The sequence below is a fragment of the Engystomops pustulosus genome, chromosome 2 (assembly GCF_040894005.1).
Source record: "Engystomops pustulosus chromosome 2, aEngPut4.maternal, whole genome shotgun sequence".
Taxonomy (NCBI): domain Eukaryota; kingdom Metazoa; phylum Chordata; class Amphibia; order Anura; family Leptodactylidae; genus Engystomops; species Engystomops pustulosus.
The window spans coordinates 188,179,531-188,462,325 of NC_092412.1; the positions used below are offsets into that span (position 1 = coordinate 188,179,531).

The following is a 282,795-nucleotide window of genomic DNA, read 5'->3' on the forward strand; positions in this document are numbered from 1 at the left end:
AGTCGCCTTTGATTATTCCAGTGCAATTTTGGCAGGAAAGGCATGGAAAAGTACCATTCCTTCTTGCTGCCAAAAACGTTTGCCACAACATTTTCTTTTCTGTTATGTCCGATCTAATCAATTCATTTGTTATTGATCGTCCCTTTATGTAGATGAATTTAGGGGGGTATACCATACTTAAGGTCATGAGACAGTATGTTCCAATTTTTCATAATCGATTTCTTAATGAGATAGGAATGTTTATCATATCTAGAGATAAAGGATATATGTTCTTTTACTTTTTTATTTCTAGGTAATCTAACCACTTCTCTAGTGGCTACCTCTAGTCCTACCCTCTCAACTTCATTTTTAGGGTACCCCCTTTCCACAAATTTTTCTACTAGATTTTTCCTCTGGATTTCATATTCTCTATCAATGCTACAGATTCTATGGGCATGTATAATTTGACCTTTAGGGATGCCTTTGAATGTCTGTGGAGCATGCTAGCTGTCATAGTTTAACAAATTATTCCGATCTGTTTCTTTAGTATATAATGTGGTAATGATTGGACATACTACCTGGCGTGCCTCTAGCCCCCTAGCTAGAGGCACGCCAGGTAGTATGTCCGATCATTACATGTCATGCAATGTTTAACTTTGTAACCATTTACCAAGGCACGATGCTGCATTATGGAGTCTAATTACAGGCCGATATAGGCGATATGTTGTTAATGGTATACATGTTGCATTGCAGTTTATCATTGTTTACACTGGTTGTTTACACTTTCTGTTAATATATTATTGTGTATGGACAGTATACTTGGTGTGCTTCATATTTTACGTCTCTTCTGAGATGCTATTTTACACGACATTTTAATGAATTTGGCATTTAATAAAAATTACTTTTTATTATCATATTTGGCATGTCGTATCCTCTTTTTCTGTTTGTTTAAATTTTGCATGCATACCCAAGAGGGCAGCCATAGCGTTCCTTGCGCTATTTTTTCAGTATTTGATTAGCTGAGTCTTGTTGGATCAGTTTATTGTTAATCTGTATATGGTACATTGACTTGATCTTTGATTATATTAAAATAAGTATTATAAGTAGAATAACCACAAAGGCATTTAAACCTGTCCCTAGTGGCTATCACGCATGTTTGAAGAAGGAGGAACCTCCTCCGAAACGTCACAGGACATACAGGGCGTTTGGCGTCTCAGCCAAGGAAGCATAAGGGTGGACTTTTAACATGGACTACGGCATGCTATAGCCGAAGATTGGTGAGGTACTCATGCCTTATATCTTTTTTGAATGCATATATAAAAGGAATTTTGATTCTTGCTTTGGTCTTAGTTAAATTTTGTACGTTTGATATTAAAAAGAAAACATGACAAATTTGTGAGCAAATTTGTGACAAATTTGAGGAGACAAAAGTGAAATAATTTTAACAAAATAAATGATACATTTCTTATCAGGATATGGCCAGGGGGGCTAGCTCTATCATCCTTGTGAATTTGGAGTAGGTAGGACTCCAATAGCCCCACTAAATCAGTAAAACATTCTAATGGTAGAGAGCAGCTATTCTACATTTGTCATATATTTTGCTGATTATCACAGAGATGATTATGTGACCATGGACCCACTAGAACCCCGGGCCCATGAAGGCCACCCAAATATGACTTATTATAATGTATAGACAAGGTACAAGGTAGTTGGACCCAGATACAATGGGCCATATTTATTAAAAAAAAAAAGTGCAGTTTGCCCGTGGAGTGTGCAGGGTACAACAGATTTAAGAAATGTGGCGCACGTTCTTCATAAATCTGGCGCAACCAGCACTGCTCCGGCACAGTGCACCAACTTTTTTTGGTGGACCTTTAACATAGAGGATGCAAAACAATTCTGTCGAGTTGTGGTAATGTCGACTGTGCATCAGAGCACCCCTTTATCTGCAGAAATTTGTGTTGCGGACACAAATTATTGAGGGGGGATAGTATTTTATATGATTAATAAGGGTTGTTGTATACAAGTTTATTAAGGGTGTACAGTAAATAAATGAAAAAAAGGCATTTTATAGAAATAAGGGGGCACTGCACTTGTAGGTTGTAGGTATATGTAGGTTGAATTTAATGCTGTAGCTATTAATTCAGAGAGTACTACACTATATAGTATATATTGTAGTATATAGAGAGGGTCACAGTACAAATTTGATTTATTAAGGAGCCCATAGTAGCCAACCCCTGCCTAGCAGCCCAATCAAAAGTTTGCCAGTCTTTCTTAATTCTGCCATATTTTATTGTTAATGTCACCTTAAACTGTACATATATAAGTTACCATATTACCATCACTATAAGGAAGATTTTTGGAGCATGACTGTTACTTTAAATTTACTGGATACTTGCCAGTCCTTAAATCCAGATATTTTGGCATAGTTCCATTGTACATTAATCTACAGCAGTGGTCTCCAATCTATAGCTTCTCCGTTGTTGGAAAACTGCAATTATCAGGCTGCCGTGGCCGACAGTGGATGCCTGGATAATCCTTGGAGTTGTATCCCCACTGAAGAGTCACTGCTTAGAAAACAGTGTTTCATCAAATTTTATGTAACTGTAGAGTTTCCTAGAATGACCTAGATAACTCGTTCTTCTCTGTCTTTATACTTTTGAAATGTCTTACCACTTAAAATTTAGAGTCATATTTTCATACATAATGACATTCACTGTAAAAACCTTACCTTCCAGCAAACAGTTAATAAAACTTCTAGTTCAATGTCTGAAATGAAGTAGACCTCTTTCAGCTTGTTGCCGGCTCACTAAACCTTTACAGATGCCGTAAGGCTATAATCAGCAGGCAGTGTTGTTTTATTCAATAGGTTACATGTGTACCCATGAAGATTCAAAGAGATTAGGAAATTAGCAGAAAACAGCTCTCCAGTCTGCTTGGCAGCACAAGAAACATAGTAGGATGCATTCGTAAAAGTGCGAGAATGGTCTGTTCATTGTGTAAATGGAAGAAACTGCCTGAAGAGATACGTGGCTGCAATCATGTGCGAGTGCTATTTATGCAACAGCTTTGCTTGTCATTGAGATTTCTCTGCAATCCACAGATTTCCAGAACTATGACAATGTGATTACTGATAGCAATGTGTTTTTCTAGATCAGGCCATTTACTCCACGCCATTTTTATGGTTTTCGCATTTATGCTTAAAGCTATTTGGATTTTAGCACACATTATGTAGATGCATAGCATTAGTCCTGAGCTCTTCAAGAACGAGCAACTAAAAGCAACAGTGACTGAAATGGGCTAAATGGCAGCAGTGGATGCAGCAGTGGAATTAATCCAATACCACACAGTAGAGATGGGCGAATTTTTCAAAAATTTGATTTGCCGAGTTTGCTGAATTTTCCAACAAAATTCGATTCGACCCGAATCGAATCATGGCAAATCATGTTAAAGAACAGGTATTTGCTGGCTGCAGAGAGCCTGTAGGGTGTTGTAGAACATTGTGCCATGCTCAAATATGCAAGGGAGTGTGGTTTGGTCTTCAAACAATGCTGTGTTTTAGTAGGACACGCACATTACAGCCGCCGCTCTTAGAATCGCTTCACTCTTCAATTCCATGGGCACTTACAGGGGCCAACTTTACCAAATAAGCGAAGCGGGAACGCAGCCTGACAAGGTAACGTCTGTGCCAGCTCGAAAGGGCTGTGCTGAGGGCCAATATCCCACTACAACATCAAAGAGTGCACTCTTTTTACATTGACATGAGAAAATTCCATAGATTTCTACAGAACCTGTTCTGTTAAACGCTGATACATGTAGAAACCCCCCTAAATAGTGGAGAGGGTGTCGGCAGTAATTTTGCATTGACTTCATTGATCATTTTGCCCTTCTTTTCATTCGTCAATGAAGGGGAAAACCAAACATATCCCCTGAGGAAGCCTGATTGTCAGGCGATATACGTGGGGCTCCTCTCCTGTGTTTCATGTGGGCTATCCTGACTCACTACATGACGGTAAAACTATGTAACATTATGTAATTATCTTATCATGTTTGCATGTTCGGTATTTGTACATTGTAATGATGTCTTCCCTCAGCTGTCGTTTTCCAAACTGAATAAGCCAAAATTTTGTAATCTATCATTGTATTCTAGTCCCCCCATTCCACTAATAATCTTGGTTGCTCTCCTCTGCACCTCTTCCAGTTCTACTATATCCTTTTTATACACCGGTGCCCAAAACTGTACACAATATTCCAGGTGTGTCCTGACCAGTGATTTGTATAAGGGCAAAACTATGTCCTTACCATGACAATCTATTCCTCTCTTGATTCATCCCATAATTATATTTGCTTTATTAGCAGCTGCATGGCACTGGTGACCAGTGTGAGGGATAGAACAGAAAATCTCCAGTTGGTAAACCCTACACCTCACCTTGTCCCCCTAGGGAGCCCACAAAGTGTAAATCCCCTCTTTACTATACAAGGCCCCAACACTGTATAGTGGCCCATACTTAGAATAATGCCACCTTTTCTGTAGCCTCTCCCCTTTTATTGCATCTATTCCTTTCTTATAATCTTGCCTTCTTTCTAGCCTCTCTCTTATAATGCCCCTGTATTCACCAAATATATGCCCCCTTTCCTATAGTACATAAAATGCCATGCACCCTTCATGCTTCTGCTATACACCCATAACCCACCGTAATTGTTTCCTTTTTGCAGTGATTTTTTTTTTTAACAAATCAGATGCTCACCTTTCTACATCATCTTCTGCAGCAGAGCTTTAGTGGTAGTGTGAGTAGTCAATGTCAGACTGCGGTTCTTTGGGAATACTATTATTCTGTGGTCCACCTTACAACAATGCCTTGGAAATAGACCCTGATAGCTTCCAAATTGGGTTATTTCATCCTAGCCCTATGTGTGGTCCAGTAATTTGGTCAGAGCTTGGGCCCACTGAAGGGTAGCTCTTGTGGGCCCACTGTGGGTAGCTGATGTCTCTCTGCTTGACCATTGTTTTCAGGTTATGGGTTTGCTGCCCTGAAGTTGGGAACTGCTGATAGAGGATAAAGTGTGCTTTACAAGATAAGTTCCAAAGATGTTCCTCCAACTCAGTAGTTATAGTCTTGACGTTATGGAGAAGCTTATACAAGTGTATGGTCTACAGCAGAGTGAATTTACTAAGTAGAAAGGGCATGTAAAAGTGAAATATGTGGTTTGCTTGTGATATGATCTACCCACTGTATATCAGCATTACTAATTTCCTTTAGGTTGGTTTGTTTAATGGCTTAAATGTGTTTCTGAAAAGCAATACTGTCTAACTACTTTATAATTATTTAGTGCTTAACTAATAGATATATTACTTTTGTCTTGTAACAGGGAAAATTATTTGAGAGAGGGCTAATATGGGACAACTATTTATGGACACAGATTGCAGATGTCTGCTATAGTGTAGTGTGTACTCTATTTGCTCACCAAGGCACCTTTCATCACCCACTGTTATAACTCCTTGCATGTATAAAGAAATCTATTTACCTATGTACCTTGCTTTGCTGCCAAGTTGCATTTTGAAACAATTACTTTCCTTGGCAGAATTAAGTATTATCTTATGCAGTGACTACTACTTCTATGTGCCAAATCTATGAGTAAAATCTTCTATGAAAGCAAAGCCTACCAAAACTCCATTGTGATATGGCATATTTCGAATGAGACTTAATGGATTCACGGTTAAATTGCTCATACTTTATGTGATATTGTCCCCCTGTACATAATGCATTTGTGTTTAAAGATCTAAAAACATAAAACCTATAAATGAAAAGGCACCTGTAGATATATCAGCAATAGCCCTTCTGCTGAACTCTTCAAGTCATTGCAAAATACAGGTACTTTTATTTCTTTCGAGATGTGTGTTGGAGACAAGTACTGATGTAGCCAAGTTTACTGCAAATTTGAGCCTGATATATTGAATTTCCCCTTGCATGCCTTTCTCAAGGAATGACACTGGTTTGCCATAGACTTGTAAAACTAAATTGTGTGTGGGGTTTTTGTGCATTTTTGGCTTTTATGAACCTTCCGCCAGAGCATTCTTTTGTGACACAACCTGTCTTGGGTACATCTGTGCATTGTTAAGCTAATGAATCCTGTCTGTGCAGAGAGGTCCAACAAGCAAATGTTTTACTAGATTCTCTGGCGTTGAAAAAAAAAAATAAAACTTTGTAGAAGAACTCTACACTAATCGTGTACAGTCACAAGAGAAAGAACGGCTATTACGAATCTCTAACACTGAGAAGTTTGCTTTCAGAAGAGACTAATATACACTTTGCTTTTCCATTTCCTTCCAAAGTTGGGAGAAAAAGCAAACCTCACAATTGTGTTTGGTGACCATGTGCGGATTCAGATCCAAAACATGTCATAGTTGATAACATGCTACAGTAAAAAGTGTTTAGTTACGCAAACTGGAGCTAAACATTTTCCTGGATACAGGTTAAATGAATTCATTAATCCCACTGCTTCTAAAAAATAAACATTTTCTAAAACAATGTTCTGTTTTCTCAACACAGTGGTTATTCTTGGCAAGACTTGTCTAAAAGAAATAATAGAAGATGCTTAAAAATGTCACACATGTAAGAATTTCAAAATTAGCCGCCATCCTTTTTAATCCTATTAGAATTGATAAATTACAGAAATTACATTAGGATTTTACACAACCCATAAGGGGGAATCATAGCTCAGTCAGGTTACTGTCAGGTAACATCTACAAGTGCTCCTCAATAAATCACAATATCAGCAAAAAGCTTTTTTCAATAATTCATTTCATAAATTCATATTTTAAATAGAGTCATACATAACTGATGATTATGGTATACAGTCAAGGAAAACCCAAAAGTCACTCAAGCACATTTACTAAGTTCTGTGCCCAGTTTTCTGTCGGACTTTGCACATTCTTTTAGGTGAAAACTGCTTGCACAGGTATTTGAGAAGTGCCTGCGCCACATCTGTGTCACACACGACCGTTTTGTGACTCAGATGCACTAGGCATCATGCGACACAAATTAGGGGGCGTTCCGGTGCTCAGTTGGACCTTACGCCAGATTAACATGCAAAGTCTGACCAAATTGTGTTGCAAGCCCTATGTTAAGGGCTCTCCCAAAAATAAAGTGCTGCACTCTGTAAGAGCTGCACACTTCACCCTGCACACTACACAGGGGAACTGCATTAAGTGCTCCTATAGATGCTCTATGGTGTTATGGCCAGGCGAGTTTGCTGGCCAGTCGAGCACAGTGATGCTCAGTGTAGATTCATAGGCTGTTAGACTGTCTCATCCTGCCTTTCTGCTTGGCACTTCCTCTTCCCTTTGCCTGATGTAATCTCACTTCTTCACAGAAGAAGTGCTCCTTGCACAAATATATCCTGTGAATCTGCAGCACGAGGGGCTCCACCGCAGTAGTCTTTCATACTCATTAGCATAATTTTTAAAGTTGCTTTTATTAGGAAGGAGGCCATGGATAGCAAATATAAGAAGATTACCACAGTCACAGCGTCTGGATCTATGAGTAAGTGTCCCTGGTTTATCATGATGGATTTTGATGGTAGATTTTCTTTAAGATGCAGATACTAGTGATTATGAGAGCACAATTTGTGTCTCATGAAAGGGTCACATGCGACACAATCGCAGCGCAGACACTTTTTGAATACCTGTGCAAGCTGTTTCAGCCTAGAAGAAGTTGCACAGTCCAACAAAAGTGTGAAGATATCAATAACTTGATAACTACCATTTACCGAATGTCTGCTTTATGTCAGAATAGTAAATGAGCCCCTGTATGTTTAAGACTATCATAGGCCCTGGGCTATAAAAGACATTGTTACCTTCTCAATGGTCTCCAGCTTTTAGAACATCTGACATTAAGTGCATAAAGACAATATAACAAAATGTGTTACTTAGAAACAATAACATAACAAAACGTATTACATGGGGACAGTACCAAACCTAATCCAAAAACCGAAACCAAACTACTACATAGATACATTACTACAACCAAGATTATTACATAGATACAGAACAAGCATCAAGTGTACTATACAGATACATTATCAGGACATAGCATAATAAATAGATAAAGGACTAGAACCAGACAAGCTTGTCTCTGCAGATTTAGCGCCAAAAAAATTTAGGTTGTCCCTGAAAATCCCTATTATGCCCCCACAGTTGTCAATATATTAATCGGGCCCACACTGTAACCAATATGGTGCCCGGACAGTAGCAAGTATAGTAACACGGACCCCAAAGTAGCTAATACAGTTACAGTGCCACCATAGAAGCTAATAAAGTAACAGGAGTGCCGCCGTTGGCTCCTGAGCTCAATCTACACTATGGGGGAGAATTGTTTCTAATTTTAAAGAAACAATTAAAACGCACTTGAAATATTCAGATGCACAAAAAAGGCATTTTTAAATCAACCTGCTAGAGGTTGTTGGAGCCTGTCATTATATAAAAATGACCTTCCTGATGACAAGTTGCCTTTGAAACGACACCAGCACATTTTATCAAAACTTTTATTTCTCGGCCTAGGGTTTCTTTTCTGGTGACTGGATTCCCAGTATCCCCCTCCCCTATAGAGGCCCTAGACTAGCAGGTTAATTCCAATGGATTTTGGAGTCAGGTGGCTGTGTTGATTTAATAAAGTAACAGCAGTATGTAGGATAACTGAATTATTTCTGAGGTACTCTAACCTTGATATGAAATTGGAATTGATGGCATAAAGTCAAAGAGATGTAGACGAGGTGTTGCAAAAGCCGAGCTCATGGCTTAATTTACTTAGGAACTTTATTTTAACATGACCTTAACAGTGGAGAAATAACATCAGGGGCTGAGCCTGTGCCATTGCAACAGGAGACTGGAATCAACTGAAACCATGCTTCTGATTCAAGAGCCACGCCCACCCGTCCCTATTCACAGCATTGTATATGCTGGGCGGATGGTTGTCGGGTCCGGCCGAAAGATGAATCCAGCATGTTTGTTTACATGGCGCACGGACCGGAGTGATTGCAGCGTGGGACACCGGGAGGGCGCCGGGAGGTAAGTAAATCTTTATTTTTTTAATAAGTCTCGGACAACCCCCTTAACCCAAGGATAAAATCATTCTAACTTTGCACTAAGTGTCTAAAGATTTTTTTGAGATTAATCTTATTTTATAATTTAAAATACAATGAATTTCAACTGCTCCACAGTTTCTCCCCTATGACTATTAGGTCCCTTCTACATTTACGTTGCAGATCCCATCAGAGTCTGATCAGGGCGCGATCAGGGTTCCGACAGTGAAAAACTGACATTTTGCATCAGAGTTCAATCAGTTTTCAGTCAGAGTTAGTTCAGTGTCTCAGTTTTTCATGTGTGGTTTCAATGCAATTTCAATGTGTTTTTTCACGCGCAGATAACGCACGTGAAAAGGATTTAGGACTGAGGTCTATCTTTTCTATGGCAATTGATTCGTGAAAATGTGTCTCCATAGACTTGTATGGTGTTTTTATCACGCGCGTGACTTGCAAAAGTAGAGCATGCTGAGATTTAAATGCGAGTTAAAAATAACTGCATGTGTGTGCGTGAAAAAAATGCATGTCTGAAAAAGCCCATTGATTACAATGGGTCAGAGTGCAATGCAAGTTATGCGTGTCAAAAGCACGCACAGAACACACTCATGAAAAACGCAAGTGTAGAATGGCCCTTAGGCTAGATGCCCACGTCGGAGCCAATTCTCACTCTTGAAAAATTCACATGCTCTACTTTTGAACAGAAGTGCAGTCATGGGCATTGAGCCATTTTAAAGTATCACATTTTAGCCTTATGCACACAAATAGTTGCTCATATGGGAGGTAGCCCAGGCGAGTATCTCCCAGGTGCAGGAGATGAAAAGTAATACTGGAAAAATTTATTTCCTATATTTTTCCTTGCATGTTCACAGTGCTCTGAGACAATGTGCTAACCAAGTGCTATAGACATCTATAGGGACCGTGATTGTGCGGTAGGATTATGGTCCCCATTACGTTTATGTACATAAGGCCTTAAAAGACATCTACCATCAGCTAAGTTGATGGTAGATGATTATTAATCACCTTCCCGTCCTGTCCTCACATTCTCCATGCTCCATTTCCCATAATTTTGCATGCCTGCATTTTGGTTATTTTATACCATAAGCAAACTAACCTTTGGTGCTCTGTATAGAACCACCAGGCTCTGCCAAGATATAATTTATGCACGCAACCGAGACCATTCTCTTTTCAAATCTTGCCAACACAAGATTTGTTTGAAAAGATAGCCGGTGACGCCACTGGTTCTCAGGATGGTACCATCTGGGGCCCATACGATCTGCCCCAGGGTGTGCATAAAATATATTTTGGCTTGGCGGTGCTCTGCATGCAGTACCACAGGCTAGTTTGCATGTGGTATCAAATATTTTTTCTCCAAAATACAGGCATACAAAGTTATGGGAAATGGAGCATGTAGAACACGAGGATGGGATAGGGAGGTAAGTAATAATCAGCTAAGCCCCCCCTTTAGTATATATTGCCTGCCAGCCCCCTGTAGGGTATAGCTTGCCGGTAAAAAAATACCATTCTGACAGCACAGACAGCTCTTCTTCTACCTTCATGTGTGCTGCAGGTCTGCGACAGCTCGATGGGCAGCGCCTCTGCTTTCTTCACATGCGCCAGAACCAGGTCCGCAACAGCTCCATGCACATGACCGGCAGGCTGACATCATAGTTGTGCGCCGGCCGGGCCATGCGCATGGAGATGTCGCGGACCTGCAGCCGGCATGAAGAAAAAGGAGGCGCTGCCCATGGAGCTGTCGCGGACCTGCAGCACACGTGAACATAGAAGAGGAGCTGCCTGGGCCGTCAGAATGGTGAGTAGTCAGTTTTTGGGGGTTTTTATATACCCAAGTATAAGCCGAGTGGGAATTTTCAGCACAAAAATTGTGCTGAAAAACTTGGCTTATACTCGAGTATATAGGTAGTTAAAAAATAAAGCAAATACCTCACACAATCTTGCTTGAACAAACGGAGAACGATCCCAGCACCCCAAAAAAATTCTTGATTTTTGTAATACATGTTCAAAATGAAAAGGTTGGTATTGCCATCCATACTAGCTGACACATTTCTGGCAGCTTAATATGGTCAATATATTGGGCAGTAGCTATTTTGGATCTATAATTGTTTTGTCAAGGTATGTTAGTCCATAACTATTATGTCTCAGCTTGTGTCTTGTATCTCCACCAATATTTCAGCACTGTCATCATCATAAATGTTTTTTCATTTGCATATAGATTTTCAGAGACATGTTTTACAATATATTTCCATGCTATATTCCCTATAGTTTTGTATAGCTTGACACACCCTCTATGGGGGGAGGGCTTGACCTGGGGTTTGCATATCAATCATTGTATGTGCACATTCCGTCCTGATGAGTAGGCTATGACACAATTTGTTTAAGTTGCCGGAACGTGTCAGACAGTATGGATGGCAATACCAACCTGTTCATTTTTAAATAAATCAAGAATTTTTAATTGTGGTGCTGGGATCTTTCTTTTAAGCTTTTTCAAGCAAGATTTTGTGGCTACAGTCCAGGAAGCAACTAACCAGAGCATCAGAAAAGTTTTTGGTGAGCTGGATAAGTCCATTTACTTATGGAATATCTACACTAACTCACACTACCCACCACATTTCATTCAAGTAACAATGGGGGAGATTTATCAGGAGAGCAAATGGCATGCCAGCCAAATTTACTATAACCTGAGCCAGAATACTGTTTTTAAACACCAGTCTGAAAACTCCCTCTGTTGGAGCTCCAGCGTCCGTATCCACTAAGAGGGACCAGCCTCTCAGTAAATACAGTCACAAACTCCACCCTGTAGACCAGGTCTGTACTGGCAGAGGTTTTTTGCTATAGTCTAAAGCATATATATTTGTTTTGCATAGTAGACCCAGTTTTTGGAGCCGAGAAACATCAGATCTACTGTTGCATTATATCCTTCCATTTAGGCTGGCCACTAGGGGGGCTTATAATCTTGCCCTATACTGTTATTACACTGAATTTTAAGACAGCATGTAGCAAGCTATGAACTTTTCCAATATGGTGGATAAAGTCAGCCAGAATTTTATCATTTCACTCTTGTTTATGTAGGGGATTTCAAACCCTGGATCAGAAAATGAAACTGTGATCACTGTAAATAAATATTAAGAAATGAAGCAGTTGGATGGATAAAATACTCGTTTTGTTTCTGTTACAAAAGTCATCCAACTTAAAATAGATCAATAGAATTAACTTTCCGTAAAGCTCACTGAAAACTGATATTATTAAAACCCATGCTGCTCATACTTTGGCATCAATACCTGCTTCCATCATTTTTGGCTTTTGTCTCAATGATTTGAACATTGCTACTTGCAGGTCTGAGGGAAACCCCCAAGTTCCAGACATACTGACATGCCTTCGCTCTTCTCCATAACTGTTGTCTGGAGAAAATGGGTCATCACAATGCACTAAGCCAAAAGACATTTGGTTGAATTTACTAAAGTACTGTTTGAGAATGAAAAAAGTAGTATACTCACAGAAATGTATAGCAAAGAAGAAAATATATTTTTAAATGTTATTTTGTATAACAGATAGATCAATACAGACCAAAAGTTTGGACACACTTTCTCATTCAAAGAGTTTCCTGTATTTTCATGACTATAAAGACATCAAAACTATGAATTAACACATGTGGAATTATACACTTAACAAAAAAAGTGTGAAACAATTGAAAATATGTCTTATATTCTAGGTTCTTTAAAGTAGCCACCTTTTGCTTTGATTACTGCTTTGCACACTCTTGCCATTCTCTTGGCAGTCTTGAAGGAGTTCCCAGAGATGCTTAGTACTTGTTGGCCCTTGGATTGGAACCAAAGATCTCAAATTTAGATTTATTAGACCAAAGCACAGATTTACACTAGTCTAATGTCCATTTCTTGTGTCCTTTAGCCCAAACAAGTCTCGTCTGTTTATTGCCTGTCCTTAGCAGTGGTTTCCTAGCAGCTATTTTACGATGAACGCTGCTGCACACAGTCTCCTCTTAACCGTTGTTGTAGAGATGTGTCTGCTGCTAGAACTCTGTGTGACCTGGTCTCTAATCTGAGCTGCTGTTAACCTACGATTTCTGAAGCTGGTGACTTGGATGATCTGCAGCAGAGGTTGTCTTCCTTTGCTGGGGCGGTCCTCATGTGAGCCAGTTTATTTAACCCCTTAACGCTGAAGTCACTTTTCACCTTCCTGACACGGCCCATTTTTTCAAATCTGCCCTGTGTCACTATAAATGCTTTAACATAGCCAAGTGATTTTAGAATTGTTAGAATTTAGTTGACAAATTTTGGTGGTATGTTTTGCATTTGTTTATGAGAAAATCAGATATTTGGTGAAAATTTGAAAAATTCTCGATTTTCGAACTTTTTCCACACATAGTCATAACAGAAAAACTTAATAACTAACATTCACTAAATGTCTAATTTATGTGGGCATGGTTTTTTATACATACTCTTATTTTTGTAGGATGTTATGTGCCTTTGAACGTTAGGTGCGATTTTTCACATTTTCATAAAAAACTCAAAATCCTGCTATTGAGGGACCTGCTCAGGTTTCAAATCACTTTATAACAATACCCCATATGTGGTGGTAACCTGCTGTATGGGCACATGCCAGGGCATCAAAGGGAAGCTGCGCCATTCAGAGCATATTATGCATTGTCACTTTTTATTGGCTATACAATTCTTTATTTTTTTGGCAATTTGGACATAGAAGGGCTTATTTTCTGCGACATGAGATGCACTTTACAAATACTTCATTTTAGTGGGTCATTAGCTTATTGATGAGATTTTATTAACTCTTGAATGCATGGGTGAAAAGAAAATTGTCAATTTTTGTTTCATTTCTTTTTGTCGTACACCGTACACTAAAAATAGTAATATTATCTTTATTCTATAGGTCACTACGATTACGGTGATACCTCATTTATATAGTTTTTCATTTATTTTTACAATTTTACTGGAAAAAAACTAATATAGAGGAAATCTCATTTGTTTTAGCATCGCCATCTTTTCGGAGACGTAACTTTTATATTTTTTGTTGACAGAGCTAGTTTAGGGCTTATTTTTTACGTGTTGAGTTGTCCTTTCAATTGATACCATTTTGGCGCACATAACTTTTTTGATGACTTTTTAGAACATTTTTGTGAAGAGATTTTATGAAAAATGTACATTTTTGGCGAGTTTTTCGGGTTTTGTTTTTACGGCGTTCACCGAGCGGGCCCAATAATGTTTCTGAGTTATTGTACGGATTGTTACAGACGCGACAATACCAAATATGTGGGGGATTTTGGCGATTTTGTGTTTTTTTTCACAAAAAAAGGAATATTTGGGAATGTTTGTGTTTAGGGGACTTTAACTTTATTTAATTAATTCTTTTTTATTAAAAAATGTTTTTATTAAATGTTTTTAACTGTGTTTTATCACTTTTACAGGTAAGCTTGAACAAGCTTACCTGCGATCGGAACAGCGGACCCCCCCGGTAAGCGCCGCGGGGTGGTCCAATTCTTCTCAAATGCCCCTTGCACGCCGCGGTCAGCGCGACCGCGGTGTGTTAGGGGTTAACATCCGCAATCGGAGAAATCTCCGATCGCGGGTGTCAGCTATGATATATAGCTGACACCCGCAGCTTGACGTAATAGTACTGCATTTTACGGGAACGCACCTCCCGCCATGCAGTACTATTACGTCAAATGTCGGGAAGGGGTTAAACTGCTTGATGATTTTTGCCACTGCACTTGGGGACACTTTGAAAGCTTAATTTCTTAAAGTAATGATGGCCACTCATTTTTCTTTACTTAGCTGTTTTTTTCTAGCCATAATACAAATTCTAACAGTCTATTCAGTAGGACTGTCAGTATCCACCTGACTTCTATACAACACAACGGATGCTCCGAACCCCATTAATAAGGCAAGAAATCCCACTTACTAAACCTGACAGGGCATACCTGTGATGTGAAAACTATTTCTGGTGACTATAAGACAGTCTTCTGCTCTGCCAGATTAGTCATTGTGTCTGATGCTGGTTTAAAAATCTGGCGCAGTATAACACTGTCGAGTTATACTTGGCAGCCTCTATTAGTTGGTCTAGTGCACTGCATTTTTGGAGCAGTATCTTGATTTTATGGTGCACTGACTTTTTACTAGAGTAAGAACTGTGTAAAACCTTTTATAATGTGGAGCAGGGAATTTCACATAGCTTTTTGGTGCAAATCACTCCAAAATTCAGGTTTAGACATCACTTTAGGTAGATGGATTACTACACACAATGGCCCACATTTATCAAATGTAGTGCAAAGTGCACGAGATGCAGTTTGCCTGTGTAGTGCGACAGATGGAGGAGATATGTTGCACAGTCTTCATGTATCTAGCGCCCCTTGCACTGCTTCAGCAGAGTGCACCAACTTTTTGGTGCACTTTTAACAGAGCTTGCAACACAATTCCATCGGAAACCGTATGATAAATGTGTCGCAAACTCTAAGCATCGGAACGCCCCTTTATGTGCAGAAAAATAGTGCAGCCATTTTCTCTAGAAGTGCAGGAAATTTTGACTTGTAATCTTTATTTTTATCACATATAAATACACAATATTTGTATATTATCATCATTGTACAATACAGGGAGTTATTCAGGCTTTTGCAGTGAGTATATCTGTATAAAAACCTCTATTACATAAGAACAAGCCTAGCCTTTTCTTTGAGCAAGCTGTCATTTAAGGAAATAGCACTCTCTGCAGTAATGATGTAGTGTGAATCTGAGTGCACTAAGACCATGTAGATAGAGTCCGCTTCCATCCTGTGCACTGTCTATAACTGAATGCATGTGTCTTCCTCCTACTATCTGTGTGTCTGTATCACAGCAGCAGGTGGTGGTATACTGCTGCTGCTGCAGCCCTTTACATAGGTAGCTCAGTCTATCCTCACCCAATGCAGAGGCACTTTCACACTAAGGGGGAGTTTCAGAAACTCTGGGATCTGCTACCTCTCAAGTGAATCCAGGAATTCATCAAACTTCTTCCTATCCAATGAGACACAGAGCAAGTCAGATCATCCCTGCCTGTCCTCCTCATCACAGCCTCCACAAGGAAGACCTCACCAGCAGCAATATCCAGAACCTATGGGTTTGCCTCCTCCATCTCCAGGGACACAAAGCAGCCAAGTTTTCTTAAGAATTTCTTCAGCATTCACATTTATACATCTATTTTTTTTAACTGGTTGAGGAAACAATGACATTTTTGCAGCACCAGTTCCCAGTTATAATACAGAATAACATTTATAACTAGAAAACCTGGCAAAGAAGACTAAAAGACATATGATCACCCTTTCTATAGGGAAATTTCACCAAGATTTTTTTGTTAGGAAGATGTAAGTTATTTTTCCAGAATGATATATAAAGATTTATGGAGGAACTGATATTTTTAAGATGCTAAATTTGATTTTTTTTTTTACCTTGGATTAAAAAAATAAGTAATTTATTGCATGCAGTGAAGCAGGTATCCTTCTCTTCTACCTACAAAGCACTTTTTGGAGATACAGTAACTATGCTGGGACTATCTAATGCAGGAGAGCCATTCAGAAATCACCCTAGACTGTCCTCAACTCCAGGATTAAGGCATTGTCACAGGACAGTGGCTTCATCAGATAATGTGCAAACAAGCTACAGGATGTATGTTGCCTACCTATTAATACTGCTTATTCTGACCCCAAGAGTTGATTCTTCCTGGTGGTAAGTAGCCCATCCATTAACACTCTTCCACATGGACCTGTCATTCACCTAATGCATTTAAACAGTTAAAAGGCAGGCTTGAAAATCTAACCCATTCTCTTCTCCTGTTATTCCAAATACCTTGAGGGGGTGAGATTTAAAAGATTACAATGATTTTTGTTAACTTCTTTTTAGGAGTAAAAAACTTTCTTTTTTTTCAATTTGTTGTCATTAGTATAAGACTTTATACCTGCAATTCAAAGACTTTCTACCTGCAATCCATCTCTTTTGTGCTAATCCACCACATGACAACATAGTCTTTGCAGTTTTAGAATGATCTATATCTTTTTATTATTAGTATTGAGCAAAGAAACTGTACTCTGCAGCACCCTGCTTTCTATCAATTCCTCCAGCAGATAACTATGTACAGATCCTAGTAATGTGGACATGGGGATATTTAGTGGTGTGAAAGCTTTACAAGTATATTTTGGCTGGAACAATGATGTGGTGTAGATATTTGGTAAGGCAGCTGTTTGTTTTAAAGCGGATCTACTGGCATTCTCCAACAAAGTGACTTGTGATAAGTTATTCAAGACATGCTGTAAAGGAGTTAAAGTGATACACTGCAATTTGTATATTGAAGCGACTGATCTGCAGGCGAGATAAAAGCTAGACAATAAGATTGACCCTTCAGGGCTTAACAAATTCCTTAAGTCCAGACATTAAAATATTCATGCTACATTCTGAACATAGCTGATTCTCTTAGACCTTTCTATCAGAGTCAGCAGATAGGAAAATGACTTGATCTGTGGATGTTTTGTTGAAAAAAGAAATCTTTATAACACACATTCTTATAGTAGACAGATAGCCATAAAAGAAAAGCCAAATATAAATAAATATAACATAGGGATGATCATACGGACAGATAGATAGATGATAGATAGAAGTATATTTAGATAGATAGATAGATAGACAGACAGACAGACAGACATACAATGCTGGTTAGTATCCAAAACATGAACATATCATATTATTTTATTTCACTGACATCCAGCAAAAAATGAAATAGCAAAGTAGGTTTCTTTTCTTGCTGAAATTCATGAAATATCTACTAACTCAGCAGTCACAATGAGAATGAACATGAAATCATCAGTTGCTGAATGTTCAGATGAACTGAGTCACAACTAGTCAGAAGTGGGAAGCTGCATGTTATACATTCAACCCGCTACTTTACCACAAATCAGCAATTACCTAGGAATGATGCCCCATCAATGAATACATATCAGAGGTCAGTAAAACAAAATAAAAAATGAAATCCACAGAAAGAGAAATGTCATTGTTCTTGACTATATTGAAATATCCACGAAAAGGAGACGAACCTAAATACTGTAGGTTAAATCATTGATAGAATGATAGTTAGAATAAGATGGTAAAGGTAATAATTCCATCTGTTCTCATGAGCATAGTAAAACCCCTTGAATATCTGGAATAAAGCCCTTCTTTAATCGGAACGTAGAACAATCCACATATTTAATTGCAGTGGTCATAAAACATAATACCAAAGCACTGCTCCAGACTCTTAGCCAAGAGCTTATACAGATCCTAGCCTGCCCTGTGCTACACAATCCACAGTATTATTATTTAGCTTCAAATGTGTATATACAGCTAATAACAACAGGTATTTTTAGTAAGGGTTGTCCCCATTGTCACATTTATTCACAGATAGACACGTGGCAGAAAGATATGAAATGATATCATATCATATGATAGAGATGGATAGATAGATAGATAGATAGATAGATACTATATAAAATAAAATATAAACATTCCTAAACTTTAGTTGAGTTTCCTTTCCCCCCAGACTCCCATCGTGATTTTTCTTTTCCTGACCGGGTGCACAGGTACAGTAATAAATGAGTCAGTGAATGGATGTGTCAGTAAATTCCTCTAATATTGATATTACATGTTATTTACCAGGACAAATTGTACTTTACTTAAGGCATGTTTTGTTACATTCCCAAATAATATGTGAACTTCGTAGGGTCAATAAGCCTTAGATGTCAGGGCAAGTGTAGTCATAATTAGGTAAAGTATTAGGCCTGGGAACCTGGGGTCTGGGGGTTGTTATGGATTTATGTAGCCATTATTCACCATCAGTAATGGAGGGCTAGATAAAACTGAACAATATTCACAGGGCTTTGGTGTTAGCATATTATTGATGATGTCCTAGATTGGCTTTTATAAACTCCATATTAAGTTAATACAATATATGTCTACCATAGTTTTTTGTCATGTGCCGTTCCATGTGCTACCCACATTGGCGCTACATTATTTCTGTGCTTTTGTATAGCTATAAACTGACAAAATGCCAAAATTTTAGAAACATTAACTATGAACCCATTAATAAAAATTAGAACCTTCTAAACTTTAAGTCTGTGAACACAAGAGGGTGACTGAGGTTTTATTGGTTTATTGGTTTACTTTAAGTGACTTGCAAATACAGATTTCTGAGATAAGACTCCATAAGGGTGAGTATGGAGTCTTATCTCAGAAATCTTTTAAAGACCCTCCAAGAGAAAACATTATGTACACAGTTAGATATAATATGTTTATGCTAGTTATACATTTACGCAGTATAAGTAGTGGACCATGATTGTTTCTTTTAAAAAAACATTCTTGAAGCCTTTAATTGATTTCACAAGAAACAAATGAATTAATCCTTAAGCCTCTTAAAGTGAAAATCCCACCAAAAGTGATCTCCTGACAAGTCATTGAGACATTTGAGAAGATTACAATCCATGAGTCCATGACTTGCGACCATCACCTGTTCCTATAAGTTGACCATCTAATTTTATTCATTCATACTGCACATCTCTCACTATAGACTAAGCAAGATTTCGGTCAAATTAGTCTTATAGATTTTTAGTAAAATTTTGGGATCCCCAAGTTTCTAGGGTTTTTAATAGCTCGATAGCACTAAAACCTATCATACATATTGGACAACTATAGCCAATAACCACTCTGCTTATCTTCCACTGATATAAGCTTTATACTTCACTATACAATAATTTTGAACTCTTTTTCTGAACTTTAGCCTCGAATGCCAATACCAAGACTATAGGAAACCTTGCATGACATTGGCATTGATCTTATGGATCTCAAAAATCTCCTCTTTATATTGCCATAGTATTTAGTATTCCACTACAGAGATCAAATATTCATGTAAACATGAAATTGTGTTAAATAAGCCAACAAAAAATACTGTAGAAACTGCACTTGCAACATATCAAATTATAACAAAAGCACAAACAATATGTTTCCAATGTGATCCAATTGTTATTACTGGAAAATGTTGGGATTTTTTTCATTACAGAATGTATTCCAATTACATTTTGACTTCGACCTTCTCACATTATTTAGCCAGTGCTAAAACCTAAGACTGCATATCAGAACTTGACCACTGACCTAATTTCCCACAATATTATTTCATGACTCTCTTTGCTAAGTGTTATTTTAATACAAATCTGATCAACACTGTAGCTTCATTTTATAACTCAAATTACAACTCTGTGACACAGTGCAAAACACATATTTTAGATTCCACAGTTAGCCTTAGTGATGTATCATCTGTGCGGTTACTAAAGGGGAATTGTATGGCAGCTTTATGTAGGCATTGTTTAATACCCTTGTAGTATAAGTATCCCTTTTTATATTTGGTCACTGTATGTCAATATATTATGAGAAGGCATCGTAAATACATTTTGTAGTCCAAATATATAGTGATGCGGTATACTGTTTATGCAGCTAGAGTCGGTATGGAAAGTATTCATACTCCTTTAACTTTTTCACTTTTTGTTTCATTGCAGCCAATTGGTAAGATCAAAAATAAATGTGCACTCTGCACCCCATATTGGCTGAAAAAAACTGAAATGTAGATATTTTTGCTAATTTATTAAACAGAATATCACATGGTCAAAAGTATTCAGACCATTTGCTGTGACACTCATGTTTAACACACATGCTGTCCATTTCCTTGTGATCCTTCTGATGGTTCTACTCCTTCATTGAAGTCCAGCTGGCTCTAAAGAACTGCCCAAGGTTCTCATATTCAGAATTCTGTCAAGACACAGATTTGGCAAGGTGGCAACAGAATTGCTGCTCCACTAAAGGTTCCTTAGAGCACAGTGACCTCCATAATCCTTGAATGGAAGAAGTTTGGGACAACCACAACTCTTCCTCAACCTGGCCACCCAGCCAAACTAAGCAATTGTAGGAGAAAAGCCATTGTGAGAGAGGTAAAGAAGAACCCCCAAGATTACTGTGGCTGTGCTCTAGAGATGCAGTAGGGAGACGGGAGAAAGGTCCATAAAGTCTATAACTATAACTGCAGTCCTCCACCAGTCAGGACTTTATGGCAGAGTGTGCTGATGGACGCCTCTCCTCAGTGCAAGACATATGAAAGCCTGCTAACAGTTTGCAAAAAAACAAATGAAGGGCTCACAGACTATGATAAATAAGATTCTCTGGTCTGATGAGACAAACATTTTGCTGTTAATTCTAAGAGGTATGTGTAGAGAAAACTAAGCACTGCTCATCACCTGCAAAATACAATCTCAACAGTTAAACATGGTGGTGGCATTATCATGTTATGGGGGTGTTTTTCAGCTTAAGAGCAGGACGACTGGTTGCAATTGAAGGGAAGATGAATGCGGCCAAGTACAGAGATATACTGGATAAAAAACTTTTCCTTAGTGCCCTGTACCTCAAACTGTGGTGAAGATTCACCTTTCAACAAAAGAATGAGTCTAAGCACACAGCTAAAATAACAAAGCAGTGGCTTCAGAACAACTCTGTGACCATTTTTCGACTGGCCCAGCCAGAGCCCTGACCTGAACCCAATTGAGCATCTCTGGCGAGTCTTGAAAATGGTTGCCCACCTATGTACACCACCCAGCCTGTGGGAACTAGAAAGGATCTACAAGGAAAAATGGCAGAGGACCTCCAAATCCATGTGTGGAAAACTTGTTGCATCATTCTCAAGAAGATTCATGGCTGTACTAGCCCAAAAGGTGTTTCTACTCAATACAGAGCAAAGGGTCTAAATATTTATGATTGTGTGATATATCAGCTTTTCTTGTTCAATAAATTAGCAAAAATATCTGCATTTTAGTTTTTTCTGTCAATGCAGTGCACATTAATGAGCAAAAAAAGAACTTTTTTGATCTTACCAATTAGCTGCAAAGAAACAGAGTTAAAAAATGTAAAGGGGTCTGAATACTTTCCATACCCACTGCATATAAAAGTATTACCTGACCAACATATTACACTGTTATGTGGATCAAGAAGCACATACGAAAAAACCGCAAATAATATGCAGTGAAGTATAAAATGATGTAAACTTTATTCAATACTCATAATAATAACAATCATAAAATAGGCAAACAGGTGAGACAACAAACAGACAAACAATTCATCAGAAAAGACCGGGTGTTACAATAATATGAAACTCCTGTGAACAAGAAGCTGAGTACATACGACCCGAATCGGTCAGCATAATAAAATCTACAAATCAGGAGAGTACAAATGAGCATATATACAGACCACGGTCCCTGGATGAAAAGCAACAGCCCCGACACGTGTTTCGCCACAGAATGGCTTCCAGAGGAAGCACGTGTCGGGGCTGTTGCTTTTCATCCAGGGACCGTGGTCTGTATATATGCTCATTTGTACTCTCCTGATTTGTAGATTTTATTATGCTGACCGATTCGGGTCGTATGAACTCAGCTTCTTGTTCACAGGAGTTTCATATTATTGTAACACCCGGTCTTTTCTGATGAATTGTTTGTCTGTTTGTTGTCTCACCTGTTTGCCTATTTTATGATTGTTATTATTATGAGTATTGAATAAAGTTTACATCATTTTATACTTCACTGCATATTATTTGCGGTTTTTTCGTATGTGCTTCTTGATTCAGACTTAAGGGGGTGGTTTGGGGCCCCAATCTTTACCCCCCTGTCTCATCTTTTTGGTGACTGTTATGTGGATGCAATACTATATGGCTCACTGTAAGTGACCACATAGATTAGGGTGGCCACAGAGCCACAGATACCATAGAGGGTGCAACCAAATGTATGGCTATTTATACATTCAACTGCTTGACCACCAGTCTTCCTCGATTGCTCTTCTCTATAGCTCAAGACCAGGGGTATGTGGGCTTGGTGGGACTTTAAATGGGTTCCCGAGCTTTGGTTTGCCAGGACTTTGTTCTTTGGGGTTACACTGACTGCATGACAAATGCCAAGGCTGCAGCTATCTGTTAGTGGTGGCAAACATCTACAGCATGGGTGTCACTATGAACCTTTTCTGGCCTCAAAGTCTTTTCCTTGGCTGTCGCGGATGTGTTGTGTTCAATGCTATTTTAAAGCAACACATTATGACACCTGGGACTGCAGAAAGAATAAGATAGTGCTGAAAATATCATGTTATAAATACATAGATTTTCAGTTAAAATTTAAGCACTTGGTCTCTAAAAGGTTCACCATCACAGTTCTAGGGGTTCAGTAGTCATCATATTCCTCATATTGTTCCAATGGGTATTTTTGTCTCAACATACTATAAGGGGTGAAAATTATATTCTAGTTGCTGAAGTTTTAAACACAGAATTTAAATAGGTAACTGCTGTTATCACATTGGCTCTGCTTCAGAGGGAAACAAAAATTTTCAGCAATTTTCATTTCCTACATTTTCAGAAAACCATGCGTAAGACAAGTCAAGGCTTGGTTTTAGAGTCAGAGCATTCACATTCTACTCTGTTGAACTTCATAGAGTAGGATCTTCTTAAACCTCATTAGTCTCATATGTCCGTCCTGTGGAGAATTGTGAAATTTGCCGACTTGTTCAACAAAAGAATATTCTGTTAAAGAGAACCCGTCATGCAAAATAAACCCATAATCTAAATATATTTTCATAATCTGCCATTAAAAAGCATTGCCTCTATCCCTTCATTGTCCCTCTACATGCCTGTAACCTTAAGCAATGAGGTCCTAAAGCTGTATGCAAATGGCCTGTGAAATGTCAAATGAACCATTAGCATATTCAAGCTGTCCGGCTTATTCATGAGTGGGCGGCACAGCCACACCCACTGACAGCCTGTATAATGATCTAATGGCTGCTCCATGTGCTTCCTGGTGCTGGCGGCCACCGCCCCTGCAGCCTGTGTGTGTATGTGTATATGAGAGATACAACAGTTTCAGGCAGCCATGTTATAGCAGAACATGTCATGTTCTTGTGTAGCTGCTTTCTGTGTCCCTGTGTATTAGGAGCAGATAAAGCACAGGCACTAACTATGCTTTACTATACATTACACAAATACATGAGCAGGGGGAGGAGAGGGGAGGGGTAACAGGGGTGACATCACTGCCTCTGACCATGTGATCAGTCTCATTTTCATAATAAAGAAAAGATGATTTTATAATGATTAATGTATGAAATAACTCAATAAAGGCTGGGATGGATCCTTGTGCGCTGCTCCAACAGGTAGAGGTGACAGGACTAGTGGCAGAGACCTGATGACAGGTGTCCTTTAAGTTATCAATAAAAAAACTCATGAGGAACTTGGGAGCTTTATGCAACTGACTAGAAGATAAACTGTCAAACATATAATCCAATCACAGCTCAGCTTTCATTTCTTATTGGGTCCTATGAAAAATGAAAGCTGTGCTATGGTTGCATGCCATCAGCAACAAAGACATTTTTTCTTTTTGACAGTCTGAACCTGTATTTTTATTTTTATTAAAAAGTATAATAATAATATTGTATTTCTTCCAGCTAAATCTCATATTTTACCACTTCATCTGTTAATTCTAATATGGACATGTTCTGTACATTAAAAAAACTTATAACCCTCACTTGCATTACCTGGCTTTTACAAAGAATCCATTAAAATGGCTCTAAATAGAATACATTGACAGTGGGAAATGATGCTTAGGTGTATAGCTTGAAACATTTCTTGGTCCCAAAAAAGGAAATGATCCTCAGCACTTACCAACTCTATATGTAGAATATATTATGTACATGTCCTTTTTTGAATGCAGGACATATTACTAGTAAGGCTTAATAAGATCTGGTTTTCTAGTGTCAAATGTGACAAAACACAACTGTTTATTGCACGACATTTGGAAACCAATTTCTTAGGGACTCATTATTGTATTGGGCCAACTACAGGATCATTTGGTACTCTGTATAGGTACCCTATACCCTATAGATAAATGCATTACATTGTACTTTCTAATTTTAACAACCTATTGGAAAACCCATCAGAGGTTTGCTCTTTTGGGCCTTTTAACATGGTGAGCATTAAAGGCATCTGTCTTTCCTAATTAATGATGCCATTTGTATAACTAGTGTATATGTAATGTATAAGTATGGGAACATGAGTGAATTTTTCTCATTTACAAGCTAACAATGATCAGGTAAAGAATGACCTATCCAATATATAGTTACAGACTTCTAAGAAAAACTACAACAGCAAAGCAGGACATTTTAGTGAGAATACAATGACAAGTGTTATTTGATTCTGATCCAGGAGCCAACTGTCAATGATGTGGTTCTTAACCTGGTGTCCACTGCCAGTGATATGATTCCAATCATGGTGCCAAGTTTTTATAATACTATGATATCATTGGTGTCATGGGTGAATAATTATGATCTGCAGCTGCCAAATATTTAGTTGGGGAACATTGATCTGCAGCATCTGCTTGAACTGGCAGTTATTCTATAATAAAAAAAACATTCAAGATTATTTAATGGACACATCATAAGATGAAAGACAATGAAAATAGAGATTTTATATAAAACCTCTGTAGCCAATAACTGGCTTCAGTAGTGATTTTATGAATAAACGACCCCTGCTGCTGTTATTTATGGGATGTCAAATTTGGGCACTATAAGTGTGTGATGCATAGCCTAGACTTTAGAATACATGTCATGAACACTTGTCTGTTACAAATACTTGGCTCTCTGCATGAATTGTCAAAACTTTCCATGTTAACCTGAAAGCTTTGTATTCAGTAAATATATCTTCAACCAGGTGGACTCAACATGCAAGAACGGACCTTCACAATTAATAATAATTTACATACAGTTGTGTTTCCTCCAGTGTCCTTTTAAAGGCAAAACTGAAAATGTAGTAACGTGAAGAATCTTGGGTGACTCAGTACCAAATGATATGTAGAAAATTCTGTTATGGAATGTAAATGGGGAAACTATCATTAGATAATGAGTCACTGGGAAGAATTTATCAGGCAAACAAGACTTCCAGCTTGTGTATACATCCTCATTTCTCATATACTCTAGTTACTTATTTAAATGGACCATAGGTCTCTTCTCCCACACTCTTCCATGTGCACATGCCTATATGTTTTGCTGTATAATGAATTTGTTTTGAAGGTCAATATCTATTAGAAAGATCAGTATAATGGGTTTGTGAAGCTACTTGTGAGGGTGTTCCATGATTCTGATATTTGATCAGGATATATATATTGTGGCTAAACCCGTTGGATAGGGGGAAGATAATTGTGTTATCCTTGAAGTCCCCATTATATACCCACTCCAGTTTAGTGTGTCAGTGCCCGTACCCACCATCTAGACGCTTAGCTGTGAAGTTACTTTGTATGCAACTGTTGATGTGATGGGTGCAGCGCAGTGGAGGGGGATTGGTGGTGCCATGCTGAATCAGAGTGCAAAAGAGGGGGAATATATGCTCTTCATTATTTTTATACAACCTATCCCCCAGGGATGAAAGGATTACAGAGGGTAACAAGAGACAACTGGCTTGATGGTTATGGAACATTCTCACAATGAGATTGCAACTTTAAGGCTATATTCACACTGCCGTTGCCCGCCCGTACCCTACCGTTGCGGGCAACGGCAGTGTACGGGGAGAGGAGGAGGAGGTGAGCGCTGCTCACCCCCGCCCTCTCCATAGGAAGTAATGGCGCACGGCGCCGTATTACGGCAAAAGATAGGACAGGTCCTATCTTTTTCTGGGTACGGAGCGGTACGGTGCACCCATTGACGTCTATGGAGGACGTATATCGGCCGTATATACGTCGGCCATATATACGTCCTCCATACGTTAGTGTGAATGTAGCGTAACAGTTGAACACAGATCTCAGCAGAATCCTTAGCAAACTCATATGGGGAGATGTATCATACGTCGATGCCCCTGCACTTCAGGCTGTATACATCAAGGCCCCAGAAAATTGGCGTAGAAGCAGTGATAAATTTCCCTTATAATCCATAGGTTGGCTATCCACAGCTCACATTAGCAGCAGAACAGTTCCTTATTGTGTGACTTTGCTCTTTCGCCAGCAGCAGGGTTGTACATAGCGGGGCTTGTATACACTTTCACTCTCTTTTCAGCATTCTCAACGCTTAACAAATGTAGTATCTCAAGGCTACAGGCTGACTGGTCTCCACACACTCTCTCTCTGTTATGTAGGTCATCAATGTCTTAAATGACATGGTCACACTCTTTTCAATGTCCAAGTAGTTTTGCCTCTCGGCTCTCAGGCAATAAGGTCTAGTTTTATTCGCCTTTCAGATAAGGCCACTAGCTGCTCATCTGGCAGGTAACTGTATATATTCTTCCCTTGCAGTGTCCTGTCCTGCAGTTTCCTGTTCTAGGACGGGCCAAATTATATTCATAATTAGAGTTTGCAGTGTTGTTATGTGAGGCAGCAGGAACTCTGAGCACTATATAACACTGTGATGCATGGAATCCCATCCTCTGCAGTGTGGTTGGTCTGTAAAACAGTCCGTGATACAAGGATCGACCACAGCTGCGTGAACCACCCCTAAAAGTATAAGTGTGCATTGGATCAAAATCAAGAAATTGCCTCCTATACTTTCAACTGTGATTTTATTTTTTACTCCCCACCTTCAAAAATCTATAAGTTTTTTATTTTTCCATGTACAGAGCTGTGTGAGGGCTTGTTTTCGTTGTAACAAATTGCACTTCATAGTGATGGTATTTAGCATTCGTGTATTGGGAAAACGTGTATTGGGAAGTGGGAAAGAGCTTCCAAATGCAGTGAAATTGGTGAAAAAACGCTTTTGCACCGTTTTCTTGGGGTTGGATTTTTCGATATTTCACTGTGTGCCCCAAATTTATTTTATTCTTCGGGTCGGTATAATCACGGGGATACCAAAGGTTTTATAATTTTCATACATTTACAAAAATTAAAACCTCCTGTACAAAATTTATTTTTGCCATCTTTTGGCACTAATAACTCTTTCATACTTTGGTGTTTGTGGGTGGTGTAATTTTTTGCAACTTTTGGTTATGTTTCCAGTGCTATTAGTGCTACTATTTTTAGGACTGTACAACCTTTTAATCACTCTTTATAACATTTTTTATATTTTTTAAAATGCCATTTTTTACTTTGGGCTCTATCTTCCGTTACAGGGTTAAACATTACGTTACGCAGTGAAAAACCATTATTGTATTTAGATCGGGCATTTTTGGACGCGGCCATACCTAATGTGTTTATGATTTTTATTGTTTATGTATATCGAATTTTTAGTTTTTTTATATTATTTTTTTTAAAATGTTATTTTTACTATTTTCCAGACCCCTAGGGTACCCTAACCCTAGGTTGTCTGATGGATCCTACAAAATACCGCCATACTACAGTGGGGATTTTCCTCCTAATTCATCAATGGGATAAAACGAGGCAGCCTCAGGTCTGCGGAAGACCAAGGCTGTTATGGCGACTGATCGCGCCCCCCCCCCCCTTGATGACGCCACAGGGAGCAACAATGTGTTGGCGGCGCTCATACGATGGACGGATGTTACCAGTAAGTGTTTGCTGCAATATGCTGAAAAGACTTACCGGCTATGATGAGGGCGTAGCCTGTGAGCCCTCTCCATGCACCCGCACCTGACGTGTGACAAACTATTACGTTACATGTCGGAAAGGGGCTAAGGACAGGAAATAATGCTTTAAAATACTTAGCATTTCAATGCATATGATTGTCCAGATAGACCCCTTATACACGAGCAAATGTGATCTCGTAGCACACTTACAACTTGTGCTGGCTGGAATGTCTGGCCCGAAGGCTACCAACTGGAACTGAACTTACATGCTTAGTTCAGTTCTGGTTGCTCAGCATTCGGACCAGACATTCCAGCCAGCACACAATGCAAGTGTGAAATGAGTTGGTCAGATCACACTCGCTTGTGTGTAAGAGACCTAAATATGCTTGTGTTTAGACATGGAGGCTACAGTGCTTTCAACAAACTAATTCTAAGTTATGTGATATATGTTTGGCTTTTTGGTCTGGATGGAAGGGAATGTAGAACCTACAACAGACAAATGACACACTGATGAGCCCATCATCTGCACTGTGGTCAGTCTGCAGAAGAGGACACTTCATGGTCCATAATTCACAGACAAACGTACTAAATCACAAATTTTCTTATCTACTGTTAAACCTGTTACCATCACTCATATATGCAAGAAAAACACTTGGACGGCACTGTTTAGTGGCCATGAACAGCAATGACCAAACAACACTACAGACCAAACTTGGAGACTGGGGGCTTCAGGGGTTGTGCTCTATTCATGAAAAAACATCCAATGAGACTTGCAGTGGTAGAAAAAGTGAATGCCACTCATCCCCTTTTTTGTGGTTTCTTCCTTAAAATGTATTTAAACATACTTACATACAAGAATTTAACATGGTAAAGGGAGGACAACAACACCTCACATGTGTTGGAGCGACAGCCTTTTTGAAATTCTGCGCTTCTTCCGTCACCAAACAGTGTCATTATCACTCTGGTTGCCTCTTCTGTATCCTCCTTAAATCCCTGAGCGTGGAACCACTCTAATAGAGACCAATAATCTTAGTTATTAAAGGGGTTACATCATTCTTCCATTTTCCAGACCCTGTTACAATAAGATGATTATAATGTGAGTTCAGAAACTTTTATTTGAGAAATCTTTATCTAGAAACCTGTGAGAAACCCAAACATATGGTCCTGATAAAAAAACTACAGCTCTATGGCTAAATGCCTGTTTGATTCAGAGTCAGATAAATATATTGATTTGCTAAAAATGTGCAAGCCTCCCACATTCTGTGTAGAAATTATATAACTATGTGTCGCATCCCATTAGAGAAGCACTTCAACCTTTTATATTTTGTCTATCACGTGCCATTTCCAGGCTACTATTAAAGACTAATATAGAAACATTGGTTTAGAAACAGTGTATACTTGTTTTATTTGATATCTCCTTCTTCCATTATTAATACAGTCTACATTTCCCATGATGCCTCTAGCTTTTCAGAGAGGAAGGGAGCCGGGTTTATTCATACTAACCTTACTCTATTGCCAGTCCTGTCTAAAGACAGCATTTGATAGTGACTGAGATCTGATAGTGACCTACCTCATACATCTTTAACTATATGTGATAATATGAATATTAGTATTATTATTATGTGGGATTGCGTTCTCTACCATTGAATTCAGCAGACCCAAGGAAGGGGCTGAAATGTAAATCGGTTCCTGGAACATGTTTTACAGCAGAGCTGGCTTAGAATAGATAATATTTATATCACGGCAGAAGGGAAGTAAAAACAGCCGGCAGATGGAGTCCGTCATGTCAGATACAACGGTGTCAGTGCCAAGTTCATCGTAACTTAGGTTGCGTGATAGGATTCTTCCCAACAGCACTGCCAAGACAGAGGGTAGAGTCAACAATGATGATTTTATTATTACCTTGTTACGCTGCAGATTACAAACGATCTGCCATCTTAAACCTAAAAAAAGACCTCTGTGCTATGTGTAAATATTTTCAGGCTGTGTGATTTAGATTTATGGTGCTTGACAGTGGTTCTGGGATTGTTTTCATCATTTTGCCATGGCCAGAACTAAAATAGCTATACAAATGTAGGAATACGTTGTCTTGTAGTCAACCTGGATTGTTGGCCTTAAACAAAAGCTGTATGACCTAACCACACTGGCATACTTGGCAATCTAGTAATACTTTCCGTTAATGCGTTTCTGCTTCATCAGTTACTATTCAGGGACATTACTAGAGAATCTCTGCAGACGAAGTAAGAAAATTGGAGAGTGTAACATGGTCATTGTAGGTCCCAGAAAACCCAATTTTATAATATGACTTATTCAGCAAAAAGGTTTCAAAAAGGGCTTTATACCTTGAAAGTAATTTATGCAAGTAATCCAACTCCATGCAGGGTCAGCTCCTATCTTCAGGACATGGGACTAAAGAGTACTATTTAGAATATTTACAGTTGTTCCGAAAGTATTCAGACCCCTTTACATTTTTTACTCTTTGTTTCATTGCAGTCAATTGGTAAGATCAAAAAAGTTTTGTTTTATTTTGCTCAACAATGTACACTCTGCACCCAATCTTGACAGAAAAAAACAGAAATATAGTTATTTTTGCTAATTTATTAAACAAGAAAAACTCAGACTGGTTGAGCTTCCAACAAGACAATGACCCTACTCAAACAGCTAAACAAAGCAATGGCTTCAGAACAACTCCGTGACCATCCATGACAGGCCCAGCCAGACCCGTGGCCTAAACCAAATTGAGCATCTCTGGAGATACTTGAAAATGGCTTTTACCAACATTCACCATCCAGCCTGAGGGAACTGGAGATGTTAAAGTACTTAGAGGGTCTAAAGAATTTAAACTTAATAAATAACTAAACCTTGAAAATTTAAATCACCCCCCTTTCCCCTGATCTAATATAAAAATAAACAGTAAAAATCAGAAACATTTTATGTATTGCCAAATGCCATTATATTCTATGTACAAAAATATAATAACAGTTGTTCCCGTTGTTTAACACAGGAACAGAAAATGATGACCAAATGTCCAAAATGCCACCTTTTTGCCATTTTGCAAAATATAAAAATTTTTATAAAAAGTGATCCAAAGGCCATACAGTCCTCAAAATGGTAGCTAAGAAAACGTTATCTCATCTCCTTACACGCCTAACACAGCTCTGTACACTGAAAAAAGTTATTTATTTTGTGCAGAAGGTTGTATTTAATTAAAACTGCCATATCGAAATAAAATCTGATGGTTTTTTTTATTGTACCACGTGTAAGTTGGAATACGGTTAGTCTTATACTGTATGTTGTGCATATCCCCAACTGTATATTTTAACTGGAAAAGCTGGTGGTCGTCTTATACGCCGCAAAATACGGTAATGATTTCCATTCTTTTACACCGGGTTATGTCTTTTACATTATCATTCTATTTTTCTAGGGATTCTGCACAGACAAGAAGCCAGCTAGAGGAATATTTTATGTAATAATCTCAATTCTGCAAAGTTAATATTGTTAAGAACTTTCTTAATAAAAGGTGTCTTTTTCCATTTTACTATATATATATTATATATATATATATATATCCCACATTCATTGTCCATGCTCCATGTAATAATGACTGTCAGAGAGCTCCACATATAATTATCCACACACTGTCTAGGGTTATGTTCTTGGTGTCTGTAATCTAATGGCTGGATGCCAATGCGAAATCTTTCCTTGCGCGGCTCTTGTAGCCTTGGCCAAAATGTTCATGATTCCATGTAATGAGCATAATGAATGCTGCCCAGTGGAGTAGTGTTAGTTTTTCATTTAAGCTACTGGCTTAAATGCCAAGGGCTCCTATTTTTAATTGAGCTTTACAAAAGGATGAATCATTTGATTTATGCCTCCAGGGACAGAAGCAAAGGACAGCAGATATTTGCCACCCACATTGTAAAATGAAATCTATCTAGGTTCATTATTGCAATACATATACCAAAATAGATGAACCTTATTGTTGAGGTGCATAATGCTCAGCTCTGAAGTCACAGATCCATGAAAATGAATTATCCACTGACATGTTTCCAGGGAATTTTTTAAAATTCATCTCATAGCAGGGACACCTCCGGAACAGTTGGGACCTTCACCAAACACAAGAATGGGGTCACTGATTGATGGGGTGGCATGTCATGCACAGGCCCTGCCTGCTATAGGAGCACCAAGACTTGCCAAACACTGCACTTGGCTATTTCCAGCACTCACATTCACTGTCTATGAGAGTGCTGGAGATATCTGAGTGCTGTGCTCTGCAATTTTAAGCATTTCTTCATTATTGAATGTAACATCAGGATACATTCTCAACCTGCTGCTCCTTAAATTAGTACAAACAGGATCCTGTTCTCGTGATTTTTGGGTGTCCCTTCAGTTGGACCGCACACTGATCAGATTGTTATCTCCTATTCTGTGGATAGGGAATAACAATAAAACGTATTAAAATATATAAAATATGAATGTTTGTCTCGGCAGCCAGTAGACCAAGAATGGATCAGAAAGCAGATATCTTCTTTCTCTGTATAGTGGTCTATGAGTCATTGCAGCCCATGTAGATAAATCTGTTGACAAATATTAGACTGTATAATAAGTTCATTTGGGTAGGTTTAACCACTATAGAAAATTTCAGGAAATCATATTCTTTGAGGGTCACAACCCCCTTGCCACACAAGTGGCCACCATTTGCACAAATGAGGCTCATTTACAAATATTGCAATAAAGTATTTCCAGCTAGACCTCTAAAATTGATGTTTAATGATGTAAAGTAAATTTTAACCTTTATTTTCATGTTGTTGGCACATAATTATCCTCTTGTGTCATCTTATTTCACATCTTTGCTTCTATTTGTAATAAATTATGTATAAATATATTATCAAATAAGTCTTGGGAAATGAAGCAAATGAAATTTTTGGATAGTTCAAGCATAATAGATATAAAATAAAATATTTGTTTTCACAAACCCTAGAAGATTTTATTCTTTGCCAGCGATGTCACGGTACTTTCCACTTCAGGAGTAAACATTTTAGCTCAAAAGTCTCCACTATGTGCAAGTCAAGCATTTTTGCAGATATAACACTCATGTGAGTGGTAATTGAGATTCAAGATGGGAAAAATTTCAATATAAATGTAATGATGAAATATAAAATAATTTTTTGTTCTTGCTTGGACTGTTGAGGGGTTGAACTTGTGTCTCTATGTAATGGACCACATTTATTAAGCCTCTGCACCAGTTTTTTTGTCGGACTTTGCACATTCTTTACAGTGCAGACTGCTTGCACATGTATTTATAAAGTGTCTGTGACACATTCGTGTCTGCACTATACCTGACGCGACACAAAATTCTTCATTGAAAGGGGCGTTCTGGTGCACAGTCGGTCCGCGTGACACATTTATCATGCAGTGTCTGACAGAAGTGTGTCACACACTCTATGTTAAAGGTGCCCCCAAAAAAGGTGGTCCGCTCTGTCAGAGCAGTATAGGGGGCATCAAATTCATGAAGAACGTGCGGCACAATTCACGAATCTGGCACTCCCTGTACACTCCACAGACAAACTATGCCTAGTGCAGTTTGCACTGTTTTTGATAAATGTGGGCCTATGTCTTTACCAGGTCATAATACTGTTTTCTTAGAAGAAATCCAATTAAATGCCCCTGTGGTGCCCCAGTGATTGAATATAACTTACCTCATTCCCTTGTGGTGCTCTTCTTCTCTGTTATGAGTCTAGTGGCTTTAGACTTGTGACTAAGCACAGACATTTAACAGACATTTGACCATGATCTATGGGAAATTTCCACTCGCTGATTTGCTTTAGAGGTCCTATGCTTCTTAATTCATAACAGCGACCATGAATACTGCAGAATATCAAGCACTGGATTGCATGTGAAAATTTGGTAATTTTTTTTTTATGTTCTTAAAAATCATTGGCATCTTTTACAAAAAGGCAAATATTTAGAATCTATACTTCCAGAAAAAATGGCAGTTGTGAATAATAAAGCATCAAGCTGCCAACAGTTTCTGCTACCATAACATATGGGATTGGTAAAGGTGAGTATGTTTTTCAAGCACATTGAGCTGAATTTGTCATCCCACACATAAGGCAAGTCGGCCTGTAATAAGCTGATTCCAGAGCCACCCTGCCAGGTGCTGCTTGTTCCGATGTGTGTGTTCACAGTATTTAGTAAAAGATTAGTACTGGAAACCCATGATGTCATCTGCATTCCTACAGTGACGAATGCTGAAAGTGATAGGGCTATTAGCTTAACCCCTTCCCACCATAAGGCATATCCATTTTTGTGCTTTTTTGATTTCATGTCCACCTTCCAAGCCATAACTTGTTTCAGTTTACAGAAGTATATGAGGGCTTGTTGTCCGCAGATGAAGCATAAGAATCTGGAAAAAATACCAAATATGGAAGAATTGCTGAAAAAAATGCTGCTGGACTTTCACAGTGCAGTTCAAATGACAAATCGCGAAATTCGAAAATAATGTTTTTATTTATTTATTGTATGTGTGTTCTATGGAGGGCACACTAAGCTAAGTCGAGAGATCTGACCACAGCTTTCGAATGGTCTCAGTTGATCAAAGGACCAACATTTCCAAAAAGTTTACAGGGTTGTGAAAAATCAACAGTCTTCTTATACGCTATATAAAATGTCAATTTAAAAAATGTACCTTGTCAGAGAAAACCTGTAGCCTGCATCCATTACCAATTTTCTTTTCTTTCTATATATTGTTTTTTACAGTGTATAAATAAAATTGACATCACTTCCCAACAATTATGTAGCCTGGGTTAAAGTTGAACTTCAGAATGATGAGTAAAAGTTTTTGACTCTTCCTTGTCATGCAAATGTCACATGCTCTGAGAGTGCTGAGTACAAGTAAAAGACTATTGTCACCACTTGTGAATAGTAAAAAATTACATTGAACGTTCATATTATATAACATATTTTTAACGGTATCAAGAAACAAAAGACTATACAGATTTGTTATTTGTAATTAAACTGATGCAAAAAATAAAATTAGGTCCTGCAACTGCAAAATAAATCCAAATCATCACCCCTTCAATGCCACAGTTAGCATGAGGTGTTGGTACGGTATGTATTATAGTGATATTTACCTTTATCTTGTGTATCTTTCTATTTGCTGCATATCCCTATACAGGCCTTCCCCTGACGTAAAGGAGATGCAGCATTATAAACCAGGGACACTTATTCATAGATACAGGCATGGTGAATGGGGTAATCTTCTTATATTTGTTATTCATTGCCTCCTTCCTTCCAAATTCAACTTTTAAAATCATACTAATGAGCCAGAAATGCTTCTGGGGGGCACTACCAGAGCAGATTCACAGGCTCTTACACTGAACAGGAGCACTTCCCCATCCCATCATATAACATCACAGCAGTCAGAAGGAGGGGGAGTACAGAGAGAGCAGAGTGGATCTTTGAGTAAGTGCCCCTGGGTTATGCTTGTTTTTGATGGTGATTTTGACTTACAAACACTCCCAGTTACAAATGGACCTCTCTGGCAACTGTGACCTTTGCTGAAGCTCTATGGATCCTGGTAATTTACTGAACTTTAGCCCCAGACTGCAATGGTCAACTGTTAGGTGTCTACAATAAAGCCTTATTGCTAATCCTTGTTCCCATGACACCCTACAATCAGTGAAATTTATGATTGTCATAGGGACAAAAAAACCTATGAATATCCGACTTGCAGATTACAGTCGGACCCCTCTGCCCACTGTGATCTCTGATGAAGTTCTCTGGAGGCTTAAAATTTTGTGTACTTTAGTCCAAGGTTGCAATGATCACCCTTAAGAACGTGATGAGACCGTGTGCATTACTTTCCCCTGCATGTCCTAGCCTCTGGGAGAATAATACTCCCAGAGGCTGCAGGACCTGTGATGATGTCATGATCACATGACTGGCAGTGGAAAGTAATATACAGAGCTGCATCTGTGAGGTGAGGAGGAAACATAATGGCAGCTAAGTGAAGGGGGAGAACATGGGGGTAACTGTGAGGGCACATTAATTACTGGGGGGTATGCTTGGGCACATTACTTACTGGGAGGGCTGTGTGGGCACATTACTTACTGGGGTCTGTGTGGGCACATTACTGGGGGTAGCTGTGTGTGGTGGACATTACCGGGGGTAGCTGTGTGGAGTTCATTTCTTGGGGCACGTATACTCGTGATGCTGTTTGATCTCACATGTTTTCCGGTGAAACAGATGTGGTCAGTAAGGAGCACCTGGTTTTGTTCAAATGTAAGACAAATGTGTGAACACAGCCTTACAATATTTGAGCAGAAGGATAACGCTATTAGGGAACCAAGATGTAGAGACAATCAGGAACATAAGATGTGGTGATGCCTAATGGAGAAGACGGAGGATGCCTCACCTGCAGGCACTGGATGTAACATGTAGGGATTTCCCCTGTGGTTTCTCGATCTGTATATATCAGAAGTAAAGTTGTTATTGGCACAACCAAATGTGAGGGGGTTATGTACAGGAGTGGGCATTACAGAAAGTATGATACACATTCATTGGGGCCCGTGCCCTGGATTATTTACCACCCTAGCAACACCCTTGGCATTCTACATCACATTTATGTGGAACCTGTATCTACAATTGTATGGTCACTGTAAGATGGTAATTTTGGTGTTTGTACATACTATTTACATAATCAGTATGGCGGTATTCAGCCCCATTGGCAGTGATGGTAAACCTTTTAGAGACTGAGTGCCCAAACTACAACCAAAATCGCCTTATTTATGGCAAAGTGCCAAGAGTTACTTGTTGCTCCCTGCTCTGTCACAGCCTTGAATTGTATCAGCTCCCTGAGGACAACAATACAGTAGAAACTGTGAGGAGAACTTTGAATTATCATTGTAGCTTCTTACCAGGGTCCCTTGAACAGGAAGAATTGTGTGACCTTGAGTAGGAGCTCCAATGATAATCCAGCTCTGTCCACACCTACTTCTACTCCCTGCTCCTTCGGTCCCAGGCAGCCAAGCTTGCGACACTTTAAAATAGCACTTCCTTGGGCTACAGGATGAGGTCCTGGGCCTACCCACATTATATTGTATCATGCAGAAATCTAATAACTGTTAATACATTTACATATATCAATTGATCCGGGGGTCATTTAGCCTCTCAATATCCCAGAGCCCAGGGTCCATGGCAGTTTTAATCTGCCCCTCTGTGTATGGTCTAATTTTTTGTGGTACGAGATAAACTTTTCATTGCTGCCATTTAGCATACTGTAACTTTTCATCTCATTATATTACTCTTTATATATGAAAGGCTGTCTTGGGCAGCACAGCAGCTAAAGGGTTTGTCTTGTTGCATGTTTATCTGGGGTCCTGGGTTTACTATCTGGCCATAGTTTGTATGTTCTAATCAAGTTTACATGAATTTCCACTAGAATTTCTTAAAAAACCTCTTAAAATATATTCACTGTATAATAAATCTTAGCATGTTAGGCGTGATGATCCTATCCTGTACAAGGTGTAAATATTTAAGCAACAGGCTTAGTAATTCTTCTAGAATGAAAACTATTTCCAAATTATGTCATATATAAAAATGAATAGACCAAGAGTTCATGGCACACAACCAGTTAGCATATGTGAGCTTCTAGCTGACTGCTAAATATAGCATACCTGGATACAACTAATATTCTTAGGAGTAACTATGACCATATAACAGTAACCAACCTTATCCCAACTAATGGTTAATATGTAAATGACCCAAACCAGATGCATCATTAATAAACTGTTATGTAGTCAGGATGTTATTATATAATATGGTCTATATATTAAAGTGTAATTATAGCCATCTGAAGGAGCCCTTAGTTACATTATTAACACCTGTGGTGTGAATAGATTGTATTTCTATATCCACATAGTTGTCTGACCATATATGTGCACTTTCAATTTTCATCTGACCTTGTCCTGCAGCCAGCATTCCTAACACAGTAGGAATCATTAATTGGCTGTGGGAAAAACATACTTAGGATACATTCACACTACTGTATGCACACTGTGCTGTAGCCTAGGCAAGCATGCAGCCATGTGCAGGAGAGAGGAATAGTGAGTGCTGCTTAGCCCTCCCATCTCCAGCACCCTAACACTGTGAAATATAGGACTGGTACTATTTTTCTCCATGCACGGTCATGGTGTGGGGAGACGAGATGTGCTCACCGCAGCATGACCGGGTGCCATAGGCGTCAATGGGGACCAATATCAGATATCGGTCGCCATTACATTCATGTAAATGAACGTTAGGTTGTATTACTTTTTCTGTGCATTTCTCAGGACAACAACTGGAGTGTAATTTCAGTAGAATCTGTGTGGGTGCCATTTAACTGTTGTTTGTTATGTGTACTGTTTGCCAGCTCCAGGACAACATCTAGATGCATACCAGGAATCCATTTTTCCATCAATGAAGTGGTATGAGGGATTGTATTTTATGAGACAAATTGTGGTTGTGATAGGTGATGTGGTGTGTATTGATTATTTTTTACTTCCGTCTTTCAGTACCCAGACAGTATACTAAAATTCATCAATAGTTGAGATGTTATGTTTGCATGTTTTGTACATAAAAGAAACCTATAATGGCGGGACTGATAGGCGTCTATACAATGTGTATCCAGAGCCATTCTAGAGTCTCCAGTTGCCAACCATTAACCCCCCACAATCTTTTCACAGAGTGTCAGTAAAAGAGGTAGTACTTTTCCTAAACTGTCAGCATTCCCAGAATAAGATTTCCCATAAAATGACAATTTTGGGCACAGTTGTAGATCTTTTATTTAGTTATTTATTTTATTTATATATTAATTTGTTTTAAATTGTCCAATTAGTACTGCCAGTATCAGGCTATGTTGGGACATCAGGAAAATTAGTAACACCAATTGTCAATATGTTCATTTATTTATTATGAATGACATGGGAACTACAGAACACTGAGGCATGGGTCAAGATGCTCCAATATTGATATATTAAGGTTAATGCAAGAATTGTCAGAGGTGGTGACTTGGTCCCCCTCTAAACGCTTATGTTTGGCACTCGGTAATGAGAGTATTGTGGGACATGTGTCCTCAGCACAGGTGACAGTGTACATGAAGGACAATTCAGTACAGTATCCATAAAGTGCATACACGTGCCTTAACTCTTTTTCATTCCTACATTGTCTGAACTCTTCTGAGTTACCTAAAATAATGCAGCAATGATCCAGGGACTGAACCACATGTTCTAGTATTGGTATTTCTGTATATAGAACACCACTTCCTTAACAAAACATTAAGGACATATTTTCCCGCTTCATCATCATGTCCCTCAGTTGTTATGGTATAAAACAGAAAGTTATAAGCTGTGCTGATCTACGCCAGCTTTTAAGTACTGTTAAGAGCCTCTTTGATTTTACTACAGAGCACAATAATGGGAGTCTACCTGCTCCAAAGTCACATTGCAAATTAAATAGCATTGTTTATAGGAACTTAAAAACTTTCCATACATACTGTTCCTGTTTCCCAATGATCCATCAAGAAAGTAAGCGTCTCAGTACAACAGGGACCTGGTCCTGCCTGCTGCTGCAACCTTTATCTTCTCTCTATGCTTTTTATGGGGGTTGCCAATCACAGTGTAGTACTGACCGTGTAGAAGTAGATAACAGCAGTACCTCTATTGCACCATCAAGCCTATATATATATATATATATATATATATATATATATATAAATATATATATATATATATATATATATATATATATATATATATATATATATGTGTGTATAGAGAGAGATAACAAATATAACTTTCTATAAATTCACAGGTCAACAGAAAAGGTATGTCTGGAAATCAAACACTTGTCAGTAATTTGGGAACTGTAACTGGATCATAGGATATTACTTCATATTTGAGATATGATGTAATACACGCAGTGTGCAGGTTAAATTTGCACAAACACTGAACTATTTATTACTAGGTCAATTCAGAGAAGGATTACTGTCTTTTGCAAATCAACTCATAAATTTATACTGGGAATGAAGTGTTGGTAATAGCATCCTTTCCAGCACTCCTACACTCTGCAAATGTAAGGAACACTGAAGCCTCTGGATCCAGTGTCTTCATGACACGTGGAGCTCACAGAGAATACAGATATTTCCTCCATAGATATCTAAAAATCCTGGCCGGGGGTTAAGGACAGATATGGAAAATTCCTCTTCTGGTCTGGGCCTCATAAATATTCATGCATATCTGCGTTTTGTTACAATTTGTTAGTCATTAGTCAAAAATGTAATTAGAAGATGAAAGAATTTAAAATTAACATTAAAATTAACATTATGTATAACATTAACCAGCAGGTTTTCCTTATTAAGCTGTAGATTGTTAGTTGTCTTTTCAATTACATTATGCTTTAATGGGACCAAGGATTATCTATAAAACTTCATTACAGACACCTTACAGCTAATCATTGCAGTCTGGGACTATAGTAAAGCATCCAGAGAGCTTCACCACAAGGGCACAGGGGTCTGTCTGTAACTATGGGTTGTCTGTAAGTCGGGTGTCCTTAAGTAGGGGAACGCCTGTATGCTCCATGATCGAAAAATATGCTATGTAGACGGAAACTGATACATACAATGGAAGTTATAGATCCGTAATACACACTTATGTGCTGCAGCCTTACACAAGTATGTTTAGTTTCTTGTAAATTGAAAGGTGCAGAAAGTAAATGGTTATCAATTTGGCTTAATATGAATAACTATTAGCAGTCCCACCCCTATCCAGCCTTCCTGGAATTACACAAATGGTAATAGAAGACATTTTAAAAACATGACACTTAAATCAGTTGTCCAGAAATAAATTTTGATTGGCTCATGCACCCATCAAATGTTTTGGCCGAGCATAAACTCAGGGCATGAAGCCAGAAGCAGTTGTGCAGCGGCTGGATGCTGTACCAGCACTATTAGCCCCTATTCACTTCATGGGGGGCCATGGCTACAGTTACATGCATCCACAACACAGAACATGAATCCAAATGCCTTCATCTCCATGACCTGTGTTTAAGCAGGACAGACAGCAGCAAACCTGTAAATAATGAAAGAGTGAAGACTATTCAGAATTCCTGGATAAGTCTACCAAATACCTAAAATTCATGTTTTTTGTAATGGGTATGTAAGTGTGCGGGAAGGATATAAGGTTATTTACCAATATAAATCTATTAAAAGTTTCCCATCTTTAACCTCATCAGCCAGACATTCCTGTCCATGAAATGGCTGCAGATGGAGGGTCATGTGATCTCTATCTGTCCATAAGCAATCACCCTGCCGGGATCATACAATAGTATTCATGAATATAGAATCAAGGTCCTGACCAGGTAATTGCTCATGGTCAGACATCACATGACCCTCCATCTGCAGCCATTTTATGGTCAGTAATATCCGTCTGATGAGATAAAAGATTTACGTATCAATAAAACGGTGCAGAACTTTAACTAGAAGTTTATTGGTAAATTACCTAATACCCTGCCCCAACACACTTACACATGTATTACAAAAACATTAGGTAAAGTGGCCAACCCCTTTAAGGCTTTTATAACACCATACCACTGCCCTGCTAATATATAATTCAATAACCTTATGTCACTGTGCTTTCCTGTGACACAAAGGCACATGGTTGAGTTTTCCACATTTGTTAGCAGACAAAGGGGGACATGTATCACTCCTATTGCTTCCTTTTTCTTTTCTGTGCAAGTTTGCGACTTTTTAGGTGCAGAATCATGCAGCATACCAAAGTTAGCTGCCTCGTGGATTTAATGCAGAGGCTACATTTAACTTTTATAGCCCAGATGTTTGTTCAACTTGTGCGACTTTTGGCCTTGGAATTGTCCCATTCTTGTGCCTAATAAGTCCCAAAACAGAGCATGCAAGACCCAGACTTACTTTTGGGAGCTACTATGTGGTACTAAAAAGTCCCACACCATAAAAAGTTGCAAAAGTGAGACTAAACAGGCAACTCATCACATATCAAAAAGGGGATTACAAGATACATTGTAATGACTAAGTAGGCCAACTTCAGGAAACTTGAAAAAGTGGCAGCCCAAAACCTATGCTACATGTGCCCCAAAGTGTATTTAACCAGTGCCTGGATAAGAATATCTGTCCTGATGGGTATTTTAAAATGGCTGAGTGACATCCAATGTGTATCCATGTGTGGTCACCCATTGATTGAGGGTGGTTGATAGACGCAAACCGATAGTAAGAATGCCCCTTTTGATGCCACTTTTGATGGTGTATGTGTTAAACCGTATAGTCTATAACTAATGTTGTTAGTATTTTGCAATATTGTGTTGAATTAGTCCCATTAGAGACACACCTGTATAGATGTGAGGAATCTTATAGAGCAGTGATGGTGAACCTTTTAGAGCCTGAGTGCCCAAACTTTAACCAAAAGCCACTTATTTATTGCAATGTGTCGGCACAGCAATTTAAGCAGTAATTTATTTCTCCCTGTTCTTTGACAACTTTCAGTCATTCAGACTCCTAAAGACACCAATGCAGTTGAAAGGAGGAGGACAAATTCGCCCATCATTGTAGGAAGATTCTGTCGGAAGATCCTTTGAGTCCTGTCTGGTGAACTTCATGATGGGGTGATGGCCTGGGTGCCCACAAAAAGGACTCCGAGTGCCGCCTCTGGCACCAGTGCCATAGGTTCGCCACCACTGATATAGAGCATGAGATACAGTTTGTAAACAGATACTGTCTGTCTATTAAATGGGCACCCTTTTGTTAACACAAAACTTACTGAAACCATATGTTTCAGTTTTTTTCTGTCTGTGATTCATGTAGAAGAAACAGAGTACAAACAAAGAATAAATCATATTAGAAAAATGAATCCATACTTTACACTGTGATTATACTATATACTGAGCTATATGTATAGTACATCTCATTCTGAACATTATGGGTGGAATATTCCTAAGAATAGGAGAGAAACCTGTGACAGGAAACCTCAAAATATGTCAAAATTAGTTCAAATATTCTGCTAGAATATAATAAGTTGGAAAAGAAAGCTGCTTGCCTGAAATTCTCCTGCAGAGTAGGAATTTTTAAGATTTCAACAATTAATTTTATTGCACTAAAACTATATAGTACTAAATTATTGTGTACTAAAACGATGTAGCTGATGTATATATATATATTTTTTTTCTTCTAGGTACATTGGTGCACTTGGAGCGAGAGTAATATGTGATAATATCCCAGGACTTGTCAACAAGCAGAGGCAACTTTGTCAGAAGCATCCTGACATTATGCAAGCCATTGGTGAGGGAGCTAAGGAGTGGATCCGAGAGTGCCAGCATCAGTTCAGGCATCATCGCTGGAACTGCAGCACCCTGGACAGAGATCACACAGTCTTTGGTAGAGTCATGCTAAGAAGTATGTTGTTCTGTGTAATTACTAAATCTACAAGCAATGTGGCTTGATATTATGTAATGACTATATTATATACATATTCTTGTGTGACGTAGAGCAGAGGGGCTTGACTTCATTTTATGGATTATTTTATCATAATAGGCACTTACATAAATTCATTCATGTTAAGAATGCAAAATAAACATTTTAACATTTGGTGCAAAGTTAGTAATAATGTTAGAACCATGAATAGGGGTTGTCTTTTTAACCTGGAAAGGTGCCATTTTAACTTTTTTAACCTGGAAAGGTGCCATTTTTGTTCACTGCTTGTTTATAGTATAAAGGTGCAGATTGTACATTTGGACTAAGTAGCTTCAATGTAGCCCCCCTCCCTGCTTTCATAGCAATTAAAGGGGTTATCCAGGTATAAAAAGTTGCTTATGCTCGGGCTGGGGCAGGCTATTTAAAAATAATAAAGGTGTACTTACCTACTCCGGCACCGCTGATGTCCCATGCCACGGTCCATTTGATCTCTGCCCTTGTTTGTTTAAAGGGGCACAGAAGCTGCGCACAGGGAACTTCCGGTCCACAATGTGTCTGGCTCCTCCCTGTAAACAAACCGGCGCACAGATGAGACGGACCGCGGTGCGGTAAGTACACGTTTATTATTTTTAAATAGCCCTCCCCAACCCGGCCCCAGGTAAATTTTTATACCCGGATAACCCTTTTAAAACTTTTTTTTTATTTTTCTATAAATGTAGCTGTATAAGGGCTTGTTTTTTTTTTTTTGCCAAATCATAGTAGTTTAGCAGCACCATTTTGAGGTATATAAAACTTCAATTTCAAAATTCTTTCTGGGGAAAGATGAGAAAAAAACTGTAGTACTGCTATTGGTTTTTTACATGATAAATTTTTAAATGTTCAACGCATTCAATGCATAATAAATAACACAATAGGGGTCATTTACTAAGGGCCCGATTCGCGTTTTCCCGACATGTTACCCGAATATTTCCGATTTGCGCCGATTGTACCTGAATTGCCCCGGGATTTTGGCGCACGTGATCGGATTGTGGCGCATCGGCGCCTGCATGCACGCGACGGAAATCGGGGGGCATGGCCGAACGAAAACCCGACGGATTCGGAAAAAATAAATAAATTTTAAAAAAATTGTGTCGCGAAAATTTCACTCACCTTCATCCAGGATAGGCCGGTGTATTTCGAGGCATTCCAGCGGACTTCAGTGCAGCAGCGCCACCAGGTAGACGGCGGAGGAACTACCATCATAAATCCCGGCCGGACCCGAATCCAGCGCAGAGAACGCGCCGCTGGATCGCAAATGGGCCGGGTAAGTAAATCTGCCCCAATATCTTTATTTTTTGAATGAATTCAGTTGTCCAGGATTTTAAAAAAACTATATTTTGTTATATGGGAGGCTGAAAAAACAATAAATATCTTATATTTTCCTCCACCGACGCTCCAGTTCACCTGCGGCACTGTATATTACTGCTGGGTCTCTTTTTGTTTACATCCTGCCCACTGCCGCGTGTCTGCTAAACAATGAAACTCTGCTGTAGAAGGTGCTTGGAAGGTCTGGATGCCCAACAAACAGAGACCCGGCAGTAATGTACAGCGCCACAGGTGAACAGGATTGCCAGAGGAGGCAAGTATAAAATGTTTATTGTTCTAATAGCCTCGCAAGCCAAATATAGCTTTTTATTTAACTCTCAGACAGCCCCTTTAATAGGATCATAGGATCATTTGTTTCCATTATTCATATTAAATTCTCTTTTTACAAAAAAAAATATTCCAAAAAAGAACATTTTCCACGGACAGAGCTTTGTAAGAGAATATTTTTGCAGAATTGGTTCCTATTATTGGGTTTAATTTTTTCTTCATATCACTTTTTAATTTTTTTTATTTAGTTTTTTTTGGAGGTGGATGCACAGAAAATGGCAGATCTTGCACCATATTTGTAATTTTATTTTATATACTGTCCTGGACAAATAACACAACATCTGATTTGGTCAGGTTGTTACAGATACTTATTATTTGTAGTTTTTTAATGAATTTTTCAATTGAAAAATGGGATCATTTGTTCGCTTGTATTACTTGTTCACTTTACCTGTATTATTGTTTACTTGCATTATTTGTTCACTGCATTACTTTTAAATGGACAGTCAGCATATTAGACACCTCATCTGGATGGGGAACCTAGAAGACTTAACTATATGGCAGACCCAGAGTTAGGAGTCCGAATGTTTTTTTGGTTTTGTCCTGTACTATTATCATTCTGGAGAGTGGCACAGAATATAGTTCAACAGAATCTGGATATTAGTTTCCTTCTTGAACCAGCCTTTATTCTGCTTCAGCATTGTGAGATTCCTATGCCGGAATATGTACGCTCGATACTGCATTTTCTATTGCTAGTTGCCCTATTATATATCTTTGCTGCTCCATCAGTGTCCCTCTGGTTTTCGGAGGTTAATGATATCATGTGTATGGGATTGACTTTGTCTGCAAATGGAGCATACTTGGTAAACATGGATTAGGTTTAGAAGTTCAGAGGCATATAAGTCACCTGGAGATTGATAGAGAGACTTTGTTCAAGCCAGGTTGGTGTAGGTTTTAGGCCTGTTACACACAATCATGTGCAGCCTATGTATCTGTGCTGTATGGTAGCATGATCGCATGGGCCGCACACAATGCAGTAGACACGAGTCCATGCATTATATACAAATATAATGCAATGATGTTCCCTCTGCCAGCTGAACATTTGAGTCAAAACTGTATGAACCATCACAGTTGCGGTCAGCTGTTCGGCTGGCAGAGGGAACATCCTCCTTACATTATATTTCTATATAGTGCAGGGACCCCCTTCCACTGCACTATGTGCACCACATGCGATCATGCCACCATACTGCGCAAATACATTGACTGAAGACTTTCACGTGTAACCGGGCTTAGTCTGAAGTGAATAGATGGAGGCTAGCTAGGGGAGTGCTTTTTGTTGTTTTTTTAATAAAGTTTCTGTATATTGGCAGTTTCTTATTGTGTATGGCTATGAATATAAATGTATGTACTTATTGTTCTATTTGTCCTTAAAAACAATAATAAAGAAAAAAATAAAAAATATATATATATATAGCGATGGAACCCCCTTCCTCACAATGCATTTAAAATGCGGTGGTTGGCATTGAACATGGAATCTTATAGGTTATACGAGCTCTAGCAGCTGAGAAACTGCTGAGAAAATAGCAGCAGCATAAAGCCATAAGTTGTCGCCCAAAAACCTATACCTGCGCCCAATAAGGGGTTAAAGTCAATCATTCTACAGTAAGGAATGCTTGACATGTGCAAAACATTTTATAAAGTTGATAATCTTCCCAGGTTTTGAAAAACAAATTCAGATCAAGGTTGATCAAAGTAAGCAATGCAAAAAAAAAACCCTAAAGTGAACATCTAAGACAGTACTGTCACATGTTCAAGTTCATGATAGTACAATTAGAAAAAGGGCTAAACATGTTTGGAAGAGTGCCCAGGAGACAGCCTCTTAAAGGACACCTAACATCAGGATTATGGATTATAAACCAAGTACGCTTAAATGCTGGTGTAGGCCCCCTTTGTCAGGACCCACTCTTTTTTAAGCTTTTTATGTCTTTGTTTTTATGAAAAAAGGCTTCAAAATGAGCCTGAGGGGCTCCACAGAAGTTAATGGAGTCTGGAGCCCCTCAGGGTCATTTGCATAGTTTTTAAAGCTTATGCAACATCCCCCACCAAGGCCTACCCTTTTCTTGTGGGCTTAGAGGGATTCAGGGCCCAGAATACTGGAGTGGCTGGCTAGCGCGGCCCAGGGCGCGCTGTTGTCATGGTGCCTGGTATGGGGACCAGAGGGCTTTCCTATAGCCTGGCGGGTCTCCAGCAGGTGATGCGTGCAAGAAATAAGGAGGGGAGGCTGATGTAATGGTTTCTCCCTGGGGCATCCCCTGAGTGTCTGTAGGATGAGTCCCTGGGTAATGGATGGGTGATCCTGTGGTGGTAAGCAGCCGTATCCAGGGATTACACTGACGCAACGCTGTGCAAATTAACTTACAGTTCTTAATTGAACTTCAGACAGCAAATTCGGATTACTGGAGTGGTCATGGAGGGGAATGTGCAGGAATGGTGCACCAGCCTGATAGTAGATGCAGGCTGGGATAGTTGAGGTGGAGCTGTGTCCAAAATGTGGAAGCTGAAGCTCTGGGCTAGAGTCTCCTGACCCGCCCCAAGTGTCAGGCAATAGGCTTGAAGCACTATCAGTTCCTGGGATTAGTATCTGTGGCATCACTTAAGGTGGGCTGCACACACTGTCTCTCTCTTCACTCTGACTCTGCAGTCTGACCATGTGCTTCCACACAGCAGTGGTTTTTATACTCCCTCTGGTCAGGAGGTAGCACCTCTCCAATCACACTTCAGCTAACAATACAGTCACATCATCGGATAATTACTTACACCAGTTTAACTGTTGCCTTTCCAGGCAGTATCTACAGCTGCAATTACATCATACTCAGATTCCAGAACCTTCCTAGAGAGGTGATCAATCTCCCTAACAGCTCCTGACCTGAGGAGTGCACTCTTCACAACTACCAGTCTGCCTATGCATTGGCAGGGGTGTTGCACATATTTTCTTAAAAATCAAGGGCATAAAAAGTTAAAAGAAGAGCAGATCCTGATAAAGGGGGCACACACCAGCATGTAAATGTAGATTTCGTTTAACAACGTGCTTTGCACAGATAAGGTACCTACCAAGTTACCAATATTTGGCTAAGTTGCACAGTTCCAGTTATTTTATTACAGGAATAGGAACTAGTAAGGTTTCTTTAGAAATGTAGCAGACTGCAAGGCAGGGTCACAGGTCATTTCTTAGGTTGCTTCATACAGAATTAGTTTTTTTTTTAAAAAAGAAACTTTCCAGACATTTCAGACATTTTTAGCAGACAATCTGGAGTAGGCACATAATAGATGCAAATATTGAAATAGATTCATGTAGTAGAAACATCTATCTATATATAAGAGCCATACTAGCTCTTTAATTGCAACTTCAAGAAAATGTTTTGAATATTTTTCAAAATTACTTGTAAAATTGACATTTGCATTTCACTTTGTGAAAGTCATACTGAAGCCTAATACTATCAAGTACTCAGCAGACATCTTAAAGAAACAGCAGCACCTTCCTCAAACAAAGATCCATGTGATGCAAAACAGAAATCTGTGTAGACATGGTTGAGCTGCATGTATGTTCATTAACACATTCTTTAGTGGAGGGGTTGGTAAATGACTGCTGTTCACAGGCGCACCCATTAAGTGAATGGGTGAGATGTCAGTTTACAGCCTGCAGTGACCTCATTGCTAAATATGTTCTACCAAAAGAATTGATGTAGAACACATGGATATACTGTAGAGGGCTATTGTGCCATAATTGGACAAGTAGAATTAAACTGATCAAGGTAAATGTTTGCACCCAAGCTATATATGTACGTCACACATTTTACATGTCAAGAGACCATAGAGCAGTGATGGCTAACCTTTTAGAGCTGGAGTGCCCAAACTTCAACTAAAAGCCACTTATTTATTGTAAAGTGCCAGCAAAGCAATTTAAGCAGTTATTTTTTTCTCCTTTTTCTTTGACAATTTTCAATCGTTCAGCCTCCTAAAGACATCAACACAGTTGAAAGGAAGAGGGAAAATTCATCTATCATTGTAGGAAGATTCTGCAGGAAGATTCTTTGGGTCCTGTCTGGTGAACTTCATTCTGGGGTGATGTCCTGGGTGCCCACAGAGAGGGCTCCGAGTGCCACCTCTGGCACCAGTGCCATAGGTTCGCCACCACTGCCATAGAGTAATTAATTCTTATAAGTTACAATAGAGCTTGAGCAAATGTTGGCAACCTGGGCTGGAATGATACACTATGGGGCACATTTACTAAGGGTCCGCGGAGCGCATTTCTGTCGGGTTTCTCGACTACTTGCAACGCATTTAACAGGGGTTTTATGCGTACGCGATCAGATTTTGGCGCCAACTTTCATGCGAGACAAATCGTGGGGCGTGGCCATCGGACAACCCGACTGATTTGGACTAAGCGTGGGATTTAAAATTCAAATTGTGTTGCAAGACATGCATTCACATACACTGGGAAGAAAATGGTGAACTCAGCGGGGAAGCGACACATGCAGGATATCAGGTATCAAATGGGGTAAGCATACTTTTTACAAATCTTAGTAAAGTAGTTTCTCCTTTCTCCAAGCAAAACACATTTTATATCAGCACTGGCACAAAATAGAAGGAATTGTCTATGCAATTATATTCAGATTTCCATACAATATAAACTGCTCCATTTGGAAGAACCAATGCACTTTTTAATGCTTTGGAATTTGAATTTGCTACAATTGCCAGGTTGGAATTAAAAGTTTATGATATAGATTTCATTAAAGGTCATTTAGGTTTGGTATAGATTCCCATATTTTATTAAAATGAAAACACCTATACCAGTGTCACATCCACAAGTGCCCAATGTGAAGCACTTAAAGGGGTGCTCCAGCGACTTACAAGTTAGCCCCTATAGTACTTGGCAACACCATAGAGATGAATGTAGAATACAGCGCATGCACGAGAGGCGGGTCTTAATCTTGGGCTATGACGGGGGTGCAACGGAATGAAAACTCATACTTTTATTTTTCAAATGAATTTCAAAATGAATAGAAAATATATATACGAACAGCAGTTTATTTTGCTGCTGACGCACCCCACTGCAAACCCTATAATATGACCCGAACTATAATGTGCAATTTATAGTAAAAGTCTCTTTATATAGGGAAGAGACAACTTATGGACCCTTCTTACAAAATGATTGACCTCATAACCAACCCAAATCAGTCCAGTTATTAGACCAAGAAAAGATAAATCATGCCACCTTCACAAAAATCAAACCCACAACACACAAAAATTGTTATTTTGTTTGTTTTATATTTTTCCTAGAATTTTTATGTTATTACTATGATAATGATTTTAGCTGAAAATTGGATCTTTTCCAATTCTCTTCTATTTGTACATCACTATACACACTAGCATAACATTGGTCGTAAATTACCGTACAATAATTGTAAAATACAATATTTTATTGCTTGATGCTTTGAACTAACTTGCAGTCTGGATCTTTAAGAAGATATTTTGTTGAGCAGCCAGACTGTTAAAGAACAGTTGTCTGTTTCCTGTAAACAGGGCCGCCGCCTGTTGTGACCTGTCTCTCTGCTATCCTTCCTCTTCTACTGTTATGTGCTCAAATGTTACATAAATGAGACAAAGGGTCATCTCTGCTTATTGCTGCTCCATAAGCAGTGCAAGTTAAGGATGTCTCAGAACAACGGTGACATAGCTAAACAGTAATTGGATATGTAAATATTTGGATAAGGTGTAAGGTTATGGTGGAGGAACTGCCTTTAAGATAATATTTTTGAATCCAGGCACTAGATAAGGCAGTCTGCTTTTTACAAAGTCCACACAACACAAGCCATGTTAGAGATTATTCTTAGTCATGTACCTAAAAATATATTAAGAATATAAGAATTCCTGCAGTGGTTTAAAAAAGATTTAATCTCATACTGCATATCTATTGCATATACAGGCAGTCCCCGGGTTACATACAAGATAGGGTCTGCAGGTTTGTTCTTATGTTGAATTTGTATGTAAGTCGAAACTGTATATTTTATAATGGAAGTTCTAGACAATTTTGTTTCTTTTGCCCCAGTGACATTTGGAGTTTCAACATTTTTGGTGTAATTGGACCAAGAATGATCAATAAAGCTTCATTACAGACATCTTACAGCTGATCATTGCAGTTTGGGACTATAGTAAAGCATCCAGAGAGCTTCACCAGAGGTCACAGTGGGCAGAGGGGTCCGTCTGTAACTATGGGTTGTCTGTAAGTCGGGTGTCCTTAAGTAGGGGACCGCCTGTATTAGGGAAAAAGTTTAGAAATAATCATACAGCACTGTGAATATTTTTTAACTGTCTGATAGCCAGAATATTGTGAGTGATCCAAGAGTTATGGAAGTGTCATAAAAACACATTATGGTTGGAAAAACTCATTATTGACCCAATCCATATGTATATTAATGACTGGAATTTCATATGGTAAAGTGAGGGAGGTCAGAAAACCTCTTATGAAAGGTGTGAGTGGCTCAGCCAACAAAAAACTATATTAAGAAATAAAACATAAGCAAAGAGTAAAAACCAAGAGTGTTTAGTGCTAGCTTTATTAAAATATGCATGAATACAAAAATGATTCAGCATACTATGACTGTTGTAAGTACTACTAACTTTCTAACCAATTTAGGGTGTTCTTTATGGTGGTAATGAAAATATAAAAGGTTAAGTAACTGGAAACTATGTATCAAAATTATAGCAACACGTCAACAAGTCCTCCTGAAGTTTATATGGTAGTAAATTACATACTGCTGCCTAGAAAACATGCTGTTGCGTGATCTCCTTCGGAGCCCACTTGACAGAATCCTAATTAAGTACATAGCTTCACCACATTGTTTCTTCAGCACGGTACCTAAGCTTGACAGGTACTCTTGACACCCTCATGTTTTTCATTTATTATGTTTTTCACAACTCTTTAAATGCTCTGTAAATTAAAAACCATCAAATACCAGACACCATTTCCAGAAGAGCCTTGGAATTTTTTCCATGATTTTTTTTTCTTGGATTTATGGTACATTTGAGATCGGTGATTCTTGAAGATGTTCTTTAGTAAGAGATAAAAGTCAACCAGTTGGTGAATCTCCCCAGCAGGGGATAGAGCTCTCACAACAGCTGTTTATTGTTAAACCAAGAAATCACATGGTAATATGAAGTATGATCATATACCTGGATATTAGTAGTTTAATATTTTGAGATTTATCATCACATTAAGATGTAATTATTCAATCAGTCTAAACAGAAGGATATGGTTACAAGGCCACAAGTTTTTCTTCATGCAAAAGAGCATGCTATACTTCAATAATGTACAAAGTGAAGTGACCTCACCCTATAGGTTTAAAGATGAACCAGATTTATCAGTTTATTAATTGGGCGCAGATTAAAATCGACACAGTCTGCAGCAAGAGTGAAAAATCACATGTTGATAAATTCCCCTCAATTTATCTATAACTTTCTATTTAATTGCTAAATCCTCTATATTTTCGCCGTTGTAGTCCAGTTCTCATTTTTGGGATCTTCTTCAAATAATGTTGTTTTTTCCTATAGTATTTTTATTTCTATTCAGTTTGTTGGTTATTATGCTTCAAAAGAGATACGATCCGATTGAGGTAAACGGGCAAAGGAGCAATCACAAATACACTCTGCAAGTAGCATGGTCAATACACATGATGTATTAGGAATTAGAATTATTGAGGTGGTCTTTCCTGGTCTTTTGTCTTCTATATTTATTCTAACGATCTAAATTAAGTACATGCTTTATACTGATTTTTTAAGTGATCTATTATAGTCTTAAAAGTAACTTTATTTGTGTCTCTTGTAGGCAGCCGAGAAGCAGCTTTCGTCTATGCAATTTCCTACGCTGGAGTGGTGTATGCAATTACTCGTGCTTGCAGTCAAGGGGAATTGAAATCATGTAGCTGTGACCCAAAAAAGAGAGGACGCTCCAAGGATGATAGGGGGGAGTTTGACTGGGGAGGCTGCAGTGACAACATTGACTTTGGAATTGAATTTGCTAAGGATTTTGTGGATGCCAAGGAAAGAAGAGTCAGGGATGCCCGGGCATTGATGAACTTGCACAATAACCGCTGTGGACGAATGGTAAGTTGCTCTGAAACTTTTGGACTGATATAAGAAGCCAAAAAGTCCATCAAGCTTATGTCTATCCATTTCCATTTTCTATCTATTTCCAGATGTCCAGATCTGGGCATAACATTTTAACATTTTCAACTATTAATGCTATTTTCAAAAAACCCACTTGAGGTTGAGGCAGAAATATTTTGTGCAATAAATACATTTCCATGCTGGGTTATTTATGTTCCTCCAGGTTAGAGAGAATAAATAGTTATGGTTTCAAAGGGAGTCATAAGATAACATCTAAAGAGGAGGGGGTTTATGGGAAACATTAATCTGCCAGATTTTCTAGGTCCATAATGCAGCATCATCTGCAAATTGGATGTTTTAGATTCTTTAGCAGTATAATTGCTTTATCAGCCCCCATGTTACAAATAATTTTAGATAGAACCATATTGTAGTATTAGGGTTGTCAGGTTTACAAAGATTTGCAAGCTTAGAATATGGAATTTTTTATAAAATTGTAAGCATCATTATATTTGGGACACTTAGGTGCTCATTTACTAAACACCCCTTACCCCGGTAAAAGAAAGCTTACAAAATAAAACCCCTTCCTGACTAAATGATATAAGGTTCCATGAATCATACTACTGTGATTGTAAAAGCTTATCTTATGTATAGTGAGTGCTAATAAACCTTTGTTTTATGTGATGTTCCAATCTAATTCCTGTCTTATGTCTCACAGGCAGTAAAACGTTTCATGAAGCTTGAATGTAAGTGTCACGGGGTCAGTGGGTCATGCACATTAAGGACTTGTTGGAAGGCTATGTCAGATTTTCGAAAAACAGGAGACTTTCTAAGAAGAAAATACAATGGAGCAATCCAGGTCACCATGAATCAAGATGGGGCTACCTTCACAGTGGCCAATCAGAATTTTAGAAAACCCACTAAAAAGGACCTTGTCTACTTTGAGAATTCTCCAGATTACTGTGTGATGGACAAGTCTGCAGGTAAGATTCATTGTCTTGGCTTTGTAGAGAAACAACTCACTAAAGTGCTGTAGATGCCCTCAGGCTTTCAGAAGATAACTCTTGCAAAACTCATCACTTGTTTGATCTTCTGGCAGCCAAAACATAACGTAATCAGGCACTTCCTCTTGGTTAAAAGTCTCCAGGGAAAAGCAGCTTTGATATATCAGATCTCTATCATTTTATTGGGCATTATCATTTTGTAGCCATATTACATTACCATTCCCCACAAAACAAGCTTTCTTTGATGATGGAGACGTTACCTCACAAGTTATTACATAAGAATCTGTCTTTTGGGTGCAAATGATGCATTGTGTGATCATTTTCGTTAGATGTATCAAAGAAATCCACTGGAAAAATTCTAGTATCATATGTAGTTCATACATATGAGTCAACCATTTTAATATCCTGAGACATTAAAGAAAATCTACCATCAAAATTTAAGCATGATAAATCAGGGGCAGTTACTCATAGATCCAGGCACCATGACTGTGATAATCTTATATTTGTTACCCATGGCCTCTTTCCTTCTAAACTTTTAAATTAAGTTAATTATATACATTATCAGAGCCCATCAGTCCTGCAGAGTCACAGGCTGTTACAATGAGCAGAACATGCCTCACCCAAACCCATTCTCTCTCCCTCCGCCTGTGTAATCTTGAAGCAGCAGAAAGTGCAGAGGGGAAAACCTGCTCTGTGCATTGTTACAGCCTGTGAAGATGTAGCACTGAAGGCCTTCAGAAACATCAACATTCTTTATCATGTTTGATTTTGATAATATATTTTCTTTAATGAATAATATGCTAACAGATATCATTGGTCTCAACGAAACTTGATGTCCTAAAAATGCTTCTCTTGTCATCCATTATGACGACCAACAAATGTATGAACTGGGATGAAATTTCATATTACTGAAATATTATCTTTTTCCAGAAATACAATAATATTAATTGCAACTGATTTTTGAAAGTTTCGATCCTTAAATATGTAGAAAACAAAAAGAAATCTAAGCAAAATTCAATATCTACTAAATGCAATAGAGTTATCAGTTGGAGGTTAGGAATAAAAAGGATCAATTGTGAATATATTAAACGTTCACTTATATTATCTCAATTAAACTATCAATAAATTCTCGTATATAGAAGAAAAATTGAAATCATGGGTTGGCACACTGGGCTATGTTCAAATCCAATTAATCTATTTATAAAAAAATAGAGAAACTTGAAGATACATTTGTCAATGTCATTCCAGCCTTATTTCTTTATTGTGTATTCTTAATTAATTTGTATCAATTTGTATTAAATCAAATCAGGGCATTTACTTGCGGTGCATAAACATAGGTCCCATTAAAAGTTTGTATTTAACAATTTTAATCTTAATAAGCCCCTTTGCCTCCGGTCTTATACATTATGTCTTGCCATTTCTTGGCTCTAAATACTCACACTTCTATATACAGTACTATAACTCCCCTATGCACCCGCTCTTATATGTTATTATGACACCTCTGTGTCTCACTCCTAAAGACTAACCCTATATACTATGAACCTAATTCCTCCCCTATAATTCTCTGGGATTTCCTGGGCCGCCATTCCTATAATTTATGAAAGACAGTCAAGTCTGTGGCAGCATTCTGGCCAAAGATGAGATTAATAAAACTTTTGATAAATGCAAAAAGATTCCTTCTCCGGAGGTTGGTTCCCAGTCCTCAAGTGCCTAAGGGCAAGTACAGCCCTAAATACATTATGAATTATATTGCATGAACTCAGTGTTGCAAGCATGTTATAGTAAGACCAAGCAGTGAGTAAATTATTTTCACAGCACGATCTCTCCTGTCGTGTGGATAGCTGTAGGAACCATATCTGCTTTGAATTACAGCTGAAGACATAGAATTTTTTAGCATTCCTCTTTATGGTTCTAATATGTCAATGAATTTTGCCAGTCCACTGTAAAAGGAGTTGGGTAGGCTTAAGAAAAAAAATACTATGCACTTTCCATGTCCAAACAATGTAAGGCCAACTCACTACTCCATATGCAACAGCTCCCTCGGTGCTCGGAGAACACTTGAAACGTCCTCAAGTATAAAACAGAAGAAAAACCAACGTGCTTAGACCAATAAGAACTTAACCATGGTTGGTTTCTCCACTGTGAGTGGGTGCATGTATACTGCTCTATGATGGATTTAAAACGTACGGAATAAAGGACAAAATGTTATCTATCTTCCAAGAAGATGAAGGAGTACTTTTTTTCTTCTGTTTTATACTGGAGTGCACTTTCTAAATTTCAGAACACCAGAGCCAACTGAGGCTTTTGAAAAATAAAAGAATATTGAATTCAAGAATAACAAAGTAGAGTTAGAATGAGGTTCAAGTAGTGAGAACTAGAGACAATGATGAGAAGCAGAGATGTCACACTTTATGGTAAGGATTTGTCACGAGCTAACAAATGGTGCAGCAGCGCATAATGTCAACACCCCCCCCCTCCACCGGATAAACAAAGAGGCTACAGCTCCTCTAGTGCTATAACCTTCAACAAAACAGGCATATGTTACAGCTACTGCATAACTGCAGGGAAAAAGTGTGGAAGTGGCATAGGGTTGTAAATAATTACTTGCTGTCTAATTTCTTATTACAAGAAATGGGCCATTACAAAGCAAATCAATGTTGGCGTCCAACAAGGGGAGACATAACTGTTGAAAATTTAAACTGATCAGGGAAGAAGATGGAATAGGGCATCAAGAAATCTTATGGCACCGCTGTGCTGACGAGAGAAAACAGGAATATTACCTGGACGGTCTCTTGTTCAGTGCATTTTCATAAAATTCCATTCATTATATGAGTCACCTTGAGATAAGTGATGACTGGACTTCTTTCTCATTAGCTGAGAAAGGTATAATGGCTTCACATTTCTTTAGTCTCTGAAGTTCATTTTGCCAAAGAGAAAATTTTCCAAATCATCCTGTGAGTAGTCCATTCCCTAAGGGGATATTGAACAATTTCAAAAGTTTAAATCTCTTGACTCTTGCTGTAGGGAGATAAAGGAGACCACACAGCGAAAGATGAAAAGGAGTTTATTACCTAAAGAATGCAATGCCATTTAGACATGCAGCGGATAAAGAACAAAACCTGGAGAAGTTGAATGCTCAAATGTTGCAACTTCTAGGAGCTAAGGAGTTCTTGGTAGCTATACATGTGTGGATTACAATATATAGCTGGTAATTTGTTTAGATTTTGTTAGGTTAGATCTAAGCATGTTCTGACCAATTATTCAGCATTAATTTAATAAGCTAAATGAATATATAGATCACCTAGCCAGCTTAGTATTTTCCTTTAAGTCAACTAGTTTAGTAAGTGGAAGACCAATTAGTAGGGAGTTACAGTAGTCTAGTCTCTTTCATGCAGCAAATGCGAGCAAGAGATTGCATATATACGGTGCAAAGAGAAGTTGAAGTCCAGCACAAGCCCAAGACAGCAGGCCTGTTTTCGCGGTGCTATAGTGATCCAACAAACCCATATTCGATTGGACGAAGCACTGTCTCCAGGCATTTGTATGGCATCTGTAAACACAATACAAACAGCACATGTGGCCACACCCTAATATAGCACCTGGTGCTAATTTCCTCAATTATCTGACAAACCCTATTTAACTGGCAGCCTAACTTTCTGTTTTTCACTGAATTTGAAAAAATGGTGTATCATTCCAAAGTAACTGAAACCTTTCGGCACTAGGTTGTTCAAATGAAGGCCAAAGAGTGATCCTATAAGCCATAGTCATAGAAGTTGGTTGTTCAGAGTAGATGATTTCTAGAATATTACATATTTACAACAACACAAACTCATTCACGTCCCCCAAAAAGGCTGGTCACTAGAAAGACAAATGCGAGAGAGGACAGGATAATGCGGATAATCTCCTTGGGTAATCGTTTCAAAAATGCAGCTGGAATTGCTCTCCAGTTCAGCACTGGACAATGTAAAATTCTGTCTCATTCTACACTGTCTCCATGTTTAAGAGAATTTGGACTGAAAGCCCACACTGCAGTGACCATACCGCTCATTATCAGAACGAATCAAAAGGGATAGACTCACCTTTGCTGAGAAGCATGTTGTGGGGACAGAGGAAAAGTGGTCCACAGTTCATTTTAGTGATGATAGAAAGTTTAATTTATTTGGATCTCATGGGAAATATTATTAAACTTTAGAAAGACTGAACCCAAAGTGTGTAAAGAAGGAGGAAGTGTCATGATATGGGGAATATTTTTTCCTCTCATACAGCTACATAGTCAATGCAAGTGTGTATCAGAAGCTTCTTCAACAACAGGTGGTCCCTTCCTTGTGTTCTTCACTCAATCCATAAGTTTTCATGCAGGTCAATAGCAAAGGGGTTAAGCAGTTCCTTGAAACAGAAAACATTGAAAACCCCAGTCATTCGGCAGCCAGCAACTTGATGCAGGAGGCTCTTTGCTGCTCACTCACATAACTTTATTCATGCTGCTTTGTCTGCAGTATGTTTTTTTCTGGGGATGCTGGGAATTTACTCATCCTCAGCAGACCACAGGAATGCATCAGCACTGGCTGTCTTGGGTCACCCATCTGGTTCCAACAGAGTGCCATAAGCACCGGCACAGGCGTTGTCAAAGCACCGTTAAGCTTAAAGCGCTGGTACCCTCAGTACTGTGTACAGCGATCTCTCGGCTAAAGCAAACTACAATGAGACAATAAGCGGATATACTAAGACGCCGAAGCCTCTTGGTATATTTAGCACAATGTGAGGGGAGAGTATCAAGTACTGGCACTTGATGCTCTCCCCTCACATCGTGCTGACAGATCTCCGCCATTATAAGAAAACAAAGATGCTAATATTTTGAAAGCATTAAATGCACATTATTATTAATCAATGATTATCATCACTGATATTATTCAGTCATGTTATGTTGATATTATTTATCAACAATATGGTGATATTTTATTGTCAATATAGTTGTATTTTCCTGCCAAAGGTTGTAATATTTAGTTAGGATATGGTGTTGTTATTCAGATTGTGTGTGGTAGTGTACATTGGCTGTGCATTTGGTAACAATGTTTTATGTCACTAAGGCTGCATTCACACTGCCGCATGGGGGACGTATATACGTCCCCCATGACGGCAATGGGCGCACGGCGCCCTACGGGAGCTACGTACCGCTCCGTACCCCGTGAAAAAATAGGACATGCCGCCGTGCGCCATGTATCCCTATGGAGAGGGGCGGGGGTGAGCAGCGCTCTCCCCCTCCTCCTCTCCCAGCGCAATGCCGGGTGCCCGCCTTGCTACTGTACAGCGGGCAATGGTAGTGTGAATCCAGCCTAAGAGACATTTATTGCTTAACATAATAATATACACCTAACCTGCTGCAGAACCTCATAATGCACACCTCAGCTGCAGCAGAACATCAAAATATACACATCAGCTACTGCAGGATCTTATAATACATACATCGGCTGCTGCAGAACTTCATAATACACACCTCAGCTGCTGCAGAACATCACAATACACACCCTAGCTCCTGCAGAACATCATCATACACACCTCCGCTGTAGCATTTTCTTATAAACAGTATATGTAAAATAAAAAATTGGCCCTACCCTCTGATCATTTGGACTAAGTAACGACATGGTGCCAATATAATTTCTCAGTCTGCCATTTGCCTGATTAAGTAAAAGCCTAGACCTTAATCAAAATGAGAATCTGTGGTTAGACTTTGCTGTTCACTAGCGTAAACAATCTATGATGGAGCTTAATTGGTTTTGCCTTGATTAATGGGCAAAATCAAAGGGTTACAATGGTCAAGTGCCCTTGACTCAGCAACCCATTTGTAGCAACCCATTTCATGCTCATATGATAATTTGTGTATTTGGTACACCGTAAGCAGTAAGGGCTAGGATGTAGCCATTGCAAGAAAGGAACTAAAATGGGGATATAAATAGAAAGTGCAGTGAAAACAAAGGGAGTTTTGGGGAGATTTTCATTTTGACAAATGATACATTTATTGTATTTGTATTTTCATACTGTGTCTAGAATTAACTTTTTTCAATAAATGACAAGGTAGGTCTTGTTTGTGACTAAAACAAAAAGGTCAGCATTTGCCATCCATGGACATCAATGAGCTTTTCATGCCCATGGCCCTCTCACAGGTTTACCAGTTGTAAACCAGCTGATTTTGGTAGTTACAATCCATTATTTACCAGAAACACCCCATAACAGCTGTTGAGATGTTCCAACCCAGTTGTCTATCACAATTTCACCCAAAGTTATTAAGGAATCCTATCCTATCACGAACACATCAACAAGATAATCTGTTTTTCTCTTTAATGTTTGTGTTTTTTTAATTCTATAAATGAACATTGATAGTATACAAAAGTATTCATACACCTTGAACCTTTCCTCATTTTTAAATGTTACAGCCACAAACTAAACTATATTTTATAATGATATTTTATGTGATAGAGCAACACAACGTGTCAAGTATTACTGAAGTGTAAAGAAAATGATACATACCTTTTTCAAATTTCCAAGACTCAGACCTGTGTTAGAGAACATTAGTGAACAATCAGCGCCATTAACACCAATGAACACTCCAGACCATGCAGGGATGAAGTTGTAGCAAAGTGTATTACAGGGTGAGACTTTAAAATAGTATCCCAAACTTTGAACATCTTAGAGAGCACTGTTCAATCCATCTACTGTAAATGATAGGAGCATGGCCCAACTGCTATTCTTCCGAATCTGACAACCAAGACAAGAAGAGCACTAATTAGAGAAGCTGCAAATATCCTCAGATAGATTAGGTGGCAGAATATGCCCACAGCACCACTACTAATTGTTTACTCCAAAAATATGGCCTTTATAGAAGAATGGCAAGCAGAAAGTCAATTGCTAGGTGTGGAGGAAAGCCAACACTGCACATCACCCTGAACACACCATCTCCACTTGAAGCATGTTGACAACAGCATCATGTTATAAGGCTGCTTTAGATCAGCAGGGACTGGAGTCTGTAAAAGTTGATGGGATGATGAATGGAAACAAAATACAGGAAAACCTTGGAAAGAAAACCTCACAGATGCTGTAAAAGACTTAAGACTAGGGCATACCAACAGGACAGAGACCCAAAATATACAGCAAAAAAAATGCAATCAAATGGTTTAAATCACATTCATGTGTTAAAATGCTCCCGTAAAATGCTCCCAGTCCTAAATCACATTAAGAATCTGTAGCTTTACTTGATACCGGTAATTGCTGTTCACAAACATTCTCCAACCAATCTGACTAGCTAGAGCTATTTTGCAAAGAAGAATGGGGAAAACCAATAGAATCCAATAGAATTTCAGCTGTCTCTACAGCTAAAGGTGGTCCTACAAAGACACACTTGATATGTTTTGAAATATACACATATCCTTTGCCACAAATATTTGATATTATGTTATGTTCATGTAAGTTCAAATGACCAATTTAATTGCCGAGACAAGTAAATACATTAATTTGTTGCTCTTTTTGTAGGCTCGTTGGGCACCGCCGGAAGAGTATGTGACAAGGTCTCCCGTGGGACAGATGGCTGTGAAGTTATGTGTTGTGGAAGAGGCTATGATACCACCCGAGTTACCCGGACAACAAAATGCGAGTGTAAATTTCACTGGTGTTGTGCCGTGCGCTGTAAAGAATGCGAGGAGACAGTGGACGTGCACACGTGTAAAGCTCCAAAAAGGGCGGAATGGCTAGACCAGACTTGAATTAAAGCAAGGCCTGTTCCTCGGACAACAAGTCCTGGGCCCCGCGGGATTCTGGGTATACATGTAGTATGGCTGCATGGCTTCTTATTTAAGTAATTCTGCAAGGCACTAAAGACAAGACTATACTTCCCAGGATGTGGTGTGGACCTTCTAATGAAGGCAAGCTAGGAACCAATTATTTTGTATGAGAAGTTTGAAAAAAAAATAAAAAATGGTTCTCAAATTGTGATTCCTGGTCTACAAGTGGTACTCACCATTCTGCTGCTTTACAGCTTTCTCCTGCTGTGTGGCTTTTATCATTAATGGAGTCTGGCCCTTATATGCAAGTGCTACAAGTATACATACATATATTGAATACAGAAGCAAAATGAAAGTAACATTCTGCAGAAGTCTCTAAGTAATCACGTTTTTGGGAACCACTGCAGTGAAAGTTCTTCACTTTTAGAATCATGGATACAATTCACTGGAAGGATGTAGCTGCACTTATCATGTACACATTGACATTTTTATGGTTACAGACATCCTTATGCTTGGATAACAGCAATTTAGGTTTATGGGAATATGTTTGAACTAGTGACGTCGATAGCCTTTATGAAGCTGCTTGAACGGCCTTGGAGATTTTTAAAAAACTTCTCTTTGATGAACCTTCAGAAAATGTGCCAACTCCTAAAGTAAAAATGAATATTAAATAGAGACTGATACTGCTATTGAGGACTATGGATGTGCCTGGGACACCATCATTTTGTAAACTTGCTTGTATGATGTGTATACTGCTTTAATATTTTTTAAAAAAATCTATATAAACTTATATTGCATTCATTTTCTTGTGTTCTTTGCCCAACAAGGACCGTTTGTAGAACATTTATTTATTCATATACAGTGTAAAGAGGAACAGAATAAAATATTAGTGATACAGTTGAACTTGATGTTAGTTGCTTTTTTATAACATTTATTGTGTTCCCCACTTACTATAAGACAATAGCTAGTCATAAGAGATTCACACTTATCTCTGTAAATATGTGTAACTAGATATGAGGATCTAGGAGACACTATAGCGGGGACCACCCTTGATATTAAAGCGGTTGACAACTTTATGTCAAGTTTCTTGTAATGTGTGGAGAGCTAGATGGTAAGTAACTTACCATTATATATCGATTTATTGTTCTGCACAGCTTTCTATAAATGTAAACTCAACCCCCAGTTCAGAAAAGCTTTTTACCTCATCAGCTGTCATCAGCTGTCCTGTCAATAAAATGGCTAGAGATGGGGCGTCATGTGATCTTTTGATTATCCATGACCAATTTACCAATTTGGAAGGTAGATTGGTCATGACTCTCCTTCTGCTGCCATTATATGGACAGGAATGACAACTGATTAGATAAAGATTTTTAAAAAATTGTTTTATTGGAATAAATGTACTTTAGAAAAGGCACTTTAGAACTTTGCAAGAACGTCCCTCATGAAGTTACAATAATGACCTCAAAGGCCTTGGATAGTGACAAAAATGTTTTGGATGCTTTGTGGACGGTAATCAATTTCTGCATGCAGTAGTTTATGTGAACAAATACATAACATGAATCATGAAAACATTCATTTTGCACCAAATTCTCAGTGGTTTGTACAGAATTCACATTACACATATGTATATGTACAAATGTCTTGTCATTTCAGTTGGTATAGTGTGCCGCCCTTTATTGAAAGTGGAAAAAGAGAAGTATCATTACAAAAAAAAGTACAATTGGGGATTTCCCATCATACCTATACACATGTTAACTATGTCCTGGATAAGAGGCTGAACCTGGGGGTAGAGTAATAAGTGTGATTAGAGTCACACCAAACGCCTCACATGTGATAATATTTGTCAAGGCAATTTCTATGTTTGCATAGCAGAGATCCATAGGGAAGGGTTTGGTTGATGTGGCCTTTCCACATTCTCAGGGAAGAGTATTAGGCTCATACCAATGTAAGCAGATACATTTCTTTGGCATAAATGATTCTTGTAAAAATATCTGAAGGTAGTGTGTCCACGTTTCTTCGGATAGTAACCGGATAGTAAAAATATCTCTGATGTGCATGATCCTGTGAGGGATAGTAAGCCTGAAAGAAAGTCAGTGAGGAAGATATATCATAGTGTTTCTGCTGTCACTTTTTCATGTTTCCTGAAGTTGGATTACTTACCGTAATCATTTCAATGTGTCTTAAGTTTTTCCCTTTATGATACATGTGATGAATTGCCTGTTTAGTTTTACTTTTGCGAGTATTTGTGGTGTGCAACTTTTGTAGTCCCAAATAGTAGGACCTAAAAGTAAGTATGGGTCTAGCATGCTCTGTTTTGAGACTTATTAGGTGCAAGAATGGGACAATTCCAAGCCCAAAACTCGCACAAGTTGAACAAACATCTGGGGTACAAAGATAAATACAGCACACTGCATAACATCCTTGAGGCAGGTAACTTTGGTACTTCTGCACACACTCTGATGTCATGTGGCCGCATGTCCACAGCAGAGCCCACTTAAAAAAGAACTCTATACTTAGCTCCATTTTTTTCTCTTCCTGCGCACACACTATGATGTCAGCTGGCCGCGACACCACTGCATCATAGTGTGTGCATGCAGCCAGGAAGAGAAGAATACAGAGCCGCGGGGAGAAGAAGCTTAAGTATAGAGTAAATATAGGGTTTTTTTCACAGTGCTTTGCTGTGGACATGCGGCCACATGAGGTCATAGTGTGTGCAGAATCAAACACCGTACCAAAGTTAATGCAATGTGCTGTATTTCTCTTTGTAGCCCAGATGTTTGTTCATCTTGTGAGACTTTTGGACTTTGAAATTGTCCCATTCTTGCATCTAATAAGTCCCAAAACAGAGCATGCTGAGTAGTGTACACGCAGGCAGGAAGAGAAGAAGACAGAACCGCGGGGTGAAGAAGCTGGAGGTAAGTATACAGTTTTTTTTAAGTTTAAACTATTTGGCCATCCCCGATTGGGGACCACTGGTTTAAAAGATGTATATTGGTACATGACCTAATATGCTGCCCCCCTAACACACATTACAAAAAAAAAACTGGCCAACTGATTTAAAAAACAAGAAAGGTATGACAGAAAACCTTATCATGGGTCATGCACAATGCTTATGGTGAAGCCAAATCTGCAACAACATTTAAATTAAAAGTTCTGTGGTAGAATCACAGCAAAACCTATAAACAAAAAGTACAGACCAAAAGTTTGGACACCTTCTCAGAGTTTTCTGTATTTCCATGACTATAAAATTTGTAGATTCACACTAAAGGCATCAAAACTATGAATTAACACACATGGTATTACATACTTAACAAAAAAGTGTGAAACAACTAAAAATATGTCTTATATTCTAGGTTCTTCAAGGTAGCCACCTTTTGCTTTGGTTACTGCTTTGCACACTCTTGGCATTCTTTTGATCAGCTTCAAGAGGTAGTCACCAGTTAAGGTTCTCACATCACAGGTATGCCCTGTCAAGTTTAATAAAAGGGATTTCTTGCCTTATTCATGGGTTTGGGACCATAAGTTGTGTTCTGCAGAAGTCAGGTGGATACTGATAGTCTTACTGAATAGAATTTGTATTATGGCTAGAAAAAAAGCAGCTATGTAAAGAATAAAAAATGGCCATCATTACTTTAATCTCTTGACGCTCCGCCCCATAGGTGTGTGGCGCAGAGGTGCGGGGGGTGTAAGAAGAGGGCTCACGGGAAATTTTTTTCCAGCTTCCCAGTACACGCCATGGAATTAACGCCACGGAGAAGTAAAATTTGTTAATTTTTGAAGGTGGCAACTTAGAAATGAGCAAAAAACACCCTGCATCCTTAAGGGGTTAAGTAAAGAAGGTCAGTCAATCCAAAAAATAGGGAAAACTTTGAAAGTGTCCCCAAGAACCATCAAGCGCTACAAATAAACTGGCTGAAATGAGGATCACCCCAGGAAAGGAAGGACCAAGAGTTCAACCGAGTCACCAGCCTCAGAGTTCTAGCAGTAGACACATCTCTACAACATCTCTGCTGTGTGCAGCAGCCTTCATGGTAAAATAGCTGTTAGGCAACCATTGCTAAGGACAGGCAACAAGCACAAGAGACTTGTTTGGGCTAAAGAACAAAAGGAATGGAGATTAGATCAGAGAAAATCTGTGCGTTGGTCTGAAGAGTCCAAATTTGAGATCTTTGGTTCCAACCACCGTTTCTTTGTGTGACACAGAAAAGGTGAACAAATGGACTCTACATGCCTGGTTCCCACTGTGAAACATGGAGGTGGAGGAGGTGTGATGGTGTGGGGGTGCTTTTCGGGTTATTTATTCACAATTCAAGGTAAACTGAACCAGCATGGTTACCACCAGGGCCAGATTAAGGGTCCCAGCGGCATGGAGCACTTGATTTAGGATGGGGCCCCCCAGCTCGGCAGCCGATGTGGGACCCCTCCCACAACAAAATATGAAAAAAGATACCACATACTATGCTCTAGACATATTAGAAACAATGGTATCTTTAGTTCAGATTGGTTCATAAATTCTTTACTAAACCAATTCCAATTTTAGTCCATGACAAACCAAAAAAATACTACCGCCATACTATTACCAAATAATGATACCACAATACTGTTACCAATTAAAACTACCATATGACCAATATACCTAAGAATAGCGCTACAATTTCCAAACTATCCCCCCAAACTGCAACCCACAGCATCACCACAACATAAGGAAAATACCAACATCCTGATAATGAAGACAAGACTCTATACACAGACCAGAATAACCAATAATTTCCCAACTATATACTCCTTTTACTTTACCACCATATTGTTATAATACAAACACCACCAAGCAGAGGGCAATATCACTAATAAAACCTCTGTACAAGGCCCAAATAATAGCATTACATCATGATCATCACCAGTACATAATGACCGAATAATACTGCAATACTAAATACACACACAGAGCAGTATGTACCAGCATATAGTGACCATATAGTAGTAGACACCAGTGCTCCACAGAGGCTGCAGTATAATCTAATGATTTACAGATGACGTCGCTGATGTTGTTTCTTCCCTTCTGTCTGATCTTCCAGGCGACTTATGCCTGGAAATATGCCCCCCCTCCCAAACATACTCCATAATAAAACCAGTCTGGCCCCTGCAGATATCAAAGAATACATTGCGACCCATATACTACTATACTACCGTCCATCAATAAATAATACTGTACCCCTAATTATATATTATGCCCCCAATAAATTGCACAATATATGGTTCCCCATGACTTAATATGGCCCTCTTTAATGACTTAATTTACTTATTTATTTCCCTTTCTAATATACTCTGGTGACCCATGAATTTTAGATGCTAGCCCCCTCAAGTAATTATTTAATATACCGTCCCCCCAAAAAATCTAGGGTATGGTCACCTGTACCACTAGTGCAGGTGGCCATGCCTCAACCGGATCTCATTAGAGTTTCCAGTAAAGTCATTGCTCACTGCAAACGCAAATGCGTCAGGGCCAAGGGACATGTACAGGGATACATGTGACCGCACCTGTATTATACAGGGCCTCCTCCTCAATTAATTATTTAATATACAGCCTCCCCTTTGTGAACTATGTTATATTGGCTCAAATAATTGTTAAATATATTGGGAGCCCTCTCCATAAATTATTTCATATGCTGCCCCCCACCATTAATAATTTCATAAGCTGCCCCCCACCATTAATTATTTTGTATGCTGCCCCCATAATTAATTATTTCATGTGCTGCCGCCCCCACCATTAATTATTTCATATGCTGCCCCCCCCGCAACATTAGTTATTTTATATGCTCCCCCACCATTATACGGATGAAATAAAGAATTATTTCATATATTGGGCCCCCGGCCTTCAATCTTTTTGTTGCTGTTTAAATTTAAAAATCCTGTACTCACCTCTGCTCCCAGCGTCTTCTTTTGTCTTGAGGCTGCCGGATAGGAAGGGGTGCGTGGCCACGTGATGACCTCATCACGCGGCCACGCATCCAGGTTGAAAGAGCAATGTGCATCGGGGTTGTCTTCCGGCCACATTGCTCCACCTGCAGTAATAGTGCACTTTACAGTGACGGGCAGGAGCTTCCCGTCTGGACAGATGTAGACCCCTGTCTGACTGCCAGCTGTCCGCCGGGGCCCATTGTTGGGTCGAGCAGAAACCTAATCATTGGCGCTTTTGGAGGGCCAGGTTGGGGACCCCTTGCAAAATAATCTGGATCGTGGGGCCTGGCGCTGGTGGGGCATGGCTCCAAAAGCGCCAATGATGATCCAGCTCTGGTTACCAAAGCATCTTGAAGTGGCATGCTATTCCATCTGGTTTGGACCATTATTTATTTTTCAACAGGGCAATGACCCCAAACACACCTCCATTCTGTGTAAGGGCTATTTGACCAAGAAGGAGAATAATGGGGTGCTACGTCAGAAGACCTGGCCTCCACACCAGACCTAAAGCCAATCAAGATGGTTTAGGGTGAGCTGGACCGCAGGGTGAAGGTAAAAGTGCTAAGCATCTCTGTTAACTCCTTTAAGACAGTTGGAAGACCATTTCAGGTGACTACCTCTTGAAGCTGATCAAGAGAATGCCAAGAGTGTGCAAAGCAGTAATCAAAGCAAAAAGTGGCTACTGTGAAGAACATAGAATATAAGACATATTTTCAGTTTTTTCACACTTTTTTGTTAAGTATATAATTCCACATGTGTTAAATCATAGTTTTGATGCCTTCAGTGTGAATCTACAATTTTTATAGTCATGAAAATACAGAAAACTCTTTGAATGAGAAGGTGTGCCCAAACTCTTAGACTGTACTGTATATATATATATATATATATATGTATATATATATATATATATATATATAATATATATATATATTGTACATTTCAGATTCCTTTACGTCAAGTCTTTGTGGACCCAAAGACCTTGATGTCACATACAGTAAGATACTGAACTGTAGATTGGACACTTGTCCTTATATAATGTATATAATGCAGTGTGCGGCTATTCACTAAGATTGTGCACCTGAAATCATGAATGTGTCGCTTCCCCGTACAGGTCTGACAGATTTCACTATGTTTTTTGTGGTGCATCTTTAACATAGGGAGTGCAACACAATTTAAAAGTTAAATATGGCGCTCGGTCCAAATCAGTCAGACAGTACAATGGCACGCCCCCTAATCTGTGTCACATGGAAGCCAGCGCAGCTGCGCCACAAAAGAGTTGCGTGCAACACAATCGCAGCGCAGACACTTCTTAAAATCCTGTGCAAGACCTTTTAGCCCTGAAAAAGGTTCACAATCCAACAAAAGTGTGCAGTGTGACCCTTAATAAATGAGCCCCGGTGTCTGTGTATCAGCGAGAGCTTTGTCCTGGAATGTGAGGGGCTAGAAGCAGAGAGAGAAATCTCAGCTCCACGTCCGTCAGACAGAAAACCAAGATGGTCGCTAAAGTCAGAAGATACAGGGTCGGGAACCAGGGGCAACTGAAATTGTGTACACCGGGACTGATAGAGACAGGATGGAATTATATCTGTGAATTAGAGAATGTGTTATCCTGAGTACATTTAAGAAACTTGTCTTCATGGGAATTCCCCCAATTGTGTACTCACTAACAAAACATGCATGTGATAATTAAAAATTCCTTAAATAATCTTTACCCCCATATTTTTTCTTTAATGTCAAAAATGTCATATTATCATTTAAAAAAATCTATTTTATCCAGCTCATATAGGGGAATCTTTTCCCAACACTTTTTTCCCAAATCTTAGAGGAAAACTGTCAGGTCATTAAAACACTTTAGCTGCTCATAGAAAAGTAAGCAGCTACCTATCCTTCCCCCCGTTATAGCATTGTTAAATCTCTAGCTTTATCGGAAAATACCAATAAGCTAGGAAACGGTCTGATCGTCAGATCTTCTTTACAGCGGTCTGGCTTATTCATGAGGGCGGTTGAGAAGGCGGTGACTACAGCATTGAGCCTGGCATATGGTGTTGGAGTGACGATCCAAGGGTTGAAGCTGAGGAGCGCCTCGGACCCCCCTCATGAATATGCCCCTGTAAGCTAGGTCTGATGATCATGTCGATGCATAGTACTTATTTTGCTAGCTTATCGTTATGATCCGATAAAGCAAGAGATTAACCAATGCTCTAACTGCGAGAGGGCTAGCGAGCTGCTTACTTTTCTATGAGCAGATATACGTGTCTTCTCTAGAAACACAGTTCATCATCTCTGGAACTAGGGGCAACAAAGATATCTCAACCAAATGTAACTATAAACTAAAGTGTTAACCAAAATTGACAAACTTTTAACCTACTGTATATAAATAAGGGTGCCCACTGATAAACATTGCATAACTTTCTAAAGAATTCTCTACGCCACCCTGTCGAAAGCTTCAATAGCATCAATAGACAAGATAGAGCACAAACTTCTCCCACCCATCTCAATAGTCATCTACATTCTATGCGGACACTAACTTGTCCTTCTACCTAGAATAAATCCATTTTGATCTGGATGGATGATGCTGGTAATCACTTTTGTTAAGTTATGATTCTCTCTATAAGGCATCAATTTACTTAAGATCAGTTATATGTTTGTTTTGGCCATATGAAACTGTACCAAGGATATATACCGCCTTCAAACATCGAGAAGGTACAGTGATAATACATTTACATGTTTCAATATAAACGAAATGGTAACCTTGGTGAAAAGTGGCCTTTTCTGAGTTTCTGTTTTTTACTCTCCACCCTAAAAAAATAAACAACATTTTTATGTACACATAGCTCTATAAGGGATTATTTTCTGTGTAACAATTGTACTACCTGGTGTAAGTATTCTATGCCCCATATTGTGTGCTGGGAATTAAAATGCGATATTGACAACAAAAAAAACACGATTTCTTGTGTGCTCTGTTTTTACATACACAAACTTTCTTCTTTCACAAACCTCTGCTTTACTCTTTGGTTTGTTACAATCAGGGGGATATTTGGGGTAGTGGAGACCTCCTCCGCTCATTGCATCAGCCTGTGAAGCTACAGCACTGAGGGGCTCTGGGAACACCCACCAGAGCCCTTCAGGCTCATTAGCATAGTTATAAAGTTGATTTTAGAAGGAAGGAAGGCATAGATAACTAATATAAGAAGATTACCATAGTCACGGTGTCTGGATCTATGAGTAAGTGTCCCTTTTTTTTATCATGCTTGATTTTGAAGGCTGATTTCCTTTAATCTATTTTTTTTTTAAATAATAAAATCAAAAATGAAGCACAGATAAGATAAGGCATTACAGACTGATAACATGGTGTGATGATACAATAGGAGATAGGGTCCTTACTCACAAGAGCCTTACAATCTATGAGTAGTAATATCCTCCATATAACAGCATGCAATAAAATTGTTAATGTCTGTGTGCATGAGACGTATTGCATATAACACATCCACAGAAATGAAGGATAATGTGTGTATCATACTTGAATAGAAGATGCAGTGTTCCTCCTGGTATAAGATACAATACACAATTACAACCACTTGTTAACAGTCATCTCCATCAATGTCTGCATCATCAGGCCCACAACCTCACACCTGGTTGTCTGTTTTCACAAGTCAGATAAAGGTAATGGGGGTAAATTGTTAAGAAAAATGCAGTGTTATACATTTCTTTTATAAGAGACGTTGGTATATTTTACCATCCGTAGCATTCTACATAAGGCTTCAATATGCTCCTTCCTTTATTTCCAGAGATAGAAAACTGCAGATACATTTGCCTCTTGTGAGCAGATTTATTGACTTGTTTGAACTAATATTTGTGTAACCTGTGGGAGACCTTGGTGCAGGAGGATATTTTAGATGAGGGATACAAGTCTATTAATTCTAAACATGAGGGAAACATAGGTCTCTAGCCAAAGGCTGTTAACTACTTGACTGCTTGCGCAAAGTGATGTAAGATTTCCTGGATGTAAAAAAACAAAAAGAAAACCAGTTCTCAGAGACTCTGAAGACTAATGTGGAACTGAGAAGAGATCAGGATGAAATTAAATTATCTGCATGCATCGCATTTCTTGTACATACAGAGTCAGATTGGGTGACATAAATGATTTCAAAATTCCCCAGTCAAGAAAAATGATCACACCAATATTCAGACGCCATAAATGAAGTAAAACCACCTGTGTGTAAAAGCCTTACGGCTTATTCACATCTATGTGGTTTTCAGGCAATTCCTATACATAAACATGAGGGCTCTTAGGTATGAAATCCAATAGTCAAGTATAAAGCAGGGCACAGCAACTCACCAGTACATCAGAAATCTTTACTATAAAAAGTTAGTAGCTGGAGAAAAGTCTAACACACATAAAGTCATAGCCACAAATCTATTATTCTGCCTGCGCCAGTTTTCTGTCTGACTTTGCACTTAAAAGAATGTGCACATGTATTCATAAAGTGTCAGCGCCAGTTTTGTGTCGTGGCTGAATTGTGCCTGACAAGACAGAAAAAACGTGCACTCTGCACATATGTGAGGCAAACTGCACTCAGTGAATCAGTAAATCTGTGGCATAGTTTCCTTTAGTAAATTCATGTTTGTCTTCACCAGATTTAGCTGCTAGACACAGGAGCATGCAGGGGATCAGGGATACAGTCAGTCCCTGGGTTACATACAGCAAAGGTTATTTAGGTTTGTTCTTAAGAACACATGATTATGGGGCACATTTACTTACCCGGTCCAGTTGCGATCCCGTGGCGTGTTGTCTGACAAGGATATGGGTCTGCCGGCATTCATTAAGATTGTGCGCCCGATATCCAGCAGGTGTCACAGCTGCGCCAAGGTACGCCGGAGTTCATCTTCCCGGTGCATGTAAGTGCTTGATCTTGCGACACAAATTGCTTTTTAAATTCTAGGGTTTTTCAGAATCCGTCAGGTTGTAACATGGTCACGCCCCCCGATTTCTGTCGAATGAAAGCTGCCGCTGATGTACCACAATCCGATCGCGTGCGCCAAGCCCGATGAAAATTGCGGTGTTCGGATCCTTAGTAAATGAGCCCCTATGTGTTCAAATTGTGCTGTTCATTATGTAACATTATGTGGGCAATAAACCTAAATCTGGCTATCAAGGGAGTCTCAGTGGGGGGGGGGGGGGGGTCAACACTACAAATGCTCGGCTAGTGCCGACAATGTTTTGTTGATCCCATCACTTCTCTACCTGCTCTGATGTAGAGACTCTAAACCTTAAGCATTTAGGCATACAAATCCTAAAGAATCTTGAGGATACATACATATTAAACTTTGCCCACGTTCTTAACTCATTAAATCCGACATTGACTCTTGGTCAAAGAACCATCTCTCATGGTTGGGACGTGCCAAAGCGATCAAGATGACTGTATTGTCCAAGTTCCTATACTTGTCTCAAATGATTCCGACGCTCCTTCCCAAGTTGTTCTACACTCAGGTAACTAGATTAACTATGGTCTTTCTTTGGTGCTCCTCTAAGGGTAGCCAGAATGCCCTAATTAGAAGGAAGACCCAAGGTGGGCTAGGCTTGCCAGATTTCAAGGGCTACTATGTGGCCTCTGTAATAGCCCAGTTACTTGACTGGTTTCACAATAGTGGAGGGAAATTATAGTTTGCTTTGGAGCAACTGCTAGCACCATTACCCCTACCAGCTTTGCCCTGGTCTCCAGCTTATGTTAAGTTGTACCACAACAGTGGCAAACATGCGCGTCTGTAGATGCCTCACAGGCCCCCTTCAGCTCTTAACCTGTGATGGACCACTGACACCGGTTACCAATAATCCAGATTTCCTTTAGGGCTGCTCCAGATAGTTTCTTCGATCCATTGAGGGTTACTGAGCCTATTACCTGCCACAAACGATCCTTAAATTCCCTTTCTCAGGTTCTGGGGGACGTTGCTTCCACTAAGGCTCTGGAGAAATATAACCAAATGATTCAATTTTTTTCCTGATTCAAAAATCAACTGTCCCTTCTCAGAGATCTCCTTTTGAGTAGCATTGTAGAAGTGCTGCTCCGACCAAGCTATACACACTCAATCTAGACAACTAGACTTGGACCAAGCCTCCATTTGTGGACAGTTGGCAGAGGGAGAGCGGCCTGATACTGAGCGAGGATGACTGATGACTGAGGTGACACCCTGTGTCACAAATTGTCACTGTCCACTGAGTGATCAAATTCAGACTAGGTGGTACTTGGTGTCCTTAGGACTCCACACCATCTTCCCCTCCATTTTGACATATGGGGCCCCGGGGGATACCATGAAACCCATCTGGTGGTACTGCCCCAACATTTGCCCTTTATGGACGAAGGTCATTGCGCTAATATCAGATATTAGCTCTCAGTTCTCCCACTTTTATTGCACAAGGCTAAAAACTCTCTAAATGGCTTAATGCTCATTGCTGCTTGCACAGTCATACCCAGACTACAGAAGTCTACAGAAACACCTTCCATGAATGTCTGATTACAGGAGCTACTACATCTCCATCAGCTGGAGGAGATGCAGTTGTCTTCTGACAAACGACCTGAGAGGTACCACAACACTTGGGAACCCTCGATTACCTTTCAGCGCTCACTGGGCTTCACTACCTATGCCTGAGGTTGCACAGTTGGACACCAATGTAACTGACCAAACTGATGCACAAAATTGTCTCCCTAACCTCATACATACAAGGTTAACTTATATTGGTGACATTTAGACTACATTTTATTACTGTGTTACCCATGTAACTTGTGCCATGCTAATTAACCACTCTATCATGATTTGCTGTATCTTATTGATACTACATCTCATACTATGTAAAGCCTGCTTTTATTTCTCTATTAAATTTTGAATATAAAAAAAAAATCTAACACATGGGTCAGCTGATCACCTGCCAGGCAATACACTATATATGAGGGTATAGATGCACCACAATAGATAAAACAGACTAAACCAAAATGTTGTAATCTCCCTATAGACTATAGTCGGACTATAAATCCAATGAACAAAGTTGTATAAAACATACCTACATACATACATACATACATACAGACCAGCTTACATAGTTTGCCTAGCATTGAATTAAAACTGAGTTTGTTTATATTTTAATTAATGAGATGTATGCTTAACTGTTATTGGGGTTAGACGTTTTTTAGGATATTTTAAGGCACTAAACAGTACCCCTCAATTATAAGCATCACCCATCCAATGTTTTTCTGATATACATTAGTTCATTATTTATCCTAAGTTTGTGGGGGAAAAAAGCTATTTTCACTTTTGCGTCAAGCACTTAAAATTTAGTTATTCTGAGGCATTTAAATGACCTCCTCTACAGAGACCATTCATTATTTTCAAGAAATTTGATGATATTTTGAAGCCTTTTACATTGGTTAAGTTAATCCCTGTTGCTTTGAGGTATTTAAAGAAACCTTAAGGGTGGTAGTTCCGAAATTTACCACTACTTAAAGCTTTTGTCATTTTCTAACTTTGAGAGAACACAAAAACAGCAGTATTGATAAATAGGGGTATTAACCTAGTGGGAAGCTCAGATTTTACATCATGTTGTGACACAAGGATCAATTTAACAATGGTGTACCTAATCCTTCTATCCTAACACCCTCCTCAAATCTACATCTCAGTGGGAAATCCAATGCCATGCTTACATCTGAAGTTTTATGAGCTAAGCATTAGGATACCATAAATATTATGTATGTGGTCTTTATGTCAGTAGATAAGATTAGCCAGACTGGCAAAATATAAAGCATAAACCATCTCCACCTGACCAAATTAATAATACTTAAGAGACAGTTGGTCACTCCATCTGTAAAAGGATCACTGCTGAAGACAAGTGCTGTGACCCTTTTAAGTTCTACCACAGCGCTGTATATCATGTGGTGACTGTGTTTGGTATTGCAGTTGAAGCCAATGTCTAAGCTGGGCCGGTGAAGCAAAAGCAGTACTTACACGAGCACTACGACTGCTTTATACATGTGAGCGGTGGAGGTAAAAGGCGTCTGATACCTAATGATAATGATTATCTACACTAAGGATATGAAAAAAGATAGTCCAAGAATATCTGTTTAAGACGTATGTCGCAATTCTTCTGCACACATGAATAATTATCTAAAAGAAATCTGATAAAACATAGCAGCTTTAGCTTTCAACAAACTTTGTAGAAATTGGTAGTCCAGTGTGTATACATGTAACGCCATCTCTGGTCATTATGCGACTTGTAATCTTAATTTTTCAACAGCCCTAACCTCTGCAGCCTTGTCTGTGATTTTGCATTGCACTTTCAGCTATGGGTGGAGTTATTGCTCCCCCTTTCTCCTCTATAGACCTTCTAGATTTTACACTTCAGCTTCCGTGCTGTAAAACAGAATTCAGAGAGATATTAAAGTAAAAAGTAAATTAGGGTGAAAGGAGAGAGAAGGTATATCAAAAGGCTTCTTATAGAAACTTGGACTTCTAATTTTTGCAGTTTGTCAAAATGTTAGTGACCATTCTAGAAAATAAAATTGTAATGTGGCTCATTCACATGTAACAGTAAGAATAACATTTAATTGTGCTTAAACTTTCTCTGCACAAAACAGAATATATCTATGTATAATTGCATACAAACTGTATAATTGCAGATTTGTTAATTGAATCAAATTTGTTAAAGTAATAAATTAGTCACAGTGACCCCATTATTAATATTAATAGAGAACCATTAATTCCACAGTACTGTACAATTAGTAAGGGGTTCACATACAGTACATTAAGACAAGAACAAATGCAAGTACAAATACAAAATTACAGTGATCAGTAGATAAGCGGAAGGAGGGTCCTGCCCGTGAGGGCTCACAATCTATTGGGGGGGGGGGAGCAGAGCAGTGCAGTTATTGTGCATTGAAGGTGATCCTAAAAAGGTGGGTTCTCAGGATTTCGGGAGATGCATATAGTGCTAGATATCTTTACCCTTCCTAAGTCATCATAGTCAAGGTAATTTTTCTGGTTGAAAAAAATTACCTCCTGTAATACTGACAGGAAGTATCAGGTAGTATCTCTTCTATGCTTAGGTGTCCATCGGGAGGTTCTACTACGTTTTTGACTTTGTCCTCCCTAAAAAGAATTATCCACCCACTAGACCCTCCAACATAGAAACAATATGGGTCTAAATGAGTAAACTTTATATCAATCTATTCAGCACTTGCTTTGTGAATGACATGCAGATTGGGTCTGACATGTTCCATTTAAACCAACGCGAAGACAAGAAGCAATTCAAATAAAAGAGGTGATGAGTGTACTTTTCTTAAGAATTGAGGGGCTGTTATACATTAAGAATGAGCTTCTGGAATGCAGGGAATATGTTTTATAAATACGTTGATCTGCTAGAACAATCATATTTGGGGAATCATAGGCTGTATCAGGCGATTGTATGGTAAAATTGGCAGAACATATTCACTAAGTCTACATCTTGGTGCTTTCTGAATATTCTGCGTTGTTAAAATCCTGGAAACAAACAGTCATGACATGCTGGCATCATATAATTTTTGTCCATAGACATTAATTACAGATTTTAGCCATGCAGTGGTCAAATTAATTCACCAATCTAGATCCATAGAAAGGAGAGATTTCAGAGACAATGTGAGTTTAGAGGTGGGGGAAAAGAAACAGAGCTTGATAGATAAGTTTTCTCTGAAAGTTTGATGAAATCACCATGACCTTATAAATAAGAAAAGAGGTGATTTGGAATGAGATGTATGATTGAAAATCATTGGATGGGAAAGAACACTTTTCTCTGGGATATTCACCCATTTTAAAGCGTAACATGAAGAGTTTTCTAAACAGGGTAATGAAGAAGGTCCAGAGATGTGCTGGTTTATGTCCTACAGGCCAAGTTTTACATAAAGAGAACATTAACTAGAACTGTTTATATTCCCAAAATTCAGGCTGCCATGAATAGAGGTGATTGATTTTAATATCTAACATTCAGTTGTTCATACAGGACTACTGCTTGTGGGAAGCAAGATTCCTAAGGTTTCCTTTAACAAAACAAAGAATATGATTAGTAAAAAGTTCAACCCTTTGTCTGTCTTTCTTCAGGCACTAGAATTTACATTTTGTCACATTTTTTTAACCCTGCGAAATAACAAGTTATCAAGATACATTTCAGATACATCCACTGAAGCTGGTGATCGGGCAAATGCAGATTTTTCCTCTTTTAAAGAGATTTTGCTGACAAAATGATGTTACATTAGAGAACATGGGATTTTAGAGACATTAAGATAAAGAAAATCAAACAATTAGTTTTTCCACCTTCCATGGGTCCAGCATGACAGCTGCCATGTCATGGTTGGAATAATGAGAGTAAAACTAAGAGGCTGCCGCCAAAGAAACCAATAACCGCAATAAAATGTATTACGTGACCATCAACCACTAGTGGAGTGGCCACCGGATATTATTGGACTGGATTGGACTAATTTTATCAGACACCATATTATCAGCCTATGTAGATCAGTCAATTAGGTACCCCACCATTCATAGCAGGTGGCAGCTTGACATGCATCTGAACTGATGGGCAGTCGTATACTTCACAGTTGACCAGAAATATTGGGCCAGCTGTTAAGCTGGTAAATGCTTTATCTTTATATACAGATGAAGCTGAATGCCTAAGCAATTATAGGGTAGGATCCCAGTTCCATATTTTGTGAAATGCAGCAAATGAAAGTGTTAAGATTAAGTTAAGCAATGCATAATAAGGTTTACGACAACTTACCATAGTAGACAATTGTTCTCTAAGCGATGTGGATGGCAAAAACTGTGCATGCTTGTGCAAAACTTCCAAGAGGATCTTAGCCAAGACGAGATTAAGGTTCCATCTCGAGGACTTGGACCTCACCTGACTATAAGGAGTCCACACCAGTGAAGCATATGATAAATTATGGAGTCAGCTGGTATAGTCATTTCATTAGACTTAATATATATATAGTGACCGTAAGGCTAAGTTCATAGCACTGTTCCAAAAAGTAAAGTTTAATGTATCAATTAAAAATATAATATAAATATTACGTCATCTGTTATATTCAGTTTAGGCAGTTATGGGATTAATGAATTGATATGCTAAATCTCTGTTCTTTACTTTTTTAATGGAAGTAAGGAATGGAGGTTTGAATGGTAGTGTGAACTTAGCCTAAGAAGCCATATCAAGTTAAGAAAAGCTCCACAGACCAATTATGAAGCCTTTGCATCCCTTTTTATAAAACATAGTATGGACAATAATTCATAGTCCTGTGTTCTTACTATATCTGGAACAGTTTGCATTATTTCTAAAGAGATTAAGAAAAAAAGGAAGCATATGCCAAGTTCTTATGTAAATATGTACCAGACACTGGAGGCTCTGTAAGCAAAGCAGTGGAAAACAGAAAGGAAACTCTAAACAGCAGAGTCATGACAGTGTACAAAATGGATTGATACAACGTCTACTTTTCAACTGTCATGGATATGCCAAAGCATTGGAACAACAACGTTTTTTCTTACTGAAACAGTGCACTTATCATTGAATTAGAGATTCTGTACAATATGTGTTATTAGGGAAAAAAATCCTGCAAGTTTAAGACTAGTACAGGCTATCCAAAAGTACTGGAAAAGAAAAACATAGATACGTATCAGAAAAGCCTATACATATGCAAATACACTGTATGTACTTATCTGCTCTAGAGACACTTCTTAACCAGTTGCCCAAGAGCATGTTCAGTCCATGAAAATGTTCCATGTGCTGGAAAGATTTCCCAGACTGAAGTTGCAGCATTGGCCTGAACTCAGCATGTCAGTCCAGTGATTCAGTCCAGTCCAGTCCAGTGATTCAGTCCAGTCCAGTGATTCAGTCCAGTCCAGTGATTCCAGCAAGTCCAGAGATTCAGTCCAGTGTTTGAGTTCAATTCAGTCCAGTGATTCAGTCCAGTGATCCAGTCCAGTAAAGTCACGCATAGAACGCACGCATAGAATTTTCCTTCCACCAAACTTGCTCATGGGCTCTGGCCTAAATGCCATAGGTTTTTGGTACCAAATTAACAAATCTACCTTTTTTGGAAATGTAGTGATCTTTTGGGTCTATCAGAATAATTTTTGTTGTGTGACAAAAAGATTTGTTTTGATGTATTATTTTTATATTTAAGAAAACAAAATAGGAAAAGGAAAATTATCATTATTTAAATAAATAAGTTTACACACTACTCTATTAAAATGGGTGCTTAGCATAAAACTTCTCCCATGTGGTGACGATATAAACCTTCTTTGGAACTGCTAGGAGGCGCTGGGAGCAGCGGGTCATGTTATCTCGTTGGCCATCGATAAGGGACATCTTGTCAGGTCCCATCTCTGCTGGTTTCCAGCAGATGGAGGGGGTTGTGCAGTCATTATTGTCTGCAGGTCCTCAATATCATAAACACTCCCGTGTAGATGGATGGAGGGGCATGCCACGGACTCATAAGGGAGGGGGGATTATGATGGAGGTGATGGGCAAACACTAATGACTGCAGAGCCCTTCGAGCACAGAATATGCTTGTTCTGTTATAGATTTAAAGTATTCTCATCCATTAAAGAAGCAGATTCTACATATGTTAATATGTGTACTATATTAAAATATGATAATTTAAGATTTTAACCATTGTTCATGACACTAAAAACATCACGTCTTCTACATACAGTAAGTGCATAATTGTCAAATCTATCACAGCTCCTCTAAATGTGATGTCCTAGGATAAACATTTGCATACATTTTACGGAAATGTTTCTTAGTCAATGAAGACCGCTATAAACAGTAAAACCACAACTTGTCACTTGCATTGTGCACATGAAATATGTGTGGTCTTTTACTGTGTCCTCACATAACATTTCTACAAGTAAGTAACAATAGACATATAGTATATACACATCTAATGAGGAGATGAAGTTTGAAATGTTATATGTATTTTATTTTTATTTTTTGGGAAATTAATTCTCTGAAGTTTCATGCAAGTAATAGGTGAAGAGACTTATATCTTAGATCTAGAACAATGCTGCCAGCTTTACAGCCACCATATTGAATCATGTTTTAACAATAGGAAGGTAGTCAAGACCAGAATTGTCTCAGATATGGATTGCTGTGATCAGATTGACAATATCTCTTGTGGTTCAAAAGTTGAATATAGGAAATCTGTATATTCTTCATTGGATGAAGCACCATCAGCTATGCGTTCAGCACCAGGGACAACACACTGAACAGGTTAAGCCTTTAATGTACTTTGATGTAAATGTACGTTTAGATGGGTGGGGGGGTATTTCCCATCCCTGTACGTGCATTTACGTCCTGCACTGCTGTCATTGTGACAACTGCATACGTCAACCAGGACTGCCATGTGACAGCTGGGAATGTGACAGCTGCGATCCCAGCTATTTAACCCTTTAGGGCTTCTGTGCGTGTCCCACGATCGCCCCCCACCATTTTCAGGGGGTGCCGATTGCCTCTATAGCAGCCCCTGTCATTGTGCATAGGCTGACTCTGTAATACACTGCCATACAGCAGTATGGCAGTGTAATAGTTTGAACATGTGTTCAGATGAATTGTCATGCATGAAGATGATTTTGCTCCTGAACTCACAATTCTTCTTTTTGTACCATGGAAGAAAGTGGTCAGTCAGAAACTCTATATACTGTAAATACCCGAGTATAAGCCAACCCGAGTATAAGCCAAGACCCCTAATTTTAACATGAAAAAACTGGGGAAACCTTTTGACTTGAGTATAAGCTAAGGGTGAGAAATCCATTGGTCACAGCCCCCCAGTATATAGACTGCCAGCCCCTTTAGTATATAGCCCGCCAGCCCCTGCCCCCAGTATATAGTCTGTAGGAAAAAAACAAAAAGTGTACTCACTTCCCTTCCCCCCAATATAATGCCGGTAGGTAAAAAAAACAAAAAGTGTACTCACTTCCTGGCAGGTCCTCTTCCATCCATCAATGCTACAGCATTGTCTCCGTGTCCCCGCGTGGTCCTTTACAGGCACCATGACATCAGCCACTCGCTGACATCATAGTGTGTGCCGATGCCGGAATACACACTAGAATGTTAGCATGTGGCTGACGTCATGATGCCTGCGAAGGACCGTGCAGGGACACAGAACCGATGCTGGAGCCGCGATGTATGGAAGTGGACCTGCCGCGGGGGTATGGGGCCGCGATTATAGGCTCGATTATAAGCAGAGTTACAGTTTTTCAGCACATTTTTTGTGCTGAAAAACTCGGCTTATACTCGAGTATATACAGAACTTTGCCGAGGTCACTTTGCCAACCAGCTCTCTCCCCATGATTCCGGCCCAAAACATGACTACTCCACCTCCTTTGTGATGTTGCAGCCTTGCTGGGACATGGTGGATATCCACCAACCATCCACTGCTCCATCCATCTGGACCATCCAGGGTTGCACCACACTTATCAGGCCATTAGTCTTCGTGTACGTCTGGGCCCATTGAAACTGTCTCTGCTTGTGAGGACTGGTTAAGGGTGGCGGAAGAGAAGGTTTATGTATCACAAGTCTTTAAAGGATCCTACACCTTGAGGTTCACAGGTCTCCAAAGGCACCAGCAGCTTCAAATATCTGTTTGCTGGTATGCAATGGCATTTTAGCAGCTGCTCTCTTAATCCAATGAACTTGTCTGGCAGAAACCTTCCTTATTCTACCTTTAGCTGCACAAATCCATCTGTACTCTGAATCAGCCACAAATCTCTTTACAGTATAATAATCAGGCTTAAGTTTTCGTACCTTGTCCAAGGCGTTGCACTATTTGATGCTTTTCGGCAGCAGAGAGATCCTTTCTTTTTCCAATGTTACTTGAAACTTGTGGCCTGCTTAATAATGTGGAACATCCTTCTTAAGTAGTTTTCATTTAATTGGGCTCACCTGGCAAAATAATTAACACTTGTATCTGAGACTGATTTCAGTGACCCAAGAAGCCCTGGGACACAATACCATCCATGAGTTTCATTGAAAAACTATTTTTTTTAAATCTTTATTACACTTAAATCCAGTTTGCATTATATATGCTTTTTACAATGCTAAAACCTAACCCAGTCTATATTTTCTGTTAATATATATCAAAGTTAATTCCATAACAGTTTAATTGTACAATGACTCCTCAGAAGCCATTCAGACAAATGAAAAAAAACAGCCCCAGCTTTAAGCATGTGAGGGAGCTCCCGCATCTACAACCCCACGCGAATACTGGAAGGCGTTCAACTCTAAAAAGCATTACAGTAGATTGTACACCACATGGGCCCCTGAGGAACCCTTAGTGAAAAGAAAAGCCTACCACACATCTATTAATCACTGGAACAATTTCACGGTCAGAAAATGTACTTGCGGTTTATATTTATCTGGCAGAGGAAGAGTATTGCGTACCTGCTGTTCAAGTTATTTGTAGGAATTCATGAATCAGGAGTTTATAGACATTACTCTATAAATTCTTAAGAAATTACATAAAGTATGTCAATAATTTGAGATAGATATATATATATATATATATATATATATATCTGTATATGAAGACAAACCTGTATTTATGCCATATTTGTTTGCATCGTCACACTATACAAATTTAAATATCTAACAAGCCTATGTACCTCCCTCTCACACGGCAGATTATGTAGTGGTTAAACACCGGACTGCGTCTTCACTCTTCTAAACAACACAGTTCACATTTGGAAATATACCGGCTAACATCCTTTCCAATGTGAAATGTACCTACCATATATAATGGAAGGATGCAGTCTCTTGTTATTTAATTATCTTTCACAATGCAGAAAGTGAAGGCCATGTCCTTTATCTACCTGGAAAACAAAGACAACTGGATGCACCATGAGACAAAGTGCAGGGTAAGGCAGAAGGTAAAGTAAGGTTCCAGCTATGTTTTGCTGCATAACTATAGGTCCCAGGATCAGAAGGTTCCATCTCTGAAAACATTACTGCATCCCTTCATGGCAGCAGTTCCCCAACGGAACCACACACTGTAAAGAAACTGAGGAATGATATGTGGAATATGAGCTTGGAATATAAGAGTCTTGTTTGGCCTTCAAATTCACCAGTTCTCCGTCTAATAAATTTTCTGTAGTACATGTTGCAAAACAAGTCTGATGCAAAGCACTCCAAAACATACTGGTAGGATGATTAGATTGTGAGCCCCATTGGGGACAGGGACAGATTTGGCTAGCTCTGTGCAGTGCTGCGTAATCTGTGTGCACTATATTATTATATAGTTGTTATTATTATTATTAAAGGAAGAAGCCATCTTGAAACTTACAGGACTGATTGTGGCTGATCGGCACATATATATGATCATTTATAATCCATCTGGATTCTATCAAGAAAGTCCTGTGACTTTATTTCGATGTACAACAATCTAAAATACATTTACTAATCCCATTCTTTCTGTACAAAGAAAACTTTATTTAAAGACCATCATGTCTCCACTCTTACATTTAGCACTTTCCTTTAATTGCCCCTTCTTGTCCAGGAAACTGCTTGTAGAATTTGCAATATGACTGTCAGTGATTTTATCCCATAAACTCTTCACCCATGTCACAACCTCCTGCAGTATCTACAAGATCTACTAATACTAATGTATAGCTTGGGGGGGGGCAGTGACCGCCGATAGGTCTTATTTTCAGGGGAGGTCTTATATTCCAAAGCTTTAAAAATAAATTGCACTAGGTCTACTGTGTAAACCAAACTGGTCCGATGCTCTCAGGGCCTGCAAACACATTCAGTGAAGCTGGAGCTGTATCCATGGAACTGCTTCCATGGCACATGTGCAATGAAGCAAGGGTGCCCCATTCATGGAAGTGGAGGTGGTGAAGTGGGTGGGGGGGGGGGTAAGAAAATATGGCCAGGAATTGCGACTTTCGCATGCCTTATATTAAGCATGATAATTGTATTCCATTTAATAGAATAAATGGACATTTTTTCATATTTATATTGATTACTACTTTTGCAGTGTGTGTCCATGCTGCTTTTTTAGGAAAGTCGTAGAAACCTGTAATAAGATTTTTTAAATGTCATAAAAAAAGTATCATAGAGCATGGTAAAAATCTCTGGGTGGATGAAACGTGGAATGAACTCATATTTGGGGTGGAATTACGAGCAGACGTGAGATTTTTGATACTTTAAATTAGAAACGCAATCCACATGAATTGTGCACTAAGCCTAAGCAGAGTTTTGTAAAAGATATTCTCTGGGGTCATCACTGGAATCATAAGATTTAGCAAAATTATCGAGTCAAACATGATGCAATGATTCTCATATGATAAATTTTAAGTTCTGTGGCAACCATTCAAAATACACAGACATTACGGGAATGTTTACAGTTATAAGACAATTGGCCCATTTGTTAATCTGATCTAAAAGCTATTTTTCCTCCATTATGTAAAAATAAGTCAATGCCCTTTGGAAGAATGGAAATAATTTCTTAGCAGAAGAACAGAAATACGAAATGGAGAGGAGAGGGGAGAACAAAGCAGACAAGAGAAAATAGAGTAGTCAGTGTGAGCACTGCACATTGTACAGAGCGGCTGAGGACCCGAGAGGCTCTCTGTATAAGCTAATAAGTATTTACAGAATGCCTCTCAGCATGATGGCTTCTGCTTAGATCACTTGATGATACAATTCTATTAAGACCCTTCTGCAATTAATCCGCTTAAAGTGGTCTCCCAGGCAATGGAAGAGGATTATCTGTTTATCTAACTCTGTCAGAGAAGTGAAGAGAACAAGGTACGTAGGAATAGAGTACAGCACAATTATGAGATCGCTGGAGATGTTTGAAGTGGATAATAGGAAGGAAGGAACTTGCCTTTGTGAATCCAAGAGTAAAAAGATAAGAATGAATGTGATTTCAAAGGATAGCTATAGAGCTTACGCTACAAGAGATTCCTGAATACTGGGGACTAAAAAGGAAACATATTTCTTCATATATGAAATCTAGGCATTGATTATGTTTCTTTTTATTATAAACCACATATAAAAAGGATAAAACTATTTAGGCTAGGCAGGGCTAGTTTCTAGACAAAGTGAGACCCTGGGTAAAACTAAAAGTGGTGGGGACCCAAACTAAAACGATTTTATGAAGAGTCACATTCAGTAAGAGGCTCCTTTAGCCCCGCACAATAATAACAGTTTTTAGTTACACACAGTAACTACTCCCCCCACCCTCGCAGGTCCTTTCAATTGATCGATGCTCCGGTATCTTCTCCATGTATCCTGCTGCAGCATTGGCACACAGTATGATGTCAGTGAGTGATGGGCAGACTATATACTGGGGGTACAGTGAGGCAGGCTATATACTGGGGGGGGGGGGCAACAGGCTATGTACTACAGGGGTCTGACAGGCTATATACTACAGGGGCTGGCAGGCTATATATTATAGGGGGCTGGCAGGCTATATACTACAGGGGGCATGATATATACTACAGGAGGATGGCAGGCTATACACTGGAGGGGCAGGCAGGCTATATACTGGAGGGGCAGGCAGGCTATATACTGGAGCGGCAGACAGGCTATATACTTAGGGGGCAAGCAGGCTATATACTGGGGCAAGCAGGATATTTACTACAGGGGTTGGCTGGTTATATACTACAGGGGCGGGAAAGCTATATACCACAGGGGGCTGGCAGGCTATATACTACAGGGGGCTGCCAGGGTATATACTACAGGGGGCTGGCAGGCTATATACTGGGGAGGCTGTAAACAATGCATTTCCCACCCTCGGCTTATACTCGAGTTATCAGGTTTTCCCAGTTTTTTGTGTTAAAAATAGGGGTGTTGGCTTATACTCGAGCATATACGGTAGGTAAAAAGATATATAGCTAGGAAATAGACAAATATAGGAGATAGATAACTAGACAGGTAGATGATAGATATATAGACAGGAGATGGATGATAGCATCTTTACCTGGGCATTCAACCGTAGAAATACATACTCTGCACACAAGTCCACATGCAGGGGGCCCTTATAGGATAAATATCTGATTATTTGAAGAAGACAGCTGTAACAAACACAATCACGTTCATTAGCCATAAAGATCCAGTATGCAGTATCATGGCCAAAATTGCCATATAACCCTACTATTTATTACATATCCTATAAAGATTGGCTGCAATGATGAACAAAGTTTGTAAGACCACAACGCTGTTTCAAAGGGACTTACTTCTGGTATAGTAAGCAACGTGATTTTGGATGAATCTGTTTTCCTGTTAGACTTACCATGTCTACATTTATCCTTAAAAAGGGAACCTGTCACCGCTGCTTGAAAAAATTAACTTGCGGGCAGGGCCCTTATAACATGAGGGCAACCTTTCTTCAGCTAATAAAATCACTGTGCAGAAAAGGAAAAAATTAACATTTATTCTCTGCCTGGTAACCAGGCAGAGAGTCTAGCGAGTTGAGGTGGGCGGATACATATGTGCGATTCTGGTCGCGTGCTCACACCTCCTTTCCCTAAGTCATCCGGCTGTCGGCTGAATTATAACACAAATGCCTATGGCACATGCGCGGCTTTACTGCTTAGTTTAGCTCCCGCACACGGCAGACGTAGGCATATGTGTGATAATTCAGCCGACAGCCAGATGACATAGGGAAAGGACTCGCGCGTATGTATCCACCCACCTCGGCTCGCTAGACTCTATGCCTGGTTACCAGGCAGAGAATAAATGTTCGTTTTTTTCTTTTTCTGCGCAGAGATTTTATTAGCTGAAGAAAGGTTGCCCTTATGCTATAAGACCTGCCCGCAACTTAATTTTTTCAAACTGCGGTGACAAGTTCCCTTTAAATCACAAAAACACAATTATTGTCATTTTATGTTTGTGTCTGACAAACGTTAACTAGACCCATTTATCAAGTGAAACCTCTAAGTTTCTAACAAACTGAATGATGCTGGCTAAACTAAGTACCGAAGTCCAAAGGATTACCTGGTATTACAGTACAGGAATCGGGACTTCACTTCATGGCAATCCAGTTCACTGTTTCTGTGACAGTCTTACATTTTGATAAGAGTGCAATGTAAGGCTAAGTTCACACCGTTCATGATGTCCGTTACCCTGTTATGAATAACACAATAACAACTGCATTTCAATGGGCTCAGACGTATGCGGTTTTCAATAAATCGACTGCCCAAGATGCAAAACTCAGAGCAGGTCATATTCCTGGCCATGTTTGTGGCTTGTGCAGTCTTTTCTAACATTATCAGTGCATGTGCGGACCTAACAAACCGATGACACGTAGGCCACAAACAATGGACCAGGGGTTAGCAGGTAGGCTATAGCCACATGCACTTGAATGTGTGCATTTTGTGTGCTGGAAATAGGGGAAAGTGTGGCTCATTTCCCATATGTGGTTGAGCATCTCTCTCACTGCTGATTTTGATTAAAAAAAAAAGTGTGCCCGGTCAGCGTAGTCTGGTGGGAATAGGACTCACCCTATAATTTGAGGAGTGAACAATCGACCTGCTCACAGAGCAGTGCATGCAATGCAATAATGTGATATTGACTCAGCTAAACAGGCAAGTATATTTTACATTTAGTGTACTCACAAACATTGTAAAAAGTTCACCCGACTCAAGTTTTGACACTGCGGCTTCATCCAGGAACTTTTACTATGAATGGTTTTCCAGCTACGTTAGATATATAAAAATACTCTTGGAGAATTACTACTAATGACTCGGTGTACATAGTCTTGTGTCCCAGATTGCTAGTATTTCCTTTTATTTGTATATATCACAACATGGTAGCACAACCCTTAGTGATCTTATTGTTTAGTGCTGCAGAATCATGTTGCTTTAAAAAGCTATGGAGGGCACATCACATCTGTAAGGTAAAGTACTGTGGAATGTGCTTGTGCTATAGATTTGTCCTTTATGTGCTTTATTATCTTTTAGTAACAGAGCGGCTGTAGAGCTGACATTTTTGCACTATTGCATGTTTCAAAACTATTTTGAATGTTATTACAATACTTTTGAAAAATCATATTAAAATTCAGATTTACACAGAGAAATTATATGTTAATCCTTTAAAAGGGTTAAAACAGCCCACTCAACCTTCTAAAACCAGACTCTCAGTGCCAAATTATTTTAATGAGTCGTTTATGACATATGTGTTTAATTGGCATCCATCCTGGCAGATAATCACTCCTCCCCCTCCCTGTTATTTTATGGCTGGTAACTGGGTAGAGTCCAGGAAACAATGAATCTCTCTGACTACTGGAAGAATCTCTTGTCTGGCTGCTGATCCAGTGGTGGAAAGAATGGTTATGGTTCAAAGGTTACAAAAGATCTCCAAACTATCTGTTCCCATCACCTTGTTTTTGCAAGAAGGCACTCATCCATTGACGTGTTTTAACACAAATGTCCATCTTTACTGTAATATTTGGATATTCTGAAGCCACACTAATAGATTTTTAATGAAATTTTCCATCCTACAAGAATAAACACTGACTTTACACACACTTAACACTGTTTAAAAGTGTGGGGGAGCATCATAGGTGTCCAGTAGACCATAAAAATACACTCACCAAGCTAATATTAAAAGCACCAAGGTAGTTCTAGAAAATACTTACATTCCCCATAATGTTGTGCTGTTCCTCTATTTTTCCTCAAAATAACTGGATGTTACATTACATTTCTTAACGCAACAGGTTTATACATCACAATCACAAGGGGAACACTCCAAATGTCAATTTGTAAAAAATTTATTTAAACTCTTGCCGTAAAACAATGTAGTAATATATTACATTGTACTAGTATAGTATCAGCGTGCCAGCCGCTCCATACAGACCAGATGTTTGCTGCAAATTGCGACCGGTGCTGGTACAGATCATGGCTGTTAACTCTTTACATGCTGCTGGCAGCATGAAACAGCCGGTGGTGGTGGTACATAGGTGCCGCCGTCCTGTCTGTGATCATCACTCCCTGTGACATAATCAGGGAGGCATAATCTGTTGCCATGACAGCCTGGGTCTTATAAGACCCAAGGACTTGTCCTTTCTGCAGATCTGTTGCAATGTGACGGTGTCACGCCATATACTACTATCCTGCAGTATATGGTAGGATCGATCAAATACCCTAGGTTTAAATAGTTAAAAAAATAAAGTTTAAATAATCCACCTCCTAGAACTGATATAAAAATAAACAATAAAAAATCATAAACATGCTCACCTTGTCCCAAAAGTCACGATCTATCAATACGCAGCAATGGTTTCATGGTTTTTCCTGGCGGTGAAGCCCATAATGGAAGATGGCTTCTAAATGTGTGAAATGCCTCTTTTTTTTATCATTTTGCATCTTATAAAAATTTTAATATAATATAATCAAAAGGTTGTATGGTCCCACAAAAGGTATAAATGTAAACATCATCACGTCCTGCACAAAAATGCTCCATATGTCAAAGTATGTAAAAGTTACTAGCATTAGAATATGGCCAAACAAAGAAGTTTTTTTTCCCCCAAAACCTATAAAACCTACATGAATTTGGTATCCCACTTATTGCATCACTCAAAGAATAAAGGTTAGATGTAATTTTTGTTGTCGCACAGTGACACACAGTGCTGTCACAAGTACAATTTGTTACACAGAAAACAAGCCCTTTTAAAACTCTGTACGTGGGAAAGTTATGGGTTTTTAAAGAAGGGGAGCAGAAAAATGGAAACGCACAAACGAGGGCAGAAAAGGCAGGGAATGTTTAAAAGGTTTAACTAAGCAAACATTAAATATTCCTTGATTAAGTTGGTCATATGAGGGGGGTTTAACATCAGCGCAAGAGAAAAGTGGAGTCTTCCTCAAGGCTCGTACACATAACACAGCCTTTGGTATGAAAGGTGTGTTTGACCCGACTATGGCGCCATACAGACTTCAATGCCCCGTTAAACTCCAGTGTAATATTAAATTGTAATATTCCCATGCAAACATATCAAATTAAATCACCCTTAAATAGCAAATCAGATCTACACAAGATGAAATGACGGACTCTGTACTCTGCACAGCACCCTGCAGTATGATTACTACAATACCATGATACCACCTCATACCGATCTATTGTGGAAATATGCCTGCTGGACGTAAATTTCATTCCACACATTTTTGAAGATGAAAATAGCAGGATGAATTCTAGGAAATAATCCTTAATCGCTGTGAGTGAAGCTGTCAATGACTTATATTCGGGCGCTCGAAACTGACACCCAACATACAATGTGAAACAACTCATTAACCATATTAACTGTTTATTATTTTTTTTAAATGCACAATATTGAAAATACAAAGAATTCAGTCCCACTACTTTCCCTAAAAAAGGGAAGATTCAGCAGATTTGAAATCCTGGAGTCTGTAAGAGGCAGCTGCTGGCTGCAGGAAAAAATATGCATTTTCATATGTTGACGATTAACGTGTCACAATTGAGGTCCCAAACGTTGTCTTGAACTCACTCCAGATATGCTTACATGCGGGTCAGCTGGTGCCAAAGACTGGATGGCATGATGCTCTCAATCTTTTCCAGCAGAAATGTGAAGGGTGTAAGCAGAGTCACGAAAAACTGTAAGATAAAACAGAAAATGAGCAGAGTATGGACTCCAACACCACAGCAGAGCCAGCCCAGCTTGCAGACAGGACTATTCCCTCTACATTCAACATAGTCAGTAAATTGAAGTCTGCTGTTATCCAACTCCCACTTTACAGGCAAATCTGTCATTTCTCTTCCAAGGGGAATGCAGAGGAAATTCTGTGCTACACAGGAACCTGTGTCAGTAAAGGTAATGTCATGTGAGGCTTTCCCTATTCCAGGGAATTTATGGAACTTTTGTAAGAAATATTTATTTTCTAGGTAGGATAAAAGATCATATACAGTTAACAATGTTTTCCTGTAATGACTGCATTTGGAACGCAGTAAAGTGGCAAAACTTTATATTTTCAGTTGTGTCTTTACACAACTGAAAATATAAAGTTTTGCCACTTTACTTAAAGATTTGTCCCGAGTTTGACACTTGCAACCTATGGGATGGACATAGATAACCTAGTACAGTGCTTCTCTTTGAATGGAGCAGCAGCATGCATTACACTCACTGTATTCAAATAGGACACACAGTAGTGGGCCCCCCCATATCATACAACACAAAGGTCAATCCCAGGACATCCCTGCATTCAATATCTACTAGAAATGGATTTAAATGTGGAAAGTCTATAGATTACAGTGACTTTTTAAAGGAAATCTACCATTTGTTTTTATGCATTGTGAGCCCAACATGCCTTGAGAATGCTGTAGCTGCATTGATGCAGAATCATATCTTGTTTAATCCCTGATCCGTGTGGTTTTGCTCAAAAAACAATTATAAAATTCAGGACCTTGGGAAAGCTGGGTTGCTTGCAGTTTGCCGTTCATAAACACATTACACGGACCTTCCTGAACTGTCCAGAGATGACTAATCAACCCGAGTTGGATGACTCATACACAGCAGTTGGGGGATGGCAGCGATTGATTACTTCTGCCTATCAGAGACAACCCAGTGATTACATCATTCTCTGGAGCAGTGCATAATTAGGATGAGAGGAGAAGCGCCCAGCCAGGCACAGGAGACTTGTTATCATAATTTTATAATTATTTTTTTCAGCAAAAACCACTCAATTCAGTGACTACACAAGATATGGTTCTGCATCAGTGTATCTACAGCTTTCTCAAGGTATGTTTTGTTCACAATGCATGAAAACAAATGTTTACATTTTCTTTAAAAATACTGCGTAAGATCAACAGTGGGATTCTCCTCTTTTAAACGAAAAGGAAATCATCTTTGACAAATGGAAGAAATGGATCTTTATTTAATCCAACATTGTTAAATAGGTCAAATATACATTAGGTTAATCAGCATGCATTTCTTTTCTACAATATGATATCCTCACCAACACATGTTCCTATACAAAAGATAAATATATTTCAGCGAATAACGCTTTTTTTTTTCTCTCTTTTTATTTATAAGGGGTTGAGACAGTAAAGCTTAAAACAAAAAAATGTTGTAATTGTTGAAACAAAAATTAAACTCACAGATCCCCTGTCACATCCATTCTGATGCTTCCAAAGTTCTTGCTGGTTTCCATTTACTGCTCCCTCTTGGTGTGAAAATGTGACTGGTAAGCTAATAAGTGGCCGCAGCCAGAGACTGGCTGAGAACATTTCTGTATAACAAGGCTAGAAACTGGAAACATTTGGGGAACTTTTCTATCCAAGAACATAACCAATTTATCAATGAATGCAATATCATCAGTAAGAAAGTTTAAGGGGCAGCTGCTTGACTTATTCAACTGCTCATTAGTTCTAAGGTCAGAACCTTGACTGAAAAGCAAGTGATGTGAAAACCCTTTAATTCTGCCTCCAGCAATTGCTGGTGTCCCTGTTTGGCCTATTAGATTGCATAGCATTTTTTAGCATTTCAAAGGATCTTTTTTTATTCACCTCTAGGACAAAACATTCTAAGTCTGAATGTTCTAGCTGTGCGAGTTTAGCCAACTGGCCATGTAAAGACAGGAAAAGGTACTCTCATATGTGAATAGGATATGTTCTTTCATGGATGTGTTAGTTTAGTGACCCACAGACCAAAACAGAACAGAAAAGATAATCTACAATGTCATAAAATAACATTTGCAGGGGTCAGTAAGACAGCAGTCCTACTCATCACCTTTTACGAAGATGTGGCCCATTATGGGCTCACTGACAGTATAGACATGTGCTGATGTTTAAACAACAGATTCTTGTTACAGAGCCAAGTCTAAGTCCCGTAGGAATATCAACAAACCTTACATTTTTTTTTTCTTTATGGTGTGGTTTCCAACATTACTTTTTCCCTTCCCATGCTAGGAAATGAAATTGCATGCAAAATACTTTGGCACCTGCCTTCAGCTTTGTTTTTAACGTTGTCTGTGCCGGCTATTCATCCCTCCTGATTTTATTTTAGTTTCCAGTGATGAAATCGACCTTATAAAAGGAATCCGTCTACGGATGCTAAGCCTTAAAGGGGCTACCGCTAGGGCAGTGGTGGCGAACCTATGGCATGGGTGCCAGTGGTGGCACTCCGTGCCCTCTCCGTGGGCACCCGGGCCATCACCAAAGAGGGCGCAATCTATCTTCATGGATTCCCTGACAGCCCAGGACTTGCTGCACTCGGGTGCTATCTTAAAGCAACAGTCCTGCTTGAGACTACAGGAGGAATGCGGAGATGTGGGCAGGTCCGGATTATCAATGTAACTTCAGCTTCAGGCCCTGAAAATTTTTCTTACTCAGTGAATTTGTCACTCTCTCTTTCTACTGTATTGGTGTTCATGGGATACTGATACGATTGAAAGCTATGAGAGAGAAGGGAGCAAGAAGTTACTGCTTAAATTGCACTTAAATGTTGGCAATTTGCGATAAACAAGTTGGTTGTAGTTTGGGCACTCAGTTTCTAAAAGGTTCTCCATCACTGCTCTAGGGTCATTTGAGAATTCTTTGAATGCTATGCTTAGGCATCATGCTCTTAGAATTTGATAGTCCACCATATGAGTTAAAGTATGATAATTCCTTTGGGGTTCCTCTACATACTGAGGCTTGACCAAATACAATTTTCGTAATATCCTAGGTCTCACTGTTCTTTCCATATAAAGCAATAGCAAATAAAGGCGCAGCCATGTAATCAGACGCCATATTTGGCTATTACTAGTTGCTATAGTTGCTGTTCTTTGTGGGAAAAAGTGTAGATTTTACTCACTCTTGAATCTCATTCTAGGGACACATGAGGGGAAAGCATGGTAACCTATACTTATGTACTTCATAGACATATACCATCAGGCCTCATGCACACAAATGTTTTAATATGGCTGTGTTCTACCCGTACCGTACAAGTAAGGGTGGCATATGGCCACATTCATTTTAAGGGGCAAAACGGCCATCCTTTTGATTGGCCTCATTGCCGAATGTACCGTACATAGGAAAAAAGATAGAGCATGCTCTATTTTACGCAGTACATACGGCCCAGCTGTTTGGCTCTTTGTTCGTGGGAGGGGGTGAGGAACACCCCCACACACACACACACTTCTCCGGGTGCCGGTATGCTCCGTTCCTGGCCCAGGCATAGCATACGTTTGTGTGTAAGGAGCCTTAGACAGGAAAGATATAAAGTAAATACTGCAAAAATGTATAGTCTATTAATAGGGCATGGATCAAGTTGGGTCACAAAACTAATTTACCAGTCAAACAGTATTCAGTTTCTCCAGCATCATAGGCATTGTCTATGTACTGTATTGCCTACAGTACAGAACCATATTCCTCTAGGGTGGCAGTGACTCACAGCATCATAGCTAACCATGATGCTGGAAGTTCAGCTTTGTAAAACTCTATGGTGGAAGGGCTCCAAAGAACTTCTAGGTGTTTGGAACTACATAAAAAATGGTCATGAATATCCATGTTATGAGAGAAATTGGGCTTTCAGATGAGATATGTGGTAGTTTTAACTATTCATTACCAAATGCTGTAGTGCATTTAAATCGCTGTGTGTGTGTGGCATCCTTACTGAATCAGAATGGAGTCCAAGATGAAGCTGACCGATGCGATCCGAAGCACTCAATACATGTATACATCCATGGTGAAGATACTTACAACCTTACAGAACAGCAGCCCATTGTAAGCAATGGCATTGAAGGTGTTACATGGCAAATGATTACACTTGGCAGCATCTTACTTTCCAAATCTATATTGGAGTGCCATAGTGAAAGCTTTTTGGAAAGTCAAGTCACTGTGAAGCCTTTCAATAGATGTGTAACAAAAGAGAACAGACAAGCAAAGGGGAAAATACATCAGACACTGCTTTTAATAAGAAAATCCTTCACAGTCAGGGTTTTATTGAAAGAAAATCCTGAATTCCCACAGACCAAAGGGATCAGAGAATCAAAAACTTCAGCCACGGCCTGAGCTGAAGCGCTTTTGGCTCTGAAGTTTCAAGCTTGCATCAAAGTGGATAAAGATTCTTAAATCTCCTTCATCTGTACAGAGGTGAGAACAATGCCTTTATCTTATGGGAAGGCCATAAAACAGAAAGACAGGACAGAGTCAGGGAAGGTGGAAAACCTGCTATCTTATTACCATCTGGAGGCTAGCAAAAGGCAAATTTAAGTTAAAATATTACACATCGACTTTTCACTTTTGTCGGTCTATTTACTTCACAGACATTCAGCTTCAGAGTAAAGTCATAGTGGTAATGTATTGAAACTAGTTTTCACCACACAAACAAAAACTGTGCAATATGTTCTTGGAAATAAGCAATATGTCTGCAATTTTAGTATTTTCAACTTCTGTGCGTAGGGAATAACATGCCAATCAGTGGGTATCCGTCTGCTGGAGCCCCCCAAGGATCATGATAATAGAGTCTCCAAAGTGATTGGAGTGACTGGTTGGAGGTGCTCAGTTACTCCATACATTCTCTATGCGACGGCCAGAGATCGAAAAGTACAGTGCTTGACAAATCAGCGGGGTTTCCCCTTCCTCTGGACATTGAAATTATCTGAATGGTTCTTAAATCACCTGCTTAAATAGAGGGAAGCTATACCAGACACAGTTTATGAAGCGTTATGCTGCTGTTTCTGGAAAAAAACAAACAAAAATAAAATAACAAAAAACAAATACTTTTTTTTTTCTAAACCTGGACAACCCCTTAAAGTGGTTTATTACACGGGGAAGGGAGGGGTGAAGACGAATAAAGGATGACTGCAAAGGTGGTTTCAATGAGCTTATTTTTTTCACTATGGCCTCTCTCTCGCCAAACCATTCACTATACTGTGCTAATGACATACAAAACATTGAAACAGTTCTGTCCTAAGTTGGGAGTCTTTTCCTTTTGGAAAGACATATTGATTTGGCTATTTTCCCACCTCATCTCATTAGACTTCCTGAATGTCATACTTGATGTAAATGGGGCTGAGTTGCAAGGTAGCCAAGAGGAAAGTTTAACTTATCCCACCCTGGAAAATGCTCATGTAACCTCTTCCATGAGCCTTGAAGCTGAAGTTCCCATGACAGCATATCTAGAACAAAGTATTTAACCTCCTTGGATAAAACTAAAGGGGTAATCCTAGACTGAAAATTAATGGCTCATCATGGGGAAAGAGCATTTATTGTCGATCAATGGAAATCCTACAATTTGGGTCACTCCAGACTTTGTTTTGATGAAATATGTACATTAAAAAGTGCACTGGGGGCACCAGAATGCTGGACTACATGGATAAGGTTAATCATATGCTTAGTGGGGTCTCTTGTTTGCTGCCTGTATACAAAACCCACCTGATCTTCGGTAATCAGATCAACCGTAAAGCTAACAATTTAGAATAAAATTTTAAAATCGCAGGTAAGCAAGGCTATCAGCCTAAAATTCTTTGGCCATGGATGTGGTTTAACCTGTTTTGGAATGACCTGTGTGACTGCTCCCAAGTTGGTTTTATATATGGCACCTTGTGTCTGCCATGACTTAAAGGGGTATTCTCATCTGTGCATCTGGACATTTAATGAATCTCCCATGTACATACATTTCTATGACTGGATGTTATTAAGAAAAAATCTACCCATGTGAAGATAATCTCGAATAAATATAGCCATATTTATTTATTTTCTATTAGAAACGAGATTGTTGTCTCGTTGGGGGATACGACCCCCCGCTACTGGAGTGATTGCACAAAGAAACAAAATGTTTTTCATATGAAATGTCTGGGAGTTACTGCATGTCCCACCTTCGTCCTGGTGTAATGAACACTAAATCCATGTGGTCAGCCATCTTAATAGAGCATGTCTGGTCATTGCTGCCAGGGTGTGTTGGTGATCATATCCAAAGATATATAATTTCTAAGGGACAACATGGCTACATTTATGGAAAATTATCTTCACAATGGTGCACTCGTTTTTTAATGCACTTGAAGAAATTTACCATATATACTCAAGTATAAGCCAAGTTTTTCAGCACAATTTTTGTGCGGAAAAAGCCCCACTAAGCTTATACTCGAGTCAGTACTGCGTATGTACCATGGAGCATGATGCACCTCAGCATGGGTTTCTGCAAGGGAATTTTCCCTGAAGAGATGAGAGGGAGGGAATACTTTTAATAGATGTGTTGGCTGCCTGCAGAGCAGAAACCAGTCATGGGGAAATACCATTACCTGTCCATATATGGCGTTTCTACATCTCTGAGGGCTTCCCCGAATACGAGGTCTATAAATTATTTATTATTATTATTCAATAAAATCTTTTTTGGATCAGACAGGACTTGAACCTACAATCTCCACTCTCTAGTATTAAATAGAAATACATTGATCTTATCCACTAGGCCAGTGATTTTCACCCTTTTTTTTTAGCCGCGACACACTTTTTATACTTCGAAAATCCTGGGGCACACACCACCAACCAAAATAGCACAAAATGACACTAAAACAGTCATATTATACATATAGTTAATAATATAGATTCTAAATTTATTTTACTCAGTGTGAAACCTGGGCCTGTTTCGATAAACACAAAAGGGATATCCTGGCAGGAATGGTGGAAAGACACACACGAAGCTCTTCCTCAACAGTTCTCAGTTTCTCCCTGTTTTTATGGTGCTGATTATTATGTGGCTCATATACTGCAAAATACAGGGGTACAATGAGAAGTACTATGGCCATGAGGCCAGAGTACAAGTGCCAGCTCATATACTCAGCATATGAGCTGGTACTTGTAGTACTCCAGCCTCATGACTATAGTATTTCTCATTTTACATTTCTCATTGTTATATGCAATATACTGCTGGAGTACTAAAAGTACCAGCTCATATGCTGAGTATTCTGCCAACAGTTCATATTCTCAGGCAAAGCTCATATAGTCAGCATTATTGGTGGGCATTACCTTGGCGGTGGGCAAATGCGAGTGTCTCTCCGCTCTCAGGATGATGTGGCGGCCTCGGTGACGTCATTTTGTCGTGCGAGGTTAAAAGCTTGCGCATGTGTTATTGTACACGTCTCCTACATTGTAAGAAGCCGTGACTGTGCATCGCTGCGCATTGCCGGGAAACAAAACACAGGGGGGGACCATAGTTTGGGGAACTTTCCCCGCGGCACACCCGACCAAGTGTCGCGGCACACTGGTTGAAAATCACTGCACTAGCCTATGCAGCTACCCATTATGAATGGAAATATGTTATATAAGGCCACTTTCACATGAACATATAAATATCTCCAGTCCTGTATTTCTGTGCTGTATGAATATGTATATATGTGACATTCTTCATTCATATATGCATGCATGTCACTGTATCCATATAAAAAATTGTTGGGCTGGCAATTGATGGCTGGCTGGCTAACAGAATACATCTCCAACTGGTTCTGGTCTCCATGGATGCTGCACATATAGATGGCAGGATACGGTGCACAACTGGATATAGCACTTATGCAATACGTATTTTCAAACTTTTCTATAGACTTCAATGGGGCATACAGAACGGAAATACTGAATAAAATAGGACATGCTCTATATTGTTCCACGTCTCTCTCAAGTTATAGTACAGTAGACAATACGGGTGTGTAAGTGAATGGTTGTATTGTCCATTGAATAAGTTGCACCTGTATGCTACCTTTATGAATACGGTACGGATTGGGTAGCATATGGGGGTTTTCATCCATTCGTGTGAAAGGGGCCTAACAATTACACTCCTACACAGGCTTAATGCACTGGTATATAGAGTTGTCTCTTCTCAGAGATCTCTCTATAGCTCTACAAATTATTATTATTATTTTTTTTTTATATATATAATCAATACAATTAAATTGAATTAATCAAAATGTTTAAGACACAAAATTATATATTTTACCTATAACACTATATATATAAAACACTACCTTGACAACCTTTACAAAACATATAATACACTAGTAAAACTAAAGCACTCCTAGCAAAACATGCAAAACACGGTGGTGCTCGTTACACATCGCATGCGTTTCATAAACGATCAGGCCGAGCCCCGCCCACCTCTAGGCCTTTGCATTGTGTTTAACACACCCTAAACATTTTGAATTCAGATAATGCTGCCGCTATTTCTCAAGGGTCATTAAGCTGTCTATCCATGCTCTCAACTAGATATTCTATTCTACATTTATTTGAAGTTTTTTTTTTACCTTTTTAGATGAGACAGCGTCTGCCATGTTTTCTATACTATAAGAACGTGCCTCAGTTTTCTTCATAGCCTTCTCATATTTTTTTTAGCTTAAGGGATCTATGAGAAAGCTGCAGTTTAATTGGCATCTTCCCTCTTTTGATCAGAGATTCATTCATTTTTCCAATTCATTTGTTTTCTGTTAAATAGTTTCAACCTGTGTTTCTCTATCCTTTCTCGAATTCTAACCCTTGCAGCAATTTGTATAAATGTTCCCCTATGTTTTACAGGTTAGTGACAAGACCTCACTCCACTACCTGTTTCTTATCATTAATTTGAAAACATTCTACTATATTTTGGTAGATGGACATGTACTATCTTTCTCCCGGCTACAGAACGATACGGTGCCGAACGTGTGCGGTAAATCCCCTAGGGCACCATGTGGCCATTGCCGTGTATGGGGGACATATATACGCCCCCCATAGCCTAAGATAGAAAAGTGTGAGGTCTGCTTTGTTGGGTCCATTTACCGGGGATAATGGATCAGTTTCAGGTTCCCAGCATGTTTTATTCTTTAACAATGGAAATCCATAATGAAGAGCATGATATTTGTTCCAGCTTATAAATATAACATCTGACTAATGCCGCCATAAGTTTTACTACGCTTTCTCCTTGAATGGAGACACAGACGTATCATACGCAGACGTGCTACATTTTCTGAATGTCACTCTAATGCCTTATAGACAAATCTTACGCTTTGATCTCTATCACAGTTTTTTAAATCCCTATATATCCTCTCCTAATGCAATCGCACAGTCAGGCAGGATGAGATCACAGTCTGACCCTTGCAAGCAAGTGATCTTCCACTCGACTGTTTAACCTTAGACTTCTGCTGTTGGCAGCACCTGAGGCTGACAAGTATTATCTTTTCAGAATTCCCCAGCAAAGTTTTGTGTATAGCACCAAGGTGATTGCTGATGTCAACACAAGCCCAGAGAAGGCTTTGATGTAAGTCACAGGAAGTTTCTGACACAATAAATAAAATATGTAAATGGTACCATCACAGAACCACAGCAATGCTATTTTTTTTATAGATGTTAGAGATATTATTCTACATAGATGACCTGACAAAAGAGCAATTGTAATTGCAACCTCAAAGGGGTATTCCAGGAATAAGCATACTACATATACAAATGGGTCATTAAAATATAAGCTAATGTGTAATTAGTTATTATTTAAAATGTTGCTCCCCTTAGCAGGAAAATGCTTTGGACATACACTGTAATGAAGAATTAAAATGCTTACTGGCCTTTTAATCAGTCCATTGATCCAGCCCCTGTGGAGGAGACACAGAACAGAAGATGGCCGCTGGTCACATGTCCACATCACATGTCCTGCACCTGCATGGGCAGGTCATGTGATCATCACTAATTTTGGCTGTAACTGGTTGCTTGCAATGCATCATGTATGATCTGTGTTGTGCTGAGACGTCATCTCAGTGATGTGCAGTGATCACAGTTACACATCATTACACATCAGTTACTGAGAGCTGAAGGATCATGGGACTTGTAGTTACTTGTGGTGGCCACCTTGGAGGCAACTGCCTACATTAGAAAGGCCATACATTTTTTGAATCATAAAAACAAACTATTTAAACTTCATTTCTCTGAATAATGACATTGGGGCATATTTATGAGGGCCTCTGCGCCATGTGATAAGTCGCCAGCTGCCCTGTGCAGGACCCTGCCTTATACATAAAGAGGCCGCAGCCTATTGATGTATCGTGCTGCGAAAATGCACAACCGCCGGTGTATGATAAATATCCCCCATTCAGTTTTTTTGTATTCACTTATTTATAGCATTATGGGTTTTTGTAGCAGACGTTCATATTCCCTGAATACCCCTTTAATTCATCAATATAAAAACAGTATACTGCTTTCTATGGAATACTAAAAATCTTGGAATCAAATATGGCTACATCCAGGGGTGCACCTAGCCTTTCTGCTGCCTGAGGCGAGCTATAAAAAGACGCCCCCCCCCCCCCCCGACTCCATATATGTAATATATCATGGAGTGTCAGGACCAGACGCTATCATATTGGTTTAATGTGAAAATAAAGCAATGCAAAATACATAGAACATCCTACCGCGTATTACAGAATAAACACAGCGAGCTACTACAAAGCACAAAATACATACAACAATCCGCCATATAATATAAAATACAGCGTGCCGCCACATACCATATAATACATACAGCGTGCCGCCACATACCATATAATACATACAGCGTGCCGCCACATACCATATAATACATACAGCGTGCCGCCACATACCATATAATACATACAGCGTGCCGCCATACACCATATAATACATACAGCGTGCCGCCATACACCATATAATACATACAGCGTGCCTCCATATACCATATAATACATACAGCGTGCCCCCATATACCATATAATACATACAGTGTGCCCCCATATACCATATAATACATACAGTGTGCTGCCACATACCATATAATACATACAGTGTGCCCCCATATACCATATAATACATACAGCGTGCCGCCATATACCATATCATACATACAGCGTGCCCCCATATACCATATAATACATACAGCGTGCCCCCATATACCATATATTACATACAGCGTGCTGCCATATACCATATAATACATACAGCGTGCCGCCATATACCATATCATACATACAGCGTGCCCCCATATACCATATAATACATACAGCGTGCCCCCATATACCATATATTACATACAGCGTGCCCCCATATACCATATAATACATACAGTGTGCCCCCATATACCATATAATACATACAGTGTGCTGCCACATACCATATAATACATACAGTGTGCCCCCATATACCATATAATACATACAGCGTGCCGCCATATACCATATCATACATACAGCGTGCCCCCATACACCATATAATACATACAGTGTGCCCCCATACACCATATAATACATACAGTGTGCTGCCACATACCATATAATACATACAGTGTGCCCCCATATACCATATAATACATACAGCGTGCCCCCATATACCATATAATACATACAGCGTGCCCCCATATACCATATAATACATACAGCGTGCCCCCATATACCATATAATACATACAGCGTGCCCCCATATACCATATAATACATACAGCGTGCCCCCATATACCATATAATACATACAGCGTGCCCCATATACCATATAATACATACAGCGTGCCCCCATATACCATATAATACATACAGCGTGCCCCCATATACCATATAATACATACAGCGTGCCCCCATATACCATATAATACATACAGCGTGCCCCCATATACCATATAATACATACAGCGTGCCCCCATATACCATATAATACATACAGCGTGCCCCCATATACCATATAATACATACAGCGTGCCGCCATATACCATATAATACATACAGCGTGCCGCCATATACCATATAATACATACAGCGTGCCGCCATATACCATATAATACATACAGCGTGCCGCCATATACCATATAATACATACAGCGTGCCGCCATATACCATATAATACATACAGCGTGCCGCCATATACCATATAATACATACAGCGTGCCGCCATATACCATATAATACATACAGCGTGCCGCCATATACCATATAATACATACAGCGTGCCCCCATATACCATATAATACATACAGCGTGCCGCCATATACCATATAATACATACAGCGTGCCCCCATATACCATATAATACATACAGCGTGCCCCCATATACCATATAATACATACAGCATGCCCCCATATACCATATAATACATACAGGGTGCCGCCATATAGTATATTTTACATGGTGGCACGCTGAATGTACACACATACATACTGAGTATACATACAGCAAATACACATATATAAACAGTATATACAGCAAATATACACACACATACATTTACAGAATATACATATATACAAACACACATCTATACAGACTTTCATACAGACATATATATATATACATACATACATACTTACATATACAAACATACATAGAAGTTATCTTACCTTTTTTCTTCTTTCATCATCAGCCTTGTCCTCCAGGGGGTGGGGGTGGGGGGTTTGCCGGGGAGGTGGGAATCGGTCCGGAGAGGGGGGGGGGTGAATCGGAGCCTGGGGGGAACCAGCGTGGACTTAGTGCTGGAGCAGTTACCTGTGCCGGCAGGTGGATGTGCCGGCGGGCATTTGGAGGGCGGGGGACTTTGGGCTAGGGTAGGTACCTGTGCTGGCGGGCGGGGGAAAGTGCCGGCGGGCAGGTGTATGTGATGGACGGGCCGCGGGGGGAAGTGCCGGCATGCGGGGAGATGTGATGGGCGGGCCACAGGACGATGTGCGCGCGGGTGGACGTGTTGGGGGGGGGCCGCCGGGGTAGGTATCGGGATGCGGGGCGATGTGTTGGGGGCGGGCCGCGAAGGGGAAGTGCCGGCATGTGGCAAGATGTGATGGGCGGGCCGCAGGGGGAACTGCCGGCATGCTGGTGGATCTGATGGGCGGGCCGCGGGGCGATGTGCGGGCAGGTGGATTTGATGGGCGGGGGAGCGTGCCGGCCAGCAGGCGGGTTGATGCGATGGGCAGATCCATGTGGCGGCCAGAGGACATGCCGGCAGACGGGAGCCCGACGCCGCCCCCTCATCTAGCAGGAGGCGCGCCGCCTGAGGCGAGAATCTCAACTCGCCTCATGGCAGGTGCGCCCCTGGCTACATCCATTTCTAACTAACATCCAACTACTACTGTTGGTTCTACTTCTTTTGATGACTAACCTGTAATGGACACAACCAACATCACCTTTAATGGGAATGTGCCACCAGAAAGCCAAGTTGTTGTTTTTTTTACAATTTAGTGTTTTTTTTAACCCCTTAATGTATTTTGTGATTGTTTTCTTGTCACAGATAGTACTTCAAAGTAGCTGAAAAATTTGGATGATATCTTTTGTGTTTAGTTATGAAAAAAAAATGAAATGTGGCAAAAATTTCAAAAAATTCTTTATTTTCAAAGTTCTAAATACTGTTTTTTTCAGTCATAGCACCCAAACAACTTCATAACGAATATTTCCCAAATGTCTTTATATTGGCGTGGATTTTTATGCATTCTCATTTTTGATGTAGGTTGTTAGGAGGTTCCGAATTTTTGGGTGCATGTTTTGAGTCTGCCCCCCACCCTGGCATCACTCTTTATGTCTTGGGGCAAAAAGGAAGCCTTTTCCCCTACCTCCCCAAGGGAAATTTCAGCGGCCATCTTTACCACTGGATTTGGATAATCTTTAAAGGGGCGAAAAAACTGTGTCAGATGTGTAATCAGATTAGACTACACGAGGTTTCACACAAGAGGAGATAGAGTGCTAAACAGATTTTTGCACAGTCAATCATAGATTTCAAGTCTTCCATTAAGGAGGGTTTCTCCTCCTGTACTACTTCCGCTGTGCATGTTGGACATAGTATTTTTTACAGTTTACTATTAAATACAAATCATTGTTTAGATTTCTTAACAGCCTGTGAAAGATTCCTTTCTTTCTTTGTTTTCTCCTTCTATTTCTCTTTTTCTTTCTCATTCTCTTTTTCCTTCACTTTCTCGCTACACTGTACTAACAACATCAGTATGGACATATATATGCGATACTGATCAAAAGCCACTTCCGCTATTACTGTAGCACAGGAGATAGCCAAGAGAACTCAGATCATCATGACTCCCCACTTAAATAGCATGTCAAACTTCCTTTTCTGGCTTCAAGCGCAGGAAATGTCAAATTTGCCGCCATCCTCTGACCACTTCCGGTAGGGTGTCATAATGTTTTCGGTCCGCCCCCGGAAACGCACGCAAGCAAGCAAGGAACCTGGTCCTCCTTTACCGCACTGCCTTTGTGCAGCTGTGCTAGAACGATTTGTGGAGCCAAGCTTGCCGCATTGCCCACGTCCCAGCATCCGAAATCTCCTGCATTAGCTCCCGGGAAACTATGGAAACTATGACGGACCAGGTGCCAGGATCCGGAGACTGCAGGAACCCGGGAGTGCCTTTGACACCTCCCCCTATTTGGAGGAGAGAATTCTTTCTCAACATATCCCCTGTAGGGATAGGAAGCACTGAGGGGTGGCTAGGGAGGGAAAGGGTATAGGAGCAACCTAGGAGCTGCCATGGGGGACGACACAGAAAAATCAATGTTTCACAGGGGTTTGTCTGAACAAAGGTGTTTGTTTGAACAATTAAACAGTGACAATGTATTAAATGACAAAAACACCATACAGTTTCATACCCAATTTCTCCCGAGTATGCCGATACCCCATATGGGTTTGTAAACTGCTGTATGGGCACAGGGCAAGGCATAGAAGGAGTGCCATTCTGAGCAGATTTGCATCGTCATATTTTACAGGCTATAGAATGTTTCTTTTTTTGTCATTTGGACATATGGGGGATTATTTTTTGTGAGATCCACTTTTTAGGTACATCATTTAGGAGGATTTAAATTATTGATGAGATTTTAATAACGCATTTGTAGTGGTGGTTAAAAAAAAAAAACAAAAACATTCATTCTGGTTATCTTTATTCTATGGGTCACCACGATTACAGTGATAACCCATTATCACATGCCTTTTTATGGTTGACTTGATTTGCAGAATATAGAACTTATTGTGAGGAATTTTCTTGTTTTTGCATCACCATGTATTAATGAGCATAACATTTTTATTTTTTTTATTTACAGAGCTGTTTTATGGCTTGTTTTTTTGTGGGACAAGCTGTACTTTTTATTGGCATCATGTTGGAATAAATGTTCCTTTCTGATCACTATTTATCCTATTTTTATGTGGTCAAATGTGAAAGTATCATAATTTTTGTGATTTCTCTTTTACTTTTTTGCACAGCGCGCACAGTTTGGGTACGGATTGTTATGAAAGTGGCGATAACGAAAATTAAATGTTTTTTGGTGATATTCCTTTTTTTATGGTGTCATTGATTTTTATATGAGATGGGGCATCAGGGGACTTACTTTTTTAATAATTTTTTGTACTTTTTTCTTTTTAAACATTTTTGACTTTTCTATTTTGTCCCAGGATGGGACATAAAAAAGTGATCTTTTGATACTAATGAATTGCAGAATATTTCATAGTCAGCATCTTGCATAGGCTGACAACAACACTGCTAGTTAGTGCTGAAAGCACGAACCAACAGGCATTTACTGCCAGCAGTCCTGGGGTCCTTCATCGGACCTCATGGCTGCCGTAGCAACGATCGCCTCAGTAATGCCCTGGAGACACAGCAGTCATCATTAACACACACAGCCAAGATAGTAATAGTTGCGGTCCCGGCTGTCACTGTGGGAACCTGACTTTCACATACTTTCCACATTGATGCAACATCTGTTTCGGTATTTTTCTAATTTTTGTATTTATTCTTTCCAAGACACATAACATTTTTTAGGGCTTTTTAGCTTTTGACGATATGAATACTTGCATCATCGGTACTAATTATTTATGAGACATAAAACAGATTCCAGGTGAACTACCTGCAAAGTTGTTTGCATGGTTTTCCTCTAGGTCGTCCGGTTTCCTCCCACACTCAACTTAGATATATTTTCTGCCTTGTAACTACTCATATCATCTCCTAGTTTTGAAGGCGTCATTCAGCACGATGGCAAATCCACTAAACAGGCATTTTATATACTCATGTTAAATGATGGAAATTTCTATAAAAGTAGGTCGCAAAAAAAGTGATAAAACACTTACCTGCTGCTGGCCAGTTATTAATTCATCTAGCAAAGGTTTAACCAGTGCTAGGATGAAACCATCATGCATGGAAGAACACAATGGAGCACATTTGCGAAGGGCTTTGTGCCAGTTTTCTAGCAGACTTTGTACGTTCTTTCTAGTGGATTCTTTCAGGTATTTAAGAAGTGTCTTAACCACAAATAACTTGCATGCTACAGTTAGCATCATGTGACACAAATTAGGGGGTGTTCTGGTGCTCAGGCAAATGTCAGACAGACAGAACGGGCCAGTTCAGGTAGCACCAGATTCATGAAGAACAGGCGCCAGAAACCATGAATCTGGTGCACCCGCCATTATACACAGTGAAGCCACACTTTGAACCATTCTTAGTAAATGTGCCCCAATGTATTCCCTTTATACTTTAAAGGAAATCTATCACCAAATAAGCCAGGACACTTACTCATAGATCCATGGTCTCTAAAATCAACTTTTTGTTAATACAATTGTTACAATTATTAGCCTAAAGGGTACTGGTGGGTGTTTCCATAGCCGCTCAGTATTGTTACTTCACAGGCTGTCATAATGATCAGAGATGGTCTCCGCTCACCATCTACTTCTTGCTGCTGCTAGATTACACAGTCAGAGCCATTTAGGCTCATTAGCATAATCAATAAAATGTTTTTTAGAAGGAAGGAAGCCTTGGATAACAAATATAAGTAGAACATCAGAACAAAGTAAGTTTGAATGTTTTTATTTTATTAGTGGGCACAGAGGGACTAGCTAAAGGACGATTTGAAGCAATAAACCCTCTGTCCATTGTGGGGAATTGCTCTGGTAGTTGACTGGTAGCAGTGCAGGAAGCAGTGACACACGCAGGTTTAAAAGTCCAACGTAAGTGTTTATTCACACTTGCAAAACAGAACACAAATTCAGCCTTGGCTTAGGCACATGCAAAAACATTATAAAAGTAATTCCTGCCCGGCTAGGCGCTGTCTAATACATTTGGAGGACCCTCGCTATCCAGGTACCAGGCTGCCTGGCACACGCTCTTGGCCAGCAGCAAGACAGGAGGCTCTCAGTTACCTTTGCTGTCAGAATGCAATCTCGCTTTCAGCTCTCCAGGTAGTGCCTCCCCTACTGCTTCTGGCCTGCAGACTAAATCAGACCCTAACGAGGCCTGTGACCTGCACCTGTGGGCTATACAAAAGCCCAGGACCGAAGCCCGGGTGGAGTAGGAGTCCCACTACCAGCCTACCCCTACTCCATAATAAGCAGGCCCAGTACGGACATTACAAATGTGTCTGTGTTAGCTAGGCCAACACAGACAAAACAGACTATTCCTGCTCATCATGTCTGCATTAACCCTTGGGTTACTGCAGACAAACCCAGGGCTTTTACCACCAGCATTTCATCTGCCTGTAAGACAGATAGCGGTTTTCCCACACAACACCTCTCACTTTCTCACACCATAAGGAGCTGTGGATGGTTTAGTGTCCCCAAATTGCCCTGATAGGTGCTCTTTAGAGGGGTATTCCCAAAGACAAGATTCTTAAATATCCTCAGGATAACAAAATAACACATTCTCTAGTTTACTGTTATTAATAAAAATACAGTATTTCACAGATATGATTCCAATTCCAATCAGTCCAGGTGTTTACAATTATGGTTGTCCCTGGATCAGATTGTAAATCATCTGACTTCCTATGAATAGCCTCTCTTTTCTGCACACTGCAGTGCTCTCTGCCCCATGCCCCTCTCCCCTACCACATTACAAGAGCAGGCACTTCCTGTCAGCAGGCAACAGAGACTTACTCTAGTACAGTGATGGCTAACCTATGGCACTGGTGCCAGAGGTGGCACTCAGAGCCCTTTCTGTGGGCACTCAGGCCATCACCAGAGATGACTCCTGCAGTCCCAGACAGCCCAGGACTTGCTGTTTTAAAGTGACAGCTCTACCTGGGACTATTTTCTGCTTTATTGGTGTCCTGTGCTGGTATCAATGAAAACTGTGACAGAGAAGGGAGTATAAATCACAAATTAAATTTCTGTGTTGGCACTTTGCGATAAATAAGTGGGTCTTTGTTGTAGTTTGGGCACTCAGCCACTAAAAGGTTTGCCATCACTGCTCTAGTATCTACAGACAGATCAGGTCTCTATAGAAGAGCTTACAGTGTCTTTTATAGATTAGGTGAGATAGCAGAGCTGGGAATGTCTCATCTCTCTATTACTATGTGTCGGATACTAGTAGAATGTTCTGAAGCTAAATAAAAGTGTACATAAACCCTGTACTCTGATGATCTAACCACATTGTCAGCACATAGAACTAGAGAGATCATAATCAGAACTAGAGAGATCATAATGTGTCTGTTTATTGTGTGATCACCACTAGGGGATTAGCATTTGAGAACTTTAATTCATGGGCAAACCCATTTAATGTCTATATCCTAATAAACTTATTCACTATGGAAAGTGAACTTCATAGGTTCTGTATTTGCAAATTTTTGTTGTGAGCATCAACAAGCATAGCCAGGACATTTTGTGCTGTACTAAGGCAGTGCTGACAGGCTATGCTTACTAGTTCCCCACTGCTGACACGAGAGGTTCGCCTATATGTATAGTAGATGACAGTAATAGAGTCTGCCCAAGCCAAAACTCAGGCAGTCAGCTCACACATGGGGCAGTAGAAACCGTGGCTGTGTGTAAAACCTACAGAATGAATTGGGAGGGAGCTGTATTTGTAATACTAGGTAAAGATTATATATATAATATAATCCTATGTAAGTTTCAGATTATTTAACCTTTCGATATCTAAAAGGAAAAATATTTAAACACTAATATAGTCCTTGGGGAGAGTATCAGTAAATTATATGGATCTCCAAATATGACATGAAACGTTTTTCAGATCCCCTGAATAGGCTGAGAAGCCTCTAGCCATTATTACAGCATAGTGGGAGCACATCCGTGTAAGATATAGGTTACATAGCCAAAAGCCGTGTATCCAATGAGATCCATTCATATTCCAAGGTATAAAGTGAAAACGGCATGTGCATTGCATAACTTACTTCCATAATATCACACATGTAGAAGCTGGGAGCCCATGCTCCCTACAAACGACAGACTTGTAATGACGGTATGTACAGATATGGCTGTGAGGCTGTCCATGCTCCTTTCTCTCTCAGACAGACAAAAGACAGTGTTTATAGAGAAAACTAAATTGATTGTAAGCAGGGTTTGTTTAGGGGGCTTGGAAACTACCAGTTTATCTTGGCAATAGTATATGTAAGGAATTTTCTTCTGTTTGATATATGTTTATATCCCATGCTACCTATTTCTCAAGAATGTTTTTACATGTAATTCTGATTGTCAAGCTCTTAACCTCTTCCTTGCCGTTACACACAGCTGATTAGAAGTTCCTATGCTTTTGTTCTCTATTAACCCTTCTCAAACATGAGGTTTGTTTCACACCATAAAGGTGGATGTACACAGTGGAAACATTCCCTTCAAAAGATAATGTTGGGTTTCCAGGCCCCATTTCAGGCTCATCTGCAAAGCAGTGCAATCCAGTTAACCTAGTCCTAGAGGAACTGATGGAGCAGATAGCTAAGCCCATGCTTACAATACAGCCAGCAAGGGACTGCCGGGGAATTAATCACAGCCATGTCCAACTGCATTTTTTCACTTAACGCATAGCAGAAGGTTTGGAGAAAGGAGGCCCCACTGCCAGGCCTGCAACTGCTTTGACAAAAATTAGTACACAGATCCAGGAAGAAATATGTTTTGTTAATTTAACCCCTCCAGGTGCAAAGTGATATTTAAAAGCTGTGGCTAATCTTTATTGGGGTGTTCAATCTTTTAATAGCACTTTTAAATATGTATTTCCAATCCGGAAAACCGTGATGGACTTCATAAAAAGAGTTACTAGTTGGCTCCCGTCTGGTATCCACAGAGCAGAGGATGCCAGGCTGCCTGGGAATATGCTTATCCGCCTGTCTACATGTTATCTACAGGAAGGTGAGCACTAGTGGAGTTACTTTTTTCAAAACATTTATAAAGAGAATAGTGACACCTTATTTTAACACTCCTTTTTATTGCTTCTACTACTGTTACACTGTTTAAAGAGGACCTGTCACCCTTAAAAACGGCACTAGGAGAGGCTTACTAAGGTAAACAGCTCCGAGTGCTAAAAAAGACACAGCAGTGTTACACCGCTAGTGTTATCGGAAACCTCCAATAACGCTAGCAGACACTGACGCGCTATATACTAGAGGGAGGGCTTGCCACTCCATAGGCCGGCGAGACTGCTTTGCGTCATCCGCAGTCGTGCCCATAATCCCGCCCTCCTCAAAGTAGTCTGACGTTTCTAGTGTACAGCGCAGCATGTGTATGCTAGCGTTAATGGAGGTTTCCGATAATGCTAGCAGTGTACCAATGCTGCGTCTGTTTTAGCACTCGGAGCTGTTTACTTTAGTAAGCAGCTCCCAGTGCCCTTTTTTGAGGGTGACAGGTCCTCTTTAATGCCTTCGTATGAGAAAACAATTTATAGACACATTGGAGTAGACATGCAGGTAGCTACATTGAATGCTGTACAGGTCAGGGTTGTAAGTGAAAAATACACATGCACACTCATGGAACAAAGAATGCATGTGTAATCAATCATAATATCTCATAGGTATCTCATTAACATAGTGAGGCTACATGCACACCAACAAAAGAATTTGTCTGTGTACTATATGTTGATTCAATGTATTGAAATATGGGCTCATACACATGGCCATGGTTTCCACAGCTCTGTGTGTGAGCTGACTGCCTGAGCTGCAAATTATAGTGCAGGTCCTATTCCTTCTTGAATTTGCAGCTTGGGAAATCTACTGTCAGTGGCCCACGAGTAGACTTAATATATCGATGACAAAGTGGCTGAACAATGGACCATGGGATATAAATTTTACCACCATTCCGTTCTAATTACTATAAAGATCTTAAAGGGTTAACAATTTTCCTAAAAGCAGTTTTTAATAGTTAGAGGTGCAGATTCGAAAATGGAGCGATGAATATAGGGTTTCTAATATACATTTTAAAGTTCATTAAAAACATAAATGATCCCTAAAAAGTCTAAACTTAAATCTCCTTTAAAATACGGAAAACCAACATTCAATTTGTAATGTTAGTTATTAACCCATTTGGGTCTTAAAACTAGAAATTTAGAAAATGTCAAAATTATGCAAGAATTTTTTTTTTTTAAACGCAAAACATATTAACCAATATTTACCACTAACATGAATTACAACATGTGACGAAAAACGGCCTTAGTAAAACCCCGTAAATTACCCGATTATAGAAACTATACTTCTCAATGTATGAAAAACCAACTTTAAAGAGAACCCGTAAGGCAAAATAACCCCCTAAACAAAATATATTTTCTAAACTGCCATTAGAGAGCATTGCCTCTGTCCCGTCATCGCCCCTCTACATGCCTGTAAACTTAAGCAATGAGGTCCTAAATCTTTATGCAAATGACCTGTGAGATGTCCAATGAGTCATTAGCATATTCAAGCTGTCCGGCTTATTCATAAGTGGGAGGCACAGCCACACCCCCAGTGCATGACTGACAGTCTGTATAATGGTGTGATGGCTCCTCCATGTGCTTCCTGGTGCTGGCGCCCCCTGCAGCCTGTGTGTGTATAGGAGAGATACAACAGCTCCAGGCAGCCATGTTATAGCAGAACATGTCAGGTACTTGTGTAGCTGATGTCTGTGTCTCTTACATGTGTACTAGGAGGATGCAGCATGTCAGCAGATGCAGCACAGACACTAGCAATGCCTTACTATACATTACACACAGACATGAGAAGGGGGAGGAGAGGGGAGGGGAGGGGTAACAGGAGTGACATCACTGCCTCTGACCATGTGACCAGCCTAATTTACATAATAAAGAATAGATTATTTTATAATGATTAATGTATGAAGTAACTAGATAAAGGATGGGATGGATCCTTGTGCGCTGCTCCAACAGGTAGTGGTGACAGAAATAGAGACCTGATGACAGGTGCCTTTTAAGAAGTTCGTTAACTCTTTAGGTGTTTCACATGGGTTTAAACAAAATGGAGGTGGAATTTACAAATTGATTTTTGGGCCAAAATTAATGTATTGTCCAAAAAAAAAATACATGGTTTAAATGATGACAAGCTCCACAAAGTTTGATATCCAATTTCCTCCCAAGTGTACTGATATTCCACATGTGTTGGTAAACTTCTGTATGGCACATGAAAGGGCACAGAACGGAAGGAGCGCCATTCAGAGCAGATTCGCATGCTATAAAGGGTTTCATTTTTTTGTAATTTAGACATATGGGGGCTTATTTTTAACAGTTTGATCCACTTTTCAGGTACAATATTTAGGGGTTTTCAATAGCTAATTGATAATATTTTATTACCGTATATTTCGGACAATAAGGCACACAAAAATCAAAGGTGAGCCTTATAGTCCAGCGCGCCTTAAATATGAACCGTACTTACAGACAACAGCTGCCTTGAACTGTGCACAGGTCTGCCACCTGCTGGTCATTCATCCCTATAATAAGGTGCGCCTTATAATCCGGTGCGCCTTATATATGAACCTAGAAGTGTTAGCAGTCATTTATTGATTGTTGATTTATTGATGGTGAGCCTTATAATCCGATGCGCATCATAGTCTTAAAAATATAACTCTTTTTTGGTGGAGATAAGAAAATCAGTAATTCTGGTTTGGGGGTTTTCAGGGTTTTTGTACCATAAAAATAATATGTTAGTAATATGCTCTGCTTCTTAGCCTGTGCGACCGCTAAGACGAACATGCCTGTCAGGATACGGTGATTTCCAGACATACATGTACAGCTCAATGCGCTAAGGAGTTAAGGAGCTTATGGAAACGAGTATTAGAATGTCCATGTGTCAGACACACAACCAATTCACCACTAATACAACCACTGTGATGCAAAGTTGTCATGAGCCGTGTGTTTGCCATTTTACTGAAAGAAGAGGTATGTTTATGAAATTAACAGATTAAGCCTAAAAAACAAAAGGAGCAAACACACCATAAAAAAGAAGACAATTAGAGAAAAGCCTTTCTGCAATGTATAGCTTATGGTGTTTCCCAAAAAAATATGACAATCTCTTATCACTTTTGCTCCAAAAAAAAGAGTTTATTTTCAGGGGATCTCTTATTTTTTTACGAATAAAAATCCATATTTTACTTGTATAATCATGTCATTGTCGTCTGGAACAATCTTAAAGCTTATTGTGAATTTCTAGTCTTCATAATCATTAGCTCCAACTTCTCCTGTCTAGCACTTTCCTTAAATGAGCCCCTCTTGTCCATATAGCAGTTTGTAGCACATTCAAACTGTCAGCTCCAGCTTTCCTGACGCTCCCTCCTCCTGCTCTATCTTCAGCTGGGTGGAGGATGGCATATTTCAAACACCTATAACTTCTGTACCACAACAAACACAGAGTTCTGGTGTCATTTTAAAGAGAATAATCTTCAGTTTAATATTACACAAGTAGTGTGTTTCTAGATTCCACATACACAGAGATATGCACACTTGTATATGAAAATCACACTCCTGACTGTAACCTTCAAGCCTACTCCAAGAATGGTGAAAATCATGCTATATATTCGGCAATTTGTTAATCAACGATGTAGATCAAGGATTCTTTTAAAAGATTGCCATCTGAATCAGGCAATGTCAACAGGAGAAGCTGACCATCCAACATGTTTGGGAATGTCAAAACTAAGTCCTGATGGCAGATGTTGTAAAAAAGAAAGATCAATCACTAAGAATTTCAACATGGTTAATTGGGTTGGTTTATCACTGAACATGTTTTTGGATAAACCTTTTCACGTGTGAGACATTTTGTGATTGATGTTGAATATGTGTCAAACTTACCAAATGTTGCACAACTCTTGAAAAATTTGGTTTACATTAGAATCCAAATCACAATATAAAATACAAAATTCAAGCTCTCTCTGTATTGTGGGTTTTTTGAAGTTATCAAGGGAACCGTGCACATGTAGCATGATAAAATCATGGGGTTATGTAAAAACTCTTCATTTGTGATGCGATAAATTAAATGCAGCATTGGGTAAATGGGTATTGAAAAGGTTTATGTACATTAGTAGCTTCATAATTAATAATTTTATAGTTCATTAATACTTACAGCTTTTGCAAAAACTCCCATAAGCTCTGGGAATTGGTGTGTAAGAAGTGCTAGCATTGCAGTAAAGGAACATAGCCCAGCTGTGAAATGAATGAAGAATGGCAGCTCCTTCTTTGGATAGACGGACACTTCATGAAAGGCTGTGAGAAGACACGGAAAATATTATAAAACCAAAATGTCATATTGCTGAAATCAGCTTTTTATTATATACCATACATGTTTCACTCCTGAGCATGTACATAAAGAGCAGCCACATTAATCTCAACTAAAAGGGGAGTTAGGGATGCATAAGCAGCATAAACAGGCCACATGCAGCCTGTCAAGCCGTGAGTAGTGGTCTACACCCTGCTGGCAGTCACAGTCCAATGAGCACTTCCATAACTGATGTAACATGATGGAAGTGTTCATTAGAGCAGGAGGCCGGATAGCGCTGAGTGCAGCTGAGAAGTTATCACTGCTCCAGGGTCCTCTCCTGCTGCAGCACTCTGATTCCTGACAATGGATGCATGTGTCGAGGTCAGGACCCATAGCAGAGTGCCTGCAGTAGAGAACCCAGGAGTGGTAAGTACTTGTCAGCTGTACTGTACTGTACCGCTGCTGGCTCCTCTCCTGCTCCTGGTGCAGCTCCGATGATGCCACATTCAACCAACTTAGTTTTTCTCTGCAAGAGTACTACTCTGCACATAAGTATCAGTTGACTTGGCCGTTAAAATGGGTAGACGAGAGCTAATAGACTCTCTTTAACACTTTTAAAACCGCATCAACTTCAGTTTTTCCACTTCTGCATTCCAAGAGCCATATATTTATTTTTTCATTTACTGAGACATATGAGGTATAGAAAAAAAAACTGGTGGGATTAACAAAAAATGCTGTTGCATCATTTTATAGCGGGATTTGCTTTTACAGCTTTCACTATGTGGTCCAAAAGACCCGACCCCTTTATTGTTTAGGTCACTGGACCATGGAGATAACACATCTTTATAATTTTTGTATGTCTTGAAACCTCAAAAAAAAAATTTAAACTTTGCAAAACTGCATTATAGCCATATTCTAAAACCTGAAACGGTTTCATACTTTGGCACACAGTATTTAACCTTTTGATCACTTTTTATAAAAATTTTTATGGGTGGCAAAACTGCAAAAATATTAGTTGTTTGGATGATTTTATCCATTAGGGTGCCATCACATGGGCGTGCCACGGATCATCGCATATGCATTTCTATGCAAACGCATGCGATCAGCAACCAGCCCCTGAGGTCTTGTAGTGTCTAAATGCAAGACACCGGGGGTCGGTTGCCAAACGCATGCGTTCCTATAGAAACGCATATACGATCGCATGTGGCATCCCCTCAGGCACTTTGATTCCATTTCCGGAGTCAAATAATAATAATAATTCTTTATTTAGACGGAGAGAATATACAAACTCTTTGCAGATGCTGACCTGGGTAAGATTCGAACCCAGGACCCCAGTGCTGCAAGGCAGAAGTGCTGCTCACTCCATGCCGCCCTAAAGCGCTATAGTGTGACGGTAGATCAGACATTTTGAGAAGTAGGCATAACCAACATGTTTATAACTTTATTTATTTAGAAATGCGTTCTAGGAAAGAGGATTTGAATTTTAACAATTTGTTGGGGGAGGCGGGGGGGTTGATAACATCAAGGGAAGGGGAAGCCAAATTTTCTCTGTGATTGGTTGAACCCCATGATCTTTATCCATACACTCCTAACATAATACTGTAATAGCATACCGTATTTTCCGGGCCATTAGGCGCACCAGAATATAAGGCGCAACAGTCCGATGCGCCTTATATATGTAATAATTCCATATATAAGGCGCATCGGACTATAAGGCGCAGGGTCGGGGGCGTGGCGGAGGTCTGGGGGCGGAGCAGAGACCCGACGGGACGCGACGCGGAGAAGAGACGCGGAACGCGGGGAAGGTGAGCGGGGAAGGCGAGGGGGAGGTGGAGAATGGCATACTTACATAGGTCCCCGCTACCGGAGACAGCAGATCTCCAGCGGGAACTGCAGACCACGCGGCAGAAGTTGTTCGTGCCGCGTGGTCTGCAGTTCCCGCTGGAGATCTGCTGCCTCCGGTAGCGGGGACCTATGTAAGTAGGGTCCGCTGCCCTCATATAGGGCGCACCGGACCATAAGGCGCACTTTGGATTTCCAAGGAAATCCAAGGCTTTTAAGTGCGCCTTATAGTCCGGAAAATACGGTACATAATCTTTCAGACGAACGGTTGCCATACCGTACTGATTCATACAGGACAGAAATACAGGACTGGATAAATCATACGTTCATCTGAGAGAGGCTTTAGGATTAATACTTTGACATTATGATTTTGTGGGATTTTTTTTACCTTTCTAGACTAATGCTGTTGAGATGAAATTCAATTTGCAACACTCATAGTTATTCTACACTAGGCATTGATCTTGAAACACTGATCTTGATACATCTACTCCATTGTATTCTTAAACTTGATCATCCTTCGTGCAAAGAAAGCACTGTACAGCCTGCATAACAAGGACATGGCAGATATCCTATATAGAGGGTCTCATCATCCAGATTAGCGAGTAGAGATGAGCGAACCTGGTTTGCATTCAACCCGGTAAAATAAAGCCCCTTGGAACTAGCCATGACTAGGATTGGCCAGAGGTGTTGACCTGACCATTAATAGGCATGGTTAGTTGCTAGGGGCATCAAATTCCTCCATTGGCAATCCACAAATATTTCCAGGTCGTTTGGACTAAAATCACACCGCTCATCTCTATTAGCCAGTATTGACTGTAGAGCAACCTAAGTTGGAAATGAGACAAATGGTAGTCCAGTGTATTCATGAGGAGCAACGCTGTTTATAATCAGTATGGGGCTTGTATTCCGGATACTCTAGCACGTCTGTTGTGATGAACTATTCCAATACTATTCCCTCTACAAAGCTATTTAGTCATTTGACAACTAAATTAACTTACAGAAATGTAAAAATTGATTAGGAGGAAGGAAAGGAAGAACCAAAGTAAGAAGAATAAAAACATAAATACAGGTTATTCTGTATAAATACATCTTTACTCTGTTTAATGAATCCTATATGCAGGTATTTAGAGACAGACGTTGGCTTCTAACTCATTATATTGTTTTGTCTAAAAAGAAAAAAAATATGCAAAGTACTGTATAGAAGCAGCGTGATGACACATTCCTAAACTAAGAAGTAGCCCTTGTCCAAAGGTTTGTTTCCAGATTTTTGTGTTCCAAGTTTTAAAACTGTTGACTGATTAGAGGGTAACATTGTAACACACTTGTCAGAAAAATTAAAGCTATTATGTTTTAGCAGTAAAACAACTGTCATACAAAACTTTTCCTTGGCATGTGGACACTGTTTTAGGCAAAAAAAAAACAGACAAAAAATGTTGAAAATCACTTGGCAAATAAAATGCTAATTATTTCACCCAAGTGAAAGGCAATTAAGGCAAAGAATAAATTTCTTTTATTTATATTAAAAAATACACAATATAAAGCTAGGAAAATCTGTTGCATTGTCTGAAATCCAGAGGAGAGATAGCTGAATACTTGTGGTGAGAAAAGGCCAACACCTCATCTCGCCTTTATTGTTCCCAGCGAAGAAAAACTCCCACGTCCGAACTAAATGCGTTTTCCATCAATTACTATGCAACGGTGTCAAGTATGAAATCAGATTACATATCGATGCCTAAAATATCAGAGCTTTGCCGCCTCTAATATGTTTTATATTAAAAAAAGAAATTGTTGTGTTTATAGTTTGTTATTAAAGCTGCATAAATGAACGTGGAAAAGGGGAATGTCTACAAATTTCTGGTTACCTATATAGTCACACAGGTCCCCTTATTCTTTAACTCTGGCAGTTCTGTTGGGGAGGTGTGTGCTGCACCAATAAATGGTCTCAGTAGTGACCCCCACATGAACACTGACTTACCTAAGAGGTGACAAGCAGTCCACATGAGGTTCACCGCTGAGGCCAGTAGTATGATCACAGGCTGTAAAGCACTATTTATCATATGGCATGCATGGGAACAGGTGGCTAAGTAATGTGTGTTTTTTTTTTTATCTACTCAAACACCTTGCTGCATTTAACCATTGAAGTTTGAGAAAACCACTTTAAAGAGGACCTGTCACCCCAAAAAAAACCCCCACCAAACATGACCCCCATACCAAAAAGAGGTCGGATCCACGCCTCTCCTGCGCTGGCAGTCGGTTTATTCATAAGGGGGCAGGCACTCCTCTGTATGGTCTGGCCGACACTCCTCCATCACGCCCCTCTGTTTCCCTTCTCTTGTGCTCTCAGCAGGGACCTGTAAGAGAAACCGGCAGCATCGCATATATTGCGCTACCACTGCCGGCTCTCCGCAGTGCGGCCATATCATGCACCAGCCCTGTCAATAAGCACGGCGCGGCCACAGCCATTGTCAGTTTGGCGCGCCCTCATCTGTGTATAATGAATTCCTGAGAACATAGCACATGTCTGTGGACCTATCACCGGCCACAACACTGGCCGAATGTTGCATATATACACCGAGGGGATCAGGCAGCAATTGCACAACATATGCAATGCTGTCGGGTTCTCTTACAGTGTGAAACAGGGCCGTGGAGGAGAGGTGTTGGGGGAGTGTCGGCCAGACCATACAGAGGAGTGCCGGCCGCCTCATGAATAAACTTGACTGCCATGAGATACGTGGATCCGACCACTTATTTGGTAAGAGATCAGATCTTTTAGGAACAACTTTCCTAAAATAAATTTAGCATATATAGAAAGAGGCTGAGGAGGGGATTATGGGGGTCATGTTTGGTTGGGGTCTTTTTGGGGGTGACAGGTCTTATTTAAGGCTGACTGCCAGGCTGCCCCTGTTATAAAGTACTCGGCCCTCATCAGTGCAGAGCAGGGAACTGTTCTGGCTGAATCCCAAGTCACATCATAAGACCTCTATAAGTTGGGAATTGATTTTTCTCTTATTTATTTTCCTGAAAACTTGGTTGAAAGTGACAGTAGTACCTACTGACCAGGACACCACACATTATTTAGAACTAGAAGTCTAAGAAGTAGCTGAGAAGTGATAATGGAGAAGAATCAGAGAGGCCTGGAAAAATGTCATCCACACTTCTCTTACCAGAATTACAATAAAAGGCCTCAGTGACAATATAAAAAAAAATAACAGGCCTCCAACATATGATAAAAAGAAGAAAAAGGTTTTCAGCTCACCGTTAGTTGCTCGTTCTTGTGCTGGCTGCTGCTCCCGGACCAAAGGAGTTTATTCGAAGTTAGGCAGAAGAAAAAATCGCATGCCGCACCAAAAAAATCATAGTCAACTCAGGAGTCCCGATGATTGTAGCTTCATGTTGTCATGGGAACATCGGAAGCATACTTCCGGTCCATGCAACAACTTAGCCAATGACGTATTTCCGGAAATAGTCTTCCCGAAAACCATAAAACGTATGTGGAGTAACATTCTTATAATTATAAAGAGGTATACATGTATATTTTATATATGACCAATAATCGTTTGATATTTTCTACTTTGTCTCTTTAATGAAGGTTTTTATTGTATGTTTTTAAGGTTTGAAGTCCTCCTTCCCCACCATGTGCACATCATTAGTGCACTGACGTGGAGGCAGGATAGGACTATATATTCATACCTCATTTGTCTTGAGACCAGCCATGAGTAAGGGCGGCTTTTACGCCCGAAACGCGTAGGCGATCCACCAGCCTTTTCTCTTCCACTACAAGCCAATCAGGTTGTTTCACTATTTCTTTGCCAGTGTACTACTGTGTTTTTTAAGAATTTTTTCATGAAATAAAAATTAATTGTTTTTTATCAACAAAACTTTTTTGGTGCGGCATGCGATTTTTTCTTCTGCCTAACTTCGAATAAACTCCTTTGCCAGCACAAGAACGAGCAACTAACGGTGAGCTGAAAACCTTTTTCTTCTTTTTCTCATATCAAGTGTTTGGACTTTAGTTTTCTGTGCTCCCGTTTGGGCAATTGTTAGCCCACTACACTGTGAGCGGTATATATAATAACCGCGTTATCCTGATTGGCTTGAGTGTTAAGTTTTGAGCCCTCTCAATTCTTTGCCGGTTATGGCCACAGAAACACCCAATGTGAATGAGGCCAGACTTACAAAAGCAGCCGCGGTATTTGGGGATGGCCAAACCTCCAACATAACACCTATGAACATCAAAAATAGTACAAAGGATTTGGAGGATTTATTGGCACAAGAATGCAGGATCTGGTGGGATCGAACCACCCTAGACAATTATCTAAACAAAAATATGATCCCGAGGGGCCTGAGGCTGAAGAAAATACCAACGTATATATATTCAGAAAAATTTATTGAAGAATGGAACCACATACTGTCTAATTGTTCGAATGAACTAATGAAACTTATCATATCACACGAGGACGAAAAATTACAGGAAATAAAAATTGACATCGACAAAATCAAAAAAGATATATCTGAAAATACTGATGAATCCAGTATGGAAACTTTGATTAATAAATTGCAAAATAACATCGACAAAATGGAACATGAAATCATGGAGAAAAAACGAAATAAATTTAAACGAGACACCTACGATTATACACACCATCAGGTGTACGAGTGGGGTAGATGGGAGCAACAACGACCCACGCCCCGCTCCATTCTCAAAAAACGTTTCCATAGAAGACGCTTTCAAGACAACCCGAGAGTTAATTTCAGCTCATCTGAGGTGGAAACTTCAAATGTGGACACAGATGTATCAGATGCAGAGTCTTCTCTATTACAAAAAAATACACAATTATCATACTACAAAAAACCTAAAAATAACAAACAACAAACGTCAAAAAACGAACGAGGAGGGGAGGCAGGAAACATCGAAAGAAATTCTCAAAGTCAGGACAGGAACCTAAGGAGTCAACGTCAAAAACAGTGAATCCGCCAGCAACCATGGACGTTCTGAATCTCTCTAACTCCCCCCTGGCAATGGATCAAATTCAAGTATTGTCCTTAGGACTTAACTTTTCTATAGCATCGAATTTTGACCTTTTTAAGACATTGAAAGATATAAATAAATTTATTAGAGGTTTAACAATCAAAAACCATTTTTTCTGTGAAGCACCTCCTTTGAATGACCAAGATAATATAATTACTGCAAATGAGAGCGAAGACCTATTATTTAACAACGTTTTTTCTGATATGAATTTTGCAGATCAACTCACAATGATTACTCTGTCGAACATAAATAATCAAGCTGATGATAAATCACGCATTACTGCTAAATCATGTATATTCGATGTTCCTAACCCTGACTTTTACCCTATACAGGCGAGGGTGGATGCCATGGACAGGTTCCAGGAGGCTGTAGAACGAGAATTAAAAGAACTCCATGCAAACAACTCCCGTGCCCCCTCTAATCTTACTTTCAAACAACGTATGGCATTAAAATCCCTAAGAGAGGATGAAAGTAAGGTCATTAAAATGGCAGATAAGGGGGGCACGGTAGTTGTCATGGATCGTAACCTCTATAAGACACAAGTTGAGGATTTACTGAGAGACGAGTTATCCTACCGCAGGTTACCGGCAGACCCCACTAAGAATTTCTCCCGGGAATTATATAACATTGTTGATGATGGTGTAGCCCTGAAGGTTCTGACTGTCAAACAGGCAGAATATCTCAAAAATACAAATCCCATTACCCCGATTTTACACGCCTTACCCAAAGTACATAAGGGGACTAATCCCCCACCCATGAGGCCAATAATCTCGGGCATGGGTTCTCTCAATGAACGATTATGCCAATGGCTAGATACATTTTTACAGCCCCTGGTTAAAAGGACACCGGGTTACTTACAAGATACAGGAGATGTTTTAAGAGGTGTTGAGAAGATTATTTGGCAGCCGAATTTTTCTTGGGTTGGATGCGACGTAGTTTCCTTGTATACGTCGATACCCCACCACATCGCTATGCAAGCCTTAGATTTACACATCACTAAGTATAGTGGATATGGAGATGATTTACGGTTGTTTCTTAAACAAGTGACTTGGTACTTGTTAACGCATAACTTTTTTACTTTCGATGATGTTTATTACTTACAAATCCAGGGAGTTTCTATGGGGGCTAAGTTCTCCCCTTCACTAGCGAATCTGGTCATGGCAATGTGGGAAGAGGAGTATATTTTTTCAATTAATAATCCGTTCTGTGGTGCCCTACACTGGTACGGCAGATACATCGACGATCTACTGTTGGTGTGGGTCGGGGATGTGTCTGCCGTGCCAGTGTTTATGGATTTCATCAATCATAATCAATATAACTTGAAATTTACCTTTTCCATAAACAAAACATACATGGAATTTCTAGACTTAAAACTTAAGGTGGATGAATCTGGAACCGTATCCACATGTACATATCGCAAAAAAACGGCCGGGAATACCATCTTACACGCACATAGCGCACATCCCTCACATGTCATTAAAGCCATTCCCATAGGAGAAATGAACAGGGCACGTCGGAACTGCAGCCATACAATAGATTACAAACAAGAGGTCGTTGAGATCAAAAATAGACTGGGGGACCGTAAATATCCTAAGTGGATGTTAAACAGGGCGGAAGCCGCTGTACAGAACAAAAGTCGAACAGAAATGCTCAAATGAAGGGGTGACTGTAAACCCTTTAAAAATAACAAAAGCAATATAAACACCCCATGTTTAACACTACAGTACTCAAACCAGTTCACAGATATTAAGAACATTTTTTTGAAATACATACCTATTTTACAAGCTGACGAAAAAGTGTCACGTTTATTGACCAATGGCGTTAAAGTTATACCCAGGAAATCACCTACAATAGGTAATAGAATATCGCCCAGCTATTTTGGTACAAAAAACAAATATAGACAAACGTGGCTACACCACAAAGGTTTTTTCAAATGTGGCTCGTACCCGTGTAAAACCTGTTTTTTCGTCACACCTACAAAATCTTTCTCTGATTCTACCAACTCACAGACATACGATATACAGGGTTTTCTGAATTGTAATTCAAATCATGTAGTATATGTTATTAAATGCACATTGTGCAACCAGCTTTATGTGGGGTGCACAATCAGAAAATTCAAACAAAGGTTTTTAGAACACCTCAGAGACATACGCAACTGGAACAATCTCAATGCATTACAACAATTGGAGAAGAAGAGGTCCCTCTCTGGGGCGGCGCGACACTTTATTGATAGGCATCAAGGAGGAGTTTCTTCTCTGGAAACGTTTGTCATTGAGCAGGTCCATCGGCCCCAAAGGGGTGGGGACATGCACAAATTGTTATTAGACAGGGAGGCATATTGGATCTTTGCCCTTAACACTAGATTTCCGGCAGGAATGAACTTCAAACGGGAGTTCATGTTTCACTATTGACTCCAAATATATATGAATATATCAACATTGCCATATTGCCTCACATGCATGGTTAATCACCTTAGATTGAATATTAAGTGTACCTACAATATGTACTATACATCTAGCGATTTACGGAGCATTAGTTCCAGTTTTACTTACCTACTCATCTGTTCATTACCCGTCAATCTATCACGTCCCTTGTTCTTGCTGTTTCCCTCTGGGAGGTCCGGGGCCGCTCTCGATGATGTTGATACTAATAGTTGTCATCCATTGATGAGACTGGATGTCCCTATCATAGTCAACTCAGGAGTCCCGATGATTGTAGCTTCATGTTGTCATGGGAACATCGGAAGCATACTTCCGGTCCATGCAACAACTTAGCCAATGACGTATTTCCGGAAATAGTCTTCCCGAAAACCATAAAACGTATGTGGAGTAACATTCTTATAATTATAAAGAGGTATACATGTATATTTTATATATGACCAATAATCGTTTGATATTTTCTACTTTGTCTCTTTAATGAAGGTTTTTATTGTATGTTTTTAAGGTTTGAAGTCCTCCTTCCCCACCATGTGCACATCATTAGTGCACTGACGTGGAGGCAGGATAGGACTATATATTCATACCTCATTTGTCTTGAGACCAGCCATGAGTAAGGGCGGCTTTTACGCCCGAAACGCGTAGGCGATCCACCAGCCTTTTCTCTTCCACTACAAGCCAATCAGGTTGTTTCACTATTTCTTTGCCAGTGTACTACTGTGTTTTTTAAGAATTTTTTCATGAAATAAAAATTAATTGTTTTTTATCAACAAAACTTTTTTGGTGCGGCATGCGATTTTTTCTTCTGCCTAACTCCAACATATGATAACTGACCAAAATTTATCAGCAATGTTTGTTTTAATAATTTGAGGGAGGCATTTATCAAGGCTTGTACCGTACTTCCTCTACTCCAAGTGGACAAGGAGGGCGGCGTGGAATGGGCTGCAAAGTCTTGCGGGTCCTGTTACCTCACATTTAATATGGTATGACAGGACCTATGTGACCTTTTATCAATTAGTGATAGTGAACCACTGCATTCAATTCATCCAGTTATGTTAAACAATTTATCAGATCTGTAGGTAGTATGTTATAGAGAAGACTAATATTCAATATTATGAAAAAGGATTCAGTTAAACAAATTCAATATATATATTTATTTTTTAGCTCCCTGGTTATAACATACTTCAGGGACCAGTAGGCTAACTCCTAAGCAATGAGATAGATTCTACCGCATATTTCCTACAAAAGGTTCCTCTCTCCTAATATCATACTGCCCACAGATAGAACCTCAATGCAGTCCTAATAGTTTATAAGAGTTCAGTGTAGCTTAAAATCTGATTTTAATTCCCCCCCCCCCATAAAAAAACCACTTTTTAAAATCATTTTTGTAATTCTTTCCCTTTTTTTCACAAGATATTTTGAGGCTATACATAAATATTAGCCAAAATAAGAAATGTGTTTTTGAAAAAAATATATATATTCAGATAAGTAGGAATTTATTATAATAAAAGCAGAATTTCTTATACAATCTTTGTGGGTGACCTAATAAAACAGTTTTGCGGTTCTTATTTGCTGCACGAAGACAAACTTAACAATTGCAGGTGTCATAAGGTCTGGGAATTTTTTGGTAAGCCTCATTTTATATCCAGTGCCAAATATATAAAACAGGTGTGCGTGAAACGTGTACACATATATTTGGGTCAGGCAGGCATTAAAATGACCCTTCATAAAAAAGCACAGCTATATGCCTAAAACTATTGCCATTAAATGAATTATGTGTGAGGACTTATTAACGGGAAGGAAAGAATAAATCAGGTTTTCTATGGATATACTTTAACTACCTGTATTACACCACTCAACACTTACATTGTATTTACAGTATCCTCACTGGATATTACTATTCCCAGTATCAATACAGTGTACAAGGCTGATTTATCACCTTAGATGTCCTCTCTCTTGTGCTCCTACACGCCGTACTTACCAGGTATACTCCGTCATCTCTATTTTGTGCGCACCTTATATATTTGTATATGTGTTTGTTATTATGACCGCTTGTGATACATTTGTACTTTTTGGCTGTGGACTAAGCACTTTAATAACTTCAATGTACTACATATATATATGCTACTAGCCTGCTGTGATGTTCTGTTTTTAAACTGACTTTAATAAATTTTGACTTTTTTGATATTATCTTCGCTCAATTCTTTCTTTATTGGTGTAACATGTGAACGCAGCCTAAGCAGGTCACTGGGTTCCCCAACTGAATTTTGTGATCATTGAAGTATGGTAAAGTATGGTCCAGACAAATCACGTGTTCATGTGATAATTGTTGATAAATTTAAAAAAATGTGCTGGATTGTAAAGTTATGGACAGAAAGGTATGGTTAACCCCTTAGCCACATTTCCATTAGCCATTTTTTCAAACATGTGTCACTATAAGTGGTTGTAACTTCGGAAGGCTTTAACATATCCAGGGGATTTTGAAATTGTTTTCTTGTGAAACAATCAGATATTTGGTGAAAATTTGGAAAAATTCTCAATTTTTTAAATTCAAAATGTTCTACTTTTTCCACACAGTCGTAACAGCAAAAATAATGTAATAACTAACATTCACCGAATGCCTACTTTATGTGGACATGGTTTTTTATGCATCCTCACATTTTTGTAAGATGTTATGGGGCTTTGAAATTTAGGTCCGATTTTTCCCATTTTCATATAAAAACACAAAATCCTGCTTTTGAGGAACCTGCTGAGATTTCAAGTAACTTTGAGAGGCCTACATATAAGTAATACACCATAAATTACCCTATTATAGAAACTACAGCCCTCAACGTACGTAAAAAAAAAAATTTATGAAGTTTGTTAACCCTTTAATTGTTTTACAGGGGTTAAAACAAAATCACATGCAATTTTGGAATCAAAATTTTTTTGGCTAAATGAATGTGCGTTTCATAATTTGGACATATAAGGGCTTATTTTCTGTGAGATTAAATGCACTTTGCAAATACTTCATAATTAGCTCATTGATGAGATTTTAATAACTTGAATGTATGGAGGAAAAGAAAATTGTCAATTTTGGTTTCCGGCCTTTTTGTATTTTTGGGGCTGTGCACTGCACACCAAAACTACTACACTATCTTTATTGTATAGATCAATACAATTACAATGATACCTCAATTATATCGTTTTTTTTAAATATTTTTACATATTTACTGGAAAAAAACTAATATAAAGAAATTCTCATTTGTTTTTGTATCGCCATCTTTTGTGAGACACAATTTTAATATTTTATGGTAGATGGAGCTGTTTAGGGCTTATTTTTACGTGTTGAGTTGTCCTTTTCAGTGGTACCATTTTGGTGCACACAACTTTTTTGATCACTTTTTGGAACATTTTTGTGAAGGGATTTTATGAAAATGTTCCTTTTTTAGCAAGTTTTTTCAGGTCTATTAATGTTTCTGAGTTATTGTACAGATTGTTATGGACGCGGCGATACCAAATATGTGGGTGTTTTTGGTGATTTTATGTTTGTTTTTATTAGATGTGTATAGGGAATGTTTGTGTTTAGGGGACTTTTACTTTATATAATTAATTCTTTTTATTGCAAAAACGTTATTAGTCGTGGCCGTGGCGAGTAAGGGGTTGACACCTGTGATCGGAGGAATCTCTGATCGCAGGTTTTAGAGGCGGGTGTCGGCTCTAATATACATCTGGTGCCAGAAGCTTGACGTAATAGTGCTGCAAAATGTGGAAGCGAACCTCCGGTCATGCAGTACTATTACTTCAAATGTTGGGAAGGGGTTAAAAGATACCTACCACCAGAATAAATTATTATAAACCAAGCACACTGACACACTTCATCAGCAGGAAAAAAAACCTCAATTTCTATTAGAACAAAGTTCTTATAGTTCTTTACGCATTGTAAAGCTTGTAATCCGCAGGGATAATTCTGAGCCATAACCACTTATATATTCACCACTCGGCTATAACAGTAAACTCCTGCAGGTAAGCTGCTGGCGATTTCATTATGGCTAATGCACAGCTATTTCGCCCAATGTGTCCTCTCCCTAAGGGTGATTTCATAAGAACTGAGCTAAAGCCAAACAGGGATGTAAAAAAAAGACTGGGAAATATAGATCCACTTCTTATTTGACAAAAATAAAACTGCATCAAAATTTGGAGTGTGAAACCATCTGCATGAGATTTCTGCAAAATTGTACCTAATTTATTGCTGCAGAGAACATATATTTTCTATGTGACTGTACCCTAAGACCTCAAAAAGGTACGAAAGAATCTGAATGTTTCTAAATGAAAAATCTGTACATTACTAAATCCAAAGAAATTAAATCGTTTGGCCACCGATACAAAACTTTACCAGGGAAAGTACATGACCCTAAAAGGGACAGTCATGCGGCCATGTGACCATGATGACTACAATGAAACTTTACCAATGTAAAGAAATGCTGATCATAACGGATAACTGCTTTGGTTTCCATAAAGCTGCTCTTGTATACAGTATATATAGCATACATATGCATCTAAACCTGTAAAGTAGAAAAATAAACTGTGCATATTTCACATTAGCAATGTTTTCCTTTATAGCAATTCAATGTATGATACAATGCTGTATAAAGTCCAAAGATATTGCTGTTACCGCAGCAGAACGCTATCAGTTTAACTATTTAGTTTTACAGCAATTGATTGCGAATCCAGAATACACAAGGAGTAAGTAGAGCATAAAACAGAGCCACAGAAAGTATACAAGAATCCCCTCCTAAAAATACATTTAAATAATGGCTACAGGAGATCTGTTTTTCATTTGTCCTCAGAGCAAAGCGTGAAAACATTTATTTATAAAGAAAAAACTTCATTCTCTGGTTTGGTCAATTGTGTGTTTAAAATAAATCTGACTGTGAACATGTTTTAATGCAAACAAGTTGAAAATGTTTGGTTACTGAAGACAGATGTGCCCCGTGAGAACACTTGAACAGCTCAGCACTGTAATGGGCAGGAGAGCTGTGGGTTTCACAACCAATTGTCCAATTACATGCTTACATGGAAAAATCGCCATTGAAACGGCTTATTACACCGTTACACAGAAGGTTATTTTTATTTCCTTATTCATTTGTTGTCTATTAGGAGGTAACAATACCCTGGTATGTGGCCATCTGTCTTGTCCACTAGGGGAAGTATCCACTTGTATAACAAACATGTTCTACAACAGGTTCCATTGTACAAGGCCCTAATGATCAGAAGTTTATAGCAAACACTAGGAAATCCATGAACATATCTTCATGTTGGAGTATCTGTGAATCAATAAAACCACAATCCACTGGAGCAGGCTTTACAGTAAATGTACGGCACCATGCTAGCTCTACTGCAATATGTTAGTTACAGTGGTCGAAAACAAATCTTGCTTTTGGTTCAGTTCACACTATTGATTTCTGTTTATAACGGAAACCGTTGCAATAATACATAAATATTCATCTTTATTTCTATAGCGCCATCATATTCTGCAGAGCTCTACAGGTCATGGATGCATATACAAAGTAAGATATAGCAGAAATATAACATGGCCAATTGAAACAATAGGAATGAGGCCAATGTGATGGACCTGTTTATCAGACAGATACAGACACTGACGGTTCTCACATTGGTGATGTCAACCACCATTAGATAGTAACCTCCCCTACATGCACAGCATATACTGAGAGGCTCCATCCACCTGATATATCTGATGGGCGGCTACATAACCGGACATTCTAGGCCAGGTCCTGCCACACACTATGGAGTAGATTTATCAAGTGTCTGAAAGTCAGAATATTTCTAGTTGCCCATGGCAACCAATCACAGCTCCCCTTTAAAATATTCATGAGCACTGATAAAATGAAAGCTGAGCTTTCAGACACTTGATAAATCTGCCCCTATAGGTAGTGCACAGGTGTGGGGCAAGCCCACTGTGGCACAGGGCAAAGACCACTTCATTCTAACGTGTGTACGTGTGTGTGTACGTCTGTGTGTACGTGTGTGTGTGTGTGTGTGTGTGGTAACAATTCCAGGCTGTACTAGTTCAGGGCTTCAGATTGCTCTTTTATCTCCCCTTCCTGACACTATTGGGTCACGTAGTGTTGATTCTATCTTGTACAGTACGCCAGATCCATTTTTACACACTGTACAAATGAAGTTTTATATAATATATATATACATATACACACACATACATACATACATACATACATACGCTCACTGCTCAAAAAATAAAGGGAACACTCAAATGACACATCCTAGAATTGAATGAATGATATACACAAAAAAATCATCAATGGAAATCAAATTTACTAACCAATGGAGGCCTGGATTAGGAGTTACCTAAAAAACACCCTGCAGGATGCTTGGCATTTGCCAGAGAACACCGGGATGGCAAATTTCATGTAACAAACGTGACAGAGTCTGGAGACGTCATGGAGAGTGATCTGCTGCCTGCAACATGATTCAGCATGACCGGTTTGCCAGTGGGTCAGTAATGGTCTGAGGTGGAATTTCTTTGGAGGGCCACATAGCCCTCCATGTGCTTCCAGGAGATCTATCTGCAACTTCATCAGGAAAATTCCATGGCGTTGTACAGGCACATGTGGGCCCCACTCATTTTGGCTTGTTTTAAGGGTATTTCATCAAAGTTGGTGTGTTTTTCCACTTTAATATTGTGGGTGACTTCAAATCCAAACCTCCATTGGTAAAAAAAATATGAATTCCATTGATGATTTTTTTGTGATTTTGTTGTACGGAACAAAGTATTTAATGAGAATATTTCAATTATTCAAATCTAGGATATGTCATTTGGGTTTTCCATTTATTTTTTTAACAGTGTATAAAAAAAAGTAGCAGTAATAATGTACCAGCGTTCATATATACAGAATAGTAGTAGGAGTGCGGTAATGAACCCATATCTACAGGATATAAGCAGTAGTACCATGCAGTGTTGGTAAGAGGAGTGGTCTTGTGATATGCCGAAAATGTGAAAGCAGAATAGGGGCATTTAGAAACAAACACAACAAATAGACAGCACAACATTTGCTGGGGGATGGGTGGGTAGTCAAGACTTATTTAGTCGGTAACAAAACTGTAGTAATTTCACATAGACCACATTGCTTCTTACCGGGTAAAAGTTCTCTGTCAGCATTTTCTGTACAACCAGGATAAGGATAAAACAGATGCCCTTTTTCTAAGGGGTATGGTAGAATCCTGAACGCTGACAAAAAGGAAAAAAAAATAAAGTAATTAACAGGGATACACCAAAATGTCAGCTTGTACATATAATATTCTTTATATATAGGTGGATGGATTTATACATTTTAAGAATATTTATATACAAATATTTAGGAATATGTAACGTGATGTAAACGGTAAGTCTTTGCTGCAATTTGCAGCAAAGACTTACTGGCTATGGAGAGAGGTCAGTCCGTGAGCCCTCTCCATGCACCGGGACCCAACAGCGCGTGTCGGTAAGGGGTTAATATACTGTAGTCACGTCATCACATATATCAACATAAACATCTGACACTATACTCATGTACAATAATGTATTGTATGGTATGTCTACCAAATCGCTGTGTTTATGAACAAAGAGCAACATGGAGCGCCATTCTCGGCATCTCCTTCAATTCCACAGAGATGAACAGAGCAGCCTACGGCTGCTACAGTCATTTTAGGGTGCAACTGGGGTACACCGGATTCCCGTTCTCTTGATCACCAAGACCCCCACCGATCAGCAAGTTAGGCCCTATCCACATGATAGGGCCTGACTTGCAAAGACAGGAGAGCCCTTTTAAAGATAACTCATAACTCTCCAAATACTAAATTTTATACTGAATTTCTTGCGACTCCAATTGTATTAAAATTATTGGACCCAATCTCTCAATTTTCGCACTTTCCTTCAATGACCCCTTCTTGCATTTGCAATGTTACGGTCAGTATTTTTATTCCATGAATTCTTCACCTATGTCACAACCTGTCACCATGTCACCCATAGCAGTAAGTAAAAGATCTACTAATGCTTATGTATGGTGTGGGGGGGATCTGAAGCAATGACTGCCGCTAGGTCTTATTTTCAAGGGTTACCTTCTATTTCTAAGCTTGAAAAAAAATTGCTTTAGGTCTTATTTTAGGCGGAACCAGGTAGTAAGTGACAATTTGCATAGCATATAAATAATAGATTCAGCAAGACACATAAATAATGCACTCCCCAAAAATATTAAATATAAATAATAATATAAAATATAATATAAAATTATATAATTTAAAATATAATATAACTATAATAATATAAATAATAGATTCAGCAATACACATAAATAATGCACTCCCCAAAAATTCCGCCTCCATGACTCGAAATAAGAAGGTTATGGTGGAGAATAAGTGTTTTTTGTGCCAAAGCTCCCACACAAAGACCCAATTACAACTCAATCAGAGTGACCTAAAAGGTAATGGACATTGTTCATTTTAGAAAATTCCTTTTAACTTCTGGGGGCCATTTCTTTTTGACCAATTTTAACTTACACAAACTGAACCCCAAAAGACTTTGGAAATGAATAAAAATTAGTGGACATTCGAAGAAGGTATGTTCACTTTTAATAAAGAAAATCTAACATAAAAATCGAGCATGATAAACCAGGGACACTTACCGTACTCATAGATCTAGTCACTGTCATTAGGGTAATCTTCGATGATTTTAAAATTATGATAATCAGCCAGAAGGGCGTTGGCTGGTGTCACCAGAGACCCTCAGTGCTGTAGCTTCACAGACTATTACACCTTGCAGCGGAACTTTCCCCCTCCCGCTACAGCAGGCAGAAGGAGTATCAAGGGAGCTGGAGGGAGACCTGCTCCTGCATCGTGTAACAACCTGTGAAGCTGTAGATCAGAGCCCTTCTGGCCTTTTAGCTTTATTCTAAGAATATTACCACAATCATGGTGCCTGGATCTATGAGTAAGTGTCTGGTTTATCATGCTTAATTTTAAAGTTAGATTTCCTTTAACCTTTTATAGCGCTACATGCACACTGCCGTAAGCCCGCCGCACCGTTGCACGGCGGGCTCACGGCAGTGCGGGGAAAGAGGAGGAGGTGAGCGCAGCTCACCCCCGCCCCTCTCCATAGCGATGTACGGCCGCGGCGCCGTAATACGGGAAAAGATAGGACATGTCCTATCTTTTCCCGGGCTACGGAGCGGTACGGTGCCACCCACCTACTTGAGCCCATAGAAGTGTATGGGGGACGTATATCGGCCGCATATACTTCGGCCGTATATACGTCCCCCATACTGTAGTGTGAATGTAGCCTAAGACTTCACACAAGCTACAACAAGCACAGGAAATCATGCAGTTTCCCAAACTGAATTGGCAACATAGTAAAATAATTTATTCTGACATCGAAGTCATTTCAGATGGTCATGTTTATAGGTTTACTATCATTTATCCTGAAACTTAAATTTTTCGTCATATAAATTACAATAAGGTTTTCCATGATATTGGAAGACTTCACCACAGCAACAAAGCAGTCAACTGCTCTATTAATTACGGTAGGCTGATTTCAGACAGCCATAATACATCCATATTATGGCAACAACTTCTGTCCTGCTGGTAGGTATATTGACACAAACTAGCAGCATCTTAGGGATAATGGGGCTGTAACTTTGAGTCATCTGAGCAGTGGCCGGAACAGGAGTTGTACTCAAAATTTAGACTATGTAATAGAAACAATATTTGGCTGCCTGTCCAATGTGACCAACATTCATTGTCTGTATAAAAAGCTCAATTCGAATCAATTCCTTCTCTAAAAAGACCTTTAAGCGAATACAGAAGTCTCCTTCTGACACCCGGAGGGGATGTAATCTTCTCTGAAGACTTTGTTGTAGGTCGCATTAAAAAATAGCAGACGACATTATGCTGCATACAACACTATGTTATCCAGTAAAATGATCACCATGAAGGAAACTAGTGGGGACTCTATTGGATTAGGGGGGAGTCTATCATGATCTGGCAGTGTTTTCCTATCATGGAACAGGATTATTGGCGCAGATGGGAACCTGCATCTAATGCAGGAGGAAATACAACACTGCAGTAAAAATAAAATAAAAATCCATATATTTTTATAACTATATTACTAAGCACACCGCTTTCTGAAGACAGTGGCATTTTTATACTAACAGCATCATTTAAATGTCATTTTCATTGTGTGATGACAAAACTATGAAAATCATATTTTCTTGTGCAAACAAAAGATAAAAGGTTACATGCATGTCAGTTCTGAAAACACATCTTCATTACAAAGATCCCAGCAGGGCTGATATAGATAAGATGCTCTCTTTGATGTTTTGTGAATGGTGCATTGAGATAACTAAATTAGTATTCCCACTTCAAACAATAACACAAGTGCTAGGGGCTCCCTTTGAAATTAATACAGGCAGCAGAGCATTCCAATGGTGCTGACAATTTAATTAATACAGGCAGGTTGGTTACAAGCCAGTATACAGTGTACAGTATATACTTACTGCCCTCCCATGTGCAGTGGAGTAAGTTCAAGGCTCCCTCTACCCGTTTCCAGTGCTGGAGGTGGAAAAAGGCATATGCCACTGCTTCACTGTCTCCACGCTTCAATATATGTTCTGGTGGCATAATCAAACTTTTCATTTCCAACAAGTACTGTAACAAAAAAAGCACAAAAATGTAACAAAGTTTGGGTAGGCCCCATTTACAATCACTGAAAATACCGTAGATGCGCCAGAAATAAAAGTCTTAACAAAATTAGAAGTCTGACAGATGTAACTTTTTTTTACCCAAAAGTCAGACAGAAAATCCGACCACTGGTGGATTCACTAATAAAAAGAAGTGAATTCTAGCAAAATAACCCCTTCACAACTGCCTTACGGTTAATTGCCCATACCCCAGGCAGATAGCGTGTGTATTGACGTCATGTAGCACACTTCACACAGTTACATAATTGAATCATGGTACCTACACAGAATATACCCTTTGATATCACATTATTACAGGACTGTTTTTCTAGGTGTCACAGAACTGGAAATTTCCACTGTTAAAGTTGCAGTAAAAGATGAAATATTTACATTATATTATACAGCTCTCCATTCCTGACTGCAACTTTCACAGTGTAGATCTCAGGATCTGTTGCACCTAGAAATCCTGGCGTGAGGAGAGGAGATTCAATAGGACACCAGAACTGTGTTTCTAGGTGCTACAGATCAGAAGATATAACCATCTGATGTGGGCCCCCTCCAGCGTGTCAGCTTAAAGCGGTTGTCTCATTGTAGCAAGTTAGGATAGTGCCTAACTTGCTGATCGGTGGGGTCTCAGTGATGAGACCACCACAGATCACGAGAACGGAAGTCCGATTGTTGTACTTGGCAATCTCTGCCAGCTCCATAGAGATGAACAAGGCAGTCCGTGCATGTGCGACCGTCTGCTCTGATCATCTCCAGGTGCAGGGATGTTCTCAGACCACTTTTCTTGTGATCCGTAGGGGTCCCATCACTGAGACCCTCACCGATCAGGAAGTCAGGCACTATCCTGTGGATAGACCTAACTTGCAACAATGGGACAACCCTTTTAAGGCAGAATGGAGAAGGATCTGCAGGGCAACAGAACTTACTGTTTCACAAGTACATGAACACTGCATTTGTACAGTGATGAATTAATACTGTACACATTTTTAACATACTTTGTAAAGGTTTAATAAAGTTTATTAATAGTCATTCAGCTTTAATGAGCCATTTTAGACATTTGTCTTCAAATTCTACTAACAAAAATGTAATTAATAAAACTATCCTATCAAGTCTCAAAGTCTAAAAATAACACAAAGTATGACATGTACAGGCGGTTCCCGACTTAAAGACGACCCCTAGTTACAAACGGCCCACTGGTAATTTACTGTACTATGATCTTAGGCTACACTGATCTGCTGTCAGAGTTATCAAAGGTGTCTGCAATAAAGATTTATTGTTAAACCCAAAAGTTTTTAAATCCATTTTTCACAGAGATCAAAAATATTTGGGCTGGAGTTACATTTATAAAACATACAGTTCCGATTTACATACAAATCCAAATTAAGGACAGACCTACAGAACCTAACTCGTACGTAACCTGGGGACTGCATGTAAAGAGTTCAGTGAATTTAGTTAAAACATGGCAATTTGCTATCAAAAATACAGCGCTATATGCGGCATTGCAGTCTAGCTTCATTCAAAGCGGCGATGCAGCAAAAAACACATGGTCAACGGTGGGACTGTTTGCAGCTTACACAAAGGTCTAGAAAATGCAGATAACTAAATTTTCACTATTTTAAGTTTAAAAGGCCAAGCATTAAACAAAATGACCAATAAGTGGAAAGTATTAATAAAGTCCGGTGATTACCGTATGCTACATCTTTGGCTGTGACATCCTAGTTTCTTTCCTCCAAAGTAATGAAAGTGAAAGTAGTCATATTACGGTACAACTATACAGTACAGGCAGTCCCCGGGTTACATACAAGATAGGGTCTGTAGGTTTGTTCTTAAGTTGAGTTTGTATGTAAGTTGGAACCGTATACTTTATTATTGTAACCCCAGTCAAAAATGTTTTTGGTCTCTGTGACAATTGGATTTTAAAAATGTTGGATTGTCATAAGAACCAGGATTAATAATAAATCTTAATTACAGACGCCTGTGATAACTGTTACAGCTGATTATTGTAACCTAGGACTAAAGTACAGTAAATTACCAAAATCCAGAGGTCCGTTTGTAACTAGGGGTCGTATGTAAGTCAGGTGTTCTTAAGTAGGGGACCGCCTGTAGTCACATTATAGCTTATAATCTGCCATGATCAAAGTGCAATAGAAATTACATTTTTTGCAACCCTTTTGCCCTATGTAAGCTAGAACACATGATTCTAGGGATGTAATCTGTCCTGGGTTGGCAAACAATGGATGCACGGAGGAAACAGTGTTTTCTAAGAAGCACTTGACTGTGTATCCAAAAAAATAAAAAAATTGCTAGGACTTGCAGACAATAACTAGACTTGCAGTCATGTGTCTTCACACCCTAATTATTTTGTAGCATTCAAATACATTTTATCCATTGAACTACAGCTACAGTTAAAAGTTCAGATTCGGTAACAGTCTAATGTTCAAGATTTTACTTTTCCATTCCAAAAGTGAGCGCTTTGTGTTCCAAAAAAAATGATAACTGCTTTCTTTGATCAGGTTTTCTACGTTACTAATCTGATGCCCTAACTTTCTCTCTTCTTTAAGTAACACTGATGAGGTTGGGTTCTGGTCAAGCAAAGCGTGTTTGCTGCATGAGTGAGTCTTTCTCTGCTTACCCCAGGCAATCATGCTGGAGGGTGATACGCTAGCTAATCCTTTGTAATCCTCTTTGTTTAACACACCAGTGAAGGTCTGCATGGATCTTGTGTGGGAAAATGTCCGACATGCCCAGGGACATTTATCTCATGTGTTTAGCATGGCCTTTGTTAGGGCATTTCAATATATCTATATCTTGTCACGCAATAATAGGTCTTATTACTAGTTAAAACCTTTACCTGTCTGTGCTTCTAAGGCATCATACATTGTTTCCGCCTTTCTGCAGACAGTGAAATGCAAGGGTTTATTTAAAGTTTGCCAATGAGAACTTCTAGATCTTTACTTAAAGGGGCTGATCACTTATACTTACCCTGTTGAAGTTTGGTATAAGACCCTAATATAGTCGCTCATATTATACTTAGCCTGCTACAGTTTGTTGTTTGCCAGCGGGAGCCACAGGCAGCAGTACTCAGGACTTCCTGAGACGTCCCATGTCATGCTGGCTTTCGGAGGATGGTGGCATCTGTGATGTTGCTGCCCTCAGTTGTAAGGATTAGTTGGGAATCCTCTCCATTCCTGTCTGCATTCCCACTCATGTATCAGCGGTTGGAGGGGCATGCCAAAGACATCCGCAGCTGATCATTGAGGGTGCCAGGTGTATGACTATTACTAATCTCATATGGATGACCAAATGACCTCTATATTATCCACTGATGTTGACTTTTTTGTCTACATTAAGCATCTCGGATATGCAGTTATGCATTTGCATCCATAAAGATTAAAAAAAAAAAAAATTGTAAAATCTAATAAGATGTGGCATTGCGTGAGATATACAAACTGGAGAAAGGATAGGGAATGGGGAATGGTACTATAGTTGGAGTCAATAACGGATCTGGTGAACCATAGCTGAGAATATTGAAGTTTATAAAGTCACAAAGAGAGTTATCTGGAGGGAAGTCTCAACAAATATATTAACATTTTCCATGCAGACAAAACAAGGAAGAGGATGATTACTGCACAGGATTTTCAAATAGATACCTCAACCCATACTTTACAGCATATGACGGTTACTTGGTAATATGAAAACTTACATGGAAAAGCTGCAATATTATGTTTTAAAGCAAGAAAAGCAGAGCAAATTGTCATCTAGAATTTTGCATTAAAAATATTGTATAATTTGTTCCTTCCATCGTTCAGTCATGGAAATTCAATTGTGATAAAATTAACAGTATGGTGGATTGTTAGTGAGGGTGTTGGAGAGGTCCTTCACAATAACTTACAGCCTTTCCTGTATCTTTGTGCATACCGATAAAGCTGGTAATGACTAAGAGGTTTCACCCACAGACGTAAATGAAAAGATGACAAATAGTATCACAAAAAGGTTTCATTTCTCTTTTCAGCTCCCCCCATTTTGTAAGATATTGTTGGCAGATGAAAGTACGTCTTTACGTCACCGGTTGCTTGTTAAGAAAGAATTTAATCATATTCAGAATAAGAAATACAAATATAGCTTTGAAGCGTTATATAGAGTCTGCAAGGAAAGTAACAGGTAACCTTACATATGGGCTGACACACTCAAGTCGTAAAATAAAGGTTGGGAGATGGATAATGAGTGTTCAAAGTTCAAAAGTTCAGGTTGCGTATTCTGATTTACAGCGTGAGCCTATGTGTTGTGTCCTAGCATGGGAGAACTGCAGATTCCTCATGAAATGATCATCATATGCTTGGGTTTACAGCAGCTGGTGACATCATTCAGACATGAAATCCAGAATATATTGCAGGGACAGCGATGCCACCAAGGTTGAGAATACTTGTAACACGGTGAATGGTAATGGTAGTGGTGCGGTGCCAAAATGGATAGAATAAAATGACTTCACCCATATGACTGTAATTGCAGACAAGATTTAGCTTTTCCTTTATGCAAACATACATACAAGTTTGCCAGAACTCCAATTACGGAAATAAATACCGTTTATGGTTAAATTAAGGACTTTGACATTTCACCTCTAGCCTTATCTTTCTAATTATACTGCTCAATGCATTGACCACTGATGGGACAGATAAGGAGACTTTCACCAATAAAGGCAAATACTTACTTTATACAAAGTAAGGACTATGATGTATGTATGGCTCACAGTGGTTTGGGCCGTATAGACATAAAATGAGTACCTCTGTTTGGGACTGCCCTCTAGGAGCCAAAAGCGGGACCTGATGTCTATATCAAGCAAACTTTGTACAGACAGAAATAACTTGAATCTGATAAAAGAAGCAAATCAATAAAAGAAAACAATAGAAGCTATTTTCTAAGGCTTCTGGGTGCAGGAAATGGCTTGTCCTGAAGATGGGCCTTAATGATGTAATCTCTGTAATATAAATGACTGCACCGATATGGTTGTTCCTGGGCCAACAACGCCAACATGCCTTGTTGTGTTGAAAAAGTATGTAAAAAAAAAAAAAAAAACCTATACAGGAAGCTTTGAAAAAAAAAAGCCAATGAATAAAAACAGATCTTGATTTTACAGCTTTTGCTTTTGAAGCTAGCCTGCTACTTTATATGTAATTCATGAACGTCAGGGACACCTCAGAACTATAAAAAAAAACTTGCACGGGAGTAAGATGCAATCATAATGCAGAATATTACTAAACATGTATATGATTACCTAATTTTATCTCCCCATGAACGGCAATGAACAAAGAGAAGACAAAGCGTCTGCAACAAAATTGGCTTTCTTGATCATTCATCCAAGAGAGTAAGAATTTCTTCCAGCAATTACCTATGTGGTTGCTTTTATAGGGTTTATTAAAACTGACAGGGGGACAGAAGTTAAGAACCTCATTCACATTACATTGCGTTGCAGGGGAATATATAAGAAGCTTCCATGAAAGGAGAACAGTTTCCTTCCTGCAATTGGCAATGATATAATATATATGGCTTTCCCTATATTGTTGCATTCGGATGGCGATTTTACTAAGATATTGCAGAAGAAACAAAAAATATGTCCTATTTACTGAATAAAATATAGATTGTTCTATATCTTCATACTGAACATTTTTTTTACTTTTCAGCTAGAGATGGGAATTAAGAAGATTACTATTCCCCTTAGGCAATGATTATATCTCATCTTTGGCATTTGTTGTAAGGATGAGTTGGGAAGATTCCTAACTAATACTTGCAAATGAGAGCAGAAATGAGATACACCATCCAGTGGTTGGATGCCGCCAATGTTCAAGGTGTCTCCCTAGTGATGTAACTGTCCATATGTAGAAAGATACATCACTGAGGGAACACAGGCAGTAAATGTTCAGTGGAGGCTGGGAAGGGAGGCCATACAGTGGCATCCTTTACCCATAGGCTAGAACATGCTCTGTTGAACATATTCTTTTTATAGCAGCCTGAAAGCATGTCAGTATATGGCTATGGAAACATTCAGCGTGTACGCTGGGTGTTCTTCGGTTGTACATGCTAAATGTGGTAGGATGTTATCATATAGGAAATTGTTAAACTCTATACATCTGACTTTTTTTTCTCTTCTTCCCTCTTTCCAAAACTAAAAACAAATTTTTAGAAACATATATATTATATATATTATATACTGTATATATATATATATATATATATATATATATACACATATACACACACACCCTATAGAGCCCCTATATAGTTTAATAAGATGGATAAGTTGAATCATACAATATACTGTATTGTCAATATGCAGCTGATCTGTGAGGACAACATCTCTGTTAGCTCTTCCGTTATTGCACATAGTAGGTGCACGTCTTCTCATTATACCTTTCCTCTGGAATGGAAAGAATTGCAACCGTTCAGTGTGTTCGACCACTCCTGGTTCTGCCTCACAATGACTAAAAGAAATATGAAGACCTAACAGAGATGGGAACAGAGACTAACAGTTCAGATCAAGCTGAATGACAGACCTGTGAGTTTCCAAAAGACTCTTGGTCATCAGGACAGCCGAATGGTTAAGTTAGAAAGCTTCCCTGTGCTTTATTCTGCACAATCTTTCTCATGCAGTGTAGTGAGAGGGAAAGGGGGTTACTCTTTCCATACTTGAGTTATGCAATTTTGTTAAGTTAAGTTACATTTTAAGCAATATTGAATTATTTTTGTATGCAAGCATCATCTGCATACTGAAATGCACCATAATGTACACATATAAATTCTACATGGTAAAGATCTGTTGATAATGTCACAATTGGGAGGAGCTGGAAGTTAGCACTACTCTCCAAATTTCCATTAATTATTTGTTAAAGAAAAGATGGATGATAAAAAAAGGGAACATAACTGATGATATGTCAGTTACTGTCTGTTTTTAATATTTATTTTAACAAATCAGTGATCTATCTATCCCTTCTATCAAGGTCTCTCTCTCCCTCCTTGTCACACACATCCCCACAACCCACACTAACATCTACAGAACATTTCTGTCATGTCCCCATGTTACGGCATCATGGATCGATATGGAGGGGTCACCCGGCCGTAGCCGTGCGGCATACGTTCGTGTAAGTGATAAAGGTGTTATAAGGAAATATTAACTATACAAGTGTTAGGGGGCTACATGTCGGTGACCGTGTGCTGCTCTTGGGGTGCAAACATTATTTGCAGCCTGTGTGTACCATGAGCAATCGGCTCAAACAAGGGGTCATGAAAAACACAGCCGTGTGCATGAACCCATAGAAATACACAAGACTGTGAAACAACTGCTGTCAAATCAAAAAGGTACACATACAAATAGAATATTACATTACAGAGTACAAAAAGTCATATGGAACAGGAATAGGAAATAAATGCTCTTAGCTATAACAAAATAGAATATTTTATGTGTATCTATTTCGCTTTCTGACCGGTCTTTATTAGTCCTGATGTTTAGTCCGATCGTAAATCTTCTGACTATGGTTGGACAATTCGCTCTAGCTTTTCTTGCATTGCAGGAAAAGGAGGATGGGTAGGAGGCAGACAGCACTACAGACAAAAGCATTGCTTGACTCGGTTTTATTCATTATGTGAGGCAGCAGTGCTGAGTGTGTAATTGTGTCTTATATCCATCTCATAAATAGCCTGACGAAGTGTCCAGACCGTACAAGAAACACGTAGCTTGTTCTTAAATCATGTTTTTGTTAATATTTTTGTTACCTTTTTTATCTAATGCATAAATAAAAGCTGGATGCTATTTTTGGAATAGAGTTCCTGTCATCCTGAGTGAAGTTCCTAGGCACCAAAACAACATCTGGATCATATTGAGCCTGTTTAGCGAGTGACTTACTAAATATAAATCTCATGACTCCAAGCTGTCTCTTTTTCTGTGTGTCAGATACTAGCAGACTGTTGAGAAGCTAAATTGAACTCTAGATAAACCCTGGACCCTGATTATTTAAGCACATTGTCAGCACACAGAAGGTCATAGCACAGAGGAATCTTCAAGTGTCTGATAAGAGAGCCCCTGACCACACTCTGGAATTTTATATTGACCATTACCGAGTGATAGGAGGTAAAACAGCAATAAAACTGAGTAAAAGTGTAAAGTAAGGGGGTCAAAAATGAGTCAGAGGAATCATGAGTCAGTCTTATTAACACATATGAGTCACATTAAGGTAAGCTACATCTGTACAACACGGAGGGTCCCTTCAAGTCTATCCAGTCTCGAGTCTTGACTGCTGTTTTTCCCGAAAAAAATCAACAACAGAATTCCTATTTGGCGGCTACTAATTTCTGTGTTACTACCACATTCATCCATCAAACTCTTTGCTATGTAGACGAAGATTGCAAGAAGAAATTGCATGCCCCAATCAACATTTAGTGAAATATTTCCAGAAATCTAATATAAAGTCCTTATTGACGCCCACATCATCAATAACACAGACAAGTCCTTTTTATGATTTATGAAACCCTTTAATAACACAAAGTTGCCCATTTATAATATCACGGGCATTATTTATACAATGCAGATTTGGAGTAATTTACATGATTACGCCACATTTCATAAAAAATAAATAACTATGGAATGTTTCATTGTAGAAGTCCCAGCCTTTTCATTGCTCCTGTTAACACTGTATATGCCACAGCAAAGGCAAATTAGTCTGAAGCCATGTGACAGATTGTTCTGGTCCCAGTGTCTTTGTTCACATATATTCCAAAAATATACATTTCCTTTACAAGTCTGGGCAGTGCTAGATGTTTGGGCCAGTGAGACAGACGTGAAACCCTTTGTCATTGAGCTCTTGAAATTTGAGGAGTTATTTTTAGCAGGCATGTAATGGGCAGAAGTGTTTGATGTACTCGATGAGGGAAATACAATGTCTGTGTTAAATATTATGCTGGTGCTCCTGTCTACGGGCACTAGATTCCACTGCTTGTAGTGCCCATATTTCACATGTCAAAGAGAGTAGAACAGAGATGAGCAAAGGATGAATGGAGAGGGCTTTTTCATATGGAGATATATATGAACAGTCTGGGGCACTTTGCTGATCTGCTCTACAAGACCTTTATAAATAATAAATGGCTCTCATACTAGTATGCAGCAAAGACAATACACCTGCATTCAGACATATATAAAAAGGACACATTTCATTGCAGATATTATTTTTATCATTTGACTAAATTATTCCTTTAAAGCTGAAGTGAATCAGCCAAGCTTCTACATTTTCTGCATTGTCAAGATACATGCCTGATTTATGTCTGAAAAGAAAGACTGTTGTTATGGTCATTGCTTACCAAAACTTACAGGCGTTTTACACCACATTAACTCCTTCATGATTTCCCAAATAATGGAGTATAATGTGCACATTACAGGAAAACTGGCTGCAGGGCTGGTTCTAGACAAAGTAGGGCTCCAAAATAAAACTATTTTATGACCAGTCACAGTCAGCAAGAGGCTCCATTTAGTATGGTAAAACAAACTGTAATATGGGAGAATTGTTTAGAAGAAAGATGATAGGGGGATTGATGGGCATCACGGTGGCTCAGTGGTTAGCACTACAGCCTTGGTTTCCTCCCACACTCCAAAAAATTACTGGTAGGTTGAATAGATTGTGAGCCCCATCAGGGACAGGGACCGATTTGGCAAGCTCTGTACAATTTTGACATTTAAAAATTAAATTGAAATTACAGCAAAAAGAATGAAAGTAAACCCAACAAACCACATATTTTCTGAAAGCAGCCCCATTTTCAAAATTGCATTAAAGAGTTTATACACATATACAATCATGCAATTTTGATTCAAACTGAAATATTTTATAAAAAATACTTTAAATTTTACTTTGATGGCAAAAAAATGTGCTCCAAACAGAAAATATTAACCTTCACATAATATCACTAAAACTGTAATAACTAGATATCTGCTTTTCAGCTACAAATTTTAAGACAGTCACAACCTGCAAAATGTTCATCATGAAAAATTAGTATGCTCTGTGTTCTTAGGTTTCTACTATTAGACGCTAACCCCATCTACCTTTGGAAAAGTGACAGGCAGGCTGCTATGAATGCATGTATCCACAACAATGGGGCACATTTATCAAGCTGTCTGAAAGTTAGAATATTTCTAGTTGCCCATGGCAACCAATCACAGCTCAGCTTTCATTTTACCAGTGCTCATGAATATTTTATTGGGGATCTGTGAATGGTTGCCATGGGCAACTAGAAATATTCTGACTTTCAGACAGCTTGATAAATCTGCCCCAATGTGTCAATCAGAATCCTGAGGGGTGTAGGGAAACAGTTACACATGAATACAGTCAGTCTCCAGTTAGAAACCAGTGTACGCTTTGAGCACTGTGATCAACCAAACAGCACAACATTGTGTGTGCCATTTTCTTTTTGTATGGACCAAAAGCTGCAATAGCTTAGGGTATCATATGATAAGAAAGATCTGCTATAAATTATAAGCTTGTGAATTTATTGCCATCATGCAAATGTAACCCCTGAATTTTAACGAGAAGTAATTACATACCTTTGGGACATGTGGATTAAATTCTACAGCTCTATGAATTGCCTCCACAGCATTCATTTCTGCTGTACTTAGTCCTCTTCTGGAGGCAGTTTCAGGTGAGAATCTATGGAGGACCGAAGAAAACAAGACAGAAAATAAGTTTGTAATTTCAGAAACAGTTTATGGTGAGGTCTGAAATGGAATGTTTTGGAAAACAAAGAAAAAAAACACAACAAGGGCAGAAAGAATATGGTTGAATATGTTTAAAGTAAATCTACCATCAAAATCAAACATGATAAAACAGGGATATTTACTCACAGATCCAGGCACAGTGACTGTGGTAATCTTTTTATATTTGTTATGCATGGCCTCCTTCCTTCTAAAATCTACTTTTACAATTATGCTAATCTGAATGCTAATCTAATGCTAGTCTGAAGGGCTACTGTTGGCGTTAACAGGGTCCCTCTGTGTTGTAGCTTCACAAGCTGTTACACTGTACAACAATTCACCCTCCCTTTATGTGCTGAAACTTCCTCTGCTGCAGTGATGTACTATTTTGTCATGTCATTAAGGGGTTAAAGAGTTATGGAAGGGTTGTGAAAACAAGAAACTAGCTATACTTAACTACTTCCTGTACTCCAGTCCAGGACTGTCCCTTTTGTGATCGCCAGTCTATGTATGAATATCTTACCACAAGGATTTATGTATGGCCCCTAAAATCCTTTGAAGTAACCATTTGGTAACATAGCCTGGCATGCAGTAGATTGAAATTGAAGTTGTGTTCTGATCTTCTAATGGATCAGAACCACAGACATTTGCCAGCCTTGTGTAGTGAAGGTCAGGGATTCTATCACCAAAAGCAGTATTCTTGTTGATACAAAAAGTTGACTGTCAAAAATACTAGAATCAAGAAACACCCCACCCCACCCCCGCCCCAATTAAAGTTAGTGAGGTCTGACCATGTCTGGATTTGTGAGCCTCCATATGTAGGAAGAAGCATGCCACAAAAAGAAAAGACTTGTTTGCTGGATGACTTTAACCCCTTAAGGACCAGGCCCTTTTTTGTTTTTGCGTTTTTATTTTTCACTCCCCACCTTCAAAAATCTATAACTTTTTTATTTTTCCGTGTACAGAGCTATGTGATGGCTTATTTTCTGCATAACAAATTGCACTTCGTAGTGATGGTATTAAATATTCCATGCCGTGTACTGGGAAGCGGGAAAAAAATTCTAAATGCAGTGAAAATGATGAAAAAACACATTTGCGCCATTTCTTGTGGGCTTGGTTTTTACAGCTTACACTGTGCGCCCCAAATGACAGGTCTATTTAATTCATTGGGTCAATACGATCACAGGGATACCAAATATGTATAGGTTTTATAATGTTTTCATACATTTACAAAAATTAAAACCTCCTGTACAGAAAAAAAATTCTTCATTTTGCCGTGTTCTTGCGCTAATAACTTTTTCATACTTTGGTGTATGGAGCTGTGAGTGGTGTCATTTTTTGCGACTTCTGATGACGTTTTCAATGCTTCTACTTTTAGGACTGTGCGACCTTTTGATCACTTTTTATAGAATTTTTTCTATTTTTCAAAATGGCAAAAAAAATGCCATTTGCGACTTCGGGCGCTATTTTCCGCTACGGGGTTAAACGCAGTGAAAAACGGTTATTATATTTTGATAGATCGGGCATTTTCGGACGCGGCGATACCTAATGTGTTTATGACTTTTACGGTTTATTTATATTTATATCAGTTCTAGGGAAAGGGGGGTGATTTGAATTTTTATGTTTTTTTAATATAATTTTTTTTTTTTTTACTTTTTTTTATTTATTTTTTTTACTATTTTTCAGACTCCCTAGGGTACTTTAACCCTAGGTTGTCTGATTGATCCTACCATATACTGCCATACTACAGTATATGGGGATTTTGCATACCATCTATTACAATGTGCAGATCGCACATTATAATAGATAGCCTCGATCATGACAGCCTCGGATCTTTGTGTGATCCCAGGCTGTCATGGCAACGGATCGCCACTCCCCGGTGACGTCACGGGGAGTGACGATCGGAGCCAAGATGGCGGCGCCCAGCTTTGCCGGCGGCGATCAAAGGGTTAACACCCGCGATCGGTGCAAGCACCGATCGCGGGTGTTAGCGACGGGCATTTGCTTCATTATGAAGCAAATGCCCGGTGAGTATGAAGAGGGCTCAGCCCGTGAGCCCTCTTCATACTCCCCCATGCGCAGTAAGACGTAAGGGTACGTCTTATTGCGCTATGGGGTTAATATTATATGTCCCCCGTGATTTCTACAGTGCTACAGAGTATGATGGTGCTATATAAATGAAGATTATTATTATTAGGCAGTGTATGAGCTATGTGAAGTTTACAATGTTACATCCAATGCATGATTTAAGTGGGGATATGAAGCTAAATGTAAGCTGAGATGAAGTGAGCACCTTTACATGTGGTCATGTCCATAACCTTGCTCAAATTGTGCACACCTTCTAGTGCATTACAAGTTTAGTGCACAATAACCCACAATTCTGCTCGCCTTTGTATTATGGTGGTTCTGGCATCTTATTCAGTATGAACAATGTTATAGTGTATAAAACTCCCTATACATGGAATTACAAGACGGCACAGTCAAATTTACAATAAATGATGAACGATTTACAATAATAAAAGTGGGCATTAAATGCTACCAACCTGTCCGACACGGCTCGGGCTTTCAGTAACGCTGCAGTGTAGCATATTGTAGCAGACTTTGGTAGACTAATATCTGCAATGACACAGACAGAATAAAAGAGATAAAGCTCTTAAGTAAAATAGGGCAGTATATTTGAACAGGTCAAGGTAATATTCTACATACAAGGAAATATGTACATCTCTAAGTACAGGCAGTCCCTGGGTTACATACAAGATAGGTTCCTTGGGTTTGTTCTTAAATTAAATTTGTATGAAATTCGAAACTGTGTATTTTATAATTGTAGATCCAGACAAAAAATTTTTTGCCCCAGAGACCATTGGAGTTTCAACATTTTTTGCTGTAATTAGACCAAGGATTATCAATAAAGCTTCATTATAGACACCTGTATAGCATTCAGCTGAACAGAGTTTGCTGGACTTATCCCATTCCACTGCTGCAGTCACCTGTCACCTTCCATTTCTTCCTTCCTCTTGATTGATACCAACAAAATGACTACAGATGTGAAGTACTTCACCTAGCATTTGGCCTAATATTTTTTCATGCAATACTGATGCTGCCCACTTAATGCAGATGCTGTTGGCACATAGTGAGCTGGAGGGCTATTGGTGAGGTAGGCCTGCAATTACTATATTAGGTCTTTCAGGTTAGGAAGGAGCATGAGCCTCATTTTTGCCTTCTGGGATAGTCCATTTTGTATCCAGAGAGCAATATGCAAAGCACATCAGAAGATTCTTACCCAATGAATTAGAGGGAGTATAAAAACTATGAATAATAATATTTTGGTTGGAATATGGGTTTGGTCTTAAAAGAACACACACTCACATAGTGAGTCAAAACAGAGAGATTGTGAATATTTAAAGGGGGTTTCCCCCGCCCTATCCATGGTCTCAGGTCTCAGTGATAAGACGTGCTCAGTAATGAGACCCCATAGATCACAAAAATTAGGAGTCCCACTTACCTCCGTCGCACCCCTTGTCGCTCCGTTAGACTAATGGAACAGACGGCCGCACATGATCGTTCTCTATGGAGCGGATGGAAATTGCAGAACTCTGTCAGCTCTATAGAGATTAATGGAGCAAAACGGTCATGTGCGGCTGTCTGCTCCATAAGTCTGACAGAGCGACAAGGGGTCCGTGATTTGTGGGGGCCTCATCACTAACTTTTGCTTGTGGGAAAACTCCTTTAAGGTCAGGGGATTCCCCTGTGCCTTGGACTGACCAACCAACTTTCCAGGGAATGAAGTAGTCCTGGGATTTCAGTTCAGCTCATGTATTCTTGTCTGGAAAATATTGTGACTGCCTGGGCTAACGATTACTAAATATAACCACACGCATTTGCTTTGATATGGGGATTGCTTCTAATTCTTTAGCTCCCCTCAGCAGTGGAACCTCCTGTTCACCCCCTCCCAACCTCTGCCTTCTTCTCAACTTAACTACCGGTAATCCTAAACACAGCAAGCTTGCCTCTCATGTGTAATGATCATTTCACAGAGACAATCCTGATTTTCTATGCATGATTAAATTCAGGAAAGTTGGAAATTGGGCCTCAATACCTTTTTGGATTTCTATTAAAGGATATCTACCATCAAAATAAGGTTTTATAGATCCAAACACCATGACTTTAGTAATGCTCTTATATTTGTTATCCATGGTCTCCTTCCTTCTAAAATCAACTTTTATAATTATGCAAAAGAGCCAGAAGTGAACGGGGGGCATTACCAGAGCCCATCCATGCTCATTTTCACAGGCTGCTACACTGCACAGGAGCACATCTCACCCTCCCCCTGCTTCCTCAGCACTTCACCCCTCCCTTTGGTCTGCTGTAATCTCACACCGTGGCAAGGGGGAAGTGCCCTTCCACTATATGCTGTTTGCACAGTTTTCAAGAAGATGAATTAAAGAGAAAGTGGTTTAAACAGATGCTTACCTTGTGCAGTGCTGGATATCCTTTCCATTTTGCTTGCTCTGGGAAATGTCCCAGTAGCCCCTGAAACTCATTAGCACAATTTCAAAAGTTGATTTTAGAAGAAAGGCCATGGATAACAAAGAAGATTACAGTCACAATGACTGGATCTCTGAGTAAGTGTCCCTAGTTTCCTTTAAGAAGGTGTAGACTGGAGTAATAGGTGAAAATATAACATGGGTGAAAAAGGGCAATGCATCCAGAAGTGCATCTGACCGCTTAACCCCCCTTTGTTGTCCTTCGAATGTTACCACTACATCCTAACTAAATACATTGCACTACACTGCTTTTCCATGGAAAGAATTTGCTATACTTGGAGACAATTTGCAGCTGTAATGGAACATGATGTTTTCATATATACAGGTAATAAAGCAATGGTGTACAATGATGTTCCATCACAAACCAGTGCTATTGTTGCCATCCACAGACAATTATTGCACCAGTGACATCCACAGGTTTTCTGAAGGTACTGCACTATAAAAACACCACTGATATTAACTCTACCACTTTCATGTGATTTTAACATCCCAGACATCAACCTTTAAAATCGTTTTCCCACAAAAGAAAAAGAAAGATCATTTTAACCCCTTACTTTACAATTTACTCAGTGTTATTGTTGTTTTTGCTCCTATTACTCAGTGATGGTCAGTGTAAAATTCCAGGGTGTGGGTGGGTACTCTCTAAGCAGGCACATTATGATCCATCTACTTCTGTGGGGTGACAATGTGGTTAGATTATCAGGGTACAGGTGTATATACACTTTCATCCGGCTTCTGACATTGTACTAACACACTGACACAGAAAGAGAGATGAGACAGATGAGAGATGATGAGATGCATGAGATACCTATTAGACAGAAGCATGACAGAGGCTTACAGACTTTTAAACTGTCAGCTCTGCTACATCTCTGTTATCACAAATATGTCCCTGCCTCCCCCTTTTTGACTGTTTTGAATCTGTTTTCACAGTTGCTTCCAGAAATGAAGAAAAACTGATTCAATTCAGGCAAACGCATGGTCACATGCAAAAATGCATGAATTTTCAGTGCATTTAAAAGTGTACCAAGAACAGTCCAAGAACCCACCGTGTCACAGCACCCTAAGAGTAAAGTGGGGAGTCATTTGTGTTATTTTGGTAATTCAAAGTTTTCTTTTCTGTGCAGACTTGGTGGTCGCAGCAAGTGATGTAGGGAGGTGACAGATGTTGGACTCCCATTCTAACTGTACTTAAAAAGGCTTGCCCATGAAAGAAAATTCTCAAATTTCAATCCCCTAGTGATGTTTAGACAACAAAGATCATTTTAACCCCTTTACTTACAATTTTACTCAGTTTTATTGCTGTTTTAGCTCCTATCACTCCCTAGGCTGTTCAGTGGAGGAATCCAGAGTGTGGGCGGGGACTCTCTAAGCAGACACTTCATTATCCTTCTAGTGCTATGAGATGCTGTGTGCTGACTATGTGCTAAGATGATCAGGGTACAGGTTTATATACACTTTCATTTAGCTTCTGAACATTCTACTAGTATCTGACACATATGAAAAGAGACATGAGACAGATCAGAGATGAGAGATGATTAGATCCATGAGATGCATATAACACACAATGACATTCTCAGTTCGACCATCTCAGCCATAACATGCACTGTAAGCACTGCTGTGCATCCCTCCCAAGAATTAAAGACCTTATCTGCCTTTAGTTTGTAGATTTACTCTCCTCACGCTGCTGGAATGCAGGGGGAGGGGCTGGAGGGAGAGATGCGTTAGATGTCAGACAGGAGGACAATCTGTCCTGTCCGACCCTATACCTCTGATTTACGGTTGGATCCCAAGGCAACCGAAATTGTATACACCAAGACTGAGAGAGACAAGTCGGAATTAAATCTGTGAAATGTTGTATTTTTGTTAATAACAGTTAATTAGAAAATGTGTTATTTTGTTATCCTGAGTATATTTTAGAATCTTGTTTTCGTGGGAATACCCCTTTAAAAGGAAACCTGTCGCCAGATTTTTTATAATAGACCTAATGACAGGTTAGCACTATTCTAACTGGTGTCCTCACTGTTTTTAGCTAATAAAATGCATACTTCCTATTCTCAGAAAATTAACTGGTAATATTACATCCCTTTCTCGAGAATCTGCCCCAAGGACATATGTTACATGTGTACAATTAGCCTCCAGGTGCATAACCTTACATTTATTCGCAGTTGCCAAGAGAATGAGCAATCAGTTTGTCCAAGTCACCCTGCAGCCTATAAACATAAAATACTGTCCATTTTTGCAGATGACACCAAGCTATGTTAAGTAATACATAGTGCTATTAATATTAACTATTATATTATTAATATTATTAAATTGCTCGAAAAGAACATGCAATCCGGACTCACTGCTCCTTCTGGCAGGGTGCCAGGTAGGCTTACAAAGTTCATTTTCTGGGGATAGGAATTGTGCATTTTGCAGCTATAAACATTGCAGGCATAAGTTAGTATAGTGCTATGAGAACATGTCATTGGGCTTATTGGTGAAAATCTGGTGACAGGTTACCTTTAAAGTACTTGTCCAGGAATAATACATTTTTGCCAGCCATTAGGGTATGATATAAAACAAAAACAAGCGTATACTTCCTTCTCTCTACCCTTTTGGTCCATCATGCCGTCACTGCTGGGTAGGTTTGCACATTACAGTTTGGTTGAGGCCTGTATTAGGCTGCTAGGTGGAGTGTGCTGCTGAGGCGACGTCACCACTGCTTCACCATTCGTCTTCACCATGGAGAGAGGCAAATTAAGATTGATTTATGTCATACCTGCTGGCTAACCAAAACTTCCGGATGTGCAAGTTGCTCCACATAGCAGTAGGGAAATCTGCTGTACACCATAATCACATGCAGAATAAACAATGTAGAATTACCCCACAACTGCTAAATTTATTAGAAAACAGGTATAACTATGAGATAAACAAACTAATTATCCTTACATTCTTCTGATGATCAAAAATAGAAAAACAATATCTGCATGAAAATAAAATAATGAATCTTATTTGTTCAATACTGATAAAATGGGCTAATAAATATCCATTTAAATTCTACTAGACTCAGGCTTTCAAAGTGTGATCTCCTTCATAAATGTTTCTGTACATAGATGCTCCCAGGTCTCCTGGTTTCGGAGATAACACTATGAATCAAAAAACACCTTGAGCAACACTTCTCACTTTGCTCAAAAAGGTTGCGCCCAAACATATCTAAAGGGTCTTCTAAGTTAGAACAAACCACTATTCTGCCTAAATGTTTATCGTTCCCTGCCTGACGCGTTTCTGCATCAGCCCTTAAGACTGATGCATCATCAGAGGTTTTTCGCTCATGAGACTCTGATTTCTCTATTGAGAGGTCAAGGAATGAGATCCTGTATAAATGAATTTTTGAGGTCAAGAACAGTCCTATTGTATTTGTATTAAGGACCATTACAAATTCCCTGAACATCTCAATAGTGCCAATCCACAGAATGAGCACGTCACCTATGAAACGCAGCCAAATCAGTACATGAGACGTGAAGCTGGTGGTAGAATTTGCCATTAAATGTGAAGGAATTATGTTCCAACACAAATCGTAAGAGAGAGACAGTCAACTCATCATAATGTTTCCAAAAAGGAGTTCCTCTAGTGCAGTGATGGCAAACCTTTTAGAGGCCAAGTGCCCAAACTACAACAAAGACCCGCTTATTTAACGCAAAGTGCCAACACAGAAATTTAATTTGTGATTTATACTCCCTTTTTTGTCACAGTTTTCATTGATACCAGCACCTGAGGACACCAATAAAGCAGGAGATAGTCCCAGGTACAGCTGATACATTAAAATAGCTCTGTGCACAGCAAGTCCTGGGCTGTCTGGGACTGCAGGAAGATACCTAGAGTCATCTCTGGTGATGGCCTGAGTGCCCACAGAAAGGGCTCTGAGTGCCACCTCTGGCACCAGTGCCATAGGTTAGCCATCACTGCTCTAGTGTGTAAAAAACATGCAACAACATTACACCCTACGTCATGTGGTATTGAAGAGTAGAGCGCCTCCACATTCAAACTGGCTAAATAGAGCTGATGCAGAAACGCGTCAGGCAGGGAGCGATAAATATTTAGTCAGAATAGTGGTTTGCTATAACTACTAGCAGACCCCGTTTTTTGATATGTTTTGGGCGCAACCTATTTGAGTAAAGTGAGAAGTATTGCTCTAGGTGCTTTTTTGGTTCATCGTGTTATCATGTTCCCTGGGAGCATTTATATACAGAAACATTTGTGAAGGAGATCACACTTTAAAAGCCTGTGTCTAGTAGATTTTAAACGGCTATTTATTAGCCCATTATTATCAGTTTGAACAAATAAGGATTCATTATTTTAAACGTTATTTTCAGGTAGATATTTTTGCATTTATAACTATGAGTAAAAGAATAGATGGGAGGGTCAAAAGCCTTTTTTCTACATCTTTGGAAGAATGATGCTTGCTATTTTTGCGTCTGGCTTTGTATACAGGCGGTCCCCTACTTAAGGACACCCGACTTACAGACAACCCATAGTTACAGACAGACCCCTCTGACCTCTGATGAAGCTTTCTGGATGCTTTACTATAGTCCCAGACTGCAATAATCAGCTGTAAAGTGTCTGTAATGTAATTTTATTGATAATTCTTGGTCCCATTACAGCAAAAAATGTTTAAACTCCAATTGTCACTGGGGCCAAATTTTTTTTTGCCTGGATCTACAATTAAAAAATATACAGTTCCGACTTACATACAAATTCAACTTAAGAACAAACCTCCGGACCCTATCTTGTACGTAACCCGGGGACTGCCTGTAGTTGGTTACCCTGGAATCTATGGGCATTGTGCCTCTTACCGTCATATTTAGCAAGCACTGCCTGAACATCCGCATATGCCTGCAATTCCAGCAAAGCCTCCAGCAGGTTTTCATGGATATTTACCATGCTGAGCAGAGGAAACTCTTTCATTAGCTGCAAGTAAATACATCAATTAGTTAAAATAAATAGCTCATTACATTCCCATTATTCAGTGCTTAGGATACGCTGCAGTCTGATTAGTAATTGCTTGTTATTAATGGCTGCTTTTGATAGATCATTTTTCAGTGTGACAACCAATCAGAAATTGTTCCATGTATGATATTCCTTTCAAGCTGACACTTGCAATATATAGCATTACAGAGGCAGCTGGGGACTTCTGTAAATAAGCTTACTTATTGGATTTTCTGTAACCTTTTTCCGCAGTCCAAACAGCAAGCTAGAATTTCTTTAATCACTTTAATTGTAGTTTCGTGTTTGGAAAAATGCATGCTGCATATGACTGTATCAGAGACAGAATTATGCATTTATTCACAACCTTGAAGATGTCTTAGAGGTAATCTGTCAGCAGATCTGAGCCCATTAAACTGCTGACAACATTCCATAGATCCTGTGGAGTCAAATGTAATAATTCTTCCTTTCCCACCGCAAGGAAAAATAATATATTAAGTTTTCACAACTTAGCACTGGCTGCTCATTTTCTTGCTGTATCTAAGTGTATCCATGGTTTTTGAGCTGTAGCTAATCTGCTGTTGACTCACCTCTGCAATAGGAAGCCTGCTCTTCCAAAGTAGGCAAAGGCTTCACTGATATAATGTGCACACATACCTTGCACTTTCAAGGATAATGTCGCTGACGGAAAGGCACCTGTCCATTTTGTCAATAATTCCTTTGCCCACAATGTAGAAAGACACTAAACAGGCTTTATGTAGCCAGTCCAAATGACTAGTCACAAAAGAGAGGAGAGGTTAGGGAGAGTTTACACGTGAAGAGTTGAGATAGCAATGCCCAGCAGACACTTGGTTGCAGATTTGCATGTGGTACAAGACTAATTCAAACTTTTTAATCTCATTTTACTATGCAGTATGATTGCTGAGAAAGGTATGGATAGTCTCGACTCCATAGGACCAATCAGGGGTGTAGCTACAGGGGTAGCAGCCATGGCAGATGCTATGGGGCCCACAGTGTCAGGGGGCGCCAGCATCCGGGGTAACGGCTGTGTATATGAGGTGTCTGCTCATGCTGTATATGATAAATATATGTGTGTGCATACGTGATGTATTTATGCTGTACGTCTGTGCATATGATGCATAAGTGTATATGGTACCTTATGTATGTGTGTATATATGTTGTGTATAGAGAGTATGTGATTGTAAATCACATTTATGAGTGTACATATAATTAGATGTTTTAAGGGGAAAGGGGGGCCCATTCAGAGGTTTGCTATGGGGCCCTGCTTCTACTAGTTATGGGACCAATGTAATGGGATCAGCAGCAGTATGGTAGGCTCACATCTGATGAGAGATTCTCTTTAGAGGTAACATTTACCATGAAAGAGCAGTCAGCAGAAGGACCTGTTGCCTCTTATATCTGTTATAGTAAAGACTTGTAATCCCCATGACAGGATTCTGGGTCATTTGTTCTTATACCCTTTGTTGCGCAGTACACATCTGGGTGGTAGGTTGTACATATACTCAGAGACAAAATGAACCCTGCACAACCAGTAAAAATACTGGGTAGTACCGACACACAAAAATATAGACATTCAACACGAAGAAAAACCACTATGTGTCGTCATAAGGCAAAAAAAATAGATTATAAAGTTTATTGAATAGATACAAAAAACACCACACAGACAATGATAAAAACAATTAAAACATACCAAAGTACCTCCAAATGCACATGTTGCTTCATCTGGGTACAGGAAGCAACAAAGCACCTTCTATTTAGGTCAAATCTGTCCCTCACCATCCCATAGTGGTTAATATGTGTAAGAAGTGTACTTCTACCCCTGAGGAAGTCTCCAATCGGAGACGTAACGTGTGGGGAGTCCCACACCTCGTATATCGTCACCACCCTGAGTTGATGCCATGATTATCTGATCCTGTTTGCCGCTACCTGACTTGTAAGGTATATTAGAGATACTTATTGTGGAATGGTTTCTCCTTACCATTCTTTCAGGTCTTACCAATACTTAGGCCCCTTCCACACTAGCGTTGCATTTCACGTCAGGGTGCAATGCGTGAAAAACTGACGTTTTTGGCTGCGTTTTTGTTCCATTTTTCCTTGGAGTCATTAGCGTTTTTGCGTTTTTCACGCGCGTGTTGTTCACGTTTTTTGCGTTTTCGGTGCGTTTTTCGCGCACGTTTTTTAATTCAATGGGACTTTTTCAAAAGGACCATGGTTCGGGAATAAAATGTTTTATTTAATTGAAAAAGAATGTCTTCTGATAAGTTAGCAGATGTATGCAAACATCTACAATCTTTTCTTCACTGTTCCGCGTGCGTATATTATCTCCCGACAAGTTAGCAGATGTGAAGAACAGTGAAGAATAGAATAAAAACAGTGAACACAGGATCATTTAAGTGAAAAACGCAGTAAAGAACACAGTGAAGAATAGATTACAGATGTTCGGCACATCTGCTTACTTGTCGGGAGATACGCGCGGAACGGTGCAAACAAAATAGTATGTGAAGAACTATATATATGTGTGAAGAAGACATTGCAGATGTATGGAAACATCTGCAATGTGTTCTTTACACACATATATATTGTTCTTCACATACTATTTTGTTTGCACCGTTCCGCGCATATCTCCCGACAAGTAAGCAGATGTGCCGAACATCTGTAATCTATTCTTCACTGTGTTCTTTACTGTGTTTTTCACTTAAATGATCCTGTGTTCACGGTTTTTACCGGAGGTGACCACCCCACAAATAATAGAACAGGTCCTATTTCTTCCTAGATTTGCAGCGTGGCTGCTCGGCTCGGGTAAATTCACACCGCGGTATTCCAGCTAGGCAGCATACCCTCGTGCGGTGGAGAGGAGGAGGTGACCCCTCCCCACTCCATAGAAAACAGCGCGCACGGCCTCACACACAGGTTGCTTTAACTTTTCCTGGTGTACGGCACAGAACGGTGCCACACATGTGTGGCACCATACCGCCACCGGGCGGCCATTGCTGTCTATGTGGACTTACATGCAGTGTGAACACCCATTCACTTGCAGAGTGAAGACATCTTGTTTTTAAAATATTTGCATATTAATTCCTTCAAAGAAAATATGAGCCTGCAATACTTACATCCCTCATTATTTTTACAGCTTCTCGGATTCTTCCCAGCTTTCTTGCACACATGGCTAGCCTTCTCTTTGTATAAACCAAAACATTCATATCCCTTTCTGTGTACAAAAAAAGACAAACATACTGAAAAACGTCAACACTTGGGAAACTTCAGTTCACACATAAATATTTTATGTGAGAATGTGCCTTTAGAGACTGTTAAAATATAATATAATAGGGAATTGCAGAAATGACATCCACCCATTTGTTACAATTGCCATTGCCGGGAGTGACTTGCCTTCCGAGAGCAAGTTCTGACATCCCTGACTCTTGCTCTTTGTGGAATCTATACACATAACTCAATGTTTTGGGACAAAAGTAAAATGTGCAACATATTTAAAAAAATTATAGTAAAAGCAAGAGAGAAATTTAATAAATAATTATATGATAAGGAGCAACATTATTCGGGAACATGGGTCTTAGAAATATAATTAGCACAACATTTTTGAAAAAAATGTGAAAGAGTAATCAGATTTCAGTTATTGGTTACAGAGCTACACATGAAATGTGGCACTTTTCTAAAATTTATATATTATTGTAACTATTTAGGATCTGATAGAGGTAGGGAACCATAAATGGTGCTTATGTCTCACCTGCATCTATTTAGTAGCAAAACATATGCCTATCCTTGTCTTTCTCCAGTAGGATCGCATGTCTCACAACCACCACCTAAGCAAAAGGCATTACCCATGATATAAAGACAGGCCACAGAGAATTTGCTAGATCATAAGCTCTGGTTATTTATTGGGCCCACTTACTACATCACCCACAAGTTTGCCAAACATAACAAGTCTGCAGATTCATAAAATGACCTGTAGAAGTATCTACTCACTGTACTGTGCTTCATGCTGTGAGCTCATGTGCTGCGTCTGCTGGGACTTCTTGTAGGACGTCTCAGACGCTTTTAATGCTTGTTGAAATAATCTCTCTGCATCAGAAATTGTTGTCGCTTCCTCCTCGGCCAATAAAATGTATGCAGTGGCACAACTGTATAAGAAGAAAACATCTGTGAGCTTTTCAATGACAAATAAGACACCTATAGTAAGGATTTCTAAAAATCCAAGAAGAACATGCAGGGCTCACTGTGAATATAATGCATTATAGATGTTTGTTCTTGCTGTCTCTTTTTTCACTTTCTGCAATATGACTCAGGGAACTTCATAGACTAAGTTTTGACCTAAAATATTCACCCTATGCTTTCCAAAATCCACTTATTAACCACCATATACTGGAGCCATTGTCTGCTGCTGTGGCAGTTAGAAGAGATGGGGTCAGAGCCAGAGGCGGGGTCAGAGCCAGAGGCGGGGTCAGAGCCAGAGGCGGGGTCAGAGCCAGAATTAGATAAATATAAAATATTGATTGTTGACCCATTCTATTTTGTTATGGCTAAGAGCAGTTATTTCCTATCCCGGGCAGTGCCGGGATCTAAAGCTACTTTATTAATATTATCTAAGACAGAGAACAGTTAGAGGAGACAGACTTGAGACACTCCAAATTCACCAAGTTGTGTAAAAGATCTAAGTCTTTTTAATAGGTACTGTATAATAGACACCTACTCCCCCTTGCAGTTGGTTCATCTTACACCAGTATCAACAACCTGTCATGCAGAAAAGTGCTGCTCTTTAGGAGCACTTAGCATCATCCCATATCTACAAATTTTTAAAGTGTGTTCACGAAGCACAATGGACATACACCAGAACCCTTTTACACAATTTGTACCAGAATGACATCACAACTTCAAATTAATTCATCCACAATATGTTAAATTCTTATGAACCCCAATCAGGAAAGAATGCACTAACAGGCCAAAGTATAAATATAAGTACATTTTTTTAGACAATCAAGTATGACATGACATATGACACACACAAAAACTAAACAAAAACACTTAAAAAGGTGCAAACGAACGTTTCAGTGTGTATAATCCACCCATTACCTGCCGTCTATATACTAATGTCACAATAAGGCTAGATTCACACTACCGTTGCTTCCCTTTTTTAATAAGTAAAGAATGGAGAATTAACATAATAAAAGTTCCAGTGACATCAATGTAAATTATCTTTTATGGTCAGTTTGGCTGGAATCCGTTATCCGTTTATCCTATAAAGGTAGATCGGGTGGTAGCTGGATGAATGGGACGTGAGGATAGCCCTCTTTTAGAAAACTTTAATCCAGGGATATGTACATTTTTTAAGCGGCTACTGGGGCGTGGAGTAGCCGGACATGAGGCTACACGTCGTGGCTACTCCACGCCCCAGTAGCCTCTTTTCTCCACCTACCATTTAATCTTTGTCCTCCTCCGAGTCCACGGCATCTGCAGCGTTCTGAGCATGTGCAGTAGCCCCGGGGGACTCGGACGAGCAGCTACGAGGAAAAGAAAAGAGGCTACTGGGGTGTGGAGTAGTCGCGACTTGTAGCCTCATATCCGGCTACTCCACGCCTCAGTAGCCGCTTAAAAAAATTTACATATCCCAGGATTAAATATTTCTAAAGGATAGCCGGGATGTGAGGATTAGCCCAAAAAAGGGCTATCCTCATGTCCCATTCATCCACCTACCACCCAATATACCTTTATAGGTAGAATCGTGGTGGTAGGTTCCCTTTAAAAATGCTCAATTCTTTATTAAAAAAAATGAAAATCCAAGCATACATCTAGCATTGGAAAAAAAACAGACAAAGGCTACATTCACACTAACATATGCCCGTGGTGATACATGGTGCATGGCACCATAATACAGGGAAAGATAGGCCACGTCCTATCTTTTCCCTGGATACAGAGTGGTACGGTGCCGCATTATACCCTCTGTGAGCCTATTGCCGGCCTATGGGGACGTATATATGACAGCAAGCTTGCGGCAGTATATACATCCCCCAACGGTCGTGTGAATGTAGCCAAAGGCAGGCAAAGCTTATGTGTTTTGATTAAAAATCTTGGCTTGGAGTGTAATGCTGCCAGCCTGCTTAAAAACCATCCATACGCCGGAAGTGATCACCACAGGTGATAGTTACTCAGGTAATGGCAAAAACATCAATATCCGTCTAATACTACTACTATTAATTATGTGTATGTAAACTAATGTTGTGTATCTTTGTTGTGTATCTGTGCACATAAAAAAAATAAATTGTGATCTCAGTAAAAATATATAACATCTCATTTTATTTAATTTATTCCATGGGGCGTGTTTATTTTTAGTGTATAAATCAAAAATGCTGCTCTCTGTTTAATAGAGCTCTTTTTTTATTTTTTTGGACATGTATACTTTTTCTATTTCTACAAGTTGTTCTATGATCCTGGAGCTATTGTTTCTGTGCTCAGAAGTCTTCTAATACATCGATGTGAACCAGGTGTGCTGACTATTGTTTCTTTTGCTGTGTTTTTATAGCTTGGACTGTTCACACATCCTCCCTGGTTGTGGCATATGTTGTATTGATAAGTGGCCTTTTTTGTACACTGGCTGTACTCACCTCATATTCTGTATAATTTGTATATGAGGTAAATGGGCACATTGAGGCAGATTTACTAAGAGCGGTGCAAACTGCGCTAAATGCGGTTTGCCTGTGTCTATATGCAGGGTGCGCCAGATTGACGAAGAACGCGCGCCAGAAATCATGAATCTGTCGCTTCCCTGCGCTGGCCCGACAGAATTCACCAACTTTTTTGTGGTGCACCTTTAACACAGGGCCTGCGACAGACTTTGCACGATAAAACTGGCGCACAGTTCGCACTTGATAAATCTGGTGCACCTTATTGGTGTCACATAATGTCTAGCGCAGCTGCGCCACAAAAGGGTCACATGCAGACACCTCTTAAATACCTATGCCAGCAGTTTACGCTAGAAAGTGCAAAGTCTGACAGAAAACTGGCACAAAACCCTTAGTAAATGTGTCCTATTGTATTTTATAAAACAACCCCTCCTTCAAACATGCACAAATAGGCCTTTTTATCTCAGTTTCAGCCCATTTTCCTCTAAGTTTATTCTGTAAGTGAGCAGTTTATTACTTACTCATTAGACACCTCTAGCGCCTGGTATGCGGCCTTCACCCTGGACTGGGGGCTTCTTTCACGCCAGGCTTTTTGCATAACTAATTAACAAAAAGAAAACTAAATGTCATTATGGGTCAAAATAAATGATAAATTAACATTATTAAACAAACCATACCATTTTTTTCTCACTGTAAATTCTCATTGAGAATGAAGTGGAATAGAATAAAGATTGGGGTCCTTGAAGGGGGGGTTTGCCCACGAAAGAAAAATCTCAAATTTTCCACCCCCTAGTGATGTTTACACAATAAATATAATTTTTAACCGCTTACTTTACAATTTTACTCAGTTTTTTGCTGTTTTAGCTCCTATCACTCAGTGACGGCCAGTGTAAAATTCCAGAGTGTTGGTGGGGACTCTCGAAGCAGACCCTTCATGATCCCTCTAGTTCTGTGAGCTGACAATGTGGTTAGATTATTAGGGTACAAGGTTTATATACACTTTCACTTACCTTCTGAACATTGTACTAGTATCTGACACAGATAGCAGCTCAACAGCATCAGGCAAGATTGCTCCCGACCCTAATCAGAAGGTAAAAGGTCGGAAACAAGGGGCAACTGAACTTGTATATACCAGGACTGATAGAGACAGGTTGGAATTAGATATGTTCAATGCTGGATTTTTGTTAATAACAGTGAATTAGCGAATGTGTTATTTTGTTATCTTGAGTATATTTAAGAAACTTATCTTCGTGGGAATACCCTTTTAAGGGGTTAAATCATTACCTGTACACACAGATCGCCAAATGAAAGCTGTTTAAAATGCTATGAGGGAGGCAGTAAAACAAAAGCTAGATTCCTGTCTAATCTTATTCCATGCTGCTTCTACATCCCCTTTCTGCTTACCAGATAACTAAGAATTGTGTGGAAATGTTTGAGTTTTCCTGTGGAGACACAATATTAGTCTTGGCTTCACACGGGACACAATATAGCCTTTTGCTGCAACTAAAGAACATGACACCGACAGTCACCCACTGGCTGAAAGTTGAAGTTGAACATGACAAATGATTTAACAATGCACAGGTAAAGGATTAATGTCAGTGATTCATCATGCAAATAATAAAAAAAATAAAATATTGTGAGCCCATGACTTGACACACTCATGGATATAAAAGGGAAATACCCCTCATCTATTTGCACAAAGCCTCGGGAGTGCACAGCTTCACATTCATAGGGATATAATAACTCCAAGATCTACAGTAAGGTTTGCCAGATATTTTGAAATATGTACAAGACCAGAACAATGGGTGACATTAAACAAGAAAATCTTAATGAGTAAAAATATGAAAGTACTGGAAGTAAAAAGGTCCAATGTATGGCAACGAATACAGTACATCGTAAAAGAGTAACACATAACATCATTTCAACAGTTTTCTGGAGACATAATTAACGTATCTGGTTAGAAGGATCGTAAAGGGCTCATTTTTCCATAAAGAAAACTTCACCTTTGCTTATTTTGTTCATGCAGAATTTCAGCCACTTCTAAGGGACTCCAGAAACTGCTTTCACTGGATGCTTCTACTCTGTAACGTCTATTAAAAAAAACTTTCCTGACACAAGGTGTCAATCTGGTCAATCAGGGTGTCATTATCCAAGGTGCTCCAATCTGCAAATAGCTACCCTGGTCGCGGTATGTTCTTACATTATGTACTTCAGTATATGCTAGACACTGGATAATGTTTTCTGTGATGTTTGTGCAGATCTGGATATCTGGACTTTTTGTCACGCTAGGGGGGGTAAACATTGAGTCACGGGACCACACCACATTTTATTGTTCTAAAAGGGACAACAATATCAACATAACATTTTCTTTTGAAGGGAATCTACCACTAGTTTTGGCCATATAAACTGCTGGCGGTGTTAGGTAGAAGCCCTAGAAAGCTATGTAATCATAATTTTGCTTATGTTGTAAGCATTGACAGGACTTTCTGCACTGCTTTGTTCCACAGCCCTTACCCGCTGCTAAGAGTAGGAGCTGTATCAGAATTTTGGTTGGATACTTACAGCAGTCACTCAGAGCAGAGGGGAGGGGTTTTTTAACTGTTCATTGCATAGAGCAGAAAGCTCTATAGGCTGAAAGGCCCAGAGGTATGGTTTCACATATCTCCAGACTCTATAACATTGGCTGCAGTTGAACCTATCCAAAACTGATAATGAACTCCCCTTAAACAAAGATGAGACACCTACCGGCATCAGATGGACGTAAGGAGTCGGTGTCACAGGTAAAAAATGTCTGGTGGTCCTGTGCAGACAGATTCATGTCATAGTATGTGAGCGGCTCTTTGCCAGTTACCCAGGTATACCTGTAACACATAAAATAGAGCTATGTGCAAGTTTCACAGAGATGGAAGCAAAATGAAAACATTAGCAATTACTCCAGGAAAACTTTTAAAAAATGTTTGGAAGTGATGTATACTGAACCGGCAAAAGCAAAAAGATTACATCCATCGGTAAGTAAAGGTCTCTGAACACATTCCGCTTATAGACAGCGTAAAACTAGATCTGAACGTAGCCCAATGCCATTTACTACGCTTGTGAAATGCAAGAAGAATTAAAACTGTACCATGAGAAGGATGGCAGGAACATTACAGGTGAGCCATGGACTGCTCTCCCTTTAGCTAAGAGCTGCAAATGGCTCATTACACACCTAATGCACTAGAATATATGTATCTATTAAGATTTCTCTGTATTTGCCAATCCACTGTACTTAAAAGGGTTTTCCCACAAAACAAGCTAGGTCATATCCTGAACTGAACAGGTGGGAGTCTCAGTGAAGAAACCCCCACAGATCACGTGAAAAGGGGATCCGATGAACTCCAGGTGGACCACCCGTCACTACCCGAGTCGCGCATAGCCGGGCTGCCCGATTCATCTTTATGGAGCTGATGGAGATTGAGCACCCAACTCGCCGTCAGCTCCATAAATATGGCGATGCTTGTCGTGCTGCTCTGCTCATCTCGTGGAGTGAAGAGGGGGGTGACTGGGGTACATCGGACCTTCTCAGTTATGTGGGGCATGCGGAGGGACAGATTTTAGCAGCTAGAGAAGCCATAAGGAGTTGGGGGAGCTTTACTGTATCTAAGAGCTCTCCCTCCTCCTTAACTGGATCAGGAAAAATAAACAGTGGCAATAAAACTCTTTTTTTGGACCAGAAAGAAGGCACAATGGAACCATGCAAACCAAATCATAATCATATACAAAGGTACTGTTAGGGTTTGAGGTAACAGGCCTTTGAGTGATAGCATTCAATGTCTGCTTCTAAAGCCAGCAGGATCTTGTCATTAGAGAAAAGTGGACAAGTAGTTTTAGTTCGGGTCGACCACACGACCCATTTGTATTGCCAGATTGGCAGGCGAACAGCCAATCAGGCAAACTGACGACCATTGCTACTATGGCTAGTAGCAAAGAGACACAAAAATGATAAAAGTGTAAGGAGGATGTTACTTATGAGGAAATGTTAAGAGAATTCTAAGAGACGACGACCTCAAGAAACAATGGGAAACAATGACCACCATACTTTGTGGAGGCCTTAATGTAATGTGAACAATCTAGGGTTTGAATTATTGTATCATGCTCCAAAATGATATTTTAGGACACTAGTCCTCCACCCTCTCATCTTAGATGAAGTCTTATCATCAGTTTGCAAAAGTTGTTTTCAAGCCATTGCTCATTGGAAAGATTTATCATGTATTATTACATGTCTTACCATTGACTTGCTAGTGATATCTAGACGGCTTGTGCTGGAACAAATTAGAAGCTAAGAGCGTAGATTAACTCACACTAGGCCATACAAATGACTTACACAGCCACACTTGTCAGCAGGAACAGTTACAGTCCTAACATACGCCATTTATTAAAATGCAACCAAGTGGAAGCAATCCCCTCTGAGTAAGCACGGCAAAAATCTAAAACGTAGAAAATTAACTCAAATACGTGAAATACGGCCTTGTGCCGACTGGGCAGAACACGGCTACACTAAGTGCAACACTTTTTAATGGATAATAATAATAATTCTTTATTTATATAGTGCACACAGATTACACAGCACTGCACAGAGCTTGCCAAATGAGTCCCTGTCCCCACAGGCTCACAATCTAATCAAACTACCAGAATGTTTTTGGAAACCGGAGGACCTGAAGTAAACCCATGCACACACGGAGAGAACATACAAACTTTTTGCAGATGTTGACCTGAATGGGACTTGAATCCAGGACCCCAGTGCTAAAAGGCTGTAGTGCTAAGCACTGAGCCACCAATGCTGCCCATCAATTTACATTGACTGTGGGTCTGTTGCCAGAGCACTTACACTGCTTACGTCCCCTATTGGGGCCGTTAAGCAAATGTCTGTTTAAAAAGCCCTCCTATCTCTTCCATATACATGCATGCTATTTTCTGTGGGAACAAGGATTATATATACGGTATATTACTAGGAACACACCACCTCTAGAAATCTTCAGCGAATACAGTGTAGTCAGCTCCTGTGTGATCTCTTACATTTAGAGCCAGAAGCATCAGGTCCTATAGAATTCAACTGAATTCAAAAGTTTTGGACAAGAGACTGGCCCTCTGGGTACCCCATGCTCTTTCTTCAGACCTGGCACCCAAGTAAAACACACAAAATTTGTTTTTTAAATAGAAAATTTCCTGACAGCTGCCCCCCTCTACTGGCCACCCTAGGCACTGCACCCCCAGTGACTAGTGGAAAATACAGCATTTTTTCAAGGACCTGTTGTCCAATAAAAGTTATTGGGTCAGGTAAAATAATAAAAGTACAAAAAAAATTAAAAAAAATCCTGTCTGAGCAAGGGAACATTACAAGGCATAATATCAAATATAAAAAAAAAGTCTTAAAGAACAAAATGAATTTCTGAGGTAATCAGTGGCATCTATGTCGAGAGTGTGTGGCCATAATCTGCCTTCCATAATGAGTCATATACATTTTACCCAGTTAATTATGCGGCTGGCCTTGAAATACAGTCGGATTCTGTGGTCGCTTCCAGCAGCATTTAGAATACCCAGACTTAGGACTGCTACTCATTTTCAGCAGTGTTGAGGGAATTTACATGAAACACACTTTAGTGGTTAAATAAGGCCCTCTCACAGCTGATCAAGCAACCAGTGTAAAAAATACTGACTTCAGACAAACCATTGAGCAGAATGGAAAGCAGAGGAAGAGTCACCTAACGTGACCCATTGAGAACATTCAAGTATACGCAATCATTTACACATGTCTCAAAAACTAGTGGGGTGACCTCCAAGCTTTTCCCTTACAGACGGGTGTTGCAGACATGCACACAAACATGTTTTTGCCCCATCTGCTAACCATAGTTTCCAACTATGCCCTTTTGATGTACGACATGTGCCCGAGATGCAAATTTTAGAGCAGATCCTGATCTGCCTGTTTGTGGCTCTCCTTTTGTTCTTACAACTCCACGTCAGAGTAACTCACACACCAATGACAGAACGGGCTGTTGCATCAGTGTTATCAGTGGATGGCTACCTGCATATGACATATCATTTAGGAATTGTGCTAGCCGTATTTTCTATGGCAGAACACACCCTAATTCGCTGCACTGGGCTCATAAACAAGGCCATGACCCAACAGCCCAAGACAGGCAGGTTCTATTCCTTCCTATGTTTGCACCAAGGGAGTTACTCTATATTGTCACCCACAGATGACACACAGGATACTAACAATGCTATTCTCCCTCTATTAAATACTAATATAAAATAATAAAGTCACTAACCTCTTCCGCGCTCCTACAATGTCCTCATCCCCCTCCCTCTCCATACTGCCACTGTTGGGTCACAGAAAATATCTCATAGCAGCAGACCTGTGCAGGGCTCTCATTGCCAGAAGAATCTGTGTCATTAAAGATGCATATACCATCTACTTTGTATAATTTGGATCAAGTAGAGTACAGAGGCTGACGCACACAACCTTCTCCCAATGGCAAACGTCCAGAAGGTTGCACTTGCACCTTGGTAGTAAACATAGCCCTGCACCCCATGAATGCACAGTTTTCATGTGTAAGATAGATACTGTGCCCCCTTATATTAATAAAATTACTTAGCTCTCCTGCACTCCCATGATGCCCATTCCCAGCTTCTGTGGGATCTCACAGCAGCAGACCCGTGCAGTGCCCTCATTATCAATAGCACCCACGTCTCTAAAGACACATATGCAACTGATTTTTGTATGATCTGGAGCAAGAAGAGGACAGAGACAGCCGTCCCCACCTTCTCCCAATGGTTGGTGTCCTAGGCACCATGGTTTGTAGACTCCAGGAATGTCTTACCCTTCAGTCTTCAGTTAGCAAATACTAAATTCTCTGTGCAGATAGGAGGTGTCGATAATAACCATCTGAACAGACTCATTCATGCATCACATTTAGTTTCTTTATTTGGGCGGGCAAACACATGGAATGCAAAGCCCGCAGAGCATACACAGACAATTCAATAAACCATGGAAATGTAGATGTCAGCAGGATCATCACTAATAGGTATGGTTTCCTGGCTGCTTCACATGATATATGAGAGAGTTGTACTGCTCTTTAGAATAAAGCTGAAATCACCATATTGTCAGACAACAGTTTGCCATTGCAAGTCATTTTTACACTACTGTAGGCTAAAACAGTCAGAATAGGCCACAATGTCTGACATGTATCATCCACTTATGGTAAGCTTTACCTGTTGTATTCTGCTCCTCTGAAAAGATTAAGAGGGTTCCTCCACACTTTGCATTCTGGAATAAAAGAGCACATAATACAATTTAAGATGTAACATATAAAACATCCATTTAAACTAGTCAGCTAGGAGAAACATGGAAACATATTAAAAAAAAACTCAAATAAAGTCCTCTCACATGAAGACTGGAGCAGTTCAATATGAGACCACACGTTCTTATGTACTAAAAGCAGTGAAAAGCATCTCACATTTCATGCCAGCCATTTCAGACCACAAGTAAGCCACATCAACTTCCAAAAAGTATTTCCCTCCACAATTTCCTTGGGTTGAGATATATGACCAGCTGAGCTGATGAGAAAGCGTTAATAAACTGCAAAATGACGCCATATATAGGTTCTGTATAGAGAATTTCAGATTTGTTCAAAAAGTCCAAAAACCACTAGTGAGTGCACAAAAAATATACAATGTATACATGAGTATAAGCCGTCCCAAATATAAGCCAAGGCACCTAATTTAGCCACAAAAATCTAGGAAACTTTACGGACTCGAATATAAGCTTAGGGCGGGAAACGCCTCCCACACTAGTGAAATGACCAGCAGCCCCACCCCACATTCAGTGCTCTACAGCAGCATACCCTCCCATCATTCAGTACCTTGCAGCTGCCCAAGCCCTAACTCCGTGTCCTGCAGCAGCCTTCTCCCCCAATAATAGCTAGATCGCAGTCTCACCCAGTCTCCTGAAATCAATAGTCAAATGTCGGATGGGTCGTCAGGCCTGGCACCAATTTGCACCATTGTTGTTTAAACACTGGGGATGGAGATCAAAAAAGTAACTACAGCAGTGGCTCCTATTAACTTTCATAGAGAGCCGCTGACATAGTATCCCCAAAAAAGCCATGAGTAGTAATCCCTGGGAAACCCCTATTACCTCTATTAATCTCAAGGACTATTGTCCTATCCCAATGGTGGTGCAGATCTTCTGTTTGCCTAAAGCTATTGGTATGAGGAGTTTAGGATTAAATAATAGCATTATTCAGCTCAACATATGGGAAGAATGCAGTGAGCTGCTTTATGATGTGATGTCCAGATTTTTAATGCTTGCAAATTCTGTAAAACATAAAATTAATCTACATTTACAAATTTCTAGGTGTCTGGAAGAGCAGGAGACATGATGCTTGCTAGCTAAGCAAGACTGAGTCACACTATTCTACACCCGTGACCCCAGATGGAAACGGAACTAGAAAACTTCTGCTTTTTAGAAGCAGCAATTCTACGCTTTCTATTTTGTGATGCCCGGGATTGTTCCAACCAACTGTATGATATAAATGTATGTGATAGGAAATGCACATGCTATTGTTAGTCACCTGACAGAGTTTGCCTGCTAGTCTCATTTTCTCCTGAGCTAGGAAAGAAACCCTCAGCAGAGGCTCCAGGATTGATCCCTCCCATCAAAGGACGCAAATGGTTTACAGACACTTGCTCGATGAAAGATGTGCCGTATTTCCGGAAGTAACACCATTCAAAAATCTAAAAAGAAATAAACAAGATGTTGGGCAGGATAGAATTTTTACAGAATTTTCACAGAACTGTAGCACGGCGGGCACATGGCGGCACCAGGGAGAGGAGAAGGAGGCGAGCGCTGCTCACCCCCACCCCTCTCTATAGAGGAACATGATGAATGGTGCCATATTCGGAGAAAAGATAGGACATGTCCTATCTTTCCATGGGGTGCGGAGCGGTACGGTACTTGTGCTGTGGCGTATATATACATCCCCATACGGCAGTGTGAATGCAGCCTAATTAGACTGTAAAAAAAAAACAATTTATTTGACCACTGTTCTGTAATAAATAGTACAATATAAAAAGCATAAAGATTGTGTAGATTGTTGTAATCCAAAATTAAGCAAATCGATGTAAAGAAGCAGATTCACTGTGGACTTTGGATCCTACAGAGGATTTTTCTTATTGGGAGAGGACACATCAGCTGCAGAAGAAAACCAACATTTGCTCATTTTAAAAATCAAAAACAATCCAGTACCTTTCCAATCTCAATGATTAACTACACAGCTTTATATGTCCTATTTGCACATATGCCATGCAGACGCACACTGGGTGTAATATTAACAAGCAGAATCTCCACTTTAATATATCAGAGTTGTGTTTTCAGGCGCCACACAACAATATATTTTTAAATACAGCTGGTCATTCCTGATTTTAACAGAAGCACAACCCAGATATTATTTTGAAGAGAGGTTCCAAGTTTCAAAAGACAGAACTGTTTAAAGAGGGCCCCCTCTAGCCTGTCATCCTATGGCAGCATGGAGAAGAAGTTGCAAGGAAACAAAGCTGAGAGTTTGAGGGGAAAAAAACCCTACATACACCTATAAGGGTGAGCGATCCGACACCACGGGGCACATTTACTAAGCAGGACTCAGGATTTCTGGGCACGTTCTTCATGACTCTGGTGCTCCCTGCACTGCTCCGACAGAGTGCACCAATCTATGGCAATTCTATGGCAATTCATAAGACCATATACGATACAAGCTAAGGTTCCTTCAACCTGTACAGTACTGCACTTTGATTTGTAAATTCAACAAAAAAAAAAAAGAATTATATAAACGCATTGTAGTTGACTTTTTTTTTTTTTGGAAACGTATAATGTATAAGATTTTTTGTCCACCTTTAATTTTGTCAAACCACATTAGAACTACAACCTTAGAATACATAAAGAATAATAAAGAGAATTTGTGCAGCAGACCTTTTCTGGGCCATGAGAAGAGGGCACTGATGTCCTCACACACTCCTTTCATTTTTCCATTAATAACCGACTCCATAATTAACCCTTCATCCATATATTCACTTGACAACCCCTTCATTCCTGCTCACAGACTCCTCAACTAATTTATTTTGGGGGAAAAAGAGCAAATTTCTTGCTCCACTAGTACGGAACCAATATTTCCAACAGAAAACACTCAGATACAGTGAAATAAGCTTCTGTTCCCCTTCTACACATGAGAAGAGCTGTAATATGGTAATTACCTGAACCATTTAAAATAATGAGATAAGAAAAAAAAATTATATAATATATAATAATATATATAATAATATATATATATTACAGTACAAGGATTGGTTCCACTGGGTCAGCAGTAATGCACCCTTAAAAGGGGTGGGTGGGGGAAGACTTCTCCTCCTCTCACTATTAGTGAACGAGGAGAGAAGTTAACCATTTATACACTGCAATTAATAGCAAACACTACATCTAAATGGTATGAGAGAGTGGGGGTTCTGTCTTTTAGGTATTCAAAGCCAAGAGCAATGATGCTTGTATGTGTGGTAGCATGGGACCTACCTTCTGTGTATGCCTACTAGCATGTCTTTCACTGCCGCATGACTTTCAGTAGTATATCCCTCTCTAATCTGCACCTCCTGACAAAATAGAAAGGATCCACATAGCAAATCTAACAAATGTGCCACATATGACAAGATAGCAAATGTCTTATGGATTATTTAACTATGGACAAATATGATAGGTGAGAAAGCTTGAAAGCTCATTGTAGATGGTTGCTATTGAGAGTAGTGATCAAAAATTGTTCTGCAGCTATTAGGTTCTCCTTCTCTGTAAAAGTTGTAAAGCTATAGAGATATAAACTCTCCAGATTCCAGTATCAGCCATCAGGAAGCAGCTTAGGAACTGGTTTATGGTTAAGAGGCGCCACCTTGAGGTCTCCTGGATTACAATTAGAAAGCGAAACATTACACACAGTAAACAAAATAATAAATCTTTATTTATACATCACCATCATATTACACAGCACTGATGATCATAGAGTAAAAAGACAGTACAGAGTATTAACATGGTCATATGATACAAAAGGAGTGAGAGCACTGCACACAAGAACTTACAATTTATGAGATAAAGTGTAAAAGCTTCGGTCACCAACACATATGGCATTTTTGTAAAGACAACAGCATCAGTCAAAGCAGAATAAATGGTGGACGCTTCCTGTGACCAGGACACAAACTATCTTAGGTTTGTGGGATCCTATTTTCAGAGGACATGTAGAGCTGTTCCAAACATATCATTGTTTATAGAGGAGCATAACAGAACTGCAAAAATTGTCCAAGGCCCACTGTCACAAGAAGGTAAAAAAAAAAAAACTTTGTAAACCCCTTTCAATCCATATACAGTAGTGGCAAATTTATCTTACCGTATCAACTTGTGTATAAGCCGAGTTTTACAGCACAAAAAATTTGCTGAATTACCTCACCTCGGCTTATACACGAGTCAATAAAAACAAAATAAACTTACATACTCACACTCTGGCGGCCCTGATGTTTGTTGTGGCTCCCCATTGCTCAGTGCGACTCCTCTTCTGTCTCGACCAGCAGAGCCACGGCCATGCTCTCTGCCGGCCAGCGCATACTATGACATCATCAGCGGCCGCATCATAGTGTGCGCCGGCCAGCAGAGCGCATGGCCGCGGCTCTCCCGGCTATTACAGCAGACAGAAGAGGAGCCGCAGGGACCAGAGCATCATGGAGAAGACAGAAGAGGAGGCACGCTGAGCATAAGGAAGCTGCACCGAACATCGGGTGGAAGGTGATTATGTAAGTTTTTTTTTTTTTTTTTTTAAGTGCTGAGCAAACTGGGGGCTGGCTGTATACTAAAGGGGGACGGCTATATACTAGAGATGGTTGGCTGTATACTACCGGGGGCTTGCTGGCTATGACCAATGCATTTCCCACCCTCAGCTTATACTCGAGTCAATAGATTTTCCCAGTTTTTGGTGGAAAATTAGGGGCCTAGGCTTATATGGTAATTAACCATGCAACATTTTATAGTTAATGAAGCATAAATCTCCTGGATACAGCAGCATCCCCATTTATAAAGTCACTTCTCCAAAAATCTTTTTTTTATTATAACTTTTAATCTATGTTTTTATTTTTGTAACTAAGGGATATACATTTCTTTGTATGTTTCTTGCATCTAGTACAGACACATGACCTTGATTAAAGTGCCCCTTGTATCGATGCAATGGATGTACGGGTGGGTGAACACGTGACTTCCAATAGTAGCTGCGCATGGGTAGTGAACGATTTGGAGAATGTCTTATATTCTGCAACCTGTGTCATTTCTAACAAAACCAGGTCTGTCTGAATCTTCACATTCAATGACACCACTCCACAATGAGAAGGAGGTGTCCATGATGGTGACATTTTCTACAGCTACCATTATGAAACCTACAGCCCGAACGTATTTCACCACTATAACATGGAAATACATGTTGGTTTATTTCAAAGTAGTAGTGCAACATGGCTCATCTCCCTGGTAGGTGATTACCCACCTGGTCTCATCCTCAGGTCCCTCAACATCTGTCAATGAGGAAAAGTCAGGAGGGTCCAATTCACATTAGATGGTCAGCCAACCCATAATGAGAGTACATGGTGACACAGATACATTATCCAAGCATTGTCACAGCACAGACTTTACCTACCAATATTAATCCCGAAATGAGTGATGATGTTCCGGTAAGAGCAACATAAAATTTGGGGGTCAATGTGTTAATGAATCCAGTCACTGAAAAAGAAACATAATCAGGTTTAGAAAAAAGAAATTCTATAGCACTGAGGAGAGTCAGAGTAGGGCTGGATGATTATATCCTTAATGATTTTGTAAATAAAAAGTGGACTTCATTCAATTTTTTTTAATAAAACATCAGTTCCCCTTCAGTTTTTACCTTGTTTATCTCCCCATGTCTACCAGTTTGCTATCTATTCCCCCTCCTATCTTTCTTAGCCCCAAGTTTCAATCTTTTCACATGTTGCCCCCCTTAACTTTTTCTATTTTAAATATTTGCATCCTTGAGAAAGTAAATATGTGCTGTACACAAGTACCATGTAGCCACAGAGAGCAGAATAGTAATAAATCATTTCTATAATGCCCTCATAGCCCTCATGTACACATAAGACATTACAGAGCAATAACAGATGGAACAATAGGAATGAGGGCCCTGCTTAGTCTACGAGGATGAAGGAGTAACAGGAAAGATTAGATTACAGGATTTCATGGGATATTTCAAGACTCAGAGGGAGAGGATAGAATAGGAGTATATACGAATGCAGAGATTTCATACCATACAAAGTGGTCTTTGCCAGCTTCATGACCTCCAATCTCTGACCTGCAGGCCACTAACAGATAAGCACCAGAGCTCTCTAACAGAGTTTTTACAGGTTTTATTGCATTTTAATACATTTTCAAAAATTAAACGAATGTGTACGAAAAATAAAAATAAATGTTTGCCATCTTCTGACGCTAATAACTTTTTCATACTTTGGTGTACAGAGCTGTGTTTTGTGTCTTTTTTGCTAAATGAAACGACGTTGTTATCGCTACCATTTTGCGGACTGTACAACATTTTGATCACCTTTTATTCCATTTTTATGTCATGTAAAATGGTGTAAAAGTCACATTTCGGACATCTGGGGGTCACCAGAACTGCTGTTTTTATATATGCTAGATTGGGCATTTTGGGACGCGGCCATACCTATTTTGTCTGTGACTTTTACTGTTTATTATGTTTTATATCAGTTCTAGGGAAAGGGTGGTGGTGGTGATTTGAACTTTTAGGGTTTTTTTACTTTTTTTTTTTTTTTTATTATTTTTGAAACTTTTCTTTTACTATTTTTTTAGACCCTCTAGAGTACACTAACCCCAGATGGTCTGATTGTTTTGCACATTATTCATTACAATTAGCCACTGGCTCATTGTAACAAATCTGCAGAAACCACCCAGCCTCGGATCTGACGAAGACCCGAGGCTGTCATGGCAACTGCTCGTTCAGAGGGTGATGATCGGAACCAAGATGGCGGCGCCCACGCACCACCGACTTTTAAATGCCGACAGCAGCTTTCCCAGAGCATCGGAAGAGTTAATAGACGCGATCGGTGCAAGCACCAACCGCGGGTATTACTGGTGGGGGTTTAATGAAATATCCACCTATGTATGAAGAGGTGAATAACCTTAACATTTATCCACATTGAACCTCATTTGCCAAGTAGATGACCAAGCACTCAGTTTGTCCAAGTCACCCTGCAGCCTATGAACATCCTCCATAGACTGTATTACACTACACTGCAAACACTGCAAAATAGACACAGTGCTATTAATTCCTACCTCTATATCACTAATAAATATATTAAATAGTAGTGGGCCAAGCACAGAACCCTGGGGAACAGCACTTCTAACTGGTGACCATTCTGAGTAGGAATCATTGACCACAACTCTCTGGATACGATCCTTCAGCCAGTTTTCAAACATATTGCAAATTATTACTTCAAAACCAACAGACATTAATTTACCCATCAGACGTCTATGAGGGACAGTGTCAGTCAAATGCCTTTGCAAAGTCCAAGAACACAATATCCACAGCAGCTCCTGCATCCAGGCATCTGCTCACCTCTTCATAGAAGCAGATCCGGTTAGTCTGACAACTTCTATTCTTAGTAAACCCATGCTGGCTATCACTTATTATTCTATTTGATGTCACATACTCCTGTATGTAGTCTTTTAGTAACCCTTCCAAAAAGATTCCCACAATGGAAGTTAAAGGGGTATTCTCGTCTGGGCATTCACATTCAGTTTGATAAATCTGCCATATATAAACATTTCTTCAATTAGATGTTATTAAAAAAAATTTTCCTGTGTGAAGATAATTTCTCATAAATGTAGTCATTTTGTCCCTTAGAAACGAGATGGCTTCCTCGGATACGGCCACGTCTGCTGGAGGGATTGCACAAAGAAACAAAAGGTTTTTTGTATATGAAATGTCCGGGAGTTACTGTATATACTACAGCTGCCCTGTGGTAATGATGGCTGAATCCAGGTGGTCAGGCAGGACTCAATAGCTCATGTCTGGCCACCGCTGCCAGAGTGTGACGTGGTCGTATCCGAGGAAGCCATCTCGTTTCTAAGGGTCAGAATGACTACATTTATGAGAAATTATCTTCACACAGGAACATTTTTTTTAATAACATCCAATTGAAGAAATGTTTATAAATGGAAGATTAGTGAAACTGAATGTTAATGCCCAGGCGAGAATACCCCTTTAAGCATTTACAGGTCTTTTTAAAATATTGGCACCACATTTGTCCTGCGCCAGTCACTTGGCACAGTACCAGTCATTAGGGAATCTCAATGCAATAACAGAGCTGAGTTCTTTAAGAACTCTGGGGTGTAACCCATCTGGTCCGAGAGCCTTGTACACATTTTATTGAGCTTAATTGGATCATGTCTACATTCAGCCAGTCTAGTATATTACAGGATGCATGACCCACACTTTCTTTATTTTGGCTGATTTTATTTCCTTCTTACAGATTTTTTTTTTTTTTTTGAATGCCCTCTTTTTATCATTTATTGCCCTTTTAACTGTAGCTGCAAGCTACCTTTAGGAATAAAGATCATTGTCTAATGTTTATAAAATGATGTGAATTTCATGTATAACATCAGGTATCACCAGATTGTTTTACTCTTCTAAAGCAAAAATGTGAATTCACAACGTAATTATTTACAAAGGTGGATTTAGCCTTCAGTTGTACAAGCAATAATACTGATGGCATATCCTTTGCTGTATCTGACCCCCCCCCCCCCCCCCATGGATCTACATACAGTGTGTATCTTTACTTAGAGAATGGTGTTGAGTCACCAACAACCTGCACACTGACAAGTCCAAGTCTTGGACAGCTGTCTTTAAAGGATTGTATCAAGCTTCCCCCATTAAGATCATCTCTGACCATGATATGTGAGTGAGACAATTGGGGTGAAAGTTGGTGGTATGCTGTTGTCACAATGATGAAGGTAAAGTCTGGATCTTGTAGGCTACAGTCAGAGACAGCGCTTCATAGTCTGCAGCCAAAGGGACAATTACTGATCCCTCAGAATTCTATTGATCTGTTTGGTGTATACATCAAGATCCAATCCTAGTGTACACCCTGGACTTGATCAACAAGAGTTTGAATGAACCAAATACAAGAAAAGCAAGCCAGCAGGTGGCAGACTAAGACTGGAACAACCTGAATCCAAAGGATTTTCAGATTAGTTCATTTACTACTTAAAAGAAAGGATGTAAATAGTAAGGGATGACCACAAAACAGGCAGCATTCAAGTCATTTTATTAGTTGGGATATAGATCGGAAACAGTAAAAGACATGTACAGTAATAGGATATTTATTTTTTCCAACAAAGTGTCTTTGGGTCAACTATATGTTAATTAAATAAAGACAATTGTGACGTGAGACAAGAAACTGGTTAGAATGTGGTAGCAACACTTCAATTATTACCATTTTTCAAAATTACACAGTTAAGGTTGCAAATTTACCTGGTAATGAAAGCCTGGATATAAAAAATCCCCTCAAATTCACTCTATTTATGTTCAATCTCAGCCGTTTAACTATTTAAAACAAAAATACTCATCCAAAGTCATATAATGTAAAGAGTCACTTTATGTCTGAGATGAGACACATTTGGAGGCTGCATGGGGAATGCCACTTCAGATGCCCATATCAGACTTAAAAGGGTATTCTCGTCTGGGCACTCACATTCAGATTCATTAATCTGCCATATGTAAACATTTCTTCAATTAGATGTTATTAAAAAAAAATGGTTCCTGTGTGAAGATAATTTCTCATAAATGTAGCCTTGTTGTCCCTTAGAAACGAGAAAGCTTCCTTGGATACGGCCACCTCTGCTGGAGAGATTGCACAAAGAAAAGGAGAATTATTCTCACCGTTAATTCGGTTTCCATTAGTCCACCATGACGGCCCCAACTGGAGGATGACCCTTTACCTCTGTAGGGACAGGAAGCAGAGAGGTTAAATACCCCACCCCGGCATCCGTACACCAGTGGCTACCAAATAACTACACCGGCCTTGGATGCAACCCATTTATTGTATGTTATCAATGCACACAGAACAAATAGGCAATTTTAACTTTTTCAATTTACAGGGTGGGAAATATATATGGGCCGTCATGGTGGACTAATGGAAACCGAATTAACGGTGAGAATAATTCTCCTTTTCCATAGCGTCCCCCACGACGGCCCCAACTGGAGATGTACCAGATAAATAATTAGGGTGGGACAACAGCTTGTAAGACCTTCCTTCCGAAGGACTGGTCTCTAGCACTTTGAACATCTAGCCTATAGTGTTTGGCAAAAGTTAGGTGAGTAGACCAGGTAGCTGCTCTACATATGTCCTCTAATGAGGCGCCCCGTTTTTCCGCCCAGGAGGCTGCCACTCCTCGGGTCGAGTGGGCCCTAATAGTCCCTCAAATGTCCAGGTTGTTGGCATCATAAGCTTCTTTGATGACTGTTCTTATCCACCTGGCGATGGATGCCTTTGAAGCTTTTCTGCCCTTGCTCTTTCCTTTAAATTGTAGGAGAATGTTGTTGTCTTTTCTCCAGGATTTGGTAACTTCGAGATAATGTAGAAGGTATCTTCTGACATCTAGCGTATGCCACTCCTGTTCTTTGGCATGTTTTGGATTCTGACAGAAGGAAGGCAGAATAATCTCTTGGTTACGATGAAAAGATGAAGCTACTTTGGGAGTAAAGGCTTTATCTAACATTAGTACAATCTTATCTTCACATATTTTAAGATATGGTTCTTTAATAGACAATCTTTGGATCTCACCCAACCGCCTAGCTGTTGTTATGGCTATGAGAAAGGTGAGTTTTAGTGTTAATTCTCTAAGCTTAACTGTCTCTAGAGGGAATTTTTGTGAGATAATCCAGTACTAATGAAAGATCCCAATTGGGGATATTCTGTTTTATATGAGGTCTTAGTCTAGCCGTAGCTTTGACAAACCTTTGGATCCATCTATTTTCGGCTAATGGAGTGTCGAAAAAGGCACTGAGGGCTGAAATTTGGACTTTTAAGGAGTTCGTCTTAAGGCCCTTGTCAAACCCTGCTTGCAGGAAGTCTAGCACCTGTGAGACATTAGGGGACATTTGGTTAGGAGGAGTCCTGCCACAAAAAGACACAAATCTTCCCCATATCCTGGCATAGATTTTGTGGGTAACTGGTTTGCGGCTCGCTTTGAGTGTGGAAATTACCTTGTTTGATAGTCCCCTGGATATCAGCAATCTCCTTTCAGGATCCATGCCGAGAGGCGGAGAGCCTGTGGATCTGGATGGTAAACTGGACCCTGGAACAGAAGATTGTTTAGAGGTTCCAGCATGACAGGTTCTTCCAATGCCATCTTTCCTAGCCACGGAAACCAGTTCCTCTTTGGCCACCAGGGAACAATGAGTATAACCTTTGCCTGGTCTTCTCTGATCTTCTGAATCACTCTCGCTATGAGAGGTATAGGAGGAAAGGCATACATTAGAGGTCCGCTCCAGGACTGGCTGAAGGCATCCCTTTGGCAAACCGTGGTATTTGGATCTAGAGAGAAGAAATGAGGAACTTTTGTATTTTTGCTGGTGGCAAAAAGATCTGTTACTGGTTGTCCCCATTTTTGTATGAGACTTGAAAAGATGTTCTCGTTTAGACACCACTCGTTGTGGTCTATCGTCTGACGACTGAGATAGTCCGCTATTTGATTCATTTCTCCCTTTAGATGGGTGGCTGAGAGAGAGCGGATGTTGGTTTCTGCCCAGATGAATATCTTGTCCGAAAGACTGAGGAGATCGGGGTTTCTGGTACCCCCCTGATAACGGAGATAAGCCACCGTGGTGGTGTTGTCTGAATAAATTCTTACATGCTTTCCCCTCAGGCTTTGAGCACTTGCTCTTAAAGTCTCTAGAACAGCTCTCAGAAGTTCGAGGAACGGGATCTGGTCGAGGACGGCCATAGACCTTGAACGGGAAGGCCTGCTATGTCTGCTCCCCATCCTGACTGACTTGCGTCCGTCCGGACATTTATCACTGGCCAGGGATGCCATGATATTCCTCTTCCCAGGTTGGAAGTATCTATCCACCACTCCAGGGATTGCTTGATCACTTCCGGAATCTGGATCCTTTGATTTAGATGTTGGGGATCTTTGTCCCAGGAGGCCAATATCCAACTTTGAAGGACTCTGGTGTGACTATGGCTCCACTGTACACTTTGTATGGAAGATGTCATAAGGCCCAGTATCCTCATGGCTTCCCTTATCGTGCAATGACTTCTTTTTTGAAACATTATAACATGTTGTATTAGTCTCGTTGCTTTCTCTGGTGGTAAGAAGGACATCTGCTGGTTCGAATCCAATAATGTTCCTAGAAACACAACTTCTGTGCTTGGGTTTAGTTTGGACTTTTCCAGGTTTATTATCCATCCTAACTGATGTAGGATCCTCATTGTGAAATCTCGGTGGTGTATAAGCTCTTGTTTCGAACCGGCCACCAGTAACAGATCGTCCAGGTAGGGGATGACTAGAATCCCTTTCCGCCTCAAGAAAGCTATCACCTCGATCATGATTTTTGTGAATGTCCTGGGGGCCGAAGAAATCCCAAAAGGCAGCGCCTTGTACTGATAGTGGACCTCTTCTCCCCAAGGTGATCGCACTGCGAATCTGAGGAATTTTTGAGATTTTTGATGTATTGGCACATGGTAATACGCGTCTCTCAGATCTATCGTACACATAGACGCTCCTGGTTGGATCAGAACGGCTGCCGAGCTCACTGTTTCCATCTTGAACTTCCGATATCGTATGTACCTGTTCAGATTCTTCAGGTTGCATATCATCCTGAAAGAGCCATTCGGTTTTTTTATCAAGAAGAGGGGAGAGTAGTGTCCTTCTTTTAATTGTGTCTGAAGTACCGGGATGATGACATCCAACTGAATGAGTTTTTGTATCTCTGACCACAGTGAGTTTGAGAGGTTTTCTGAGGGCTCCTCTGTCAAAACAAATTTTCTGGGGGGAAGAGAGGTTAGTTCTAGATGGTAACCTTCCCGAAGAATACTTAGTATCCAGGGATTTGATGTTATCTGAGTCCACTGGAAGTGGAACTTCAATAGTCTTCCCCCCACCCTGGCGTCATTGTTTTCTGAACGCTGGGGCCGAGTTGCTGGCATTGAGAAGGAAGCCCCTTCCTCTCCCTCCTTTAGGGTAGCTCCATCTGCCCTGTTTGCCTTTCCCTCTAAAGGGCTGTTTTCTGTCCTTAGAGTCTCGAAAGGGCTGCTTTCTTTGGTTACTTCTGGATTCCGGAAACCCTTTCTTCCTGTCCGCCGCTTTTTCCAAAAGCGTGTCAAGTTCAGAACCGAACAGGTAATCCCCTTCAAATGGAATACCACATAACTTTGACTTCGATCTGAAATCACCAGATCACTGGCGAAGCCAAAGTGATCTTCTAACTGAATTCGATAGTGCCCCTTCCTTGGCACTTATTCTAACTCCTTCCGCTGAGGCATCTGCGATGAAGGCTGTGGCTGCTCTCAACGTTGAAAATGTACTCAATAGCATCTCCCTAGGAGTACCTTCTCTAACATGACCTTCCAGTTCGGTAATCCAATGAAAGAGAGTCCGCGCCATGGATGTTGTGGCAATATTTGATTTTAGATTCAACATGGCACACTCCCATGTCTTCTTTAGAAGGCTGTCCGCCTTTCTATCCAGGGGATCTCTTAGCTGGATTGCATCCTCAAACGGGAGGTCCGTCTTCTTGGTCATTTTTGTGACCTGGATGTCTACTTTAGGGGTAGCGTTCCAAATTTTGGCTTCTGTTTCATCAAAGGACAGACGATTTTTAAATTCTCTAGATATGGAGATTTTGTTCTCCGGTTCTCTCCATTCTTCTAGTATTAGTTCCTTAAGAGTGTCATTTATGGGAAACACTCGCCTTTTCTTAACTTTAAGAAGTCCGAACAATTCATCCTGAATAGATTTGGTCTCTTCTATTTCCTCAATTTTGAGGGTATCCCTCATAGCTTTTAGTAAGGGTTCCAGATCTTCGGATGCTAACAAATATCTCGACTTCATTTTACTTGCTGAATTTGAGGGACCTGGCTCCATATCCATAGACTCCTTGGTCCCCTCTGAGTCTGATGTATAATCCGACATGGATTCTATAACTCTTTGTTTTTTATGTGGAGGCTCCTGAGGTATGAAAGCTGTTATGGATGATGCTATAGATGTTTTAACTTCTTCCCTGATAAAACTACGCATTTCATCCACAAATGAGGTTCTCTCTTCTCTGAGTAGATTATCTACGCAGGTTTTACAGACCGGCTTTTTATAGTCCGTAGGGAGTTTCTCTAAGCACATATTACACTTTTTGGAAGTGGTTTTCTTTGTGCCGGACTGATCTTTAGCTCTCCCTTTATCCTTCTCCTTTTCCCTGGGCTCCTGCCAAGGAGAAGGAGAAGTAATTAGTCCTTAACCAGACACCTCATGTGATAATATAGGGACATGTGGGTGACCCACCACCCTATCCCCAATTGACCCTACTTACAGGGTTCAAGGATATGAGGTCCAGACTCGAAGCCTCCATGCCATGTGTCTCCATATTCCCAATTGTGGGACCACTGATATCAGCAAGCCTAAACATTTATAGAAATGTGAGATAGACTGTGACATTTTAACCAAGTGGAATATAACAAGGGAGTACCTGAGGTATCTTGAGGGTTACACAGCACAAGCCCCTAAGAGAGATATACACATGTCTATATAGACCTGAATTCTATATAACACATATGACACAAATGAGGCAACCATACAGCATGTTAACCGACCTTGTTGGCTGGAAAATGCTCAGAATAGCGTCCGATCTTAGCGACTACTCTCGTCAGGACCAGAGTGCGACTATTAGACCTCAGATCAACGTGAATACCTGCTTTTTCAAGCTTACCGCTCCACGCTCCTGTTTCCGGGTCGCGCCATCGTGACGTCACATCCGGTCCCGTCATTTCCGGCGGAAGTCGTCACCAGAGTCGGACGGCGGCCGGCCCACGTGACCTCCGCGATGGACACGCTCCGGGTGTCCTTAGCTGCGCAGAGCCGCGGGCAGAGCCGGAGAGGAAGGCATCTCTGTCTTGTGGCAGAGGAAAGGACCGAAGTCCGATCGAGGCCGAGACTGCCTTAGGGTAAGGGACGATTCCCTGCGCCACTCTGGTCCCCCCTCACCGTCCCAACTACTGGGGATGAGGAGAGACTTCTCTCTACTCCCTGCCCTGTGTAGGGACAGGAAGCCACTGGTGTACGGATGCCGGGGTGGGGTATTTAACCTCTCTGCTTCCTGTCCCTACAGAGGTCAAGGGTCATCCTCCAGTTGGGGCCGTCATGGGGGACGCTATGGAAATGAAAGGTTATTGTATATGAAATGTCCGGGAGTTACTGCAGGTCCCACAGCCGTCCTGTGGTAATTATCACTGAATCCAGGAGGTCAGGCTCTATAGCCCATGTCTGGTCACTGCTGCAAAAGTGTGTGACGTGGTCGTATCCGAGGAAGCGAGAACATTTTTTTTTTTTATTAACATCCAATTGAAGAAATGCTTACATAAGGCAAATGAATTTAATTAAATGTAAATGCCCAGATGGGAAAACCCCTTTAATATATAATAAAATATTTAAAATTGTATCACATTAAAGTTAAGAATGTCAACTGTGAAACAGCATCAGGCTTGTGGTTCTGTGCTACAGAAACTGAGATATAAGCAATTAAAGAGAACATGTCAATGTAAATTAACTCACCCAAAATAAATAATTCATTAAAAACTATTATTAAAAAGTATCCCTAAGGGTACGATTTTGGTGCAATTCTAAACAATTTGCAAAAAAATGGGGGCAGGGAGGGGGGACAAAAAGACCTGGGGGCAAGGAGGGGGTACAAATAGACCTGGGGACAAGGGAAGGACTAAACCTGGGGGTTTGCTTAGTAAGACTTGAGGGGGTTTGCTGTGTAAGAAGGGGGGGGCACAAATGGAGGGGGCTGTGAGTGAGGAGGCAAAGAGCAGTTTTATAGTAGTCATATTTTACACTGCATAGGGGCAGTATTATAGTAGTTAAATTATTGTACATATGGTGCAGTATTATAGTAGTTATGTAACAGTACACACAAAAAATATGGAGGGTTCCAGCACTCAGCCGCCCCTTACATTTATATTCCAGACCTACTATTGGTGAGTGGCCTTTTTCTTTATGTCTATACAATTATAGTAGTTATATTCTTGTCCATAGGGGGCAGTATTATAGTATTTGTATACTTCTACATATGGGGCAGTATTATAGTAGTTATATTCTTTTACATAGGGGGCAGTATCATAGTATTTGTATACTTCTACATATGGGGCAGTATTATAGTAGTTATATTCTTTTACATAGGGGGCAGTATTATAGTAGTTATATTCTTGTACATAGGGGGCAGTATTATAGTAGTTATATTCCTGTACATAGAGGGCAGTATTTTGTAGTTATATTCCTGTACATAGAGGGCAGTATTATAGTAGTTATATTCCTGTACATAGGGGGCAGTATTATAGTAGTTATATTCTTGTACATAGGGGGCAGTATTATAGTAGTTAAATTATTGTACATATGGTGCAGTATTATAGTAGTTATGTAACAGTACACACAAAAAATATGGAGGGTTCCAGCACTCACTCGCCCCTTACATTTATATTCCAGACCTACTATTGGTGAGTGGCCTTTTTCTTTATGTCTATAAAATTATAGTAGTTATATTCTTGTAAATAGGAGCAGTATTATAGTAGTTATATTCCTCTACATAGGGGGCAGTATTATAATAGTTATATTCCTGTACATAGGGGGCAGTATTATAATAGTTATATTCCTGTACATAGGGGGCAGTATTATAGTAGTTATATTCTTGTACATGGGGGGCAGTATTATAGTAGTTATATTCTTGTACATGGGGGGCAGTATTATAGTAGTTATATTCTTGTACATAGGGAACAGTATTATAGTAGTTATATTCTTGTACATAGGGGGCAGTATTATAGTAGTTATATTCTTTTACATAGGGGGCAGTATTATAGTAGTTATATTCTTGTACATAGGGGGCAGTATTATAGTAGTTATATTCCTGTACATAGAGGGCAGTATTTTGTAGTTATATTCCTGTACATAGAGGGCAGTATTATAGTAGTTATATTCCTGTACATAGGGGGCAGTATTATAGTAGTTATATTCTTGTACATAGGGGGCAGTATTATAGTAGTTAAATTATTGTACATATGGTGCAGTATTATAGTAGTTATGTAACAGTACACACAAAAAATATGGAGGGTTCCAGCACTCACTCGCCCCTTACATTTATATTCCAGACCTACTATTGGTGAGTGGCCTTTTTCTTTATGTCTATAAAATTATAGTAGTTATATTCTTGTAAATAGGAGCAGTATTATAGTAGTTATATTCCTCTACATAGGGGGCAGTATTATAATAGTTATATTCCTGTACATAGGGGGCAGTATTATAATAGTTATATTCCTGTACATAGGGGGCAGTATTATAGTAGTTATATTCCTGTACATAGGGGGCAGTATTATAGAAGTTATATTACTGTACATAGAGGGCAGTATTATAGTAGTTATATTCTTGTACATAGGGGGCAGTATTATAGTAGTTATATTCTTGTACATGGGGGGCAGTATTATAGTAGTTATATTCTTGTACATGGGGGGCAGTATTATAGTAGTTATATTCTTGTACATGGGGGGCAGTATTATAGTAGTTATATTCTTGTACATGGGGGGCAGTATTATAGTAGTTATATTCTTGTACATGGGGGGCAGTATTATAGTAGTTATATTCTTGTACATGGGGGGCAGTATTATAGTAGTTATATTCTTGTACATAGGGGGCAGTATTATAGTAGTTATATTCTTGTACATAGAGGGCAGTATTATAGTAGTTATATTCCTGTACATAGGGACAGTATTATAGTAGTTATATTCCTGTACATAGGGGGCAGTATTATAGTAGTTATATTCTTGTACATAGGGGGCAGTATTATAGTAGTTATATTCTTGTACAAAGGGGGCAGCATTATGGTAGTTATATTTGTGTACATAGGGGCAGTATTATAGTAGTTATATTCTTGTACATAGGAGGCAATATTATAGTAGTTATATTCTTGTACATAGGGGGGCAGTATTATAGTAGTTATATTCTTGTACATAGGGGGCAGTATTATAGTAGTTATATTCTTGTACATAGAGGGCAGTATTATAGTAGTTATATTCCTGTACATAGCGACAGTATTATAGTAGTTATATTCCTGTACATAGGGACAGTATTATAGTAGTTATATTCCTGTACATAGAGGGCAGTATTATAGTAGTTATATTCCTGTACATAGCGACAGTATTATAGTAGTTATATTCCTGTACATAGGGACAGTATTATAGTAGTTATAGTCTTGTACATAGGAGGCAGTATTATAGTAGTTATATTCCTGTACATAGAGGGCAGTATTATAGTAGTTATATTCTTTTCACCTCAGGCAGCAAAAAGGTTAGAATGCGCCCTGTGCATATAATAAGTATGAATACCTGGCTGGCTGCAGGTAGGGGACAGTACTGGGGTCTACCTGAGCCCCTGGGTGCAGCCAGTTATTCACAATTATTACTTTCTGCATGGATTCAGACAATTTCCATCATCATTATTATGGTCTTGTCTGTGCGCTGTACTGTGGTCTGCTCTGAGGTCTATGGTTTTTGGTTAAAAACTCGGCACCCTAAAGGGTAGCTGTATGACAATGCGGCCTTTGGACTGAAAAAGGTTGTGCCCCCCTCATCTAGATGTACACACGTGCCTTGCATGGTGCATCAAGATTCTATGGTTGCCCCTTTCTGCCTAGTGTGCCAGTAACCCTTCTTCTCACCAACTCACATACAACATATTGTCCATAAACCTTCTTCCATTCTATATATCCCAGCAGATAGTTCGCTATGTGACACGTATAGGCTGGAAGTTTGGATGTCATTATATACAATTTATTAAAACTAATGCAGAATTTCCCACTAGGTCCCAGAAAAGCTGATCTATATAGGGCACTTTAGCTTGGTGGTCTCTCCCCCAGGCCGGCCATGCTGGGCTCTGTAGTGTCACATCTCTACAGGCCATGTCACCTGGTTGCTAGGCAACACCCCGCCCAGACGCCAGCACTCACCGGTGACCACAGCCTGGTACAGGCGGAGCGCCGCCCTGAAGTGATAGAGGAGAAGCGGCCCCGTCACCACCAGCAACAGCCACACGTACGCCCAGTGCCTGCCCAGCCAGGCCTTTACCCGAGTCATGAACGCAGGCCCCGAGGCAGCGACACTCGTAGACTCCGCCATGTTTATTGTCTATCCCCGGCCGATATGGCTGGGGCGATGGGCGGGCCATGGCTCGGGATTGGTGCACTTAGCGGCTAGACAGAGGGGTTACCCATGTGTATCCAGGGGCAGTGCGGTCACGTGTACATGTCACTTCTACATGAATAAATCTGCCAGTCACCACTGTGCACAGCCAAGTATGAGTTATATGACATGGCACAGCCCGGACCACAACAAAACGTAGAGCGTTCACCCTTCAGTGACTCCACCAACATGGCGTCCGCCCAAGATCCCCGCTTCCGCCTGGGACCGGAAGTTCCCCCTCCCTTCCCGCGGTGCTTTGCGCTCGCCTCTCAGTGGGGCTGGGCCAGTTGGAGCCAAGATGGCAGACTACGAGGATCGGGTATCTGATGAGGAGAAGGTACATAGTCTGTGTGGCGGCAGCTGGTGAGGGGGTGAGGTGTTTCGCTTAGCTTTGGCGGACAGGGATCAGACCTGGCTGTTAGACATCTTTCTCCGTTTTAACCCACACAGTGGGGCGGCGCTATGTGCAGTAGCTAATACCTGGGCCCCGGAACGAAATGGTTAACAGACTCTTGTAGGGTGTAGTGTATGCGGGGAACTACAAGTCCCAGCATGCCCTGTGTCTGCAAGTCCCGCCCTGCGCCTTGTGATGCACAGCTGACAGCTCCCGTGTTTACAAACATTGCCAGCAGTCCCTGCACTCGCTGCTGCAACTCCCCAGTATCACTGGGGATTCCCATACATTACATGTAAGACTAAATTGGAAGGCAGGCCGTGCCCAGGGGGTCACAGTCTATCTGACAGCTAGGAAGTGATTGCTATGGGAAACAGCAAAGTTGTTATTCACAGAACGAAATACGATCAAGACTTCAACCGTTCTTAGTATTTTCATTTTTTATGTCCTGTGATTTAACCAACCTGCATGTGTTGATGAGCCATTAAGGGGCTTTCCAGCCACTACAAATTTCCCCCATTCACAGGACAGGGGATATTTTGATGATTGGTTGGGATTCCCTTATGGATGCAAAGAACAGTGGTCCATTGTAGACTGAAATGGATAGAGAAGCTGTTCGCTCATGGTCCTTAATCTCAATGGCACTTAAAGAGGATCTGTCAGGCAAAATAAACCTTCTAGCAGCACTTGCTAAAGTAAGCAGCTCCCTAGCCCTACCACAGTTATAGCAGTTAAACCTCTGAACAGACCGATAAGCTAGGAAGCACTGCAGTACATAGCTGCCCGAACACCAGACCAAGCTTTCAGCAGTTTCTGTGTATCCATGATCTCCTAAAATTCTGCTCCGGACCATCATTCTCACAGCTGATGCTGGAGATGACTGCCAGGCTCCATGCTGCAGTCACCACCTCTTCTGCCCCCCCCCCCCCCCCCTCATAAATACACTGGTCCAGCGTTTAAACGCCTATTGACTGCAGTATTTCCTAACTTATCCGGTATGTTCTGATAAAAGCTACCGATGAAACACTGCTGTAAGTCGGGTAGGGCTAGGTAAGTGCTCCTAAAACAATTATTTTGCGTGACAGGTTTTCTTTAAAGGGCATCTACCTCCAGGATGAATGTATGTATGCAAATTACCCTTATGGGCTGCTGGCTCCATAGGTGTTAATGGAGTTCCTCAGGCTCATTTAGATAGTCTTTCATCCAGTGGTAGATGTCCTTTAAGGAGAATGAATGGAGCAACAACATGCATGTCTGACCTACTGTTCCATTCATTCCGGCTACAATAGACCCCTTTGCTTGTGATCAGCAAGTTATCGACAAAAAAACTTGTACTGGCTGCACAACCCTTTTAAATCATCTGCAGGCTAGTAATATACACCACAAGCTGTAATGAAACAGTAGCTGCCAAATGACCGTAAATATGCAGTTGCCATATTTTTATTGTACCAGATGGAGAGCCATTCCTTATAGTTCATCACAGGTGAACACAGGGGTACTGTGTCTGATGGCTAGAGTGGGGATGAATCTGTAATGTATTTATAAAATTTAAAGATTCAGATTTAGTTATCTTTTTGGCAATCATCTGCCTTCTTACATAGAGCTAGATTACGTGTAACAAGACATAATGGTATTGGTATTTGACACTGGGAAAATCCACTTTTTTTTTACATCTAAGTTAGGATCCTCCATTGCAGACACAAAAATGATGGAAAGTCCAATAAGATGCTCCTTTGTCACAGGTGTGAGCTCAGCAGAAGCCTGTAGTGTAACTTGTGTAAGGCTGTGCTCACGCCTGTGCCAAGAGCACTGTATGGTAAAATGACAGCCCTGATGGAAACTGATGGTACCCGTTCTAGTATTTGCCAGGTACCATTGATTATTGGCATATAATGAATCCATCTGGACCTATGTTTCATGGAACAGAGAAGCAGATTTTACAATGTAGAAGTTCTGAGCTAGGATTCACTCATGTGTTTCCAGGCTTGTACTGCTCCTGGAGATCTATGTAAGTTATAAGTAATAACTGGGTGTAGGCGCCTTCCCAGCAAGCCCCAGCATGCTTGTCACACTCTCTTATTACAGGACATGGCCATAGGGTTACTGGATGGCTGGTCCGTGCTTATTTTTGTATCTTCACTCCCCTTGGTGTCTTCTAATAATAGCCCCAGTGACAGAAAAAGCCTCCTGCGTCTCTATAAGGCGACTCCTGGAGGCTCTGCCATCCGATCGTCTGTATAGTCAGAGCAGCAAAAGGGATTGCAATCTACTTCATTCATAACAATGAAGGATAATAATGAAGGGAGTTCAATATATTGTGTTTTGCAGCGCACAGACAAACCTGCTATATCCTTGCTACTTGGTCCCATCCTGCCACAGTAGAGCCTTCCCTTAGGAAATAATGTATCATGCTTTGGACTTTTAGTCTGCTGTATTAGGCCGGCTATATAGTGGATAAAAATTACTAGAATCTACCCACTTGACCGGTTACCTTGAATCATCCTATGTGACTGTTATCCAATGGAAAATACTTGAGGAGATGAGGATCTGGAAAGACATGAGTAGCTGCCTGAAGACATTTTGACAAAGTGTTTGCGTATGAGTGAATCCGGCAAAATAGTGTGATCATTAGCTGCCACCCATCACATTTTTATGGGAGCCATTGAGAATTTGTTGCACAATTCAGAAAACACTTTTTGAGTTTGGATTATAAACCATTAGGACAATCCATGTTCATTTGCTCTAATAGATTGAAACCGGGGGATCTCCAAATGACCCGCATGTAATGCTACATTGCCCTGCAGCTGTAAGAGAAACTCGTAGCTGTCTGTCCCTGCTCATGACTACATCTGCTTAGAAGGAACCCACAGGTAGCCTGACCTGTAGTCCTTTGATTTAGGTACCTTGCCCACAAACGATTTTGTGCGGCCTGCACCATGACTCGCTGATGTTTTCATGGCCTGTTGATTTTGATTCTGAGAAAAAACACAGAATGCACTGCTCTTATCTAAGCCAAAATGTGTAGATTAAACAACTTTTTATCAAGTATGTGGGCCGCCTATTGCCGTTTTCTCTTGGTACAGAAAGCAGCAGGAGACTAAACATCACAGTGTAAGACCTCATGCATACAACTTCTAAAAAAACGGCATCATTGACTTCAGTAGGAAACATGGCTATGTATATGGTCGCCGTATTTCTCCCCACACCATAAACTCTCTGCCAGACCAGAACGTAAAAGAATAGAACATGTCTATTTTTTGTATAGTCTCTCCAAAGTCTATGGGAGTACAAAAAGATAATGGCCTACATAGGGTCTTCTCCAACATATATGGCCCGTTTTTGTGGTGGGTTGCCTAAGAAACTAGGTCACCAGAAAATGGCTGCAAAAACAGGACTGCAAGATGCATACAGTCATGTGCATGAGGCCTAATACTGTATTTCCTAAGGGGAGGCCTCTCTATGCATGTGGCATAAGTGGGGTCTTTCATGCGTTCAATGAGAACTCTGCCCGGTTTATAGAACAGAAAAAGATTTCATGATTATTATCCTTCATTATTACGAATGAAGCAGATTCCAATCACTTTTGCTGCCCCTAATACAGATGATTGGATCAGAACCTCCAGGAGTTACCTTACATGATGTGAAAATCTGACGCAGTGCAGATGACACTAGGATTACATAAAGTGATGGCTGGGTAGCACTTGGTTTGAAATCGGATCAGAATCGTACAATATTCACTGACCAAAATCTGACAGTTTTTCTGTTTGTGGGCATCTGGCCTTCGGGTGTTCATTCTTTCTCTTCAGACTATTTGTTTTTCTTCATTTCTGGAAGTGTAAGCAGCTGTATTAACATTTTCACAGCTGCTTACGCTTCCAGAAATGAAGAAAAACAGATTCAAATGAGCCAAACGCATGGTAGACGCATGTTTTTTTAGTGCGTTCAAGAACACACCGTGTGACCGCACCCTAAGGATATTTTCAGACAAACCGTATTCGGTTAGACCAAACACTGGCCCTGGAAAGGTGACTAATATGTCGGCGCTCATGTCCCGTGTATGATATCCGCCCCTCCACGCTCTCATGGCATGGAGGTGTGCAAGAATTTGTGACTTTCACCTGAAAAATGGTAAAGAAGCAGTGATAAATGTCCTCCATAGATATTATCATCTAGTACAGGTTCAAGTACAATGTATGTAGGCAATTACAAGACACCACCGAATAGTTGCAGGTCACAACAGTGACATATTTTCTGTCAGGAATGTTATCTTTTATAAGATTGCTTTGCGTGCCTTGGTCTCTTTAAAAAGCTATGTTGGATTTTGACTCCATCTTTCCTGCAGCTGAACTTTCCTGGTCTTCTTCTGGGAACGGGCGAGCATCTACATGTCCAAACACAATTTTACACAAATTCCTTACGCTCCAAGGAGAAACTTTAAGCTTTTTAGTTCCTGCTTCAAGTTAATATTTTTGGTCTACAGGGAACTGATTTCATATTTTTAAAGTCAATTTTTTATGCTGAATGGACCACAATATTTCACATATTGTGGTAAAATGTAATTCACAGCATCTAAAAGACCCTTGTAAATCATGTCTAAAGGGTGCGGTTACACGTTAGCATGCGATCAGTAACGCATATGCGCCTGTGTGCTCCGATTACGTTACATCCTTAAGGGGGGTGTGCAGCGCATCTCATTGGTGCGTTGGCATCTTTTTATTCTTGGCCATTATGTCCCTATACACCCAATAATTAAAATCTGTCCTGTATGACCTAATTCATTTCTTTATTACAATTTGACAATTCTTTCTATATTCTATTCAGTTATGCGTGTAATCTTTAGGCGAGCATGTGAATGGACCTGTCTTTATGTTGTCCAGGTATCATTCCATTGACTGTATCTCACAGACTCTCCACAGAGGGGAGCACATACTTCTATCATTGTCACTGCCATGGTTTGACTCACTGCTGTCACACATTTATGATAAAGAAGATAACCATGTAAACTTGTGGCTAGAAGGTATACATACAATGGGGGACATTTATCAGTGTTTCTACAAGATTTCTTGCATTGAAGCACTGAAATTATCGCAATTTCTTGCGCACTACAAAAAATTGCAATTATCTTTGAAGCTATGCTGCATGGGCGTGGTGGGACGCGGCCACCTTCGCAGTGGGACGGCAAGTGGTGTTCCTGCTCAGTGTCTATGTATTTCCTAAAAACCTGCAAACATTAGTTTGCAAGTTTTACGTAGAAATACGCCAGCGCGCAAAACAACAGACAAGAAGGAGATGGAGGAATCTATCAGTGAGATAAGGCTAGATAGGGGGATGCGCTGCAGAGAAATAAGAGTTGTGCTTTCCCTGTAGTATTGTCGTACGTTCCAATTGGGTAAAGGGTACAAGATTGAGACCATTTTTATTTTTGCTGGAGTGCTTCTTTTAGGGCGTGTTCACATGTGGCGGTTTGGGCATGCGCTTACATATCCAGCAATAAAGATAAATGCTTTCAAAACAGCCACACACATTGTAACTTGAAACTCATGCGCTGCTGGGAGGAGTTTAAAAATGCATTGGGCGTGTGTTTTACATGTTACATGTGTGAACGTACCCTCAAATGTGTGTTCTAGAAATATGGAAAACCACCAGGGGCTGTGGAGGGCATGAAAAGGACACCCACTTACCTTGATTTTGCATCCTGTTCCTGATCCCACTGGTACTTCAATTTCTGGGCCTGTTCTGGCAGGGTCACAAGACCCGCAGTTTCCCATTTATTAGCAGTCATTCCTCCCCATGCAAATTCAGATATTTTTCATACTTTTTGACCCACAATTGGACTTGGCTTCAAAATCTGCACCAGAAAACCCAAACATGGAAGTGTATCTTAAGAGACCACTTGCAAATTACACTACCAGACAATTTAACACTTAGGACTAGTCCAGAATTGCCAGTGGTGACAACATACTGACCAGGTGCCACCAATAGGCAGTGGAGGTCTGGTAAGTGACGTCCTCTTTACATGACAAGAGATCTGAAGTGGTTGCACAGCTTTATCCGATCTCGGTAATGACTTCCCAGATGTTCTCATGCTGAGCACTGGGGAAGCTTTCCGGACAGAAGAGACGACAGGGAAGGGTCACAGCTGTTCCGAGTGTTCACCGTTTGGAGATCGTAACCTTTATTTTGACTTAGAGGAGCCCATCAGTTTTAGATTGAGAATTTTGTAACCATTCTATCTCATATATATGGGTTTTTTGGGTTATTTTAGGAATTTCCTTTGATCTTGTAATGTGGAGTCTCGACTTGCAGGGGTTAACAGGTTTATTAGGAGCTGGATTCAGTTAAGCTTTTCTTCATTGGATGAGGATTCACCACAGTTGGATCGTTTTGTTCTTTTAGGTTTGCTTTATACAATATTGGCTTTAACTGAAGTAAAGATCTGCAATAACTATAGAACAACCTTTGTTTGCTCACTATAAAGGGTAGATGAGCTACAGTGGAAAGGGGTAGCGCCATGAGGACACCATAAATGTACTGCTGCCAGTATACCACCAGTGTGTGAGGCAGGAGGAGGGGGATAAGCTGTTTCCAGATGTCTCAGGCAGTTTACCTGGGTACAGTGATATAATATAATGTGCTTCCATTTCTCTGACTCTCTTCCTGCCGCTCCTCTTCTGGCTCCTCTTTTACAACTTCTGTTTGGCTAGAAGCATTGACTGATGACTCTTTCACCCATCTGGAGGTGTAAACCTGGAGCCAGTAGGTGCAGAGGTGGAAATCACACAAGCCTCAGAGTTTTTAGCACAGGTTATATTACACTTTCAGAAGTAATGGGATTTTTAAGCTGCACATGGACAAAATGCGCAAATGTGTTCAACAAGCCGAAGTGTAGCTGCCACATTGTCCTGGAGGAAGAGCAGTTTATGCTTTTGGACTGCCATTGATGAGGCCTGGGGACCTTTTGGTAGTGGTCCAACCCAATTTGTGGAACACTGCATGCATAGGCATTTTTATACTATTTACAGCTGCTGTAGCAACGCTTGGTTTAAAGAGAACCCGTCATAGGAGAGATACAACAGCTCCAGGCAGCCATGTTATAGCAGAACATGTCAGGTACTTGTGTAGCTGATGTCTGTGTATTAGGAGGATGCAGCATGTCAGCAGATGCAGCACAGACACTAGCAATGCTTTAATATTGTACATTACACACAGACATGAGCAGGGGGAGGAGAGGGGAGGGGTAACAGGAGTGACATCACTGCTTCTTACCATGTGACCACACTCATTTACATAATAAAGAATAGATTATTTTATAATGATTAATGTATGAACTGACTAGATAAAGGCTGGGATGGATCCTTGTGAGCTGCTCCAACAGGTAGTAGTGACAGGACTAGTGACAGAGACCTGAGGACAGGTGTCCTTTATGTTTTTACTATATTCTGTAGTGCACAGTTTACATTAGATGTTTATATGATGAATGTCTTTGCATACAGTATATAATGCACTTATTTAGTTAGTTACAGAAGCTAAATACTTTAGAAAAGTGTCGATAAAAAAAAATATATATATATATTTATTATACACACAAACACAGGCTTTCTATCATATATAGCTCCCGTAGTAGCATTATATTTTTAAAACTGCATCCATGAGCATTTCCTTGGTGTATACAGTAACTTTAGCATTACTACTAATTTACTGTATTCATAGTCCTATGCCTATTAATATGCATGAAACTCATCCCTGAGCTGCAGGGACTTTCAGGACTATATCTATTAATGACCTATTTATAGCATGGGGTATAACGCCCAACTTCTCTACTGTATAACAGGTGTCACACACACAATCCCCTATTAATAACATTTCCATAGGATAGGATAGGATTGGAATTGACTGAGCACAGTACTGGGGATTGGACTCCGTTCTACATAGGGAAACATGATGCAAGAAGTCCCTGCTTTTCGGCAGAACAGCAACACGTACACTGCAGTAATGATCACAGTTCTGCACTACTGTTACACCGACAAGCAGGGACTCTTTGCATCATATTTCATGGACTTTATCAATTGGGGGAATTTATCACTCCAGGTTACTGGTGTACAACTCTGACTTTTTTGCAACATCACCTGCTCCATTTTTCACTTTAGCCTACTTATACCAGATTTATCAAGGGATTTTAAATGTGCAAGCCATATTTAAAAAAAGGTGGAAATTCACTCCAGTGCCCTCCTTGCACAGGAAGTACCTAAAAATTAGACACGGATTTCTGGGTACCATGGAAACCTACATGTGATGGAGCCAAGGCACGCCCCTGGGCAGTACTTGTGACCACGCCCTGATCCACCTCAAACATTAACACCTTATATGCCACATTTATCGGGCAGTCTAAGCCACTATGATAAATCTGGCCTGCACACTCGCACTACAATCAAGCTGAATTGTCTCTGATGAATGGCGCAGTTCTACGCTAGGCAGCACTTGATATAAAGTTATACACTGTGCAGCCAGTCGTCTGATACATCAGGAGGCTGGAGTCTCTTGATGTATTTGGCGCGCAGGAGAGGCAGGGACTCTATCTTACACTGATGCACTATAATGGCCCCCAAGAAGTCCAAGCAGTGGGAAGCATGGATCCACAAGTATAATAACAGGCACTTTCTACACTCGTGTCTGGGCACAATTGTCGATACAAGATAAACCTATCATGCTTTTGAATTCTTTGTGTGAAGAATGTAAAATGTGGAATTTATTTTTATTGGCTTCCTCATTTTTATCCTCATACCAAAGTGGTCAGGTAGAGAGGGGTTTCATTTTGATTTGAGGAGGATAACCAGACATAGCAGAGATGTTCTGGTTATCTACCAACTGAATCTGTCACCTCTCTGGGCATTGTTTTAGTAAACAAATCCCCATGAAATAACTATCTGTAAATTGTCACCACTTGTAGGGAGGATTTGTCACTGCAAAGTCTGCCCAACTGGAATGTATCAGACTGTGTATGGTTCTCTTTAAGGACTCTTCACCAATTCAGGGTAGAGGAGACCTGGCTATTCCCTTCTGCCAGAAGGATAAGATACCAGTTATGGTGGTACATGTGCATGCAACATCTACTCTTGTTACAATACAATGGGAGAAAAGCTCCATACAAATGACAAAACCCTGCTTGCCTAAAGTTACATAGCACAGCTGATTCAGTAAAGAGATGAAGCCTTCAGAATATATTTTATAAGTAACTAGGTTATAGAACTGTGGCACCAGGCTTGTGAGCCTTTAAGTAGTCTGGTCATGGCCATGCAGTGGAGTGGACTGGGCCGCATGTCACCTTGTCTGATACCTCCAGCCCTCTGGCATTCTTGCAGGGTGTGGTTTCCTTTGTCTCTTGTCACTGTGTTCTGCAAACATTCATAAAGATAGCATTGCAGGAACACTTCCGTATATATAGAAGTCAGTAATAGGAGCTTAAAAGGCATCTACCATCAGGATGAAGGACTGTATGCAAATGAGCCTGATGAGCTCCAGGCTCCACAGGTGTTAATAAAGCTGGGAGCCCCTCAGGCTAATTTGCATACAGTCTTTCATCCTGGTGGTAGATGCCCCTTAGGCCGCGGTCACACGTACTGCTAAGCGTCCGTCATAACGCGACGCTAGCGCACAGGGGGAGGTCCTCGGCCCGAACGCACATGCGTTTCCAGGGAAACGCATGCGATTGTTAAGCCGATCGCATGCGTTTCTCTGGAAACGCATGTGCGTTCGGGCCGAGGACCGTGTAACCGCGGCCTTAGGCTGGTGCCACACGTAGCACTTTGTCTGCGCTTGCAAACGCAGACAAAGTCGCGCCCACCGGGGCTGGCCTCTTTCCCGTTCGCATCGGCGTTTCTATAGAAACGCCTGCAATCGGGAACGAGCTGCCGGTGTTTTGCGTTTGCAAGCACAGACAAAGCGCTACGTGTGTCATCGCCCTTAAAGCAACCGTGTAATCAGAAATTGGCCTAATAAACCACTATCAGTATGTTCTCAAACAGCTGAGCAGCTTCTAGATGAAGTTTCTTTCATGGCCTAGTGTGGTGGCATAATCCAGAAAATCAACTGGTAAGGTGAAAAGTGGTTTTATAAAGTCAAGGTGGGGGAGAGTTTAACACTGGCTTAACACAAGCTTTTCCTGCTTAGAACGCCCCTACACTGTAATTGATGGTTCTGCGTCCACGGACATCATTAATCAGATCTCCTGAAGTCCAGTGCACGATGTTAATGACCGGAGAGGAGCTGTTCAGAGGTTGGAGAGCTTCATGTCCATGTTAAACTCTCCGACTATACAACCAGTTAACTCCTGAGTTCAAAGTAGATTTTTTTTGATGATGCCATCAAGCTGGGCCATGAAAGAAACAGGATCAAGAAGGTGTTCAGCTTGTTGACAACATACTAAACGTAAGTAATAGTTTAGTAGGCCAATTTCTGATGACAGGTTCCCTTTAAGTTAATTGAATATTTTACATTCCTACAGCATGGAGGCTTTAAAAAAAGGCTTGTTTTGTTTGTGTTATGGATATAACATACTCATTCTCTATTTAGATCTTCCTTATAGAGTGAAGAGGGACATGGTTGTGACACAACTGCTTTGGGTCTTGGTCTCACGACAATCTTTTAACCATGATTTACATTTTCAGCCTATGACAAAAGAAGATGAATGCGAATCTGCAGATCCATAAAACAGGCAATTTTGATTAGATTGTTTATCAGTTTTGTTACCTTGTGGCCTGCGCTAAACCTTTACATAACTGATAGTTCCTCACTTTTTTCAGCGTACGGCCTAAAGCATAATATGGCTCTCCCATTGCCCGAGAACAGTAGTACTGTGAAGTGGTGATGACTCCTGGCATCATAAGCCGTGTTAGGTCCCGTAAATACTGCTAAGAGAAGGTCTGTATTTCACGAACAAACCCAGCCATCTCAGGCCTTACCTTTTAGTTGGGGTTTAGAAGAAAAGCATATTAATAGAGCTTTGACTCTCGTGCCTGTGAATAATTTGCGGCATTTTGCTAAATAGCTTTTTGTGTCCTAAAACAGGCCCAGTAGTAAGGGGTTGAACAAAACCAGCCTCCTGGAAACATGTGACTCACAAAACAGTGTGATGAAACTCCCATTAACTCATTTTATTTCTCTGGATAACTAGTATTATCTGCTCTGGGGTCTCCACTATTATTATCATTGTCTGCTCTGGGGTCTCCACTGTTATTGTCTGCTCCCAGAGTAGTCACCACCTTGCTTGGGAGTCTCTCCTGGACGAGTGACCACTTCATGGTGCCAGTAATTTGTAATGTATGTAGAGGCAGAATACTGGCACCATTAGTCATGAGAAGTTGATGGGTTGGCATTTACCACTTCCTAGTATAGTGGTTCAGGAGTAGTTTGGTGAACTAGAATAGCTAATGAATTTTTCTGACTTTGAGAGATAAATTAGCTACAGGGCCGCTGTTATAGCAACAAGTCTGTGAATTTAGGATGAATCCCACCACTGTGTAGGACTCAAGCAATTGGGTTGCATTTTGGAGTTTGCATAATATCCAACTCTTACTGCAAATGCATAATAAATATGCATGAAATTTGGTTTATTGTGGAGCAAGTGCCCCTGGTTTATCATGCGTGATTTTGATGGTAAATTTCTTTTAACTCAAATTCTCTTCTATTGAGAAAGAAATATGTTGTTGTTGTTCTCCAGCAGTTTTAGAAATCAATGCGTTATGCCTGAAATGCCATGCAAGGATTCTAAGGCCACATGCACCCAGATCATATGCCCATCTGAGCATAGCCCAGGCAAGCATCGGTCATACACTGTGTGCTCCCTTCACTGTGACTGGGTGCCACAGACCTCTTTGTGGGCTGTATCACCGCAGTCGTGTGTATATTGCGAAAAACTATACATGTGTAATTATACCATTGTATCTTGTTAGTAGCAGAAAGACTGTTAAAAAATAAATTATAAACGAATGTAGCTGGACGTTTGATCACTTTGGTTCACAGTGTGGGTTCTCTTCAATCCACTGCTTCACAACTCCTCACAACATATGGTCAGGAGTGTTGGGAGGGGCTGTGCTGTGTTTAGTGAAGAGATCTCACACAAGTATAATACAGGTATTATACTGCACAGGTATAATAACAGGCACTTTCTACAATCGTGTCTGGGCACAATTGTCGATACAAGATAAACCTATCATGCTTTTGAATGCTTTTGCTCTCACACAAGTCCAGCTACAATCCTGGAATATTAATAGACTTTTTTCACAGTCCTGCTACTGACACAACACCTAAAGGTATCGTCGCACAGCTCTCCATCTCTGCTATCTAACACAACTACTGCCCCATTTCCTTTAATAAGCTGTTACAATCAACGGAGGAACCATGGCAATTAAGAAACAGAAGTTGGCCTCTTCTCTCGCCAGAGCACGATTCTGAGGTGGTTGAGATGGTATCTATCCTGGTATCTTGGTATCATTTTCTTTTTCTAGAAATCAATCTGTATGAAACAGAGGCAGGTTTCATCCACTATGTAATGTATGTGGCATTTGTTGAGGCAAATGAGGGGTTAACACTTCAGGCCTCTCAAAGGAAGTTGGTTCAGAGAAGTTCATGAAAATTGCCTGAAATGGTAAAAAAGATGAAGCAGGAAGTCTCAGCAAAATGAGAGCGTAGTGCTGGCCTCATTCACTTGTGTGCAACAATCCGAAATAGACCGGCTGTAGAGGGTTTCTGTGCAGTAGTCGCCTAATTTACTCCACAAACAAGACTTCTATATAAAACACTATCTTATCAATCACTACTGGCGATAGATATTGTACTCTCCCCTGCACAGAGCATCAATGAGTCCAGACTATTGCTCCCTATGACATAAAGCATATTACTAGACAGAAATAGGTATTAACATTTTCACAGCTGCTCACATTTCCAGAATAGAGGGAAAAACTGATTCAAACCAGCCAAATAATAATAATTCGTTATTTATATAACGCACACAGATTACGCAGCGCTGCACAAAGCATGTCAGATTGGTCCCTGTCCCCATGGGGCTCACAATCTAAACAACCTAACAGTATATTTTGGAGTGTGGGAGGAAACCGGAGGACCCGGAGGAAGCCCATGCAAACACGGAGAAAACATACAAACTCTTTGCAGATGTTGACCTGGCAGGGAATCGAACCCAGGACCCCAGCGCTGCAAGGCAGAAGCGCTACCCACTCAGCCACCGTGGCACGCTAAATGCATGCGCTTAAAAAAAAAACAGACCAAGAACACACCGTGTGACCGCACCCTTATGGGTCCAGCTACACTCTTCAATCCTATGGGAACATTTGGAAATTGTAGATCATAGTACTCAGCTAGACCGGAGTGCTGGAGATAGCTGTAAACCGCATGGCTTTGTCTTTAGGATATATTCACATTGGCAGAGTGCTACACCATTACTACATCAAAGCAAAAACACCATTAAAATCCTGCAGGTAATGTACAAAATATCTTCAAAGAATTTAAAAGGGAAAGCCCTGTACTGGCCGCCGTAAGGCGTATTTCTAAATGCTGTTACTAGAGCTCAGGTTAAAAGCCCCCATAATCTTCCACCAAACAATAGGAAAGAAAGGGTCTTCCCCATGTAAGTTACTGCTGTGCATTGGGTGCTGCATGATGGAGGCAGCTAGTTCCCGTACAGGGGCAGCAGTTACGTAACTGTTATCAGGTAATGATGGACATAAGCACACTAGCTTTTTATTCATGCCAAGTATGTAAATGCTTATTGCAAGTAACACACTGCTCAGCTGTGGAGCCCACCTCCTCCTGGCTCCCTCCATGTGGTCTTTCAGTTATGGCACATGCTTACATGAGCATATTGTGCTAAGAAAAGCATGTGCTATGGATTGAAACCATGTAGGGTAGGAGGGAATGTAGGAGAGCAGACGACTTGGGTTTCCTTGAATGCAGAGGTGTCTTTGGGATGATGCCCACACACTCTGAAGGCGTTAACTCTATTCCTTTCTGCAGCAGAATAAGACTACACACATGCAGATTTTTTCCTTTCAGTATTTACGGACCGCAAGTCACTAGTATGCAACCATTTGTGATTTGTATCCACAGAAAGTACATCACTGATGCTCTGCAAACCCTTGCCAGGCTGTGCCATCCCGCCTGCAGGTCTCCCTGGGAACATCCACAATTACGGCTCACATATGGCTCCCAACTTGTGTGTGCCATATACAAACCTCATTTTATACATTTTCATAGACTTCTATGGGATTGATCAGGTCCAGATGTGGAAAAGAAGAGGACATGCTCTATATTTTGCGGAGGGAGATACAGAACTCATTTAGAGAACCATATTTACATCATAGTCTAGGGGGCCGTGTTCCAGGTTCCGTTTTTGCACCTAGCACATGGTCCAAACTTGTGGACGTGTGCATGAGGCCTTAGTTACAGCCAGTATATTAATCTTCAGATGGCATTCCTTGTACAGTTTGTGTGCATTGGGCTTTGTACTATGCTTTCCATATGCCACAGTATTATACAGTGATATGGTTGGGCAGCACAGTGGCTCGGTGATTATCAATAAAGCCTTGCAGTGCTAGGGTCCTGGGTTCAAGTCCCATCCAGGTTGACCTCTGCAAAGAGTTCTTTCAGTGTTTGGGTGGGTTTCCTCCGGGTCCAAAAACATACTGGTTGGTTGATTAGATTGTGAGCCAAATGGGGCCAGGGACCGTTTTGGCAAGCTTTGTGTAGCGCTTCTCTAGCAGGGAGAGTCCGTAACATGTCATGCTTTTGGTAGTTCCGTAGGATCCAGGGGCAGCATTGTACACACCAAAATTTTGGACTCCAACCCTGCGCGCATGAGTACAGTAACGTTTTTACTTGTCTTTTACAAAAACAGATGAACTTTTTTTCAATTGCACTGAACAGTGTGATCAAAGCTCTAAACAGAGTTTGTTGCTCAGGGACTGGAAATCTAAGAACATTCGAAGAGTTTAAAGGAAAGCAACCATAAAAATCGAACATAATAAGCCAGAGACTCTTACTCATAGATCTAGGCACCGTGACTCTGGTAATCTTCTATTTGTTATCCATAATCTCCTTCCTTCTAAAATCTACTTTTAAAATTATGCCCCATTGTGTTATAATCACTCTATGCAGAGTGCCCTATGCTGCAGATAGAGTACATCAGGCAGAGGGAGGGGGAAAGTGCTGAGGGAGCAGAGGGGGAAATAATCTAACAGTCTGTGAAGCGAGAACACTGAATGGCTCTTGTAACACCCCCAGGAGCCCTTCAGACTCATCATAATTTTAAAAGTTAAGTTTAGATAGAAGCAAGCCATGTATAACAATTATAAGGAGATTACCACAGTCATGTTGCCTGAATCTATAAGTAAGTGTCCCTGGTTTATCATGCTTGATTTTGATGGTGGATTTCTTTAAGTTGTTGTTTTTTTTAAATACCTTTTATTATAATTCTAGATTAAAAGGAACCTGTCACCACATTTTTACAGATACAGCTAGTGACAGGCTCCCATAGAGCCCTATTAACTAAATTACTAAAAATTGTTTCCATTACAATTAATCAACTTTATCTTATATTATCTGGCATCAGTGGGGATGTGTCCTGCAGGGTCAGCCCCTCCCATCGTAACCTACCCATGTTGCATGCCTCTCTTCAGCATTTCATGTGACTTGGGTTATGTCATCAATGGTCATTTACCCAGTTACATGTATGTATCTGATCACATGGCAGTATCATTGCGTGATCTCAGCAGCCTCCATGGACTTCTATTCCTCCCCATCCTTCATGGAGGCTTCTGTTATTCCATGTGAATAGATACATATATATAGTAGGCTGCAATTGTAACAGGACCATGGATTACATCACCCTGATCAAAGTTCCACACTGCAGCATGTTCTGTAGCAGTGGGACCTGTCAATCAAGAAGAAGAAGGCAGGGCAACACAATTACCACTTTGTTGGACTAAGTGTGATGCACTCACCTCAGGTGAGTTACATACAAGTTTACAAACTGATCTTTCGCGCTACATCCATGGAAAGGAACCATTTGGTGCTAAGGCCAATGCTTTATAGTTTTTAATAAAGTATTTATTTTGGGTGGGTTAATTTGCATGACAGGTTTTCTTTAATGTCATTGTATTTCATTATTATGAGTTACTTCACCAAGAAGATTGTGTTCTTCAAATGGATTGAAGGACCAAAATAAAATAAAAAAAAACAAATATAATAGCAAATAAATAGACTAAGCGTTAGTGTGGGCTGGTTACTTAGCAACTCTGGCTAGAACAATGTAATTGCTATTCCTTCTTACTGTGCATAGAGCTATTTGTATCCATATAAGCTGCTGCAAGGGACTGAATGGAAAGTCATCTGTATGTTGCTTCTAAACATGTGGAATCATATGGGCTTATTCACATGGCCGTCTGCGGCCGCATGTATGTCCCCATAGACAGCAATAGCGGCGCGGCGCAGATACGGTGTCACGTGTGGCACCAATCCGGCCCGCACACCGCAAAAAGATAGCCTGCTGTATCTTTTGGTGTGTGTGCGGCCGTGCGCCACTATTCTCTATGGATAGAGGAGAGGTCACCTCCTCTCCAGCACACGGCAGTATGCCCGCACGGTGGGCATACCGCGTGTGAATGGACCCTATGTCTGTGTATAACTAGGAGAGATCAGACTAATTATTTTGATCTCTATGAAATTGCTATGGGGTCAGCGTCTCGCGCAGTGCGTTAAGGGACCGCATGAATACCCTGGATCTGCGAAAATGAAATCCAATGAAAATGGAGGATTTCTAGTGGTCTGTGTCAATGAGAAAAAAACTGTATTTCATATAGAAATGTTATATATTTTGGGGGGGGGGAGCAAATTTTTGTAGCTTGGAAATTGCCATTACCGTGATATCTACAGACAGCTGTCACTGTACTTGTTTAATATTTCATCCTGTCGTCTTTGGCGCTCTTGGCCTCATATCAGATGTTTCAGCTTCTAATTCTTGTGTGTATCCGCAGGTGCGTATTGCTGCAAAATTCATCACTCACGCACCCCCAGGGGAATTCAATGAGGTCTTTAACGGTAAGTGAGAAAACACATGGGTCATGCTCTGTTTGGCACTACACTTTCTCTCAGGTTGGAGGCTAATGTTTTATTCATGATATATTACCAGTGCATAACCTCCTGAAGCCTCGCATGACCTGATAAGACACACTTGAGGCATCCAAAGGTGTGATTTTACTAGTGAAGGAAATGGACGGTAGTGTGCCAAAATAAATGTATAACTCTAAAACATGCAAACAGGTTTTCCATTTTGGGGACTGTCACTGAAGTCATGCTCATTGTACCTGTGACTCCATGACCTCAAATGTGACTGCTGAGGCCAGCCACTGGCCACAACTGTAGGCATATGTGATAAAATCAAATACAAAAGCATCAAATTACAAATAGTTGGTCAGTGTGATACCATATCTGAAAACGCGTTGTCCACTGTGATTTTGAATTAAATGTGGAATACTGAGCAGCGCGGTTCCAGCCTGTTTTTTCCTTCTATAAAGGCAGGAGAAAGGCAGATAGGGTGAAGAGGTATATTACCAATAAACTGCAATACTATTATATGAGTGATCCGACCCTTAGGACTCAAGAACCTGAAATAGCTTTAAAATAGTGAAGCCAATTTTACTAGAATAAACATAATACATGCTAATCATGCAGAGGATTCCCATGTTTCAAAATGCCTGATCCATCATAATATAAAACAATTATCTTGTGTGGTGAAAAACGCCCACATGTCTATTTGGCTCCAGGCAACAACGATCGCAGGTGTTGGCATAATGCAGAAAACACCCTTAATGTATGGGGCGGGCTCACCTCCTGAGACTTCTCCATACTCCCTTAACTACGCCAGTACAGAATAGTACATCATGGGTTGTTACACAGGTCCAGTGTGCCAAGGGATACATTTTTCAGTCATTCATAACATATGTGAGAGTTAAACAATTTTTACTGGCATATTAATAAAATCCCTTTGAGGGGTTTGGCATATATGCTCTTATACCAAGTGCAATTCAATGAAAGCAATACACCTGCCTTTTGAGTCCTTTTTTTCCCATTTAGACACTGTCATAGGTGTGGGTTCTGTCCCAAATTGATCAAAAGCCACACTCCTCTTGATCATTGTGGTGCACCGTACAAACTAACCCACAAATATGACAACAATTCAATGCTTTCTATGCCCTGTAAGATAATTTGAGGGTGGCAAGGAAGCTGCACGAAAAAGTGTTGGGGTGATGGCACACATGGCGTTTTGAAAGCGTTTTTGTACCGTTTTTAAGCAGTCCGTCAAAAACCGCATGCGTTAAAAAAAGGCATTTTTGACCAGTTTCAATTAAGATAATTTCTATAAAGATTATCAAACCTGTAAAAAAACGCATCCGTTTTCAAAAATGCATGCAGTTTTTAACGGACTGCTTAAAAACGGGCCAAAACCGCTGCGTGTGCCATCACCCTTACATGTGCGAAAACATCACAACCTGCCAAAATAGCTCCGCAGAATTCTAGTACTCATCTATCAATAATTCCCCCTATGTGTTTCCTTTACTTGTACACTCAAACTCATCTGGTGCAGGCTTCACACAATCCACTTTATACTGGATTACATTGGGCAAGGAACTTCTGCACCCAGAAAATGTCATGCTTCTCAGGTGATGGGCGCCTACTGGTTCGGGCTTCTAGCAGGTGATTTGTTATTACAGATATCCTTTGCCTTCTCATCACTATCTGATAATCTAGGGCAGTGATGGCGAACCTATGGCACTGGTGCCAGAGGTGGCACTCAGAGCCCTTTCTGTGGGCACCCAGGCCATCACCAGAGATGACTCCAGGTATCTTCCTGCAGTCCCAGGCAGCCCAGGACTTGCTGTGCAGAGGTATTTTAAAGTGACAGCTGTACCTGGGACTATTTTCTGCTTTATTGGTGTCCCCAGGGTGCTTGTATCAATGAAAACTGTGACAGAGAAGGGAGTATAAATCACAAATTAAATTTTTGTGTTGGCACTTTGCGATAAATAAGCGGGTCTTTGTTGTAGTTTGGGCACTCGGTCTCTAAAAGGTTTGCCATCACTGTGCTAGGGGATTCCAGAACACCAAACTCTTATCTGCCCATTTCATATTTGTTATTGAAACATTGCATGGTAAATATGAACATAACTTTTAGGGATAATATTATCCTTAATGGATTGTGTGTGAAGTAAAAAGTAACATAAGTATATTTGTAATGTGGTCTGTAACCTCTGTTCTTTTTTCATTTTAGATGTCCGGTTACTCCTCAACAATGACAATCTGCTCAGGGAGGGAGCGGCACAGTAAGTCTTCATAATCTTAATGTCTACGAGGCAGAACTGAGTAAATCTCAGTTTGCGGGTATTATTTTCTCTAGTAAATCCACTATTCAACCAACAACTCCTGAACTTCTGATTACTGACTGTGGTTATACCTTTTCCTCATGTAGAAGCATAGTATACATTGTCATACCCCATTATTTGGTCTTTTTACATTCCAAAGGCTTATAGCGATGCATCCACAGGACTTAAAGGGAACCTGTCAGGTAAACTTAATCCACACTAGCTAAACATATATTTGAAAACTACTGTTATACAGCAGTACAACTATCCCTATTTTGTTCCTCCCCAGGCCTGTAAAGCTCCACAGTCTGTCAGTAAACTTGACTCAACATTTATGCAAATTAACCCTTGAGAGCCAAATCATATTCTTTCCTGAGTCTGGTATATTCATGTTTTTCCAGCTTAACCACGCCTCCAGCTTCCTGATGGACAAGGGCGTGCTTTCTCTTCTGCCAAATCACTTTGTGACTCAGCCCAGTTGCCTTATTTTTGCTCTGAGGAATGAGAGACATTGGGTGTGTGTGTGACTCGCTAGCGATAGATCCTGAAGGAGGGGGGAATAAGTGAGCTGATTTCTCTTTACCCACACAGTCAACGTCTCTCTCATTCCTAAGGGAAGGGGGAATGAGGTCGCAAAGTGACTCAACTGAAGAGAAAGCCTGTCCTTTGGCTGAGCTGGAAGAACACCAATATGAATTGGTGGCAAGTCAACTTTACAAACTGACTGGAGCTTTGCAGGCATGGGGAGCAGCAATATGGGGATAGTTGTACTGCTGTGTTATAGCTGTCAGAGATTGCATTAACTCTTCTACAAGCGTCTATGACTCTTGTAAAGTCATAGACTTCTGAATAAGGCCCCAGACGGTTAAATCCACATGACTTTTCTCCCCTCTTTGTCTGAGCCATGGAGCCAGCCGTGTATTGTAGCAGTGACTGTGCACAGCACACGCTATGCAGAGGCCAGGACTCCCTGTCCCCATAGACTTCCTTCTCCTAGCAGCGAGGGCTGATTATGGCAGTGAAGCAGAGGGTGCTCTGGAGGGGTCACACACTGCTGCCTCCATGCAGAGCACAGCCACGTCACGTGTGCAACCTGTTCTGCGGCTGCTGGACAGACACTCGTAACAGGTAATCTGTGTCTGCTCCTCCGTGACTTGAAGTGGTAGCAGCTATTTATTTTCACCCATCAGCGTGTCCCACTCTCTACAACCCTCCCTCCTCCCTGTGCTTCTTGATGTGGCGTCTGTCCTTTTGCTCTTTACATGCCTGCATTGCTTTAACATCTATGGGCTGGTATCGAAATGTTAACCCTTTGGTGTAACCCCCCTCTCCAAGTAAGTTAATGAGCCACATTTATAAAGCTGTGTGCAGAATGGTTGCACATGTATTTGTGAAGTGTTTGCATAGTATTGTGTCACAACTGAAATGTGGCGCACATCTGTTAAATTGAGTGCACCATAAAAAACCCTCAGTTTAAGCACTTTGGGCGCCTGCAGCATGTGCCAGATTTGGTCTTCATGAGTCGGGAGCACTTTGCATGATAACTATTAGTAAATGTGGGCCTATGTGAGTAGCAGGGTTTAATTTGCTGAATGGAGCGTAAGGTTCCATTTACACACAGCTAGAGATGAGAGAGTATACTCGTCCGAGTATACTGCTCGGTCGAGTATTAGCATACTCGGACCGGCTCGTTGCTCGGACGAGTATCTCGCTGGCTCGAGATCGAGCATTAAATTAATAAAAGACAGTGAAGAACAGTGTTTACAGTGAAGAATAACACATTACAGATGCTTACAGATGTTTTACTTGTAAGAACACATTGAAATAACACTATTCTTCACTTTGCAGGTGTTCGCGCGTGTCTCCCGCTAGGTTCGGAGATGTTCGGAACATCTGGAATGTGAAGAATAGTGTTATTTCAATGTGTTCTGCACTTAAATGGTCCTGTATTCACTGTTTTATTCTATTCTTCACTTTGCAGATGTGCGCGCACATCTCCAAACTTATCGGAAGATACGCGCAAACACCTGCAATGTGAAGAATAGTGTTATTTCAATGTGTTCTTACAAGGAAAACATCTGCAATGTGTTCTTCTTTAGTGTTCTTTTAATGTTTTCTTTCAATGAAAAAATGCTCGGGTCTCCCATTGACTTTAATGGGGTTCGTTATTCGATACGAGCACTCGAGCATCGGGAAAAGTTTGTATAACGAGCACCCGAGCATTTTAGTGCTCGCTCATCTCTTCACACAGCATCTAAATTGCGTTTTGAAGTGCAATTTAGAGGTTGAGGGGCAGGGCTTGGCCCCCTTTACGATCAGCAACACCCCTCACCAGTTTTGCTTCTAATGCCATAACAAAAGCAGCTGTGTTTTTTGCCAATTCTATCACATGTATTTCCCAATATATGGCACAGAATATTATATGGTGCCATTAGGAAGTTCAATTTGTCCTGTGGTGAACAAGCCCTCATACAGAACTATACACAATCAAATTTGGCTGTAATCTGCTCACAGGGCTTTTATCAGGATCAGGCTGTCACTGACACCCCAATCCTATACTGTGACAAGGCACCAATATTATCGATCCCATCACAGCAGCCTATACTGAGCGCCGAGTGTGCAGGGGGCATCCTGGCATTATATGGATTCCTGGAGCAGTGAGGGTTAATAGACTTGCAGAAAAGATGCAATGTGCATCCTCCCTGCATGTCTCTGTGTATAGATCACTAATAACAGTGATCTTATGGGATGTTTCCATAACATCTCTGTCATATGTGATCTATATAAGAACAATAGGGGGAACATATATAATGTGCTCCCTGCCAAATGGTGCCTCAGTTTAAAAATTGTTTTTAACAAACAAAACAAAAATAAATAAAAGCCCTGCAAGTCTATACAAGACAGCAACCATTATTAGATTGATCTGGGGGACTTTGGGGTCAGCCATAGTCTGTTAATTTATGAAGCAAGTTTAAGCAAGTGGTAAGAAGTATTATTACCCTTCTGGAAAAAATGTTAGTGCGACCCCTGATGGCAGTATTAAAAAATCTGTTTAATTAGTTTGTTTAGCTGATGGTTACCCTTTAATGTAGGGCTTGATGATTTAAGCTAAAATTAAAATCTCTATTGTTTCCAACAAAAACATGGTGCTTTGTTTTAATATTCATTTTATATGTTTTGTATGTTTAATATTAAGGTTTTTAATGACCTCCTTATTTACAGACGAATTCCTAGAAGTAAAACTTATATTTATTTAAATTTCACCCCTTTTTTTTTTTCTTCACAGTGCGTTTGCCCAGTATAACATGGACCAGTTTACACCTGTCAAGATTGAAGGTTACGATGACCTGGTGAGGCAATGTCATTTTCAGATCCATCACAAATATAATTTTAACCATATTTTGCTTTACACCAACTATTCTCTAAAATATCTTTTTTTTCTTATGCAGACATTAACCCTTAAAGACACAGCCTTTTTTAATTTTTGCACTTCCATTTTTCACTCCCCACTTTCAAAAATTCGTAACTTTATTTTTCCGTTGTATGAGGACTTGTTTTCTGCATAACAAAGTGTAATTCCTAGTGAAAAACAAAATTCTCAATTAATCTGAGGCAAATATCTTTCTCATATTTCAGTGTACAGTCATTTTTTTTTATATTTTTTTTTTTTTGTTTTGTTTTTTTTTTGTAGAATGAGTTGACTTTTTCTTTGAGGTGTCTTGACCCCTTGATCACTTTTTATTAAAATGTTTTGCAAAGTAGCAAAAATGTTTTTCGGACATTTAGGCGCTCTTTTCAACACCAGGAATAACAGTTTTTATAGATGGGCATTTTTGGATGGACAATGCCTAACATAAGGGAACGGGGGTGATTTGACAGACTCCCAGCTGTCGCTGCAACGGATCGGCACCCTAATCCGGCCCAATATGGCAACATTCAGGGTGTTTGAAGAGCACTCAGCCGTAAGCCCTCTTCATACACCCGCTGCTACACTATGACGTTTGGGAACCTCGTGGTGTGGCAAGAGGTTTTAAAGGGGATCAGTCTTCTTGTTGTTCCCCTCTACTCGCCTGAAGGGGTTGAGCTGTCATCCCACACACCCTAAGCAGCCATGTTTTCCCGTTCCTGCGCTAATCATTTCAAAATCTTAGTAAGGGTTCAGTTCTGTGACTGTTAGTACTTTCTTGTCTTTCAGTCTCTAGTGTTGCCTTTTTTATTTGAAATCATTACTCTAAGACGTGCAGCTATTTCTAGGTGAATTATACAATATTGAAAGCTTTCTAATAGGCTAAGCACTTTAATTCTTTATTAACATGGTCCTTCATGATGACTTTCTTTTTGTGTGTTTTATTCCATTTGCAGGTCCTAATAACAGAACATGGAGATCTGGGTAACGGCAGGTTCTTGGATCCTCGGAACAGGATTTCTTTTAAATTTGACCACCTGAGAAAAGAAGCAAGTGATCCTCATTCTGATGAGACAGACACCGTTCTAAAGTCCTGGAGAGATGCCTGTGATAATGCTTTACGCGCATATGTGAAAGATCACTATCCAAATGGCGTCTGTACTGTTAAGTATCTGTTTTTGTTTTTGAGCAGCATTTTTGTATCCAGTTGTAATAATACTAAATACTCGAACTCCATCCACTGATTGTTCTGTTTTCTGCAGGTCTATGCAAAGACCATAGATGGACAGCAGACTATTATAGCCTGTATTGAAAGCCACCAATTTCAGCCGAAAAACTTTTGGTATGTCTATGTATATTTGTTGTTACTTCAGTTATAAAAGAAAAAAAAAAATCTGTCAAACACAAGTAGTGTCCAAAATAGCCTGTTTACTCTTTTAGCGTGGCTGATTTGGCTAGGATGGGGAAACGTGACTGTGAGCTCATTGGGTTTTTTTCACACATTATGTATTACCAACTAAATGGTGGAAGTCTGAAAACGTCAAACTTGCAGGTTAAAGGGGTTATCTTTTTTGTAATGAAAAGTTATATAGTTTTCCCATATACTTTCTGTATCGATTCCTCACAGTCTTCTGTGTTTACTTGCAGTAGGTAGAAATCCCTTCATGGTCTTTTAATCGACACGCAGGTGCACGAGCCGTAAGCTGCACAGAGAATTATTGACTTGAGTGTTCATCACAAGACCATGGGCAGATTTCTATTTAATTTTTTAATACAAAATAAAAGTCCCTTAAATGCCCCATATAGTATAAAACTCCCAAACACAATAAAACATAAAAATAAAAACAAAGCAAAAATATCCCAATATGTGGGATATTGTTACCCAGTTTCTCCTGAATGCAGCAAACTATGGGGTGCATTTACTTTTTTAACCCCTTCTAAAAATAAAAATTTAGTGGCCAAAGCAAGGTTTTTTTTGGAAAGAGATTTTCACTTTCACGAGCCAAAGTAAATACTTTCTATAAAACATCTGCGGTGGTAAAAAGCTCAGTATAAACCCTGATAAATTCTCTGTAGTGTAGTTTCCAAAATAGGATAATTTATCCCCTTATAAATGATCCTATTTTGTTCACTGTTCGGCATCTGAAAACAAAGTCATCAAAATATAAAAGCTCGATGGCTCCTTCCACTCTTTGCTCTGCTGTGCGCCCCGAAAGTAGTTTACATTGGCATATTGCTCAACTGCACAACAAATTCTGATATGTGTTTTCTCATTTTATCCTGAATAAATGTGTCAATTTTAGGACTAAGTAATCATTTTACTGTCAAAATTTAAAAATTCTAAATAGTTCGAACTGTAAGCCTCCTAACGTCCTAATAAAATATAAAAAATTATGTCAGAATAAAGCAGACTTAGGGTTAATGTTAGTTGGCAACCAATTCGGGTGATTAGACTAAAAATTGCTTTTCTTACATCCACATAAATCACCTTTTTATCTTATATTACCTGGCATCAGAGAGGGGGCGTGTCCTTCTCAGCCGGCCCCTTCCATCTAATACTCCCCATGCCTTATGCCTCCTTACTGGTCACAGTTCATGTCATGTGATCGGAGTGACATCATCTCAGGTTCTTTAGCCTCTTAATAATAGCAAAGTGTATCCCATGCATGTATCTGACCACATGAAGTCACTGCAGCCTCCATGGACTTCTACTCCTCTCCATCCTCCATGGAGGCTGCAGTGATTTCATGTAATCGGATACATACAGTTTGCTATTATTAGAAGGCTGAAGGACCTGTGATGTCACTGGTCACGTCAAGAATGTAACATAAGGCACTGTGTAAAAAGATTGACACAATATTTCCCATCTTTGCATAGAGCTTTATAGAGCTCCTCTCTATAGGGAGGACTTGTAACCCTTTATCAACAGGCATTGTTAGTCAGGGGGGGGTTAAAATCTGGTGACAGGTCCTCTTTAAGGGTCCTCATCAATTTTCTAAGTAAATATATTTCTTAAGGTGCTATTGACACTAGGTGTCACTATCCGCAAATCAAATCCACACTGGCAAAGAAATTAAGGCAAAGGTTCTGTGGTTATGTGTAATCAGAAAAGGCACAGAAAAAAGTATCAACACATGAAAAGAGTAAAGTACATAAAAGCCATGGAAAATCATGTCCCCGCGGAGATCTCCCAGTAAGTAGAAAGCAATACTTCCACTTATTGATTCAGTTTATTGCCTATAGCAGTGATGGTGAACCTTTTAGAGACAGTGCCCAAACTACAAAAAAATCCACTTATTTACCATGAAGTGCCAACGTGGCATTTTAAGCAGTAACTTACTGTTACCTGTTCTTCCACTTCTTTCAATTGTATCGGTCGCCTGAGGCCACCAATACAGTTGAAAGAAGGTGGGCAAATTCAGACTATTGTTGTAGCTTCTCTCCAGGGTCTCTGTACAAAAAGAATGGTCGGTGTAGCAGGATGACCTACAAAGATAATGCAGTTCTTTCAACACCTTCTCACTTTTCAAGCAGTTCCAAACAGTCAATGAAGTGTCAATGTAAATTAAAGCTGAAAGCAGCATCTCTTAAATTGCCTAGGACTGCCGGAAGATTTGATAGATTTGGTCCTGTTTGGTTATACGTCTGGTGCAATTGAGAGGATCCATAGAGATACAGTGTAGGGCCGTAGCACGAGGAAAGCTAGGACTCAGTGTGGCCATTTTTGGGGCCTTATTGTTGTGAAAAACTTCTCAACAAATCGGAAGAGTTTTCCACAAGCCAAGGGCTAAAGAAAAGACCTGGAATGAGCAGGTACTGTTGTTTACAAGAGAACCATTAATAATGCACTCAACGCTCATTACCTGTACGCACTTTCACCACACAAGACTGTGGGAACATCTTGGTGTTTGGCTGTTTTTCAGCATATGGCACTGGTAGTGAAGGAAGGATGAATGGAATGGAAAATATAAAAATCTGCTCCCCTCTACTAGGACGATCAAGATGAAATGTGGATGTTTCAGATTTATTAATCTGTCTGAGACAGAATTTTGTCCTAATTTGCACTAAAAAACTGCACCACTTTTATAAAGGGGTTTAAACAGTTTTCTGGCACTCCTATGACTAGTTTGACGAAAGCGTGGCCTCGCGCCAAAGTTACTGTTGACCCTGCAGAATTTTGTCCTTGGTTTTTTGGCCTGTTTATTAGGATGTGATATTTAATTGATGCCTTTTTATGCTTGGCTATAAATAGAAACCTTCTGGTTTTATACTGTACTTTATACTGTCACACATGCTTCTTTACCAAATGCTGTACTGTATCTGCAGTATGACCTTTGTTATGTCCTATACATTTCCCACTGTATACGATATATAAGTGGATTTGCTCATTAAGTGGCTTCTTCTCTTAGGAATGGCCGTTGGAGGTCTGAGTGGAAATTCACTATTTCACCACCTACTGCTCAGCTGGTTGGAGTGCTTAAGATTCAGGTAAGTAACCCTAAAAAATAGTAAATACTAATATTCTGGATAAAAGGTAACTTAACCCCTTCTGATCAACATTAAGCCATTACAGAGTTGTCAATGAGGGGCTTTAGGTTAGGCCGTAGCTTTTATAGTATAGTCTCCTGTGGCGGGAACATTAGGCAGACCGTACATCATTCTTCGGCACATAATAAGTAGATTTTCAATTTGTGCAGAATTTGGTCCTGGGTTGCATCAAAAAATATGTCTGCTAGGTTTTTAGACACTAAGTATGACAAAATGGGCACAACCTTTTAATTGCAGCATGGCCCCGTGGTAAAAAGTCTGTTCACCAAAAATTATGCTGATGCACCAGAATTTTACCGCAACCTCCTGGTGTAAACCAAACCGTCTTAAACTATGCCAAGTAAATCATCCAGCATTAAACACTTTGAGAAATCAGGCACAGTATAAGGCTGAATTTACAAGAACGTATGCCCGCTGGGTGGGCATATTTCCTGCACCATGGAGAGGAGGAGCGGTGACCCCTCTCCATAGAAATGCATGTCCTATCTCTTTCCCGTGTACGGAGCGGTGCTGTGCCGCCATTGCCATCTATGGGGGCCTGCAGCCGTACATATGTCCCCCATATGGTCGTGTGAATGTGGCCTAAGACTGCCAATTCTAACTATGAACTGTATCAACTTACCAAACATTTGATAAATATGCCCAATTAGTTTTCCAGCATCCTTTAATGTCAATATAAAAGGCACTGTTCAATGCATACACAGTACAAACTAAAGTCATCTCTTTTCATTATTCTGACCCTATTTAGGGAGGAAAAATTACATTAAAAAAATCATATAAACCAAAACTTGACTGATACAACAGCATCAGAAAAAAAGCCATCTCAGAGCTTAGTGGGTGCCACAAATCAGTTTTTTTTTCTTTTCAACAAAGAGGGAAGGTATAAGGATTACAAAAAGGAAAATGTCAATTACAATATCATAGAAGAAAACAAGTCTATTAGACAGTAAATACAAGATTAAACAAACTTAATAAAACTTATTCAGGGTTTTTTTTTTTTGTGTGCGCAGGTTCACTACTATGAAGATGGCAATGTTCAGCTGGTTAGCCATAAAGACGTGCAGGAATCGGTAACAATCTCTGTAAGTACTTTCACTATTATCTTACATGTAAATAATATGTAATACACCAATAGTGTAAACACTAAACAGTGTCATGTTTACATACTGTATTAGGCTACATTCACACTACAGTATGGGGGACGTATATACGGCCGATATACGTCCCCCATACACTCCTATGGGCTCACAGCCCTGTACGGGAGCGGTACGGTGCAACACACGTGCGGCACCGTACCGCTCCGTAGCCCGGGGAAAGATAGGACATGTCCTATCTTTCCCCGTATTGCGGCGCCGTGCGCCATTAGTTTCTATGGAGAGGGGTGGGGGTGAGCTGCGCTCACCTCCTCCTCCTCTCCCCGCGCTGCCGTGTGCCCGCCGTACTACGGTGCGGCGGGCTCACGGCAGTGTGAATTTAGCCTTAGGGTAGATACACATGGCCATCTGTGGGGATCTATATGCAGTCGCATATACGTCCCCATAGGCGGCAATGGCGGCCCGGTGGCGGTACAGTGCCACACATGTGTGGCACCGTACACAGGGAAAAGATAGAGCATGCTCTATATTTCCTTTTGTGTGCAGCTGTGCGCCACTTTTTTCTATGGTGGGGTCAGCTCCTCCTCCTCTCCAGCGCACCTAGGGGCTCTGGTAACATCCCCTAGAGCCCGTCATGCTCATTAGCATAATCTGAAAAGTTTAGAAGGAAGGAGACCATGGATAACATGTATAAGAAGATTACTGCAATCACAATTCCTGGATTATAAGTAACTGTCCCTTATTTATCATACTTCATTTCATGTTATAGGGCATACTTTTCCTATTTATACGCTCAATGGCTTATACCTATTTTGTATGAGCCTAATAAGGTATGTAAACATGACACTGTTTACTTGTATAGTTGAAAGTTAACCCTGGACATTATATACCAATTTTTTTTTATAGGTTTGATGTAAATAATACATTTTGTACTTTTTTTTGTCCTCTTTTATGCACCGTCTGCTATAAAATGCTCCAGTGTTCATTTTGTCAAAGTAAAGATGTAATTGTCTTCTGTAGTCTCTTTCATGCTGTGCGTCACTATACCTTTTGGGTTGAATTTCACCTCATTAGGAGCGTCTTCTATCAGGGATTCCATCAGAAATAGTAGACAAGGTAGAACAATGGTTGACACTGAACTGCCAATAGGCTTGTTTATAATCCAGGAGTTTTCCATCATTTTAAACATACGCATTTTGCATTATTTCTGCTTCTTTTCTCCTATAAAACATCAAATCCTTTCTTAACATGGCCTTAGAGCTGTAATATTGTTAGTGAACACATATTAAACTTATCCACTCCTGAGAAGCCTTTACGGTAGACTTAAATAGGGATCCATACAAAAGGAGGAATTGTTATATAAAATGTGCCCGAGTAAGGCACCATTTTTGTTCTGTACTTTTATTACTATTTTCTAGTTATCAGTATTTGCTAATAAATAAAATAGATGCAAGATGAATTCAGCATTTCTTATTACATAGGAGGTGTTTGTTAAGCTGATGTAAGGACTGACACAATGATGTAGAAAGAAATGACATTCTGCTGTATCCATATTAATAGGTTGGCTGCGTGGGGCACACATGAACCAGACACAGCAGATTTGGCTTCCCACTGCAGCTGATATAAGCAGATCATTCATCTCACATAAACTAAGCAGATTATTCTTTTAAAAAGGATTTGTATCAGTGGCAACACAGAAAATTGGAGAAGTATCAAGTGGTGTAGTAATGTGCCATAGGCTAAAAGTAAAAGAAACCAGGCAAAGTGTAATAAAAAAAACCTTTATTGGTGTGTAGAGTGTAAAGGCCTGTGCCTCTGTACCAAATGAAGGGAAAACATAGATACAAAGGGCACTAGAGCAAATATCCTAGCAATCCTGGCATAAAACCCTGCCGACATGAGGTGGATGCGAGTGTCACAAACAACGGTCACGTGGGGCAGACAATGCGATAACAGGTTGGGAAGTGACCAGGGTAAAAAGTTGTCATAAAAGTGCGACCATAGAAAGAAAAGGGAGATGAAAGTGAAGGATTTGTGGGAGCGGTATTCCTAGGCCCGGCAGTGGTACCTAGGGGAAAAGGCTGCATCGGAGCAGTGGGCATGGTCTTTACGTGCTACCATCATATCACATTGTATTTTAGATATTTTGATCTCCCAGAAGCAGCAGGCCTCTCTATTTATGAAGTATGTCTTTCCCATCATTCGACATCTTTGTATTTTAGCCCTGACTAGTATTCATTTTCATTGAAGGGGGAGGCGCAAACGGCCAAGGAGTTTATAAAGATTATAGAGCAAGCAGAAAACGACTACCAGGTAAGCAAATGTATTGTATCTCAGATTATAGATACTTTATAGATTATTGGTACAATGGACAGACTGTATGCAGGGGTTCTCCTTCAGCTGCTATAGTGAGGGATGATTTCTCAACCTGTCTACACCATGATACTGGAGTAATTTGTGCTTGTAATGCCCTGCACCTCCTCTACTGAAGGTTTTAGACCATTTGTAGGCTGTTTCCCGACTCCTCCAAAAAAGGGGCCTATCCTTGACAAAAGGGGGCATGACTGCGCCACAAAATAACCTGTGCGCCAGAATATTAAGTGCAGGAAACGAAAACAACTAATAGGAGGTGCAAAATGCAACTCGCCAGCCTTATACCGCACCAGATTAATCATCAGGCATCGGAAACAGTGATAAATCTGGCGCACCAGAGAACTGGCCTAAAGACTGACACATTAGTACATCTCCCCCAATGTTTATACGGAAGTGGTCAGGTACATGTGGCAGTGCTTTTACCAGTAAATTGGATCAATAACTTCAATGACTGCGATTATCCCAGAGAATAATTGTTTTCCATTTGTAAAAGGGATTCCTTCATTTTTTTTCGACTGAAGTTCCATTGTGTAAGTTCAGAATGGTCTTTAAAAATGAAGTACCTGACAAAAGTTATGCCATATTCAGATGGGAATCTATAATATAAAATCTTGTCATTGGTCTTACAATCTGGCAGGATTATGTGCCTTTTTAATGGGTTGTGCTCTGATTCTTATCACCTGCATGACAAAGCATTAGACTTGCTAAAAGTGTCTGTTATGTTAGTAAATGCTCCCTTATCTTGCTGTGCCTCCCCCTTTTTCCCACAATCCCTCTGTTACCCAACTCTTATCTTTCTCTGGCGACAGAGATTCGGGAAAATATCTGAATTTGTTGTAAACTAAATGGGCTAATTTAATTGATTGAATTTGATGGATCACCCAGCCCTAGCATCATGTTTGACATCCATAGTTTCTTCTAGTCTTTGCTTTGTATGTGACCACACAACCTCTGTTCTCTCCCGCAGACTGCCATAAGTGAAAACTACCAGACAATGTCAGACACCACTTTCAAAGCCTTACGCCGGCAGCTGCCAGTCACCCGCACCAAGATCGACTGGAACAAAATCCTCAGTTACAAGATTGGAAAGGAAATGCAGAACGCTTGAATGATTGAAAGAGCTACAGCAATGTCCAGTGTGCAAAGCAAAGTCGGAAGTGTTTGGTCTTACACGTATGCTGTGTAACCCCTTATGTACCGGAACAGCCAGCAGAGTATTCTCTTCTGGATGTCCTCCGGCACTAATGGGTTGGGATTAAAGGAAAAAAAAAATCTAGGGGTTTATATAATGTGATATTTTGCTAGGGCCTACAAAGTTATTGTATTTTCTAACCTAGAAGTGCTACAGAACAATCGGCTTTGTTTTCTATTCTTATCCCAGGAGCCTGTAAATGTGATCACTGTGTCTGTTGTTTTGGGCTTTTTTATCTTTTTTTTCAATTGACTTCTCGACGTTAGAAAACGTACCAGCTTTGGACGCTCTTTCTTTAAGCTCTGTCTATAGAGCTAGGGATAAAACAAGGAATGTTTTCCTCAAAGTCAATGGCACTTGTGATGTTCATCTTCTTGCCCAGTGTGGTCATTTCATCCTGTTACATCTAGTAGTGTTACTAGCTCTTCATATCATACATCTCGGCACTTCTCAACTGCTAGAATACTAGACAATGTCCCCTGATCTTATAGCTGAATCTCTTTCTCCTCTATTCTTTTTGCTTTGACCTGTGCTTCTTAAACAACCTAGATATCTGGTTTGAAGACTGATCTGAGTAAATATCACACTGAACCTTGTTAAGATGGAGCTACTAGACATGACAACAGCTGCTATAGCTTGTGCATTTAGGACTAGATGGATTTGGCTCCCTCTACATTAAGTTTATAGTACTATTACATTGATAAACATGGCTGCCCAGGTCACCAACCAAAATAAGACTTGCTCTTTTGGGCGCTTTTTGTTTTATGGAAGGCATCCTACAGCAATAGTCGCTTTCCATATTAGTTAGTTGATTTATATATTGGTCATATGAGACTATAATTGGGTTATTTGGTACAGATTGCAATATTCTCTTTAGTCCAGGTTGGCTATCTCTGCTGTTATATCTTCCATTTATCACTTTTTACTGTCCAAATGAAAACTTGAAAGAATTGTACAACAATAGTACTTCTCTTCTTTCTTCCCCCCTTTTATGACGAGCATCTCTGTATTGTATTAAAACAAGTCATTTTTATATTTTTCAGACGGTTGGGGGAGGATAAGGCTTAGAAACAAAAAAAAAGGATGCAAATGTCTTGATCTTCTAGCGCTTTAATGGATTTGTGGCACGGTGAGATTGTACCACAGTTATATGGACATTTGAGTCAAAAGTGTATAAATCATAAATAAAAATTTGCACCAAAGTGAAATATTCCAGGGTACAATGTTGTCTCCTTATTACACATGCTGACATATTAATGAAAAAAATGTAACGGGCTATGATATTGATGACCTAGCATTGCAAAGAGTTATCAGTCTCAGATTAGTGTTGGGGGTGGGGGTTCACCCCACCAGTCAGATGTCTTTTGTGTTTATTATTGTGTTTGGTGTCAAACTAAACTTACTGTGTGGAAAAGATATTACCATCCGGGACCTTAATGGAATATCTACAGAGTGTGCTGAATGTCTCCCACATCTGGAATCCTGATAACATATAAGAAGCGCCCCAGAAGCTTTGTATCTTACTAGTGTCTGGACACAAAGTATTTGTCAGCCGGATAGTGGTGGACGATTGAGTGGCATAGGAAATAAGCTTTGCCGTTTATGTGCACACAAAGGGATAAAGTATACACCAGCAAAAAAAACATGGAGCCTTAATTTTCATTCTTGCACTATAAGAAATATTACCAAAAAATATATTGACAAATATTACCACAGTCATATTGCCTGGATCTATGAGCAACTGCCCCTGGTTTATCCATGCTTGATTTTGATAGTAGATTTCCTTTAATATATTTACATATATCCATGTCCAAATACTGCCAACTCACTGAGAGGCCTAAATAATAGTGGGACTCGTAAAATACCCCATTGTGGAAACTGCACACCTCAACATATGAAAAACCCCTTTTAAGAAGTTTGTTAACGCTTTACGTGTTTTATAGGGGTTAAAACAAAATGGAGGTGCAGTCTGCAAATTGTAATATTTTTTCACAATACACTCATTTTGGGTGGAAAATTAAACATTTACAATGGATTAAATGAATAAAGGCTCCACAAAGTTTGTTACCCAATTTCTCCCGAGTACACGGATACCCCATATGTGCTGGTAACCTGCTGTATGGGCGCACGGCCGGGCATAGAAGGGAAGGAGGCGCCATCCAGATCAGATTTGCTATGTCACATTGTACAGGCTATAATTTTTTTCTTTTTTTAATGTGGACCTATAGGGGCTTATTTCTTTTGCCACATGAGATGCACTTTTCTGGTACGTAATTTGGGGGAATCTATAGGCTAATTGGTGAGATTTTATTAACTCTTTGTTGGTGGAGGAAATGAAAATCATCACTTTTCAGGAAGATTTTTATGGGGTTTTTTTTTTGGCTGTTTACCATACCATAAAAATAGTATATTAATTTTATTCTGTGGGTCGCCACGATTACAAAAAGACCTCATTTATATAGATTTTTTATTTTTTTCCCATTTTTAGTGCATAAAAAGTAATTTGGCAAAAATGTTGTTACTTTTAGCATCACCGTCTTTCATATGCATAACTTTTTTATTTTTCGCCTCACAAATCTGTTTAAGGGCTTATTTTTTGCGAGAAGGATTGTTCTTTTTAGTGGTCTTATTTTAGAGAGCATAACATTTTTTAAATCCCTTTTTACAGCATTTTTATAGGGTATTAATTGAAAATGATCTTTTTTCTGGAGCTTTTTTTTGTTTTGTTTTTTACGGGGTTAACTTTGCGGATCTAATAACGATTCTGTTTTATTATGCAGATTGTTACGGACGCAGGGATACCAAATATGTGGGGGTTTTGTGTATTTATCATTTTAGCATCATCATCTTTTCATATGCATAACTTTTTTATTTTTCGGCTGACAAATCTAGAGTTGTTCTTTTTAGTGGGCTTATTTTGGAGTGCATAACATTTTTTAAATTACTTTTTAGAGCATTTTTTTATAGGGTATTAATTAAAAATTATCTTTTTTCGGAACGTTTTTGCGTTCTTTTTTCTACGGCGTGTACCGTGCGGGTCCAGTAACGATTCTGTTTTATTATACAGATTGTTACGGACGCGGCAATACCAAATATGCGGGGTTTTTTGTGTTTTTGTGTTTTTTATACTTTATTAAGTGTTTTTATGGGAAAGTGACATTTTAGGGGCTTATATTTTTATGTATTTATTTTTTATTTATTATAATGTGTAGTGTTAAGTGTTTTTGCATATTTTTACTTATACATACCTGAACTTGAACCAGTGATGCTCTGATCACTGGTTTAAGTTCAATACACTGCTCTACAATACTATTTTATTGTAGAGCAGTGTAAACTGTCTGAGCAAGCTTGCGCATGCTCAGACAGTTTACAGTCAGACCCGGAAGGGGTCTGGCTGCCATGGAGACCGGGCAGCTCCGGGGCACATGCCAGTCCTCGGAGCTGCCCAGAAGTGGATCGGATCCCCCGGTAAGCGGCACGGGGGATCCGATCCACAGCGCAAACACCCTTACACGCCGCGGTCATGTTTGACCGCGGCGTGTAAGGGGTTAGCACCCGCGATTCGGAGCCGGTCAGTTTTGGCCTAAATGAATGTATTTTCCAAAAAAAATTCTATAGTTTCTAAATCGCAGGTCCATATTTTTTAACCCATGTGAAACACTTAAAGGGTTAATGGACTTAATAGAAGTTGTTTTACATATGTTGAGGGGTGAAGTTTCTATAGTGGGGTAATTTATGGGGTTTTACTATTATTTAGGCCTCTCAAAGTCACCTGAAAGCTGAGTTGTCCCTCAAAATGTGAGTTATGGCAATTTTCATGAAAATAAGAAAAATCGCACCTAAAGTTCTGCGCCTCATAACATCCTAGAAAAATGACCGGAAGCATAAAATATCATCCCAACATAAAGCAGATATTCTGTAAATGTTAATTATCAAACTTTTTGGGTAGTTTTACATCTTGTCTGGAAACCAGAACATTTCAAACTTGGAAAATGAAGAATTTTTACAAACTTTTCACTTTTTTTCAGAACGAAACACAAAACGTATCACTTAAATTTTATAACTAACATGAAGTACAATGTGTCACGAGAAAACATTCTCAAAATCACCGGGATATGTTGAAGCGTTCCAAAGTTATAGCCAATTATCGGGAGACATGTCAGATTTGAAAAATCGAGTCTGGTCATTGAGCTGAAAACTAGTGTCGGTGATAAGGGGTTAAGAACGGCCGCACTTGCCACTCTGCTTCTGGGCACTATCTGAGTGATGTGCATTAGTCTGGTATGGAGTTAGAGACATTAGTTTAATCCCATGTCACTAATGCCCTTTTTCATTTTTGCATTTTTCAATCCCGAGCTTTTTATATTTTTGTGTGTACAGAGCTCTATGGTGGCTTGTTTTTCATAGTGATGGTATTTAACCCCTTAAGGACGCAGCCTGTTTGCAGGTTAAGGCTCGCAACTTTTTTTTGAAATTTGACCTGCGTCTCTTTATATGGTTATAACTTTTGAACACTGTTACTTATCAAAGCGATTCTGATATTGTTTTTTCCCCACATGTTGTACTTAATTTTAGTGGTAAATTTTGGCTGATACGTTTTGCGTTTATTTACAAAAAAAAGAAAAAAATGATGAATTTTTAGAAAAATTTGCCATTTCCGAAATTCAAAACCACCGCGTTTTCAGGCAGATAGATTTAACACCTAAATAACTTGCAGAATAACATTTCCCATTTGTCTACTTTACATTTTCATAATTTTTGAAATGTTTGGATAATTTATTTTGACGTCACGCGGCCTACAAATCGAATAGCGATTTTCCGTATTTTCGGAATTGACTATTTTGGGGATAAATACTGTTTGAAATCAAATTTTACATATTTAGCAACAAAACCGCCTATATAACCAACCCATTTTCAAATCTGCACCCCTCAAACTATCAGAAACAGCATTTACAAAGATTGTTAACCCCTTGAGATCTTCATAGTAATTGAATCAAAATGGCGGTGAAATTTAGAATGGTCAAATTTTGTCGGTTATACGTTCATCTAGCCCTAAAATTTACACATTTCCAAAAGATAAAAAGAGAAAACTCACCATAAAATTTGTTCTACAATTTCTCCTGAGTGCAGCGACCCCCCACATGTGGACATTACTTGTGTTATGGGGGCACAGCAAGGCGCAGAAGGGAAGGAGCACCCTGCAGCTGCCAGGATTTTAGTTTTCTGGTTGCCCCCTTTTGAAGGCTATAACATTTTCGCTTTTCCGTTATTTGGGCCATGTGACAGCATTTTTTTTGCGGGACGAGATGCTTTTTCCATTGTTACCATTTTGGGGTTGGTATCACCTATTGTTGAAAATTTTGGAACTTTTTTTTGAGGTCATGAGTAGAAAAGCATCAATTCTGTACTGGATTTTTTACTTTTTTTTTTTTTTTTTGTGTTCACCGTATAGCCTAATAATCCTGTTATCTTTATTCTATGGGTCGATACGATTACGGGGATACCAGACATGAATATTTTTTCTTATGTTTTACTAAATTTGCCAAATAAAACCCTAATGTGGGGAAAAATCTATCATTTTTGCATCGCCGGCTTCCAAGTGGCATAACATTGTTACGTTTTTGGCTACAGAGCTGGTTGATGGCTTGTTTTTTGCGGGACATGTTGTTCTTTGCAACAATATCATTCTGGAGTACATATGTTTTGTTGATCACTTTTTATTGCATTTTTAGTGGGATATAATAGGTAAAAATCATAATTTTTGGCGGGTTTTTAACGTTTTTTTTTTACGGCGTTCATCATATGGGTTCAATAGTTATTTAGTTTTATTCTACGGATTGTTACGGACGCGGTGATACTATATATGTGGGGTTTGTGTTATGATTTAGACTTTTTTGAGTGTTATATGTCTCTTTATATGTTTTGGGGCTTATGGGCATTTTTAGTGATTTAGAAAGTAATTTTTTATTGAAAAACATTTTTTTTTACATTTTTTTACATGATCCACCATGGGATATGAACAAGCAATCATCTGATTGCTTGTTCTTGATAATACTCTGCAATACTAATGTATTGCAGGGTATTATCAGTGCCAGCCTATGCAGATGCATAGGCTGACACTTTGCCTTTAAGATGACGTCACAGACGCCATCTTAAAGGTAAACCCTCCAGGCTTCTCTGGGGTCCCGATCGGACCCCAGAGGTGCCAAAACAGCAATCGGCCCCCCCGAAAACGGTGCGGGGGGGCCGATTGTGATGTAAAGACCCCCAGAAGGCATGTTAAATGCCGCGGTCGCGTTGACCGCGGCATTTAACGGGTTAAACACCCGCGATCGGAGCCCACTCCGACCGCGGGTGTTAGCCGGGGATGTCAACGGTAGATTACCGTTGAAATCCCGCGGCTAACGATGCCGGTTCGGCTGCTATACAGCGCTGAACCGGCATCGTCTCTGCGCAGTAGCTGTACTGCGCTGAGCGCTATTCGCGGGACTCAGCGCAGTACAGCTACGGCGCAGAGCGCTAAGGGGTTAATATTCCATCCCCTGTGGGGAAAAAAATCCAAATGCAGTGAAATTGGTCTAAAAATGCATTTGGACGTTTTCTTGTGTGCACCAAATGACATGTCTCCTTCATTCTTTGGGTTTGTAGGATCACGGGGATAGCAAATTTATACAGGTTTTATGTTTTCCTACATTTACAAAAATTAAAACCTCCTCCTCATTTTGCCATCTTCTGGCGCTAATAACTTTTTCATACTTCAGTGTATGGAGTTGTGTGTGGTGTCATTTTTTTTGGGAGATGAGATGACATTTTGCTACTATTTTTAGAACTGTAGGACCTTTTGATCACTTTTATTACATCTTTTATATTTTGCAAAATGACAAAGTGGCATTTTTTACTTTTGGTCTATTTTCCGTTATGGACTTAAATGCCGGGAATAACTGTTTTTATATTTTGATAGATCAGACATTTTGGGACGCGGCGATACCTAATATTTATGATTTTTACTGTTTATTTTTATCTGTTCTAGGATACGGAGGTGATATTAATTTTTGTCGTTTTTATTTATTTTTTAACCTTTTTTTTTTTTTTTTACTATTTTTCATCCCCCCCTAGGATACTTTAACCCTAGATTGTCTGATCCTACCATATATTGCCACACTACAGTATAACAGTATATGGGGATTTTACACATGTGCACATTGTAATAGATCGGCTAAAATCAAACAGGAATTGCTTGGTAAACTGCAAACTTTGTCATAAAAATTGATAGGTTATAGCGGGTAGGCGCTCCTTCATGCTCTCTTGGCGTGGAGAAGACGTGAAGGGCAAACCACATGGCATTGCGATTATTTCAGGGCTTGTGTGACACAAAACTTACACACAAGCCCTGATAAATGGCTTCTATTACACACTGACCTTAATCACTTTATGATGTGAGTAGCCGCCTCTCTCATGTCTGCTGTGGGTCTGCTCAGTGGGGGGGGGGCACATCACACAAGGTGCTGTCTGTGCACCCACCCTCCTCCCTGCACCTCCACAACTATCAGAAGGAGCAGAACAGTTTCTGGAGTTGATGGCTGGGTCACATTGCAGCTGCTCTACTGATGCTGTGCTCTTTGATGATTCCTGGAGACATGAGGCACAGCTCACACATTGGAAGAGGCCGACCCGGAGGAGAAGGTGCTGTGATCTCACTGACCTGCAGCCGTGCTGCTCCCGAACCTGTGTCTCTGCAGCTACTATAGTGCACGGGGACCAGGAGACAGGACTTTGGACTGCAGGGAACAGCTGGAAAGTGGGCGGTGGGACAGTGGTAAAAAAAAAACTGGTATGTCCCGCCGAATCTGGGGCGGTTGGGAGGTATGATTTAGCTTCCTCCATCACTAACATCCAGAAGGGTACAACCTTCCTTGCTGATGCCTCCAACAGTTTCTGCAATAAGCAGAACAGGGTCAAGGATTGTCTTCGACTCTTTTCTGGATGAAAAAAAGCCAAAGAACTATCTAAAACCTCTAAACAAATCTCTTCATTTCCAAAAGTTCAAAATGGAGACCCTGAAGTCAACCGTAAATCTTCTCTTTCCTGATTGCTTTCTGGCCTCCATGGACCTCATAGATGCCTATAATGAAATAAGTATCCATGCAGATTAATAAAAGTTCTTAAGAATAGCTATAAAGGTGGGCAAAGAAGTTTTCCATTTTCAGTACAGGGATCTTTCCTTTGGGGTAGCTATCGCCACAAGGTTTCTTACCAAGGTAGTCTCAGAAATGGTGACCCATATAAGAGAAGGTCAAAGCTTGTTTATTGCCTATATAGACAATTTTCTATTAGTAGGTTTGTCAGAGCAGGCAGTATTAGATCAGATCTCCAGGGTTCATCAGATCCTACAGGAACTAGGATGGTTAATGAATCCAGGAAAATCATCCATGATTTCCTCAAGAAGGAGACTTATTTTTAGGAATTTGGTTAGATTCCCAGAAATAAGCCTCTTTTCTCCCCTCGGAGAATAGATAAAATAAGAGCCTTGGTGTCAGACTAAACAGTCCCCCAATATTTCTCGCAGGTCGGCCATGTCTCTCCTAGGTCTCTTCGCTGCCTTCACCTCCATCCCTGCTGTTCCCTAGGTCCAATTCCACACAGGGCCACTCCAAAAAAATTTTCTTCAATCCTGGGACATATTCCAGCCGCCTTCCATTGATGCCTGGTTCTTAAGTTGAATTTGTATGTAAGTCGGAACTATATATTTTATGATTGTAACGCCAGTCAAAATATTTCTGGTCTCTGTGACAATTGGATTTTAAAACCTTTGAGTTGTCATAAGAACCAGGATTAACAATAAATCTTAATTGTAGACACCATTGATAACCCTTACAGCTGATCATTGTAGCCTAGGACTAAAGTACTGTAAATTACCAACATCCAGAGGGCTGTCTGTAAGTTGGGGACTCCTTGGGATTTTACTTAAATTGAATTTGTATGTAAGTCAAAACTTTATATTTTAGAATTGTAGATCCAGACTAAATTTTCTTGCCCCGTTGACAGTTGGAGTTTCAAAATTTTTTGCTGTCATGGGAACAAGGATTATCAATAAAGCTTCATTACAAACACCTTACAGCTGATCATTGCAGTCTGGGGCTAAAGTAAAACATCCAGTCTTTAACTAGGGGTGGTCTGTAAGTCAGGTGTCCTTAAGTAGGGGACCACCTGTACTGGAAAACCCAGAGCAAACAAAAAAAAAAAAAATCAATCCTCTCCTTTACTGGCTCTTTTTCTCCTCCATGTGCTGCTCTGCCCTGTGACCCATGCTGGTTGCCAGGAGCAGGAGAGGAATCGGGCATGGGAAAGGAGGAAATTGAGGAGTCAGAGTTTTTGTCAATTTTTAAATGTATATGTTGCAGCATACATCTTAATGGATGCAAAAAACTAGGTGTGAACCTAGACTTAGAGAAAACAGAAACTCATCCATTTTTCTGTATATAGGGGATAACTCGGGACAACATCTTAAAACCTAGGCATTAAAGTTACACGTTTTTAAAGCACAGCAGTTTTATACCAAAACGCTTACCCCATGTCCTTTCTACATTGTGCTAATTGTATATTCCATTTCATAGCAGTTGGGAGCTATGGTTGTGAAGATATAAGGTGGCCTTTGATATCTTCGTCATCCTCATGAAACTATGTACACAGCTTCTAGTAGAGAATATGAAACTGGGTGAGTTCATAGGTCTACATTACAGAAATGAAACTTATAAAACTCTGGGCTGTTGTATTAGTCTCTCTCTCCCTCTCTCTCTCTCTCCCCTCTCTCTCTCCCATCTCTCACTCTCTCCCCTCTCTCTCTCTCCCCTCTCTCTCTCTCCCCTCTCTCTCTCTCCCCTCTCTCTCTCTCTCTCCCCTCTCTCTCTCTCCCCTCTCTCTCTCCTCTCTCTCCTCCCACTCTCTCTCCTCCCTCTCTCATAATGTGTGTGAACCCTATGTTCTTCAGTGCAGTGGATTGGAGCCATGAAGACAGGCAATTCTTACTCTAAGGCTACATTCACTCTGACGTATGGAGGATGTATATACGGCCGATATACGTCCTCCATAGATGTCAATGGGCGCACGGCGCCCTGCGGGAGCGGTATGGTGCAGCACACGTGCGGCTCCGTACCCGGAAAAAGATAGGACCTGTCCTATCTTTCTCCGTAGTACGGCGCCGTGCGCCATTAATTCCTGAGGAGAGGGGCGGGGGTGAGCTGCGCTCACCTCCTCCTCCTCTCCCCGTACACTGCCGTTGCCTGCTACGGTACGGTACGGGCGGGCAACGGCAGTGTGAATATAGCTTAAGTCAAGGCAATATTACAATACAAGCAAAGTACATCTGTAACAAAACAAGAATAAGGCTGATGCCAGAGAACAGCCCGGCCGGCGCACAACTGTGATGTCAGCCACTGCTGACACCACAGAGTGCGCCGGCCTGGTCATGCGCATGGAGACGTCGCTGACCCGGTTCTGGCGCACGTGAAGACAGAAGAAGTGCGGCCACAGAGCTGTCGCAGACCTGCGGTATGTAGAGGAGCTGCCGGGCCGTCCGAATGGTGAGTAGTCAGTTTGGTTTTTGTTTTTTTTCCGGCAAGCTATACTTTGGGATGGTAGGCAATATATACTAAAGGGTGGGCTGGCTATATACTACAGGGGGGTGGGAGGCTATATACTACAGGGCCAGGCAGGCTACATACTGGGAGGCTGTGACCAATGCATTTCCCACCCTTGGCGTATACTCGAGTCAATAGGTTTTCCCAGTTTTTGGTGGTAAAACTAGGTACTTTGGCTAATACTCGGGTCCGCTTCTACTCAAGTATATACGGTACTTTCTGTATCAATTGCTTGCTGTCATTCTATGCAAAGTTTCTGTTTGGTACTAGCAGAAAGACAATGGTCAGACAGGTGTACAGCTCCTTATATCACAGACAGTAATCCAAGCTTTGTGTTATAACCAGCCGTGCACATGGTCAGATTTCTGTCCACTAGTAGTAAACATAATAATAATTCTTTATTTATATAGCACCTGTAGATTACGCAGGGCTGCACAATGCATGACAGATTGGTCCCTGCCCCCATGGGGCTCACAATCTAAACAACCTACCAGTATGTTTTGGAGGGTGGGAGGAAACCAGAGGACACCCACGCAAACACGGAGAGCATATACAAACTCTTTGCAAATGTTGACCTGGGACTAGAACCCAGGTCCCCAGCGCTGCAAGGCAGAAGTGCTACCCACTAAGCCACTGTGCTCCCCATAGACGCTTTCCATAGAATGACAGCAAGCAGAGATCTAGAAAACTGAAAGTATATACAGAAAGTATATTGGAAAATGGTATAACTTTTTATCATAAAAAGAAAATTTTCATTTTTCACGCTTCACCTTGACGTTATCTATGATTCCATGCTGTATACTGGGAAGCTCAAAAAAAATTCCAAATGTGGGGAAATTAGTAAAAAAACATATATGCGTCACTTTCCCTGTGGGCTTAATTTTTACTACTTTCACTGTGCGCTCCAAATGACACATCTACTTCACGATCACTGTGATACTAAATTTTTATAGTTTTTATTGTGTTTTAGTACATTTTCAAAAATGAAAACAATGGGGGTCATTTACTAAGGGCCCGATTCACGTTTTCCCGACGTGTTACCTGAATATTTCCGATTTGCGCCGATTGTACCTGTATTGCCTCGGGATTTTGGCGCACGCGATCGGATTGTGGCGCATCGGCGCTGGCATGCACGTGACGGAAATCGGGGGGCGTGGCCGAACAAAAACCCGACGTATTCGGAACCGCCGCATTTAATAACCGAAAATGTGTCGCTTGGGAAGCGCTTACCTTCACCTGGTCCGGCTCGGTGTATTGCGGCGCGATCAGATGCATTTCAGTGCAGCAGCCACCTGGTGGACGGCGGAGGAACTGCCATCATAAATCCCGTCCGGACCCGAATCCTGTTCAGAGAACGTGCCGCTGGATCGCGAATGGGACGGGTAAGTAAATCTGCCCCAGTGTGTACGAATGGTGTAAAGTGGCATTTAGGACATTTGGCCGCTATTTTCTGTTATGGGGTTCACCGCCGGGAATAACCATTTTTATATTTTGATAGATTGGGCATTTTGGGAAGTGACAATACCATATATGTTTGTGATTTTTACTGTTCATTTAATTTTGTATCAGTTCTAGGGAAAGGGGAATGATTTAAATTTGTAGGTTTTTTAATTTTTTAAATTATTTTTTTTAACCTTTTTTTCTGCAGTTTTTTTTTTAGACCATCTAGTGTTTTCTAACCCTAGATCAGTGATGGCGAACCTTTTAGCGACCGAGTGCCCAAACTACAAACCCAAATCCACCTCATTTATCTCGAGGTGCCAACCAAAAGTAGAGCAGTATCTTATTGCTCCCTGTTCTTCAACAACGTTCAATCTTACTGGCCTCATGAGGACACCAACACAGTAGAAAGAACACATCATTTTAGCTTATTTCCAGTGTCCCTCTGTACACAGAGAATCATGGGGCCAGCAGGAGGCCCTCCAAAGATAATTCGGCCCTGTCTACACATTCTCCCTCTTCCTACAGTCCTAAGTAGAGAAGTAAGTCACTTTAAAATATCACTGAAAGCAGCATCTTTTAAGTTGCTTGGAACTACAGGAGAATTCTTTGAGGTGTGCTGGGGCGATGGCCCGGGTGCCCACAGAAAGAGCTCGGAGTGCCGCCTCTGGCACCCGTGCCATAGGTTCGCCACCACTGCCCTAGATGGTCTGATCGTTCCTACTATATACTGCAATTCTCCTGTATTGCAGTATATGGCATTAGTATACAGGATTCATTACAATGTGCCACTGGTAATCTCCAGAACCATACAGCCTCTGGACCATGTGCCACTGTTTTTTAAATGCTGCCGTCGGCATTCAAGGGATCAACACCTGTAATATGCAGCAAACCCCACCTCTGTATGACGCGGGCTCACCCCGTGAGCCCTCTTCATACACCCTTTGTAGCTCTTTGCCGTAAATGTATGTACATGGAGTTAAAGTCGAGCAGTATGATAATATGGCCCTTAGACCAATACATTTTGTAAACCTAAATCTTTAGATCAGGAATAGAACAGACATTTAAAGAAAATTTCTAAGGTAAATGTTTATAATTTATCATATTTTTGTGGAGTCAGTCCATTTTATTACGACTCTGACTCCACAATTCCGACTCCACGGCCTAGCAAAACAGGATGCATTTTTGGTCATACATCTAATTTTTTTTTTACATATATGTCGCATCTGTCACATACATTTGCATCTATTTTTATACCAAATTCCAAATTTTGCATAAATAAAATGGATGCAATAGATTGATGCATATGCTGTTACACTTTATTCATATGTCGTGGACACCAATGTTTAAAAAAACATATTTTTTTTTGCATCCAAAAGGACAAGAAAACACAGCAGCCCATGTTTTTCTCAACAACAAAAAAAAGCATACAAACCTTTTGGCCATGACATAGGCACATAGACAACAGACCCCAGTTACCTGACATGTTAACAGACAACAAAGGTGGGACGTATTAATAAGTGCACTAACCCGAGAGATCCCTTAGTGACACATGCCGCACAATTAGGACAAACACACAAAAGCAATATTTTTTTATATTTTGCATGACTTTCTTTTCATGACAGAATTTTAGGTGTCAGTGCCATGTTGTGCCAAAGGGGGAGATTTATCACCAGAAGTGTCTGAGAGCAGAACTGTTCTAGTTCCCCATGGTGCCCAATCCAAGCTCAGCTTTAATTTTAAAAACAGCTATGGAAAATGAAAGCTAAGCTCTGAATGGTTGCCATGGGTAATTAAAAGATTTCTGCTCGCGGACACTTCTGATAAATTGCCCCGTTTTGCACACCTCAGACAGCAGTAGTATAGCAATCTCTGGTGACTGTCAGCCTGGAGTGCAGAGGGGAGCCCTTCACACACACCGTGAGCTTCACTAATAGGAAGGGTGAGCACTGCTGCCCATATCAAGAAAGAGCGGGAAGCATCTGCAGATTGCAATGATCCAATGGCTTGGTATCAGGAGCGGAGGCCTTGTCCACAGCCTGGAAGGTCTCCAGCAGGTGGTGTGTGCAAGAAAATGGGGGGAGAGGCTGACAGAGTAGGTTTCTCCCTGGGGCAACCCCGATGTGTAGATAGAGACCCCTGGTGAAGGAGGATGAGGGGGCGCCATGATGGTGTACAGAAGGATCCAGGGCTCACTCAGAGGCACGTTGGTGAAGTATAGCTTACAGTTCTTTATTGGAACAGGCAACGGCCTAAACAGCAGAAAAACTTCAGCTGGAGGGGGTAGCTGGCTGGAGTTCTGGTCCTCAGGAGAGTGTGCACACAGCATTAAAATAGCTTCAGGCTGGGCTGGAGGGATGGATCTGTGCCCTCAGGGCTTAGTCTTCTGACTGCTCCAGGTGTCGGGCAGCTTGCCTGTGACACCTATGCTTGCTGGTCTGGAATACTGACTCTGCAGCTCTGACTGAGGAGCTGCACACTGGAATAGATTGTGGCATACTCTGACTGACACTGACACTGACCATGTGCTCCCACCCACAAGGGGTTTTATGACCTGTCTTGTGAGATAGCAAGTGCCTTGTACAACCAGCTTCCTTACAGCAAGTACAGAGTATTTAATTGGACAGTACATTTAACTCAGGACCTCCCAGGCAGAATCTTACATCTGCAATTACCAAGTTTCCTTACTAGATACCTCCTCATGAGTTGCGCAGACTCTTTAGAGAGCTCCTGACATGGAGAGGGACACTTTTGCAACACCTACCTATCCCATGCATTGGCAGGGGTGTTGCACTTCTAGAAGCTGCCACCATTAGCAGTGTCAGGCAGTGGGTGCCTTCTTACTGTATTATCAGAGATTTCCCATATTCCTTGCATATTGTAAGGCTACATGTCCACATGTGCTGCAAACAACTAGCCTGTGTTTAATCAGTGTGCGAGGTCCACTCACACACAGATGACAGAAGAAAAGACAACCCAGCAAGAATAGGACCTGCGCTTGGATCTTGCAGTCGTTTCACATACAAATATAGAATTGCGTGACGTTTTTGTCATAACCTGACCTTCATCACACACACAGTTTGCTATGCAGACGAATGCGCTATAGGGAGCTTTTCCAGACCAGTTTGGGTGGTTCCCACCATTTCCTATAACGCAGCTGTCTTCTCCACATTTAGCAAACTGCGTCTCTGATGAAGGTCAGGTTGTGACCGAAACGTTACGCAATTCTGTATATTCATTTAACACACAATAGAATTAAGCATCTATAATCTTGCATCAGTGTGACTGGATTATAAGAAGACTTCTCAATAGGATAGAGACTCAATCAAGGGCACCTGAAAGCATACAATTGGTGTCCCACATACGTCTCACACACAAAGTCATGGAAACTGCAGCCATCAGGGGCGTAATTTTAATGGAAGCCGAGGGTGCTGTTGCAACCGGGCACAAGACCCCAAGTGTTCCTTTCCTATATAATAAGACTAGTACTATAAATACATTATAATTGGGGGCCTGAGACACATTTTGCACTGTGGTCCAACAGCTTCAAGTTATACCAAAGGCAGCCCTGTGCATGAGCCCATAGCAACACATTAGTCCAACTGCTAGCACATGACCAAAAACAACGGTCATGTGCATGAGCACTAGTAACCTACATGAGTATTTAGATGGTGCTGTTAAATGCAGTTAACACAGCATCACTGAAAACAACTTGCTGATTTTGGTTCAGTGTTTGTTTTTATTGGTAAACTATGGAAAGAGGGAAATCGATTTGGACACTAAACCAATTACAGGTACCTATGGGTATGTGAATTAGTGTCCAAATAGCATCTTTTTAACAAACACTTATACTTTTCTACAGATGTTCAAGTAAGGCACATTAGAGATGCAGAGATGTACAGAGATGATATGTGAAGATTTGGGACTCCAAAACTCCTGTCCATAGGGACCATCGGGGGGGGGGTTCCTTTTAAATAAAAATCTGAGAGAACATTGTCATGTGGAGTCCTTGATTAGGAGCAGAAGCAAGTCTTACAGCTAGAAAGTAGGCTTGTGCAGTGGTTCCAGAAGAGTGGCACAGCCCTTGTGGCTTTCTGTAGCCAAATCTGACACACCTCCTGTGCACTGGAAGGCTGATTTGTATATCTGTGTTACTATTTCTAAGATTATCTCAGCATCACTTCATCAGGTTGTGGACACAATGGTATTTTCTAATCCTTTCTAAGGCCCCAGCATAGTAGTATTATTAGTTTGAGAATCACTTTGGAGCTGACAAATCAGTTAAAGGGGTATTCCAGGAATCAACATAATTTACATATAAATGGGTACTAGAAATATAAACTAATATGCATTTAGTTGTTATTTAAAATTTTGCTCCCCTTACATAGACTGTAATGAAGAATTAAAATGCTACGGGCCCTTTAATCAATCCGTTGATTTCCTCCACGCGGAGCAGACACGAGACAGAAGATGGCCGCTGGTCACATGTCCACATCACATGTCCTGCACCTGCCTGGGCAGGTCATGTGATCACCACTACGTTTGGCTGTAGTCGGTTGGTTGCAGTGCAGCCAGTATGGCCAGTGTTTTGGTGATGGCAGTTACACATCATTACTATGGTAACAGAGCAAGAAAGTCTGGTAGATTATCACTGGAAGCAGAGCATAAGAGGTACGTGGAGTTACTGAGAACTAAAGGATCATGGGTCTTGTAGTTTCCAATGGCGGTCATCTTGGTGATAACTCCACCTACTTTAGAGAGACCATACATTTTGTAAATCATAAAATCAAACTATTTAAGCTCCATTTTGTGACTAATGACATTGAGTTTTGTTATATTAATTTGTTTATAGAATCATAGGTTTTTGTGTCAAACGTTCATATTCCCGGAATACCCCTTTAATATTTTACATCCTTATTTGTAAGTTTCAACTTACAAATAAACTTCTCTCTGTATGATACTTCACATTTTTGCTTAGAGACTGTAGAAATATGAGGTGCATAAGGTCCAACTAATAATCAAAAAAGGAGAGCTTATAGTCATAGTCCCACAATAAATTGCATTTCAAGGTTCTAGGGCCTCTTTTTCAAGTGTTATAAAGTAAGTGCTCCTGGGATACATGAGTACTAAAGCCTTAGTACTTAAAGCGAACTTGTCAGCAGGAATGTAATTTTTAGCTGGAAAAGGTTCCAAAAGCCTATCCTATGCTAATTTTGAAATGCCTTTGTCAGCATTCTGAATCATTTTAGTAGTTTATATAGTAGTCTATTTCACATTACTGAGCTCCCTTCCAGTAGCATGTGGTGAGTCCTGGGGGGGAAGGGGGAGCTGTTACAATTTCCTCTCCTTCTTTTTTTCCCCGAAAAGCTTTATTTGGTCTGACTGAAGAAAACATACATGCATGCACTGATTGTATATACAGTACATATACAAACATTAATTTAAAAAAAGCAACGATTTCTCATATATTGTCGACCTTTGTTCTATTACAATGTTCCAGTATCAACCAATAACATACGTAGACGCAACTAGCGTCTACTAACAGTATGTTATTTAGGAAGAGAATTACAGACATGGTTCCAATGACAACTATTATATAATAACTTATATCCGCAGGAGACATAAAGACCTAATACAGGCGGTCCCCTACTTAAGAACACCTGACTTACAGATGACCCCTAGTTACAAACGGACTTCTGATAATTAGTCATTTATTGTACTTTAGCCCTAGACTACAATAAACAGCTATAACAGTTATCAAATGTCTCTGTAATGAAGCTTTATTGTTAACCCTGCTTCTAATGACAATCCAACATTTTTAAAATCCAATTGTCACAGAGACCAAAAAAATTATGTCTGGAGCTACAATTATAAAATATACAGTTTAGACTTACATACACATTCAACTTAAGAACAAACCTACAGAGCCTATCGTGTACGTAAACCGGGGACTGCCTGTACGTATGTATTTCTTCTCACTGTATTTAATAGTGGAGGGTGCCGTTGGTCTAGTCCGTTCAGGTGTTATCTCCCCCCCTCAGGTTTTAGTAATCAACAGTATCTATTTGCAGGCGTCCCAGGCGTCCCTTTCAGATGCTCAGTGTGATACCATGCTGTGTGACAGAGCTTTGCCATGAATCGCCTGATGTCTTCTGTAGTAAGGTATGGGGTAATAAACTTTCGCCATTTGCGAAAAAATGATTTTGTGCGTTTATTGCCTAGGCGCTCTGTTTCTACCATGTCCACCTCAAGGAAGATCTTTATCTGTGCCAACACCTCCGCCCAAGTAGGCAGTGCATGTTCCAGCCAATGATTCAACAGGCACCTTTTAGCCACCAACAATGTGATATGACGATTGGTACTAGAGGCTCCCCAACCTTTTCATCTGCCCCTTCAGGTGTCATTGAATGAAATAATAATATTCCCAAAGCCGTGAGAGGAAGCGTGATTGAATAATAAGCATAGGTAATAATAAGCATTGGTAAAGCACCACTGCAGTGGGAATATCTCTAGCAATGCAAGGGAGTTTTTTTGGGCACTAAGTGCAATTCCTGAGTAGGAAAGGAGCAGGATCAGCCCAGCTGAGGACAATAGAAGTTGGGAACAGCAGGAGAATGCACCCAGATGAGAGCTCATAACTAGTGATGAGTGGACCAATCAGTTTTCAGGTCTGGCAGTTCTCACCCAAGGGCAACACATGTGATTTGATCCTCTCAATTTTCAAGGATGTTATGAAGCTTAGAACTGTGGGTGCAATTTTTCACATTTTTATGAAAATCGCAAACCTATATTTACAGGCACCTATTCAGTTTGTTAAGTGACATTGAGAGGCTAAAACCGAATTATCCCAATATAGAAGCTGCACCCCTCAATGTATGTGAAACCAGGGCTGGGAATAAGGTGGGCGTGTCCAGCCACGGCGGAGCTTTCATGCCCCTGTAAACAAACAGGGCCACGGACAAGCAAGACGGTGGTGCGGGGGGTAGGGTGGGGGGCTTTACAGCTTTCTTTTTTTCAAACTTACCTCCCCAGCCCATTTGCTATTTTTTTTAAATAGTCAAACAACCCCTTTAACTGTTTTGCAGGGGTTAAAACTAAATGGAGGGGGAATTTATAATTTGTAATGAAATGTGTTTGTTTTTGCATCGCAATGTTCTAAGATTAATATCCTTTTTAATTTTTTGTATATGGAGTTGTTTTAGTCTTGCTTTTTGTGGGGCAAGCAGTATTTTTTGGGGGGGGTAACATGTTAGGGTAAATGTTAATTTTTTTAAACTTTTTATTCCTTTTCTTAGAAGGTTGTATGTGAAAATGTCATAATTTTTGTGTGTGTTTTTTAAATCTTCACTACATTTATCGTGCAGGTTCAGTACCAATTTTATTTTATTGAACAGGTTGTTATGGACGTGGCGATACCAAATATGTAGAGTTTTGTTTCACTTTTTTATTGTGAAATTAGATTTTTATATATGATATCTGGGATTAAGGGGATCTTTATTCATTATTTACATTAGGTTTTTTTTGGACTTTTTTTTAACTGTTTTATTCTGTCCCAGTGTAGGACATGAACAAGTGATAATTTGATCACTTGTTCATTGTTATATAGTGTAATACTGATGTATTGCAGCATATTACATAGTCAGCCTATGCATTCTGCATAGGCTGACAGCTGCACTGTTAGATCGTGCTGTAAGCATGATCTAGCAGGCATTCACTGCCGCCAACCCTGGGGTCATGCCATGGAAGCAGAGTAACTGACACTGCTCTATAGATGCCAGAGTAACCTTGACCGCAGCGTCAATGGGGTTAAATAGCCGGTATCGCAATCCCAGCTCTTAGTGTGGGAGCACAGCTTTTAAATACGACAAGTTCCCGCAGCAATCGCACAGGATCTTCTACTTTGTGTTCCTGTACACCCTGGAGGACACAGGTGGCCTTACGTCATCACACACCATCTGTGTCCTCCTGCATAGAAGCAAGTGCCCAGGAGAAGAGAAGGAGAGCCGCAACGTGGGAGATTAAAGGGAACCTACTCTGCACCGCTCTGCACATTCTTCCAGTGGGCAATTCAGGCAAGATTCCACATCATAAGGGGACGTTCTGCTGCTTCCTACAGGGCACTGCATTCTGCAGCCTGAGGCGGGATCATCATCCTGCCTCATGGCAGATTCAGCCCTGGGTACATAGCCCAGCTGCTATGGGACACGGACATCAACTGTAGAATGTTTCCTGTGCAGCAGGAAACTGTCCATGAAGAAGTGGCATCACAAGACAGAACTGGACCCCAATGCGAACTTTGGATCGGGGGCCCCCATATACCCTATATACATAAAATTGCGCTGCCAGCCCTTACACTTGAAAATACACATATATACTACACATATATACTACACTGACATACAGTCCAGCTACTCCTCTCATTAATAAGCTGTCCAGCAGCTTCCACTCAATAAATTGTCCAGAAGCATACTCCCCTTATTAATAACATGTCTTGAAGCAGCCTCAATAAAATACTCAACAGCTGCAGCCTTCAACCAATAATATAGCAGCAGCAGTCATCTCTTACTCAGTAAAATAGCAGCAGCGACCTACACTCACTATCAAAAACAGCAGCAGACTACACTAAAAAAAAAATCACAGCAGCACACTCCCCTTATTAATAAGTTGTCTAGAAGCAGCCTCCCCTCAATAAAATATTCAACAGCAACAACCTCCACTCAACAAAACAGCAGCAGCCTTTACTTAATAAAACCGCTCAAAAAAATTGTCCAGCAGCACACCCCTCTTATTAATAAAATGTCAAGAAGCAACATCAATAAAATCGCAGCAGCAGCCGTCACTCAATAAAAATAGCAGTAGCAGCCTCTGCTCAACAAAAAACAAAAATAGCAGCAGCAGCAGCCTCCACTCCATAAAATAGCAGCAGCAGCCTCCACTCAATAATATAGACTCCATTCAATAAAATCGCAGCAGCAGACTGCCCTTATTATAAAAATGTCTAGAAGCAGTCTCAATAAAATATTCAACAGCAGCAGCAGCCTCTGCTCAACAAAACAGCAACAGCCTCTACTTAATAAAATCGCATTAACAGCCTCCACTCAATAAAATCTCCAGCAGCACACCCCTCTTATTACTAAAATGTCAAGTAGCAACCTCAATAAACTATTCAACAGCATCAGCCTACATTAAAACAACATCAGCAGCCTTCAATTAATAAAATCACAGCAGCAGCCTCCACTCAATAAAATAGCAGCAGCAGCCTTTGCTCAATAAAGTAGCAACAGCAGTAGCCTCCAATAAATAAAATTGCAGCAGCAGCCTACACTCAACAATGTAGAAGCAGCAGACTCCTCTCAATAAAATGGCAACAACAGCCCCTCCTCAATAAAATCGCAGCAGCCTCCACTCAATAAAATAGCAGCAGGGGCAGCCTCCACTCAATAAAGTAGCAACAGCAGCAGCCTCCACTCAATAAAATAGCTGCAGCGGCCCCTAATAAATAAAGTAGCAAAAGCAGCAGCCTCCACTCAATAAAATAGCAACAGCAGGCTCCACTCAATAGCGTAGCGGCTGCCTCCTCTCAATAAAAATGCAGCAGGGGCCACCGCTCAATAAAGTAGGAGTAGCCTCCACTCAGTAGCACAGACATGCCACAACTCAGTACTCACCTCCCACGCTCCGGATTCCTCTTCTCCCCGTAATGTTCCATGCATTGCGTTCACATATTTATCTTTGTATCTCTTATCTATATATCTATCTGTGAGTCTGTCTTTATACCCATGTTACGTATGTGTAAATATATCTATGAGGGTACGTTCACACGTAGCATTTGCATTATGTTTACAAATGCCGTGGGCGAGGCTCAGCCAAATTGTTTCTGCATTTCTAGTAAAATGCAAGTAATGCCTAACAATCACTGGAAATGTGGATACAACCACTGAGCGTCGCCTCCTGGCATTTGCATTGTGTTTGTAAACAAAATGCAAACGCCTCATGTGAACGCACCCTCATAGATTTTGACATACGGTACTTAAGACTCATAGATAGATAGGCAGATAGATCACAAACATGTTAGGTATCACCACATCCCAAAAGTGAACCGGCGATGAACCCCCATTATGGAAAATAGCACCCCCCCAAAAAAAATGTTATTAAAAATGAATCAAAAGGTTGTGTTGCACACTCCTGTGCTCTGTCAAGCTTTGCAGCTTTGCTGTTTGTTTTGGACTGTGCACATTACAGGAAATGTGCCAGAAAATTAACCAAATTTGAAATACATTTCCATAATTTTTGGAGCAATTTGAGCACTGCCCCCTTTTAACAGAAGCCATACCCCAAGGGTCTTACAACCTCTCTTAAACTCTTAATAAAATTAAGACAAATGGCACAAATTTTGACAGGTTTTTGTTGTAAACTTACTGATAAACCTTTTTCCCTTTTGTAAGATCTGTGAATAGAAAATGAAGGTTGTTTTTCAGAGGCTCCAGCACATGCTGTGGAGAGGTCTGTCCTGTCACATGTGACAGAGATCCACAGCCAATCTGCTTATAACACATCCATATTTTGCTTAGGCTATTGCCCCTCATTTATGTAAAAGATTATGGATCCACAGCAGTCATGGTGGAGGGCTGCTATATATTTGGAGGTACATTAGGCAGATGGATTTATTGTCCCTGGCACATTATACATGAGTCACTAGTCAGTCGGACGATAAGTTTCGCTTCCATTTCCTCAGTCTCAGGATTGCCACACCTACTGTGTGTGTAGTACATAAAGGACAAGTGATTTCCACAGTAGTGATCCGTGCCTGTCTATCAGAGGATACTTGTCACTTATAGAAAATGGCTCCTAGACACAGCATGAAGGAGCTGAAAGACGCTGGAGAGAAGTTTCTACAGCACCTGAATGAAACAGGCAGAATGGATGTTACCAGTAAAGAGGAGCTGAGGAGCATCTATAATACATTCAAAAGACAGTAAGAGTTATTATTTTACAGTATATAGACCATCTTTTATCCCAGTAATGATTAATATTTGTATCTCTGTGTAGCTGGATGTTAAAGTTAAATCTCTCAGTGGCTCCATTCTGAAGTGTATATACATATGGGGACAGATATAGTAACTATATGGATGTATATATACTTAATGGGGCCATTCTTCCTTTGTGCTTTATTGTGCAAACAAAAAGAGGAGTAATTCTGAATAGGACCTGTTATGAGGTTTGTGTTTTTGGCAGTTGACTCACTTGTGGGACCATGGAAACTTTAGCCGTGTGTGTGAGCCCATAGGAAAAAAAAGATCAAGTATACATGTATGTCATCTGTGTGCTGTCCGTGATTGATACATAACTTACCAAAATAGTAACAGAGGTAAATGGATGCCGGCCACTTAGTTAGGACATAGCAGAAAAATGTAAAGAAACTCAGATGCACAAATGTTTGTTTTCATGTGGGTTTTAACACCTTAATGACAAAGTGGCTATGCCCTCTTTATACAGGGTGGTTGTCCCTTGTCCCCCTACAGGTGAGGTTGCGTTTGGCAATTCAGAACAGGGATTATCGCCAAGAAACACTCCACATTTATATTGCACATCAATGCAGAGATTTACAACATTAGCTTTGTTTTACTTCAGGTCAATTTACAGATTATTTTACTGCTCATGCCGTTTTTATTGGCGGCTAATTTTAGTATAGTATGGACCGCCCTTGCTGGAAACAGGAGTTAAGACCCAAGCCGGGATACTTAACCCATTAAATCCTGTGGTCTTTCTGTGGAAGGAGGCTCTTTCTCTCATCCAATCTGCCCCCCATAATGATATCTCAAGGTGTCAACCATCAGCTAAGAGCCGTATGTATCAAAAGTAGTGCAAACTGCTCTATGTGGTGTTTGCCTCACTAATGTGCGGAGTGCGCACGATTATTGAAAACTGGCGCACAGTCTTCATTAATCTGGCGCACCAAACCATTAATCTGGCCGGCCATGACCTTTCTGCTCCATTCATCTCTATGAAGCTGACAGAGATTGCTGAGCGGCTGTTAACTCCATTACTCTCTGGGAGTGACAAGGGTTCCGACTGAAGTACCTGGGACCCCATCCGAACACTCGCTCTCGTGATCTGTGGGGGTCTTTTTATTGCTGAGACCCCCACCAATCAGCAAGTTAGGGCCTAACTTGCTTGCTGGGAAAACCCCTTTAATACATTTCAGCCATGGCGTCTTCCTGTCATAACTGACCACAGAGGGGCACTTTAAGTAAATGAATCCCCTTTTCTATCCGTAAATTGTCTCTACAACTTAACCAATTACCTTAGAAACTCTAAACTGAATAAACCTTTAAATAAATAAATTGACACAAGACTTCCTGTTTGGTGGTACAAGGTCACAGCTATTTATTAAGTGGTGTCTTGACAAGGCATCAAAACGGTAGAAGTATAAAGCACCTTATTTCCAGAATTACTGCTCAGTAAGTGATCTGCCCAGACGAACCCCCATCTGGCACTACTGACTTCCAGGCAATACTCGAAAACTTTTTATCCTTCCACCACCTGTGACTTGAGATATACTGAAAAACAGAAAATATTAAAATGACGCAAACATGTAACAGATAGTGAGGGAGGGTGGGACTCCTATAAGGCGTGGGCACTGGGGGTGGGGACCAGCATACAAAGGATATAAAAGGAGGGGGAGGGAAGAAGGAGGGAGCACCTCAACTTATTACTCCCCCTTAAAGTGCACTATACCCAGCAGTGACTAGCCCTGGCAAAGTCCCCCTCCCCAGTCCGTTCATTTGAATTATAAATTGAAAAAATAAATAAATATTAGGTATCTTGTATGTTTTGCAAGCTTTTAAGAAAACTGTGTAACCAATGAAAAGTATATCATCTGCAAAAACCAAGCCCTTGCATAGCTCCATTACCTCTAAAATAAAAATTTTAGGGTTATTGGAAACAACAAGCTTTTTTTGTTATATTTCAGGCTTGCAAAATAAAAAATATATAAATACTGGGTATCAGTGTAATTTATTAAGCCGAAAAATAAAGACATCTTATTCTACACCGTGAACTCTGCAAAGTTATCATCTAAAAAGCTGATAACAGTATTGCTGTGTTCTCTTCTTACTCTGCATGAAATAGCAGAATCAATCAATCAAGATGTAATCAATGTGTTGCAGGTACCCAAACATGGTGCCATTGAGGTTGAGGTCACACATGGCACTTGCATTGCGTTTATATGGAACGCATGGGATCGGTAACCAGGGTGCTGGTCAGCTGAAGGCAGAAAATAGAGGAAGCTGCAGGAGACTTTCCCCTTTACAGAAGTACATGTACCCTCTGCATATACGATTGGGACAAGACTTGCCCCCGGGTTCTTGCTTTGTGTTTGTAAATGCAATGCAAGCCCTATGTGTGAGTGCACCCTTACATCTGCAAATTATCTAGCAAAAAACAAGCTCTTATTATGGCTACAATGATATGATAATAAAAAGATACACTTTTGGTTGAGACAAGGAGAAAAATACAAAACATGTATTATGCTTGTGCCTGCAGGAATGACCAGCCCAAATGTTAAAGACAGACAAACTTAGCATGTAAAATTATAAATGATAAAGAGTAGCAAACGTAAGAAAGTAAACCATTTTTCTTATATAGTAGGAACTGAATTTTGTGTATTGCTTTGATTGTATTACGGGTAATATCATTCAGATCCAGGTGCACTCTGGGAGCTAAGCGAGCTTCACTCCAGCGAGTCTGTTCAGTCAAACTCACATTGTGTGCAGGCCCAAATGTCTGGTCCGGATGCTGACTTAGCATGTCAGTTCAGTTTGGCTGCTCAGCGTCCAGGCCAGTCATTCCAGGCAGCACATGCAGGGAAACTCGCGTGTGAAGCCGGTTTGTGTAGTTAAAAAGCTGACAACACAAGTCACTGGTTGAGCAGCAGTCCAGGTAGGCAGCCTGGTTGGGTGCACAGTTGAGATGTATTACTCTGCTGTGTCACAGAGGCAGTGGAGCCCCATCTGCACATCAGACAGAAAAGGGTAGGTGACGAAGAGGTCTAATAAGTGTAACCTAAATAGCAGTTCATGAAAGGACACTACAAACAAAAGAAGTGTGTAGCTCCGTGCATTGTCAGTCCAGAAATATGCAGTCTGCACAGTAAGAACTGTTAGCTTACGTATTTTACCTCTACGTCTTGCATTATTGTGAGCCAAAACTAGAAGTGGAGACCGCACACAGATGAGGTATTATGGAATGGTTTGCACCTGTTCTGGGTGGGGTGGGCTCACAATAGCTGATGTGAAAAATGAGGTGTGAACTGACCCTTAGGGTGGTGGCACATGTCACGTTTTGAACCTGTTTTTAGTCTTTTTTTTTTATTTTATTTTTTTTAAACGCATGCGTTTTCAAAAACGAACGAACTTAAAAAACGGGTTCAAAACCCCACGTGTTCCACCACCCTTGGGTTGATGCCACACGTCACCTTTTTTAAATGTTTTTACCGTGCGTTTGGATTTGCAAATGCAGCCTTAAACACAACGTGGGACAGCGCTCTTACAAAGGTGTAAGGCCGCGGTCACACGATCCGCTAGGCATCCGTTCATCACGCGACGCTAGCGCACAGGGGGCGGTCCTCGTCCCGAAAGGACATGCGTTAACAGGGAAATGCATGCGATCGGCTTATCAATCGCATGCGTTTCCCTGTTAACGCATGTGCGGTCGGGCCAAGGACCGCCCCCTGTGCGCTAGCGTCGCGTTATGAACGGACGCCTAGCGGATCATGTGACCGCGGCCAAAGAAACATGTGCAGTTTAGGACATGCTGCAATTTGCTGACCTGTTCTGTCTATTCTGAAACATCACGTCCAATGTGCATGGCTATTTTACAAAAAGGAAGGGGAAAGGTAAATAAAAACCTGAGTTCCTTCTGTTTTGGTCCAAAAAAAAAAAAACCTGCCTAAAGAGCTGTATGTTTGATTATAGCACTAAGGCTGCATTCATGCGCCGTATGCAGAGAAAAGAGAGGACATATCCTTTCTTTTCACGGGGTACGTAACGTTACGGTGCTGCAACGGTAGGGTGTATATACGTCCCCCATACAGCAGTGTGAATGCAGCCTAAGCTTGGAAAGCATGGGGTAAAATGATGCTGGTGGCAATTTAAAGTGTCGGTATTTGGGTAACTGGCTTGTCAATTATTGCTGTAAATGCCCGAGTTGGTTTCAGTGTAAAGCTTGTAAGCTGGGGCATTGTGACTGAAAGCCATGGTGGGCACCTGTTTGATTTTAAAGGCTTTTTCCTCATAATTGTAAAATGAAGAGATCACAGGACGGACATTATTGTTCCTTGTTTTACAGCCCATTTCCATTCAATTGAGTAAGAGGGACCTGCAAATAGGCTGTGTTGTGATTGTATATTACGTTACTGTTCTGTGGCACTCACTGTAACATACCACAATTCTAAAGGGTAAGGGTGCCAGGTGCAGGGATCCATCTTCAACATCTCATGTTGATCACCTATCCTAAAGAAAAAGGTCAATGTTTTTTAACCAGGCAACCACAGGGTCAGACTGCTATAGTAAAACTGTCTGCAGAGACTGATCTGGTCTTTAAAGGGTTAAACAAACTGACTCCACTCCCAGCACAACAAATTTGACTAAAATCTTAAAAAAACTGAAATAAATGTGATAAAAACGGTAAAATTCTAATGACCCCACCCTTTCCCTAGAATGTATACATTAATAAATGAACATATTACCCTGTTGCCCATTTCCGGGTCTCAAAATGCCTGCTCTCTAATAACAAATATCCTGTACGCTAAACAGCATAATGGGAAACAATTTGGTGTCTCTGTGATCTCGGGGACCTAAAAAATAAAAATGATGCAATTGTGGATTGTTTTACACTCTCCCGAACGCATGTGTTTAGCAGAAAATGTAAGTAACAACATGTGACATTCCTTTTGAACTGTTGTTACTTACCGAAATTGATTAGGTCTGAACACCGATACGTTTGGGGAGGAGTAACTTCTGATGCTCTTAAAATGCTTTTCAAAATTATAATTCAAATGCATGTGAATACAGCCTATAATGAAATGTAATTCATGCTTTATTCTCACTAATCAGAATATCTGCCATTTAACATATTATTTTTTATGTTTTAGAATATCAGTCTATGGAGGTGTTTTTAAGAATATTTTAAAAGAAATCAACCACATGGATTTAGTGGGTTTAATCCAAGCATATTTATAATCTGGCGCCTGCTCCTGTATGTATGTATTTGGTTACTGATATTTTAATTTTCCTATTAGATTTGACGCTCTACCAAGTTTTTCTCATGTTTTGTATGGTCTAAAATCGTCTGGAAAAGCTTCTATAAAAGGAGATACAGTTCATCTGAGCCAGGTGCGTTCTGTCCTCACACATTATAGCCAGATTGTACTTTTAAGTCATGACACTGCAACCAAAAATTCTGCAGAACTGCTTTTAAAAACCAGAAAAGATTTGACTTGTTATTTGTGACCAAATTATCCTTTTAAAAAAAGTTTCTCGCTATAGTTCAAAGGAATGTTGAACTATTTGACCAGTGTATGAATGCAGATGGTAAACTATACATTCCACATTTTCTCTTTTTGGGGTAAAAAAAATCTGTTTTATTTCTGTGTTAAGGATTCTAGGGTCTGTATTGCGTGTACAACATCCAGATGCCATGTAATTTAATTAACCAGGTTTTATCAACCAAGCTCTCAATAGGAAGACTCTGGAAGGAGATTCACCAATGCTTGTAGGCCGTGGACACATGGGTCAGAATCACCAGTTAGCTGCTAAATCTTTGGCTAATCTACGGCAATTTTCATTAGTAGCATGTTGTATAGGACCTAAAGGGGTTGGCCACTTTACCTCATGTTATTTGTAATGTATTAGGTAATTTACCAATATACATCTATTAATAGTTATACATTGCTTTCTAGAAGTGTGAAGTAAAGCCTCTGGTTCAGAAATGTATTTTACATCATTAGTCATCTGATGGAGGGTCATGTGATCCTAACTGTCCGTGACTAATCTACCTCCGGGCCCTTAATCATGAAAGTGATGCAGAACTATGAATAGATGGAATAGATGTATATTGGAAAATGACATAATAGCCTTTGCCCACACTTGCCTATTACAAAATACCTGAAGTAAAGGGGCCAGCCCTTTTAGCCTCTTGACAACCAAATAATGTAGTAGTACATTGTGCAAAAGAAGAATATGATACAGGCTCAAGAATTGGTATTGATTCTTTTATTCTTACACGGTCAATAGGAAGTGCATGAAAACTACGGTGGATTTTTTTTTTTCTTTTTTTGATGGTACACCACAAATTTTGCCATTCTCAATTCTTTGTATAGATGATAGGAGGCAGTTTATAAAATACAACTCCACCCACCCCCCACCATGCATAGGTCTGCATGATGTCCACAACTCTGTTGCCTATAACCTGAAAGGTACATTCTCCACACACAGGGTGGGTGCTGTAAATAACACCCCTACAAATGTTATACTTAATAGCATAGCCTTTGGTCTTTGACAACCCCTTTGCAACTTTATTACGGCTATCTGGAATGGGCTTATGAACCATTTTATACCATTTTTACCATTGTCCATAATAGACAAGATAACTTTAACTTGTCTAATAGTTTGACTATAAACTAGTATTAGATGAACCTATCGTATGTCTGCTATATTATTCACTAACTAGTGTTTTGTATAGGTTGTAATGAGAAGATCAGTGTTGGTTGATCAATATCCAGTTATTCAAAAAAACCAGGAACCTGCATTTGTTCAGCCTGCTCAGAATGACAAATATACAAGAGCACAAGCCCGAGCAATAATCCGATGGCTAAAACAAAACCAGTACGTATTATGTTATTTTTTATTTTTTCAAAGCTAAATATATAAAATGAGACAACCGTATATACTAAATTCTTATTTCCCAGGCAAGAGTTTATTATGAACAAAAATGGGATTGAGATTAAATCGGGCTGTGACCTCACATCTGGTCGGATAAGGTTTCCCTTGCCAGTGAATGATCCAAAGATGGTGTCTATTTCTATTACGAATACATCTGACGAATCAGTGACTTTTGTGCAATACAAATTTCTGCGTAGGATGCGAATCTTCTCACTTCAAGATGAGCAGAGTGTGTCTTCTACCAATACTAAAATTTTGAATCCAGGTGAGAAAAGCTCAGATGGTAAAAAGAAAATTTTCTGTTTGCTTCCATTTATTCTCAACATTGCATTGTACGGATTTGGTTAAAAACAGAATTTTTCTCTATATATCGTACTAGTCAGAGTTCTGTTTACTGATGCATTTGCTGGATGCTTTGCATTGGGCTTTGAAACTTGGTAGCAACTTTTTTATGAACTCTGTTTTCATGCCACATTCTTGGTCTTTCCATCCTCCTAGGAGATGAATACAACATTTCTGTGACTGCTTTATCATCTTATTATGGGTATTTTCCTGTAACTATCGTCTTTGAATTCACAAGAGGAAACCCAGACACTAGAGAGAAATTTCTGATTGGGAGGTTCATCTCTGCGGTTTGTAACAGTAGATTGGCTGAGGATCTGGCACCAATATCCAAATATGTTCCCTATCAAAAAAACCTTCTGAGGATTGTCACAAGAACTGAGGAGGATGGAATCCCCCCCGACAGGTCAGGTTCTTTACTGTAATAATAGTATTTGAAAAATATATATATATTAAACTTCTTTATTGAACAAAATCATTAAATACAGCTACATTACACACAATATTAACAGTATTGGAAACCCTTTCTTCCAGTAGTTGCTCAATCGTTCTACCATCCGCCTCCCCTACATCATATGTGTCTCCATTGCTGTGGTTTATTGTATTAGTCGTATCATAGGTGACACCATGTCATAGTACAATGCAACAGAAACAAAACATTTTACTTGCAGGTGATTCTGGTAACCCTGGATCTGTAGGTGCCGTTAAAATATCCTTATCTTATGACTGTTTAGTTAATAAGGTTTGAGCCCCTTCAGTGAGCTCTAGCCTGAGTGCCCCTGATCTATTCCCCAGGGTCCGGGGTGTAGTGGGCCCACACCTTTCGCTCCATGCCTAAGTAACTTATCAGTGAAGGGATAGACATTGCTGACATGCAGATTGTTCTTCCGCAAGTATTTCCCTGAGTCTATGAGGAGAATAGTGTGTCTCATCCGAATCACAACAAGTGAAGGTATCTGGACAATTCCTGTGTTTGTATAAGACTGCCTCATAGGGAAGCATTTAAATGATTTGTGCTTTCCACATTCGTATTGTCGGCGGGTTGGGGTTATACCGCCAGAACGATATACATTTTCCTGCAATGAATGTTTCCCGCAGGAAAATGGGGTGATAAGAAGTCCAGTCCTCCTCTTATAAGACCCCCAGGAGGTACACAGTTATTTATGGACAGGGACACTTTGGTGTGAGAAGATAATAATTCGGAATCCGTCTCCTCCGAGGGTGATCGCATGAGAAAAATCGATATCTTATTGACTGTTTTGTGTGTGGTTTTTGTTTTTTTTTTCTCCTAATTTCCTTATATTAAATATTACAGTCATTTATTTACCATCATCACCAAGTTGTGTGGTAAATGAGTTGATTATGTAAGAATAGAGTCTTTTGGTTAAGTTTTAAAGGCTTATGATTCTATTTGTAAGGATAGCTAATGATGATCCTTAATCTTCTTCCAGGTCTATAACGTATTCTTTAGAACAGATGATTCCACTTGATAAGTATCTTCCCCCAAAACACCTAAAAGACGTTATAAGAAGCAGCCTGTTCTCAAGGTGCAGTATAATCATAATGTTGACTTTAATGTGAATGGGGTTGAGCTGGAATACCAGCACAAGATTTGCTGCGGTTTTCCCACAAAAAAATTGGCCATAACTTAAAACTTTTAAGACCTAAAGTGAACTTGTCAACCAGGAATGTCATTATTAGCTGGTGACAGGTTCTAATAGCTTATGCTATGCTGATTTTTTTTTTTTTTTTTTTTTTTTTATGCCTTTGTCAACTTTCTGAATCATTTCAGTACTTTTATATATTTTATTTCCCATTACCTGGTTCCCCGCCAGAGTATAGTGAGTCCCCATGGAGGGGGCAACTGCAGCTGCCTGTGTTTCCTCTACTCCACACTACTCCCTTGCTAATTGCTCTCAAATGCAATGAGCAGGCGAAGGAGAGTGATGGTGTGGAGTAGAATGGATTGGGAGACACAGGCACACACAGGTTGCTGCTGCCCCTCCCTTGGGACTCTTCACACAATCTTGGTAGGAAGGCAGGTAATGTAAATTTAACTTAAAGTAAAGAAATGCTTCAGAAGGCTACCAATTTTATTAATTTATAATTTTAGCAACTTGTTGACTGCATCGTTGGATTTTAACAACTATGATGAGAAATTTCACTTGCTGCTACATCTAGAAGAGACTCAAATGGAGATTGATATCCGTAAATATGACAAAGAACACCAGAAGATGGAAATTGATAGAAGAGACAAACGTTTATTGATTCTTGACGTAAGTGGGTTTCTGCTAAAAAAAACTAACTTTTTTTTTTTATAATAGCTGCTAAGGAAATGGGGCGCATTCAATGCAAACTGCACTAAATGCAGTTTGCCTGTGTATTGTGTAGGGAGTGGCAGATTCATAATTTCTGGCCCTTCATGAATCAGGAGCTTCCCTGCACTGCCCGACAGAGTTCAGCTTTTTTTTTTTTTTATACACCTTTAACGTAGGGCATGCTATACAATTCTGTCAGACATTGCATGATAAATCTGGTGCACAGTTTGACTGAGCACTAGAACGCTCCCTAATGTGTGCTGCATGATGACTAGAGCAGGTGCGCCACAAACGGGTCGATTTGACACAAATGCACCGCAGGAACCTCTTAAATACTTGTGCAAACAGTTTGCACCTAAAAGAATGTGCAAAATCCGACAATAATCTGGCAAAAAGTCCTTAGTAAACATGCCCCAATATGTTTGTAGGAAGGAAGATCTACAAAAAAAAAACATTGAGTCAATTCTTTCCCCTCTGATTCTCACCCTTTCCATTGCTTTCATGTAATGCTTTCAATTTCTCTCTACATCCTGGTCCCTCTTTTGATACATGGAAAATGGCTGCTCAGCCAATTGCCTCCGAGACCACCAGGAGTAGCTATGAACTGTTATATTGAGTGGGCAGAAAAGTAGAGACTTGGTCATGGAAGATTTTAATACACATACAAGTCGTGTGTGTGTGTGTGTGTGTGTGTTTTTTGTTTTTTAATTTTGTTTTGATATTACATTTGTTTGGTCTGTTTACCATACAAAACCACTCTAATTCAACACTATTATGAGTCTTCCATATTTTCACCAGTACTTTGTCACTACAGTGGATAGGCCGAGAGCGTAATTCTCTCCTACAGATGAGGGGGATGCTATACTCAATGGCGATACTCCTGCGATCTCCGGGTCCTGGCAGCCATCTGAACATGGTCCCCTCCCGGCAGTCCTTGGGGACAAATGAAGCTGGTCATTGGTGTCCGGGAGGAGAGTAATGCGACAGGTTCGGCTGCCAATTCAGCTGATCAGTGCCGGGAATCTGAGTTTGTTACGGTGTGCGTGACTTGCGGACTGAAACGGTATGGCGCAGAACCTTTAGCTGCATGTGTCAGCTATATATTGTAGCCTACACCTGCCTCTAACACCCGCGATCGGATTTAACCCCTAACACGCTGCGGTCGCGCTGATTGTGGCGTGTTAGGGGGATTTAAAGTGAATCAGACACCCCCCCCCCCCCCCTGCGCGGCGCTTACCGGGTGCCGAGCATGCTCAGTGTGTTACACTACACGGTGTAATACACCTGTATTGCACTGTGTAAGGCTAAATTCACACTGCCGTGAGCCCGCCGCACCGTAGCACGGCGGGCACACGGCAGCGCGGGGAGAGGAGGAGGAGGAGGTGAGCGCAGCTCACCCCCGCCCCTCTCCATAGAAACTAATGGCGCACGGCGCCGTAATACGGGGAAAGATAGGGCATGTCCTATCTTTCCCCGGGCTACGGAGCGGTACGGTGCCGCACGTGTGCTGCACCGTACCGCTCCCGTACAGGGCCGTGAGCCCATAGGAGTGTATGGGGGACGTATGTCGGCCGTATATACGTCGGCCGTATATACGTCCCCCATACTGTAGTGTGAATGTAGCCTAAGGCTGGATTCACACTACCGTTGCCGCCGTACCGTAGCACGGCGGGCACACGGCAATGCGCGGGGAGAGGAGGAGGAGAGCGCTTCTCACCCCCGCCCCTCTCCATAGGGATATATGGCGCACGGCGCCGAATGCGGTGAAAAAATAGGACGTCCTATTTTTTTCACTGGGTACGGAGCGGTGCGGTGCCGCACGTGTGCTGTACCGTACCGCTCCCATTGGGCGTCGTGCGCCCATTGCCGCCAATGGGGGACGTATATCGACCGTATATACATCTCCCCCCCCCCCCCCCCATGCGGCTGTGTGAATGAGGCCTAAGGTGAAGAAGAGCTTAAACAAACATTAAATAAAAACATTTTTTAATAATAAGAATTAATTAAATAAAGTTAAAGTCCCCTATACACATGCAATAAAGTGAAAAAAACACAAAATCGCCAAAAAAAAACCACATATTTGGTAACAATCCGTACAATAACTCAGAAACATTATTGGAACCGCTCGGTGAACGCCGTAAAAACAAAACCCGAAAAACTTGCCAAAAATGTACATTTTTCATAAAATCTCTACAAAAAAATGTTCTAAAGTTATGTGCGCCTAACACGTAAACACGTAAAAAATAAGCCCTAAACTAGCTCTGTCAACCAAAAAATATTAAAGTTGCGTCTCCGAAAAGATGGCGATGCAAAAACAAATGAGATTTCCTCTATATTAGTTTTTATCCAGTAAAATTGTAAAAAATAAATGAAAAACTATAAATGAGCTATCACCGTAATCGTAGTGACCTATAGAATAAAGATAATATAGTATTTTTAGTGTACAGTGTACGACCCCCCAAAAAATACGAAAAGAAGTAATCCAAAATTGACAATTTTCTTATCACCCATAAATTCAAGAGTTAATAAAATCTCATCAATAAGCTAATGACCCACTAAAATTAAATATTTGTAAAGTGCATCTCATGTCGCAAAAAATAAGCCCTTATGTCCAAATTGCCAAAAAAATAAAGATTGTATAGCCAATAAAAAGTGACAATGAATAATCTGCTCTGAATGGCACGAATTTACTTTCAAAATTGCATCCGATTTTGTTTTAACCCTTGAAAAACAATTAAACGGTTAACAAACTTGTTTTACATACGTTGAGGGGTGTAGTTTCTATAATAGGGTAATTTATGGGGTTTTACTTTTATTTAGGCCTCTCAAAGTGATTTGAAACCTGAGCAGGTCCCTCAATAGCAGGATTTCGCATTTTTTATGAAAATGTGAAAAATCGCCCCATAACATCTTACAAAAATAAGAGTGTGCATAAAAAACCATGTCCACATAAAGAAGACATTTAGTGAATGTTAGTTATTTTTGCAGTTATGACTATGTATGGAAAAAGTAGAACATTTTGAAGTTCGAAAATCTAAAATTTTACAAAATTTTCACCAAATATCTGATTTTCTCATAAATTAATGCAAAACATACCACCAACATTTTTTAAATAACATGAAGTACAAAGTGTCACAAGAAAACAATTTTAAAATCTCTTGGATATGTTAAAGCGTTTCAATGTTATAACCATTTAAAGTGACACAGGGCAGATTTGAAAAAATGGACCGTGTCAGAAAGGGGAAAAGTGGCTTCGGCGTTAAGGGGTTAAAGTGAAAAACAGGGGTCTAAAAGCCTCAATCTTCAATTGCTAGGAGGCTAATCACTACCATTTTGAGTGCTACACAAAAGCAAATTGACCAATTCAGGACTTGGTGAAAGCCCATTCAACCAGATATAAAATGGGCAACCTTTTCTGGTGTTTGGTAGGCAATTGGGAGGGGTTGCTAGGGAGGCGTATTTAAACTCTTTTGACTACCTGTCCCTCCAGGTGGGGCTATCATGGTGGAAACCGAATTACTGGTGAATCTAATTCATATTTTTTTTTTTTTTTTTTTTTTCCCCTTAGGTGCCAGGTGTAGCTGAAAACAGGCCTTCTGTATTAAAAGGAGATCATCTTTTTGTGACCATGTCTGGTGAACCAGAATCTTCTCAGAAAATTAGCTACAAGGGCTATGTACATGGTGTTGAGCTGGAGAAAGTCAAACTTGGATTTTCCCCAAAGTAAGGGTTTTTTTTTTTTTTTTTTTTTTTTTGTCTTATATGGTTCATGTAGGTTTTTGGAATATATGAAGGCAACAAGAGCGGACAGCAAAATAACAAATTTGTTTTTTCTGTGAAACTCTTTATATATTATTCCAGCTGTATCATTCATTGAAGAACAAAAATTTAAAAATGTAATTATCACTAAACATTTATCTAAGGTGTTAAATACACTAGGCATAATCTGGGAGAGATGAGTTTGCAATAACTATCTAACAAAACAACACATTTTCTAATTCACTTTTTTATTAAAAAAAAAAAAAAAAGTATTTTACAGATACAAGTCCAACCTGTCTCTATCAGTCCTGGTGAACACAATTTCAGTTGCCCCTAGACATGACCTTGTAAATTCTGACTTTGGGTCGGGCCTCCATCTTGGATTCCTGTGTGATGGTGGTGCTTGCTGAGTTTCTCTGACTCTGCTCTTTGCCTGTAGCTGATCTAAACCATCTGTTTGGATTTACTAAGGCCCCTTCCACACTAGCGAGTGTGATGCGATGAAATCGCATCACACTCGCAACGCAAGCTGCCGGGAACGCACGGCCCGAACGCTGCACCGCGGGAGTGAACTGACATGCTGAGTTCACTCCCGCGGTGCAGCGTTCGGGCCGTGCGTTCCCGGCAGCTTGCGTTGCGAGTGTGATGCGAGTTCATCGCATCACACTCGCTAGTGTGGAAGGGGCCTAAGAGGCTCAGACCTCTTGGTAAATTCAGTGCTGGAGTTAAAAAAAAAAAAAAACTCTTACCCCCCCCCCCCTCCCCCATATGAGGGCATATTGATGTCACTTTTGCTTCTCTTATTTGCTACATGGCTGTTGAGTGCTATAGCACTCATCTTTCTGTTACATTGCTGTTTTATCTGCATACCTGACTTTTTTTTTTTTTTCTCCATTTTTAAATATATACTAGACTTTTGCAGAGGTTTATACCTGGGATGCTGTTTGATGTGACGTTTACTTTCAACCGCATGCCGCTGATGGTTCAACACAGAGCAGTTGATCTAGCCAAAAGGAAAAACCTGCAAGAATGTCTTTTTCCAACTGGGTCACACCAACGGAGCAATGTACCCACAGATGGTCTCAGGTAAATAATTTCTGCTTAAAGGAAATCAACCTCCTGCTAATTGTGCATTCCCTCGCCACCTTCCTCCCCCATTCTCCCAGCCGTGTGTGTTTTTTTTTTTTTTTTTTTTTTATGGCCAATGTGTATGCTTTTACTTGTTTTTTATTGCTTTACTAGACTATATGACCAAAAACTTGAGAATAACCATGAACAATTCAGGGCCATTAAGCAGATTGTGAGTGGGATATCAAGACCAGCTCCCTACCTCATATTTGGTCCACCAGGCACTGGGAAAACAGTCACTTTGGTTGAGGCTATTAAACAGGTAACATTTTTATTTCTGCCATTTGGCGAACATTTTCAAAGTGTAAAAATCCTAATCCAGAATTGTTCAGTTTTTACAAATGATGGAAAATGGTGAGCTAAAATCAGTTGACTTAAATAGTTTGGGTACTTAAGGGGTTAAACTGCATCTGTAGTGGATAAAAACTCTGACTACTTGCTATTGATGAATATAATCATTCCTTAAACAATGGAATAAGCCTTAATACATTGCGCAATCTTTTACATACATGGTGGAGATGTTGTGTGTCTTTACTACAACACTGAACTAACTGCATATATTGCAAACCAGAAAATAGTCCACTGGCACTACCTTGTGTCATCCATTTCTCCACCTAAATGATTGTAGCGGGTCACTGTTGAGCATTCTGCGGTGCTCAACTCATGACAGATTTGGCAAGCTACTAAAAAATGCTTCAAAGCTGTAAAATTAAGTACACTAACTGGTACCATGTTCATAACCTGTGGGGTAAAATAACCTCGATTTAACCCCCAGAGTGCAGGAAAAAAATAAAACCACAGAGCAGTTGTTGCTGCTTTTTGCCTAAATCCGCCTCCACCCAAAAGAATAAAAAGTAATTAAAAAAATAAGTAAATAAAAGTTTATATGATTCAGGAACCAGTCTTGGCAAATATGTTGTAAGTGTGTTGCGTTCCAGCTGTCATGGACCACAGCTTCCGCAGCATTTAAGTGTTGCTTATTGTTTTTTGTTTTGGTTTTTGTTTTGTTTTCTACCCCTTCCCGCTCAGCGTCCAGTTATATATTTGATGCAGAGCTGATGCCGGTTCAGCTCAAGGTCTGAGCAGACCCGGCATCGGGAAACGCTGGGTGCCAGCTATAGCCGACACCCCAGTGTAACTCTTGCGGGTGTTTAACCCGTTAAATGCCACGGTCAGTGCGACCGCTCCATTTAACTTGCTTTTGGGGGGGTCTTTTCCCCACGATTGGCCCTCCCACACAGTTTTCGGGTGGGCGCCGATCGTTGTTATGGCAACTCTTGGGTCAGATCAGGGGAAAACTAGAGGAAAGAATTGGTAACAGCTCTAAGGCTTCGGTCCATTATTCTTCTGTAATAGGGCCCACGTCTCTATTCCATTTAACAAAACATTTCAGCAAGGTATGTTTAGTGGAATCATTAAGCAGTACAGTATAGGAATAGGAAATGAACCCTCTGGTGGAGTTTGCTCTTAAAATCCTATTCAACGCCCCACTAGTGCCCACCTCAAAAGACTCCTCCCTGATCTGTGTATTAAACGCGTGGCGAAGTTGTAAATACTGGTAGAAAGACATAGCTTTAAATCTTTTGATCAGTTTGTGTCTTCACCCCCTTTGCTTCCCATGGAGTAAACCCTTCCAATATTTCTGGCAAAGCTGGATTACGCCAGAGTGGAGTTTCTGAAGTATATATGGGAATGTCTATGATTCCCTTAGCTTTCTTCCACACCTTTTATTCATGAGGGACAAGGTCGGTTTTTCTGCCCACAATTCCACCACCAAATTCTACCTCTAGAGCATGTGCTGATGTTGTATGTTTTGTCCACAAGCTTATTAGCCGACTTGCAGAGTTGGCCTTTTCCTCGGCTATATCCCCCCCCATCCTTTAAAATGCTGTAACTGCCCAGCCAGAAAGTAATGCCACGGATTTGGGATTGACAGGCCACCATCTAACTTTCCCCTTTGCAGAGTATTTAAAATAATCCTAGCCTGCTGCCCTTTCCAGATTGGCTTCCTAAACAACCCATTAATCCTGCGAAAGTATTTCTGCGACAGCCAAAATAGTGAATTATGGATTATGTATAGCCAGTGTTGCTTATTGTAGTCTGTCAATTTACAGGTACTAAAGAATTTACCTGAATGCCATATTCTGTCGTGTGCACCGTCCAACAGCGCAGCAGATCTAATCTGTGAGCGCTTGATGAAGCACGTGGACAAGAAAGATATTTACAGGATAATGGCAAGCAGCAGGGATTTCCGTTTTGTCCCAGAAAGTATCAAGGTATGCTTACCAATGGCAGATATTTGGGCTTTTCAGAGTTTGGAACTCCCAAATTGACCAAGTAAAATACACATAAGGGAGTGATTCTATCATATCTAGTTTATGAAATTTTACACCTCAAGCAATACTGATACGAATAAAAAAAAACGGACCCCCATATAATCATGTACAATCATGTCGTACATACATAATAATTGAACACGCATTATAATTTTCCTACTCTTTCTGTATGTTTATGGATGGTTAATACATGACTGTTTTGGGTGGTCCAAGGCCTTGTATTAAAACTGATGCAAAGGAAAAATGTAATTGGCATTGCTCACTGATCTAATATCTGATTGGCTGCATTGATGATGTACTTTTAGAAACTTTAAGGCTATGTACAACTGAAAGTGAAACCAATAAACACACAAGGTTAGGTACCTGTTGTAAAATAAGATGCACGCAGCTTTTGTCATGCATTGGCAAATCATCATTTTCATATTGCAACCTATTCAAAGAGTTTTGACTGTGTGCATTAACTTCACTGCATAGCTACTAGGTCAACATGTAATGCCAGGAGATATATATATTTTAACACATTTTCTCATATTTAAGAAATCTATTAAGAAACTGTCTACTATTTACTACATGTGCATAAGACTTTATTTTGTTACATCCACAGCCTTGTTGCAACTGGAATTGTAGTACCCAGGCCTATGAATACCCTACTAAAAATAAGCTCATGGAATACAAAGTTATTATCACAACTCTTGTTACAGCTGGAAGGTATGAGAAGATCTATCACATTATTGCTCTTGAACCAATTGGTAAAAAGATCTGTGGCCTCTGAAGGGGAAGTGCAGTGCTGGGCTATGTGTGCACCAACGTGTGCAGATCTCAGGCCAAATACAAGGGGACAGTGGTCCCATGTTGCAGCCTGTGTGTGATCCAAGTGTGAGTTCTGCTCACACTGATCAAGTTAGAAAAGAATTGTCACAGGGAGGATCCTTTTCCTGCCCAAATATACCACGGAGTCCCCCCCCCCCCCCCACCCCTTATGAGCTGTTGTTCATGACTCTGGCCCATAGATAAATGCCCCTAACTGGGTTCCCCTCTCCATATGCCCTAAAAAATACTAAAGAAAAAAAGTTGTTGTCGTAAGATGACCCACTAAAGATTCAGGAATTTCAGATTCGGATATTGAAGTGGTATCGCCCACCGCTTTTTTAGAAAAGAGAACATTTTTTTTGTGCCAAATTTTTATATGTATATTTTTTGAGCGCCTCGGAAGTCGATTTGAAAAGGAATAGCTCAAAACAAATGATAAACTGTACATGCTACGCTAATATCAACGCCAAAAGTAAACTGGAACGTTGATGAATTTTCTGCAGCAGAAAGTTTGGTGCCATTTCTGCTGAAAATCTACAGTAGAAAAAAATGCTCCAAATTTTGGGGTTAGTGTGTTTTTTCTTTTGTTGTCACGTCATACATCTATAAGTATACAAACATATGATAAAGAAAAAACCTCTTTCTCCTGTAGGATCCTTTGTTCTGTATCACACTCAATGGCCCTGCCAAATGTATATCCCATATACAGGCAGTCCCTGGGTTACAAATGAAAGAGGTTTGTTTTTAAAAGAAATCTACAAATAGGATCAATTGTAAACCAAAAACTCTTACAAGCTGGTGCATGACCTCTCTGACGGGATCCACTTTTTCTTTTTAGCTTACTATGCAGTTAAAACAATAAAATTGTTTCAAAAATTATGCAAACGAGCCTGAGGGCTCCAGGCTTAATAGCTGGAAATTTAAGCCTGGAGCCCCTCAGGCTCATTTACATAATTTTAAAAACCAAAGTGTGATTTGTTTACAATCCTTAATCTGTGTGGTAGATTTATAAAAAATATATATATTATATTATATTATATTATATTTTTTATCCCTTTACAATTCATTTTGGATGTCATTGGAAAAAAGATTAACAATAAAGCTTCTTTACAGAAGTCTTTTGATGACTTGCAATTGACCGTTGCAGTCTGGGGCTAAAGTGCAGAAATTACCAGCATCCAGGGAACTTTATCAGCAGTCAGTGGGCAGAGAGGTCCGTCTATAGTCAAGTCTTAAGTCTGGACTCCCTGTAGTGGCGTTGTACAGAACTGAACCATTACTTTCCAGTTTCTACACACATGGTCAACAGTCAGTTGAGGGATAAGGAGAAGAATGAGGTTACTTTGTGATCAGCTTTATTGTCAATGGATCTCACAAGAATTGGGATGACCCAAGTGGAGAATTCCTTTGTGTATAATTATGTTCTTGTCTTGTATTTTACAGACTTGTGTCTGCACAGTTCCCACCTGGACACTTTTCTCATGTGTTTATTGATGAGTCTGGACATGCTGTAGAGCCTGAGTGTGTAACAGCTATAGCAGGTATTGAAATGTTTATTCGTTAAAGTCCACTTGTTCTATAGGTACCTTGTAAGGCAGCCCCCTACCATCAACGTTCCAGAAGGAAAACCACGCCTCTTTTGCTACCTAGTAGCAAAAGAGGTATGGTTTTCCTTGTCCTATCTAGAAGAAACGTATTTGCATATTTCCCAGAATCCCTTTAGTAGAGCATCAATGGTTATAAGTCTACATGCCTGCAAGGCGCCTTAATAGGCAAACTCTCTGTAAGGAGAACTCTTGCTCCCTGATCCTGCTTGTTCTGTAAAATCAGTGTTGAGAAACCAAAATTTTGTACAGCACATGGATTTAGTTTCTGAAAGTAAAATTATTGTTTAGATGATCCATTGCTGAGTAATGTTGTTCTGCGGCTTTTGCTCATAAAGGCTACCTTTGATTTTTATTTTCAGGTATCCTGGATGTGATGAAAGGGGGGCAGCTGATTCTGGCTGGTGATCCACAGCAACTAGGCCCAGTATTGAGGTCTCCATTTGCTATTAAACACGGGTTAGGTGAGTTCCTCAGTTTTTCATAGGCTAAGACTATCGGGTAACCGCAGCAATCTCTGTTCCTGTCAGACGTTCTAATTGTGGGTGTTTCACATTTTGTGATGTAGGCATGTCTCTTCTTGAAAGGCTGATGACTCAAAATCCACTCTATGGAAAATCCAGTGGATCCTACAATCCTCAGTTTGTCACAAAGCTGCTGCTGAATTACAGGTCTGTAATAGTTGGTGTTCCAGACTGTGCATTCAACTACTTGTTTATACTTATATATAATAAAATATTTAATTTTTTTTAGTACAAAAATTTTGTTCTAAAGCATTTCCAAACAAACAAGCTGAACCCCTTTATTTGCTTTAGCAATAAAATCTACATGTTTACAAGTAGAAAATTCCTACAACTTGAACAGGTGTTGCCTTTGTTCCAATTTTTTTAAAATTCTTTTTGCTGGGTTGTATATCTATTCATATACCTTTTTTTAATAAGAAATATAATGCCCCATGTAGGTCCCATCCTGACATTCTCAATGTTCCAAATGAACTCTTCTATGAAAAAGAACTGCAAGCCAAGGCTGATGAATTGATCACACATGCATACTGTAATTGGGAAAAGTTGCCAAAGAAGGTGAGCAGATTTTCGAAGAGACTTGCTTGAATCTGATCGAGAGCATGTCCAGAAGGATTCGGGCAGTGTTGAAAGCCAAATACTAGCACATTTTGGAACAAAACCATAATAATGTACCAGTAATTAAATAATAAGAGTCTACATGTCTAAATATATGATAAAAAGTCTTTTATACATGAGCTAGTCAAGATGCTTGTCTATAAAATGATGGTCCTCTCACATTCAAAGTTGTAGTGGATGGTGAGAGGGAGGTGGATTCAAAGGTTCAAAATGTTACCCTTTTGCTCATCAGTGTATGTATGTTTCATAGTGTATAGGAGGATGCAATGTATACAGTTGATCAAACCTTCTTAATGTGTCTTGTTTTGTGTAATATTATTTCTTTGCAGAATTTTCCAATCATATTCCATCATGTGCTGGGAAAAGATGAACGAGAAGGGAACAGCCCATCCTTCTTTAATGTGCATGAGATAGAGGTGCTGGTGAATTACCTCCACAGTTTGCTAGAGACACAAGGAAAGAAAGGCATAGCCAAAATTTCTCCCAAGGAAATTGGCATCATTGCCCCATATAGAAAGCAGGTACAATCTGCATTAATCTTTTATTCCATAAATGTATTTGTATTTTTGCAGAAGTTATCTTCAGGCATGAGATTTAAATGGAAAACACATATCACCCCCTACATCCTCAGCTGTAAGACGTATAAAAATTTAAAGGGTTGCAGGGAGCTGCCAAAAAATGGACACCGGCACACCCTGTTCATATTTTTGGGTTTCCACTTCTCATAGATCTATTCCCTGTGGAAATGTATATCCCTGTCTCAACCACTCTCAAAGACTGAACAATAGAAGAAAGCAAATGAATCCGCTCACTCACATATAGGTTCCCAGCTTAGTGATAATCCAACTTTGTGCAGCTCACGGTGCCCGAAATCGGGCTGTGCTGTCAGCCAGCTGAAATGAACTTGTGCATGGAGGAAATAATGTACCTCCGCGAGATCATGACTAAGGATTAAATAATATAGTCCGAAATGCGTAGATCTGGTGGATATGGTTGTGCAATATGTGACCTTGCATTTTTAAATATTATGGAATAAAGTATTTTTTTGGATTTTATCAAGATATTGCGAGTGCCGGAGTATCAACTTTTTTTCCTCCATTCGCTCTCAAAGACTGCCAATCACGGCTGTTCACCTGTTCCAGTCCATATTCAGCTTTACAGAAATCACAGATATAGAGTAGAAGTAGAGCAAACTACTGTTTTTAGAACTTTGAGGTCATGGAGCAGTGTAGTTCAATGTAGTTTACATAACTCTTTTACCTTTTATGGGAGCTATGGAATAATCTACGTTATACGTTTTTTGTATAAAAGTGAAGATGGGGCTATTCCCATTGAAGCCATAATTTTGTGGCCTATGTTGGCAATTATGGGTAAAGAAAGATTCTATGCAAAATCCTTCATGCATAATTTGTTTGGTCCCTAGGTTGAAAAGATTCGTCGGGCCATTGATCAAGAATTCAAAGCTGTGACTGACATTAAAGATCTGAAGGTGAGCTTATAAAGTGTACATCTCCATACTTATTTTCCCATAACTTTTGACAACATTAAATCAAGGGGAGGTACACAACACAACTACAATACAAAAGCAACCTGCAAATAGAAAATATTTGCACTTATGCAGCACATTTAGTGCATCTTCAACATTGATGCATGTTGATATCTCATAACTCATAGTAAATATACCCTAGTGATACACATGTTTGATATAGTTGAGGCATACAGCCAGCAACGTTCTAATATATATGGTCAACAGCCTCTACATTTGACTAATACAAGTAAAGCAAAAGCACACCAGTTTATTTTATATTGAAAAAAGTTAAAATATATATTAGCGGAAATGAGTTTTGTTATTTTGAAGTGCTAATCTTGCATAATTTTTCCACTGGATACAGCAGTGCGTTTGTGTGTATATTTATTTTATGATTAATAATAAATAATAATATTATTATTATTTTTTATTTTATTTTTTTTGTGATACAACTTGCCATTGCAACCAGGGGTGTTGCTAGGGTGGTAAAAGATCAGGGGCATGGGCCCCAATACATATGTAGCACTCTTACAGTAATGCCCCTTCCTGTACATAACCCTCTCACAGGGCTGGATTAAGGTTGGTGGGGGCCCCTGGGTGCAAAATATGGTGGAGGCCCCCATTGAATGTAGTCCAGACAGGGAACAGCAATCACTGTATACAGCTCCCCCCAGCAATCACTGTATACAGCTCCCCCCAGCAATCACTGTATACAGCTCCCTATTATTGCTATACACCCCCCCCAGATAAAAAAATATATACAATCCTAGATAAAATACTAAAATTGTACTCGCACTCCATCTTTCCCATGATGCGCGCTGTCTTCATCCTCCCTTGTGGTGTCAGGGTGGAGAGCGGATGTAAACAAAGATGGCGGCGCCCTGCTACAGCCCGCGCCGTGAGTCGCGGTGTGACGTCAGACTCTGCGACACGACCCAGCGGCATGGCACCGCCATCTTTATTTACATTGGATTGTCTATGGCAGAGCTGGGAACTTATTGTTCCCTCGCTCTGCCATAGACTAAAGGCAGAAACATCGGCAGGATTTTGCCTGCGGTTCCCGGCGCCAAATTCATTTTTGGCGATTCGGGCGGTGGAGGCAAAGTGGTGGGGTGCTCGGGGCTCGCGCCCAGGGAGCCCCCCTATGATCTGGCTCTGGGTTGTGCCAATAACAAAGTTTATTTCTGGTATGTACAGCTACAGAAACCACAGGAGAAATGCCTACTTGTTACATCTAGTGCCTGCAGGTGAGGCATCCTCCATCTTCTCCATTATACATCACCAGATCTTGTGTTCCTCACTGTCCTTAGATCTTGGTTCCCTGGCACTGTTATCCTGGTGCTGCCCCGAACAATCTCCCCAAATACTGTAAGACTGTGTTCAGACTGTGTTGACACGTCTTGCATTTAAACAAAACCAGGTGCTTGTTACCCATCACATGTGTATTACTGGAAACGCAAATGAGATCAAATCGAGGCCTGTCCTAGTGTAATGTATGAACACACCCCCAGTAATGTCCTCCACACAGCCCCCCATGTTCTTCCCCTTCCCTATCATGTCTCCCCCCCCCCCCCCTTCCTCAACTCCCGGCAGGTCATGTGATCATGACATCACAGGTCCTTCAGCCTCCTAGGTCCTTGCAGGGGAAAGCAGTGCCTGCACTCATTCTCATCACGATCTGTGTTCTGAGGACATAGATCGGGATGGGAGAGGGAAGGAATCTCCCGGGCAGCCAGGGGAGGTCCGGGGCTCCGGCCAAAAGATCTGGGGCACGAGCCCTGGATCTTTTGTCCTAGCGACACCCCTGATTGCAACGCTCCTGGTGAAAATGTCACACACAAAAAACAGTGGGGAATGGAGGTATGGGGCCCTACTCCTCCACCACACTATTCATGAATCTTACCCAAAAAAAGAACAAACAAAGAGATTCTTATATAATATCACATAAATTGCAAGTTTATTTAATCAAATTTAACAACTGATATTAGAGCGACAAACAGAAAACATCATTGCACATGGCCCGGGTGTAAACAGTAAAATATCATCACAGGTGTATCCAGCATAAATATAGTAGGAGAGTAGTGTTAAACTATCTTAGACAAGTGAGGCTGTAGTCAAGTACAAAGTAAAAGGGGGATGGCAGAAAAAAACAAATATACCCAAAGAAACACAGTACCCACAGCCTAAACCAGCAAGGAACACACAATGTAAAAAGCCATACAGACCACGGACGACGACAAAGGGAGCCCTGACACGTGTTTCGCCAAACACTGGCTTCTTCTGGGGGATAGAAGTATTGTCAACAGTATCCAAAATTCTTGTAGGTACTTGGCAACCTAAATTGTTTGTGAAAATAATTCGGCAGCAAAGTTATCCTGTGTGGATGTAACATAAAAACTGACCTTCATGCTAACAATAAAAATAAAGGGTTTATTTTTATTCTAACAAAGCATCTGAAAAGGGGTGTTATTGGAGCGTTATTTCTGCGCCCCAAACGTCAAAAGTTTCATAGTTAAATTCACAATATCCTGTATTTTTGAACTTTTAAAACGTAGTCCAGATTTGGTCATCCAAAAAGTCAAAATGTATTTGATGCCAATTAAAAATTCCCTTGGTGTTCAGTGTCGCACGCACACATCTCTGCAACTTGCATAGAAGGGCAGCACTGCTACAAACACACACAGCCCTTTTGCATTCACTCACATGTACAGCTCTGCAACATTCACACAATCAAAGCCCATGTCTGTTATATACCAAGTCCCAGCGGGCACTTTAAAGAATACTTCCCTCTCTCTGCCTGTCAACATGGCTATTATTTGCAGCGGGCTTAAGGAGGCAAGAGGCCTGTGATCATTCATGTAGGGAGAGGAAGAGGCACTCCTCTCTGAGATTGGGGGAATGCTTTGTTAGTATTTCATCTGATCTCCAGGGCAGCGATTAGGAGGGTCCGCCTGGATCCTCCTTGACTTTGGTCTAAAAGATGTAGGCACTTATTAGCAACACTTTTTCTTGATATAAGTGCGTCCTATACTCCCTAAAATATTGTAAATTGTCAAGCTATACTGGACTGTATTTTTGTAACTGATTGAGGATATGTGATTTGGTTTGTATGCTGCATGTATGTTACATTTAGATTTCCCAATCTAGTTTTATGGAATCAATTTTGCGTACAAACAGAACTATAAAACTGGTGAAAATAACAGATGTCTTGTCATCTTAACAGATTGGCTCTGTGGAAGAATTCCAAGGCCAGGAACGTAAAGTCATCCTAATATCCACTGTGCGTAGTTCTCCCAATTATGTCAAATTTGATGAAGATTTTGGTCTTGGATTCCTGAAAAATCCTAAGGCAAGTACAAAAAAAGTGTAGTTTTTTTTTTTCCTGTATTTCACAGTGGCAAGGGAAAGCGAAACCTGTGTACCTACCCTACTTTGGCTCCATTGCCCCAGAGATCTTCAGTTCTGCCTTGAGCAGAACCCTCAGGAGGCTTTATTTAACCAGGAATTTTTTGGAAAATGTTTTCCCTCAATTTGCGGGTGGTCATTTGCCTTCCTTTCTTCACAGGTGCACACAAATATTGATTGTGCATATTAATTGCATTCTTTATAATATTTTGTGTAGCACCAGACAAGGTGCCTGTTTATAGATAAACAAATTGTTATTAAATGTTGTTTGTTTTTTGTTTTTTCTTAATCACAACAGAAAATTACATTAATGTATCACACTACAGAAAAACTTGAGGGAAAAGAAAAGGTCTGGATGAAATCCATACCATCTTTGAACTATAATTGTCCTTTTTGCTTGTCTTAGAGGTTTAATGTCTCCATTACAAGGGCTAAAGCTTTACTTATCATGATTGGCAATGCAGTCATCCTACGGAAAGATCCAAACTGGGCTCGGTAAGTACAGGCAGTCCCTAGGTTACATACAAGATAGGTTTCATAGGTTTGTTCTTAAGTTGACTTTGTATGTAAACTGAAACTGTATATTTTATAATTGTAGTTCCAGACAAAAAAGAAAATTTGCCCCAGTGACAATTGTAGTTTCAAAATGTTTTGCTGTAATGGGTCCAAGGATTATCAATAAAGCTTCATAACAGACACCTTACAGCTGATCATTGTAGTCTGGCACTATAGTTAAGCATCCAGAGAGCTTCACCAGAGTTCGCAGGGGGCAGATGGGTCAGTCTTTATCTAGGGGGGGTCTGTAAGTCGGGCGTCTTTAAGTAGGGGACCACGTGTAATTAAGATCCTTGTTATACATGTACCCCAGTCCATTTTACCTATACTTATCTATTTTATCTATGCAAGCAAACTGCTTGCACAGGTATTTAAGAAGTGTCTGCACCATTTGTGTCGCACACAACCATTTTAGGGCACAGCTGCACTATTCTTCATGCAACACAAATTTATGCAGTGAAGGGGGTATTTCTCAGTCGGACCGTGCACCAGATTTAACATGAAAAGGCTGACAGAAATGTGTCGCCTGGCCCATGTTCAAGGTGCACCAACAAAAAGTGTCCACTCTGTCGGGCAGAGCAGAGGGCACCTGATATCCTGAATCTGGCGCACTCTGCACTATACAGAGTGCAGTTTGCACTATTCTTAGTAAATGTGCTTCACTGTGTCTCACCACTCCCTTCTGCACTTGGCCATGTGCTACGCCCATGATCTGCTCACGGCAAGCTGACTATGGCCTGCATTCAGAATTAATACCCCTTGTCAAGGTAGCTACAATAAAGGCAGAGAAGAAAGCAGGCGGCTTTGTATTTGTGTAGTTTAGTCAGAACAGCAAGGGAAAGCTCCCTTTTCACTTCTGTAAGAGATTCCCTTATAGATCTAGTGCCCAGTGGATACACTATGACCCAGTCTTTTTCCTTTACAGTTCATTGTATCGCCGTGCCAAGCATCACAGCCCCCATTCTAATAACCTTTCTAATGGATAAGTGATCAGTAGATTTATGTTCCCTGAAAAGAAGACTTCTAACAAATATGACATATAACAACCTTATTTTACAATTTATTGTACCTCGATTTTTCATTTATTGCTAGGTTTTTAAACTATTGCTCTGACAAAGGTGGCTACAGTGGCTTGCGAGCTGACTACCTTGAAGATCTGGATGAAACCGAACTTACAGAACTCTTTGAAACCTTGAATGTTAATGAGCCAGAACCTCGTAAGTTATATTATAAGCTATTGCTCTAGAAAAGGGGTTGCAAAAAAAATGCATTCGGATTGCGGCCCTCACGCAGAAGCCAATGAATGCATGATCTCTGCTGGAAGCTGGACAGTGGCGAGCACGTCAAGTACACACTGCTCCCAGGTTTACTCAGCTCTGCTTTGTGATGTGACCTGTATGCGTTGGCGTCGGGACCCAGTGCGTGCGTGCGTGCGTGCGTGCGTGCCATGAGCAAGAGGGAACCTCTGCTGCTGCAGTTTCTGCACTGTTCTGGATCCTACCGCTGGGACGTGGAACCAGTATCAGGACCTTGAGCAGTGCAGGTTTAAGCATAACCTGAACAAAGTGTACAGTATTAATGAAGGTCGTCACTCCACACCAAAACTCCTCCAACTCCAAGCAAGACCCTATCATGTTCAGCAGGGTGGAGCTGTGTGCACTGCATCTAGGGCATCTGTACTGTAAATCATTTATTGGGCTAAATTTCCATCTACGTGTTCTTTATGGCTTGGTATGTGTGTTTCTAGTGTTACATAACTGGTTTGGTTTCTAGGTGGTGGATGATACTATGCCATACTTTTTTTTTTTTTTTCGTCTGGCAAGTGGTGTGAGAACTGTTCCTTAATTGGAGGACCCTTTTTACTTTGTGGATAGTGTGTGGTCCTTTCTCCTTAGTTATGAGTTTTGTGCTCCGCTATTGGTGATCAATTCTGTTATGAGTTTTATTGTTCTCATAAAGTCTGGTTTGTGATTTGTTTGTGCCAATGTGACCTGGGGTAACCAGTTATTATATGTTTTGTTGTTGCCTTCTAGGTGAGAGGTCTGGAGAGAGCGCGGTGCAGCAGCAGGGAGAGCCAGCATGGAGACATGAACATTAACTTGAGCACACTGATGACGCCCCTGAAATCTATGCACATTCACACTTTCAGGGAAAAAAAAACTTTTGTTTTTGTAGCTTTCCATTCTGTATTTTAATTGTTTTTTTGACCACTAATACTAAGCACTTTTATATTTCCACATCTGTGTTTCTTTTATAGATTGTTAAATTCTGTTGTCACCTATTTTAAATTCTAATTCTCATAGGTAATATTACCCAGCTTTCTCAGAAATATCTTCATAACTTTCCAGACTTGGAGTTTTTTCTATGTGTCTGTAGATTTCCTTTTTCGTGTTGTATTAAAGCTGGTAGACAGCTTGTGGGGACTGTAACCTGTGGCCACACTGGTTTTCTCCACGGTATATTTTAGTTATGTGAGAAAATGCGCAGGCGGCGCTTGTATACTGACCAAAACCAGTTGCCTGTGCTGTTGCATTGGGTTGGGTCACGCAATGGCACTTCCGTTGTTATAGAAGCACTCGGCACATATTCACTGACCAGTATTCAAAGTATTTTTTTTTTTTTTACCTATTTTTTTTTTTTCCTTCACTATTTTTCAAACACAAACTTTTACAACCAATTGTAACGTTGACCATTATATTCAGGTTACCAACTGATTTAACTACGGTATTTTGAACTTTTTCCAGTTCCATAGAAATATTTTTTTTGAAATAACATTAATTACACAATACGTGTGTCACTGACAAAATATTGTATTGGTGATGGGGAGGGTGCGGAATGCGGGTGTGGAGTTTGGTACAAATGTTTTATAGCCTTGGTTAGAGCTGGTGTACAGATAACTCTGATGAATATGATAAGTATATTCAGATGAATATATTTTCACAATTCACCTTTTATAAACTGACTCAGGATTGGATAGAATAGAATTGTTCCTGCTTGTCTTAATTACAAATTTCCCCTTGGTTTATGAATATAGTGCACAATGGTATCTGTATGATATAAATAGTCTGTATACATTAACATTTTTAGATTGTTCCTGTGATTTTTTTTTTGTTTGTTTTTTGTAAAAAATAAAGTTTAAAGTGTTTTAAATTGAGATGTGACTTTGTTTTGTAAATTATATAGTATCTTACAAAACTCGAGTAGCATGTAACATCATGTAAGTATTTCACAATAAGATGGCTTATTTTGATCAAAAGATACAATGGCTCCAGAGACTTTATCAAGCACTTGCACCTAGAGCTTTCCAACATTAAGGCAGATATCCGCCATATTGGGCACCACATGGAAGAGCTAAAACAGGCCCAGGAAGCTATTCAAAACTTTAGTGTTGTGGTGAGCTCTACTATAAAACATATAGACCACGAGGCACTACCCAAAGTAAACGCAATGTATATTTAGAGAATACACAGGGCGCTGAGAAATAGAGCAAAGCCTACAGAACCACCAGGGAATGTCATATGCAACCTCTTATATAACACTGACGCAGCAGACAGTCTCAAGGTGGCAAGAGAGTGCTCAGACCTCCGATATGGAGAGCATCCTATTGTGGTATTCCAGGACATTTCACCATCTACCTAAACAAAAATCTTTAAAACTGCTCTTAGTTGCCCTGAGGGAAAAACCTCTCCTTTTTAGGTGGCTATATGCATTCAGCATCGCCATTACAGCGGGAAACAAGCAAGTAGTCATAAAGACTCCAGAAGACCTTGCAACCACTTGGGACCGCGTAGGTGTTCCCCCAATAGACATACTATCCTGGATGCCAGTCCCGGAAAACTTTGAGGTACCAAAGGTCTCCATCCGGAAGCCGTGGAACAAAGCGAGGCATTCCCCTTAACTAACAAAGAAGACCAAGGACTGAGCTAGAATATTTGAAGAGGGTTTTAGTTGACACTCAGAAATGACAACCCAGCAGGGACTTTTCCGGAAGTTTGTGCAACCAGGAGAGACCTCATCCTTCCTATGAACTTCTACTATTTTTAAACAAATACATAATATTAATTTGAACTGAAACTTTTTCATCTCACAAATGATCCCGCTCCATTAAGATTCTGCACATTACCCGGATATTTGTTACATTATAATTTTTATGTATATGTATATGTATCCATTTTTAAATATTGTTTGACTATTGATTGAATGTTTTTAATACTGCATAGAAATCCCCTTCCATATTGTACTTGAAGAAGGGCAGTTTGCCCGAAACGCGTTTACTTTGGAAATAATAAACCTGTTACCCTACGTGAAGACTACCCTTTCAATAGCGCCGTACCAGTTTTTTTCCGTTGGTTTCCCAACCATACTTTGCACCCATCCTTCTAATGAGAGAGATCAACAGTTAGGATATGTAACTGAGTTGGGGGTCTCTCCTGCCCCTCCCCCCTGGTATGAGATCTTTGTCTCTGTCTCTGAAGCAAAGAAATGGTTTATTGTGGAGCCTAACATTAATTCCAAAACTAATACCAGAGTGTTTTCAATTTCAGTTAGTTAAAAAAGATTACATTATAAATGCTGTTGTAATTATAAGATGCACCTCAAGAGTTTAGGGGTCATATAAATAAAGGGAAAGTAACCCTTTTCATGGCCCTCACAATCAATAAAATATCTGGGAATCCACCTCGCCAAAGATCCCAGAAATTTATTCCAGAGAAAATACTAACTTAAAGAGAATTACTAAAAGACATAGACCAACAACTAAGATCCCCCTCCATCCCACTAGTGTCATGGTTTGGTAGAAAGAACTTTTTGTAAACATATATCCTACCAAAAATTACATACCTCCTTAAAACTCTTCCCATAGCCTTACCAAGAACCTGCTGTAATTCTTTTTGGATAGACTGCTCCAGGGTAGCAACGAGGTCACCACTCCGGTTTCCAGTTCCCCTATGCGCGCTGCATATTATTGGTTATCTGTGCTAAAGAATTGTTGATGGTGGTATGAACTTCCAGTTTCTTGTTTATGAAGGGTATAAGAAAACGATAGCTACCTTTTGCCCTTTTTCAGAGTGTGAGCTATGGTAACGAAGGTGCATCTAAGACAGGAGACAGATTTGATGGGGTAATGTCATCTAGTGGCGAGGTGGCGATCTTGGTGCTGCTTCCTGAGTGCATGTGGTGACCGCACATCTGATCTGCATGCTCTTTCGCGCCAATTTTTGATCTTTTGGCAGTGTTGTGCTTCATAGAGGTTGTATACTTACCATTTCCTGCACGGTCACAAAGGTGCACCAGGCAGCTTCAATGTAATTGACTTTCTTAAACCACCAAGTGACAGGGTAGCCCCAAACTTTTAGTCACATAATCCGGAAGGTATTAAAGATAACAGAAACAGTTACTTCAAAGCAGTCTGAAAATGCTAGGTATAGGCAGTGATGGACATAGCAAAATAACTTTAACACTTCAGCACAAGAAATCTCTTAGCTGTCTGAAGATGCCCACCTCAAGGCTATGGGTCTGGGGCAGGTGGATTCCGGCTGACAGATATAAGTGAGCATGTGGTGGTAGTAAAGAGGTCCACGCCAGAGATGTTAAGGACGTCAACGCCAGAGGTGCTAAGGAGGTAGTACCGGCAACTGTCCTTCTTCCAGTGTCAAGGAGACCCCATGTTGCTGATTTGAGAAGGCACCCAGGGCTTTATTGCAGCCCTGTATTAGGGTCAGGGTCCCCCTTTCTCACCATGTGGCTATCACAAATGGCGGCTCTCAGGAGGATTGATGGCGCCCACTCCTCTGTCCTGAAGCTCCCTCACACTGGCACAGTTCAGCGGAGCCACAGATTCGGAGAGCCTTGGGAAGAGAGAGCCCATGTCCTGCCTCGCAGCGGAGCCTGGCTGGTGGGGAATAGTTTGACCACTTCTGGCTACGCCAGGTGTGGCCATGCTATCCGTTCGGACCGGACTCCGAGTTTATAGCACATAGCGGCGCCGGCACCGAAAGCTCCTCCAGTGACCAGCAGGGAGTGGGGCGTCATCCCACTCTTATCGGGATCAAAAGAGTACCTTTAATGGGTGCGTGAAATGGAGGCGAGGTAAAGTTGAAAAGGCCCAAGAAGTTGTATCAATGCACTCTAACGTTCGACTTTATTTTGTGTGAAATTAGCTGTTGCTATCATTATATTTATATATTTTGTCATGGGTGCTACCGAGACCCAGGATATGGGCTCACCCATGACCCTCTCTGCCCACGCCACTTAACTGTCCTTATTCTGGCGGCTGTGCGCATGTGATCCCAACTCCTAGTGTGCGGGCACCGGCTCGCAAAGATTTAAAGGGCCAGCTCACCGATGATTGGTGCTGGCCCTTTCCAGAATCCTTTATTACAAAGCCTCTTCCTGCTCACCCTGCCGGATCTTTGTGCCTCACAGCCTTAGAAAAAGCTTGTTGGGTGCCTTGTGCTATTGTTATGTATTCCCATTGTGACCCTGGTTCCGTTATTGACTTTTATCCTTTTCTGCCGCCCTTGACCTGTTGCTTTTCCTGTTTCAATTTCCTTATCCACTACCGTCCTGCTGGAAAGAACATTAAGGCTGACATTCTCTTTCGTGCCTCGGATATCATTAAGGAAGAACCGGCTCCTAGGCATGTCTTCCCCCCTAAGCGACTGCTTGTGGCCCCTCAAGTGAACCTTTGGCAGCTACCTCCTGGCAAGACCTACGTCAGACCTGCTCTATGGAAGAGGATTCTGACTTGGGGACAATGCTCACGTGTGGCTGGGCACCCTGGGGTGCAGCGCTCTGTCGCCATCATTTCGTGTTTCTATTCGTGGCCAGGTCTGCTCAAGGATGTATAGGATTTTGTGGGTTCCTGCACTTCCTGTGTCCGAAATAAGCTGTCTCGTCTCAAACCTGCTGGTCTTCTTCAGCCATTTCAGATACCCAGCTGCCTGTGGACTATGGACTTTATCATGGACCTTCAACCTTCCCCAGGCAATACCGTCATCTGGGTGATAACTGACTGGTTTTCCAAAATGTCCCATTTTGTTTGTATGCCAGGACTGCCATCTGCCACACGCCTTGCCAGCCTGTTCTTCAGTCACATCTTCCAGCTCTATGAACTTCCCCAGCATATTGTGTCTGATTGAGGGGGGGGGGTCAGTTTGTGTAACCAGCTTCAAGTAAAATTGGACTTTTCTTCCACCTATCACCCACAGTCTAATGGCCAAGTGGTTAACCAGATTCTGGGCTGTTATCTCCGCCATTTTGTTTCTGCCCGTCAGGACGACTGGTCCACTCTGTTGACATGGGCGGAGTTTTTTTCTTAACTCTCTGGATTCAGCATCCGCCGGCTCTGCTCCATTCTTTATCAATTTTGGACTGCATCCTCACACCTCCTCTTCCTCTACCTGTGTCCTCGGACGTTCCTACAGTTGAAGAATTGGCACAGGATCTGAAGTCCATTTGGGAGCAGACTCACCTTTCCTTGTTACAGGCTTCTGCCTGAACCAAGCTCCAGGCTGATAAGAAACACACAATCAATACCAATAAGAAAACCTGATTCCAGTATGGAACACCATCACAGGGGTGCTGTGCTGTGGTGGTGGTTAAGTTTTTCTCCTGAAATTTTGTATGATGTCACGCCCGGGTGGGTAATATGAATTTGTCATGACCATTTGTACATGACATTGGAGATGTATATACATTGATTCACTTAGGACCACCCCCACATTTGTTTGTGCTTTTGTGGAATTTTAATTGTAGTTTTTAATAATTTGTCTTGATTGCTATATTTTGTGTTAATAAAGATTGATATTGTTATTTTATTCCAAGTTGTGTCATAGTTTTTGGTCTATGACTACTGGGTGACCTTTGTCCTATATACAGTACCTATATTGGTAATGTTCATAAGAAACACAGGCCTCCTCCTATCTTCTCTCCAAGTGACAAAGTCTGGTTGTTCTCCAGGTACGTCCGGCTTGAGATCCCTGGCTACAAACTTGGTCCTCGTTTCCTGGGTCCTTTCGAGGTGCTGAGGCGCATCAATCAAGTGGCCTACAAGATGCGCTTTCCTCCCAACATGCGCATCCCGAACTTCTTCCAGGTATCTCTACTCAAGCCTGTCATCTTGAACCCTTCTTCCGGCAAGTGCCGCCTCCTGCTCTTGAGGCTGACTCCACTGACATCTTCAAGGTAAAAGAGATCCTAGACATTAAGACGGTGAGAGGTAAGCAGTTTTTCTTGATTGACTGGAAGGGGTACCGGCCAGAAGAGAGATCTTGGGAGCCCGAGGACAATATCCTGGACCGTCCTCCGTGCTCCTCTCTACCCGGCCAGCGCGGTGCCCGCGCCACTTGCCAGTCCCCGTTCCGACGGCTGTGCGCACACGTCCCCGACTCCTAGGGCGCAAGTGCGCCGGCTTGCTAAAGTTTCCCCTTGGCTGCCACCACGGACAAAGTTGCACCTGTGGAGCGGCCTGGTGATACCACAGCGCAGCAAGTCCAACCCGCTTTGCCATAGCAGGCTCTGGTGAAAACTGGGTAACACTTAGATTCCGGTCCCAGGTGTTGGCTTACGTCATTATCCACAGTAGTCTAGTAGCTTCACTACCCCTGGAGCCTGACGTATATATTATATTTTACTAGGCTTTACTGGGATTTTTTTAATCCTCAAGGGTCTAAAACTGATCCCTGCATAAACATGAATGCCTGATGTCAGCAGTGGGTGCTTGCTGCATAATGCTTGAGCCCTGTGCATACTTCCTTAACAGTGTTATGACATAATGCATTAAGGGGTTAATTATGCTGTTCCATATGTGTTGCTTTGAAAAGCATTTTCTTTTACAAGGATGTGGACATCCTAAATTTAGCTGTAATTTTATTTGGAACTCCAGCTTACTAAGGGCCAGTTCACATCTAAGTATTTTCCGTTTATGCTCTAATATATTTTCCAGTTTATGCTCTAATAACGGAAGACCTAACGGAAGAGATAAAAACGGATACTAATGGACACCATTATAAGTCCATTAAAAACAAAGGGAATAAAATGGATCCGTGTGTCATCCTTTATTAATAGAAACGGAAGCTTAAACAGTTTTTTTTTATTGGTCCTAATAAAATACAATTTCATTGTACGCTAACAACAAAATACTGCAATTTATTAAACAAACAATAGTTAAACGCTCAAGACACTTTAAGTCAGGGCCGGCACCAGCACTGAGGGGTGAGGGGGCTTTATATAAAATAACCATTAGAGGGCTTTATAATACATAACCTTGAGGCAGCTGTTTGGGATGATAAACTAGGGAATATTTTAGGGAACAGGAGATTGTTTTACTTTCTGAATTTGTAATGCCGCCATGTGAGTTCTCTGCAAAGGGGCCTATTGAGCCTCTGTCGCCCAGGGGCCTGCTGAAAACTGGAGCTGACCCTGCTTTTAACTATCACTTGTTGATAAAACATCTTGTAAAGGTAACTATTGTAAAACATGCAGCTTGGACATTTCCAGCCAAGGGGAAGAGTAAGCCAAGACCTGAAATGACATGTTTATATAGGTATATTGATTTAAAAAAACCTTTCCTTTTATGTCCTCGGGGCAGAGTAGACATAAGAATGTTCCCACTACTGTGAAAGATACCTAAGCCGGCTATGAATTGAGAGCTGGGCTGTCAGCAAAAGGCCCAGTTGTTTAAAGTGCCTGCAGACTAGCTGAGATGGGAAATGCTATGAAAAGTGATAGAATGGACCAAGTACACAGAGTTCTACAGGAAATCAGAAAACAGTCATGGCTGAAAGCTTTTACTTATAAACTTCTAGAATATACACAACACGAAATGTACTCAACATGAGTACCGCAGGGAATCCTTCACATGATTGTGGTGCTGTAATTATGATATAACACCTACATGGTCTGTATTACAAGCAGCTGTTATCATCAGAGTGGCAAACTGTTTGTGTGTAAAAGTTCCTATTTCCTGTAGAGGGCAGCAGTTACTATATAGGCCTAGTTACCTCTCTTCTTTCAAGGAAACAATTTTACTTCAATAGCAGCACATTGCGTACCTGACGTCTTTATAAAATGCTAAATGCTTGTTCAAAGGATATTTGTCGGTTTCAAGGTCAAATATAAACTAAACCTATGGCCTTGTAATTAAAGTGTTCAGCATCATAAGCTTGCCTCTCTTGAGAATATCTGTGACCTGAATACAGCGGAAACCAAATTATTTTATTGATATACAAATGAGAATTTTGAAGAACCAAGGGCGTGGCCCAGGGCAGCAGGTAGGCACCCACCTACAGCACCATCCCCATCACCCGAATTGGGGAACACTATTCTTTCCAGGGCCCCTACCATCCATATAGAAATCAACTGCATGTGAGTCTTTAAGGCACATATGCAGTTGATTTGAAGGGCAGCACCTTGTGTTCTCGCTGCCTCTCCCAGCTATTATCCTACTCTGAAACAGCTATCTTGAGTACTATCCTGCACTCCCTGCTCTCCAACTATAGCAGAAGGCTGCAGACCAGTGGAGGACTGAGGTGAAGCTGAACACTAAGCTGCTCCTCCGGCTCCCAGCACAATAGGCAATGCTGTGTGTGATAATGTCTGCTGCTCCAGTAGTAATTAACTGCCAGAAGCTTCTAGTGATGGGCAGTCTGGCTCTTTTTAGTGAGCTAATTATGATTTTATTAGAAATAGAGAGAGGGATAAATCAGGGGGAGGTGGAGTAAAGGTAAGGTGTGGTCACTGCACTATAGTACTGTATGAGGATTAACTACCCTTGTATCATAGCAGCATAACACATGCAGTTCTTCAGGCTGCCCTGATAAGGACAATTATTAATTTTCCCTGGCTGACCCCAACTCCAGTAGCATCCTCTCCCTAGCTCTGTCCTGACCCTGACCCTTTAAGGATATAGACGTAATGAGTACTGTCACTGAACTTTATAAACAA

The 282,795-nt window shown here is 40.2% G+C and overlaps 5 protein-coding genes and 1 long non-coding RNA gene across 14 annotated transcripts; 3 read left to right on the forward strand and 3 right to left on the reverse strand.

Annotated features, from left to right (window-relative positions):
* The first annotated feature begins 15,936 nt into the window (after nucleotides 1–15,936).
* WNT2B (Wnt family member 2B) lies at nucleotides 15,937–63,595 on the forward strand. 2 transcript variants are annotated; one of them, XM_072137605.1, is made up of 5 exons: nucleotides 15,937–16,805; nucleotides 43,896–44,116; nucleotides 53,649–53,926; nucleotides 54,645–54,909; nucleotides 62,455–63,595. In XM_072137605.1, exons 1-5 carry the CDS (start codon nucleotides 16,621–16,623, stop codon nucleotides 62,682–62,684), a joined length of 1,179 nt encoding a protein of 392 aa, XP_071993706.1. In that variant the 5' UTR covers nucleotides 15,937–16,620; the 3' UTR covers nucleotides 62,685–63,595. The 2 variants fall into 2 exon arrangements, with proteins under 2 accessions (XP_071993706.1, XP_071993707.1); XM_072137606.1 differs by lacking the exon at nucleotides 15,937–16,805 and adding an exon at nucleotides 36,560–36,643.
* A 13,173-nt stretch (nucleotides 63,596–76,768) lies between these two features.
* On the reverse strand, nucleotides 76,769–90,627 carry LOC140116680 (uncharacterized). 2 transcript variants are annotated; one of them, XR_011852900.1, is made up of 3 exons: nucleotides 90,308–90,627; nucleotides 88,666–88,794; nucleotides 76,769–77,060 (listed from the first exon to the last, which is right to left on the reverse strand). It is a non-coding gene; the product is annotated as an uncharacterized lncRNA (long non-coding RNA). The 2 variants fall into 2 exon arrangements; XR_011852901.1 differs by lacking the exon at nucleotides 76,769–77,060 and adding an exon at nucleotides 80,251–80,315.
* Nucleotides 90,628–91,949: 1,322 nt separating this feature from the next.
* ST7L (suppression of tumorigenicity 7 like) lies at nucleotides 91,950–190,671 on the reverse strand. Of its 5 annotated transcripts, XM_072137608.1 has the most exons (16): nucleotides 190,243–190,671; nucleotides 176,629–176,711; nucleotides 172,495–172,657; nucleotides 171,134–171,188; nucleotides 166,631–166,746; nucleotides 164,407–164,485; nucleotides 161,235–161,389; nucleotides 160,364–160,461; nucleotides 157,103–157,217; nucleotides 150,267–150,339; nucleotides 147,577–147,679; nucleotides 136,812–136,962; nucleotides 133,421–133,513; nucleotides 116,824–116,963; nucleotides 97,279–97,337; nucleotides 92,194–92,274 (listed from the first exon to the last, which is right to left on the reverse strand). In XM_072137608.1, exons 1-15 carry the CDS (start codon nucleotides 190,409–190,411, stop codon nucleotides 97,314–97,316), a joined length of 1,617 nt encoding a protein of 538 aa, XP_071993709.1. In that variant the 5' UTR covers nucleotides 190,412–190,671; the 3' UTR covers nucleotides 92,194–92,274; nucleotides 97,279–97,313. The 5 variants fall into 5 exon arrangements, with proteins under 5 accessions (XP_071993708.1, XP_071993712.1, XP_071993709.1 ...); XM_072137607.1 differs by lacking the exon at nucleotides 97,279–97,337 and having other exon boundaries at nucleotides 91,950–92,274; nucleotides 190,243–190,670; XM_072137609.1 differs by lacking the exons at nucleotides 92,194–92,274; nucleotides 97,279–97,337 and adding an exon at nucleotides 106,092–106,192.
* On the reverse strand, nucleotides 184,437–185,715 carry LOC140119990 (uncharacterized). Its single transcript, XM_072139411.1, has 2 exons — nucleotides 185,563–185,715; nucleotides 184,437–185,456 (listed from the first exon to the last, which is right to left on the reverse strand). Exons 1-2 carry the CDS (start codon nucleotides 185,656–185,658, stop codon nucleotides 184,437–184,439), a joined length of 1,116 nt encoding a protein of 371 aa, XP_071995512.1. The 5' UTR covers nucleotides 185,659–185,715.
* On the forward strand, nucleotides 190,670–224,118 carry CAPZA1 (capping actin protein of muscle Z-line subunit alpha 1). 2 transcript variants are annotated; one of them, XM_072137613.1, is made up of 10 exons: nucleotides 190,670–190,811; nucleotides 207,911–207,974; nucleotides 210,205–210,256; nucleotides 213,582–213,645; nucleotides 214,658–214,864; nucleotides 214,964–215,043; nucleotides 218,111–218,189; nucleotides 219,260–219,331; nucleotides 221,594–221,656; nucleotides 222,684–224,118. In XM_072137613.1, the coding sequence occupies exons 1-10, from the start codon at nucleotides 190,773–190,775 to the stop codon at nucleotides 222,822–222,824; spliced, it is 861 nt and encodes a 286-aa protein (XP_071993714.1). In that variant the 5' UTR covers nucleotides 190,670–190,772; the 3' UTR covers nucleotides 222,825–224,118. The 2 variants fall into 2 exon arrangements, with proteins under 2 accessions (XP_071993714.1, XP_071993713.1); XM_072137612.1 differs by having other exon boundaries at nucleotides 190,786–190,845.
* Nucleotides 224,119–239,554: 15,436 nt separating this feature from the next.
* Nucleotides 239,555–274,088, forward strand: MOV10 (Mov10 RNA helicase). Of its 2 annotated transcripts, XM_072137615.1 has the most exons (24): nucleotides 239,555–239,656; nucleotides 241,066–241,147; nucleotides 245,721–245,960; nucleotides 251,286–251,379; nucleotides 252,728–252,870; nucleotides 252,954–253,192; nucleotides 253,426–253,675; nucleotides 254,721–254,816; nucleotides 255,383–255,545; nucleotides 259,156–259,310; nucleotides 260,259–260,432; nucleotides 260,589–260,736; nucleotides 262,589–262,750; nucleotides 263,415–263,518; nucleotides 265,064–265,161; nucleotides 265,587–265,688; nucleotides 265,793–265,895; nucleotides 266,186–266,303; nucleotides 266,693–266,884; nucleotides 267,787–267,852; nucleotides 271,115–271,240; nucleotides 271,703–271,791; nucleotides 272,944–273,068; nucleotides 273,885–274,088. In XM_072137615.1, the coding sequence occupies exons 3-24, from the start codon at nucleotides 245,827–245,829 to the stop codon at nucleotides 273,947–273,949; spliced, it is 2,946 nt and encodes a 981-aa protein (XP_071993716.1). In that variant the 5' UTR covers nucleotides 239,555–239,656; nucleotides 241,066–241,147; nucleotides 245,721–245,826; the 3' UTR covers nucleotides 273,950–274,088. The 2 variants fall into 2 exon arrangements, with proteins under 2 accessions (XP_071993716.1, XP_071993717.1); XM_072137616.1 differs by lacking the exons at nucleotides 239,555–239,656; nucleotides 241,066–241,147; nucleotides 245,721–245,960 and adding an exon at nucleotides 248,881–249,018.
* The last annotated feature ends 8,707 nt before the right edge of the window (nucleotides 274,089–282,795 follow it).

Excerpts from the sequence above, each read along its gene's own strand:
- LOC140119990 (XM_072139411.1), bottom strand. The coding sequence starts at position 185,658 with ATGTTTAGGCTTGCTGATATCAGTGGTCCCACAATTGGGAATATGGAG. Across the intron at positions 185,457-185,562 it reads ACCTCATATCCTTGAACCCT|GAGCCCAGGGAAAAGGAGAA; the intron begins GTAAGTAGGGTC and ends TCTCCTTGGCAG.
- ST7L (XM_072137607.1), bottom strand. The coding sequence starts at position 190,411 with ATGGCGGAGTCTACGAGTGTCGCTGCCTCGGGGCCTGCGTTCATGACT. Across the intron at positions 166,747-171,133 it reads AGAGGAGCAGAATACAACAG|GTATACCTGGGTAACTGGCA; the intron begins GTAAAGCTTACC and ends TATGTGTTACAG. Across the intron at positions 150,340-157,102 it reads AGTGCTTGCTAAATATGACG|ATATTAGTCTACCAAAGTCT; the intron begins GTAAGAGGCACA and ends GTGTCATTGCAG.
- MOV10 (XM_072137615.1), top strand. The coding sequence starts at position 245,827 with ATGGCTCCTAGACACAGCATGAAGGAGCTGAAAGACGCTGGAGAGAAG. Across the intron at positions 259,311-260,258 it reads AAACTTGGATTTTCCCCAAA|ACTTTTGCAGAGGTTTATAC; the intron begins GTAAGGGTTTTT and ends AATATATACTAG. Across the intron at positions 265,162-265,586 it reads GTGTGTAACAGCTATAGCAG|GTATCCTGGATGTGATGAAA; the intron begins GTATTGAAATGT and ends TTTTATTTTCAG.
- CAPZA1 (XM_072137612.1), top strand. The coding sequence starts at position 190,801 with ATGAGGAGAAGGTACATAGTCTGTGTGGCGGCAGCTGGTGAGGGG. Across the intron at positions 210,257-213,581 it reads CTCAGGGAGGGAGCGGCACA|TGCGTTTGCCCAGTATAACA; the intron begins GTAAGTCTTCAT and ends TTTTCTTCACAG. Across the intron at positions 214,865-214,963 it reads ATCCAAATGGCGTCTGTACT|GTCTATGCAAAGACCATAGA; the intron begins GTTAAGTATCTG and ends TGTTTTCTGCAG.
- WNT2B (XM_072137605.1), top strand. The coding sequence starts at position 16,621 with ATGCTGGGACTATCTAATGCAGGAGAGCCATTCAGAAATCACCCTAGA. Across the intron at positions 16,806-43,895 it reads AGAGTTGATTCTTCCTGGTG|GTACATTGGTGCACTTGGAG; the intron begins GTAAGTAGCCCA and ends TTTTTCTTCTAG. Across the intron at positions 44,117-53,648 it reads TGGTAGAGTCATGCTAAGAA|GCAGCCGAGAAGCAGCTTTC; the intron begins GTATGTTGTTCT and ends TGTCTCTTGTAG.